Raw genomic sequence first — 252,578 nt, forward strand, 5'->3', positions numbered from 1 at the left:
ATCACAGTTTAAAAGTATCACCGACAGAAGTTTGCGGTAGTTCCACGCTCTATTTCACGCGAGAAAACTCGTCGACGATTTTTCACGAAAATGAAATGTCATACGAAATGAGCGCGCGGTACATCCGCAACTTGCTTTTGATAAAGGATGAGCACTATTATACTAATGGTGGTGCAGTCACATTCTATGCGATTCCGTATCAACTGTAAATATTTGTCTTGACTTTTCTCTTGCGTGCTTTCGTATTTCTTTCTAGCAGCGACATCGAGGTTTAGGGTCCATTTATTTTCGATTTACGCTCTCGAAACTCGCGAAGGTTGGCATTTTCCCTTACGAGTGTCAGGTAAATTTGATCAATGAACCAGTTCCACTTTTAATATACCAGATATTTTATTTAATTTAACGTGTCTGTATGCGTATATCGAATAGAGATTGAATACAATTATTATTTATTTATTCATTTACCCGACTCAACTGAACTAGCTTGCTGTGACGCGATTTTTATTATTGAAAAATTTCAAATTTCTATTTCTTTTATTTATTAAAAATATACGGAGGAATCTGTTTTACGTATAATCGAAAATCAACAACGCTCAGAGCAGTTTCACGAAATTGGAGCGAGATAAGAGTCACATGGATAGATGTTGAAGCGTTTTACTGTTCTGTCAGTCAGCAATCTGATTATTAATGATAATGATTAATAGAAATAGACCAATGATCAACGTGAGTTGAAACGCTGTCATCAAAATATATTCCGTTGATGGAATTGTAAAATCAAATCTTGAGATATATCTAAATCTAATTTTACTGATGATGTAAATCTAATTGATGTGAAAGAGTATAATAATTACAATATAATACAAATTGGAACTAGCACTGTTTTATGTAATTTAGGTATCAACGGATATTTGAGAATCATTAAAATGATTGAGTACATCTTAATATTTGCTAAAAATTGTCGTTAATCGAGAAACTAAAGTTTGATAGCAGTACAAATTTTATATTTAATTGGAAAAAAGTTTCTCCATCTAAATTTTCGTAATAAAGGAATATGATTTTTGTCAGAGTTTATTTAACATTAATATAACGTTGAAATGAATTCTGCTGGTCTCTTTTCAATGACGTTTATCCCTTCAGAATAATCTTCCTTTCTTTACAATACTGTATTTATTTAAAGCGTGGAATGTACAGATATCGAAAAATTATATTGACTATTGAAACCAAATATTTAAAAATCGCGTACATATAGAGTCGTTCAGGAAAATATTCATTTGTAGGAACTTTTTGCACATATATTAAATGTTTTGGAATTTCATTAGTATTATTCATTAACGTAGGCTCAATTCTGAAAAAAATCTGAAAATACATATTTGTATAGAAAATATAAGATACATCATCATATCATTATTCCTCAATACCAATGCTTCATGCTTCAGATGGCTACACATACTGCACAAATATGTTTAATGAGTTTTGAAATTTCAATTAATGAAATTTCAAGATATTTTGTGTAACGCCTAATATGTACATACATATATTCGTAAAAGTTCTGACAAATTTAAATAAATTTAAGATTTCGCGAGCCACCTTAATAGTATCTATTGAAACATAATGTCCACAATTAATCCCACATTAAATAACAGAGTTGACGCAGATTCTATGAAAATATAAATTGAAACAAAATCCCGCGTAAATTCCACGAATACAAGATTAACGCTGCTCCAATACAAAAACGTGTGCAAAACAACACAGCCAGCTGTCGATATCCGCGCAACGAGGCATCATGGTCTCGTTCTCTACGATAATATAAATTACAACAAAAATAATTCCAAGAATTCCATTGTACAAGATTAGCGCTGTTCCAACACAAAAAACGTGAGCAACGCAAAACAGCCGGCTGCTGATGTCTGCGCAACGAGGCCTCGTTTCCTACGAACTCGCTGACAAAAAGTCTCGCCTGGTCGCTTATGAAAACAAGCAAAGCAGGCAGTGAGAATTCACGTTTCGGCCAGTCCGATGCTTAGGGTGGTTGCGTCGCGTCCGCGTCGTAATCTTGCGTGCTCGTCCGTCGTAATAGCAGTATCCCGTCAGCCGAGGCACGAGTGAAACCAGGCAGCAGCGTATTTCCCGCTGGAAGATCGAAATTAGCCGCGTTCTTGACGGTTTCCTTTTCCGCCGGCTGTGCAGCAGCACGTTGCTCGCATGTTGAACCCGGCGCGGCGTGTGCGCGCGTGTGAAACGTACCGCGAAAGTCGGATCGGTTGGAAAACCGGCGGCGGCGTAAGGGTGAGATAGAGAGAGATAGAGAGAGAGAGAGATTCAGAGACAGAGAGATAGAAAGGGAAAGAAATAACCGCGGAGGTGCGGGCGATGCTTTAGTCGGTACGGGTCGGGACTAAGAAAAGTCGAAAATCTTAATTCGGGGGCGGTGCCGCCCCCGCGATACGATGGGCGGCGACTCCTAAGCGGCGATTGGCTTGCCTCGCCAAAGGGTGAGAGATCTCCTACGGGGGTGGAGGAGATATGCGCCGCGACGCCAGGACGTCGGCGTGTGCACGTCTGGTCTGAACCGCGGCTGTCCCCTCTGTGCCCGAGGACGCCAGTCGACGCCGGGCGTCCCGTGCGTGCAGTCGTGGGAACTATCGTCGTCGTTCGACGATCGCGCGAACGTGCTTTCCAATCGTTCTTCGCACCCCTTTGGTTGATCGAGGATCGTCCTCCGTCGATCGACCGTGGTCGCGTTCGTCCCAACGTCCGTCTTTGTAAACGTAATTCCTTCGTCTCGTAAAGCAGTCTCGGTTCCCACTGTAAAGGTGAAGAGGGGTGGGTTCGATCGAAGGGACGTTCGATCGATAGCGCGCTCACGAGTCGCGATCTTTCTCGCCGCCGCGTGAACAGTGACTGATGTTAGGATGCGCTGCAGAGACGTGATCTTTTACAAAATCTTGACTTAAGCGGTGCCGTCGAGCGAAAGTGTGGTGTGGAACGTCGTGAACGATCGGCCACTGATCCGTTTCGATGGAAGGTCGTCCGGATGGGCCATCTGGAGAACGTTTCCGGCGGATGCTGATCTCACCGGTTCTCACCGACAAATCACTTTCAGATCGGAGCGGGCGTGCGTGCGCGGACGAACGCCGGTGTGGACCATTTCGCGAGTGGCAGGACGACCTTGAAAGTTCGTACGAACTGTCGGAGGAGGCGAGGGACTCTGTTGGTGTGCCTGTTCGTTGCGGATGCGGATCGTACGCGGATCGTGCTTGTGTCAACGGGTTCGCCAAGTTGCAGCGGAAAGTATTGGTGCTTGTTAGAGGTAGCAAGGAAACCGTTTCCAACGTCGTGCCCAGGATGGCCGCAATCTTCGTCGTCGTGTGCCTCCTGCTGCTGGACACTCGGCCAACGTTTGCTGCCAACAATGGTGAGTGAATTTCCTGCGTCGTTCTTCTCTCTTCCTTTTTCTTTCCAAACTTGACTGGCTCGAAATGTCTTTGGACGATTTAAAATATTGGCTCGTGTTCAATCTTCTTAGACAAGTGATCCATTGAAATTATCGTAACTTGTCTTTTCAAACGTGCTGTGTGTTATACAACTTTCTATTATACAGCGGCTGTGAAAGTATTTGCACATCTCCATTTTCCAATAAAACTATGTTTTATTAGGTTCTAAACTTTGTTCTGTATCAGTATAGTAACAAACTTTATGAAAGTACAATTGAACGATACGATAGCAATTAAGCAGTATATAAAAGCAGTATATAATACAAACGATGTGCAAACTCTTCTTACGCACGTCCACGTTATAATTCGCGTGTCCACTATTCGCCTCAACTAGCGGCTCAAATTTCCAAAAGCGCGATAAACAGCATTAGTCAAACTCTCTCTCTCTCGAAATCAATTTTCCGGCGCGGTGCTATTGAATTCCATTGACAACGTTCTCAAATGAGCGAACAGTGTCGCACCTTTGTTTCAAGATCGCAATGCAATCGCTTTCATACGCCTCGGACTATGTTGTATTATTGTTTATTTCAACTATAGGCGACGTGGCAGCCACGACGCTGGCTGGGTCATCACTGCAGACCGCTGCTCTCCGATTCGAGTTTACCTATATCGTAAACTTCATCACGATCGATGTAGATATAATAAATACAAACAGCCCGCCGTACGTTCCATCTCTTCGACCCTATTCGCCGCGCGATCCATCTATTTGAACGCGCACGTTCGATCAACGCGTAATCTCGGATTTCATTTTGACTACGTTAAATCAGGAAGCCGACAGCGGCGTAAAGTGTTGCCGGAAATTATAGCGGGTCGTAATAGAACGCGTCAGTGGGCGTGGGCGTTTCATCGGTGGGAAATAAATATCTCGCGATATCGCGGCCGGATCGATGACGATAAAAACAAAGTAGCTCCCGTCTCCGTTAATCAACTCTTTCTTTTTTGTTTTCTCCTCCCTTCCACTTTCCCGCGAAAATCGAACTGGAATTCCCATCCAAAAATTTCCAATGATGGCAAAATTTCCATCGATGGATATTAGTTAAATTGTGATTTTCGAGTGAAACGTGTACGAGCGGCGAAACAACACCGACGCTTTTCAAAAGCGTTTGTTTCGGAATAATTCCTTTGAAATCGTAAAATCGAGTGAAAGATTTGTCGAATTACGAGTATCGCGATATAACAGATCTATCTTTGTTGATTTGCGGATTTTTGTATCGTTTGGCGTATGAAAAAGCATTTCAGGTCAGTCAAGTTATTATATAATTATACAATTATAGTGTGTTAAATTATTATAATGTATTATATGTTGCACAGAATCACAAGTTTCAGTTTAATTGGTGAACGTTAACTTATTAACGATCGACGTTGCAGTATGTCATTTGAAATTCTTTTTGAAAATCGACCTATACCATCTATATTTTAATTCTATACTTTAATATCGGAGCCACGAGAAGAAATTTCAAGAATCCACTTGCTTGATTCTTGATGGATTAAACGATTGAATTTTCATTTTGTTCCTTCGTATTATAGAAAATGAAAAACGCGAAGACTCTATTTTTCCCTCTCGTATCTGAAAGCGAATAATTTTTAAGATTAATTTCGCCTGTTATGAACTTAACAGTTCATTAATAATTCAATCGTTTTGCTCTTTCGCATAAAGACGGGAGACACGTTGTAAATAACCGAACACACGTTGTAAATAATAAAACAGCTATTGGAAAAGCGGCTCAGAGAAATCACTATTAAAAATCGTTTACACCGAATTTTTACGAGAAACACACTCACACGCACAAAAAAAAAAAAAATAAAAAAAAAAAAAAAAAAAAAAAAAAAAAAAAAAAAAATAAAAAAAAAAAAAAATAAAAGAAAAAAGAGAAAGAAAACTACAATCAGAGAATCTTTCTGCCTGTTAGGATCCATCCACGCGAGAATAAACTCATCGAGTGAATTCACACGCGACTGCCGTGTAAATCATTCATTCGAAGTTTTACGTACCTGCATCACGTATGATTTTCAGCGGTCGGAGGCTCATGACGAATGACGCTATAAAAGTACACAGTCACGTATTAACGGTGGCTGTTCTTCGCGCGACCGAATACCGCCGCTCGTAAATATGCAATCAAACGTTGAGCGCCGGAGAACGGAGCAGAAGAGAGAGAGAGAGAGAGAAAACGCACCGAGTTAAGCTTGAATATTTGAACGGACCTTAATGACACGTGCAGCGCGTGCCGTGTGCTCTCGTAGAAATAATTCAGACGCGCGAGCGTGTAAGCTAGATTTATGCGTCGCTTTCGTTCGAGCTGCTGCTTTCAAATCTCCCGTTTCTCACGAAATTTTTCTCGAAACTGCCCTCGGGAGGGTATCAAAGCGAAAAGAAATCCTCTCGCCGCCGAATCGTTTGGCCAGTCGCCTAAACACTCAAAGAGTATTACCCCTCCGGTGGTAATTCAATTCTGGCCATTTTCGCGCGTTAAATTCATCCCGCGAACGGCGAAACAATCTCTGGCCGAGAGTCCTTTGTCCGCGGGACGTGTCGAGCAGAGTTCCTTTGTACTCTACGTTGCGCAGATAGTTCTGCAAGCAGCGATGGTCATGGTCTTCCAGTCGGCGCGTTGCGGCGCCCTGTCGCAAAAAGCTCGTTTCGGTTCTAATACCGAGGCCGGTGAAATTACACTTCAATGGCGAAATTGCGGCCGGGAATGAGCTACTAGATCACCGCGCCTTCCTATGCATAATTCATAAGCGAGGCGTCACGGCGAAACCGCCGGTGATAAATATTTTTTGAAGGCGGAACGTGACGTAAAAGTGCATGCAAATGAATTGGCCCTAATGTAGCCGTGGCGCTATACTCGCACGCTGTTCGAGGCACTTTTCTTTCGCGTCACCCCCACTCGCCAGTTTCGGTCCTCAGCTGGTCGACTTTCGTCGGTGTCTCGCGCGTTTAACTTTCGGCAATTAACATTTTTCGCGGTCACGGGGACGCGAACCACGCGCCGCGCTCGATAATAAATTCCGTGGTAATATAGTGCGGTCGTCAGTGACACGGTGGCTCTCGTCGTTCGAACCCACCTTCTGTTTGTCTCCCTTGCCGTCTTTTCCTTCTGTTTCCCCTCCCCACTGCGCCGTTTCACTTTTCGTCGTCTCGTTTGTTTTCCCGTTTGTTTTCTCCCGCCCGCTTTGCTCCCCGATTTCGCTTTCTCACTCCGGCATTTCCGTATTCGCGGCACGATGATTTACCGACCGCCGCGGCTAAGAGAAAACCGGCGTGGTAATTCTCGCGTTTGCCCGTTCTCCACGCGTTATTCATACGTTGTCGAGTAATTCGCGATATGTTTCGTTTTCGCGACTATTTTATTACCCGGCGCTGTTGCTGCCGCACCGAGCCGAGTTTCGTCCCGGAGATTAACGGCAGTTAACCGAAACCGCGGTGCTTCTCCTTCTGCGTTTCACTAGCTTTTCTTGAATTTCCTTGATTCGAATCTTACGTTTCGCGCCACCACTGGCGAAACTGGTTTTCGATCGTGAGTATGAAAAAACATCTAAAATTCACTGAAACGTGTTCGTGTTCGTGACTCGAATTGAAATTGCTGATTTTATTTTATACGCACCAAGCAAACACAATAGTATTTTATTAACTGAAATGAATTCAACAAGCGTCGTATCATAGTTGGCTTAACAAATCACTTTGTTAATTTTCTTAAATACAGCTAATTAAGATCAATGCTGTTTCTTTATCAACAGACTAAAATATCCATAACTAAAACTGAATTTCTTTCAATGAAAATGAAATTTTAATCATTCTTTCTCCAACATTGAAATTTAAATTTCTTGACGAAGCTCTGTCCCTTTTTTTCACGCGTTTATTCTTTTGAGATGGCCGGAATTTTCGAAAAAAATCGAAAATGTATGCCTCGATAATAGCTCGTTACTTCATTTTTATCCATGAATATATCAAATATATCAAAGCTACATCCCCCGGACATCGTGGTTATTCGATGGCCGGTGAATCCAAGAGACTTTAGCGAAATAATGCGCATATATCGAACAACGTTTCGTACCGTCGACGTTTTCTGAATGCAATCGTTTTTACGACCGTTTCACTGGCCATATTGCCGGTTTTTCGAAGTCGAAAGCACGGAAGCGCCATTATCATGCACTCGCTGACCGCCGATCGAACGCGTATTTTATGCGGTGATTATTCAATTCCCATGCTCTCTCTCGTACTCGCTACTACCTACGGAGCACTTTGAATCGCTTGAATCAAATTAGAAATCGTGGTTTTGAACGTGTACTGAAATGAACGTGGCACGTGTGTTAATAAATCTTTTACTACGATATTCAGTACGTATCCTTTAGTTTAGGAAATCCTCGAAATCTTATATAAAATATTTAATATTTGAAACAAATATATCACATAATAGTGTATATTTAGTGTATATTTATATATAATACCTACATGCATACGATATTCGAATCTTTTAAAGCTCCTGAAGATTTTGAACATCTTGATAGATAATGAATATTCAATATTTTACAATCATTTTTAATGCTTCACCTCAAATGCAATATCGTTAACGTAACACATCGAAGCAAATCTTAAAAGATATACCTACGTCAATATATGTCAGTTACTTTCAGAATTCAAGACTAACCAACACCTTCAAGAATTTTAAATTATATTTAAACTATCAAATTATATTTGAAGTGATTCGACTTTCCACAGTATTGAAGAACTTCGTACTAACCGAATGAAACTCGAATGTCGATCACTATTCAACGAGAGCACGAAAGAACGGATAGTTCCTAGAACGGACAATACAGAAATGCTCTCATTGTTTTACTACCAGATCTCGCGACGAACGACAAGTGAAACGGTTTTCGGGATCGATTCGGCCGCTTTGTTCCCAGCACGTTTAAGTCGGCAAATTTCTCGGTCTATATTTCTCTACCCACCTGCGGTATTATCTAATTTCGATGAATTATTAAAGGAGTTTGATAACAAACGTCTCGCTTGGCGAGTCGGGCCGCGAGCATACATCTCTACCTCGGAATCTATTCTCAAGTTTGCTTATCTCTCGCATTCCCTCCGCTTTCCGTCCTTTATCCCTTGCTCCTCCTTTTCCTCCTCCTCCTCCTCTTTCTCCTCCTCTTCTTCTTCACCCCTTACACGTTCGTTGTATTATTCGTTACTGCCTCGGTATCTCGGTCCGTGTGCCGTTCCTTTCTCTATTTTCCACCGTATAACGGTTTCTTCGAGCAGCTATCGTTCCAAACCCTCGAACGGCCCTCTCTCTATGAAATTATCTGGTCGCCTAAGGGCTACCATCTGCTTCGCTAGGGGAGCACACCCCTAATTAGGCACAGCGACAGTTGTAAGCGCGCTAAATCTAATATCTAACGTGTGGCTCGTTCGGAGCCTGCGCTCTACGTGGCAAAAATACCAACGATTTCCATACGCGTTTCGGACACTTGTTCGTCTTTTACGAAAGCATCCGTGGGTTTCTCGCTTAATTCGAGGATAATCGCGGACCTCCCCTCCCGCCATGGAAAAATATTTCGACGCTACGTCCGTTTTATGGGGAATAGGAGGAGTCGCATTTAGGGGCTAGAAACGTTTAGGGGCGAAGGTTTGTTCGATGATTTCGACTGCGGGCTTTTTATGAAGATTCGTATTTGTGAAAGTAAAAAGTTATATACTTTTTTGTACCGTATGCTCGTGCAATTTTGCACTTAAAAATTTCTTATAAATTTGCAAGAATCTGCAACACACTCTACTTTAGTATACCAACGATTATATGATATAAAACAAATATAAAAAAAGTGTATAAATAGTACGATATAGAGAACAACATTTATCAATAAATAATATCAAACCAACAATACAATATCAATCGTGAATTTTTAATTACATTTACACAGTCAGTTTTTCAGTTACCGCAACTATCTACTTGCGTGTGTTGTTTAAAATATTCTTGCTATGTATGTAATACTCTCCTTATTTTCACCTGTATCCAGTTTATTTTGATAATTGTATTTGTGGCGATAGAAACGCCAACACGCGAATGATTATCTATTAAAGCGTTAACCTAATTTCCTTCCTACGTAACAAAACGATCGCGAAGACACGCGAGAAACGTAACGATCGTGTGTGATTTCTCTCGCGTTTGGCCTTCGGTGGAAGAAAATTGTTAAAAATTCAGAGACGCGGGCCAACGCCCGCGGATTATCGTACTTTTCTCTTTTCGCGCACGTACGCGTTCCTGAATATTCATCTGCTCTCATCCGATTATCGTGAAATATCTCCGTTTCTACTCCGCTCCTGCCTCATGTTAGAAGATAAACGGCCGAACAAAAGAGGATGGAAAATTCATGGCTGAATAACTCTGATGCTCTTTTTCCGTTTGTGCTAATTGCCGCGAGAATAATGGAGACCAAGCTGACCAAGAAGTGTGTCCGGTCGATCGTCACGTGGATATTTTTTTCTCCGTTGTTAAATAAGCGCGTTCGGTGATCGAACAAAAGCCACGTGGGTCTTTCGGAGCCTTTCTTAGGTTTAGGTTAGGTTTAAGTTAGGTTACACCTTAAAAGTTGCTGTCGACGCCACTTTTTCCAGTCATCAAATTTTATTTTTTGAAATTATGACTATGAAAAGTAATTCCAAGGATTCGTTTTTATCGAATATCTTTTGTTACTGAAGTTTCCATCACGTTTACTGCGATACTTTAACTAACTATTAACGAACTATTGCTTGTTTCTTAGCGAGCTGAAGTTGAATATTTTTCTTACAAGGTGAGCTCGTGGACACAACCGCAACATTTGGGAAACGCGTACTTGCGAAAGTCTGGAACGTCATCAATCATTCGTATGGGGATTTTCTAGATTAACAAAAATGTATCGTCTGAATATTCATTATATCTTTGTTATAAATATCTTTGCCCGCGACGCAGACGCGGCAATTGAAAATGGCGCGAGAAGGAAGATCGGGGGGGAAATCGTTCCGTCCGGCGAGAAATCCCCGACACGCGCGTCGAGACGCTGTCGTTTATAGGAAATCCCACTTTAAAAGGTTGGAATCTACTTGCGAGGTACTCGATCCCATCTCTATTTGCAGACGGTCGGGCGTACGTACGCGAGGGAGGGGTTGTTCCGGTGGCGGGCAGCCCTCCGGGGATTCTCGCTTCATGCATTTTATATTTCGTCGGACTTTGATTCCTAGACGGACCACGTGGCCCACGGGAGTAATCCTTAATCTTTGATCGGAAATTATCTTTGATCATGGCTCAGTCATCGGATCGTTCTTTTCTCCTGTTCTTCTTATTCCGCGTCTCTCCCGGCCTCCCCTGAGTCTCGAACGAGGCCGTGTATTCCACGGAACGGTTCGTTCGTGGGAAAACGTGAGGGAATGGGCGGAGAGTCGGGGACACGTGGCAGACAATAGAGGGAAGAAGGAAGCCTCCGGGCTGGTGGAACCTCTTAATCTCGTATCTTATAAAGTCCCGAAGTGGATACGCGCGGACTTCGTAATGTAGACAATTTTCGAAGGAACGGGGAAACGATACTTTGCTGGAGCGAGGCGTGTGTCGTTTCCGGGCCGGGATTTACCCGGAGTTTATATCGCGTTGCGCCGCGTGCAACCCCCGTTAGGATACGTGATGGACCCTGATACGTTGCGGCTGTCCGCTGATAGAAACCCCGCACCGATATTGCTACCTTTATTGCTCACTTAGTGACTTAGCTCGGCGACTCGTTTATCATCGTTGTGTTTGTTTCGTCGTTGCTTCCTTATGGCAACTTTTTTCTTTTTTTTTTGGTAAATTGGAAGAATCTTTTAGCGATTTCGAAAAATTAGGCGATTTTGAAAAAGTATTGGATGACAGCAGATGTCGCGTTATAAAAGAAAAGGAACTTATTTTAATACATTTGTTAATTTCAACAAATATATTTCTATCATTAACGTCTTCAATATTGGCATCAATTCGTAAAACAGTTTCCATGCGTTTCTTCGGTAACGTCGATTAAATAGACTCTGGATCGGGAAAATTTTCATATTCTCCAGTAGTCGCACCGTCGTAAGTCGGCGTTTACGAGTTGCACGCTCAGAAGTCGGCGACACTTGAGCCGCGAGTAAACGCGTCGATCGAGCACACAGCTAAAAATCACGGGGGAACGAATCGAGCGACAATGTTTGTAAATCGCGAGAGGCGCGCAGATATTCCAAGACCTGTTCCGTCTTCAACCGGCGAAATGATTTTCCATTACCGTTCGACGGGAGTTGGAACTCGACGAAGGCAACCCCGTATCTGTTTCCGATTCGAGTTTCCCCCGATTCCGTAGCCGTAAACATCAGAGCCGTGGATCTCGCTGTGGAAACACGACCACCTCTCCGCATAACCGTTCTTTCGTGCGAGCGTTCGTTGAATCGGGTTCAAAATAATGGCATGCTCGAAATAACACCGTTTTCGCCTCTATCACCCAACTCGTATACCGCTTCTTCTCTATCTCTCTCTCTCTCTCTCTTTCTTTGGATCCTGGATACGTTGTATGCAGTGGCTGTCGTCGACCAGTCTCGATGTCTTTAATCTGTTTGCGAAAAACTTGCGTCCGTGGCGTGACAAAGCTACACGATCGAGGAAAAAAGAGATGAACGAATAAGGGTAGATGAACACAGGAGAGAAGGGTAGAGAAGGAAGCAGCGTGTGCCTCTGTGTGTGTATGTGTGTACATCTTTCAAGGAGAAATCCTCACGCGGACGATCTCAACTCGGCTTACCAAGTTGGCGAAATACTCGGAGGCTTTCTCATCCTCTCGTTTTCCTCTTCCCCTTTCGCTTACTTTCGTCCGCAGTCTTCCACCTTTGCGCCTCTGTTGACCACCGCCAGCTTCTCCCTCCGTTTTATCCGTTTTCCTTCTTATCGTTTTTGTCTTTCCTCTTCCATCGTGTTTCCCTTTTTTTTTTCCTCCGCCTTTCTTTTTCTCCCCCTTGTGTCGTTGCATCGCCCGCCACACCCCGATCCCGTATTTCTACGTGTGGCTAGAGAGCTTCCAGTCTTTCTCCCCCTTCGGAGTTACCCCAGCTCGGCCACCACCGACTCTTTGAAGTTCCTCTACTCTCCGGTCGCTTTACTCTCCGCGTTCCTCTTTGTTTTCCTCGCGGAGGTTTTTCGGTCTCGGCCTCGACTCGTTTTCTTTGTTTCGCTTTGGCGTTACGCGGTGCCGTTTGACTTGGAACTAACCGTGTGTATTCGCGAAGAGGGGTCGATTCGATGGGATTTCGCCTTCGCCTTTGCGGATAACTTCGAATTATTCGATCAGCTTTTGTCACGGCGGACGGATAAGAACGACTGTTTATTCGGAACGTTTCGTACCGAAAGTTGATCCGAGGTAATTTCAAAATCTTCTAGCGAATATTCGTCGGATACAGGGGTGGGACAAAATAATGGAAAGAATTTTTTTGCATTTGGAACGCCCGACCAAATCGCTCCACGCTTCTCTTACATATCTTTCGAGAATGGTTCGAACCATTGAACTAATTTTGTTGCATATTAATCTCTTACTCTTGATTCCTCGCATTCAATTTAATTTACTGATCTTTCAGTTGTACAGAGTTAAATTAAATTCTTTAAATTGTTATAGTCATACCGATTTAACGATACCGCTTGAGCGTTAAATAAAATGAAAATAATATAATATATACAAGAATACAGGTACAATATTTTTCAAAAATTAGATATTTCGTTCCAAACGTAACGCCTGGTTTCACGTAACGTCAAACACGTATTAATAAGAAATTTTCTTAATGTACCATTATTTTATTGAATCTCTGGTTATATCGCGATTTCACAGCGATCCGTGAAATAATATTCTCTTTCCGAAATTTATCCTTCTGTTCGAAACGAATTTATCTGCGATAACGTATTATTATTCGTCATCAAAGTAAAATCTGGACGATAACGGTCGGCAAGTAATTAAACGCAGCCATCGTGGTCCAATAACGGGCCCGGAAGATTGTATCGCGAAATTGCGACGACGTAAAACACCACGACAGATAGCATTACAGTTTCTTCGTTCACAAAGTACATCCAATTTAAAATAAATTTCCGGAAACCTCCGATGAGGTCTGTTTCGTCCGATTTAACAAAACTGCTGAATATTTTCACTGTGGTAATCACCCGTAAAATTATAATTCTTTCAATCTCTGTGTCCAACTTACTCGCTTCTTTGCTTCCATTTTTATTTTCTTACTTGTTTCTTCCGCCGTATCGTTCTATATTCGTTCTCCCGCCTCTTTGATCTATTTCAAAGTGTTAAAAACAAGTGTTCGACGCTTTCGCATGCATCGCGGTCGGTTCTGATCCAGTTTATTTCTTCGTAGTAAAAACTATCTGAATTAAAATTAAATATTAATTAAAAATATTAATTAATTAAAATTAATTAAGAAATTATTATAGAAATACGTTCGACATTCGTATAAATTTTATTTTCTACACTTATCTAACTAATTATGTGTTCAATATATAATTAGAAAACTAAGAGCTTGTTTATGATAATTATTAATTGGTAGATTTTCAGTTGGAATAAATTGACCGCGATTAATAATTTTTTCTCTTACGAGCGAAAAAATTATATTTTGCAAATAATCCGGGAAACCAAGGCTTCATTTAGAACTCAAACGAATTCTTATTTTTCCATATATGTACTTCAAACAAATGTAATTATACCTGAAAAGTTCCAAGGTGTTTGTTCGAAAATTTTTCACCAGGATGTAATTATATAATGCAATTCCACAAAATTTCAAGAAATTTTACTATTTATAACGTAATGACATAATTCTACAAAAGTTTCATAATTCTGTTTTACAGAATGTTTCATAAATATTGCATCAGTCAAGTATTTTTATATTTAACGTTATAATAAATTACCTCGGTTCTTGATGAATTCCGACTTATACCTTCTTTAAAAAAAAAAAAAATCTCCGTTTATGATCCCTCTCTTGGTAAGACAATGTCTGGCTCCGTTAGTCCGTGACAAGACGAGTCGAGTCGACTCGAATTGAGTAAGAGGTCTACGGAGACTTTTCGAATCCGGTCTTCGGGAAGTGCAGCAATTTATTGGCTCTGCGAAAGGAGGCAAGTGTTCTCCGCTCGTCGTTTACGCTCCTCGAAGAGTTAGGTACGTTCGAACGAGGGAGAAAACTCGTGTTCTCGAATATTATTTGCAGATTCACCCGGTGCTGGACGAATGTTCGCAGTTGTACAGCCCCTTTGAATCGTAACCGCGTATTTAATGTCGTTACATTGAAATTTCATGAACTCTCTTTGAGAGGGTTTTGATTACATGGCTCTGAGTACAGGCCGATCAATTAAAATATGTAGATGCCGCGCAAACACGAACCGCTAGCCCATCGAGTTCGTTTTATGAATCGATCAGTTCCGAGGGCGTCGCCAGAAAGCGTAAACAGCTTTATTTATCTTTTGTTCGAAATTTTGTTACTTAACGACAAATTTTTGATCCTCCGAGGATCAAATTCGGAGCTGATAGTGATCTGATTTATAGCTGTCTTTCATTCTAGATAAAAATGTAGCGTGCAAATAGCAAACGATAGTCTGAAACATCTTAAACAAGGCATTCATTGTCAAATGAAGAGATAAAAATATACGAAAATGATCCAATGATTATCAGCAATGTATGCATTAATTAATTAATTTTCTTTCTTCGATCAATTTTCACTTACGAAAAGCTGGTATCACTGCCGGTATCCTAGAGGCGGGCGGGGATGAAGGATTAAATTACGAGGGATCATGGCGAAACAAAAAGTAACGGTGGCGGTAACGACGGGGCGAGGTAAAGTATAACGGTTGACAAACATTAGGACGGCGAAATGAAATTTATCGCGATAAAGGGCACACGGTTAAAGCAATTACAAGGACGGGGGCGTGACGTTTATAATTCGCGTCTGGAAAGCCGCTCGCAAGAAAACCATTGATGCCGCTGGATTTATTAATTACACGCCATCTCCAGTCTTTCCCTTTTGTCGCTGGTCCTGTCGTCGTCCTCTTCCTCCACCACCTCCTTCTCCTCCTCTTCGCTCTTCGTCTTCGTCTTCGTCTTCTCGTTGTTGTTTCTCCGTCGCGCGGCGCCGAGCCACGACACAATCCAACGTTTCTGCCAATCTGTGAAAGCCAAAGTAGTACGGATCGCGAGATATTATATCCGGTCCGAGGATATAATTCTTATTACGTCGTTAACAGTCGACGACGACGGGGTTTTCGGAGGAAGGAAGTGGAAAACTAGCGGCGTTGATGATGGAAAACAGAAGGAGAAAGACCGTGGTACGAGGATGCTTTCCTTTGAGGGTTGCCGCCTCGGTGCAATGGATGGGTTTCCGAGAGGGGAGAAAAAAGTATATTAATTGGCGTTGCTTTGTGGTGTTATTAAATTCTTATGGAAATACAAGAGTTTACGGTGCGACGAGGTGGGACGATAATCTTCGCTATCGCGTCACAAAATGTAAATAATTCCGAGTTGTAACTTAATTCGTACGTTTATCATTTTTTTTCTTTTTTAATAACCCCGTTTTACAATCAACAATTTGTTTCAGTGAACATTTGGTTAATTTTTTTAGCATTTTCTTCTTTGATTAGCACGTAGATACTTTCCCATTGGAACGTATCTGATTTGGGTATTTTGTTAGTCTTGAGTCTCGTACGTTTATCATAGAACACTTTTGAGCACAGTTGAAAATGTTCGAACGATTGTGGAAACTTTTTGTCAATAAATTATAATGCGTATAAATTGTAATTTAATTAACATTGTAACAAGGCTCGAATATCGCGACTATAATCGCGTATTGACAATAAATCTGAATTTGAAAATAAATAACATATTTATAGATAAGATAGATTATAGACAAAATGTTTATTGCAAACATGTATTTAGTAAATGTATTGACATAATCATCTTAAATATGTAAATATGGACATTGGACTGTTTAAATACTTTTATGATGTCTTCGAAGTGTCGTGTAATTTCAAATTCGGCCAATATATAACTGCGCGACAGTCGCGTCTCATCGCAATGTTAATTGAACGTTGAACTGTTTTCGTACAACACGCACGATATATTGACAAGAAAATCCTGCGAGCAGAGACCGGTAATAGATCGAACGAACGAACGGGAAAAAAAAAAACGCAGGGAAGAGGTTGGAATTAAGGACGAGTTACACGAAGCAGCCGCGGAATACCGTGGAGACGGGTACAAGCCTTAAAGGTACATGGCTGCAATCAGATATTCAAATCGTGTTTACTAAATCAGACCTCTCGTCGAGTCTCTTCCACCCTGCACATTTTTCTTTTTTCGTCCTCCTTTAAGCCCATCCTTTTTCTTTCACTCTTCTCGCCTTATCTCTTCGTTTCTGTTCGCTCGGTTTCTCCTTCTCTCTTTCTCTTTCTCTCTCTCTCTCGTCGACTCTCCTCCTTTTTTCTTTCCCTGCTGCCGTCGAGTTAACCGATAAGTTTGCCTCTGTCTGTCCGTTCGATGCTGCTGCTCGCTGCCGAGTTAACAATTCGGTTAGAAAGTTAGAGATCGTTGCTACCATCTCGCTCGTTTTTACGAGGCGCGCGATCTTTCCGACGACGGACAGGTCGATGGTCTTCTGCTCGTGAGTGCTTGCCCCCTCGTTACGAGCCGGTATTCGGTCGTCGGACTTCGTGCCACGGGTGAAAATCAGTAAATTCGACGGGGCTTTCGGGCCTTGCCTTCGAGCAAGACTCGAAGAGAACGAGCTACGTGTTGAACTTTGGCCATGGGTGGACAATGAAGGCCAGGATTTGAGAATTATTTGAATAAAATATTGAACGCGTAATAAATAAATCTTACATCCTCCATCTCGATTTTATATTTTCAGGTGAAGTTTCAGGAAATTGTATTCTGATAAATTATTATTAACGTGTTGTCGTAGATGTATAAAACGATATTAGAGTGTATTCCATAGTTTATGAAATAAGACAGAGAAAGATAAGTTTTTTGTATTGTTCAACGTGAAGTATTTTTAAAACAATTTATAATAAGAGGAGTCTCTCACCCCAATTGAGAAAATTAAACACTTTGCTCTAAATGAAGCACAGTCGAATTTCCATCGATAAGACGGATAGGACTATAAAATTTCGGTGTCGAGGTTCATTATCGTTTCATGACATAATTCTTCCAACGCTCGGGAAAAGAAATTAATTCCTACGGAGGTTTAATCACTTCAGTCGTTACTTTTTCAATTTGCGAGCGATGAGAACTTTCTTTCCTTTTACGAGTCGCGTATCGTGATCCGTAACTTCGTTCTAGCATTTCGAGAGTTTAATTTGTACATTGTTATTTATTAATTAAAAAATAAATAAATAAAAATTGCTTCTTTCGTTATTATTCCATATAACAGAAAATAAAAATATTAGTCAAGCAACAACAATTAAATACAATGTTATGTTTGAGCCTTTCAGAAGTCAATTTCATTTTTATGAATTTTTTAATTTCATTGCCCAGGCATATAATTATCGTTCAACTTCTTAAAAAAGGTGTACGTCAGTCTCACGTCAGTTTAATAGCAAAAGGAAGATTATACAAGTAATCGTAAGTTTCAACGTGAACTTTGAAGAATCACATCAACTTTTTATATCTTTTCTTTTATAGAGTTGACCAGTATGGCTTCTAAACAGCTCACTCAGAAAACAAACTTCTACTGTAGTGTTCTATATAATTTATATTCTTTTATTTATAACTGTGAAACAAGAACACAAAATATGAAACTACGCTAGACGTTCGATTGTAGTATCTATGCACGACGGAGTACATGTAACGCGATTTATTCTCCTTCGAAATTAGGTCATTCTTTCATTTCGAAATAAGCGTCGTCGAATGATATTTTCCTCGCCTGTGGGATTAAATAATCCAAGGATATCATTCACACGTGTTGCCACGCATTTGCCGGTACTAACGAAAATTATCTTTTGATTAATCTTTCGCCAGACGAGAGACAGGGCGTATAGATATTCGCGTCACGAATCTAGATATATAGAATTGGAAGGGATCCGTGTCCCTCCGCATTGAAATCGTTACCCTTGACGTACGAAACTACCCCTCGAATGGTAACGCGTTTATCTTACCCTTCGTCTCTCTTTTATGAGAAAAAAAGAACTTTCCTTAACGACGATCGTTTAGAAATCTGTCGCGTGTCGTTAAACCCGAGTGAAACTGTCTTTTGTAAATCTGACGTGCAGTTATTTTTCCATTTTTATACACATATACTATTACAATACTATTCGCGTGATAAATTTTAAAAACGTGGAACGTATAATTATTTGTACGACTTACAGATTTAATGGTCAAAGAGTTAATATCATTATTTCTCTGTTTACTACGCTTTTATGATCTTCTTTTATGCGGTACTGTAATCTCTTTCGTATTAGCAACGAATTCGAACGTTAATCCATATTAATCAGGAAAGCAGTATTTCATAATTTAACGGCACGCGTAAAATTCCTCGTTTTATCTCGCGAAATCAAACAAAGTTATTGTATAAGTTTGTATGAAATAATTACGCAAATTGAATTTTACCTGCGCTGGCTGTAATTTGAATAATTACGCGGATCCGTCTTAATGAACTCGGCAAACGTTAAAATTATTTGCAAAATCATTTTGGTTCCGTTCTAGAATAGCCACAATGCGAGAGATGATATATTATACATTTCCATTCAAAGAATAGGATAAATACCATATTTGTTTCGAAACTGGTGAAATTAAATAATATTGTACACATCAAAGGATCCGTAGAGCGTTGATATTTCAATAATATATTAACATTGAAGATTAAAATTATTACAAATTCCCAATATTTTTGTTGATGATAGATAATTTTTGAAATAACTTTTACCATTTGCAGTCAACATCGAGTATTAAAGATAAAAATTATCCTAAGATTTTGAGTGTACACCAATGGACGATGAGCATATTCCAAGTAAACCAATTAACAATCGTCTCTCAAATCATTTTGTCATTCGCCACATTTGAAAATTCCTTTAAAAAGACTCCGCAATAATGAAACAAGAGAAAATAGGTATACACCTTTCTCCTCCAGATTAGAATCTCTAAGTATCAACAGTATAAACGTATAAATGCAAAGGTACTCGGTTTACCGGCACCTGATCTCTCCAAGTTCGACACTTTACATGAATCCCACCCTTCCATCGGCTCGTCGTGTCGTGTTCTCCTCTTTTTCCCCTCTTTCTTTCGCATCTCCCCGAGGAGCCGGGCTAACTTATAAATATGATAATACGCAAGGAGACCAAGCAGCAGTCACGAAATAACCCCTTTTCGAGTTCGGTTCTACCCCCAACCATCTCCTCCTTCGCGGCAGGATCCACCCTTATCGAACGTCAGGCATTACCCGTGGCACAGCGTCGCTTCCCTTGCCGCTTTACGATATTGGAAATCCGAAAATGCGAATTAAAGTCCGTGCGCTTCTTTCCTCTCTCTGGGTTCCCTTGGTTCGCGTCCTCCAACCACTCTACTTCTGTTCGCTTGCAAAGGAGGGGGGAGTATGTACCGATGCAGCAACCCGTTCGTACTCGCCGTGCACACAGATGGAAGAAATGCGTGTAAATTGCCGGAGGCTGAAAGCCACGTGAAACGGCGACTTCTCGCTTGTTCGCAAATCGAATTGAACCTCGGTCACGCGGTAATCGAAAATTCGGCAGTTTTCTGCCCCCTCTGCTATTCGAGCGATGATTCCCGCCATTGCTTTTTAACCTCTTGCGCTGGAATGACGAACCACGCACGTCGAGAATTTCTTTCCCCCAAAATTGCAGTATTTTCTCAGTTTTGAGTTTTTATTGAAGCATAACCTAGACAAAACAATAATAATAAATTTATTACTTCTCAATAATTTCTATCCAGTGATATCATACGGATAGAAATACGAGTTGAAAGAGAAGGCAACGAATTGTTGTATACGGTTTGGTCACTCGTTATGGTCCGCAATCAGTTGCCAGCGCAACGTGGTTAAAGCGATCGTTTCGAGCGCAGCGCCGAAAGTTTCTCTGAAGTTCGAGTTTAATAACTGATGCTGTTTCTCTCGTCGAATCGGTTAATGACGAATATCATAGTCATTATCGGTTAGCTAAATGGATGTAACAGCGAAGAAAAAGTTTATTATAAATCATGGACATTCAACACGCAGTGGATGTTAAAATTTGGAAATTCACCTCCATGAGTTTATTAAATTTACACAGTACGTTATTTGTATATCCTATCTTTCTGTTTATTCTTATCTCCGTCGTTTGATATATTTCATCGTGCCTTTAAATACTACGCTCGTACAAATTCTTTTTAATGATAAAATAGAAAATTGCACAAACATCCGCGGTCTAGTAATTACCCTTAGTGCAAGCGGAAACGAACTTTTTTTTTTTCTCGGTTTAATCGTAGAGTTTCAATAATTCATCACGTGCAAGACGCGCAGCTGCCTTTCGTAGTATTATCGAGGGCGACGCATATTTGTGCAGTGTCGTATTAAAAGTATACTTTTGAGCGTGTAATTAATGAGAACAAAGGCCCTGCTAATTAGCCTGAGAGCATATTAAACTCGAGTGAAGGCGTAACAGGTAACTCGAATTATTGTCGTCCGCGTAACAGTCCGCGCGGCTAAGAATCTCTGTTAATTACACCACATACGATAAGCCATTCCACGATACAGCATTTCAAATTACATACATGTACATTCAGATACGATATTTCACTTCTTTTTTCAACGAATTCATAAGCCATTCATTCCCTTTGCTATTGTTCGCGTATGAAATTAATATATGTAAATCTCAGAACGAAGAAAATTTAATTAACCGAGTGCAAGTATTCAAACAGTAGGTACGTTTCATTCTTACACATAAGCGTAATTATTCGAGAATATTAGATTTAACGTGTAGACGCCTGTCCGCTGTGTACACTCGTAGAAATTTACGGATATCTACGTTGTAGAAAATCCCTTAGCTAAATTTTGAACTCTATTTTCTTAACTTCTGTATCTGCTACGAAGTAAGCAGATATACCTTTCCTTCATCCCCCCTGGGATTCGTTTCCTAACTAAATCAATTGAAGTTTTCCTTTTAACGTTCCCGAATGCGAAGAAAAAAATTTCTTTTAATACTGATCAGCCCTGCACAGCGTCCAATAGTAATTGAAACAAAAGTGTCTCAAATTTTATTTATTTCATCTTGTTGAATTTCAATAATCGAATCCTAATTTTTAACAAGATTTGTTGAAATCAAGGATTTATAAAACTGATCAACTATTGAACCTTACTTTCTTTTTATCGTTAAGGCTTATTCGTACCAGCGTGTAAATTTGTGTTGTATTAACATTGATACAATTAATATTATGGTAAAAAAATTTTGCGTATCAATTTTATTTCATATTAATTTTATTTTCTCTCTGATAGAGATTAGTTAGGTTATCAAAAATGGAATCAAGTTTAATGTAAAGTCTAAATTTTTATCACTCTCAATGTCGAATGATAATTCTTATTGTTAGTTTCCCATTCTAAAATCGCGATTGCATAATATTTCGTTGTACCAAGCTGAACATTAAGAACGAACGAAATAAAATGTGCTTTTACGAGACAACGAGTAGCAGGAGAAGCACACGATCGATTCGATCATGCTTCCTCGAGACTCTGTGGCGGAATATAGCCGAAATGTGGATGGAGAGCAACCACGAACAAGGGTTTCCCTGACCGAAGCTAATCCTCTGTAGGTAAGCCAAATGTAGTCGGAAACAAGCCACGGACTTTGCATCATCGTTCTGTGTCCTAGTTCTAGCCAGGATATGCTGATCCTGTCTACGCCGCGTGTTGTTACGGTTCATTGGTTATGAATAACGGAAGACGTTTTCGAAGAAAAAAAAGCGATTTGATGTTACTGTCTAATTTCGTCGAGCCGATCTGTTTCATTAGCAAAATTCCGTAGAGTCCCAAGCTGACTAAAAAGGTTAACTGACTCGCGGTTGTTAACCTTTTCTATTTTTGATTAATCGTCTAGACTTTTGCACCGGTTTATTATTCAACTTAAGAAAAATTGATCAATCGTTACTTGCAATTGCAGCTGTTGATGAATAGATTGTTACACATTTCTGGGAAATTTTTACAGAACTCTATCTGTTATTATAATTTCTATAATATAATATAATATATATAATATTTAGTGTATAAAACAATTTTTTATCAAGGTCTTTTTACATGAATTTGTGTGAAAACATTTTAGTAAACCAACAATGAAGCGTTTAAAAATCAGATACTGTTTCAAACGTCCTGCTTGTGTTAGTAAATTTTTACTCGAAGCATTTTACTTCTTTTAATATCGAACATAACAAAGAACGTGCATAAAGTAGAGCTGCCTGTTTCTTCTTCTACTGCAAACCATTTGTTAATACAATTGTCCTAAAAAACATTTCACTGTATGACATATTTCTCGCCAAAATATCGACGAAGCCAAATTCCTAGCAACGAAACGTAGCGAAGTAACGAGAGGCAAAGTTACCATCGAAGTTTCCAGTCGAAAGGCGAAATATCGATCTCGATTGGAACAATTAAGCAAATTGTTTGACCAGTTTGATCGACGTTCGTTTCTTCGAACTAAGTTGTCGTTGAGTATGGTAACAGAGGAGGAGTTAGGTCGTGGTACAGAGATCTCGAGCGTGTTCCTAAGTATACACAGAGGGTTGTGGCGATCCTTTGAATGTGCCATCGACACGGTAAATACAAACAGCGGCGGGGCCCATTAGAATAATTATCCATGCTTGTCCACGTTGCCGGACGGCGACGACTTCTAATTAATCCGAGTACTTCACTATGGAAATTAATTCAACAGTATATCGGCTTGCTTTCTACGTGGCACCTTTATAAGCTGTAGGCCCTGAACCGGATGCAACTGGCTCTTCGTATGAAATATTTATCGTGCATCTGTGTGTTGCATTCGTGGAACGTTCGTTTAATGCAATTACACCGGTATCGACGCTTAAACGCCAAGTCAAATTTTTCGAAAACGTAATTTTTTCGTCATATTTCACGAATTTTCATAGAATCTTTGATCCTTTAACGGTGGAATTTTGTTTTGAAAGCTAGTATCTGTATACGTGATTAAAATCAGAGTATAATCAGAGCATATGTAGGAACTGTCTGATTTGAATTGAATTATTAGAAAAGGATAAATGCATTGGCATCTCTCCTTTTCTTTTGATATATTTAATATATTTAAATATGAAAGTGATGTATCAATACCAGTAAAACCTATTGTAATATTATTTAATTCGATTCAAGTATATTAAATTTGGTATCGACATTATGTAAATGTAGAATCAACTAAAGAAACACTTCAATGAAAGATAAAAGTGCGTGCAAATACATTTTAATAACCAGCTTCTAATGAGGTGGCTGTCTTCATTTGTGTATCTCACTATTAAAACGACAATCCAAAATACCAGAACATGCAATTTTCTATAATTTAAAAAAAGAGCACATAAATAAAGATAATCGCTGTGAAACATTGTGATTAATGCGATTACTCTGTATTCGTCAGAGGGAGCATCCCCAGGTCATTTTTCACCTCGGAGTTCGAACATATTTAACACCGTTAAAATCAATGGGAACGAATTATTCAGAAAATCATTCGTTAATATTGCATCTAGAACAGGCGATGTACGTTCGAACGTGATCGTGTAACCAAGCGCACGGTCATAGATCGTTCGTCAACGTGGACGAACGTAATCCTTCCTTTACCGTTCATTTCAATTTCATTAGCCGGTCTATATGAAGTCATGCACTCGTAGTTGTAATATTCTCCTCGCGGCTGAAACAGCCACGATCCCCCACTCTATTTATTCACCCGCGTAATTCACAACCGGAAGGTGGCCACCGACCGGAAACGCATACACGGATGTGGCCATTGTTATTCGGCCTGGCGTCAGGACGCCTCGTACCACTGGCCTGTAACAGCCACCAATCACACCTTTACACGCGCTCTCGTGCGTTCTGTTTATTTTTAGAGATTCGTACGAAATATCGATTAGCTCTGGCCGTTAACGATCATTTTCACCTTGGAGTGAAAAATCCCAGTGTACGAGTTTACGGTTGAAAATCTAGCGAGCAGGTTCAAATCGAGCTAGGTGACCTTCAAATCAAGTCGATCCTTCGAATACGATACTGTACCTCTCGTGCGATTAATTTTTAATTTTTTGCTCAATTGCTGTCGTAACAGGGAATTGGAATTGGAAGATGTTGAATCATTTTGTTCCAATGATATATTACTAGTATCGAGTGTGTAAAAATACACGAAATATCCAAAGTCGAGTATTCACTGTAGAGATCGATAGGTGAAATAAACTTTCGTTTCAGTTTCATTTACAATGTATGAGAATCTGTAATCCTGCAATAAGTATCCGAAACACACTTTGGATTTCACAATTTCGTTCTCAGAGTCCTTTAATCGCAGAATTTTTTTGAAACAAGTGATATATTTCGGATTTCCAAGCTTCGAGACTTTCTATACCAGGAAACATTATTTCAACGCAATACATTCGAAGCATCGATACTCGACCGCGAGAAGCGAGTTTTCAGACCATTGTGCGACTGTACGTGGCATTGTCGTCCGATCCATCGATGTTGGTCGCGATTTTTGCCGTTGTTGCGACATCCAATTAGGACAGAACCTTACCTCGGCAGCTCGTTTCGTTTGCTCGTTCGCTCGGGATTCGCCTTGGTTAAAGGAGGTGCCAGAAATGTTTCGTACAATTAGAATTACTCGCGCTTAATGGCAAGGAAATAATGAATCTTATAATATACACGGATGTTTCGGCTAACTTTCCTCGCCGAAATTACGAACGGGAACCTGGCTGGATCATTCTTTACGAGCTTAAACCAGAACTCGCAATTTAAACGTACAATAGAACAATATCGCCGGCCCTTTATTCGGTTAGCTTCATAACAGCTCCCCCGTTCATCTAAAAGGTCCGGAAACGTCCGTGATATAAGTCACGATGATTCGTTAAGATTAAGCGCTTAATACAATTACGCGGAGAGAACTGGCGTGATCAACGCCTTTTCGTGGAATTGCCTTTGCTTTCTATTTCATTTCTTCGATTAACTGCGTTGGTTTGTTTGTAATAACGTCCTTTTGGAAATTATTACACGGTTTCAACGTGATCGAATTAAACGTTAGAATTGCTGAAATAATTGGAGCGATCGGAATGAACAGCTTGTGATTTTTCGTTAGAAATTTCGTGGCTATGTATTTTTAGAGGCGAGTGAATTTTCTGCAATATGTGTATTTTAATCAAAGATTTAAAATTAATTTAATTTAATTTACGAGTCAACTTTAGTCAGAGAAATCACAAATGCAAGAAGCAGGGAAAGGTTTATGATGGTGGACAAACTCCACTTACCTATATATTTTATGAAACATCATTTGCATATCTCTGAAAACATACCGTTGTAAATTATGAATCCAACTACTTACTACTTTTTTGAAATTAAATTTCTCGATTAAAAAATTTTCAATAATACGAACCTGGACAATTGATCGAATATAGTAGACATGACACATCGCGAAGATTAAATATTATGATGTAATATACTTCGATCTCTTATAACTCCTGAGGTAGTACATGTGTTAATTGAATAAAACTGGATGATTAAAGTAATTTGCTTAACGAGAAAAAGAACATTCGCCTGTCTTGAAGATTCTCGTTCTTGCAATTTCATTAAATCGACAGTCAGTTTCTCTTAAACAATTACGTTCAGCTACAATTTTCTACAGTATCCTATACGAATTCAAAATATAAAAAACTGAAGGTGACAAATATTAATCTTTCAATCAAATTGCACGAGTTGTTTGAATATTTATGGAACACAGTACTGTGTGTAGAAATTTTTCGCAAAATCGGTCATTCGCGAAACACGGAAACCACTGGCAGAAAATCGAGGAGGTTATTTCGACTTTGTACGCAGGATTTTTCGTGGATAATGAAGAAGAGAGAAAGGCAAACAGGCGAAAAAAAAAATCGGGTTGAACAACGTCAAATATTCAAAAGAACCTCGGGAATCATTTTACGCGTAACGAGTGGCTTTTTACCAACGTTTTATTCTCGTAACTTAAATGAAAATGTTTGAATAGCGTGATTCGACTGAAAATAAACCGTCATGTTGAAAAGCATCGCGAAACGGAGTGTCGAATTGGATAATGTATAATTATGCCCCGTGCATGATCATCCCTCATGAATATTCCTGCGTGCACGCTTACCCCATTATTAGCCGGAGGTTCTGGCCGAAAGGTACCGGAAATTTCGCCGTGGATTAAATGAAAATTAAAGTCAAGGTGCCTCAACTGCGTATTCGAGTCGAAATGTCGAGGAGCGAGAAAAAGGAAAAGAAGGAAGAACGTTGATGGCGGTTCGAACGATAAAAGCTTTCGAAAGAGCATATTTCCATGAGATATCTGGCACGAAATTCCGCAAAAATTTCACTTTCCGCAATTAAATTTGATTTGACCGTGGGAATATTACCAACAGATTCAAATTAAGATTGGGAAGAATATATCTGTTTATTTGTTTAATAATTTTTAGGCATTAGCTCATTAGGTGTAGAATAAAAAGAATAAAAAGAGTGTGTATAATAGAATAATAATTAGATACCTAATCATAGAATGTTATTTTATCTATTAAATATTGTAAGGAGGATATTACAACTTCACATACATTTATACATATTTATGTGAACCTCTGTTTTTCGAACATCTTGTGTGTGATATCCGGACGTTATATTATTAGAACAGAACGTTTTCTACAAACTAGAATATCATCTGTTATTAAGAGATGTTATTCTATTCTAGCGATACAATCTCTGAATATTAAGTTATTTAAAAAATTGAGGTCCCACTGTACCCGTAGTCCGCGTCGAAATTTTTTCGCGAATACGTAGAAATCCGCAATCTGATAACAACCGAGTGTTTCTGCTTACTGATGCAGAGAAGCGGAGAAGAAGTCAACTCCGTCAGGAACCACTACTGCAATCTCATCGTAATCTTTTTATCTCTCGCAGCGGAAATTTCGGCGTTTCGTTGTATTTTTTTTTATTGACCATTTTCGTCCAGCTGGTAAATAAAAACTTAAAAATAAAAACGAAAGAATATTGCATAATTCAGGGAGGAAGTATCGTTAATCATAGACGAACGCATTCCTTCAACATAACGAAAAAGAAGTGAAGGAAATCCAATTTCATTAGTTACAATTGTCATTCCTAAACAAACCGCGGACGAAATATTCCATCGGCGGCGAGTTAATGAAACCGAATCGGACGAGGGTAGGAAAGCCGAAAATTCCGGTGTGTTCCTGACGAATTTCGAGCCGGGCCGGCTCCGAATCCCAAGGGCGAAAGGTTAATTATCGGCGAGAGGGTAGCGAAACGGGGAATGGAAAACGCGACATGAATATCGAAGCGTCTGTCTACGATTCGCGGACCTTGCCAGCTTGATTTTGTCGAACATCGGTGTTTACTCCAGTTTGTTCAAACAATGACCGTGTCTTTCTTTGCAGCTTCTCTCTCTCCCTCTCTCTCTCTCTCTCTCTCTCTCTCTCTCTCTTTCGCCTCTGTTTCGATTAGAGCGAAGATGCTCGATTTGAGGCTCAAATCTACTTGTGACGTACCTATTCTACTAATATTCAAGTCTGCTTACAATTCCAAGTAATATCTGAAACATGAAAAATAGGGTTTTACATTCGTTTTATTATGAAAATTGTCAGTATCTTATTATGTCAAATATTTACGCTATCTTATTTTAGATAATATAGTAATAAATTGTATTTGATAGTTTAATAGATTATTCGTAGACCTAGTCGTTCACGAAAGATGAACATATTCTCGTTACTCTTCATCTTCATTTCCATAGATACTTACGAAAAATTCGAAACTTTAGATTCTTTAGTATTCTTTGAGGTAGCATTTGAAATAGTTATAAAGACCAAAGACTCGAACCAACTTGCGAGATACTCGATCCTCGGTCTCGAAGTTACCACGTCCGGTCAACTGTACATACGTGTGTCTGGCGGTGAGACAGCAGTGATAAAAGAGGGAACGTGTGGCGAAGCGAAAGCAGAAAAGAAGAAGACGAAAGAGGGTGAAAGAGAGCGAGGGCAGGGTGGCGGCGTGTTGAGCGAGGCACAACAAATATAACGGGTGGCCGAGCAGCTGGTGAGAGTCGCCTGGTGATTCCGCAGGATTTTGTAATTGAAACGCTTTTCGAGGTGGAGCGTCGAGCAAGGAACACGACGGATAAACGCCACTTCTCTCCTTCTCCGATGGTGGCTCCCTTCATTTCGCGACGCGGCTAGCTGCAGAGAGAAAGAGGAAGAGAGAGAGAGAGAGAGAGAGAAAGAGGCAACTTAACGGAATGTCCAACGCTATTTTGGTCCCGTTTCTCCGTTCCCCTCCATTCTTCGCCATTACGTTTTCGCTATACGTGCCTTCTGTTCGTTTCTCTCGAATTTTCCAACCCTTGTTCGTTTTCTTTTTGCTTCGCTCGCCCCTTTCTCCTTGTCTTTCTTCCTTTTTTACGTCGTTCTTCGCCCTCGATGCCAGCCTCGGCCGCCGTCTGCTCGCTCGTTTTCTTCCGTTCGCACGAGAAGCTCCTGCTCCTCGCGATCGCAAACGAACCTTTTTCCTCGAAATGAAAAACCATCTTCCCGTGGTTAACGTTCGATTCCCGGGACTGGCTAATGACGATGGCGTTAGCTCTGCTCTCACTTTGGAATTTATATGCAAATGAGGCCTTTGTCTGTTTTTTTCGACTGTCGATGCTTGTTCAAACGGCTACTACCGGGGACCGGCGAGTTGTTTTCCTTCAATTCCGTTTCGACCGAGTTCGTTTCACTTTGACTTAATTATGCTACTGGCTGTCTCTCCGTCTTCGTTGTAATAAATAGTTCGAGCTATTTTTCTTTGGATTCGCGTAAAAGTAATAGATTGCGGATTTTTATCTACTCGTAGGGAATTCTTCCAAAGCGCAAAATTGCATAGTGAATTCTATAAAATTCCTATTTTGTTTGAATTTATTGTCAAAAATACGACTTGGCATGAAAATTTACAATTTAGCAGTTTTCACTCTGTTTATATTTTACATTCAAGCTCTGTTGTTTGATCGTTGCTAATAAATAAATTACGTTTATAAAATAAATTATAAAACGTTGAAACAGACCCACGATTATATGTTTCCTTTTCTTATACACGACGATTGTAATTACAATTAACTATCATTATCGTAAAATTGTTATTGACATCCGCCAGGCAACGGATTAATTAAGGGCCGAAGAAGAATTTCCATCAGCTAGAAGGTAATTAGTTGAAAACGTCAATGATCATTATCGTTAACAAGTGTTAATAAGCGTCGCATAATTTTTCTAACGCGCTTAATCCTATTTCTCAGCGTTGAGAGCTTTCGCGTGTACAGTTTCATCTTCTTTACTTAATACAGAAAAGGGAAACGCGGAGGATATTCGCCACGAGTACTCGAGCTAGAGTACTCGGTACGTACATCTCCGAGAGTGAGAAAATACGCTGCCGATAGTTTCACTGTCAAAAATTCACTTCGGGCACCGATCGTATTTTCCCCGGTGCATTCCGGCCGATGTACACCTCGTAAAATCGTATTGCATTTCATTTGTCGTACTTTATCGGAGCGAATATCCTCGGCGTCGGAGTTGCCGACAACTCGATATTGTTCGTCGCATATTTTTAGAGCGTGCACAGCTGTGCTCGGATCTCCTCTGACATCTCCGCTCTTTCGATCCCCCCCCTGTCGTTGGAATCCTCTCCTTCCTTTGTTTCTCTTGGTGACGGTGACAAACCCTTGGTCGCACGGCAAGGAAACCCGTACATGGAACAAAGACCGACAATTCCTTGGCACGAAGTCACGACTTGACGCTAATGAACATGCCTCCAGCCGATTTTAGATGCTGGTCACTAACAAGCGCAAAGCAAAAAGAAGGGAAACAGAGGCGCATACCTACGGTGGGACCGTGGTGTCTGTATTTTCGTCTGGAACAGAAGTTCAACCATCGTCTCGAAACACGCGCGTTCTTGAATTTCGCGCGAGAGATTGTTTCGAGAACGGTTCGTTGACGCTGGTAGTAGTATTTCGCAGCGATATTTCTTTTTCATTTGTAAACTATTGCGTCGAGGTTTAGCTAAACAACGTGATTTTTTTATTTCGTTTGACCGCCGTCTAGTGGCATTTTTGTTAGTTTTTGTTTCACAGAATAAATGTGAATAAATGTTACTTGAAATTTTTGACATCCTTCCTTTGAGGAAACGATACGAACCGATTTGTCACTCCATACGTCATTATTTTTACATTGTAAAACACTTTGGGATGTTATTCATATCCCAATGCTGCAATCTCTGAATAAGTAGAATGACTTTTGCGGCTGCAATCCAAAAACGTCTCAGTCAGTGACGTGTAGACATCGGGTTATCAGCCTCGTTTCAATTTTAGCAAGAGATTGTCTCTTAAACAACTGGAATCTAGTTCACTGGAGTAGGTTCATTTAAATAACCCTCGAACGATGAATAAAAACTTACGATTAGGTGATTTTCGACGTTTTTCAGAAAACGAAAGGTTAGATCGACCTTTCGCTGATAAAAGGCCGAGCGATTACAAAGAAAGTTTAACCGTCCACCTAAAATAACCCTGGATATTTACGGTTCGTTCTAGAAGATGCATGGCGATGCCGCACTAGGGACGTGCGGTCAGAAATAGGGACGGAATCAAATCCAATATATACTTGCTTGTGAATTCGAGTCAAGTTCGATGCCCAAGTTTTGTTTCATGAGTTTCGAATATTACTCAAAACATATTTCAGTCGGTATTCACTCTTACATTATATTCTTTCTATACAAGTCAAGTTCAATATATATATATTTCATCGCAGTTCAATGTACGTACAACTTTCGCAAGTAGCATCCAAATTCTGGAAATCGAAATTCTACGAATGTAACATAGAGAGAAGCAGGAATATGCTTTCATTCAAGTACTCTTTACGATCTCTATCCACCAATATTCGAGTCTACTTGGTGGTGTTACTTTCATTCCCGGAAGCACTCGCGAAACGTTCGAAACTGTCTGGTTTAAGTTCAACTATGTTTGGAATCGCCGGTTGAAATACTTATAAAAGCGTTTGGAACCAAGTTGCGCGAAAGTTGGAACGTGCTTGCGAGGCGCTCGATGCCATCTCTGTGTCAGAAATAACGTAATCTGCCGGCAGGACGGCGGAGAGACAGTCTCTCTTGGAAGTGCAGTTACCACGTCACAGCGGACGCGTTGCCCGGATCCGCGAACGATTCGCGGAACAACGCGATTGCCACACCCTCTGCCGATGCGTAAACACGCAGAAACGTCTGCTTAAGCGGCCTGGCACGCTGTCGCCAGTCGCAATGAACTCTCCATAATTAAACACGGTCACGGTAAATTAAAACAATAAATACCGAGGTGGGCGCGCAACGAAAAAAAGAAAAAAAACAAAAAGGGGGAAGAGAGGGCGAATTTGTCCGACGAATTTTCACCGCGCTGCGTGCATGCATTCGCAACGCGTACGTGCGCGTTTGTGTGTGTGTGTGTGTGTGTGTGTACGTATGCACGTCGCGCGCCGAACTGGTGCCCGCCCCCGCGGCATAATGCACGATCCTCGTTTTTCCCTTCTGCGCGATTTCTCGGTCCGTAAATCACTCCATCGGCGAACGAATGGCGGCCGATATTTTACGATCAATTCGCCGACGCGCGCCGATTAATTGCGAATTATGTCGCGCCTCGCGATCCATCGGTCTTTCCGCGCCTGATGAAAGATGACGATCGATGCGTAATTTACTGCAATTAATCTGCGCCGCGGTGAAACTCTGCAACGTGCAAGATCCTCCTTCCCGAATAATCGATGTCTTTACAAGTAACAAAACGCGAGTGTATATTTTTCGTTTTGCTCGTGTTATATTTCCTCTATAGCGATGCAACGATTTGTGGATATTGAAAATGAGAAATAGTTGCCAGGAGGATATCTGGCGATTCTTTAATTTCTTTTGTTTCAAACAAAGAACTAGAAAACATTGAATAATTTTCAATCAGAATATCGTAAATTTTGGATACAAACGTAAACGAGGATAATAAAACTTTAGATATCGTTAGTAATTTCTTTTGCTTTGTAAGACGTTCAGTTCTTTCTCGACGGATTTTGTATTTTCTTTCTTCTTTAATCTTTCATTTATACCAATGCGATTTGATTTTCAAGCGTAGATTGGCGACTTTGAAGAAAATTGATAAATAAACAGTAGAATCAGTGGAAAGTTTTACTCTAGTAATTCAATACTTCCGTGCCTTGGTGTCTATTGTTAGCATCGTGTATTTTTATCACTCCGGTATACGGTTTGATTCGATTGATCTCTTAAGTCAGAAGTTCCTTCAGACGGATAGTATTTTTGGAATTTACTCTATTCAACTGACGCGAATTTGAAGCTCGTAGCGCTTACGCTCGCGAACATTCAATTCTAGCTTTGTTGAAAATCATTTCGTCAATTGAATATTAATTTTGAAAAGTAGCTTTTTTTTCTTTTTTTAGTCTTTACTTGTGTTTCTTAAATTCTAAAACCGTCCAGAATTTCTTTTGCAAAAGCGACAAACCTTTCTCTCTCGGTTGTTTCAAAGAAATTCGCACACGAGTTTCAACCTGCGTGAAAAATTCAATCCCGTCCGATTCGTTTCGCCAAAAAGACGATCGGATCGACCGATAAAAATAAATTTTTTAAATAACTCGCCGCTCGTGGCGGTACCTGCTCGCAGACAAAGCTCTCGCTTCCAGAGACAATACTCAATTCGCCGTGACGAATACTGGCCGCATAGTTTCCAGGACAATGTCTACGTCGCGCGAATGTCAACGTCGATTTAATCGCGATTGTTCGTGAATATTTTATTATTCGGGCGCGTAGTGGGTCTGGTACCGCATTGATATGTTTCTACAATGTTTGTTTTGGTGTAAATGCACATCGAAGACATTGGTATGAAAACTAATCAATACTTCGTTGATTCTCTTTCTGCGGAAATGTTGAAGAAAACGTCAAACGAAAAAAGAACATTTATTAATATTAATATTATAAACCCAATATTACGTTTAGTTTTATTTTGATAAATATTTTGATATATGTTCGATGTCAAGTTTAGTTTCATTCGAGTCAGGGAAATTCCATCAGTACGTTGTTAAATTTTAACTAAGTAGAAATTGGAAATAAAAAGATTCGAATAAAACATTTTCCTCAATACTCTTTTTTCTGAATAGAATCAAAGGACCATCAATGTTGCAAATGCAAATATATTTGCTCCGAGATAGAAACAAACGAAAATCTGTGCAAGTACCGCTCAGTTAGATCCACGATTTTACGATCAAATCTTCTCGTCAGCGACATAAATTTTAAAACAGTAGCCATCAACTAGATATTAATACTTTCGTACACGTATCGAACATCTATTTGTATTTTCAACTATCGATATTTTCCTGTATATCTCACGAAATATTGATACTCGATATTTGTCAGTAGATTGCGGATTATCTAGACATTTGGAGAAAAAACAAAAGAAAGAACGTACATGCAAAATACTCAAGATTTAATGTTTTGCACTGCAACGTTTACCACATAAAATAATTATCCACCGAAGATTTCCAGTTTTTTTACTATCTCGAAAATATTTTAGTAGCCAACTTATTAACATCAAACCAGCATGAATATTTTCACAGCGTCAGACAGGTACCGATGCCATTGCGCTCCTGGCAATATTTGATACAGTATCGTAGTTCACAGACGGATATCGATAGTATTGATTATGTATGGATCTGATCACTATGCGTATCTACGTTTCATCGTGTTCTCGAGAACATTAGTCGGCCTTTGTCTCGGCGGTGCGCCGTTGTAACCGGAAAATCGGACGTCGGACGCCGATAGCGCGGCGTGTTGCGCTTTTCATTCGATTATCGATTCGCATTCTTGAATTGTCCGGCCACGAAGTGTTCGTCGTTTTGTTCGAGCGCGGATAATGCGACACCGGGGGCATTCGGATTCCGCGCGGATCGTTCCGAGCTTTCGAGCCTCCCTTCCCCTCACCTCTGTGTGTGTGTGTGTGTGTGTGTGTGTATGTGTGTGTGTGTGTATCTGGCATCTCGCTTCTATTTCATCGCGACACGAGGCCGCGTAGACCGAAACGCGTTCCGCTTTCACCGAAAATTTTCCGGGATAATGCAACGTCGTTTACAGGGCTTGATACAGGCGTTCATGCCGCGTTTGTTACAATCTGGCGGACATTCGATGCTGGTTTATCGCGTTGCTCGCGGATAGCGCGTCGACAAATAATGTAAGTTCCTGCGTCATGGTGGCCAGGTTATGAGGTTGATTTGTGGCCAGTTGGAATTGTAGCCGGGCAATTAAATTATCGGGGCGATTGAAAACACGCGGACACGCGTAAGTTTAATTGATCGTGGCACGCGTTCTCAAGACGAATCGAATATCCGTTGCTGTGTAAGAATCGGTAGCTTTTGCTAGACGTTTCTTTCTTCTTTTCTGGCGATAGTCGTCTATTTTGAGAGACACAGTACACTTCGATACTCTTCGAAAGTACCTTTATCCGTCGATCTTGGTATAGAATCGACACAGTGGCGAACAATTAGTACAAAGAAATAGTTAAATTTGCATTATTTATATTACATTATAATATTCTACCATTATATTATATAATATTACACTATTATTAATTTTAGAACATTTTTTTTAATTATTTTGTTGATATCATTTGTATACATATCTTATTGATCTTAATATTCATATATTTTTATCTACTTTTTGTTAGTGCGAGAAATATTATATTAATAAACTATGTTATTTATTCATCATAAAGATATTGAAAATAATACAATTTGCAGACTATAGTAAAAAAGGGAGTAGTTAAATTTGCATATTGCTTTGTCAACAATTGCGCGTAATCTACTTTCAGGATATAGATGTTCAACTTTACATCGTGATCTTACAAGAAATACGCGTCGAATTGAGACAAGGGACGGATGATAGTTAAGATCTGGAGTTTTGTAGCAATCAATCTTTAACCATTATTGCGGTATGCTTTGAATTTCCATCTCGCCGAAAGATTAATGAATCCGGTAATTGAACTGCGGCAAGAAGAAGACAGTTTCATTTTTTACACAGTTTTTATCATATAGGAATTAATCGCAAGCACGATAGTTTTGCAATATATATCGTCATAAATTTACTACGCTCAATTTTAATTGCCCTTTTTGCTCATGCTTGAAATCAATTTTAAGAGATGTCCAAAGAGCCAAATCTGTTTGTGAAATTAACTTTTCAACAATTCTCCAGAGACCGAAGCATAATGTTAAATCTGCATACCATGTTGCAATTACTGCATTTTACCTTTATGACACATTGTACGGATAATACGTCGTAAAATTTTAATTCGCAGTAATTAACAAAGTAACAACGTTACAGAGGATTAGCTTTCTAACCTTTGATTCATTTCGCAGTATGCGTAAAGGCAATGCTACGAAAAAAAAAAAAAGGCTGCCTCTTTAACGCAAATATAGCTCGAAGCGCGAAATTAAAGTAATTGGACGGATATACATTCGTATAAAGGTTTCCCCTGCCTTTTTCGGTTCGGCAAACGAATCGTCAATTGGAAAATAAATCAATTATTCCTCGATTAACCGGCGCAGAATATTTTCTGCCATTAACACACTGCACCTACGCCCGCGAACACAGGGTGCCATCGTTGTCCGATAGTAAGAGAATTTAGTTATAAATTGCCGGCCACGGCTGTTTCCGATTAAATCTGAATCGTCCTCGATCTCGCAGCGATTCGAAATTGAAAATTACGCCCGGGTCATCGCCAGTCATGGCGTTTTTTCGGCCGTCGCCGCGCGCCCGTGCCGTGCCGATTCGAATCGGCACAGACAGCGCAAACATTAATTTTCGCTGGCTGGACGTGCGGCTCACAGAGGAGGGGGGGGGGGGGGGGGGGTGGGGAAAGAGTGTAGAAGCAAAAGTATTCGCTGCAAACGCGAAACGGTCTTCCGTTCGTTGGACATTTGTGTGCACCGTTGACCATTGAAATAGAAAAAAAGGAAGAAAAAAAAAATAAAAAATTTACCAGCAACGATTCCCCGTGCAATTACATTCGCGTGGCCGCAAGTTTCTTCCGTTCTTTGTAGACAAACAACATTATTCACCGTACGACGTTGCTCGCTTCTTTTTTTTTTTTTTTTTTGGAGAGAGAACGCCGCGAGCTTCAAATTATTCAGGGATTCGATTATCGCGATTTGTTACGGCCGTTTGTGTATCTACTCGGGGAATTTTAGCGTGCAGGAACGATGTAAAGTAACGATGCATATAATAGTTGATCTTCTTGCACTTTGGCTAATTTTGTTACACGATCTATTCAAGCGCAACACCAAGGTATTTTTCTGGTGGATATTAAATCTTTGGCGAATATTAAAAAATATTTTATCGTATCGTGTAAGAATGTATAGGATAAAGAGTTACAAAGAGAAGCGAAGGAAATTACTGTGTCGAGTTAAATGCAAACGATAGAGCGAGACAACAAATATCCGAATCGTATCTCCGTCAAAAAATAAATAAGTGAAAATGTCATCACTCCAGATATTTCAACTACGAATAAAATATAACTAACAAATCGGTTGTAACAAAATCATCCACACATCCGTAGCGTTCATATACGCTCGGAAATCTCGCCGAAAGTGAGTCGAAGCGTGGGGACAGGAGTGAGAAGGAAAAATTACTCTCATCCGCTCGACTAAATTGAACGACCGCGCTACCCGAGATTACATTTTCTCTTATCGTCCGCGTGCACGATCGTCGAAGAATCGCGGGCGAATCTCCACGGATAATTTTCCCAGGTAGCTCTCGTCGCGTCAATAATCATCGGGATGGTATCAAAGAATGGCGGTTAACTATTGGTCGCAGCGGTCGTCCCACAGTATAATTGTCCCGATAACGCGGCGATAGGCCCGTCGTGTACGATGCGATCCTCTCGGGAAGATAGGGATCGCGACACGCTTGTATTCTGCGGGGCGTCGCGTATCGCAGATCGTGAAGCACACCGTTGCGTGCAACGTTGTCCACGATGTTCTCCAAACAACGCGCGATTAACATTCTCCGACATCGGTTCGCCCAGATGCCCTCTGGCCACTGGCTGGTCCTCCGCCACCTCTATCGGTCGCCATCCTTTAAAATACGGCACTGCTGGGCGCACCGACAGAGAGACGGCAGAGTAGCCTCACTCCGGCCGTGTTCTCTATTAACTTCTCGCATTGGCCGATCGGATCGATAACGGCGTACCGATGCACTGGCCGTTATCTTCTCGCTAGGCTGCATTAATGCACCTCCAGTTATTGGACAAAATGGTTCCGGGCCGGGTCTGCGAAACGTTACTCGAGCCCCGCAGCTTGATACGTGCCTCGGTGATCTGTGACGCATTCCACTCACCCGGGATTGCTCTCTCGCCGCTTCGGCTTAATAGGATGTGACAGAACTGGGCAGAGATGGCGGAGAACGCCTGCCTTTCCATCTATCTACGTGACGGCTCGATCGAGAGGTGTTTCGAATGACGAAATTCGCGCCAAATGTTGTTTTAGGACAGGAAGAGGAGGAAAACTCGCGAGCACGTTCTGGAAGGGGAGACAGAAGTGATTTACCTTGCAGTTAATGAGGAAAAGTACACTTATGTGTTATTTGTATTTCATACTTAGTCTGATGTTTCGTTCGATCTGAATAATTAAAAGGAATCACAAAACGAATCTCTGTTTGACTGTTGTTAGTATAGTCAATTTTATATTCAGAAATCTTTAATATCTTTTTCCTTCTTGTTCTTACGTTTTGTACATTCTTTGATACTTTTGTACTAAGTTTAAATTGTATCGTAATTCAAAATATCACATTAACCGCGACGATGGAGCAAGCTCTTGTCCGTGAAATTTCTCTCTCATTGCTATCCGTTTAACGTTTGAAGAGAACGTTCATTGTTAACATGAAATAACTTGACATCTTCCTTTTTCAACAAACATGCTTTCCTTTTACCGTATGCTCTTTACAAAGTGATTTACTCTTTGAAGCTTAAACTAAAGTTGCGCGAAAAATCCAGCAATTCTTTCGTTTCATGAAACCAATGCGAACACAGACTCGCATGAAGCTTACAAGCTCTTTCGTTCAACTATGGACATCCATTGAATCGACTTAATTATCAAGTATCGTCAAATCACAAATTCGTATCACGCAAAACATTTTGTACTTTATAGTTCCCTAAATTAAAACTTTCATTCGTCCCCAATGGTCGACGATAGTAGTTGGATTGGATCAAATCCACAACATTATTGTTCAATATCGCGAGACGATAAATAACGAAATCTTTTGGTTCTGCTCGTTTTAATCGCGCGAGTGCGTGCCCATACGAACCCACCTCCAATTGGTACGAGAAAAGTGCGTAAGCAAGAGAAGTAGAAGTCACGTGGGGCGTGACGTTCACCTGGAAAATGAATTCCGGATACATCATCAACGATATAGAGTGACGGTGGTTATTAAGTGTAGCCCCGTTAATGGGAACTCGGTTCAGTGTTTGCCTCTCTTTTCCTCGGATTTCTCGGCTCGGCTATCTGTTTATCCATCTGTATCATGCGTGGCCGCGCAATTGTGCACGCTTGCAGCGGCACTCTCGCGTCGACACGTTCTCCTCCTCTTGGCTCTCGCATAAACTGGTCGCGCAATTACGAAATGTATCGTTTTCAACGGGTCACAATGGGACGCGAGAGGGCGTGAGCGAAGAGGAAGCAGCCGGCAAACCGAGAATACCCGGTTCGTACCCGTGAGTATATGTACATGCTTGCACGCGCGTGTTCCACCCTCACGGTACGACCTCGAACGCATCCGGCGCATCCACCGGATTCATTACGCACGCGTGACACACCGAACGTCGCTGCACCGTCTGTGCGTGCGTGAATGCTTGTGTGTATGTGTGTGTGTGTATATATGTGTGACACGCGTGCACGCTGCGTGCACCCAACGTCGCCACCACGTGTCTCTTCGTCCCTTATTCGTCCTCGTTAGGGATGGGATCAAGCTCAATGTACAGGGTGTCTATAAAGTCTCTATACAATTTCAAAGATTTATTGCAATGGCAAATGAAAAGACAGATAAGTGAAAATTATGACAAAATGAGACGTATATATTTAAGTTCTTTCTGCCTCGTTCAATACATCTCTATATGGGCACGAAGCACATCGATAGAGGTGTATTGAATGAGGCAAAGAAAGAACTTAAATATATACGTCTCATTTTGTAATAATTTCCACTTATCTGTCTTTTCATTTGCCGTTGTAATAAATTTTTGAAATTGTAAAGAGAGTTTATGGAGAGTTTATCCTGTATACTTGCGAAATTTCCGAAAAAAAAAAAAAAAATACTCGTAAATGACGCCTCAATGTCTGTAAGATTCGATACTTGGAAGCCAATATTCTACATTTAGTTATTAGAGATTTAGAAGGTGTTGCATAAATACATCAAAAATTCTACGTTCGAAAATGAGTGCATTCTTAATTTGTTAGCTTGTCAATCGATACAAAGTCTTTAGACTTTTTGGTAATTTTAGCAAGCGCTCGAAGAATTAAAATGTTTCGATCCATAAAATTCTCTATCCATCGGCATTGTTTTCTATATTCAGAAAGTGTTCGCGAAACGTCTGAAGCCTCGTATGCCGCTCAAACTCGAGTACACTTAGAAGTATTTACAAAGGATTAAAGGTTCGAATCGAGTACCTCTGTCTATGACGTACTCGATCCCATCTCTAATCCTCGCTCTCGTGTTCTAACCTTGTATGTATCGCTGTTCGAACAGCCCGTACGTATGTATGTACACGAGACCCGCACGTGCCGACCCGTGTACACCACCTGATTGCCATTTCCGAGAAGCTTCGTTAATATTTAGGCTAACCGCGCTACCGAAAAGCTGCGGTTGACTCCACCCAGCTCGCTACCCCTGGGTATCGTCGTCGTTTTCTTTATCCACCACCTGATACGTTGCATACCGAATGAGATAACGTTAGTCGGGCGAGGGGGAGGGGGGGGGGAGGGAAAGGTTGGCCAATATGTGAACCCGTTGGCACTGGCACGGATTGCGGAAAATGGTAAAGTAGGGAAAGGAGTGCAGATGGTGATGCGGGATGCCAAGATCGTGTAATGAAAGTATGCTCAGATACTTTCTTCTTTTTCTTCGTTCATTTAGACAGCGTCGTATTAGGCAATGAATTTCACGCAATCGCGGTGCAATCGTTTTCGCGGGTGAAAAACGGAAGTAAAAAGAAAGAATGGAAGGGAAAGAATTAAATTTGAAAATTTAACGAGTACACGTGCTAGAGCAATTGTTAGTCCTTAAATATCGTAGGTCGTTGATCAATTATCGGCACATGCATAAATGTATAGGAAGTTGCGATGAAATAGAATAGATTAGATCGTAGTCCATTTTGTAGGATAAATCGACGCAGCTGCGTAAGATCAATTTTAAGTGTGATTTCGTTGTTTTGAAAATAGGAATGTTGCGTAAAAAATGAATGATTGTACGTGAAATAAAAATTCTAGGGCATTTAATTTTAATTTGTATTTTACATTTTCTATAACAAAAGAGATTAATATTAAAATAAAAATTAAATTAAGTAGAACTGGGCAATCGTAAATAGAACTGAGCAATTTAATTTAAAATTAAATTGAAATTAGTCTGAATGAAAAAGCTGAGTAATTTAAGTTGAGCAAAAGAGCTGAATAATGATATTTTTGTGAATTCCGTAATGACCAAATGACACCAATTTTAAGCAATTTTAGCGGTTTGTTTAGCGATTTTGGTCCGGTTTTTAATTTTGTCGGAGTCGAATAATAGCGGCTATTGTTACAGTCGTTGAATGAAAAATCGTATTACAGACAGGAACCCGGCGTGACAAATATCTGATACCCGATATATTGTCACGTAACTGTGGCAGTTTGATGGATTTTTCGCACTCGCTTTTATTCGAAGCTTACATGAGTTTTTAAGAACTTAAACAAAAGAGAATTAAAATAACTTTTCCAATCTCCAACCAGACGATCAAACCTTATTTTTTTTGTGGCCTTTTATTCTGAGTTGTCAAATTATTTTCCGCAGGAATGGCAGAAGATAACTTGAAAAACAATCGAGATAGAATCGCGAAAATTTCGGGGTAATGAATTATTTATTTACAATTATTTGAGGATTTCTATAGATTTTTATATTTTCACAAATATAACTAAATAATAATTGAAGAAAGTATCTGTATTAAAATTCTTTTTAGCTATCTATTATATATATATCTTAATGTACAGGCTGTGGATTTTTATGCAAATTCATATTTTTGAAAACCTTAAAGTAAAATAAATAAAATTTTGGTAGACTATTGTCCCACGTACGAAATAAATGTTACAGAAAACACTGAACTCTATAATTTTACTTGCAATCTTGTAGTTAAACATTTCTCATGACGTATGAAAATCCGCGGTGAGTTACTAAATTAGTAAAGTTATTAATGTTATAATTCCTCGCACGATTTCCTTACCTGCAGACCGGCGATTTATCGAGTCGTCCGTCAAAAACCTGACCCCGGGACCCGACTAACGCCAGTTTTTTCCCCCATCTTACGAGGATATCGGCAAACGACGATAAACGGGGTGTCGATAAAGTGTTCACGACGATAAAACGATGAATTTTCAATGGACGTCGGCGCAGATAGCGGGGCCGACGAAAATGTACGACGGACGGTCTCCTTACGATCGTTCTTACGTACGTAGCTCTTTACACAGGATAGTGAAGCATCTTGGAAAGCGGTCACGTACGGTCAAGAATGATCCCGCTGTCTAACCCCACTCAACGTCGACGATTTATTCGCGACATCATAAACTAACGCGTCACACGTTATGGCGCTTGTGATTAACGAATTCTGCGTCGTCCTCCCGTTCTCTGTCGTTCAAGGAACCGGACGTTTGGCGACTTTATCTCCTTCAACGCGAGTGTATTATTTTTATCATGCACGTAGTATCACACGAAAATATCCAAACACCTATTACGAAAGAACTTTTATATTAACGAAATGTTAGGATTTCTTGAATCTTTGAATATCTGTTGAATATTCAGAAAATCGTGTAGCATCTTTTTAAGAGGAAATCATAATCTTCGAGATTCTTATAGATTTAGTCACAAGAAAAAAATTTTTTCAATGTTTGAATTTTACGATTTTTTTTTAGTTTGAGAAGAAGCACATTATTTCATTCACTATTTCATTGCTATATAATAATATCTTAAAAAAAAGAAAAAAAATAAAGAATTTAACACAGTCAAAGTATAAAGTGACTTCATATTTTAAAATTATCTCAAGCAGATTTTGTTTCACGTAGTTATAAATATCGACATGATTTTTATTTAGTGACCAAACATTTTTGCGGACTAGTTACGTGTTTTTTTTAAGTAAAAATAAGACTAAAATGTCATCTAATAAAAAGTTTATAACGTTTTATAATATGAGGCGGTAAATTTCTCAAATTTCTCCACACGTAGTTTCGATTTAATCGAATTCATCTCATGTTGATATTTCTGCGTTGTAAACCGTGTTTTACTATTTAGTTGTTATTTATTATTTGAACGCGAATTTTTTTTCGGGGGTGGTTTATAAATGCAGCACGAGGATAAGATGAGGATAAATGCGTGATACACTTTAGCGAGGGGTAATCCCTCGTGAAAAAATGATTTGTGATGTTTTTCTGAATCGTGTTTCGCGCAAATGGTATTTTTATTAAACGAACGTGCCGGCCGACGTTATTTGCAATTTTTATTCCTCTGGATACAAAGCCAGAAGCGAATAAAATTTATCGCGCGGTACCTTTGATTTACACTTTTACGATTCTTTTTACTCTTCTCATAAAATTTTTTAGCCTCGCAGAAACGGACAGTCCCGTTTCTTCTATCATTTGTCTACGTGAGCGTTGCAGTTTATTTATTAAAAAAGTGCTGAAGCGTTATAGTTACGTTGTTCGGATATCGCTTCGATGAGACGCGAACAGCTGGAATTAATCAGAGAGACATGCGTCGAGTAAATTCGGCTTGTATTATCGTTCTATCGACGTTTATCTCTCATTAACCGAGATCATAGAGTTAACGGTCGTGTTATTAATCGCTCTGGCCATTATTTATGCATCACGCATCAAAGCATTTAATCTGTGTCATATCTACAGTTAATATCTGCGCGTTGACGAACGGAATATGCGATTTGCGCGAACGTGATATTATACGATAATTAGAAAAAGGGCTTTTGCCTCGGCGAAATATTAACGAAATATTAACGTATATATTTTATTCGATTTTACTGTTGACCTCTTGAGCGGTTAGTCAATTAGATTTTTATGTCAATTTTTGTGCAAATTTTGAGAATTTAATGATTAAACTAGTAGTATATTATTAATGTTACGAGAACCTAAAGTGCATAATTCTACTAAATTCATAAAAATCTGCTTTCTAATCGTAATTAAACTGCAGATTTTTATGGGAAATTTGAAAATGAGAAAATGATTACAGTACATCAAATTTATAAAACTGTGTAAAACATACAAGATTTAAGAGTATTTATTATAGTAGTTAATAGATAAAACAGGTTCGTATTAAAAATGTTCCATAAAAATGTAAAAATATATAATTGTTATTACAGTCAATTTACAACAATGTCGTTCGATGAATTATAACGCTTAAATTATTTTTATACTTATGTATACTAATATTCATGTTTCTTTCTTTGCAGGTGAGATATTTACGCAGTTGCATTTCTGTTTGTCAACCTTCCTGCTATTAATCACGTAAGTGACGCTATTTTGCCATTTCATTTGCCATTTCATTTGCCATTTCATTTTTTGTTTCGCGAAATTGTAGCTTATTCTTTTGAAACAGATTGAAACACAAAGGTTCTTTTATATTAATATAAAAGCATTGCGCTTTACTCGCACAATTATATTAATGAAATGCACTTTCTACTTGATACAGTAGTATATAACTTTTATTACTTTAACAGAAATTCATTTCTCACTGTTGTTATTTTAATTAATTATATTGAAATATTATACCTTTGTGTTCTTACTATGATTATATATAACGCAAGGACATGTGTAATATTTATTCGATATACATATAATAGATTTTTTTAGCAATTCATCACGTTTTTAAACTTTTGTTCATTTATTTAAAGGTAGAAAATTTTATGTCTATTTACTTATAAAAATTTATTTATTTATTTATTAATTTATAAAAGTTTCTTTTTTCCACTACAGGATTTATTTTCATTTATTTTTAACGTCAGAATTATTATATTAAAAGTTACAATAATTTCAGAATTTTAAATTTCGTTCAATATTATTTTTAATCACTGTTAGGAAGAATATGAAATTAAATAACAAAAATTCTAACTATTAATTACTATTTACTACGATATTAATTGAGGGTTAATAGACAATAATCCTTGTCAGAGAGAATATAAAATTCAAAATAAAATTAAACACACTTTAAATCTTTGCAATATTTAAATGCAATATCCGTGGTATTATTTGAGAATTAAATATTCAGCAATTTTAGAAATCTATGGTGAATTACAATAGTCATTTGTAATTCAACGATACCATTCGAGGTTTAATACGGCAACATTGTTCTTAGTTCAAAGGAAAAAGGTGCAAAAATGGTTTCAGCTCGAAGATGATAAATGACCGATTATTGTCTCGAAAGTTTAAATTAATACGATCGGTGATCAGAAACTTGAGAGAAAAAGAAAGAAACAACGTTTGAATTACAGTCACGGCAAACAGGGTGCTAGAACATAATGATTATGATCGATTACACTTGTGGGAAGCGCGTGTTATCGAGCTTTGTATTGGGATTAGAGGGGCAAGTTGGTTCATCAATGTGAAACGTTGCTGATATCACTAAAAAAATACCACTCGAAACCAATAAATAATTTTAATTCCACCAACGATCCGCAATGATCATAAATCTTGTTTGTGCGTAAATCGCGTAATTACATATCTTAAATACCTTGACTCATTCTCGTCACAATTTTAAATTCTCTATCCGAGTCAAATTTTCCCGAAAGGTAAAATCACACACGAGAAACCATCCATGCGTGAGTTCGTCTGTCCGGAGCCATTCGTGAATTCTCAGTCATCGCGTCTCTCTCCCCCTCTTCATAAATCTTAATGAATCAACAGACATTGTAATCCCTATCGCGCGTATCGAAACACATCCAACTACTTCACCCCCCGGGGGAGAAGAGCAGAAGGAAGCTTCTATCGACTTCGTAACGGATGGAGGGTGTGTTCAGCAGATTTCGGATGCCGCGTTAACTCAGCGGCTGCAATTTCTCGAAAAGAAGCAGTCAGCAGCGGGGAGAGGCGAGACCGTGAATGGGAAGACCGTGCCGCACGGTCATTACATGGACAATACCGCATTAATGGTTTAAATCGAATTTAACAGCCTACGAGGCCTCTCTGTAACCCCAGTGTCTTTCTCTCTTCGTCTCTCCCTTCGTCGCTGACTTCCCTTCGCCTCTCCCCTCGGCCTACGGCTCTCACGAGGGCTCGTCCTCCCTCGTACGGTCCATCGTACGATACGATTCTCCTAGCCACTCCTTACACCGACGCCAGGACCAACACATTGACTGCGATACTGCGGAGAATTTGATTGCTTTACGGGTTAGCCGTGATTAGGTAATCTGCCTGTCTCATCCAACCTAGCGTCGCCCCCTCTAAGGGGTGTATCGTGGTATTGGCCGCGGATTTAGCCAAACGACCCGGCCGGATTTGCTGCTGATTGTTGCTGGTCCCTATGCAAGCAGCCATTATGATCCGCGAAATATGACCGATAAGGGCCAACGATTTCGACCGGCAGTCCGCTTCAGAAATGTCCACGTATCAGCACCGGCTGATGATTTATCAGAGTGGTATTTATTCGTGAACAGACAAGGGGAGATTTGTTTTTCCAAATCCCATTTGGGTTTCGCGAGTGAGATTTTTTAGGCAACGTTTCGTTGGTTGAGATGAATAGATAGAGTGGTGTTAAATCTGAGGTTTCTAGAGTCGAAAAGACGTGGATTCGTTAAAAATTGTATTTTTCTTTTTTTTTGTTCGAATATACGTTTGCACAGTGCAACAAATTTCTTAAATGTATATAAAAATTAGTAGCTCTTTTGTTCAAAAATACAAATTTCTTCAAACATAGTGAATTACCTATTTCTTTTAGTGAAAGAAACTATTCAAGAAAGCCAAGTACAGTTTGGTAGGAGGAAAGTGATAAAAATTTAGTTTCAAACGATAATCAACCGAAAAAGGATCGTGTTAAGAAATAAAGGAATCATCGTATTTCGAAATCATCGTTTTTATATTGAACGGTTGAGGCTAGAAGAATCAAGAAACGATTTCTTAAAATTATTAAATAATTTCAGAGAAAAACTGGGATATTTCCATATATATTACCGACATTTTTTGTTCCGTCAATGAGAAATATTATTACGCGAAATCACAAAAAGCAGGACGGTGAATGTAAGGTTTCGGTATAAATTAACCCGTATCGCTAGCCGATAAATTGAACGCGTAATATGCAACGTTGTTAGCATATCCGCGTTTTGATTCGATCCGAATGAACGATCCAATAACTCTGTCATTTTAAACTAAAAATTTCTCTGTGCATACGATTTCTGCCATTTCGGACTCTTCTATTTTTATTTATTTCCTTCTATATTTATTATACTTATTACCTAGGTGTTACTCCTTTTTATAAATCTTATATTTTGTTCCTCCATTTTCAATTATTTGTTTTTTGTATTTCGATTTTGTTCACGATCGGTCAAGTAATTTCGGGACGAACGTTGAGATCGAGAGAATCGTTGAGATTACGTACATCGTCGTACGTCTTGATCTGTACGCAGGGGCAAGGAACGACACGCCCTCATCTCGCTTATAAATCATTTTATCTTCGTAACGCAACCCCTATGAAGAAAAATGCGCCGCGTGGCAGAATACAAAGCCCATCAGTTTTTCATTTAACCGCGCTGTCTTTTGTCACGAATTTTATGGCTCCTCGTGTAATTGTTAGATACCGTGGAAAGGCGGCTCGGGTATTTCGTAGTAACGTTAACAAAACGAAAATTGGCCGGCGAAAGATACGAAGAAATCGCACATGAGTATTTTATCAATTTTTTTTTTTTTCAATAATGTTTTACATCTTACTTGAAACGAATCACGTTGAAAGTGGTCAAGTTTGATGACAGAGAAAATTTCGATTACACACAAAAAATATATAATTCTTTACTTCATAAAGAGAAAAGATTTCTTTACCGTGTGTACCAGAGAAAGGATATTCCTTAACGTAACAGCACGAGCGTTTCTTAATGAATCGAAAGGATCGCGAGCCGTGGTATGCGAAACGCGGTATTTTCCGCGAGATAGCCGAGTTAAAATCCGATGGAAATGTCGGTCGTGCCAAAATGCGCGCGGCGTAGGTAAAATTCTTAGGTTCGCAGCGCATTATCGAAGTTGCGAGGATTGGTGAAATGCCCGGTTGGCGAATTACGGGGCCAGGCGCGTAGCTATTGCCCCGTTCCATCGACGATCCGTATATGCTGCGCTTCCTGCAATGTGTTTCTAGTTTAATGTACCGCATCGCGGTAGTCCGAACATTTGAAAAATGCATACTCTCGCGCAACCGATCGATCGTTGCCCCGTTCCTCTTCCCCCCCCCCCCCCCGCGTCGTCGGCTTTCGTATCGACTTTTAAATTTCATCGATTCCACATTCGCGTATGATAATGCCGATTCCGTGTGTACGGGGGGCAAACTTTCCCGCTGGCTTCGACCTCAACTCGGTGGATCGTTCGTGTTAAACGCGTGATTTATGGGTGATGGGGATGTTCTGGCTGGCGAAAGAAAGTATCGCGGGGAATAAATAAATTGCGCGAATAATGCGAGCCGACGACACGTTTTACATTTACAATGCCGGCCAAGAGTTTTGGTATAGTTTCGTACCTTTGTATTTGTACCTCATGCTTGGTATTGTATGTTCCTTACTGTATATGGTGTCAGTGTCCCGGGTTTTTTTCCCTCCCAAATTGCGAAAGCTTATTCTAGCGGCCAAAAGAAGAAGAAAAATGTTACGTGAAGTTTGCGAAATAAGGCTTTATTAAGGAGATATAATCAAAATTAGGTACTTAGAGTATACGTACTCATACACAAAACCTGTACGTGATCGATGATACATATGTTCCTCTCAATTTATAAAAATCGTACTCGGTTTATTACTCATTCGCGATTCATCATATCGCATCCATTGATTATTGCCCGCGTAGTAATGAATGAAATACCCCGGTCCAACCTCACCGCAAAACTATAATTTAGCAACTATCGTTAATCAAATCCGATGCGCTCTGTACGCGACCGCAACATTAAACGTTCGCTCCGGACCATTATTTCCACCACCCTATCCTTGACTCGTATTCAAAGAAACCCAATCTCGATAGCACAGCGATCCTCGACCGCTTATTCAAACCGCTTCATCAGTTTGTTGTCAAACAAGAAATTAATCCATATGCGCGCTCGTCCTCGAGATGCCGCGAGATTTGAATCAAACAAGCAATATCTTTTCTTTTTGTCGGCCGACGCCATGAATCCGCGACGCACACCCTCATAAATATCAACAGTGTCTCGCATTCACGATCGATTGATTGGGGGTAGAGCATGTGTGTAAGTTGTTGGTCGATGAACAACGCGCAAAATCGAAAGTGACGGGTTTCACGTCAGGATTTGAATAATATGTTATTTCATTTAGAATTTGGGATAAAACCACGCGTCAGTTTATTGAGCGAACATGAAAATGATTTTCCTCTAGCTTGTTTCATGTTTGGCTGAATTTTTATTCAAATAAATTCTTATTGTCGGTTCCAGATTCAAATTATTTGTTACACGAAACTCGATTTTCGATGTCCCATGTATACACATTTCGTGACATCATTTTTCTTTCTTCAATATTCGGTATTCGTCGTCGTGGTTGATTAAATTTTTTTAATTGCGCTGTTGAAGATTCTCTGTTGCACAAATTTCCAATTTTGAAATATATATATATATATTTAAAAGTCAAGATCCGGGATTCGCTCGCTACACGCGTATTTACGTGCACGTGAAATGGGCGACTCTGTTTCGTAGACAGGTAGCAGCGGACCTAGTCGCGTAACAGGGTAAATTCTCGTGTGTACGCGTGCAAGCGGGAGAATCGGTCGAGCGTATTGGTAGGGAATATGTGCATGCACCGGGAATATCATATACCGGAACCTCGATATTACCCCCCCGACCAGGAGACCGCAATGCATACTGAGTAGCCTTTCCCCTTTTCTCTATTACACGGTCACCTAACTTATATATATATATATATATATATATATATATATACACATATGTATATACATATAGCGTACCAGATTCGCGAGTAATAACGAATCTATCACTGGCTCTGTCGTAAACGAACCGGGCCCGTTGTCGCGAGTTCGATGCCTGGTGACACGAGAAGGGATGAGGAATCGAGAGCTGGCTTCGATTTTGCGGCCGCTGCTGGTGATGCTCGTCTCACGCCTGCTACTACACTTTGAATGTTAATATCGAGAGAGATTTCGCGATGTGTGTGTGTATGTACGTGTATGTATGTATGTGTGTGTCGTTGCGCCACGCATTCCGTGCTGCTACGTGATTGCATCGGCAACAGATGCTCGAACGTCTCTGCAGCGTTCTCTTCCTCTTCTTTTGGTAATCTTCGGACCGGTGGTACTGGTTTCGTAATAGAAGGAGATTCAATCAGCGCAGCGGCGAAATTTGAGGTTTTCATTTGAGAATTTCCCGTGAATTTAGCAGGAGGTGATCTGGCAACGTTTGCCAAGGAATACGCTGCTTGCTTGCTTTTCAAGCGAGCTTCACGCCCGAGTTTAGGATAAATTGTATAATCAATTCTCGTGTTGGAGAAATCGCGAGATCTTTCAATTTTCATGACAAGTTAATCAATTGTGTTTTTGTCTACATCGATGAAATAAATCTTCAATCCCTCCATATTATTGCAGTATTTTTTCTAGCATTCTTGACATTTTTAAATCGTTTCTCAACCTCCTTTTCAATACGTGCCAATTAATATGTACGTATAATCGAAAAATTCAATTATTCACTTCTTTCGTCCCAGTTTAGACACTATTGTCGTTTTATTTAGAGAAACAGATATATATATATATATATATATATATATACATTCGATACTTACACAAATAACGGTTGAATTACTTGAAGAAAATTTCCATCGTTTAGAGACTGCAAAAGACACGACGAACTTTCGTTTTACAGCCGCGTTGTTTAATTTCTCCGCGGCCACGAGGCGTGCAATTCGCGGCAAAGAAAACCGTCTGTCTATTTCATCGAAACGGCAGAGGGACGGGCGAACACCTGTTGAACGTCTGTTTACTCTGTAAAAAGGTATAATCTTTGTCCTGAATTGCAGATGCGTCGTTTATCGTTTTGTTTCGTCGCCACGATACGGGGAATTCGATAGTTCAACGCGCTTTTGTCTAACGTTTGTCGAGAAAGTTCGCGCGAGCGGATCGTTTTCAGAACGGTTTCGCGTAGGGTAACGAGATAATACGGAACGAACCACCGCGGATGTACCATTGTTACGCAACTTCCAGCGAATTCAAATTGAAAGTTGCCCGACTTCTTTTATTTCCTTTTTCTCTTTCTCTTTTTTTTCTCTCTCTCCCCCTTCAATCGCAGTCGGTTGCAAGTTGCAGCGCGAATTCCCATATTCTTTCTTCCTCTTTTTTTTTTTTTTTTTTTTTTTACGCCAGGACTTTGTTAACGTTGTTTGAATTTCGAACGAGTTTTGACGCCGTCCTGCATTAACGACGAACGTGAAAAATAATAGGTCACGGGAACGGAATTTTAAATTTCATCTTGCGTAATCTGCTTTGACGATTTCTGCGAGATATGAATGGATAATGAGCTTTCTTTTCTCGCGCGTTGAATGGGCGCATCCGTTTCATTGAATATTCTAAATGTACGATGATTTTATGGAATATAAGATATTTCAAAATATAAAATAACACAGTGATTTTACAGAATGTAAACGCAAAGTTGAAAAATCTTTCGTTTTAAGATATTAGAACGAAGTCATATAAATTTACTTTGATGAAATAAAAATTCAATAGAGTAGAAAATTTCTACTGAATAGGAATTCAATCGGACGAATAGAATTGTCAATAGAATGTTTCAATTTATTTAATTCTAACGAAGATACGAGACAATAAGGAATCTATTGTTTTTTTCTTTTATCACATGTTAATTAATTATAAAGGTTAATAGCGTATTAGTGAATAATAGCTAATTAGTATATAAATGTTTGTGCAAATATTTTTTGTTGCCTTTAGAAAAATTCATCCCAACTCCGAAACTTTATCAATTAACAATTTGAACGAGGATTCCTCGCTCGCTATTTTTAAATAAGAAATAGAATTCAGTTTTTAGTTGTTGTCAAACGCCACAAAATTTTATTTTTTAGTCGCGATCTATTCGTTAAAGTCGCGAAACTCGTTTATAGTTGAAAACTTCTGCACAGCTTAGAAACTTCCGTTTCAAAGTCGAGCAACTTTCTAAATCAATTTTCTTGTTGTTAAAAAGCAACGGCTATATCGCTAACGACGTACGAAAGACATCGATTGTCGACACAGCTTGCCACGGCGTTTACTTATGAACGAAACTTTCTAATTCATTGTTAAAAAGTGCAGCTGCGGTCGTCTCGGGGGAAATTACAGAGAACACTGGGGAATATGTTGCGTTGCGGTGGCAAACGTCCCACGAAACATAAACTCCATGCATCTTCGAGTGGCACATCGATAGAGAATACTAATGATCTCATGAGTCTCGTGCGCTGCTTTCGGATAAACTCAAACGCACAGACCCGTTCAAAAACTCTTCGAGCAAGCAGCGATATTTGTTCCACAATTGAGGAAATTAATCGATACTTTGTACGCGTCTAAGAACCCGTAAAGTTTATCGTGCAAATGGAAATTGAGATACTTTAACGGAAGTGTGCGTGTAAGGAATCACTTGATCTTCTCGATTTCACAAATACGAAGCAAGACTGAATAGTCGCGTTCGACCGAAATAATTTTTCTCTTTGCTCCTACTTCGCGGATCTTTAACATGATTCTGATTCTGAGTCAGAAATATTAATTACGATTCTGTGTAGAAGAAACGCAGGTTTAGGTTTCATTGCGAACATTTAAAAATGCATAAAAACTCACAGTCTGCACTCCTTTATCTCAGTTATTAACATCGTATATATATTTCGATTTCTTCAAATTTCGTACAATCGTGGAACACGAGTAAAGAAGCAGCGACGAATCTTCAGAATTTACTTTCACAACGCTCAAACGTTGAAAATTGAAATTTAGTGACGTCGAGCGAGAAGAATCGCGAATGCTGCGATTAACGTTGAAACCTCGATGAGTTTCTAACGAAATGAATGGACAAAGGTGCGACCATTGCAGTTGATAATTAAAAGCATAAACCTGTTGGATTCCGCATCATTGCGAAATCGCAACAACAAAAGCCACTTGTCCTGTATCGGGTTCGACTCTGTTTTACGAACGCGCAACTGAGTACGGACGAGCAACAACAATCGCGAATTATTCGCGCGGATCGATGTCGACGTGGACGAAGTGTCAACGTGCAAAGTAATATGTATTTTTCATTCGCTCGTAAATCTCGGCGCTTGAATATCAAACGCGGAACGTACGGGTATGCATATATCGCGAGGATTGCAAAGTGTAAGCGAATATAAGGGAATGCTAACAACATTTGCATTTTATGAGACTTCCAACGTGCTCGTCGAATATCACCGGGGGTGTATCACTGGCTCTCTTCTCAATGGCTCGTTAAAACAGTATACTCAAATCAGGTCTACCAGGTTTCAATTGTTAAATTATGATTATCATCGAACGGTCTATCGATTGCCGCCAGCGAATATACGTATATGTTAGCGGATGGACTCGTGTCTTTTTAAAATTTTTTTCTTAGATTTTCTCGCGTGTTTCTGTATTTATATTTCTATGCACGTGATTTTTCGATCGTTTGATAGTCGACGATAAATGTTGGATTCATTTGGACTTACGAGAAAAAGTTGCCATTCACACGTGTTTTTAAAAATAAACTTTTCGGTCGTTAATACTAAGACGAATTGAAATCATTATGGAATCTTTGGAATTTGTTTTCACCGAGTTTTACAAAATTCTATTAAAAAATGTTTGAAGTTAGCTATTTATTACTAGCTATTAATTGCGGTTTTTTAATTTATAAATATGTATGGAAATGCACATAATATAAAAAAATATATGAAACCTCCAGATTGAAATTATTTTCTATCAGGATTTTTTGTTTATATTCTCAGAAACACGAATTTACATAAAATCTGTTTATCAATTTTGTCGTACTTGTTGTATTCGCTTGAGAGTGAAAGATACAAGAACGAAGATATTTGGAAAGCGAGTATTAGTATTTTGCTTGATGTTAAATGAGATTTGTTCACCGACGAAATTAGGTCGTTAAATTATATCGGTTGGTTATGCGGTGCCAGCTATACAGTAACTTTGCACAAAGTGTTTGGTAGATAAAGTGTTAAGTACCGTGTAAAGACTTAATAACTTATACGCTGAACTTGGGGGGCGAAAGCGTCGAGAGTTAATGGAGCGGCAGTTATAGAAGTCTAAAATTTAAGTAGGTACAATAATTTACGGCGCACACACCGCAAGCGCTCTCTTACGTTCGAATCGTTTTGAAACCAGTAAACAAAGCTTTAAATAAGCTTCCTGAGCACTTTGAAAATTGGCTTGTAAGATACGAGTTTATAAGAAGAAGAGGAAGAAGAAAAAAAAAAAAGAAACGAAAGAAGTGTACTTTGATTTTAATTTCACTCACGTAATTTCAAATTTTACTCTTCACGAAATATTTTGAAAAATATAGACAGAGTATGAACGACACAGTAAAATAACGTTTCCCTGATCTTTATATAACGACAATGGAGTCATTTGAATAGTTGTACAATTAAAAAATAAATGTCAGTCAGTAAATATATAATAATAATAATAATAATAATAAAATTGTAAATAATTATTTTTCCTTTAATGATTAGAATAATCTATCATAATATTATAATAATTATCAAGAACAATTTATTTACTAGAGTAATCTAACATGTTAAAATACCGAGTTTAAAAGATCCAATCTAACTTCTCGATAATTCAACTAATTTCTCGATGATACTGAATAAAATAAAAATCCGACAAGTAATAAAATTCGCTTGCTAATTTGTGGCAACATCACAGTTCGAGGACCCTTGAAATGTGATTTAATCTCGCTGCGATAAAGAAATAATCTTCAAACTAATCTGTCAAAGGAAAATCTAGCTCGCCCGTCTGCGAAACGAAAGCCTAATGATCTCAGTATAATGTAGGCAAAAGCCGCAACAAAGACGTGTCTTCGTTAAGTGGTAACTGACCGGTCGTGGTCAGCCGCGTGGCTGAGTAGCTTTCTCTGCCGGCTCACCGCGAAGACCATAAACTCCAATGTTTCGTTCGGACTGATAAGGTTCGCCGCGAACGGGCGAATATTAATTTTTAATTCGTAGGGAACTCGCTAGAACGATCGCCAGATATCAAAGCTAGTCACGAGTAACTAGGATTCACCTTTAATTAGTGTACAAACGAATCGATAACGCATGGCGATCGTTGACACGGAATGGTTAGCCACGGTGTTGCGGTGAATGTATAATTAGCGTCGAGTGAACTATCGGGGTCGCTTTGATCTCTGGAACGTAATGTGTCTTTTCCCTTTTTTTCTTTTCTTTTGTTTCACCAGCTGACCTTTGACACAGCAAAATCGCGGCGTATCACAGGAAAATGCAGGAAACTTGCTCACGAGAGAGAGTATTTTCAGTGATAATGATATACTGTTATTAGAGTGAACAGTTCGTTTTAATTAGTATATAATATAAAATTTGAAGAATATCGTATTTATTGTAATATTTTAACAGCGGAAACGAATTCTTGCTTAGGCTCCAGTTTTTAAACTCTGTCCGTGAAAATATAAAATTGTAATCTTTAATTGAAAAATTGAATTCCGTGGATCGGGATTTTATCTTTTATTAATAATTTTCGGCACCAATAAAGTCATGGCAGTAACGATGATAATCGATTATCATACACTATGTTTTCGCTTCAATGGCGACGGAGTAACATCATTTTATCATCCACGAAACAACACTCGTGCCAGTGACTTTTACAATAACTTTATACGGTTTAAGGAACCGATTATCAAGACGATAAACGAATTCACGATCGATCGTCAGGTGGAATCAGGTCAACGACCGTAATAAAACGTTACTTGTAGAGAAGCCAGTTTCACGCACGTATGTCGTGAAGAAGAGGTAAGCGGCAGAGAATAGACGGGAGAAAAAGTGGCAGGGAATTTACGTCAATTTGCAAAAAACTGTCGCTGCGAGAAAGCTGTGTAGCATTAGCCGACGATTCTCCCGGGGATCCTGTTTCTTGGCTTTAGAAATTTGTCGTTTTCCTTTTGCTTCGCGTTCGCACGAAAGAGGGATTTAATGCGCCAATTCACCTCGTTCTTTCCTTTTTTAAGCGTCTGTAGCAATTACGATCATTTCCTCCGTAGCAACTCGATAATTATCAGATAATTGACACAGGTTATCAGACCAAATTTAGGATTATGTGTTTGTTTATTATTATTATTATTATTATTATTATTATTATTATTTATTATTAGGTTTCATGTGTGTTCGTTTATTATTATTATTATTTATCATTAGATTTTAACTTTTTCAAATAAATTTATTTATCTATGCTAGCTTCGTGGTACCGACGTCTTTTCATAAGTGATTACGTTTGATACATTCTAACGAGAATTCGTGGAAGCACGAAACGTTCGTACGATATTCAAATAATTGGGTACAGAGTCTGTGGCTATTAAATTAGGACCACTCTGAGTTTTCAACGTTTTACGTGTTTCTAGTAAAATTGTAAATTTTGAACGAAATTTAATTACAAGTTTTATTAACTGTTATGTGCTAATATACGTATCAATAATTTACTTAAGCTATTCATCGTTACTGACAACAAGTATTTAGCGATTGGGAGAGAACGTTCGATTTGGGTTTTTATCAGATTACTCATCTTATGTTGCAAAAAGAAAAATCCCAACGTAGAAACAGACGAGATAAGGCACGTATACAGAATAATGAAAGACTGTAATGAAATCAGGCGTATCACGATTTCCCTAGAAATTGACGTCGAAAATTGAGAGTGGTTCTAACTCTATGGCAAGGGGCTGTATTTATGCCAGCATGACTGACAATCTGAGTCGTCGGAGAAAATGTACAACGCCAGCACAGCTGGCATACCAGCTTGTTGTAACGAATGCAGCATGCCAGCGGATCTGGCATTTCGGTTGCAAAGGGTTAAGGATACAGTTTGTGTGTAACAGCGTATATATTGTATAAATGTTCAGCGAGACGTCCATCGAACTTCGTTCACGTGCTTACCAACTGTGTAGAACGTACAAAAGTGCATGAAAACACGTCGCATGTAATAATATAAAAAGAAAAAAAGAGAAGAAAGGAAGGAGAAAAGAACGAAAAAGGAAGGGAGAACGACGAGGTAATTCATCAAACGAATTTTAATTATCCCTTTGAATCCTTATTACGGCACATCGTTAAAGCAAATAATTACGCGAAGAACAAAAGAAAATGGTAACGTTTCTATGAAAAATTATGCTTCATCATGTCATCCTGTTCTAATTACGCATTGCACGTCAAAAGAGGAGTGATGTAATAATCTTTTTATTGCAGTAACTTTGCAACGTTTGACAGAGACATAACGAAAAAGGTGATACGACAGGTTATGCTCATCGTGTGAAAAGTGTAATAAGTTGTCCATTAAATTTTACTATGTAATTATGTTAAATAAAATCCAAGATATTTTCAATGTGTCCTTGGAATCAAATCACAAATCACAAGTTAGTAACATTCATCACGTAGTAACATCAAATCACAGAGCTCACGAGAGTACTCGAACACTTACTCGATAAATTAAATTATACGTGTTACATAAAACATTTTGAAATTGACATGATAATGAGAATGTTAAGAATTACAGAATAAAGTATACTCCAACCAAGTATTTACTCTTATGTATAAGATTATTGGAAACCAAAGCAGTTTGAGATCTTAAATTATTGAACTTTGGAACTTTGAATTTGATTTTGAACTTTATTACAATGAAGAGTAAATATAAAACGACACACTAAAATAAAGAATTATCCCTCAATTTTGCTTTGTACTTCGCATCTGAAAAATTCTAAAATTTTTAACAGATAATCGTCTAAGTAATTTTCACGAAGTTCGCGAAATATTAAATGTCTTGCAATTTTTCTGTACACATTTAGATTTGTTTTCGATCACGTATAATACGTTCGCGAGAAGTTCCTGCAACGTGATTAACTGTACGCTTTATTCAAAGGATACATTCAATCGAGCAACGTAAGAAGGAGCAAGCTCTAGCTCATAATTAATGACGAGGATTTCGTTAGATGAATGGAATCTTAAAGTCGCGATTTTCACGTTGCTTTGGCAATTGCTTAATTAAACAAAAGTCCGGCGAAAGTTGGAAGAGGTCTCGGAGCGGAAGATCCTATGAATAAATAAGCCCCGGCTCGATTCGCGGCAGCCAAGTACGATACGAAAGAAAAAACATGACTCTTTAGTATTAAGTTAGTTAGCCAGCTCTCTCGCCCGTTTCTTTCGCTCATTTGCTTTTTTCTTTCCCTCCTCCCTTTTTTTTCTTTCTCTCTTTCCTCAACTTTTACCTGCCCACACACGCGAGAACGTAATACACCATCCGCGGAATCATGTTATCGTTACAAGATAATTTACGCGAACAGCGTGTTCCGGTTTGAAAATGCCGCGTGTCGAAAAAGTGTGGACACACTTTCTTCTTTCGAAATGTTTTTACATAAGAAATGTACTAACGTACCGAGTATGTATCTCACGAGTTACATTTAGTGTCTTTTAACATGTTACGTATTCATTCAGAAACCACTTTTCCTGGTTGAAAAAGGCATACTTGTGATTTAATTGCAAAGAAACTACCTTGTTTCATTTATTACATACAAAATTTGATATTTTGTTCGTAATTGATTCAACGTAGATTTCACAGAGATTCTTCGTAACATCCAGAGAAATAGTTTCTTAATTCAATTATTTTTCGTTTCTCAGATTTAATTTTTCAATTTCACAAATATTCATGGTTCATGGTGACAATGTGACGATGTGGAAAATTACTTGAACGCATTGTAAAGTAGCTACTCTTTCGTTTGTGAAATGATATATACTCAATTCTACTGCACTTTACAACGAATTACAATTTCTCACTTTTTCAAACCATCCAATTTCATCCTCAATCAAAGATTCTCAGATCTTCTGGTACTGAGTCTTTTTCGTACAAATATTTTTCCATCGAAGCAAAAACTATGAATTTTACTCTCATTGGAATAGTACAATTTCCAATAAGAATATTATTATTATTCCGACAGAAAGAAAGCGTGTCAATACTGTTTTGATCCATTATAGGTGCACAGGTGGAAAAGTTCGACGCTTAATTGCACGCATCGAGTGAAATGACAGGATGTTCGTTGGTTCGTTTGGTGGGTGAGAATGGGACGTCGTTGATTGCCATCAGTTGCGAGAATCGACAGCGATAGAACCACGTGGTTGCCGATTAGCAGCGAATAGAAAGTTCGTTTCCAACGACTGTGAAAAGGGAATAATTGGTTTATCGATTAATTTAATTCGGCGATAGCAAATTAATTATCATCCAGCGGATGTTCTAGTCGCTTCGATTCTAAATTTGATTCGTCAGTTTCCTATTTGTCCGATCGTTTCATAAATAACGATGCTCGAAACTTGAAGAGTGAGTTTAACAGACTCGAGACTGTTCTTCAATAGTTAATGATATTTCTTCACGAGAGAATTTATAGCAATTGGACTCCTGCGATTTTTGTGGCAAACAAAAATATTCGTGCCGTGAAGGAATGATAAATGAATGAAATATCAAACAGAAATGAATACGTCAAAAGGCTAAAATTTTATGTTCAATGATTTGTTAATTAACTTCGATTTAGAATTCAAGAAGCTTCAGAGCACAGAGCTGTTAGAACTTTCATTTCTAAAAGTGGAAAATTAATCAATTTCTTTAAAATAATTTGTGAATATAGAGCTAAATTTCAAAGCACTTTTTCAAATTTTTCAAATAAGAAAATCACGCGAATATTCTGATATAAAGATCAGTGCCACAACAATGAAATATCTTACTTTTGTTATGAATCTCCATCTGTTCTAGAACCAAAATTAATGAGTGGTATTGATACCACATTTTGTGTGCCCCAATTTGATAAAAAATTTTATTCGACAGACGAATACCATTACTGAAGATGTAACAGTTGCAGGATATTTATTATAAAAATATACGACATAACAACGCGACAAGTGTTAAATCGAATTATCGCTTATTAATCCAACAAGGCTGTTTAAATACTTCTTTGATCCCCCGTTCAGAATGACATTTTTCAATTACATGCCAAGAACGGAGCAACGATCGTTCTCAGGTCGACGGCGTTAGACATCGCGCCACCGGTCTCCGATGTATTAAAACCACCGCCGTCACTTTTCCCTTTAATCTCCGGGTAATTAGAAAATCACATTAACCGCCGACCGGTGGCGATCAATTTTCAGCGGGGAAAATGGGAAAGCGAACTAGCGTTCAAAAAAGAATCGGGGGGAAAAACCGGGGCGGAAAACGGGTGAAACGCGACAGCGGGGGCAGGGGGGGGGGGGATCGTCCGGATGGCAGGAAGGTACACAGAGCACCGAAGGAGGATCGCCAAGGGGTTCGGGCGGGTTGTTGGTGCGCGCCGTTTTTCATTTCGTCCATTGTCGAGGTACACAATTCAGGAGCCTATTATGGCTGTTATTCTTTCGCTGGCCGACAGCTTCGCCCGCGGTGTATACGCGCCGCACGACAGACAGTCGCCGGTGACGTTCGTGCACCGATACGTTATTGCGTTCCGTTGCGGTGCAACAAGCAGCGCAATATACTGCTTGACAGCGTGTTCCTCTGCCGGATCGCCGAGCGCTGCGCGTCCCGCGCGCCTGTTTATTTACTGCGCTCGCCGAACGATCGACGAACGAGCCTCTCTTTCTCTCTCACCCTTCATGCTTTCATCCTTTCTCCAATTCCATCTCCACGAGGACAATCACGATCGCGGCGATAACGCGGCGGCAGCGTTAGCGCAATCGCTCCGGACACGAGCCGCGTAACTCCGATTCGGCCCTTTTGTGGCCACTCGTAAATCATTCCCACGAGCGGGATCGTTTCGGCCAGCGGCCCTCCCCCCCTCCCCCCCTCCCTCCCCCTTTCATTGGCCAGCCGATTTTTGAGAATGATTTGTCGCCAAAGAAATATCCTCTCGCTCTGCAGTCCATCGTTTCGTTCGCAAGCTGCGCGTTTTACGGGCCAATTCGGACTCTGGCTCGGTCCCTCTGTAATCGTTGTTTCGATTGGAATAACAACGATGTGCAAGCTCTTTGCCGGGGCGTGGTATTCGTTTCCGAAATTTTGCGCAGAGTATTACTCGCGTTTCATTAAGATTTGTTTCTTTTTCTTGTTTTCTGTTTTTTTTTTTTTTTTTTTTTTTTTTTTTTTTTTTTGATCCATCGACTTTAGCGAATCTTTTACTTAAATTATTAGTCTTTTCTATTTTCGTATATATTGAGATACAACGAAACAAAATTATCGCATCAACGAAGCTAGGAATTCTCAGAAAGACTTAGTCTTTTAAATTAATTTGAAATGTCGTTAGGTAATACACTTCGAATATTAACCTCTTGCCACGCACGTCGAGAATTTTTTGTTCCAAAATTCTGTAATATTTCCTCAGTTTTAAGTATATTTAAGTAAAACAAAATTTAGGCAAAACAAAATAATAAATTTATTACTTCTCAATAATTTCTACCCGGTGAGATATCATACCGACTAGTTCGCAAAAGAAAGCGACGAATTATTGAATACGGTTTGGTCACTCGTTATGGTCCGCAATCAGTTGCCAGCGCAACGTGGTTAAGATTCATCCCTTTAACGTCTCATCTTTTCGTAAAATTCCTGACAAAATCACAAACACGTACAAACACCGCCAGCTATCTCCCACGAGGAGCCCTTAGAAGACGGTACGCTTGTAATTCGCGCCACGCTAACTGCAGCTACGAAAAGTGCTCGGGCGCGTCTCTTGCTAATTGTCGCACGAGAACAAACCGGTAAGCAGCGAACGCCTTTAGAAAAGCGTCGTACAAAAGCGATTACTAGCAACAGTGTCGTCCCGATAATTGGTCCGAGGAGGGGTGTAGGGGGGTAAGAATCGATGTCACCGGCGTGGACAATCGTCACGGAACAGGCTTTTAACGTGGCGAACGATCGTCATTGTTGTCGTTCGCCCGTGTTTCACCCGACGTTGGCTTCTGCGCGTCGACAATTCTATGGAGTGTCGTTGCTTTCTCCTCTCTCTCTCTCTCTCTCTCTCTCTCTCTCATCCACGCACACCCTTCCTTCCGACACACAGACGCTCGTTTCAAGTTTACCCCCTCGTCGTACCGTACTGTACCGTACCGTACCGTGGCTTTCTCGTTTCAACGCGGTCTATGGTTCTACGGGGGTGGCATCGGCCACAACGAGCCCGTTGTATCGGCGTATAAGCGTCGTACACGGCCACGATGTGGTATGGGGCGAGATTTACGAGCTATGCGGGGTCCGACGTGCGCACACGGACGCGGAGTAGCCTGGCTCTGGTACCGCGACCAAGCGTCGAGTCCGCGTCGTTGTGCTTTTTCTATAGTTCGGTGATTAAACAGTTTAATATCACAAATACCGGGCTGGACAATACGTTGGTCTCGACAGGTTAGCGTGGGTGTGCCGCGTTCGCGACCACCTACCACGACACCCTTTGTTCCTGGACAACACCCGTTGCGCCTGGTCCATCACCTCTCCACCCTCTCTCTCTCTCTCTCTCTCTTTCTCTCTCTTTCTCTCCCTCCCTCCTCGCATCGCACCAGGATTTTCGAGACTCGAATATTTCGTTTTACTCCTGATCTCTCTTTCTACCGGTCTATACGCTTTCCTTTCTTTCTTTTTTCTTCTCTTCGTGCTTAGAAAGACATGGTATTCAATTGTACCGGGGCAGAATCCTTTTTTTGGATGGTCGCTGTATCGCGATGCGGTGGTGGGTGGTTTTCGGGAGGCGGCGCGGATGAAAAATGAGATACGAGGAAGTTTGAAGGGAGAATTTATAATGCGACCGGACAGAGGTTTCCGGATGGGGTAAAGGGTAATAATGGCGGCTGTTAGAGGTGTTGTGGTAGGTTGTTCGCGGTGAAACGTAATTTTATATCGGGTCGCGACGGATCGGCCGTACGTAGGTGGATTTTAACGCGCTAACAGCGGTGGATGAGCTTTTTTTAATACACCAGACAATAAACTACAGTCGGTCATGAAATGAAAAATTGTCCATGTCCGTTTTCACTTACTGGTGCAAAAGAATTATGCAACAGTCTATTTTATAGCTCGAAGACTTTGACAAACTCTTTCCCAAAGATGTTGCAGTGGATAGGAAAGTAAGGATACTTTTGTTTTCGATAGTTCAAAGGTCTCTAAAATTACTGAAAAATCTTTTTCGTGGTATGGTTCGCCATGATCGCGAAGTCTTTTCTTTGTAATAACTTCTTGCTGTACAATTTTATTAAATTTTGAATATTGGAATTTAAGCTTAAGGAATTCTAACACCTCGTTTTCTAAACGTAATGTTTGAAGCTCAAAATAAAATTATAAATAAAATTTATAAGTAGTAGTTGTAAAGTCATCAAGATCTATGATGGATTCATTCGTGAAAAAGTGATTTTAGAGAACTACTCGAAATTATTTCTTTTAATTAATTTATTCATTAACTCGTTATTGGACGTAAGATCTAAATCATTTTGCGAGGTAAATTAAAAGCTTCCGCTGCATCTGATGAGTTTCCACGATTCACAGTGTAACTTATTGACGCAATCGGTAAATGAAAAATGAATGCAGATGATGATTTTCCGAAATGAGAGAAATTTTCTGCTTGGTCAGCTCGACCCTCGGTCAAAGAAATATTTGACGCTAGATTATAGATCATCGCGGAAGAATTTGAAACATAAATTTCGTGACAGGGAACGTTTGCTCCAATAAATAAAAGTTACTTCGTGGTTTGGCTCATCCTCGATATTTTTATTCGATAACGGACGATATTTCAAACGAGAAAAAAAAAAGTTCATCCGGCCGTTGTTTTATGTATTCCATCGGAGATAAGAGGAATTATTTTTGCGGAAAGATCATTGTTGTTTCGAAACCGTTTCCCGATCGGTTTAATATCGAGCATGAGTTTTATTTTACGCCATGGATAGACGGGGGAACGAAACTGGGCTTGTACGGGCTTCTTAGGAGGAAAATGGAGTCGTAAAACTCTCGTCACCGTAAAAGAAAAAGAAGAAAAAAAAAGAAAGGACAACTCAAATCACTGAATGCAGAAATCAAGCATAGGAATCTCTTGTTTTGCCTGGAAATAAGAAGGAGCAGCGGCGCGTGCAAAGTTACGCCGGGACGAGTTTCTTAAACTTTATCTCTCTTTCGTCGTAACCTTGGCGAAACAAAAAAGTTTCACCCCTTCGTATATTTATGCCGTAAACATGATGAAACTGTCTTTTGTCGTTTCGGTGTATTTTATTTTCACCCGTGACATCGTGTATTTCTTTATTCCTCGTCCTGGAAATGGAACGTCACGAATGTAATCCCGTTAAAATTGAAAATTACAATTTCATATACGTTTTCGTATTTTATAGTCAGCGCGAAGTCTGCGCACGTTTGTTAAATATTAACAAAAGAGAACAACGATTTTAAATATTTTATAGGTACAGATATTTTAAATATAGGTTCTGGAAAAATTATACACTCTTTTATTTTACTGGAGAACATAGATACATTGATGTTAAATATAACAACTGGTCGGGATAACTGTATTATTTTCATTATAATCAGAATAAGTTTTACTTGCCGCATTGTCTTCTCGTAATATTTGACAAATAAAATAATTTTCTACTCAACCTCGATTTTCTAAATTATTTTCAAAAGAATTCATTATTATTTTATTTTTGTAAAATATACTCTGTATATAATTACACAGGATAGCTTCCGTATAATTTCGAGAACTTGTAGAAGAACGCAGGTAGCAAACCCTAAAAAAGGCAATAAGAATTTAAAGAGGAGAACAGAAAATTCGCGGAGAATTGGTGGAAAGGAAAGTGAGGGAAGGAGATGGTGACCATCTCCAATCAGCCGATACTGTGGTCGAATCGATTTTCGTAATGAATTGTGGCTTGGTAACTCCTACTACCAAACCAATATTGCTTCTTCAGGGTTACAAGTTCTTTCCGTCCTTCGAGTTGACCTAAAACACGATCGCTCCTAGTTTTCGATTAAAGCTCCCAATACTCTGGCCACAGTGGTTCCTGTTTCCGAAAGAATACTTGTTGTGTTTGAAACCTTGTAACATCTTCGTTCGTGATTAAAACATTATATATATATACACACACACACATTGTTTTCAAATTACAGATTATTTTTACATATTAATCGATTGATTATCTTGTTATTATTGACGCTAGAACTACCGACGATTAAACTAGAAAATTTTAGCGTCAAAGAGATTTCAATCAGCAACAAATTTCTTTTTTATTTAAAAAAACGAAATTACAAATTTTAGCCACTCTGATAATAGTTTTAACGTTAATAAATTACAATATAAATACGCAAAATTTATACGTTTCGTCCATTTGGGACGAAATGTCCAATTTTTGTAAAATATGTTATTACAGTACGCTAAAAGCACGTTTCTCATTTTGCCGTGTTATTTATGTTGTTTGAAATTCTTCGTCAATAATGTCTTATTTTTGAACATTTTAAAACTACCATCGGTTAACATTCAGTGTATTAGCAAATGTACAAAGTGGAAAAAATGTGGTTACGGTGTTACATATATATGAGCAAGCCAGTTGAACAAATGCAGTATCCTACGGGACGGCATTCCTGAAATATGCGAAATATTCGTGGAACGGCACGTTTATAATGTGTTCCTTCAAGCACGATGAAATGTAGTTCCTCCTCCTGATTTAAGTGCGCTGTCGTCGGAGTGAATTTCGCTGATGAAGTTCGACGAACGATTCACGAACTATTTAATATCGTTTCGTTTGATTTCTTTTGCATTTTTCTAAATATTACGATTACATGCCCGATGCTTTATTTATTAAAATTATTGAAAAGATAAATTTTCATGCTTCCTTTGACTTTAATACATTCACGAGTGATTGACCTTCTAATCAGGGTCATTTCTTGGTTAAAATTGCCTACAATTATAGAATTGAAAGTAACAAACGCAATTTAGTTTTAACTACTATGAGGCATCGTATAATTGATTTCTATTAAAGAAGTTAAGAGATTAGACATTCAATAAAACAGAGATTCGTACAGTCGGCGAATTTTCTGATGTCCTGATGAAAAACCCTACTTTTTGAGGCAAGTTTTTTGTCAATATAAATATTCACTGAACTCGTTGAGGTAGCGATACATCTTTCCTTTCGATTCTGTTCGATTAGTCCTCAATACTTTTACAGAAAGGGATCATTTTCACTCTCGCGTTTACTTTTAAACTTCCAATATCCCAATTTTAATCCCTTCCTTGCCCCCCGACCTGTCGTTTCAAAAAGCATCGATTTCTTTTGTACCTGAATCTCACTGTAATTCGATTCAGCAGGATAACTTGGATTAATTAAGGGGTCCATGACGCGAACTGCATTCTCCGAATTGCATCGGTGAAAAATGACACGTGAAAGTTACATTGGCACACGGAAAGGGTTAAAGAAGAAGAAACGAACTGACGGCGCAGCGAGTGGAGCGAGGCGATCGGTCCATCGGTTCATCCGACGCAAAGACGTCGCCGTCGCCGTCGCCTCGTCGATATAAGCGCGAGCATGGAAAACGAGGCTGGGCAGAGGGTGAGCACGTAGCAGCGGGCGCCCGCTTGGTGATCGGCCGCGGCAATTTGCGACAACTAATCTAAATTCAAATTGCTTCGAACAAAACTAATCTAGTGGTCACACAGAACCGCCCCCCCTTTTCCTCTGTGTTCCGGTGGCGCGCGCGACACCAATCCTCCTCGACCGGTCCGCTTCTTCCACCCTCTTTCTCTCTCTCTCTCTCTCTCTCTCTCTCTCTGTGTGTGTAGCTGGCTGCTTTTCACCGATGTCTCGTTGCATCGGTCGCACTCGCAGCTCGCCGTTCCTGTCACGCCCATACGTTGATTGAGCCTCACTAACAATCTGCGTCCGCAACCTTCGGCTCCCGTTTATACGCGTATTTCGCGAGCCAGCGTTTTTCCACCGAGAGAACAACCGCGTGTCGCGCACCGTTTCTCTCCTCGCCGCCCTCTACCCGACTCGCCCGGCGATGAAATTGCAGCCAGCGGCGACGGTCCGTGCATCGCGCCGTCCGGCTTGATGGACGAATTGCAAGGTTTTTGAAACCGAATTCCGCGGCGCTGTCCGATTCAAAGGGATTTGCGTGAACGGAATAAGCCGCGTATAGGATTTCACGCTGAAATATTGAAACGCCTGATGCGCTATTCATATTCTCCATTTTTCCCCTCTCCATCCTCCCTGCCATTTTTTTTTTTTTTTTTTTTTTTTTTTTGCAAATTCTTCGCTGTAGGCTAGAGTTCGACCGAGAACCCGAGATGGCATCGGGTTCTACATACTTGCGAACCCGAGTCAAGTCCGACGTCTATCGAATTTCGTTTAAGGATAGTACTTGGAGTAGTCTTAGTGAAAATGTATCAACGAGCGATGAGAAGTAGTCTAGAGTTTTAAACGGAAAGATTCGAGAACAATTTCAGCATTGTAATTGGTACGTGAACAAATAAATATTAATAAAAGACGTCGTCGTAAATTAATAAATATTAATTTCATAATCTGGATCGTTAGACATCCTGAATTTTGTCTCTTGTTTGTTATATTTTATTATATTTATTTTATTTTATATTTTATTTTGTATTATTACATTTTATTATATTTGTTATATTTATAACGAGTTTGGTCACTCGTTATGGTCCGCGAACCAGTTGCCAGCGCAAAGGGTTAAGATCCATCCACGCTTCGATATTTTCGTTCTGCTAAACTCGATCACCTACGCGGCTGCTAACAGATATAAAAACGAAACTGGCGAACGCAACGTTTGAATATCACGTGTGGAAGAAACGGGAGCCTGCTTCGTCCAGTGAAATATCTCTGACGTGCACGCGAAGACGTTGACGTTTCCGCCGTGTCTTGAAAGGTTCGAATTTATTTGCAAGAGACTCGATATTGGTTCCAGAAGAGCACCGTCCACGACACGATCGAACATCGTCTGCAATTTCTGCGGTAAACATCGATTATTTACCGCGCGGTGCTGCCGGTTTCTAGTTGCCAGCTATTTAGACCGGACGAACGTGTTACGTCGTTCCTCGTATCTGGGCTGCGGTTTGTTGAAATTATGAGTCGATTGACCGACGAGCAAACAGAAGCTTTACGCGATGGGGATGGGAGTGGAAATTGCGGTACAAGTCCCGAGTGTTTGATGACATGTTATCGAGATCGATATTAATTTTGGAACGCGTGCACGCGGCTACGGATAAAAGTCTTCTCGTGTACGCACGCACGATCACGGTTGAATAATGACCGTTTCCGAAATCCAATCCTCTGGAATCGTGGAATCGTGTGTTGTAAGAATTTTTGTTTTACTTACGATTACTAATGATCGATCGTAGCTGTTCCCTCCGAGTGAAGATTGACGTACTTGGTGCACCTCCATGACTTTGATATTTTTGTAGTAGCGTAATTAAGAAAATATAAAGAGTAAAAAGGTTCAAATGGGGATACAATCGTTCGTATTTTATACCGAACTAATTCATTTTATTTATTTTTCATTGTAATATATTTTTAATTATCATTCTTGAAAGTAAGAACGTACAAACGTACGTACTACAAATTTAATTCATTACGTTCATATTTGATTGCACGCACGCGTAAATTTACAAGAAGAGGGAACAGCCCAGAAATGAGGCCGATTCTATTTCTCCAAGTTCGTTGTATTCTGATGCGATTCTGATGCGATATCTCTCTGAATACGGATACTCTGCAGGCTCCTTTTTTTTTTTGTCACAATCGTGATCAATCATCACAACACGTTTCCCACGTCAAAGAACGCAGCGAGTCGTTCAACTCGCAAAAGCGTCGGCGATTAAACCGATAAAGGCGATGCAAAAACGTGTCTGTTCCGACGATAAAAACTCGATATTACTTTCAGTAGACGATCGATGAAATCGCCGTTCCAAATTAGAAGAAACAGCAGCGTATGTAAATGGCCGGAGCATCGGGGCGCGAGACGAATCGTAATTAACGCGCGGCGTATCTCACTGGACGAAATAATTACGCGTATCAGTATCAAGTGCCGAATCGGTCCTCGAATTTTCACAATTGGACCGTGGCGTCAACACGTTCGTATCAGCGACGTCGCGTGCGGTTAGCCGCGCTTGACATTTTCCGCAATTGCATGATATTGGATGGATGGGCGGACATATTGCTGAGGTTGCAGGAAAATGAATTAAAAAAAAAAAAAAAAAAAGAAAAAAGACGAGGGAAGACAGAAAGAGAGAGAGAGAGGGACAGGAACGAAAAACGCAGTTGAAAAATCGCGCGACGCGTGTACTTTAACGAACACAGGCTCGTTGGCAATAATTCCGCGAGAACATTCGATCGTCGCTGGACAACGATCGAGCATTATTTTGATCGTTTCGTGTCCCACTCTCCTCTTCGTAATTGCTTTCCGTGATTATTGTTCCAATTGTACGGAATCGATTATTTCGTTACATTGGCATCGACGTTTGCAGTGGATACACGTGTGATTCGAGTCGCTGAGTCGATGGATCAGCCACTTAAGAAACGTGTACGTTTGTATTGTGTTTTTCTTGCCGGTTGAAGATACAGCTGCGCAAGAAATATTCTTTAAAAGTGACGCAACAAGTGTGTATGGATACAGAGTCCGAACTTACGTAGATCTTAATTTTGAAAAACGTCAAATTTCACTGTGGATTTTTATGCGTCTCTGGAAAATTGAACTCGAGCAACAGTCAAAATAGTCGAACCACTTGAGCTAGTTGTAATTTTTAATTCCCTTGCGAAATGTCTATGCGTCAATATTAATTATCATCTTGTAGATTTAAAAAATGCATAATTTATACATTTCTAGCGTTATTTACGTTTACAAATCGACCAAAAAAGAAAAAAAGAAAATACTATCAACCAGTGTATCTCGATCTGCGCATCCAAACAACTGCACGGCTGACAGTGGCACCAGCAGAGACACTGAACTCGCAAAGGAAGCGCGTTGGTTCGTGCCTCGCCTCCGGTGTCTGTCTCCTCTCCATTACTTTTCCAGTCAGCGTCGAACGTTAAAGTAGTTTTCCGTGAAAGTGTCACCGGTAGGAACGAGGTGGAACGATCGCGCGCGCGCGCGCACACCAAAAGTCCGGAGGTGGCCGGCTGGATTCGGTCCGGTGACGAGCCTTCAAAGCGTCACGATGTCCGCGGAAATTAAATTTCTACGGTCAAAGTAATTCCTCACACGTATCCGCACTCTCTGGATAACTGTTGTCCTGCCGGAGGATGAGAAACGCCGGCCGCAGCATTCGTGAAAGGACTGTCCGTTCCTGTTTCCTCGACGTTGAAGGCGGCTGGTGAAGGTGGTCGAGGGTGTCGAGAGAGAGAGAGAGAGAGAGAGAGAGAGAGACGCCTGGAAAATCTTTCCTCCCTCGACCGAGTGCCTTTTGAGGTTTCTCGATTCGCCTCTCCTCTCGTTTCTCGTCACCGTTCGATGTCACGTGCGGCTCTTACCTCCTTCATACGACGGTCATTTCGCAAATATGTAAGATCCCGGACACTTTTCTCGCGGACTTTTTGACGCCCGATCTTGGCATCCTTCTTACGAAATTTGTACTACCTGGGTCTTGAATTTCTCAACTGCGGATGGTCACTCTCAAGAAGATTGTTTTACGACAGTTTTACGCGATTTTGCGGTTTATACGGTTTGTCATGTTTATAAGGTTTCTCTTTCTGAACACTGAACTTTTAATTTGTGGACAGTGACTCCCAAAAATGATTGCAAAGTGTTTCCTGACGATTATCGCTTGCAGGCATTTCCATATAGATCATTTGTTTGAAGTTTTCTAACTTCAGACTAATCAAGCACTCTCTTCCTTGCTTCTTTCTTTCGAAGAACAGTGTTCGACCCGTTCGAGAATTGAAACCTCGAGTTCAATGAGATACAATTTCTTGCCACAACTGAGTGTAAGATGCAAAAATTTGAGGATTACGAGGGAACCGTCCATTCATTCGAGGTTAATTAAACAAAACTTGGAAACCTGCCTTTCGGCGGAATCGTCGCGTTTCAACTCGAAATGAGTCGAAAGAATCTCACGCAGGAATTCCATAAATACATGGCGACATCGGTATCGTATTTAAGCGAGAACATTCTTTTCAGCCGGTGAAAAGGAGCGCTCGAGGCTAACAGTCGAGGAGAGGAGAAGCTTCCACTCCCCCGAGAGTATCTCTTAAGACCGATTCACTTCACTCACCGTCCAAGTCGTTTCCCTTTCTTCCCTTTCCCTTCTTTCTTTCTCTCTTTCTTTTTTTCCTTCCTTCCTTCCTTCCTTCCTCCCTCCCCCTCCTTTTTTTTTCAAACGTTCTCTTCTTCGCTCGACAGCGCGTAGAATCCTGCTGGTCGCGCGTGCTAAATTTTTTTTTCATATGCTGCGTGGCCAGAATTTATGCGACCGAGATCCCAGGGCAATAGGGGAGCGTCCGCCTGGCGGACAGAAATGAATAGAGCGGCTGACTCCCGGGTACTTTACAAATATGTGACCAGAAAACACACCGAGAACGTGTGCCCCTTTTCCCTTTCTCTCTTTCTCTCTCTCTTTCTTTCTTTCTTTCTTTCTTCTCTGCTTTCTTGCATTCTCTTTTTCCGGTTAGATTCGATATCATCCCACTTTCAAGCTACTCGTTGCCCTGTACACATATGGTTGCGCGAATTTTTCCACCCCATCTCCTGCCTTTCTCTCTCTCTCTCTCTCTCCTTCTATCTTTGTTTCTGTATATTCGACGATTTTTCTGCTTACTTTTTAAGTACTCTTCTTCTCTTGTTCGACAACCTCTGCGTTTGTTTCGAAAGAAGTACCTCTGGTGCAGCGTTTGACTGAACTTTTGCACTTACTTTTTCGCCCAGGGTGTCTCTGTATATTTCGGACCTTTTTTGCCAGGTTTTTTCAGTGTCGTCCTTCTTTCGTTTGAATATTTCTAGATAGCTTCGCGACAATTTAATTATTCCCATGCTTTTTGCAGCTTGAAATTCCGAAGACATGTGCAAATACCGTTCTATTAATTATTTGAAAGTATTAATAATAGTATTCAGTGATGTCGATAGTAATATTTATTATTAAACGGGCAAGCTTAGTAAGATGTAATAGTAAGTTAAATTTCGCAAACTTCAATGTTCCTTATACAGTTTTATCATTTTGTTTGAAAAAAAAATCATTTCAGACCCTCTTTTCTTGTATTATATTAATTCATTTTCATTTTTAATCCACGAAACTATCTTTCACAACCCTTTAAATTATATCGCGTGTCATTTCTACATCAGTAAAAGTTCTTGCGAATTTCAAACTTCACTTTTTATTCTTATTGCGTAGGGTTACGCAATTTCATGCAATCCACAGTACCAGCTTTCTCCTCCTTCCATTTTCTCATTTCGCCAACATCCTCCTCCTCTTCCCCCTTATTATTACTTTAGGCACCCGTAAACTAATACCAGTGTTTCCGTACGACGGCTACCAAAAATCGTCTTATTCCCCCAGCCCATTCTCCATAGATCTCTTCAGCCTAGCTTCAGGCTCGGCCGGCTCCTTTCGCAATATCGCGTTTGCGTTTATAAACTTTCCGGTCCCCGGATCCACATAAATCACGGTGGTTCGTCGTGCGCGTTTCGCGATGCTTCTCACGCTTGTATTCATCCCTCTTCATTTCTCTTCATTCGACCTTCCCGCTTCTGCGCCACGGTGTTCGCCAATTTCATGTTTCTTCCTCTCCCACGCAACTTGCACGCTTTCTCCCTCGTCTTCTTTCTTCTCCTCTCCGCGTCGTCCGTGTCCGGGATCCGAAAGGGAAAGAGAAAGTCTCGAGCCAGAGGCCGCTGTCCCGTCACGAATTCCTTTGGAATCAAATATCTGGCTGTTGTTCCGCGACCGAATTCACGTAGTCTTCCTCGACTACTCTTGCTACGGCCCGATGAGTTATGATCTTCGCGAACCAGTTATTTCTGTGCCCCTTCTCTCGCCTCCCTACCCTTTTACTCGCTCCGCACTTTCACGTTCACGTTCAGCCGGTGGAATTGAAACGGCGCGGCGGATGGACACGCGGCAAATAAATTGTATTATCCTAGCTGGCTCTGCGATTGCAACCTCTGGCCATTTGCATGGTGGAGAACGAAATGCTAGAAGCGGATTAAAAAGGAGGAAATGTTTTTCGTTTTCGAGTTTGGAACAGTCTTTGTGTATTTGAGTTCACTCTTCACTTTAATTTTTTCGTTGGTTCATCATCATTTGAATTCTACGGAGAAAAATTGATCCCCTCTCGTTTCAACTTTTGTCATTTAATTAAGCGTAAACTCCATTTGTTAAAAACCATTTAATTACAATTAATATCAGACTGAGTAGGAGTGAATAATCGTTAGAGAGAGGGTTGTTCAACCTGGCACGAGTATACTTATTAAATATTGTAATTTAATTTTCTCGGAAACAGAGCGTTTTATGAAGAAGTTTTGTTCTACATTTTCCACTTACTTTCGTCTGTAGGATAATCTTCAGTCCTGAATTGGTCCAACAAAGTTAAGTATACAGTCTCCATATTGAATTCGGGCCACTACAAATTTTCAACGTCTTGCAAGATTTTAATAAAACGAAAAAGCCTGAACGCAAAATTTTAATGAAAGAGTGCGGTAACTATTAAACTGTACTATAACTAATTTTTATTAGTACATTAACTGATACCATTAGTGAGGTACTCTGCTATCTTTACCTATTTCGTATACGCTGTTTTAATTTTCCTTTTTTACCAAATCAATAACTAAGAAAGATTTAAACAAAAAATTCTATCGCTAACTAACAAATTATTAGTACATATGTACGTAACACTGTCACAATTAATAATTTGTACCTGTAAATTGTAATTAAATCACTAAAGACGTACAAAAAAAATTAGGAACCTTGTGTGGTCGGAGGATGTACTTGAGAAATATTCAAAAAATGAAACAACTTTTATTTTATATATTTTCAGTCCATCTTCGTACACGAAATTTGCAAACTCCTTTGTTGTATGATGAAAATTGAGACGCGCTGTATGGGAGTTTCGGCGATGGAATATCGGAGCATCGGGAGATGAAATAAACAGATGGATTTCTTGTTTACCGAAAATATGCTGATCTAAGAGCAACGAGATCGAGAACAACGCCGCGCATGAGTCGATAAATTATATATCCTGTGGAACGATGCTCCAGCGAGGTTCAACAAAGCTTGCTTTTGCAGCTGTTCCATATTGATGAGAACATTGTTGGAACAAGCAAATTATATAGCTATTTTTCTCGTTTCGTTTCCAACTGTCACGAAAATTGAAATATCGTTTGTTCATTAAAAAGAAATTTTAATGGAAATTCCACATTTAATGGAAAAGTTAGTCTAATGAAATTTGGAAGACTAGTTGCCATACTGTTGGTACATATCGAGGAAGTTCGTACGTCGGAATGGTAAATTTTGTTTCGTTTGATTTCCGCGTCGATCAATTGGCAGTGTATAAAAATATCTAGAGTGCTCGTAAATGTAGAATACTCGTCAAAACGTGTAAAAAACAGAAAAGGAAAAACTCTTAATAAATTACCATTAATTTACGAGACATTTTTATCCATTCGATGATTTCAAGATTTGAAAAACGAACTAAAGAATTAACTGCGTGTAATAAAATACTAACGTGACGCAGTAATTACAGTCTTCTCGTTAGGATTACTGAACGACGTTAATAAATATATTAATACAATTAAATTTACATTCCTTCTTGGATCGGTTTCATTTCAGACGAAATATAGGATTAAAATAAAAATAAATAATGAGTTCTTAGACTCGTTATTATTTTTAAAACAAATAATAGTAATATATATTTAATAATAAATTTTAAACAAACAATATTGAATTTTGATCTTCTCGTTATTATCTTCAACACTGTTTTGCTTGTTTTGACAAGCGCTATACTTCCTGAAATTTTGCACCAATTTTTATACCTAAGTACAAATATCAGTTGATTTTTCCACCAACAGCGAAAAAAAATCGTTCGAATAATCCGCGTGTTCGAGGTTAAATTCGATTGCGTGTATCAAGTGTCTCGCGGTATGTCTTCGAGGCGAATTGATAACTGGCCGGCCCCTCTCGTTATTTATCGATTCAATATTTGAGTTTAGCCTGGGTTTAACGAAACAAAACGGAAGAGACATGGAGGAAGGGGGCGGGCGATCTGCTCTCTTGTTTTAATACCGGCCGAAACGGAAAGCACTTCGCGGCTCGAATGATCCGAAACTTATTGAAACGCTGATTGAAATTACTGGTTCGGGCACTGGTAATTAAAGCAAAGCTTATTCGATATCCTATAAATCGGAATTTACTTTTAAACGTGCTCCGGCTGTTATTTCCCAATTAAAAGTGTGATTGCATTAGGTTTCAAAATTTTCGCGCCGATCCGCCGCGTTGATTACATAATGGAAACAAAAGCGCGATGTCCGAGACGATTATCGTTTCGTCGGTGACACTCGGGGAATCGAAAATCGCTGGAATTTCCTTTCCCAGAGTATCGATAATTGAATTATTACCCATTTTTGTAATATCGCTGCTTTTACTGTTTCGCATCGTAACACAGAGATATTTTAATTATTGACACAATTGTGCTTTAGATAAAATGTAATGAGAATAAAATTATACGTTATAAGATATTTTTATATTTGAAACAAGAAAATGTTCCCTATACGTTGCATAGTATTTTTAGTATTTTATCAATTCCTCTGAAAATGAATGTGTATCGGAGAAAATTATAAATCGTGCAATTTCTGACAAATTATTATAAAATTTATTTTACTTTCCCTTACGTTTGCAATATACCACAAAAAATCACAGACAATTTAACCTCAGACATAAACAATTAAAATTGAACCCAGAAATTTAGCATTGATTTTCGAAATTCAAGGGAAATTCAATAGTACTAAACACTAACAGATATTTAACGGCGTGAAAGTTTAAGTAAGAAGATAACTCGATTCCACAAGCGAAGAGTCAAATTCACGGTTAATCTTAAAAAACCATAAAACCCATGCACGCGCGTATACATATGTTGAAATTGTTGACAGTCGTTCGAAAACATTCTAAACGAACGCGGTTCCGACTCGTCGAAACGATTGTCGAGATTAATCGAAAGCGAAATATTTTCTATACACCATGCCGGTGTATAACTGTAACGGTCGAGCGGATTTCGTTGGAGACTTCATTTTCAGAAAATTTGTCGCGCTCGCGAAGAAGTGTCGCGTTGACGTGCATTCGCAAGGAATAGCAACCGTTTTCGACCATAAAGGCGGACAGGAAATTAAAATCGATTAACTGCCATGCACGCGCGTGCGTGCGTGCGTGCGTGCGTGTGTGTGTGTGTTCGTTTCTCTCGCTCCGTCTCTCGAGATCGAACTGCGTTTTGCTGGAAAACTGACGGCGCCGTGTAACTCGTGGGTGGGCACGAACACAGCTTCACTGTCGTCGAGGAGTCCAATAAACTACTTACGTGCCATCAGACGAGTATAAATCCAAATTGTCCGTGTTTTCTCTGTTCCTCGATGAGTTGATGAGATAATCGGCGAGAATCGTGATTGACGGAATTGATTTCTCTTTGTGGCTAATAGGATCGGATTCTTTGAAGCAAACGGGATGAAGTGACTTTGATCGCTGATGGGATTCGACGGCTTGATTTTTAGGATGATCCCGTCCGAGAAAGAGGAACTGATTGCTATTTGTTTCAAAAGCTAGGGCGAAATGATTAGAATATCCAGGTAAAATTGTCAAAAGTGGAAATTATTTAATTGGTGATCAAATACTTTGCAGCCTCGTCAAACCTTGGAGTTTGATTTTTAACAGGAGAAAGAATTGTTTCGAATGTCAAAGTAAAATTATTAAAATTACTAGAGATAAAATTATTGATCGAATGCCAAAGAAAATTTATTATTTCACCTTATGGAATATTCGAATCTTTCTTCCACAGTATTCATAATGTCGCGAAGTAAATGAGAAGATTTGCTAACTCGTAGCTTAAAATGCATTTATTATAATTATTAAAAAAAAAAAAAAGAAAAACTGAATTAAAGCGATACTTAAAATTTAATTCTTTCCCTCGAGATGGTCTCGCGTTAGGTCATGAAAGAGGGTGAAAACGTGATAACAGAAACGTGGATTTTTTGGTTGGTCTCTTGAATTTTGCATAAGCTCTGCGTAAAACTGCGAGACATAGTGGTGTGTAACGCGAGAACGCTGCCCATAATCTTGACTAGAAAAACCCAGTTACAATTCTCGTAGTCCTCCCTTGGAAATCCATGTTATCGCACAGTTTTATAAACGCGTTCGTTCTTGAATACCGTGCAGTTAATCACAGAAACATTCGCACGATCCACGTTATTTTGCAAATTCTTTTCAACGACGATGTACCGATTAATCTGGCAACTATCGGTCATAAATGAAAAAAAGTACTTACTATACTTTCTATATAAATACTGTATGAATCTACATAAAATCTCGATGTATCTTTGATACCAAATGATGTTCATTGAGTGAAACATTAACCACAAGAACGTGTACAAAAAGGATCTAGTTCTCGATCAGTTCGATATGAAACAACTGTCTCACGTTCGTAGTGCAATTACGAATATTAAAACAATTAATACGAATTTTGAAACTTTTGTTACAAAAGGATATAAATTCGAAATACTTTCGTGACTCGCTGCACGTAAAACTGAATCAGGAGCGGAATTAGAATTCGTAATTTCTATCTGAGTTGAGTGTCAATCGTTTTTTCTTTTTTTTCAACAGATCTTCTTCTTCTTCTTCTTCTTCTATTTTTCTTTAATGTCGCATCGACAGCGAGGTCATTAGATATGTGTGTGGTAGTTTATGTTTTTGAGATATTTTAATACTCTTAGTATGTCATTTTGAGAGGTTTGTGTTTGCGTTGATTCCGTATTTCTGTTTTCGGGTTTCTGTGGTGTGGCATTCGTGCAGTATGTGGGTTACTGTTAATGGATGGTTATTGCAATGAGTGCAGGTGGGTGGTGTAGTTTTTTTGACTTTGTGTTCATGTGTCAGCTTGGTATGACCGGTTCTTAGACTTGTGATAATTATTCCTTCTTTCCTGTTGTTAAAGTTTGGTATTTGCTGGTGAAAGTCTTGGATACTTTTGTGTAGTTGGGTGCTTTTAGTTGTTTTCCATGTATTGTTCCATTCATTTTTTGCTACTTTTTTGCAATTGGATTATTTGATCGTCGCAGGGGATTGGAAGATGGTTGCGATTGTTAGTAATTGAAGGAACTGTGGCTTCTTTTGCTGCTGATTTTCAACAGATAGAATATTGTAAATCGGCAAATTAGTCGCCAGTTACACGTCCGATAAATAAAACGTTGTTGCCTCTCACTCTCTCTCTCTCTCTTTCTCTCTCTCTCTCTCTTTCTCTCTCTCTCTCTCTCTCTCTCTCTCTCTCTGTATTTTTCAGCGTTCATGTTTCGCGTCGGACTCTTTTATCTTGACTGGTGCTATGAAAGAACGAATTACAGCAAATTGTTCGACCGTGAGCAACGACTGTCTTGTTTTCTGTCACGCTAAACGCATTAGCGGGCTGCTCATTGTGCGACATGGGAACGCTCGAGTGCTTCTTTAAACGAAGCACGCGCTTGATTAAAAAATCGTACGCCCGGACGTCTGTCGAGATATCCAATAAACGACAAACGACTCGATGAATGTGAATCTGTGAGTATCGGCGTTTTCTTGTTGCCCCGGCTGTCCGAGCCGACCTTATTTCCACCTCAATGGGAGAAATCGATGTCAGTTAGCTTCTCCTTCGTCTCTGTTCGTTCTTCTCTATCCCTGTTTCTTCACGTCTGATGCACGATGGTGCACCCATTACCTCCTCCCCCTCCTCATCCACCCACCCCCTCTCTTTTTATTTATACAGGAAGATTCGCTGAAAAATGCCTCCAACGTGCTGCCTTTCGGCCTCACCTCTTGTTTAATAAAGAATGCCTGTTAACGAACTTTCATTCCTTTTCTCACTCGCTTCTTTCTCGATTGTGCTCGCCAATTAAACAACAGAGTGTATCCACGGCGAGACAATATATTCCGTCGTCTTCTTGCTTTTTCATTTTGTTTTTTTCTTTTTTCAACTTTAACGTCGATATGGTTTTTTATTTGAAGTGACGTTGAAGATCGACAAAGGGGTTGAACGAAGAGTAAATATATCAGAGTAAGCATATTTAATTGATTTATTCATTTTCAGCACTCTCTGCTTACGTATTAATTCACGTGGAACATATTTGTATAAACAAGGTTTCTCCAACAAAATTTGTTTCCTCCACGATAATGCTTACGCATTTTACGCGCGTTTTTATTGAAAAAATTCTTTCAAACCATGTCTGAGAAACGAGTTCCTATTAACAGCAGACATCCTGTTATGATATAACATTAGAATAGATAATTATTACTAGATAATTAGATAATTATTTCTTTCAACGTTTCAGATGGAAATCATCTAACGATGCAAAAATTTATTAAAAGTGCCACTTAGGTAACTTAAAGCGTACGATAAAATAAACAAAAGTTGAAATAAGTTTAAAAAAAAGTTAAAAAATAAAGTTTGGTGAGAAAAGAGACCAAAGAAAAGTTACGAATGTTAATTACACGTTACGAAGGAAAACCAACACCTCGAAGGAATGATTTTTCAATCGAGGTATCCCGTTTTCGCCCGTCGTTGGCTTTTTCTCTTCTTTTTTTTTTTTTTTTTTTCAAACCAGACTGGTACGAGCGAATTATAACACGCGCGACAGCGTTCCAATTTCGTCGATTGAAATTAATACGATATTTCTTTAATTTCAATTTAATAAACGAGCATGTAGTCCAGTTTCAAACGATCTAACGGGACAACAGGGGCTCAATACCTGTTTCAATGTTAATTTTAATATTAATATAGCGGCGAAATTCGATGATCGTCGCGGAGCCACTTCGAAATTTGTAACTTTGTGCTTTCAATTCCGTTTTCATCGTCCGGCTCTGTAATCGTCCTGTGCACACGCATTTTTCGAAGTGGGAACAAGTTTACCACGATGATGATGAACGAGACCGATCGGATAATTGAAAATGATCGCGTGTATTATCCAGGTTTTGGCTGTCGACGATTTGCATTTCAATTTTCTACGATCGTGTTATTCGTTTACACGCGTACGCGTGTTCGTGCATCCGTGTGTGTCCCCTGTCTGTGTGAACTTATCGAGGAAGGCGTAAATTCAAACATGGCGATTTAAAGCGTACAGGAAATCGAATTCAGCGGGGTATTAAACTGCACAAACGCTCGACATACTGCGCACCGTGATATGCATACTTGTGAATCACGGCACTGCTTAATTCAGAGATTTCGATTCTGTTTAGATTCCTGTTCTGCTCGATTATGAAATATACGGGTAAACTTCGCGCCTGTTATGCGAAACGTAATGAGGAAATTTATGCTGCACCTCGAATCCAAGGCATTGAATTGAATTTTCAAATACGGTAGTGCTTCGAACTAAGTAGATACAGCAGAATCTCTATCTTATTTTTTTCGAGTATTTTAATATTTAAACATTATACGAGTATAGGTTTGAAATATTAAGATATTCCGAAAACAGTCGACAAGATTTATCGTACTCTTAGCTTATGGTCATGTGTACATTTTCGTTCATAACGCCTCTCAGAAGCGAGTTTATCCTTAGGAACAATTAAAAAAAGAATTTAAGGATTATTATCTAATTGGAAGCTTATATGAAAAAAGATAGACAGAGATTGTTGAATCCTGAGATAAACGAAGAATTCGTACGTTCCATATAGTGATAAAAATTTCATCTTTACGTGTGGCAACGGTAACTAATTCTAGCACGTTGAGTGCAATGGTGGTCTTCTTGGAACGACCAAAATGGAATAAATTTGTTTCTGGCTATAAAAGGAAATGTATCATTCATACACAATTTTATGAAATTTCAAGAGGCTGAAGTAACATTGCGCGATCCTTGACAAGTTAATCGCGTTCCTCCTATAGTTTAAAACAACTGTCACGTCTCATACGAAACCGGCAAGTGCCTTGATACTCAAAAACAGGAGTGCAAGCATCAAGCCAGCCGCGTAACCAGAGAACAAGTTTAAGAAGCTGTCCGACTCCGCGAGGACGTAGCGAAATTGCCAGAAAGAAATAAGAAATCATTGCTTGCTTAATTTCAACATCCCATCTCTGCTCGGAGTTCAAAAACACCCCTCCCCTCCTCCTCGGAAAAAAAAGCGAGGAGAGAAACTTCGGCAAACATTTTGCGAAGCCTTAATTCAAGTTGAAATATTAAAAAGTACTCGACCGCGCGAAGCCACGAGGAAAGAAAAAAGAAAAGAAAAATAGAAGAAGAAGAAGAAGAGGAAGAAGAAGAAGAAGAAGAAGAAGAGGAAAAGAAACTGAAGGAGTAAAAATTAAAAATCGGCAAGCTCTCGAGGGCTCGCCGAGACGAGAATAAGGGAATAATGCCTGCCGCAAGTCAGCCGCGGGAGAGCCGAGGCAGCTTGCGGAAATCGCATTTTAAAGCGACGACGAAAAGAAACACCGTCTGCAGCGTAAACAGGGCAGATGGAGGGAGGGAGGGAGGGAGGGGAAACACGGGAGTGGAACAAGAACGGGGCAAAAGGCAAGCAGAGGAGTACGTAAATCCGATATACTCACTCGCCGTCTCATAGCCGCTCCTCTTTCTTTCTCCTCCTCTCCGCCACTGTTCTCCGCAGGAGAATAAATCTGTCTTATGATACGTGATTCTCGGCAGGATTTACTTTACGACGGATTGATAGACGACGAAGTATCATCTTAGTATACCGTGGAAATGTGGCGAGCAAAACTGGTGCCGCGGGCTGTGTTTGTCACGAGGAGAGGAGGAGTTGCATCCGATAGAGATGGTGGGACGATCGTGATTGACAAGGGACGTTTAGCAACTGGAAAATTCAAGGAAACTTGCAAGGTCTCGCACGCAAGTAGCAGTGACAATTTGCATCTCTGTGTTTCGTCGGAAATGTCGAAGAACTCTTCGACTTTTCGTATAATCGTGAGTATCGTGCAGCTTACGAAACTGCTATATAATTTGTGACGTGTATAATTACTGAAATAAGTTTCACACTGCGCGAGAGAAAGACTATGCTCCATTCACCGTTTTGGCAGAGTGAACGGAACGTTCTGATAACTCAGAATGTTATGACAAAAAACGTGCTGAACAGCATTTTGCATCTGGATGCATTTAGTTGATCGTGTATATGTAATGAAATTCCATTATTAATTATAAATAAAAGAAAAAATATTTTTAATAAAGAAATTTTATAATTATAATTATTTCATTAACATTATATTTTATTTTATATACAATATTAAATGAATTTTTAAATTTATCTTTATTAAAAAATCATACAATTGAACATCTGAACTTTAATGCCAACATTTATTTTATTAATAATTTGTTATCCATCACTAGAAATTTTATATTTTATTGATGAAATATTTAATCATGGTTTGTTAGAATAGTACAACTGTACAACGTTTCAACGATCAACGCTTGTCTAACAAGAAAATGAAAAGAAAATTGTAAAGCAAAGGAATGAAGAAAGAGAATGAAGAAATCGGCACGTACACAACGTAACAGAGGGATAATTAATTGCAGAAAACGATGTACGATAATTCACGCGAAATATAGGCATATCAGCAATGCGACAGAGGCAAGAATTGCTCAGGGAATTACTTGGAAACTTTTTCGAGGGTAGTATTTCAAACGGTTTCCCTCTTGGGGCAATCCGGTGAAACAGGGAACCTTTATGGAATCGTTTAAAGCTGTTGTGAAATCGGTATTTCGTGCTTGTGTTCCACTCTTTGGTAAACACCGAGGACACAATGCAGCTCGTGCGACACGCACGAGCCGCATGTAGGACAATAGCGTGTGCTCGGTCGGTGAACAAAAGATGACGGTGGCTCTCGAAGTATAAGAGATATTTTGTCGAGGGAATTTACGAGGGGAGAACCGAAGAGGAAAATTGGATAAAAGTCGTCTCCCATGAAAATTCGCTTGTCATAAAATGTTATTCGATTAGGAGGACACGGGACGAAAAATTAGAGTCAACTTTTACAACGACTGTTCTGCCGACGAGATTTCGACGATGATCTGGAATTTTTTATTCCAGTACTCAACTCTGTATCATGTGCGTACGATCAGGAGTATGCTTAATAAATTTTTAAGCTTCGATCGAACAAAATATGTTTAAAACGTTGTATATTAATTTCACACACAATGTACACACGTTTACAATCTTACATTTTTAGATTGATTTCAAATTTTAGCCACATAATCATCACGGTATTAATTAAATTTCAAAATATTTCATACAACGCACATAATACACTGTTCGAATACTTTCGTTATTTGATTTTGTTATCAGTTATACAGCATTCTTCTTTCTACAAAATTTAGCAAGTTCAATTAAAAAAAAAAAGACCATTTTTCTACCATACTTCTTTTTTTCCCGTTACATTTATAAATTTAGGTAGAAACTCACAATCTACTAATCGCTACTCAATCAATTTTGATTCGAAAAATCGACGAGAGAGATCGTATCACGAACCAACCGACGTATCAGATACTTATTAACTCGGTAACGATCTCGTTCAAACAATATAGTAACCAACATGGACATCTGCCAAGATCTTGAGGATTCCGGGCGAAAAGCAGTTCGGTGCAACCGGAATCTTCGAGTCTCAGCTTCTTGCCCAGTTATACTTCCCTCTCCTTCCCTTCAGGAAGAAACGTTTGCTAGGTAGTTCGATCGTTTACCAAAAAATACGCATGAAGTCAGGGACACGGAGGTTCATTTAGATAAGATTGCTGAACTGCGCCCCGTTCGAATACGAAGTCTCCCCGTGGGGTGGTGGTAGTTTCAGATTTTATCACGGCCAAAACAAAGAACCGTATTTCTTCGCGAGCAGGGTGGTTTTAAGTGCCTTTCACGACCACCGTGAAACGAAAAAAAAAAAAAAGAAAAAAAAAGCACAATCCGCGTATACGAAGGATTCGTTTTCTGCCACGATTTACCGCAACGTCAGATTATTCGTTGACTCGAACTACTGAGATCCGCGAGTTAATAAGGAAACGAAGTTACTGCCGCGCGATGGAATTTGACTTCGATGTTAAACGTGATTTATTGCAACGTTAGAAATGTAACGTGAAACTGTTGTTAGCATAAAGCTGAGCAACATTATTATTGTTTAGTGTAACGACAGCGTAGCCGTTGGTCTGCACGAAATTTATTGCCACGATGTGAAACTGTTGTGCGCGAAGTGTTGTTTGTTAATATTGTTTAATAATGTAGAGGAATGATTAGATTGGAAAGAAATACGAAGCAAACGTTCAGGAAGCAAATTGAATTTCAATTTTTTCGTTACGTTTATACGGGAACGGCGTTTCGCTGGAGAAATATTTTAGTAACTTTTTTAATTATTTGCAAAGTTTCTAATTGCAAAGTCAACTGATAGAGATAATTAAAGTTACTAAAATATTTAAATGTTTTTCAAATGTTTCAAATATTTACATTATATTGGAATGTTTTTAAACGACGTTACGTTGGAACGAATTTGTGACGAATAAATTATAACATGTTAATTGGGAATTATCACTTCAACATTTAAAATGATGATTTCTATGTGTACACAATTTAATTTCGATTTTTTTGAAAAGAGTATTTTCTTCACTAAAAGATCGTAAAAGCAATATTGATTTTCGGTCTGGACAGAGTTGCAAATGTTAAGAATTTTAGATCAGTACAATGTACGATCTCGACTATAACTTCTTTTCTTTTTTAATAAGTTAAATTAAATTAATTTCGCTCTCCAACTTGATCATTCTTAATAAAACTCGTCGCCGACGTTATAATTCTGTCAGACAAACATTTCCTCAACTCTATTGAAAAGTCATAGAAATAACCTCGATGGATGAATTTTAATTTTTCAGATTAAACAGTGCGTTGAAAAATCGATGAAGGATAACAAAAATTAAATGTTAATGAGACGCACGTTCTCGTTATATATTTTATAAATTCATGTTAATCTCATCCCGGTTCTTAACAAAACTCGCCGGCCAATATTATAATTCTATCCGGCGAAAGTTAAATCCGGTGTTTTATTAAGCTGAATTAATCTTTCAATTTGCCTTGGTTTCCGCCGTTTCTTTGTTGCCATAATGTACCCCAATTTGCTCGTATCGTATCGAGGTTCCTTCTCATTATTTCTGTTGTATCTTTAAACACACCGGTTCTCATTAGAGAATGATATCGCGTTTTCACGCGCGAAATCCGAGGAAGCTAACTTTTCCCACGTAATGCCTGCATTAACGTTCGCGATTCCCTTCACCGTTTCAATTACATTACATCGCGGACATATTAATTACGAGCTATTTCGATGGTTTCCAGGCGATTGTAAAGATATCACCGCGAAATGGGAATCGTTTCGTATCTCTCCAATATCCTCGCTTTAATATCCAGTTTCGTTTCTCCCTCGATACGTAGACGTGATTTTTTTCCACCGCAACTTCCCTGTCTTTCATGCAAACGCGAAAGCGCAATTTATTCGACAGAACATAGAAAAACAATATAGTCAGTTTGGAATAATAAACTGTTTTTTCATGATTCTTATTTTAAAACTTATTATTCAAAGGAAACAACGAATAATCCGACAATACAAATTGAAAACTATTTGAGAAATTATTCGAACGATGTGTATCCCACCTTCTTCAGAACAGAGAAGATGAGCTCATCATCAAAGCATCACAGCTAAAATAAAATTGAAATCGATGTGTGTTATTCTTTATTAAATAATTAGGCAAAGGACTAATTAACAATATCGAATATATTTACAAAAGCACGTCTGATTACACCTGTGTTCTCTCAACTTCTAACTTATGTGTCTGTATCGAGCGGTTGGCTCCTTAAAAGGAATACTCTGGAGAAATACACAGTAAAAGTAATTGTACAGAGATGTGTAACGTAGTTCGTTCAGCTATTGTTTCCTACCATACCGATACACTTTTACAGTTACTATCTATTCTAACAATGAAAACTAATCAAAAGTGTTAGAATACAACGACTCGACTATCGTATACAGTGTAAGCCCATTGAAAATGGCTTTATGAGGGACAAAGGTTGACATCTGTTTTCTATCTTCTTCCCACTATTTTCTTCGGTTACGGACAGACCGTTCAGAAAGTTTAGTTCTTTGCCAGTCCTTGCCGCGTGACTACCTCATTTGTATCGCACACACTATTCAATTACTAACTATTTCATTAAATAAACACGTTCGTTTCTTTTCCACACAGAAGTTTGTTCTATATATTTTCACTACATTTCCTACAAAAAGACCCAAAATCAATATCACGCACACTCGTAGAACTTTGTCAGTGTTAATTCGTTATTTCCCAATTCGTTGGCCTTTCACACACTCGTGACTCACACCTGACGATGTACACCTGTCTCGACCGATTTCCTTACTATTCGCAGCTTTCCACCTTCACGTGGTATCGCGGCAGTTTCCCACGAGAGGGGGATGGATGGACGAAGGGTGGTTGTAACGAGAAGGGGAAGACGATTGTAAAAAGCTGTACGACGCGGAATGAGTGGCGGTGAGAGGGGGGAGACGAGGGCTCTCTCATTTGAATACTTAGATTGGAAGGGTCGCCCGAGAGGGTTGGCGGTTCGCTGGAAAAAAAACGGGGGAGGTGGGGTTGACGGAGGTAGGCGAAGCACCGGGCGCAACCTGGGGCCGCTTAATCGCGTTTCCCGTGAAATTTATGAGATCCGAACCGATAAGGTGGGAAATAAGAGTCGGGCAGAAGCCGGAGAAAGGAGAGAAAAGATCGTAGGTAGGAGGAGGAAGAAAGCGAGGAAGGAAAACGAAGGAGAAAGAGAGAAGGGATGGTGGATCGCGGCAAGAGCGTAACGTCCCGCTTTAATACGTGATTTTTTGAAGTAGATAAGCCCGGCGCAAGCACGACGCCGATGCTCTCCGCTGTTTTTCGCAGATACGTACCGCGGATACGAGATCTCGCAGATGGGTTATTGATGTAAGTGTTATTGGGCACGAAGTTACACGGCGGGGGGAGGCGGGTAGGGGCTTTCGGCAGCTCCCACTCGCGCGGAATGAAGCCAGGAATTGCAGTATCCCGCCGCTTTTAGTTTCTCGTTTTGTCCGCGGATCCGCGAGGTCTGATTGGATACCGCCAGCGCTTGGATTGGATATCGCCCGGTTGGTAACGAAGCGCCGTATTCAAGATGGGCGCCGATTCACTTGCCCGGATATAGCTTCTTTATCTTTTCGCGGTTACTATCGGACGGCTGTTTCGAGGAAAATGCGATTCCCGCGATCGTACACAGGTTGAATTCTTCCAGGCATCTTCCTTCCTGTGTCCCCGGCTAGAGATTTTCGTTGCCATGGAATTTAGAGATTCGCCTCCCTTGCTTTTCTTCACTTTTCTTGCCAATTTCGTCTTATGTATAATACCTCGTTTGACGTGCAATACTGCGTGCAATGTTCGCGGAATGTCTCGATACTTCGTACAGAAAGATTTTTAGTTTAATGAAAAACAATTGCGAGGAACGTTGCCAGCATTTTAAAATTAATATCTTAGAATTTAGAATTAATTAATATACGTGAAATATCTGAAACCCCTTCTTCTGCTGTCAATATTTGAAGTTTCAGAGATGCATGTAGACTTTTTTGTTTTCTGTATTGAGCTTCAGCGAAATTCTTCGTTCAGAATTGCGATTTTATTGGCGGCGTCGCCTTCTTGAAGATTCTTTTAAACAAGCGTCAGAAGCACTGTCGATATTTTAGAAACTTTCGGGACAAAAGTGACAGCCGAGCAGAAGATCCGTAAGAAATTACGACCAATTAAGCAAGGGACTTACCAGCCAAATAATCACCGAGGCCGTTTCTCACGTGAGGCTAATGCGATTGTCGTTAATCGTCATTCAACACCGGTCCCATTTTATTCCCTTATTACGGCCGCTTAATCTTCACGGACAATGATACCACACGGCAAAAAGGAAAAGGTTTATCTACCCTCGTTGTTTTTCCATCATCAGTCTACCACCATGGCAGAGAAGTGATATCGATAGATAGACTCGGCCAGTTTTTTCGCCGTTTCCCGGCAGAAAAATCGAGAGGCTGCGCGCGGAGAAGCGCGGCCTGATAAGGACGACTCATTGGTCTCGTGGATAGACAGACCGCTGTCATTTGTCAGACCATCTTTCTCTGAAAGCACGAACGCGGTTAGACATCGCATCCTCTAAGCTTCTGATTCGATTCGAGCCGGGCCAACGTATCAGCATTTCTACGATTTATTTTAGTCCCCCTTTCCTCGGCTAGCAGTCTAATCCGCGATCGAGAACAGGCTTCTTTCGATCGTCGAGTGGCGAACGACATTCGATCGATTCTGAATCAGGAGATGCTTCAACGCGTCTTGACCAATTTGAAAAATAAAATCCAAGTGAAGATTGAACTTTTGTCAAATTTCGTGATGTTATAAATACTTGAAACTTGGGTAAATTTATAAACTCCACGGGAGATTTACATTTCTCGACTCTACAGAAGTATTTAATTTTTATGCTACAATGCTGGAAAAAATTTCCAACTATTCGTATCGACTATTCGTATTTATCTTATTTCAATCTTTTTGAAATATTTAATAAAATATTACAGCGGCAATGAAATTATATATTATAATAATACGGCAATAAAATACGGGAAACTTGTAATTTGTATGAATCTCGAATCAATACAAGAACGATGGTCCATGGTGTCTGGTAGTTGGGACGTAGTTCTGTGAAAAAAGGAAACATTTACCCGAGGTCGAAGCGACGAGAGAAACCGTTCGCGTGTTCGTCATACCAGCCAGCTGAGCTGTTGTTGGCATTGAAAAATTCAGCTCTCGAAAATCTTTCCTGTGCACGTGCACATTCGCACGCTTCGCGTCGAATTCCCTAGAACGTAGTTTTCCGGTGGATCGAGAGGGGGAGGGCAGGATGAAAAAGCCGTCGAGAGGAACGCATCGCCGGAAAATACACAGTCGAATCAAGATAAAGTGGATGTGAAGGTGGCCAGACGGCGGCGTTTGAATAAAAACGATATCTGTGTTCGTGCGAATTGTAATCCTCGTGCGAGGATCACACGAGCTCTTGCCTGTCCCTGCGTGCGAAGCTTACGATTACAAAGAAAAAAAAAAAAAAAAAAAAGAAGAAAGAAACGAGCGGGTACGATGTAAACGTTGCAACGATGGATTTGTTGGAATGGAATCAAGGTTCAATAATGGAATACGTTTTTTTTCTTTTTCGGATAAATTCTTCATACCGCTACACGGTTTTACTTCTTGAAGAAAATTCTGCAGTTTTGGCCAATCAAGGAGCTTTTGTAGTTCCTTTTACGATGATACAGTACCAATGATGAATTATTGAAACTATGAAATGATGCGTGGAAATATATGAAAGAATTCAGTCACTGACGCAATTGTTTGGAAATAAATAGTTAAAATTGTTAAATAATATACAAAAATATCATAGAAATTCATTGTTTTGTAGTTGGAATAATTCATTTAAAACAATTAAATTATTTTGCTTCTATAACATTTTCTAAACGTTATTCAATAATTTTAACAACGTTTCTATTACGATTAAACAGTTAAATTAATTATTTCATTCAATAATTCACTTGTCAATTTTTCTTAAATACATGACTTTGCTCGAGTCAAAAATTTTAAATAACACGTAGAAAACATTGCAAAAGAGAATTTGCAATTTAAAGTTTCATTATTTACCAAATTTCAGATATTAAAGATAAAAACGCGTTCTAAGGATAATGTAAATCAAATGTAAATGACGTTCCTGGTTTGTTTTCATTTTCATACAAATTTCGCGATACAGCGATCATTTCCCACGTTCAAGAATGGATATATCCCTCTTAAGCAGTAAAATATCGCATGCTCGTTTGTTTACGTTCCGGCCGTTACGGTGCATCAGGATTTTCCTATAAATACGCCACCGTGAATATCCTATATACCGTAGCATGCATAAATAACATGTTTTCATTGATGTTTACTACGTGATGTTTACTACAAACAGTATTAAAAATTCGACCAACTGTGCTTATCGCTTTTTAAAATTCTCACGTCTCAACGATGAAACGTTCCGATCCTCGCGTGTTACTTCCGGTAACACGCGGGCAGAAAAAAAGCGGGATACGCTCGCTCGAATCAACTGTATCGCGGCTTAAGGCGATAAAATAAGAAAACAAGAGAATGAGCAGCGGGTAGGGCGAAGAAGAGAATAAACTGACACTGGTGTAACAATGCGATTTCCACTCGGCGGTTTGAAAATCTGAGAGCTCGGCGAGTAAAGAAAAAGGGAAGGAAAAGGAAAGAAAAGAAGAGGGGAAAAAAAAGAGAAAAGAAGGAAAGAAATAAAAGGAAGGGGGAAAAGAGGGAGGGGGAGGGGGAGGGGGGAAGTTGGCGGAAGAAAAAGAATTCTTATTCGCAGCCTCAGCTCTACGCTCTCGCGCCGTCGAATCCGCGTGTTAAAGCCTCGCAAGTTGCCGCGCGCAAGATGTTTCTCCGTGGAAATCACACTTCGCGGGAGAAAGGCGAAAAAGGAAGCCACAGGCTCCTTGGCCAGGACACCGTATATATGCAAATGCGGAACACGCGCGCGTTTCCACGGCAAACTTTCGTATCTCGGCGAGAGTGTGCGTGCGCGCCTTATCTCGGATTTCGTTCGGACTTTCCGCCCGCGACGTCGCGTCGACGAAAACGCGAACACCGGGGAAACGATCGGCCCCTCTCCTTCTTTTCGGCGTCGTAGGGATAAAATCAGCCGAGGGAAAAGTTATGGATTACCTTTAATTCCCTTCGTCGTTGGATTTATCACAGCTGTCATTAGATTCGTTATTAATTAAATAATTGTCGTATTTTGTGGAAATGTAAATTTATCGTATCTTGCAAAAATGTAAATTTATATATTAAATAATTATGTTTTGTAGAAATTTATCGTATTTTGTAGAATATATAATAAATAAATAATTAATAAATAAAGTTTAGAATATATAATAAATTAATAGATCGTATTTTGTAGAAGTAGATCGTGATTACTGTAACAGCAACAATCCACTTCGACAGATGTTGCGTGTCAAACTCAATAAAGATCGTCGTTTCGAATTAAAATACACGTACTAGAATATTGAAGAATTATGGATTCACGGTGTATGAAGAATTAAAAATTTGTATTCATGAACCTACGATCTTATATGTGCAATATTTCCTGGTTTATATCATATTGTATCATAACGCTCTGAGAGTGACGTGTTGAAAATTTTTCAACTAGATGAAGAATATTCCCTTTTTTCTTCTTTCCAAATTGTCAGCTTCTCTCTGGATATATATTTTTTAACTTCACTTCAATCAAATTTAACATTGACATTCATTTACGGAAACTTAAAAAATATAACTAATCTAACTAACTACTTGTAGATTTCTTTGTTTGATGTAACAACACTTTTTCATTTTCACCAGAAGTACTAAAAGTTTAAAATTCTTGCAACAAGAATAACTGGATTGCAACGAGTTGAAGTGAAGAGTCTTTGCTCGTAATCTAATCGTTTGAAGCGTCCTTTTTAGTAAAAGGATCGCCGACCTCTGAATTGTTCTCCATAGAGAATCAAAAAGGACACGATCTTCCCTTCTCGTTGTTGTTCGTTAGAGAATGAAGATTCAATCGGATATGGGGAAACCCTGTATGATAATCACTATAACTGGTAATAATGCCGAGACTTCGTAGAAGAAGGAATATTTCAGACGAGCTAATGGGAATATTGGTGTTCGTTGAAAGTTGAAGTGGGTCAAAGTTTTACAATCTATAGCTGATGAGGAAAGTTGGAAATTAGTCAGGTTGTTTGCACGAATAATCTCATGTTAAGCGTTAATTGAACTCTTTCCGGGAGAACGGTTTAGCTGCACTCATGATATTAGACGTCGAATAGTATTAGTCATGAAAGTGACTACTCGATATTTCGAGTATCGACGAATCATTAGTTAATCATAAGATTCATTTAGTTTTGATAAGTAATCCAGATCGATTTACACTTGAAGTTCGGATTATTTTTATTAATTTCTGTATACAAGTATACTTTTTTAATTTCGACTGCGCGTTTATTAATTGATTTCAATTGTTTTAATTCAATTTATTGAGATATATGGAATAGATATTTCTTTCAGGTGTTATAAATAACGCGATTTTGTTTCAGCATTAAATTGAAAAGCAATTGAGAATCGTCACTGTCGAAATTTTGAAGAATTGGAATAGAGAACTTAATAGACCAAGTGTGAAAATTCATCATTGTCAAGTTTGAAGTAAAACTTTCATAAGTTAAGAGTAGAGTGATGATACCGTGTATTTTTCGGCATTTCAGAAATGCAAAAAATTGCACAGTATGCACAAAATATCCAAGTTATAGCATTCGGTACCTTTTTCTCTTTTTTCTGATCCTCAAACACGTGGATTTACATAAAAATCCGGCATCTCTGCACGAACAATTTAATATTTCAAAATCAAATTCAAATCTCCAATGCTGCGGAGTCACTTTATACAACTGAACCATTTTTCGACCACAAATTCAATCAACGAATATATATATATTGTATTCCGTAGTAGTTCAAATTTAGCGAAGACGTCGCTCGTGGCGAAATCGAAATCCAATTAGTAACACGTAGAAAGAGAAAGAGAGGCAAGAGAGAGAGAGAGAGAGAAAGAGAGAGAGAGAGAGAATTTGCTGCAGAGGAAGTCGAGTAACTGAAGTAACAAAGTTTCCCCGTCACAACACAGTGACACGTTCACACGCGGAAAATATTTCACACGCTCGATTGCCTATTGCTTCCGTAACAGCGATATTTTCACGAGGATACATGCGCGTAGCTAGCCGACTCGCTCGCCTCGTCGCGAGACTCGCTCTCCCTCGAGCGGAAAATTGACATAAACTGTTGCTTCTGCTACTCCTTCACGCTCCTCTCTGTTCAAAGCGCCGCGCCGTTGCGGTTGCAGACTCTTCGTTGCAGCGCCGGAGACAGACAGATCGTCGTCGTGGCGCTCTCTCGACGTGAAAGTAGCTTTTCAGATTTACCGCCTTCTGACGAACGCGCCGGCTGCCAAAACGCGAGAAAGCCGCGTGCAGTACCGCGATAATGGCTCGTCGAATGATTTACTCGACGCCGTAGAAGCTGTTCGATAATTGCGTTACTCGGAGACAGTCACGATCTTCGTGAATCACCCAAGATTTCACGTTTGATCTCGACAAACATAAGTATGCAATTTTGTGTCTTTAAGAAAGGAACTAATAAAGAGGAACATAATTGAAAAAATAACGATGAGAAGTTGTCGATATTTTAATTTGTGACAACTTTGGAAGAAAGAAATCATGCAGTAGTCTATTTGGTTTCATTTTAAGATGTTTGAAAGCCCCTACGTTGATTGTCTTTTAGCGTTCTGTTTTTTTTTTTCTCCAATGAATGTTTTTACGTTGGGAGAGAAGTAAACTTCTGTTCTCGAATATTGTAAAAATTCAAACATCTTCAGAGATACTGAACACAATTTTCTTTATAATTAAATCCACCATAGTTTTGAAGATTGAAATTTTCTCTTTACAACGACCTCTTGATCCATTAAAAATCCATTAAAAATATTGTAGATATTTCGGGTTCTTAAAATTCCATAATTCTAGAATCTAGGTGAAAATCATATTAGAATTAAATCCGTAGAATCCTTTTTTAGTTTCCTTTTATTAATATAAATTGATGGAAAGCAATTGCAAATGAAATGAGTTAAAACATGCTGCGTTACGATATCTTTTTCTTAACTTTGAACATTATAGTTAGAAGACAAAATGTTAGGATTTCTCGGATTTTTATATGTCGCATATAAAGGCTGAAAGATTGTAGATATGAAGATCGAGTGAATTTACGAATAAATTACGAATAAACGCGTGTAACTTATTCACGAAATAACACATTTTTTACAGGATTGTACATTTCGAAACAGCAAGATTTTCATAGATATGAAGATCGTGTGACTTTATCGCGTATAATTTATTAAAGGAATACGTGATCCATAAAGATCATAGGATATTTTGAAACATTGTAATTCTCATTACACTCTCAGATAAAGTAAATTTATCGCAGGAAATTATTATGTGATGAATGAAGTAGACTTGAATTTTTGCCCCGTTCTATTGTTAACTGCGAGAGATATCATTTTTAAGAGAGACATTATTCCTCCTTGCAAGCGATAAATCCCAGCTGAGTAGAAGCAGACGTAGCAAGTCAGCGATTTCTTGCAGCAATGTCAAAGCAAAAACTCCATCCCCGTTCTTCTACCTCTTCCTGAATAAACCTCCAAATTTAGTGAAAACTGATAAATTCAGATTACGAGTACTCTGCTACATGTTGTAGAACACTCGGGATATTAAAACGAGGAATTAGGAATTGACCGAGAGAACGTGATCACGTGGAAATTTACTTTCCATCGATCATATTTCCTTTTCAAACTATATTTTCTTGATACAATCAGAATCCTTAAGAGATGTTTGAAATTGTAATGGAAATTAAAAAAAATTACAAAAAATTGTCAAAAATGAAACGGTAATACTTTTTCATTTAAAATTCCATTTTCGAGAGAATCGAATTTCGAAATATGTAAAACACATAGTATTCGGATGTCACAAAACTTTCATTTTGCTGCATTGTAATTTAGACAATCATACATATAATATTAAAACGCTGAATCTAATTAGCGATGAAATGAATAATTTATAATGTTTATAGTTTACATTGTATATTTATTATAGTATATTTGTACAACGTTTATTATAAATAAAATAATGTCCGGTCTTAACGTTATTTCAATATTCACAGACATGAGGGACGAGCAAATAAATAATAAGAAAACAGAATCTGAATTAACAATTAGCTCAGCAATACATGTGAACTTCAGTTTCTCTGAAACGAGATGTGTTAGGAAAAAAATTTCATTCTACTTTTTTCTTTCTACTTATTCCAGCAAACACGAGTGTACTTGATAAATTTTCAAAATCGATTCTCTCGAAAGTCTCAAACGATGAATACGTTATCCTTTCGTTTCGATTTATTTTCGCACCACAAATGTAAATGTCGATTTATGTAAATATTGATCATCGAATTAACTGCAATAAATAACAGAACGTTCACCACGTCGAAGCGTGCAAGAATTATTAGAATCCTGCATGCGTTTGAATGAGCATGAGGACGAGTTTGTTTCATAGATTCTCATTCTTTCTCTCGTCAGGCCGGGTACGCAAAAATTGTTTTACGCGGCAGGCCGCGGCGCTATTGGTTTCACAGCACTCTGGTATATATGCAAGAATATACGCTGTTTGTTACAACGTGCAATATTTGCGCAATTCTTTCTGTCAACAGATCCCGTTTGGAAAAAGTTCTCGAACGCGGCCGCCGCGAGGAAATAAAAATCTTTTCTTTCTGCTATTTACAACACGCGGCGCATTGTACTGTTTTGCGCGTCGTTGAAAGTGTTTTATAAATTGAATAAACAGCCCGCATGCAGGAAATTTCACCCGGGATATATATTGCATTTAGGCAAAAATGAAACTCGTGCCAAATATGAAAGTAAATTATTTCCAACGACGATTTCTATTCTTGTTTCCTTTTTTAGAACATTGTACATGTTTTAACAATTTTCAGTACGTATCCCTTGCTGTTCAAGAATATGTTAACGTCCACTAAGTATTTAGAAAAATACATTATACGTTACACGATATTTTTCTAGTCTAATCTTATCAGAGATTTGAATAATTAATATTAATTTTTGGCATACATTGTACAATAAATTTTACTAAAGATTCTTACTGAAAGATGTCGCGTAGGTTAACAAAGTTCGTGTGCAAATAAACACTACTCGTCAGTTCAAAAACTCGTTAATAGGTTAACTTTCTCCTATATTATACCTACACGTTCTGCGAATTTTTTCATTCTTCAATTTCCCGGGGAAAATGTATAAACATTCGCGGTGTAGTTGCAACTGTATTAAAATTCAACAGATCGTCGATGTGGAAGTTTCAAAATTTGGCAAACGATACGCAACCTCTGCTATTCGTCTCTCATCCAGAAACGCGGCAGCTAAATTATGCCATCACTCTTCAGCAGTAACAACTCTCGTCTCAGAATATAACGTCTAAACAAGAGAAACACAGGTTGGAAACGTTCTCCAATTTTACGCCGCTCTCGAGGAACATTCTCTAATCACTGGTTCCGTTCATGATCGACGCGAAGAAGTGGTTTTCCCCCCTTGCGTTACGTGATTAATAACCCACTGGAGTTTGTTGGATGGATGGCTGAAGAACGAATCTTTCCTCTCGCGACACGTGGCAATTGCCTCGCGTACGTAATAATTATAATTCACAAAATCACTCCAAGCTGCGTAACGAAGGAATCTCTCAAACTTTAATCAGCTAAGAAAGTCGGCATGCTTGAAATATCACAGACGAAGGAGTGTACTGATGGCGAGTGTCGTGTAATTGGTGGTACAATTGAAAATGAAAATAACCCTGCGTGAAAAATTAAGTCGGGAACGGGGGAAAGAAATTTTGTCATTTAAGTCTTCGAGATTAAAAATTCGTCAAATTGATGCTACTATTTGAAAAGAAAAATTTATCAATTCGTTACATAATATAATATAATTATATTAAATTTTAATTAAAATTAAAAGTTTATAGAAGATCTTATAGAAGATCGATTGTATGCGCGAAAATAAATGAAAAATGATTAAAGTTTCTTCATTTGATGCTCCGTTAAAAAAAAAAAAAAAAAATGAACTTCAATATTTTTAGTTGAGAATCAGTCTGGTAAATTATCTAGGAAACTTTCGATTTAGAATTTCTGTTGATTATTTGCTCTTGTCCTCTCTAAAATTCATGACAATTTTTTAAATTACGATTTTCGCGATAATGAGGTTTTAAACGAAAATTTTTAAATTGCATCCCTTCTCTTCGATCTATTTTTTTTTTTTTTATCCAGAATTATCTCCATTTTCAGCGCGAATCATACGATATTCTGTACGTCTACGAAGGTTTGTACATTTTCGTCTGCAACGTTCCGAATTTTCCAAAGCCCTTTGCGATCTCGAAGGAACCACCCCTTTCGCCGAGCACCCTTCTTTCGACCGCTTTGGCCGTTCCCCTGGTGCTCGTTAATTCGAATGACAGTCGATACTCGGGCATCGTATTAATTATCCCGTGATAGAGCCCGCGACTCGAGTCGGTCTACTTTCCTCCGTAATTAATACTTCACAATCGTTAATACTCCCTTAAGGCATCTCCGATAAGTACGAGATTCTTGCTTGAATCACATTTTTCTTCTTTCTCTTCTTTTTCCTTTTTTCAAACTGCAGCGATCGAGCACCTAATCTTCCATTTGATCTTGACATTTTCGTTTCATTTCCACTCCTTATTCGTTTCTTTTCTTTCTTTCTTTTTTTTTTTTTTTGGTTCTTTAAAAATTCTTTAATTGTCGTTTAATTGGTAGGTCAATTGGTTGTTAATTGACTTGAGATTAGAAAGTAAATTTGTAATCGATTCGAAGATTCTTTTTCCCCTAATTCTTTCATGTGCTTAACACGCACCGGTTTAATTATGAAAATTCAATCAGTGCCACGAGGTTTAAACCGTGAATCGACGTGCGAGACGATCGTCCATGAAATGACATAGAAAAGTCGTTTGTCAAATTGTTACATCAATACATAGAAGGGATGTATGTGAAAGTTCGATTATTCTTTAGATGAATAGTCAATCAATTTGATAAAAAGATACAACAGTGACTGACGTCTAGAGATTGTCGCCGAGAATGTGCCAAGAATAGAACTTTCCTTGAGCTTGTCATTTCTAAAAGCTGCCTTGCAACACACAAGTTAATGGTACGAAAATTCGTAGTTGTCCTACCTAAAATGTCCAAACCTCTTTCGGCCAAAGAAAATAACAACTCGATCCCCATTCGTTGAAAGATTAACGAAGCCTACTTCGTCGGTGACGTTGACCTCTTCTCGAGTGCGAGTCCTTCTCGCAGCGAAAATCAGGATGAGCTTGAGGGGCACAGGCTGGCGTGGAAGATACAGGGAAGTCGAAAATACAGTTCGAGACGGGAAGGTGCACGCGTGCAGAGATGCACGAACCGGGCGGTTCCTTTGGCCCGGTGGATAGCGAAGTCGATGGCAGTGTCCCAAAGAGAATTTCCTAGTAGCACTAGCGGTCCCGGTGTTGGCAAGCTGGCAGTCGCTCGGAGTTACCCGTTGGAAGTCACCTTTTCCTGCCCTACCGTGTTTCTCCATTTTCTTTCCGTTCCATTTATTTGCTCGCCTGTATACGCGCATGTAAATCTAGGCTACGCGGAGAACCCGGAGAACGTGGGCGACCGCGCTGTCCTGCATTTATTTTTATGGTTGCCGTTGTAAACAAGCACCGTGCGACACTTTGCGCACCTGGATTCTTACGACACTCTCGTAGCGATAGTCCCGCGAGTTCTCGTTCATACGATGCGTGATTCGATCGTGATTTGTTCGTTGAAGTGGTTTGTCGTCAAGTTGTACACGATTAGGATGAACTTACGAGTAGATGTGTATATTTCTGCGTTACTGATAAAAAAATAAATATATATATATATATTTACACGGAAATATCATATATTGCGTATTAAAAATACGTATAATTGTACAGCTCGCTTTGAGCAGTTCATCTTCTTTTTCCAACTTCTATTTGAAAAGGAATGTGTTTTGTTATACATTTGAATGAATCCATGTTTTATATTTTTACCATTATTTAATTTTTCTAATGAAATGTATCATGGATGTAAAATTGATGCGTTGCTGCAATACTGATCTACTGTTCTAAAGAATTAATAAAGGATGATACAAAGACTAGAAACGCAGAATATCAATATTTGCTTGACTTTAAAAATTAGCGATTACAAGAAGGTAAATTTTGTTGTTAGATCTATTAATTAATCATGAAAGTTTAAGAGGATTATTACTTGAAATTTAAATACATACTTTGAAATAAAGAAACTGGATATACAAAATGTTTTATATTTTTACCATTATTTAATTTTTCTAATGAAATGTATCATGGATGTAAAATTGATGCNCGATTACAAGAAGGTAAATTTTGTTGTTAGATCTATTAATTAATCATGAAAGTTTAAGAGGATTATTACTTGAAATTTAAATATATACTTTGAAATAAAGAAACTGGATATACAAAATGTTTTATATTTTTACCATTATTTAATTTTTAAATAATGAAATGTATCATGGATGTAAAATTGATGCGTTGCTGCAATACTGATCTACTGTTCTAAAGAATTAATAAAGGATGATTAACAAAGACTAGAAACGCAGAATGTCAATATTTGCTTGACTTTAAAAATTACCGATTACAAGAAGGTAAATCTTGTTGTTAGATCCATTAGTTAATCATGAAAGTTTAAGAGGATTATTACTTGAAATTTAAATACATACTTTGAAATAAAGAAACTGGATATATAAAAGGCTCTTTCTTCATAATAAACGATGGCTCAATGAAACGGACAGTCTCGCCTGATACGTCGCTGCACAGCATACACGTACAACGTAGTACGTACAGCATAGTCGAAAATTGCGAACTTTACGTAGTTATAGAAGTTGCAGCTATCTCATCGCTAGCCTAGTCAAACCCAACTTCGAGAGTCGGTTTCGCTAACTCTGTACGGGCATCAATGTTTGATATATCAGAAAAAGGAAAGGCTACGAAGTTAGAGAAACGAGTCGTAAACAGGTCGCGTAGCTCAGAAGCGTGGGTCTTCGTTCTCGGAAGAGCAAGAGGGTTTTCTTGCGAAGGTTTGGATCGGAGTTTCAGGTGAACGTGGAAGAGGGATGGAGGAGGTGGGAGACGCCGGTGCACGGATACAGGTGCAACTGTACGGATCGTTAGCAGAATCGCATTCGAACTCTCGAAGGTAGTACTCTCCCTCTGTAGGAAATTCTTTGGAGTGGCGAGTCTCTTCAGAGGTAACGATCTTTCTCTTTTTTTCCTTGGCTCCGTCGTTCGTAGCCCCGCGTCTCCGCTATCCCTATCGTACACCGGTATATATATCTCGTATATCGCCGCGTGTAATCCGTAATAACGTTTGAACGGCCCGCTTTGAGAAGTATTAGACGATATAGGATCGGTATCTCACAAATCGGCCTCGCTGGTCTGTCGAGTATTTCCTGCAGGAATTTACAAGCGACTCGAAAGGAATCTTGGGAATTTTTCTTCTTTTTGGTCAATTTTGTGGCGCCATTAAATATTTTTAGAAATGTCACGTGTTTCTTGTATGTATAGGGATATCGTTCAAGGTTTGACGAATCATTACATTACATTTGTTTTATCACAAATTAAAATTAAATGGTACTTATATTATCCGAATATTCTAACATTCAAACTATCGCTTTACTATCCGAACATTTTATTATAAAAGAAAAATAGATGTCTCTTTACTATACTAACTATTTTAAATACATTTGACTGCTAAATTATTTTAACTATATTCTTATACTTATTTTTATCATTGTAGCGTAGAAGTGTAATATAAATAATGTTTATTTAATGAAAGTAATGATAATAGAACAAGAAATAATTAAACAAGACAAATTACTTTAAAACAACTCAAATAAATTCTTTTAACAACACAATTGACACTTTTTAACAGTTCTTTTTCAACGCTCTCTCGCGACGCTCACGATTCTCGTTTAAAAAAAAAAAAGCGCTCCATGCTTCCGTTGGATTTCTCGCATCACATTCATATTTTATCATATTTCTAAGATCGTCCATCTGTTATATTTAAACGTAACTAAAATTATAACTACAGATTAATTATAATAATCGATACTACATTAGTATGTTCAATTCCGTTTTATTCACAAGTGACAAAGTGCTAGAAATAGCGAGGATGACAAAGACAACTGTTCGCCAATGGGGACACGGGAACATTTTCACATTATTAAACACGAAATGGTATAACCATTTATACATTTCGCTCCTCCACGCAACAGGTCATTAAAGTTCACCTATCCTAATTCCCTCCTCCAGAAGCATTGACCCTTCACTCACTCAGCCAAAAGCGAAAAGGAGACGAAAAGGAACGGATCCAATCTTTTCTCGTCTCCATTTCAAACGCGAAGCCGTTCCATGCCCCGAGTAACGCCATTATCTCTCAACACGTTATCGAAACACGTTTCGACCTCGGGTAGGGTATACCGGTATTCTCGGCTCGTTCTTCTTTCCATAGCACTCCATGAAATAATGCTATTCAGGGTAGAAGACGCGATCGCGAGAATTTCAGGATGGATGGCTGGTCCCGGTTGGACGGGACGGGTGTATCTCGAAATCCTTGGCGAGGATTCGATCAGCTCCTCGCGGGAGGAACGGTCTGTTACTTTTCAGGACTGGCTGCGAGCAGATGTACGCCGCGCGGCAGACTTGAAAAATTGCATTTTGTATTCAATAACTAGGCTGTCAGTCCGAGCGGCGGTCTCCTATAACTCAAAGCGCATCCACGCATCCACGTAGACGCTGTTGCCTCTATCTCGCCTCCGATCGATCGATCTCTCCCGTTTCTTTGCGACCCGACCTTCGCGCGAGGAAATACTAGTCACACGCAGCGTTTTCGATGTCCTGCGACGTCGTCGGAAAGAAAGGAGCATCTCGTTTCGCCATCGTCTTTTTCCCTGCCCTTCCCCGTCCCTTTGGGAATTGATAATGTCCCACGGGGAACATCGATCGCCGCGTTTCCGTGCGCGCGACTCTTTGATGTTCCATCGTTCCGATCGATGGCGAATCGATTGATTCCCGACTGGCAATCTTACGGAGAGAACACACGAAGCGGAAATTCCTTTTTAATCGAGCGTCGCTTATCAATTCCAAGCTACGATTTCCTCTCGCCTCTTTGCTTGTTTCGCTGTTTCCAGTTCAAGTATTCGTACAGCGACGTGCAAAAGTTTCGAATCGTTACAGGTCCTTCCAAGTTTGCTCCTGAATGAGAACAGCTGTTACTTTTGAGAATAACTGTTAATTTTGCCAGACGAAAGTATCTTCTGTTAACGATTTACGTCGTTGAGAATGGCTAACTATCTTTCTGACCATTGGATTTTATTCATTTTTTACTTATGTTGCGATTTGCTCTCTGAAAGTAAATGGTTTTTATAATAGTGTACTATTTCTTTTACACATCTGAATGCAAATTTCCTTTTCATTGAATATTACTGAAGATAGAATCGACTTTATTGAGTATTATTTAGAGAAGGTAACTCTCTAACGGATTTCCTTCTCGTTGAATATTTCAAATCTTTTTTCAGTTCCTTCAGTCAAGAACCGAATGGGAGGATATATTTGCAGAAAGTCGAACATTTAAATTTAGATATTAAACAAAAGTAACCCCCAATCATTGCTGTCAGACGATTAAATGTTCAGTGGTATGTTAACCTCGTTTTATTTTATTTCAGTTACAGTCGTTTCCGTTACCAGCGTCCCGGATCCCGAGTTCGTCGATGAAATAGGAAATATCACAGTGCCAGCGGGACGTAACGTGAAATTAGCCTGCAGCGTCAAGGATTTAGGGCCATACAAGGTAAACGATTTCATTCTTTTAACCCTCGCGTAGCCGACACCGGGAACATGAACGAAGCGGTAATAAATAAATATGACAATAAATATGGTACCAAATGTTGCAATAACACACAATAACGTTGTATGTACGCAACGCACATAAATAAAAAATATGTTTAGAGAACTTTACATTTTTTAAACAAACTCCTCTCCTACCCATATTATAAACATTATTAGATAACATCCTGTACCAAAAAAGTTAGGTGTAGTAAAAATTCAGCTATGGGGTCAAATGTGACTCGGTGTCGGCTCGCCGCGTTTATCACGGCGTGAAATACTTTCTTTTATTATAATTGACGCAAGAATTTTAACTTTGACGCGCATGCTATCATATTTCGTAGATACAGTTTCCCGAAAATGAAATTTTCGTTCTCTCGCTCGAAGCAGATTTTCTCGCGTCTAATAAAATCGGGGAGAGAAGTTCCTTGAAAACGCGTTCACAATTGTAAGTGTTTCGAGGCGGGAAACGCGTTATAGAGACACGACGGACGGACGCTAAAGTAGATGTATGCCAAAGTAAGTGGCAGCAGCCGACTCGGAAATTCACCGGCGTGCTGATTACGCGGCGTCGTTAGATCACGAGATCGGGCTGAAATCGTGCGGCGCTTTGATGAACGCGATTCATCAATGAAGGAGCTCGTTAAATTCGAAACGGCGCGCCGCGCCGCGTGAAACGCCGGCAAGCCTCCGGAACGAAGCGTGGATATATATTGCGCGCGTATCCTACCCGTCTTCTTGAATAATTTTCTCACTCGGTGCGTTCGTACCCTGTGCGCAAATAAATTAATTGCTCTCGCATCCGCAGCGGGAGATCTCTCCGACACTGGGCGTTCTCTGCAAATTTTTGCCCAGTTGAAGAAACGAGTATTTGGACAACGATGCGATTCTCTTCGCCACTGACGTTGGTGATCGGATTTTGGTATTCTGGGGAAAATATTCCTTTCTATGAATTTTTAGGAACACCTGTCGCGTAAATTTCTTTCTGACGGTATTCGTCGAGAATTCTTTTGCCCCAAAATTGTAATATCTTCACAGTTTTAAGTATATTTAAGTAAAACAAAATAGGCAAAACAAATAATAAATTTATTGCTCCTCAATAATTTCTATCCAGTGACACCGACGAGTTTCGAGAAGAAAGCGACGAATTATTGTACACGGTTCTGGTCGCTCGTTATGGTCCGCAATCAGTTGCCAGCGCAACGTGGTTGATGCGACTTTTGATGTGCAGATCATTGATCTGTGAAAATTACGACGTGTCGAAGGGTATATTATAAAAATCTGCGTTCTAATTACGAGTCGTAGCGATCAAACTATAATGATTCAAGTGTTAGTGAAACGATCGAAATTAAAGAGGAAAAAAATGGCACCCTGCCATTTATTCTTGCATTCTCACAGCACGTTGAAAATTCCTGTGACCATAATATAAATATATATTAATGTATAATAATAATATATTAAATATATATAATATAATATAAACAATGTGATCATAATATCAGGTTACGTCGGTAACGATGCCGAGGTGGACGGCACAGCAATTACTTCCCTTTCGGTATTCGTGTGATCCCGGATGTGGTGAGTGGCGAACCGGATGATCGTAGGGTAATAACGTCGATCTTCGAGAGTGCTAGTTGACTGGTTTAACAGTGTCGATCATCTCCCTGTGGTCTTCCGTGGTACACAGAGAACTAATCGAGGTAGACTGCTAGGGCCCTTTGTGTTTTTCGATTCAAAAATCTTAGAGCTACAATAGAATTCCGTTCACGTGAACTTCATTTATTTGAACCAAATTTTGGTCAATCTCTTCCAATTACATGAACGAAAAATCATTAGTAGAACAGAGAATTCTTTCAGTGTTTGTCCCCTGACAAGTTCATATAAGCGGAATTATACTATAGTATTACGTGTGAAACTTTTAAATGTGTTATATTTTAAAACAGAACGATAAAAGTACGATATTTGTTTCGAAAACCAAATAATATTTCATTTTCAAAAGAATATCGATATATGAACAATATAAATTCTAAAATAGTATAGTATAATAGTTTTTATTATGTATTTTATAGTGAAAAAATAAATACGTAGAACCTAGCCTAAAATTTTTGAGCGAGAATGCGTAAAATCGTAGATTAAATTATTTTATTCATAGGAATAAGGAAACTATTTTGAATAAGAAAAAAACTCGGTGTAATTACATTATTCCACTCGATGTGTGGTAAACCGAACGAACATAGTAGCAGGAAGGTTGAAGGAAACGATTTGGTCGGTTTAAGCGGGTGTTTAGCGGTGTCGATCCCTAAGCGACCTTTCCATGGGACACTAAGGGCTGCTACAGGGGTGCTATACGACTCGTAAGAAGGGTTGCGAGCTAAAGGCAACTTGTGTAACGTAGTATAGAATCACTTCACGCCCTCTGATCGTTGACAAACCGTCGTTGTCTTTATGGTGCTATTACGTGTCCTCGGAGTGTTGAAAGGATTAAGTGTAATCACCCTCAAAGGAGGGAATGAACTCTATTGTAGGTAGTAGCTTTCTCTTTTAATTATTTCCACCAGTTTAACGAATTTATGTGAACATTTCTTATATTTTGGGGAAGATCGAGACAAAGTGATTAAAGTAGAAGAAGGAAAAGAATGATCTCGTACAGGAAAGTCTCGAGACAGTTTTCAACATTCGGTATTGTAGATGATGAAAATTACATCTGTTAAAGTTTAATGTGTATTTTATAATATAATGTAATTATTAATGTATTGACGTAGATTCTTTGTTGTATAAAATATTATTTTATCAGATACTGTTAATCAAATATTACTTTATTATATTATTATTTTATCATAAAATATTATTTTATTATTATTTTATCGATCCAGTTTTGAAGCAAATATAGATAGTACTTGTCTCAAGACTTTCGGGCAAAAGTGTAAGCACAGCTCGGTACCTTAATTCGATATCTTCGAGCAGTTTGTATTTTTTTCTATTTACGAGGATCACTGGACAAGAGAAAATTCATTATTTTTAATAACATTATGTTTCGCGTACTTGACAAGAGCTGTTGGCTTACGAACTCGGAACTTTAATTAAGATGCACAAGGTTTGACTTCTCTTGCTCATTAGTGATTGAAGTATCATCGTAACTGCATCTTCGAAACCAACAAACACACGAGCGCGGGGAATCGTAACGACTTCTCGAATTAACAAACTAATTTCAATTAATTAACATCTCGAGGTTCCAGATCGCGTAATGAAGCGTTCCGCATGAATCCAACCTTTTGTTTTATAGTTTCTAAAAATCCTAAATATTGGCAAAATGTTCCTGTCCTATGTTCAAATTTGTCTTTTTTCTATTTTCGGGGAATGTCGAATTTTCGAAATTGTCATTCCACGAGTCATGAAGATAAGTACGAAATTGTCAAACATGAGATATCTCATCTCGACTCTGTTGTAGTACTTTCAAAAGTTGCAGCAATGATATTTGGTAAAAAAGAAAACGTCGTATAAATATTTTAATTATATATACGTGTTTCCAAGCGAGTACAAACAATTGTCAATATTTTAGAAATAGAAAATCCATAAAATATTCAAGAAGCTGTTGATTGTAACTTTCTTTGAATTTTAGTAAAAGCGTTCTTACAATGATAGAGGATTACAATTTCTTTTTAAAATAGGCCTCGTATCTATTGACATTTCTTCTCGTTTAATTTAAATGTTAGAGACATCGTCAATATTTTACAAACGGTCTAATTTTAACCAACAAGGTAACAATTAAGATCCACAAAAAAAAAATCCATCTTTGTGTCGAATAAACAGATGTACTTCAGGCTTCAGTGATCGACTGTCCCTCACTTTTAAAATTAATGATTCCTTCGCGCAATGGGCTGTTTCAATCCATCCGTAAACTTCGTCTCGTTTCGATAATCGACGTATCGTGAAATTAATGTTTCGAAAATTTTCGTGCGGTGAAAAGAAAAGTCATCGCGTGGCAAACGCGTCGAAGGATCCCGCCGAGCGGATTCCGAATTTAAGATTCGAGAAGCGGCAGGAAGACGACGACACGACGACCTCCCGCGCGACGTACGAGTTGGCGATAGTCCAGAAGATGGCAATTCAATCTTCCTTTCCCTGTGCTGCGGATGGAAATTTTTCAGGTGGCCGACGAACTTTCCTCTTCTGTGCCTTTCTCCGGCCACTGCAGTCCTTCGAGTAGCTCTACGTTTCCTTTCTCCTTCTCGCTAGCTCTCTTCCAACTCCTGAGGATCTGTCTTGCCTTTTTCAACCGCTGTCCACTTGAATAACATTGGTTTCGAGTGCAGCTACATGTACACGCTGGTTCCTCTCGTGTATACTACTCTTTGATGCCTAATTATATCCTTCGAACTGTATGAAAGGTTGCAAAGCAGATTGCACTCCAGGAGGGTGATATCTGACAAAAAATCGCTTCGATTCGTATCTCTTGATTTTCAAATTGAACTTGTGAAATTTTACGAACGCAATTCAAATAAAGTATTATACATATTGCGTTCGTAAAATTTCACAAGTTCAATTTGAAAATCAAGAGATACGAATCGAAGCGATTTTTTTTTCAGAGATCACCCTCCTGGAGTGCAATCTGCTTTGCAACCTTTCATACGGTTCGAAAGATATAATTAGGTATCAAAGAGTAGTATACACAAGAAGAACCAGCGTGTACATGTAGCTGCACTCGAAACCAATGTTATTCAAGTGGACGGCTTTATATTTTGTTCTAAAGTATAAAATTTTGAAGGAAATATATCCACTTTGAATATATACACTGTAGAAACTGTAGTACGCGTGAAATAGTTTAATTCGGGAAGAGAAATTTATCAGCAACAACAAATAAGCCCGATAAATGCAAAGGAAAAAGAAGAGAAATCATTGCGCGACACGATGTTGAAAGAAACGTTTGCGAAGAAATTAAAAACGATCTAGAAATGGAACGTGGAGCGTCGACGCGATCGAGGACACCTCGAGGCGCGTAAATCGAACACAAAAATAATTCAATTTCTTTCGCCGATCTAGCTCGGCGTATAACAAACGGCGCCAATAACGCCTTAAGCGTCGGCGATAGAAATTCGCGACGCTTCACAGACGCGATCGATAACATTTGCCATCAGGTATTTTGCGAATCAGCGCCGGTTTTATTCGTTTCCACGGGGAGGTTTGCGGCGGTGATGGTCGCCGGGACGGCGTCTCCGAGTCGAGGATACATCGTGCTAGAAAAATACCATTAAACACGAGATATTAAAATTCCTGGATCGTTGTTCCGCCGTCCGAGTCAATACGAGAGAGGCAGGCGAGAAGAGTCGGTCGTCGAGGAATTTCCTCTTAGCTTTATCGGCTTCCGCCGCGCCGTGTGAAACCTTCAGGTGAACGTAATTTGAAAATTCTTTGCCTTTCGCCCTTCACCCCCTCCTCTCCCACCTCTCGCCCTCCATCTTGTCTCTCTCTCTCTCTCTCTCTCTTTTTTTTTATCGATAATCCATAGCTAATTATATTAATTAGCTTGTTCAACGTTGGAAACGAAATCGTCGCGTATCTTGATCCTATCGGAAGTTGGAACATCGACGACAATGAACGTTGCACCGTGAAATATTAAAAATGGTAAAAAGTATTGAAATGTTGAAAATTGTAAAAATACTGAAGTGTCATTGTTAATAATATTTTAATACTTTAGTTTTGTTTCTCTCATGCTATTACATTATTACGTTGTAGTATAACATTATTACGTTGATGTGTACAAAATGTTGTCTCTTTGAAGTTTGACTTTGATGTACCAATGCTGTCGAGAAAATTCAGAATAAAAATATGAAGCTTCGTTATCGTGACGTTGCATGCACTCAATTAGAATATTCGTGTGAATCTCTTATGCGAACTTCGATTTGGAAGAAGTACATAAATTCGAGACATAACACAAATTTAACATTTAAGAAAGGTTGTAGTTATGAAATTACGACAGTTTGGTTCCAAGATATCCTTGATTTCTGAAATTAACAATTTGTACAATCGTTGATATATTAATTACTTTATGATTAAGTTCATGATATTCTAAAGGAGCTTGGATTAAAATTTGATCGCGTAAGACATTCGATACGCATCAATTTAATAGCATTGTACTGATGTTACAACACTATTTGTTATAGTAAACTTACGTACCACGCGTAATTCTTTTTATCGAACGTAATGCATGTTATACGACGAGAGACGTCTACGTCTGTAGCGCTTGTCACGGACAATTTCCTACCATAATCGTAAAACGAAGGAACAGACGGAAAAATCATCCTGAGTCAGGATCGAAAAATACATTTTCTTATCAGGCATCTCTTCCTCGTCCTATTTCCGTAGGAAAGGTCGATCGTTCCGACCAATCTACCCCTCCCGTGTTACGAGGTCCGGCGTAGCATATAGGCCGTAACTAGTATCGCGGAATAATATCATTAAATCGTGAGATCCCCCCATTAGACGAGAGGCTCGATACATATCGCGGACTGATTCCGACAACGATCCTGTACAAACAGCCTGACTTTTTCCTCTTTTCCTTGTAACGTCATTCATCGATTTCTCCTCGAGGAGATAAATATTTAAAGAGTTCCAGTTTGCCTGACTTGCAGCTGATATATGATTCTCCCGGTCCCATAAATCTTCCTACGCACGCATAACGTCCGAATGAAATTCATATTGTCCTCCGACAGCTTGTTTTTTGGTATTTGTTAAGCGAGAATTTTCAACGTTCGGGTGACGTTTTTGGGTAAAGAATATTTTCGTACTTCTTCTGCTACTGTAAGTAATGTGCAATATTCTGCACAGTGTTAATATAATAATAACAGTAATATTACGCAGAAATTAATTCGATGCCTCGTCAGCTGAACTAGCCATTTATCGGGAATCATTCCAACAGGGAATTGTTTTTTTTGGATCATTTTGTTATTGTGAAACAGTTTAATTCTCAAAATGTTATTTTGTCCCCGTAAATGTAAATTTTTGCAATTTTCCCCGCCCCCTGAAAAAAAGAAAAATACTTTCTACTGTAACGCGAGTGTTACCACAAAACCATGCCGCTACTTTGTTATTTATTTCATTGAATGACGAAACGAGCGATCCCACGGAATTCTTCTTCGTCGCGAGACGATTCTCTATCCGGCTCTGTATTGAGTTCCATTCAGATTATTCCCCAATTAATTAGCCCGAACGATTTTTCAATTGATCCTTGGCGGACAGGTCGGCAGCGTCGACGTCGCCGTCAACTTCTCCAAGAGGTTCGTTATCCATGATTTCCTTCTGCCCTTCTACAGGAATGGGTAATGAACCGGAGGGCTGGCAGTCGGTTGTATTATTAAGATGTTACCCCTGCGTGAAAGTCGAGCAGACTGTCACAGTCAGCGATGGGAACGAACGTTCCTCGAACAGTGCTAGTAGGAAATAGGTGCTCCTCTGTTTGATACGTGATTTGTTAGATCCTTTGGTCATCGAATCAGGATTGCGTTTAATTTTCGAACATCCTACGTGTCTTTGGTAAAATTGAAGATTCTGAATTTAATAACGCAATTTAATAACGAATTTCACGAACTATTAAAGTATAAATGTCAAGTGACATTGTGTAAATGTTAAGAACTTGGTATTAGCACAATTGATAGTTCGTGTTTCTTTCTTTTGCTTTTGTTACAGCATATATTGTTCATTTTCAATATTTTCTTTCACGATGCAAGGTTAATAATAATAATATAATCAGAATACTAAAAATAATATAATATAATAGAAACACGTTCAAGAGCCATAATTTTATCACTCGTGGAATAATTTTTTGCAGTAGAATGTGGTGTATAGTTACATATAAATTATTAATATGTACAGGTGTAATACATATTTGTTAACTACAAGCTTTGTTAACTTATAATTGTTAATTATCGTTTAACTGCAGATTTTATTAATTAATGAATTTCATTCAAAATGAAATCAAATTTCACTCTTCAATCTTGTTAATCATATTGAAAATTCGTAAGTGGCCTTAATTCAACTTGTTATTATAAATAAAAAAGCTTTTGAACGGGAATAATATTTTTGAGTAGCTCAGAAAGCATTCCTTTTTATAGTCGTTGAACAATCGTCGGATTCCATTTCTACGAAAGGATCTTCTTCGTGTAATAATTTCAAGATACCTTAAAAATCGTTCTATTATTGCTCTGAAAATTTCTCTTTCAATTATCATCTCGACAAACAGCCAAAGGAGACCTCTCCAATCTATCATTCTTACCTGAACAATAGAATTCAAACAAATCTGCCAAATCTTATTAAATTAATTCCCTTGTTGGTTGCCTCCATTATTCATGGAGGCATCAAATGTCAGTTTATTGCAATCAAACTTTAATTGCACATTAAAACATCATACATTTGATCGAAGTAAATAGTTTGCAGTATCTTATTTTAGGATTTCAAATTTTGTGAGAATTGTTAATTTTAAAATTCCTTGAAAATAATTCGTAACCGAAAAAATTTCTGATAATACTGATAATAAGTCAGCGTCGTGATAGTGAATTTCCAAATTCTCTTTAACGATTTAACAATTTACGATTTACAGTGAATTTCTTCTTCTTCAACATAGTTATAATCTATTATAATTATGCATCTATGCTATAGCATCAATGCTATTGGTATGCTAAAGTCAAACTTGAACCTGCATGGTTGTTACTCGTGTCACCTTCAAATCGCGAGATTTATACGATAATCGTTAAAATAAAACTATTCTACTTTATCACGTTTTATCGACGAAAAAAGTTTCCCAACAGTGCACGGTATTCTTTGTTTCGAAATCTCTACGATATTTTAGGTGCGCGCCAACCTAATAGGATCTCGTTAGAATACAAAAATTCGTCCGACCGGCGCGTTTTTCTTCGGTGAATCGGCGTCGGGACATCTATCTGTCGTTCTATCGATCGTTCCGTGTGCACCGTTCGAACCTGTCGCCAGAACACAGAGAACGGTCCGTGGGTGTACACACGTATACAGCGGAGGACTACTCCGGAGCACCGACAGCAAAACCACAAACACGCGGCTTGGCGCGACCAAACCCCAAACCAAAGCCAACACTATGGCTGCGAGGGTAAGTAGAGCTTATGTAGTTCGAATCGTGGGATTCTGAGGGCAAGGGGGAGGAGCAGGATAGGACAACGAAGGAAACGTGGCGGCGCGTTGCAATCGTGGGAGCGGACACTTTCTAGTTGGATGCACGTAATCATTCGAGAAAGAACGTTCCTCCACGTGTCCTCGTTAGCGAGTTTGATGAATGCAGTTTAATCGAGCGGTTAGAACGCGCTGTCCTTCGATCGGGGGATCCTCTGGTCGGAAAAGTTATCCGGTAAATTTTCGAAATTCGGATGATTTTTGGAAATCAGCTGGGCGCGTATAAAATGAAATTTGAAATTTATATTTCAAGTGTATCTAAGTATTGTCCGAAATATCACGTGTTTAATTCTTTTCTTTTTTTCTTTGCGATGTTAAATTAAAAAAAAAAAATTTCGAAGATACGAGAGATGTCGATTTGAAAATGGTACTGTGTTTCTCATTCGCAGGTTCTTTTTAATTATTTTATGTGTTCAGGAATTATTTCCGTGAGATGTCTTTGATATCCCATAAGTATTAAAAGTCCTCAACAGTTTTCAGGGCAACTGAAATATTTTTCAATATAAATCTTATATAAATTTATATAAGAAAATCGTAGGAATATCGTGATAATTCGCCGATATTTTTATCATAAATCTTAACGATGAATATAATGGCTTTCCCAAATGTAACATAGTCTTATAATTTCAATGAATCCATGATTTGGAAATTTGCTGTTATTATGTACTTGTAGAAAGTGCACTATAGGAAATCCAAGGTACAACACTTCCTTAAATATCTGATAATAATCAAGTATAACACTTTCTCTATTCCATTTAAAAACATAAATCTGCGCAGTCTATTTACATTATTTCATGAAAGAACATTTACGAACGTGTTCTCGTTAGGTCAATTTTTGAAGAAGTCGTAATTAGAAGCTCATCGATTCTCAATTTTTTAAATATCGTGCTACTTCACGTAAGAAAGATTACGTGTTCCGGTTGTAGGGTAGTCGATCGATTGGAATTTACATTTAATTTGCATTCGCATTGATCGTGTGTCGGGGGGAAGGAAGGAACACGAATCGATCTCGTGCAAGAAATTGGCCGATTAAGAAGATTTCGAACGAATTCTGGAAGATTCTTCAGACGGGGAGATTTATAAGCTTCGGATTCGTTAAATTTACTCCGGCTGGTTAGTTTATTCCGAGCGGTTTTAACATAAATTTCAACGTCAACGACATTTGGAATTATTTGATCGTAGCATGAAATTATAACGTGATACGACTGTGACTTATTAAATGTTCCCTTCGTTGAGACAGTTAAACTTGCGATTGGTTAATTACAACTTTCATAATCGAAATTTATCTAGTTTTGTTAGAGGTAGGGATAAAATTTTCACAACCTTTTCTCGGATTTTTCGGATGATATATGCTCGTTCCCGGGCTTATTCGGAAGTATCTGAAAACGAACATGATGGCGTCGAGTAATTTAATGATTTGGATCTTTCAGTTGAATAAAACATATTTACGCATCGTTGCATTTATATGTTAATTAATTAGACTCAAGTATTCGTATCATTTAATTTAATTTAATTGGCTACTGCGAGAACGAAATGTAGAACTAAATAAAATAAAAAGAGTCGCTTCATCGGAATATAAAGGTACGCGCTTTTAGCCACTGTACATATTAAATATTATACAAATATTAAACGAACATACGTGTTAAAATTTTTCCTGCGTCATAACTTATTTTACTCGATATTTTGAACAATTATTATTAATATTCATAATTAAGAATATTACATAATGTATTCAATATATAGTATACATTATAAAATAATACAATAATATCGTCATTATACTAACATAACAATAATAAAAATAATACAATAATATAACAATAAATAAAATAATACAATAATATCGTCATTATATTAATATAGCAATAATAATAAATTAATTGATAATATAAATGATGATATTTACTATTAATAAATAAATGACAATAAAAATTCTTTTCATTCGCCAATCGAGCGAAAGGGAAACGATCGCTCGCAACTCGAAGCATTACGATCTTACCTCTTAGAATAAAAATGTATAATTTCATCGGTATCAAAATCAGAAGGGAAAGGAATGTTGATGGTTGTGGTAAAAAAAAAAAAAAAGAAAAACGAAAAAAAAGGATGGCAAAGTATTTGCATCCGTTAGAGACGATCTTCGCTCCGCGTGGCTTTGCCCCGTGGATTTTCCCCAACATTTTCGCTTTAAACTCGTAAATTGCCAGAGTCAGAGTTCGTACACTCTTTCTTCGGTACACTGTTATTCTCTGTGTGCTCCTTCTTCTACCTCCTCCCTTCCCCTGCCCGTCTCTTTTATCCGTTGGCTGGCGTAATCATTTTAAAAGCGTCGTAAGCCGCAATATTTTCTTTCGTGTATCGCTGAACGTAAATGCCTCTCGTAGAAAAGTTCCCAATTTGTGCGATCAATTTAATTCCCGTGATCCTTGGGATACGCCGCGAAAGGAAACGGTTGCAAGCAAGCGAATGGAAACGCAACGATCCATCGCGGCATCGTAGTTATCAACGACATAAACACGCAACAACAACGCGTTTTAACAGTGTATTGATTTCACTTTGAATTTCGTGACCATGCATCTCGCGAAACTTTGGGATAAACCTATCCTCTCTTGTCGATGTTTCGCCCTTACCGATTAATTACGACTCGACGACTCTTCGACGTAAAATAAAATTAACAAATGCATGACAATTGGTAAATGCTACGCGAGGAATAACGTTGAGGTCGAGCAATTGATTTCATATTTAAATGAGAGGGAAGTTATCAAATTTCTCTCGAGTCTAGGAGATTAAAAAAGTCTTTGAATAAAGGGATTCCTTGAGAGCAAGTTGCTTTATTCTGTAAAAGAATTTTTTCATTGCGTAATTCTTGGCGAAGCGATTACTACGAACAATGTTTACAAAAATAACTTTCGAGATAGGAATGCTCTTAATTCTAGAAGAAAAAAAACCATTTTACGTCGGCTTATTAATACGCTGCGGTATTTTTAATTCTTCATCGAGCAAAAACCGACAGTAGTATCTCGCGAAATTATTCGGACACTCTATATAGATAGAAGATTCTTTCTATACGTGTAGGTATTTAACATGTTAGATAAAACATTTTGATATTATATAACACTATATAACACTATAGTTGTTAATAAGACTATTGTGATTATATTGATTGATAATAGATTGATACTATTATTATAAAATTTGAGATCAATTTGAAAATGCATATAGAAATATTGTATTAGAAAAATATGTTCTAATTCTTAAAACAATTCTTATAATTTCTACATGTAGTTTTAGGTTTTTAGAGGTCTATTACGACAGGTTTATTAATTAATGGAGTATCAAATAGAAATTTGAATACTTCTTAATATGAGAAACTCTATTATTTATAATGACACTTATTTCTAGAATCAAGAATTTAAATGTTAATAAGCTCGTGTCACACGAGCGAAAGAATTGTGAATTGATACTGTTATTTAATTTATACTGTTATTTAAAATTCACTTATATAATAATAATAATAATAGTAATCCAATATTCTGAAAAATTATCTAAATAATTTAAATTTCGAATTATCCGCTCTCTTTGAATGATTCAAAGAAGATAAAATTGAAATGCGAGAATAAAAATTAAAGTAGGAAGAGTATGCGCATGTAACGATTGCAGAAACTTTCGAAATCATTTAGAGGCAAGGAATGAAATAAAAATTGCAACACGAACGAAACGGTGACCGATTATATCGGAACGAGTTGGGAAAGGCTATTCCTGAACGATTGGTCAGCAGCGGATAAATCGAAACGTTTCGAGGCACGAATTCGTTAATGCGTTTCTTTGCGCTCGAATACACTTTGAATTATTATTTCGCGATTTCCACTGGCATATATTAAATTGCGCTCCGACGGAACGGATTGTATCGGCGGTATACAACGGCTCGTAAAAGTACTCGTACACTTCGCGCAGAAAGTTTTTATATGTGTCCCATGGAAACATTTTGACATTTCGTTAATATAATAATGGGCAAAAAATGTTTATTGTAAATATATTTAATAAAAGATTGATACACAACATGACAAGTATTGAAAATTGGAACATTTAAATATCTTTGACATCTATATTTTTAAAACCAATCTTTGAGATAAAACTATAGTTTAGTACGTATTTCATTGCGTCAAACGTATTTTATCTGAATATGTTATTCCATTTGAAGTAGAATTGATCTAAAGATCTTAGAAGAAGAATAATTTTGAGAAAACAATTTATCCCACTGTAACATGTGCTTCATGAAATAATAACTTTGTTCTGAGAATTTCCACTTGCAAGACTATAAATAATAAAGATATTTAAATGGCGCGCCCTATATATGATACTTCTAATATTTTACAACCTCTATATATGTTTCCAGTTCATCATTCAAAAATTTTACTAATGTAATACACGTAATAGGAATTGTACAATATACCAATACTATTATTTCTAATATAATACAAGTTTCATATTTTATAAACAAGTAACACGCATGTTCACAAAAGGTGTCGGCAAGTGTGCGAATATTTCGGCGAGTAGGAGGAAACATTGATCCCAAATTCACCCTCGAACCACCCTCCTTCCTCAGGCGAAAACGGTCGATCAGCCAGGCGATTAAATAAAAATAAATTTTCGATTTTGTGTACACCGATGGAAAATGGCTGGTCGAATAGATCGTAGTGAACGAAATGAAAGGGCGCGAAAGGAACGCGCGCGGTTTTTTCCCTCCCTCCCCGTTTCGAAGCGGACGCTCGACGGTAATGGAATTCGTTGTCCGACAAAACGCCCCGTCGACGCCGCGCGTGTCGGGATCCTTTCATCGTCGGTGCAGACCGCTGCGACGAGAATATGGACGGTTGATCGATAGTCGCCGATTTTTTATTGGGGTTACACCGGGGTATTTTCGCTGCGAAAATAACACTGGATGACTGTGTTTCGCGAAGAAATATCGAAATTTCTATCTGTTACGCACGTTGCCGGGATATTGAAAATACATCGGAATGCGTTGGCGGAATCGATTTCTCAGATTGCGATGAATCGATTGATCGATCGGAGGACGGGTACATGCGTCACATTTGCAATTTCCTTCGCGTTCGATTCGCGTTTCAGAGTTCAATTTTCTTTTTTTTTTTCTTTATCGTCGTGGATTCGTTTGGATTCTATAATTTTGTGAAATTTGAAGAGATCAAAGTACAGACGTGGGCAATGATAAAATGATTTTAAAATCGAAATCACGTGCGGCGTACAAAGCGAAAATTCTATTTCTATTTCGAACTCGTGTATGGCAACGTTAGACGTCGCAGTATACTGTTATTTATAGGCTTATCGTATATTTGATAGCTTCCCTTGAATTAAGCTTATACGCAACAATGCAATATGCAATACTTTATTACAACACACGTGCAACGATCGAACGATATAAATTCCCGAAAGCACTTCCGCTCCTCGAAACGCTATTCCACCTAGCGAAATCTAAACGCGCATTATTTGCCAGAGTGTCCGCGTCTCGCGTGATGAGTTTCATCGATTAATAATAAATTATTGAAAACGCGAAATTTTTCGCTCCACGCCAAATTAAAATTACCATCTCAGTACACGGTATTTGAGGCTTTAATTAATTTAACGTTGCGAATGTTTGCCAAATACGAACAGAATACTTGAGCGTCCATTCGATTAAACGGTTAATAATAAATTTTGTCTAACATTTATAATGGAAAAATGTTTACTATTAATCCAGTTTTTCTTCAATTCTCCTGTTAAAAAAATAACAATGAATTATTATCCATTTGAAAAAAGATAATTACATTTAAAAAGCTTGAAACGCGTTCTTTGGTGCGAATACAGGGTGCGATGTTTAAGTATTATCATCTTATTCGTAATTTTACAAAAGAAGAATATTCTTGTGCTCTACTACGATGTAACGGCAGGACAAACTTTTTCACTCTCTCTCTCTCTCTCTCTCTCTCTCTACAAAATTTCAAAGGCATCAGCTCTTTGCTAAATATTTAACGAATATTAACGAAGTAATAGCACAGTTCTCTCCTGTAAAAATAAAACTGATATCAGTCGACATCAGAGGACATTAAAAAATAATTCTTCTACTGTTCTTAAACTTTCGAAAACCTCTAGGCTACTCGATACAATCTTTATCCCATATTATACCGTATATTTTCAACAAAATTCCCAGCGAATTGCAAATGCCGATGTCCTGTAATTGCGCGTATACGCGCGTTTATCCCGTGCAACGCGATAATCTCATTTCCATTCGGCAACAGCAACCCCTTTCGCCGGCGACGAAAGAAATCGGCGCCGTTCATCCGTCCGGAATCGGAGAGATCGATCGGGGCCGGGGTAAGAGGTTTAAAATAGCCGGGATTTTCGCGTGGGCGGGCGCGTTCTCCAACGCCGGCAACTTGCCGGTGCTGCGAAATGGCACGTAGGAAAAATTCGGCCTAAGCGCGGAACCCGAACCCGAAGTCTGCCTGCTGACTCTCTATCCCATCGGTTTAGCTGGATGAAAGGCTCGACGCGGAGAAGCTTTTCGAATAATAAAAAGAACGTGTGCGGGGTGCACACGCGGCGCCAAAGTGCCGAAGAGTGTTCCACCGTGTTCGAACTAATCGATGCGTTAATCTCCTGGCCTTTTATCCCTCCTTTCCCTGTCCCTCGCGTCCCCGTTTCATCCCCCCTCGACGCGGTGCCACGCGGCGACAGGGTTGCCGCCCTTTTTCCATCCGGGGCCAGAACGCGCGGGCCGATGGAATATTTCGTCGCCACCGCCTCTCTTGGAAGTCGAAGAACGACGTTGATATATATATATATATATATATATATTCTTCGAATTCTTCGTCGATACATTCTCCTTTCACCCCTCGTTCCCGTCAGCGTTACGTCAGCCGATAATCGCTGCGAGTAGAAAAACTATTCGGTTTCGGATTTTCCTACCATGTCCGAACGTTCCAGTTTTCAACGAAGATCGTTTTCTCGTCGAAATTTCTCGGTGTATCGTGCCTGGAGAATTTATTTTGAACTTGGGGATGGAACTTTGTCGTTGGTGGAGAAATATAACAGCTTGTCGTGATATTACGAACGCTTTAATTTCTGGGACAATTATTTTGTAATAATATATTAAATATAATTTTAATATATTAAAATAATATATATATATATATATTACAAATATATTAAAATTCTTCGAAAATTAAGGAATGTCTATCCTCCGGTCATTGAATCAGGACCATTTTTAACCTTTTGCGCTAGAATAATTTGCCACTCATGTCGAGAATTTTTTTTTTTTTTTTTTGTCCTCAAAATTGCAATATTTTCTCAGTTTTTAAATATATTTAAGTATAACCTAGGCAAACAAATAATAAATTTATTACTAATTAATAATTTTTATCCAGTGATATACCGACGAGTTCGAAAAGAAAGCGACGAATTATTGTATACGATTTGGTCACTCGTTATGGTTCGCAATCAGTTGGCAGCGCAAGTGGTTAATGAAACTGAAGGGTTCAAAGGCTTGCAATTGAATTGCAAGTTTTATCAATCACTAAACATATATACTAATAATTTATTTATTATTGTACATGACGTATTATTATTTATAATTACTGACAACGAATAGAGATATTAAAGGACAAAACGATAAAACGTTTGTAGAAATCTTCAAAATATTTTTTCTCATTTCAATTTGAATTAAAGAGAATCACATGAATATTTTGACTGTAGGTTAATGCCGCAATAAAATGGTGTTTCATATTTCTCAATGTTACATAATTCATTTATTTATTTTTTCTCTTTGACATAGTTATAATTAATGATTGATGGGTGATATTGATGTGCCAAAATCAAACTTCATATAACAGATATAATAGTTGTAGCAACAAAAGTAAGGAAGAATCTTTCACGATTCTCTATGGTATCCATCTTAATATTATTCCGAGCGTTTTCTTCCTGATGAAGATGTAACAAGTAGGTCAGACAGCTGGTTGCTGGTATGATTAGAATAATTGGTAAACTTTATCGCACTTTGGCGAGAAAGTAGAGTGTAATATCTCGTAAAACGTACTTTTATGATTAAAAACGAAAATTGAAGTTGTTTTTAGGGATAAAGATGCATGACGTTGTTTAAACAAGCGATAGAAATTTATTGGCTCATGCAAAAAATTTCACGTGGCTGTTGTACGCCAAGTTTGTAGAGATCTCGTTATTACGAAGGGCAGATGTTCCGAAAGTATGGATTAATTAACGGAAGTTAATCGATTGTATTCTTATTTTTATTCTTTGTGTCACCAGGCAAATAATTCAATTTCTATTGAAAAAAAAAATTCAGATGAAACGTTGGAATGGATTTACGCGAATTTTGCAGGTATTGGTTCGGTTATGCGTTTCACTGAGATGTAAAAATGAATTCGTCCGAGAGAAAGAGGATCCATTATTAATTAAATTACTACATCGGACAAATATCAATACGAACGATCAATACTAACATTAAATTTACATTTAATTATGAATATGTAATCGTCGTGGCCAAGAGTTGTTTTCGGTACGACATCGAACTGTGTCAAAGTAGAATAAGCATACTCGTGGCACACAGCTAACGAAATTACCTAAAACATCGGTTACGTGATCTCCCACACAAAATTTACCTTTCGGGCGAAAAGACGAATACGTTTGTATTCTTCGCTAGTATCTATATCATACTTATAGTAGGTTTAGCTTATTTTGCTTTTTTCTGGTCTAGAATTTTCTTTAATGTAATACGCAACGGTTCAAGAAAATACCTTGTAAATTACTATTTTCGTGTTCACATAAATATTTTAATAGTTTTTATTCAAGCGTTCAGTATCAATATATAATTATACGACATCGTATACGGACGATATCAATATATAATTATACGACATCGTATACAGTCCATATCAATATATAATTATACGACGTCATCTATATCAAGTTTCAAAAAGATCAAAGTAAAATTCGTAACAAACCATCAATTGTTACATTGCACAGTTTTACTGTACAATTCTTTCATACAGATAAATTTGAAATATTTTAAAAGAGAGTTAAATAATTCACGATTATTATTATTATTATTATTATTATTATTATTATTATTATTATTATTACCAGATAATTTTATTAGCTTTATCATAGTCGCTAGATCTTGCTGAGATCTTCTTGTGAAATGTCCAAGGCACTTGTCCCGCTTGAATTATTTGAATCTTGGTGGATATACATACACGCAAGATTTTGCGACTGACTGTATGTCGTTTCCAACACTGTACAAGTAACGGTAATTGAGAAGAGATGAGAATTAAATAAATGATTATATAAACAGAACACTGGTTGCGATTGCGTAAAATGAAACCAGTGGCATCGGAAGCAAATGAAACATTTACGTCGCAAATTAGCGGGATATTTCCCTCGCAACAATAACTGAAAGAACTGCCGCGTAATGGTTGGCAAACAAAAGGAACTCGGCTATTTTTCCCGTACAGACAATAATCCCAGTCGTCCATTACGCTTTTACGGCGTTTCATTTCGCGCTGAGAGAGAAGTGCAGCTCCCCCGTCAGTGGTGCACACGACTGACCATAAAAACGTCGATGTTACACGGTTGCAGCGGTCGCGACAACCGAACGCCTCTCTGTCGGCGATATAAGGTCGACCGTGTAAAATTTACACTGTCAAAATGATTGAAATGTCCGGTCTAGTCCGAGGAACAAACGTGAATTCGAAATGCATGCAGAACGCTTTAAATGACGATACACAGAGGTGAGGTGCGCGTGCTCGCGGAAGTATTCGAGTACAGACAGGAATTTCTTTTTTTTTTTTGTTTTTTGCATTATATGAAACAACATCGACACTTGACATTTTGCTAATTTGCAACGAGATACGCCCGTGACAATCGAGATTGAAAACGAATCGAGAAGTGTAATACATTCAGCAAAAGAGAAGCAAAAGTGTGTGTTATTTCGTAATTTCGATCGACGAGACGAATTTTCTTCTGCGTATTTTTCTTCGAGAAACAAGGGTAATAAATACACTTTTAAAGATAATTTAAAATTATTATTGATACATTTCATATTTAAATGTACTAATTAAAATTTTCAGTAGTACGAATGAAACGAATTCGTTTCCTTAAAAGAAATCGTCGTTTCTTCTAAAATTTCAACGCGTTCCAAATTTTCGAGCAGAAGCTGGTAATGGTGCTCGAATATTCTACACTTGTATTTTATAATTCTTACCAATTATCCACTGGAAACTCTCGATATATCTTTTCGCACTGGTCTCATCGTAATTGATAGAAAATAGACACGTAAACGTATGTACAAGTAAACATCATGAATGAACACGAAGCGTGGATTTCTCGTAGTTACGAAACTCTAATCGCCGTTCGAAACGGATTCTGTTAATTAAACGAGCATTCTCGGAATCAGCTTTAGCAAATTAAGCGTGCCGCCGGTGAAGCGAGTTGTCGCCGGTGTTCGTCAAACGTGCAAGTTACTTTCAATTAATGGTTTAATCACATTTGCCCGTGCCCGTACGCGTGCATTACACCTGTAGACACACGTGGACTCGATGAATTTCTTTTTCGTCTCGCCCGCAGAAAACACGCGAGCCTTCCTAATTAACGAACAATCCCGTTACGTGATCTCGCGGGGAAACGCGTTGCTGTTTCAATTGGTTCTAATTCGTCGGAATGTCTTTTCCTCGAACTCGATCACGTTACTTTCGATATAGTATTCTAAATTTGGTTTCTACAGTCTTTGGTTGATGCTGTACGACAGACACGCGAGAATATTCTTTTATTATATTTTTATGTTTTGTATTTTATATTTTATATTTTATAGACTGGAGATGTATCGTTTCTTAACAAATTCTAATAATTTCTAATTCATAAAAATATCAACGTATTTGTTTAATATTGTTCGATGCTCGTAACGTTGAAAGCGGTAGAGTTAATAATAATAAAGTGTTACAGAGAGTAGTGATATTTATTTGCTCATTAATTAACCATGTGAAATAACGCTGATACTTTTTAGTCGTTTAAAGTAAAAAACGTTTGTTAAAAAAATATCCAACGTGGAAGAAATTGCTTGGCTTTTAGCGAAATCTAGCAACTACGTTGTTACGATCTCATAATTTATACGAAAGATCATCAAATGTTGCGCTATTCCTCGGAGAGAGTGTGTTGAGCGGACACTCAAGATGTTACAGTTCCCAATGAGACCGCTGAATGTACACCTGGGTACAAGACAGCTGTGAGTGATATAAGCACGTAATAACGAGGTTTCATCATCGAAATCAGTCTCTACGAGGCCGTCGTTATTTATCCGAAGCACAACATAACTTCAAAGTTTGAATTTAGACTCGTACACAGAGATTCAACTGCAACCTGTGCGTCTATTGCAGATTTAAATTCCCCGCGCGAACGCGTAGAAACTCACCATTTATTTATTACGAATCCTTCGTCAACCATCGCTATTCGATTTCTATCGAATTAAAAGAAGAGGAAAAAAAGAGAAAGAAAGATGAAAAGACGAAAGAAGTTCATAAAACGAAAAGTCGCGAACTTCTCCGTGTGAAACAGTAGAACGTTGTTTTCCCTTTAAGAAACTCGTGGAATGCAAATTCGCTCGGATGATACTAGCAATAAATGCCTCGTCTTCGACAGCAATTACAAGGTTCAACGAGGCAAGCCGAGCGTTCGCCGAAAAGAAGGTGCCTCGCCGCAATCTCGCTCTCGAGCCGCGAGCACCTAAGTCACGGAATTTTCGTCACTCGAGGAAGTCTTGGCCCCGCCGTGAGAATTCCTCGTTCCGCGCTGGGATCTGTTCCGGGGTGCGTGTTCCGGAAGAGATGGTACTCATTTTCCCGACCGTTGGTTCTCGATGGCCTCACGAAAACCTCTCGCCCCCGCCAGACAAAGACGAGCCACCGCCAACCCTCTCGATCAGCTGAAATTGCCTCCACGCGGCGTAGTCGTGAAATTTTAGTGTCGCGAATCTCCGAATCCTTTCCCCGGCCCTCGTCACCTCGACTTTCTTCTTGTACTCTTCGCTGTTTGTCCTCTCCGCCTTCTCCACGTTTCTCTCGCTCTTTGAGAGTGAGCGTAATTCCAAGAGGAGAGCGAACGTGAAATTTTAGATCCGAGCGCGCAAGCGGTCGAGAGAGACGGAATTACGCGGCGGAGTTGCCTTCGTTGGGGATTGCTAGGCAGTTTTACGCGTTTGTAAATTTCTAGATTCGTCGGCTAGTGAATATATTCTGTACATGTAGACGTATTTTATATCCGTCGATTCATTTAATGACGCAGCGAAACTCCGTTTATAGGAACACTGGGACAAATAGTCCGTATAATTGGAGATCGTATATTACTAACGATTTTTCATGTATTAGGAATTTGATCGAAAAAGAGTAACATATGAAAATGAATATGCTTTAACCTCTAATATAATGTTAATATTGTATATTATATAATATATGATATAATATAATTTGGATATATATTTCTTAAATTATTATAATTTATATAAATTTTCTAATTTCGGTAAGTGTTGTTATCTAAAAATTAATTGAATGACAATATCTTCACTTGATTGTAAATAATATTCACAAGTAAATAAATCATCTGTTTAAACCGCGAGAGTCAGAATTTTCACATTTTCATCATTTAAATTCCTACGAACATAGTATATATTACAATAATATGACATATAATATATTACAATAAATATTCTACACATTGTCGTATGTGCATCAAGTGCTTTCTTGGTCTTCAAAGTTTCGCGATCTACAGTTAAAAATCATCTACGATTCGATACCACCATCGCGTTCCGCGTTCAGTGTTTATTCAAACGTTTTCGGCGAAAGTACAAACAAAGGCAGGGAAGATCTGTTATTCGCGGCAAAGCAAACGTATCGGGCAATTTTTCAGTTTCGTTCGCATTTTGCTTGACAAGAGGCGGGGTGTAACTCGTTCCCTGTATGGCCCCGCGGCTCGTTTGCACCGGTCCGTGTTCCATCGATCGCCGACCGCGAGGACTCACGATAATTGAATTGTGAATCCAATCAAGCGGAATGGCCTGTCGAGATTACGAAAGAGATCGCTGATCCAAGCACGCGGCATCGCGGCCTCTGTCGAAGAACATTATGATGCTCAACGTAACAACGTCGTCTAATTGCCAGCCAAATAAAAAATGCAGCTAAACCGCTTAACTCTGCGGAACGATCGATTCATCCTGCCGGGGCATCCGACCGTGGATCGTCGGATAATGTTAAATCGAAAAGAAATTTCGGGATTTCGCGCGGAGAGACGGCTATCGACGAAACGAGCTGGAATTATTAATAATTTTATTTCCGTCGTGCTCGCTGGTGCCTGCGTGATTTCGCGTTGAAAAATTGACCGGCCTCTAACTTTCACGTGGCAGTGTGCGAATTGTATAATTGATATAACGTATACGATGTTACCGTCATGGGAGAATATGCGAGAGTCGTTCCACTTGTTTTTTCTTCTTCTTCTTTTTTTTTTTTTTAATACTGAAATGAATCCCTCCGTTGCAGATTGCGCGTATTTTTACTGAAATAATTGGTGAGGGTTTGAAAAGATGTTCTTTTGTAGTTATTTGTCTGTTTCTTAATATATATATTTCTTGCGTGATTAATTTTCAGTCTTCAATACAAAGTCTGAACTATAAATGATTTTTCTACTGACAATGATGACCAAATGTTTATTTACTACTTTATATTTGGTACACGTTGTTTTAATATTTATCTACTTATCTAATATATCTAATACATTGCCTATTATATAATATATATCTAATATTTATCTAATATAGAATGTATCTATTTTATCTACTAATCACTGATGATGAGTCAGACATTATTTAACACGTACATGTTTGTTTTCCATTTAATTAATTAACGTCCGTGAAAAGTTTTGCTTCAGACGATAGCAGTATCGTTCACGCAATACTTCGTTCGTTAAAATTGCGATCCAGCTAAAAGATTGGTAAGCAACTTTTCCAAAAGGATGTTGGTTAGTAATTCACATAGTTAGTTATGCTCGCGGCGGATTCAGTGTTCTTTGATATACGTTCTTGTTTATTCCGTCTGGCGTGTTCACGTCCATCCATGGAAGTAATAATACAGCAGAAATAGACAGATATTACACGGCCGTTTTGATTCTTTGAAAAACGGCGATAGATTCGAAAAAATGTACAACAATGCGTGGCAAAGAGATCCCATTTTTCTAACAAAAGAGTCGATTTCGTTCAGACACCTGTCGCCACATTTACCTTTAACAGTATTTTACAACCTGCCTACAACACTGATAACACGCTACGCGAACACGGCAGTCGTTGTAACAGAATTCAATCTACGTTTCGCCGGTTTCATGTCTCACTGTAGCTTATAAAAAAACGAGAGAGAAAGAGAGAGATAGAGGGAGATACGCATCTCAAATTGTACAACAACGTGGAGTGCAATTCCCTGTAACGGATTGGCAAACAGAATTTCACCTACGTCTTTTGCATTTTCAATAATTTGTGCTGGCTATCTCGAAATTTCGAAATTATTTTATTGTTACATACATGTAACTATACGATAGACATATAACTATACATAGAATCATATAATGGTTGATGCATTAGTATTCTTTAGATTGTGCACTTTTGCACAGACGTTTGGAGAACTTTACCTTCTGAATAAGACAAACCTCTATCATTTTTTTTCGAGAAATAAAATTATTAGAATTATAATTTTGATTTTTAATATTTTAAATATAATTAGTTAAAGTTGTTCACTGCTACGATATAAAATAAGTATCAAATATGTATAACGTGCAATGTAATAATATAAAATAATGCTTCGTAAAAATTATTAATTAAAATTAACAGTTTTTACGAACTTTGAATTAAAATATATTGATTTTTCGTGATAAATATTTTACTATTTTTTTTTTTTTTTAAAGGAACGTTGAAACAAATTGATCAAAGCATTCAAAAATATATGGTTCTATTTGACACTAATCAAGTTAATTTTTTCAATCAAGTTTAAAATTACTCAAAAGAATAAAATGAAGTTTCATATATTCTCTACTCGACGCATTCGCTTATGAAAAAAATTAATTAAATCAAACCATCTCGGCTTCGAAATTCTTCTGAACAAATCTTTCGGGAATATTTTTCAGTTATTCAATCACGTTGCAGTCTCTTAATTAATTGGCAGAAAATAATTTCATTTCCAGTCTTAGATACGTCGCACGATCTATACGCCATATTTCATTTTATTTGAAACGGAATCGAATCGATCATTTAATCCATCATTATTATTTGGCCGATCGCCGATGCCCGTTATTATTTTCATCGAAGGTTTCCGAGCATTATCGATATTAATTTTAAGAAGAAAGACGGGACGCGTAGTGTAAATCCGTATCTCTATTGCAGCGCCGGATTAAATCAATCATAGCTCTCGAACGGGACACGATGCAATCATTTTGGATCGCGACACCTCAACATGATGTGTGTACAGCGTTTATACAGTGGCCGCGCATTGTTCGCGCGCGGCTGTTCACCGCGACGATATATCATTTCTATCGATATTATTCGAAACCGCTCGAAAATTCGTGGAAAAATCACTACGAAATGCACTAAGCTAGTTGAAGAGTGGTGAAATTCTTTTTTTTTTTTTCGTGAAAAATGATCGTTATAAAAGCGACAGAGTATTCCGATGATATCGTTGCGTCAAAATCAAAATGAAATTTTATCACTGAAATCATCCTGCGACTGGAAATTTGGAAAGTCAAGGTGAAGTGATTTCAATGATTTTCAAATGTAGAAAACTGTAGAAATTAACATTCTGATTATGAACACTCTTTTAATTTTTTTCTTTTTCCTATACTTCTACAGAGTACTTTGATTATGATGTGTCATTCGTGTGATCATTTCTTGAAAGATATCGTATCATGGGTTGTTATAAAATGCAAATGTGCACAAAATAAAAGGTTCCAATTCTGAATTTGATCTAATAAATTGTGTCTGTAATTGAAGAGTCTTTCTAGAAAACACTGTACGTGTCAATTTTTTTTTTTAAATCGAGAAACATTCTGCCAAGGAAAATTCTACTGTAGCACAGAATTTAAGTAAAATTTCTAATCTCTTCAATACTGAAAGCTGACATTGTTGGACATTATTTCCTACAACCGTGCTAATATGCAAAATTTAATGCAACATGATAGATCGCTAGGCTATCGTGTAAACAAAAAAAATTGTAAAAAAAAAAATTACGTCGAGCCACATGTAACATTAATTTCCATCGTCATATTTAAAAATCGTTGGAGCTTTCTAAACGATCACTGGTCGGCGTCCAAAAATCACAGGTGAAATCAGCCGCAGAGCCAACAGCGGATGAGGGAAACTTTCGTTCGTTGTCCGGTCACAGCGGCGATCGATCGGTTCGCACGAATTGCCAGGTAACATATTCCCTTGTTAGGCACAAAGTCAAATCGTTCTCAGACGTCCATTGTTACGTCCAGCCCCCGATTGCGACGCTATAACATCGTGTATACCCGACGTGTGTACATTCCTGCCGATGTATTGTCCGGGGTCGAGTGTCGGCCACAATGGATCCCGGTTGCGGAATCGATCGATCCTGTACACGAGAGTGGAAAGAGAAGCAGGAGTGCCGCTGCGTAGGGGGAGGATAGTGGTGGATGTAGAATAGTAATAGCAGGAGCAAGATAGAATACGAGAGTTGGATAGACACAGTGCGCAGGAGAACGAGAGAGAGAGAGAGAGAGAGAGAGAGAGAGAGAGAGAGAGAGAGAGAGAGAGAGAGAGAGAGAGCAGAGACTGAGAAGAGCGAGTGTTGGGAGGCAAATCAGCGGCTCCCGTAGATGATCACTATAGATGGGATGAGAGCATATTAAGGAAGGAGAAGCGGCAGCCAGCTGTTGGAAGTTTTATTAAAAATCTGGCCTGCGGAGGATGATGGATATTTCTAGACAGCAGTCGACCTGGACGTTAAGATAGTCGTGGGGGGGAAGGGCGAGAAAAGAATCGCGCGTAAGACGCGGATGAAGGCTGAAAATCGAAAACGAGGTGGAGCCGAGATGAAAGAGCGTCTCCATCCGCGGGTCAAAGATATCGATGAATGGCGGAGAATGGTTTTTAAAGGTGGTCGGACTAACGGTGTAACGCGAAGGGGACACAATCATGATATTAAAATGTATGGGAACCGAGGTAGAAGTTGGAAAAAAAGAAGAAGGTAAGGAAGGCTTTCGAGACGGGAAGGATCCGGACGGCTCAAAATCGTACGAACGGCTGGAAAATTAAAGGGAACGACTGAAAGAAGACGAGGTACAAAGAGCACGGTGTTCGAAATAGAGGAATGGAGCCTCGACTGTGTCGGTTCATCTATCCAAGAACAAAGACCATGCCTTTCCATCGACGGGCAGAAGACAGAGACGCTGAAAGAGGAGTCGAAGAAGGCGATAGAAAACCGTGGGACAAGTTAACGTTCAGTTCGAAAGAGGGAAGGAGGATCTCCATACTCGTATCGTCTCCTCGATCTCTCCTCGTCGCTGTCGCATAAGTTTCATAACACTCGACGATTTCGATATCACTTTACCAATTGCTCGATTTACCCTTTGCGATGATTTACCTGTCCGTTAGTTTAAAAATGAAAGTTCTTTATTGGGAATGTCCCAAGATGAATGAGAAAGGGAATAACGAAATCTTTTGTGAGAGAAAACTCGAGAGAGAGAGAGAGAGACATGGTCGGATGTCTTGGAAGGATGTCTCAGGTTTGGAGTGCAAATGGTGCAAGAAGAGACAGAGAAAGAGAGAGAGAGAGAGAGGGGGGGTAGTGAATTAAAGCGGCTCGTCCTTCCTAACGAAGTCAACACGCCGAGCGGGTGAGGCTGCCTTGTCGAGCGGAGACTGTCGTAACAAGCGTAATCTCATAGAAGGCGGCGAACTCCTCCGAGGGGGTGGCGAGTGGGGGCGGGGGGGAGTGAGGGTCAATTGTAGGCAGCAGGATAGGGAAGGTGGTAGGGACCTTAAGGGGGAGCAAGGTTAGGAAGAAACCTCAGACCATCGCGCCAATTCAAATTATGCCTGGTTCCCTTCTTCGGCGAGAACGCGAGACTCTCGCCTTCGTACGTCTCTTGCGATTTGACTCTTTCCACCGCCGACTTTGGCTTTTTTGCATTTCCTATCCCGTTTGCAGCTCCCTTCTCCTCCGATGTTTTTCCACTTTCCGATTTTCCACGGCCACGTTCATTGGGTAATTTTTCGAATATTGATTCACTTGTCGACCAGCGTTGGATTTTCATTGCGGCCGGTAGCTTGCATGGGCACGTTTGCCCGTTTTGCTTTCTGTTTGCTTTTGATAGGGGGTTTTTAGCTGATTTAGTTGGCCCGCTCGTGTCGGAGATAGGATTTAACCGCGGTTTGCCGTTCCCCTATGTTCTCTTCGGCAATTCTGCATATTGATTTGTCCATCATCGATGTTGAACTTGTTCGTTGGTTACCTTCGACATGTTTTTACGACATTTACGACAAGCACCCTTTTGCAATTTATTATTATCATTTTCTGTGCATTAACGGAAAATCCCTTTTCTTTCACTCCTCTATGGATATTGAGAGTGTCTCCCATGTCGCAATTAATACAGTAAGAAGATAAAAATAACATTGCAACATATCCTTTTTAAATATTCTCAAACAATTGTCTTCGTTTCCTTCTCTGTTCGTCTTCAGAATTTTGCAATCATTTAAAGAAACCGAATCGAAATAAAAAAATATTGTTCATACCTTTGGCATTAAAGTCAATTAAAGTCATGCACGTTCTACCAACATAAAAATAAAATACAAATAAAATCTCGTAGCAAGCGTGTCTTACATTTTCATAATTCCAACATGTAACGACACGTAATAAATACAAAATAAATTGACGAGTTCAATCAATCGAACAATAATGAATGAGGATTCAAATGCGGCAGACCCTGCTGTACCCGTATCTACGAACATCATCGATTCATTCAGTTTCTCTTTGTATCAAACGATTCTACTTATTCTTCTTCATCAAAGAACGAATTTCACTTCCTACCAACGTCCTCTCGTCCATCCGAGTATCTAATTTGCCTATCGTTGTATCCGTCGTGTTTCCGTATCCCCTCGTCTTTCATTCGTTCTTCTTACCGTGGTCTTGCAACCCCTATTTCTTCTCTCTCTCTCTCTCTCTCTCTCTCTCTCTCTCTCTCTCGTTACCTTAACAGGGTCCATCTCAACAGCTCGGGTCTCGCTCGGGTCGCGTTCGGCCCACCCACTTCGGTTGCCATTAAAATGATAAAATAATGTTTGCGATGGTAAGTGGCACTAAAGCCTGCCGCTTAACCACACCCGTTGGCTCGCCCCTCGTAAAGAAGCCGACCCTCGACTTTGTACCATCTTGTCGAACCACTTCTCGCTCACGCTCGTTCGCCCCGCCGCTTTGCTAATTTACGAACGCCAGTACTCGAGCCGGCGACGAGTAATCGATTTAAGGCTGAACGAAAGAAACGAAAAGCGCCGGGATGGATCCGCTGGTTGGAGAATGAAGAGGCATTTTCCGATCGAGAAAATTCGATCGTGCTGATGACACGCACGCAAATGACGGTGTTGTGATTGTTAGCCCTCTCGTTTGTGGTTTGGAACAGAGGTGAAAGGATGGCCGTCCATGTGGACACTTAGGTTTCACAAAACTTGCGTCACTTTTGTGTCGATTCTTTTAATTAGTTTAATCTCTTAATGTCAACGTTACAAATTCCATCTTCCGTATCGTTATTGCTATTAATAGCAGTAGTGTTTGTTACTTGTAAAGAAATTAAACACTCGAGAAAGTCTTGAGAGTCAGTTGACGTGAGTTGAGAATTTGTTAACGAGCTAATATGAAATTATATAAAACAATATATTATTGTATATTATATATTATTAAAATATTATATTTAAATAATACAATATTTAATATATAATTATTAATAATTATTATATATTGTGTTATATATACTTGGGTTGAGGACTCGAAGTTTAAAATTCTCGAGAATCTTGATCGTCTTGGATACTTCGATGGGATTTCCATTAATATAATTTTAATATATAACATATTATTTAATATATTTTATTGTATTGTTTAAATATAATATTTTAATAATATACAATATATAATAATTATTAATGATTATATGTTAAATATTGTATTATTTAAATATTGTTAAATATATGTTAAATATTGTATTATTTAAATATTGTTAAATATACGTTAAATATTGTATTATTTAAATACAGTAATTATTAATAATTATTATATATTGTATATTATTAAAATATTATATTTAAACAATACAATAAAATATATTAAATAATATGTTATATATTAAAATTATATTAAAGGAAATCCAATCGAAGTATCCAAGACGATCAAGATTCTCGAGAATTTTAAACTTCGAGGCCTCAACCCAAGTATCGGCGCGTACAACATGTTTTATGAGACACAGGGATCTTTACGGGGATGTGGTTTTGTTTCTCACGCGCGCTGTTAATGTTAACGGCAAAATGAGGAATGATTTACACGAAATCTATAGCCATTGGGGCTCGGTCATACTCTCCGTGGTACAAAGAAGTTCTTTTTGCGACACGGACGAGATAAAACGATCGAGGAGGCAGAAAGTTTCGACCGAGCGTCTCGCTCGAAGTTTCCGCAGGCGCTTGCCTGTAACACGGATAAGATTGAATTTGGAAGAAATCGTGGATGGGAGTTTTGATAGTTGTTGGCTGGCTGCGAAATAGTTACCGCCTTTGGGGACACGTAATTGCTTTAGAAGGGAGAACGATGGTTTTTTGAGTGTAACGTATTGCAACGATCGAGGAGGCTAGCCAAGGGTAGAATCGTGGAATCGCGATTTTATCAAAAGAGTCCGCGCGGCGTTCCGTTTTATGAATATTGCCGTCGCTTTTCGTCGGCGCGTGTGTATCGCGTGAAGTTTTGATTAGAACGTTCAGTTTTCGAAAGTGCCGCGAGACAACTTGCACGAAAGTACGATCAGTGTCAGATTAGCTTAATTAGAATTTTGTTTGCTTGCTTATGGCGAGCTGTAAGTTGCAATTTATTGGAGTTTCTCACTTTGCCGCTGGTACTTGGTTGTACGACGGCGTAATAATAAAATACGACACTGTGAACTGCAAATGGAATGATACTTAAAAGTGTAGACACGTTGGTTGATGTGTTAACGACGAGCTGCAGCATCGAAATGAACCGTAAAATCATTCTGAACTTGTAAGCGACACTTGAAGAAAATGATCTACATTTGTGAGAAACGTAGATCGAAAATATTTGACGATAAAATGACGCGTTTGTAATAAATGATATTTCATATTGAAAAATTAGTATTTCTATTTTGTATTTTTACTACATTGTGAAATCGGTTTTTTAATTGAACCGGCTTTCAAAAGACTTTAAATTAAAAATTAATAAAAATTTGCTTTGCAGAAATTTATAAAATCTAGCGCGGGACGATAAAGATTGTTGCTTGGGTTTCAAAGCTCGCGATTAGTGGTCCAGTTATGCACGATCCTTTGATGACGCGTTTACTGCGAGCGTCAATCGATCGTTCAATCATCCTGAGTCAGGCCGCTAACGCGACAACGTTAAACGATTAAGCTCAGTTCCTATAAACGGCGAATCCTGTTTCTTCGCTCTCCCTCTTTCCCAAGCCGGAAGATGGCTAGTGAGACAGGAAACGAGGAGAGATTTAACGGAACGATTAGCCCCGGCACATAAAAATATTTGTCAGCACTTTAACCACAAAGCGTTTCCTATATTTTCTTTCTTTGTCTTTATCATGCAAAGGGTGTTGCTAATCTAGATCTAGAATAGGTCTTCTTTTCCAAAAAATTTACGTATACACAGTGATTCAAAAAATTGATCAAGACAATTTAATTTTCATTAAACAAAGCAAATAAAGAATTCTTGCAGTAGTTATTTGTATAAACTAATTAATATCATTATGTATCATATACTATTTATATAAATTATGATTCATTTTTCTCATTTATAACTTTGTTTAAAATCTCAGTACATGCGATCGATTTTTTGATATGAAAACTTTTAATGTTTTCGAACAATTTAAATTTCTAGAGGAAAATTTACAAAAACTCTTGGGAAGGAAATTATTGTCACCTAATTCATTCCAGTTAGTTAGTCTATAATGAGAGCACGTTATGATGTGACATTTTATTTCATTGTGAGTGTTTTAGATTCATGAATTGCACGTTAGTTAATGACAAGATTGTGGTTGGCTGGTAAACGTTGAATTATGCAAGAGTTCAAGTGTACCTGTATTTATTGGACTATGTGGTATAATTTGATAGAGTGTCATTCAATATATTATACTATAGAAGAATATTATATCTGTTGTTATTACGAGCGCATTGTCCAACGAAATAACCTGGGGGATAATGATTTTTGAAATTGCTAGGGGAAAGTACTTGTGGGGATTTTCAATTTGAAATAATTTTACTATCCACCGCACGACAAGATTCGAAGAAAAACAAAATTTCAATGGAGCCAGTTAATCAACCTCCACCGAGTTAAAGTTTATTCAACTTCTCGAAGCAGAAGTTAGTTCGATCAACCTCCTTCCAATTGAAACTTCTTATTTAATTTTGCCATGCTGTCTTTTATTACAATGAATTTCGTTCGAGTTAGTCGATCGTTTGATGATTTAAACATGCGTTGGTTGACTGTAACATTTTTGGTAACTTTTTGTCATTAAGCGACTTTTGATATATTCTAAACATAGAAAAGAGAAATCTTAATGCTCCTTTGTAACTTATGCTCTTATATGAATTGGCAGGAATTCCAAGGCATTTTTGTAATACCTTTGGTGAACATTGAAAAATGTTACTATATTAAATAAAAAATCTACAAATGGTTACATGCTTATCTTAAATTCTTTCGGAAGGAATGAATTTTGAATTTCATTTTCAATAACCCGGTTTTCTCTTAGCTTCTCTTAACCCACTTCTTCCACTATTGTCACTATTACTTTCAGTATTATTAATCATTATAATCAGTTGCTGTGTCCATTAAATTGTACAGTAAAATTTCACTCTCAAAAAGTTCAAAATCTTCGGAATATTTTCCTCCTTCCAGTTTTTCACGATAGAAAATTATTTTAAGTCGCAAAATCCTTCTGTCTTTGACTTGTGGTGCAAAATATAAATATTCATACGTTATATCGTCAGGAAAAAATTTCTTCTGGCTAGACTCTGCTAGATCTTCTAGGAAAGACTCTCTGTTCTGATAATACGTACAACATTTGAATAAGATATTCGAAAAATAGAATAGCCAGCTAGGAATAACTTTGAAATGGTTAGACAAAACGTTTGTACAAAGTGTTTAACCACAGTGAGATAATTCGAACGATTTTTTTACTCAGAATCAGAGAGTATTTTCGTCGGATAGAGGCGGTGGAAAAACATTTTGACAGGAGGTGAAGGACGAAAGGAAATGAACAAAGGGACGAAGAGAAAAGTAGTCTTCTTTGCGTGATTCGGTGGGTCTCGAGAGTGAGAAGGGGATGGAGATGGTGAATACGGGGCTCATTAAACCGGGAATGCTGATTGCGTTAGCCCTCGGCAAGTCATTCCACCATCCCTGCTTGCTAAATGACCGTGCATTTCGGTTGGTTTCGCACACATCGACCCGCTGGATATACGCACGTAAACACGCACGCACAGAGGCACGTGCGCGGTTACGTGCGGATCGTCCTTTCGCGATCGAAAAGCCTGACAATGTATAACGCGCGTTTATTACGGGCATTAATGAATGGCGGACGTTTCAATCAGGATTCATCGGCGACCGTGGAATTTTAATTCCGTCGTTTCGAGCGTTAAAACAACGGGACGACGATGATTGAATTTTTGGCAAGTGATCGACGAATTTCTTCCCACTCTTTTGGGATGAAACGTCGAAGTCTTTGTTTCGTTAGGCGTGCGAATTAATTCGTGGCACTTTTTCATCATAAATCTCCCGTTTTATTGGCGACGAATGGTATACTTCAGTTTGGGAAATAATTTTTATCATTTTGATACACGTTTGTATCAAGTGTTGGTGAATACTTGAAATTTTTCTACAAAAAAGGATGTTGGTTTTGAGCGAACGACTTCAATAGTGGTTCTTTTAAAATCATCGGCATTTGTTGCGGTTACATTAGTGTTCCGACATCTAATAAAGTCTTTAATATATAGTTTCTGTACTTCATATTGTCGTAAGTTATTTGTCAAATATACCATGATACGTATAAAGTCATTTATTCATTACTATTAAATATCAGAATGTTCAGATAATGAAAATTCAGTCATGGAATACTCCACTATACTACTCAAATATAATAGATCCCATGAACTTTATATTCTCCAAATAATTAGGACAACCGTCTGTCCGAACCTATTTGTGTTATAGACGCAAAAGGGAGAAAATTATTTTTCTAAACAAAGTCAAATTAAACCTACTCGTGCGCTCTAACATTAAAAATTTAACCTTGTTGAAAGAACATTTCGTTTTTTACAAGTTTCTTCGTGCCAATCATTTATTTTAATATTACAGACAATATTAACAATCACCGCAGATAGTGGCGTTCCTCATTTACCTACGCTCTCTCCAACATGGCCATCGTGTGCCATTTCAAGCACACGAAACCCACCCCTTTTTTCCCCCGTGCGATCGCGAAACACATTCGCCAAGCGACCCTCGTTCAACCCTCGGCTGTACACGCCACTCTCTATGACATACATAACATTTTTACGAGTCCAATTGAACGGCTCGATGCCATTGAAAAAAAAAAAAAAAAAAAGAAAAGAAAGGAAAAAAAAAAAAATGTTGGGGTTGAGATTAGCCAGCAGGTCAGAAATGTTCGTGTGAAAAGTCGGGGGTTGTTCCGTCCCTCTTCCATCGAGTTCGAACCTGTCGTTTTGCTCGGTCATTAAAAAGCTTTCAACCGACGAACCGCGCCTCATTCCACGCGTCGGCGCGCATCCATGTCCGTGGAAAAAAATGTTTCGCCGACCGCGGTAGCTTCCGGTGGTGGTGGCCAGTGGTTGAAAAAAAAAAAGAGGGAAGAAGGAGGAAGAAAGAAAAAAAATGACGTCAATCGGGATGAGAAGGAGAAAGAATCAAAGAGAGACTCTCTGTGGCGCTGTGTGCTTTTTTACCGCCAATCGACCGTCGCACCGGTCATTGTCACTCGCTCGATTTTCAAAGATTTCCTTTTTTTTTTTTTTTTCGCGGCTTGATACGCCATTGGGTACGTATTGATCGTTACATGCGCGAAATTCTGGTGATCATTCTCCACCCTTTCATTCTTTCTTTCTTTTTTCATTGGAATCTGTATGGATTATGGTACGATGCTTTGTCTTTATTGAAAGAAATTTGCCAGGTTTTGATTTCTCAAGTGGAAAAAATGTGCGTTCGTAGGGGATTTCTTTGAACAAAAAGTATTCAACATTTTACAAGTCTCGCACGATTTGTAGTCTCAGATAGTAGACATCCTATAAATATCAATTTGCAATTTTAATTTGTTCCTTTGTAGTTCAACAATTGTCTCTAGCTTGTCTTGTAAGTTTCATGTAAAATTAGCCTTGGGAAGTACCGTTGAAAAATCAAAGAGTCGAAATTTTAATAACAATGTACCATTATTAAATTACTAATGTTATTATGCGCGCCGTTTTTATCGATTTCATTAAACGAGTGAATAAGCAAATAAAACCGAAACCAGTCGTCAATTTTAACTCGAAACGATCGATCAATCGTGCGTCCAATTCACCGTGTCAAATCTACTTTATGAAAAAGTACATGACGTGTTCCAAACGACGCGCCATGTCGTTTCTTCCGTTCATTATCGCGCCGACGATGCGCAAAAAGAAAACAGAGAGAAAAGAAAAAAAATGCGACTGGCCCAAAGACCGATATCGTTTCCCAGTTTTCCATCCGGTCTCGAAAAGTCCAAATAAAAAGCTGCTCGTCCACCTGGATTTCGTCATCGGCCCTTCATGAATATGCATGGCGTAACAAGTCGTAAGAAAATAATGATATTCAAAAGCGCGAGAGCGCAACACGCGTGGAAACCAGCTCGTCTGCTCAATTGCGTACGCAAAAACGTGGACGATGTTTTCGAAAAAGCGGCGATTTGTTTGCTTGCTCCGGTTAACCGATCTTTCTTTCTCTTTACCTTTTCATTCCGACATTTCACTTCTCACATTTTCTTTCCATTCGGCGTAAGTTTCACGTAATCCGAGCAACTTAAATTGTTTCCATTCTTGCGCGTTTTCGATCCATTTCACGCGGAAGAAATTTGCGGATATTGTTTTCATCGGCGGCCGAGAAAAACGTCGCAAAGACGGCTCTACGTTTTTCGCGAACTTTATTCCCGCCTGAGAGTTTAACAACCGATCGATGAAATTTGTTTCGCTGGGATTTTACAAATTTGATTCAATTTTCAATCGGGGATTTTACGTATCTCGTGAAGTGTATCTCGTACGAAGATCTTTGTTAAAAAAAAGATCGTGTTTTTTGTTTGAAGATCTTTCATTTCTCTTGCGACAGAAAATGACGAAGAGGGAGCGGAGAACGTAATGGTTTTGTTAATATTGTAAACCTAAACCACTGTAATTTTCAATTCTCTTCTAATAAAAGGTTAAATTCGTAAAATTACGAAGAGAGAGAAAGAGTAATACCTGTTAAAACAATTTTACGTGAAAAATAACATTTTAGATACTTACTATACGAGCCCTCATTTGCTTTTTATTGTAAATGTTTAAAGAACGCGAGATTTTTCGCCGTATGAAAACCCAACAGCACCCAATGGAATTTATTTTCGTTGAAAATTTCACGTGGTGAATATTTTAAAGGAAAAATTACTCTAATTCGAGTTTAAAATTAATAATCAGCCCGTATGAAAAATGCCTTGATGCGAAGATCTTTATTTATTAATAAATCTCAGTTGGAGAATTTTCATTTTCTCTAGATAGAAGGTGAAAAATTTGCAAAATTTGCGAGGAGTTTAACATCCGCTATCGGGCATCGAAAAGAGATTAACGATGTGCTTTCAGTTAGCAACAATGCAAATTAGCATGATGTACTCGGAAACAGACAGGTGTGCTTAACGCGCTCCATCACGATATTTCTACATGAAAGTATGCTCTTGACGTAATTCGTCTGAAAAATATGCAAATAGGTTTTCTTGTCTGTCTTTTCTTCCATTTTCGTAATAAATATCGCGTCAAGCGAAAGAAATGCATGGAATTAAATTCATCGAGTGAAATATTATTGCTTTCCATTCGCCTTGGAACACTGTCAAAGCGCGGGGAAACGAAATATCATTTTTTTTTTTTTTTCACAGTTTCACAAATACACGGAAAGAAACTGATTTGATTTAATAATTAATTGTTTGAATGTCACTCATATACTCGAGATTCAGCTTGAACAATGCACGAGCGCAATGTTTAAAAAATAATTATTTAAATAACGTATAATTCTATTTGACTGGATGTTTGTATAACAAGCGGATTATTCTCGAAATTATTTCATTAGTTGGATATCAAATTGAACAAATAAGAGAAATAAATGAATGAACGAAGGAATGAATAAATGAAATATATAAATAAGCAGACAAACAAAATATTAAATAAACCTCAGCTTGTACCAGCACTGTTTGTTATTTCATTTCAGTGAATTAACTGAAATAAAGGATCCCTGGCAAATGATCAATTTCGTTTGGAACTAGGATAAAGTCCTGTTTTAAAATTTTAAAAAAGATTTGAACTTTTCGTATGTTAATTTACCAAGAAAAGCGTAAATAAATTGGCGGAAATGATTCATTATTTTAAATTGTTCTCCCTTACCTTTATTTGGAATTTGTCCAACTATGCTCGAGATTAACTCTTTGGGGCATGGTGGATTAAAACGTGTCTCGCTTTTTTCAATACCGTGATACACATTCACCTGGTAGAATGTTTCTCAACTCGCCTTGAAAAATTAAAATAATTGAAAATACAGAGATTACGCCGCACGCAACTGATTTAGTTATAACAGACGTTATTAATTCTTCATCGCGTAGTTTGAATGTTATACATATCCATGAACTCACATTTGCTCACAGCGTTTCATTCTGCTCTACACCGTTGAATTCCATCGATACGCTATTGCAAACTTCTGACAACTGCTAGTTAGACTTTTCTGTCATTCTCTCCTCCAGATTTTCACTTTACACGGTTTTTGCAACAATCGAAATCATTTCCGAAGCATTTTACAACGAAAATAAAATTTCTCCGAAACTTGGTCCCTTCGTCAAGTAAATTCTCCTCCGAAGAAGAACGAACAGAGGCGCGCGACAAATCGAAGCTTCCAGAGGCAAGAATCCAACGAGGCGTCTTCGCAATTCAAATTTCAAATCCCTTCGCGATCGAACCTGTCCTCTGAAAACTCGAACCGCGTTCGGCCGTGTTCGTTAGTTTCGGCCGTGAAATCCCCGCTCGAACGCAGAGGGATCAGGTATCGAATCGCGGTCTGATCATCCGGCTTGCACGCCGATTCGCCGATACTCACCTGCGCGGCTGCGTACCCGCGTTCTTTTATTTTCGCTGCTGGCATTACGGTCGTCGATATCGCGCGTCCCCGTTTCCCGATGTCCATAAATATCGCTTTCCCCGGCGGCGCTGTACAATTTTAAAATTTCGTACGTCACGCTAAACGCTGCCGTTCAAATAATCGCGCGCAAGCACACGCCGGTCGAACGGCGCGGATTACGAATTCGACTGCGGTAAATGGGCGTGCTAACGATTCGCTTAAACGTTCGAGCGTTGAAAGGAAGCTGTTGCTGCGTTGCTGGTTTATTTCTCCTCCGGTCGTCTCAGTTCTCCGCGGTATTTTTGTGGCGATGCGCGTGGAAATTCGCAGATATCTGTGAAAAACTCAGTTGCGGAGCAATTCATTTTCCCTCTGCAAAATAAATGTTGATGTAAGCTTGAGAAACATTGACGTGTTTCTCGACTGAAGCTTAACATTTCATTTCGTGTCCACGAAATTTGGAGAATGTGATGATTACTCGTATCTTTCCTTTGTAATTCATCCTCATTTTCTATTTTCCTATCTTTATTGTAACTTGTTTCGTTTACGAAATGAAACGGCCAAAATTGTTATCTATATTTTTATTTTGTCAGAAATATCATGTACGAGAAGAAAGGTAGATAATATTATGTGTAAAGGGAATGTACATATATTTATACTGTGAAGAAAAGAAATGAGAAATTTAAAATTTTTAAATCAAGAATTTAAAATGGTAATATCTCGAAAATAAAGGTGTTTGACACAGTCACAAATATAGATAAGCCAATTATTCTAAGGATAACATTAAATACTTGTTCCTGTGATCGTGATACAATCAGAGCATGATCTTGTATCTGGAAATAAGTCGAAAATAAAAAATAATACAAACCTTCAGATCTCTGCAGTTTTGTCTAATTTCAGATCTCTGCAGTTTTGTCAAAATTTATGTAATATTTTATTATCTCATTATATTTCTAATGCAAAGGATTAACATCTGTTCAACAATTTCGTTTGTATTTTAAATTAAATACAAACTCTAACTATTTAAATAGGACTCCTTTTTGTCAATTATCCTCTCTTGCGCAATCCGCAATTGGCCAAATTTAACCTTTAAATGCAGTAATTTATTAAAATTTAGGATATTTATTCGCGTGATGAAATTAAATTAAACAATTCTAAAATTAAGAAATTTAATCGAAAATTGTCCAGCAGTTCAAGTTAAGTTAGTCAGAAATCAAATTCAATTTTCATATTCGATTCTCTTGGAAACCATGTCTTGAATGAGAAAATGTTACCCTTTCTTTTCGACTTATTCCCGTATGTAGAATCATCCTCTGGTCAATTATTATGCCACGATTAAAGGGACACCCTGTATTTCTCTGCTATCTCTACCTATTCCTGTCGCTTCTCATTTTCTCCTCTCTTTTTTCGTCGTTGTTTCCTCTTTGTTTTCTCCTTTTTAATACGGGAAAAAGTACCAGTAATACGGTGGTCACGTATTTATCCGTAAAAATTAGCGAACCTGGTACGACGAAACGCGTTCCCTATCTCGCGTTTCGCATGATTTCTTCCCGTTCGCTCCGACACGTGTTATTGGGATTGTCAGTGTATCGCTGGGGATTTTTTCCCTCCGGAACGTAATATTACTGTGACTTTAACGCGAGATACAGTGCGTGTATCGATTTTTCAAACCTTCAGGCTGTCCATTCATATGCCGTAACTTGCCTGATAGACTGGTAATGAATGTTCCGATTCTTTTTCCCTTTTCTTTCTCTTTCTTCCGATTTTTTCTTTTCTTTTTTTTTTTCTTTGGGACTCTCGTGTAAAAGATAGTTTAGAAAATTACATGTGCAATTTTGCAGAAAATTAGGTAGTTCTGCAGCTCAAAAGATGTAATACTCTTAGCTCTTTAGTGTTCAATCCGTACTAGATATCTTGCGAATAATTTGAAACGTTTCAAATAATTTGAGCGAGAGGATAATATATTACATGCCACAGTATATTGAATAAATATATCAGAACTATCATAAATATTTAAAGATAAATGTATTCTTGATTACATTAGAAAGATATTAATACGACGTATAGCAGATCTTCAGAGTGATTTAAGAGATTTTTTCGTCATTTCAAATATTGCACATTAAAATCCAAATATCGGCCGTCACTCACTGCCCAAGAATCGAGAATTCCAACAATGTGATTATATAATAAATGAACTCTGCAATGTCAAGTACAGAATCCATCTCATTTAAATCGCATACTTAAATCCGCAAGTATAGCATAAAACATCCTACTAACAAATACACTTGAAACAAATAGCATCAAATGCGTTTTAAGCTCGCAACTGCCCCTCCAATCAAATTAAAATGAATTGCCCTCTCTCGCGAGCTAATCACGCACTGATGCCCTTTTCAGTGGCAAGGCTGCCTCCGAACCTCTGAACAAGGATTTCAATCACATTACTTCCACAATGCTCTTAATTTCTAACAGTATAATTTAAGTTTTTCTTGCCGTGATTAATTACCGCCTTGTTAACGAATGCAATTCTGGTGGACTTTCTTTTTGCGGTCGTCGGCGTAAAAAAGGGGGTGGGGAGAATTAAAAAAAAAAAAAAAAAAATCGTAGATTTGACAAAGAAGCTTTGACATTAATTCGCAGTAGACTGGCTGCTGGTCTGTTGCCTCGTGTCGAAGTTTTATTTCACCTTCGGGTGAAAAGCTCGGAGAATTTAAAGGAATTTGCGGGGAAAGTTTGTTGGAAAACGTTGCAGAGACTGTGTAAAACGTTATGGTGGGGAAGGGGCGGAGAGGTGGGCAACGGAGAAAGCTTTATAGTTACATTCCTTCGGCACTTCGTTCGGGAACTTAAAATTTTATAATACCCGACTGTTTGCGGTATATTTAATAGAAAACTTTGCCGCTGCCGCGCGGAGATTCAATTAAATTTTCCAATGTGACGGCCGAGCATTTTTTGCCTTCTTTTTTTTTTTTTTTTCAATGCGCGATATTTTTCAAAGTGCGCGGAAACACGTCAAATGAATTGAGAGTTTCGAATTACGAAGCGCCCCGGCCCGGGGTGAAAATTTCGGTTGCATTCGATACCCGTGTTTCATTGTGAATAAAAATCGACGAGCTGAAAACGGGAATTATATTTCAATAGTTCCATTGGAAAACTCGGGATGCCGGTATAATTTTCCCGGGAACGTATTGATTACGGAATCACGGATATAAAAATCACTTTGAAAAGTGGTAAAATCGCTTAGCCTTCCAAACATTACACTTCCAATACTAATCCTGTCGGAAAAGAAAGAGAGAGAAAGAAGGGATTTTTATATTGATACCTCAATCAATTTCAAAAGCACCGCCAATAAAACGAAACTGTCTTTTTCCACCATTTTTTTTCTCTTCCCTTTTCGAAATCTATCCCCAATAAATATTGTTCGTAAAAGCGTTTCGTAGATAAAATACCAACTACTCAACGACCGAAGAATGAATTTGTCACGTTATGAAATATAAATATAAATGTAAAATATGAACAGACTGTAAATGATCTGTGGATGTTTATGCGATTTTATATTTTCGGAAGGTAATTAAAACAACAATGAAACAATGGGTAGAGAATTATTTTATCCATTGAATATTATATTTGGAATATTTTATATTGTTGTACGTATAATTGCATATATTTTATATATTTTGTGTATGATGTTGTAAGGATTAATGTGTTATATTATGTGCACTGTGTATGTGTGTGTGTATGTATTCTAAAATTATCTTACTTCTTTTCTCGGGCATTTCGTTTCATTTCGAATTTCATTTCCAATTTCCCTTTATTGTCCATTTAATTATAATACGTTTTCATATGAAAATACACTGCACTACTTGCAATTGTGTTTGTTCAAATTTATTTAAAATTAACGTCATTACTTTAACAAACCATAAAGGGTCAATGTGTCAGTTAGATTGTACATTTTTACGTGTTTATAAGAAATTAAGAAAGAATACACAAAATATCCAAAATACAATATTTATTTTCTGCCAAGGTTCTATCTTTCTAATTGCATTCCGTCTCTCTAAAATGTGAATTGTGCATAAAAATCCGCGGTCTAACGATAATTTAACCAAAAAAAAAAAAAAAAAAAAGAAAACTCGGAATACATTTACCGATTTGTTAAACAAATCGAAACTGGTTGGATAACCAGTGCCAGAAAGTCGGCAAGATAAAATTTCACGTGCGAGGGAGCACAAGAAACGGGTCCAGCCAACAAAAAACGAGGAGCAGGGAAGGGGTAGAATCTGAATCGAGTGCACGAGTCGCGGAGTGCAGAAAACAACAACGTGATAAGCGAGAAGCTGGAAGGAGATCGACCGACGAACGGAGAAAGAAGCAAGATGTAAAGATGCTTTGGTGCAGAAGAGAAATACAATCGAAATCCGCGCAGGAAAAAGGATAATCGACGAGGGAAAGCGTGGAGCACAGAGTGGATGGAGAGAAGTCGTCGTAAATTACCGCGATCGAATTGCCCATCGATCCTAAACACGTGAGCTTTTAGCTTTCACTTTGTTCGGATCCCGACGTGCTCTATCTATCGCGGCCAGATCCTCACTCTCTCGTGTGCGTCTCTCTCTCTCTCTCTCTCTCTTCTCTCGACGTCCTCCCATCTCCTATGGTCAATCCGCTTCTCTCTTTCCATCTCACGCTGTTCCACGGGATGCTTATGGCCCCATCCCTGTCCGAATCACCAGCCGTTCACCCGGAATCACAAGGTTCGACGTTTGCGTTCGTGATTCCTCGTATCAGGTGTTACTTCGCGCGGTGATTCCTGACGTCCCTGACGTCTCCGGGTGATGATTTCACTTCGGGGCCGTGTATTTGCATTTGATGGAAATTGTCTAATGCATATTTTTCCCCTTGGAAGAGGGTTCGCTTTAATCCCCGAGTCGAATTAAATTGAAAGTTTTCGAATCGAGCAATTTGATCCTCGATCGTAGTTCGACCAATTAAATCGAAAATTCCAACGTAAGAGACACATCTAGCTTGAACGTACTCTAAATTTCGCATTCAGTTAAACAATATCCAGTCGAATTAAGAAATTAGAATTTCAGTTAAGAAGAATTGGATCTGGAAGCAATAATTTGCATTAAAAGATGAAGTTCGAATCGAATTAGAAATTCCCAAAGTAGTAGTTGCCGAAATTAAATGAAAAAAAAAAAAACGTGTTGTATTCCGCTCAAGTGTTAATTCGACAGTAATTGTTTTTTCGAAATTTCTCGCTGTGAATTTTTAACATATTTTCCCTTCAGAAGTTTGTGTTTTCGTAACAATAAAAAAAAATCGCAAGTCTGCGATAGTATTTTCAAAAGAAAGGAAAAAAGAAACGGGAAGATCGATGTGATTTTCGCGAACGCGTTATTCGTTCCTCGCGTCGTGTCGACGCTATAGATCACAGGGTCTTAACAAGCACGATCTTCCGGCGTTGTCGAACGGCCGAGAAAGATTTACACGAGCTCCTTCACACGGAGGGTGCGTGGTTGAAATGAAATCGGCCATTTCTGCAACGACCGGCGCTGCTAATTTTTCCAATACCAAGGACGCCGGGAGTAAATTACGTTTTGGCACGGTCCGCGCCGTTAAAATGTGAAACAGTCGGTCGATGCTTCGCGCCGAACCGCGAGAAACACGTACAGGGTGTCATATAACTGCTGTCGTCACAATAATACTTGATCTGTTTGAACTGTTCACAGGTCGAAGTGGTTAACACCATTTTATTCAAGTGGTTCACTTCAATTTCGACGCTTAATTTTTAAAATATTTAAAGTAGTAATTAGGAGTAATAAATAAGCCGATGTGATTGTTTCAATTCTATTTTACAGATTTTGCGTCTAATAGTATATTCTACGGTATTTATTTGAGCCCAAATTTGAAAAAGGATACGAAAGAAGAGTTGTCACTGTTTTATACCAATTTTTTTGCTACTTTTCTGTTTCGTGGAAGTTAAACGAAATGGATGGCTCGCGTGAAACTTCGTGAGAAAGTCGAGCTTGAAAATTTGTCAAGTACATTTGAACTCGATTACTTTCGCAAGAGACTGATCGACCACTGAGAACAGAATATATCTCTGCTCATTCTTTATCTCTGACGTTGCTGAAGAATTATTTTCTATAATTTTTATTCGAAAGCCATCTGTCCAATTTCCTGAAATTTATTTGCACAGTGAACGTTGAATTCAACTAAATTGTTCTCCCTTCAAATTAGTTCACTGACGTCCCAAGCAAGCATTTCGCAGTTGAGAAAAGATCACGTTATCAGCCTTTCCTCGGCAATCATCGATTTTACCACCAGTTACGTGACACCCTGTATATTCGGGGTTGTCGAGGAACACCAGGATGTATGACGACGGGATAAAGCACAGTATTCCGAGGCGCCTAGCCAGTTCTCGGTTCCTCCGGCTCGATAACGCTTTCGTTTTCCATTCGTTTCTTCCCTTTTCTTTCTTTCTTTTCCCTCTTTCTCTCTCTCTCTCTCTCTTTCTCCATCCAGTCAGTTACCATTCCTCGCTCGTTCTCCCAATGCTGGGAATCGCGCGGAGAGAATTTATCGAATCCCCGTTCGTTTATAGAGGACCGAGAACTTAAAGTCGCGGGACTATTCGTTTCCTTTGGAAGACTTAAGGCGACTCGTACTTGCTGTGAATCTCGTGGTCGAGGAGGATTTAACGGACTTTGCACCGGGATAACCGGAGGTGTTCGATTCGATCCTTCCGTTCTTTTTTTCTTTTTTTTCTCTTTTAAAACTGTTTCTTCTATTTTTTAATTCCCGCGATCTCGAAGGACCTTCGAAATGTGTTTTAGATTGTTTAACGAGTGGTTTTAATTATCGTCGAGAGATCGAAACGGGCGTAGATTATTCGTGTAGGAGATTACGTAAATTAAGGAATCAGACGTGAAAATATTTGAATTCATAGGCGTTTATTAGCATATCTCGTGTTACAAACGCCAATGAGGCGTGATACGTGAACTAATTTGATTTATTGATGTCGAGACGGGAGTGTTTAATCTTCGTATAATGATATGAATTATTCTATACAGGTACAAATTTCTTGGAAATGTGTAAAAATTTGCAATCTATCGGATAATGATTACGATGTTTAAAACAATCATTCAGTGTGAAATATTGTGGATATGATAAATAATTATTGTTTACATGAGAACAATTCAAGCTTTTACAGACACTGTTATCAAAATTTCTGTTTAGACAGAGACATTGCATAGATACATTCATTTTAATTTTTGTCAAATTATAGTAACTTATGTGTAGAATATTTACTTTACTTTTACTAGAGACTGGCAGTTTTAGTGTTAAAATTATGATATTATGATATTAAAATTATGATATTATGATATTTCATCGATATTGTGACTTTGAAACGAAATTATCGTTTTTTAAAATGCACAGAAGACGCGTTTAAAACGTTTGAAATTGTAAAACAATATTCTGTCAAAGCTACGTTCTTAAAAATATAGGTTCACACAAACATTCGCAGTCTAACAACAAAAATAAGCATTTTTTAGGTCCGTCATCGATTTATTCCTCTCGTTCGTTTCCAATTTCTTTCGTTCGCTGAATTCCTTTGAATTATCCGCGCAGTGTAACGAAGTATGAACGTGGTTGTGAAGGTAAATTGCCTTTCAATTGGACTTCAATCTTACGCGCTTGGTGGAGAATGCGCTTCCAATATTCAAATGCACGCACCGAGGGTGAAACGCGACAGTTTTTTCCACCGTAACACGTTCTCAACGCGTTGCCGATCGGATTTTTCGTCGTTGCGAAAGATACTCTTTTTCCAAAATCAGCGATTTCTCAAACTATCATCTTTCATCTGATACACTGGTGTCGCGACAAAACACAAATAGTTAAGTCTCTCGTGAATATTTTATCGATATTCTCTGTACACTACTCTTGCTCGAAAGTTTTAGGATATATCGAATCACAGATCGAGTCATCTAACTATTTATCTACCACTAAATATATAATAATAGTTTGACGAACGTTAAAATTCCGTAATTGAAAATTACTTTTAATTTACGCGGATGGTTGTTCGCGCATACGAAACAAGCATCGTTCCCTGCAGACGAGTTAGGCGCGTGACGTAAATCCGTGTTGCAACGGCGCTAAGTGCAAGACCGGTTGTTTCGTTTCCTCGGAACAACGTTCGAAGTTTCGACACTGCGGAAAAGTAAACGCGTGACGTGTGTCGCGAATGCTTTGCAACCGGTAGAATGCGCCGCGAGAGTGGAATTAATTGCTTTAGATTGAACTAGTTGTTCCCCTTTCAGATGAAATTCCGTGGATTTGACGCGAGGTTCGATACAATTAGTAATTAGGCAGCCGCGGTTCGTCGCAGAGCGGTGAACGAGGAGCATAATCAAAGAGTTCGAGCTGATAACAAAAAAACAAATCTTTTTTCACGAATTTTTTTCACGGCCAATTGTTACGACACAGATTTTTACACAGACTTATGGAAATTTGAAGAAGCAGTAAAATGCACGTGACATCCAAAGTATAGTATTTATTATAACAGCTAGCAGATAGAGTCAATTTTCATTTAACTCGCTTAACTTTCTTTAGTTACGTTCATAAAAATGTAAAGGTCTGTAATCTACTGATTACTGAATGAAAATTTCGAATTTTTTAAAAAATTCTGTAAAGTAGATACACTGTAATCTACTGATTACTGAATGAAAATTTCGAATTTTTTAAACAATTCTGTAAAGTAGATACACTGTTGTTCGGGAGAGTTAGAATGTATTTACGATCAATTTTGGAGATCATATCATTTTCAAGCGATTTTCAAAATACGTAAAGTTTTGTTTTATTAATCTTTTGCCATATTATGTCATTGCACTGAATTAAAAATGTCGTTCCTTTTTAAAATATAATTATATTTTAAAATATTTTAAAATATTCTCTGTATTGTACAGATGGTAGAATTAAGTATTAACTTTTCACTTGTTGCAAAGTAAATAAGTATCATATTAATGGTCAAACCATACCATTTAACTTTTGCCATATTATGTCATTGCACTGAATTAAAAATATCGTTCCATAAAATATATTTATATTTTAAAATATTCTCTGTATTGTACAGATGGTAGAATTAAGTATTAACTTTTCACTTGTTGCAAAGTAAATAAGTATCATATTAATGGTCAAACCATACCATTTAACTTTTGCCATATTATGTCATTGCACTGAATTAAAAATATCGTTCCATAAAATATATTTATATTTTAAAATATTCTCTGTATTGCACAGATGGTAGAATTAAGTATTAACTTTCAAAATTTGTTGCAAAATAAATAAGTATCATATTAATGATCAAACCATACCATTTAACAATTTTAAAACGTGGAACGTAGAGATGCGATCATTATAAACAATCTGTTCAACGCCAATTGATTTTAATTTCTCCTCTTTTTTTAATCACCAATTGTTTATACAGACGCACGCCACCATCACGAAAAAAGAACAACAAACAACGAATTCGGAAAATTATTTCGCCATTTAAAAGTTAACACATCGGAATCGCTCCCTCGAGTTTCGATTTTATTCCAGATAAATTGAACGATCCACACTGACTCGCGTACCTCTTCAATTAAAATTATTTATTTCCAAGGGTCAATGATCAGGCATCGGTACACTCATGAATTCGTTATCGCGTTATGAATAATTTTATCAGCTGCTTTGAAATGCAGTCTGTGTCTGTTAATACACAATGGACCTTGAAGCTTCATTGCTAACTACAGTGACTGTTAAAAATAGAAACAAAGAAAGAAAAAAAACGTTTAAAAAATTGAAACAGAGAGAGGAAGTTTTATTGTAATTGACAGGAACAATAAAATGTAATTATATATGTTTAAAGAACAGATGATTTAATGCAGAAAAAATATTTAAAATATTCAATCAAAAAACCAGATCAACTGTAATATTTTAAGAATTTGTTATTTTTGTGGTTGTCTGATGTCTGATTATAATACATAATATATAATATATTATATAATATATAATATACGTCAAAATTTAATCAACTCCTATTATTACTATCGTGACAATGAAGCGTTACTCAAAATTATTACTAATTTCATTCTTTTCTGCTCGTATAACAATCTCACTCTCTGAATTTCTCACTCTCAATCATCATTACGTGAAATCATTATGAACATCGTTCGAAAAGTTCTCAACCTTGTGATATTTGAAAATCACAGTCACTCTCGTTTTGATAATTAATCAGTAATTGTCCTGAAAAATTTCATCGACCTAAGTTCGTGAAGATAAATAAAGGATTTCTTAATTTCAAGTTCATTTTTTTGCCCGATTTCTATTAATAGGATGACCATCTTCTGCTGTTTAAACGATCCGAAGCCAATGTTGAAATTGGTATACATATAGATCGTGTAGTTAACGTCAATTATAATAGCCCTTGCAATGTGAAACGATCGGGAAAATTTCGTCTCCTCTCTCCCAGTGTCTTACGTTGTTCGTTTTCGTCCTGTGAAAAATGAGTCGATCAAGTGGATCGGAACACACTGGTTCTCTAGAGAGATGAGAATTACGGCTATTCTATGGGACGTCGGACTATCTTTTTCCACGGCTTCTTGCTTAGTCTTTTTACACTCCTCGAACACTCTTCGACGGGAACCCGGGCATCAGGCCGGGGAAGAATCTTTCCCGTGAAAGTGTAAACCGTGGATTGAAGTTAGGCAGCTGCAAAAAGGAAGGAAACGAGCGTCGGCGAACGAAAATGGAAAAAGCTCGTGAAATTCCCCGCTCCGGCAGAGAAATTAGTTCGCAATTATTAATTAGCGTTCGAGGCGGAAAGTTGAATTAAATGTAGCAGTTGTTGGCGAAGAATGTCAATTTCACTAATCTCTTGCTCAATCAATGTTATTATTAAATGAAATTTTACAAACAGTTTGCAAGTTCACCAGAGATTTCCGCCGACGCGATGATAAAACCGAGTTCTACGATCGTTGTCATTAACATTAGCGGCGTCGTGAATTTCTAATTGAAAAATTAAAATCGTGTTACAGATGACCGTAGCAATTTATTTTTTTTATTTTCAATTAATTTATTTTATTTTACTAATATTTAATATTTAATATTCTTTTATTAATATTTAGGGTACGGTGAAAGATTTAATCTTGTCTCGTATTTTATAAAATTATCTCCGCCGTGATAAAGATTCGATTTAAAATTAAACTGAAATTTAAGCAACTGAATTTTAAATCGCGATTGCCAACAGCGATACGACGATATCATTTAATTACGATTTTAAAAGGAAAAGAAGGAACAATTGACACGCTGTTAATATTTGTTCGAAATCTAAATTTTGCGTCCAATAGTAACAGTTTATTTTATCATCCGGAAAAATGTTTCGCGCAATAACTGTGGGATTCCGTGTGTTTACTTAATTGGTGGTAACGCGAACAAACGATCGACAGGTTATTAAACGATAGGAACAAAACATCAGATTTTCCAATTTTCACGCGGCGTTAATCTTTTGTGTAACATTTATTTGGACTGTCATCGTATTTAAATCGCGCTTGTATTCTTTTTTTTTTTTTTTTTTTGCCCTTTTTAACAAAGGTACGAATAACACATCATCGCGCGGTGTAAAAATATTTCATAAAGCATAAAGGACAGACTTCACTCTACGAGGGACAAAGCTCTGTTATTATTAAGTGATCCCGGCGATTTCGTTTATTGAAAATAACGATGAATAAAAGTGGCCAGGACGTACGAATTTCGCAAATACGGGGATCGCGTGTGCGCGCGTCGTATAATCGCGGGTGTAGCCACTCTAAATATTCATATCGCGTATACCGGGCGAGTAGTATACGCCATTCCCGGCACATGGATCGCCGAACGAATATGACTGTAAGGCATAAAAACCATTAAATGCAGGACGAGCGCTATTTATTCGCCGTTTAATCGTTCTTCCGCCAACGTGCTGCCAGTCCTCGAAGCCTATGAATACAGCACCGATGGCTAAGACGATCATTCCCTGAACAACCCGCGACTCTTTCGTACAATTTCACGATAATGTGTCGCCTGATTTGCTCGTGTCGCATCCTTTCCTAATTACGTCTCTGGAATTTCGAATCTTCTGCCCTTCTGCGTTCCTGAATTGAATATCTTGATGCTTTGATTGGTACCGTTCGACACTGAGAGTTGTAGTAGACAGTTTAGTGTGATAGTTTAGGGTCACATTGCTTGATTTTGGAATTTTGAATTTCATTGAAGTTTACAATTAATCTTTACAAACGTTGACGATTTCAATTTCTCGATTTAGATATGAATCTCGATAGAATCTCTAGATTGCCGATATCTTAAATCGCTGTAGAACGATGAACAATTCAACTGGGTTTATTTCAAAGAATTTCTGACGATACTCCCTTCTTTCGCTTTTCCACGTCATTTTAAAATAGTACCAAAGATATTCTTTCTCTCGAAAATTTTCCAAATTTAAACATTCTCACGAACACTGGAAACATTTTTTCCCATCGTGGTTTTGGAGATGGAAGCTTTCTCTTGAAATTTAGGACGCCTTAAAATTTAATATTATGGTCTTCTCCGCGAAATTACAGGAATTTAAAGTATCGATGATATGTTTTTCGTCGAATATACGGATTTCAACGTTTGCAACTTTCTTGAAAATATTTATCAAAATTTAATATTACATTTATTCATTTATTTATTTCTATTTCTATTTATATCATATTATGTTAGATTTGTATTACCTTTTCTATTCTTAAGAAATTGCAAGATGAAACAGCGTTTGAGTGATGCACGTTCGCGCGACCATGCATAAATATGAGTTGTTTGAGTTAGTTTCGAATCGTTGCTCAATATTATTATTGGACCGCGGATGTTTATGCATGGATCAGAAGCTAAACACGCAAAAGTGTACATAACGTGTTACGATATACAAAATACCCAATGTATAATACTTACAATATTTGAAGGTGTTCATCCGTTTCAATCTAAATTTGCATAATTTTCGATGTAGCGGGCATGTAACTTTTTTCTCTTTTTACTAGACATAGTCCCAAGTAAAAAGTGTAAAAGTTTGAAACAATGTCTCTCTTAGGTCTGGGCATATTTATATTTATATTTGTATACACCTCGCGTACATTTTATACCATTCAACTTTTCTCTTTTGTAGCCTTTTTCTATTTCTTAGCAAATTTGAAGTATATAATCTCTTTCAACTGCAAAGTAAACACCAATTTTACATTGATTAATCCAACATTCAAGATCGCATCAACGTTTATAATTCTTTTCAATTGATTTATAACATCAAATACTCGTATATTTTTAATATGAAAGATAAATTCGTTTGGTATTTCTACATCATCTGTGTCTTCTATCTACACTCTATAATCTCGCAATTAATATTACAATTATAATTATAGTAATCTTATAATTATAATAATATTCGTGGTTCGAGACTGAGCAATGAGAATAACACAACTATATTTAAATAATATTTAACAGATCCTCCATCCTGAGTCTTGCATCTTTTCCTCGTGTCCTCGCAAAATTATGCAATTTCACAAAATAAAATTTCCGCAGCCTAATTATGACAAATTGATTGGCCGATACAAACTCTACGGCGCAACAGTACTACCGCTCGGACGCTTTAGTAAAATTAACGAGCCGGCCCCCTTTCATCCCTTTCGCAAATCGTTTTCGGCGAATTGCGAATTGCGCGCTACACCCGCGTTCGATAATTAACGCGGATCGTCCGAATTGTATCTATATAATTAATTGTAAAGCACTGTTCTACGGGAACGGGTTGCCCTACGTAGGTTATATATTTCTTTCGGCGTTATCCGCGTGGAGGGGGGGGGGATGGGGGAGGGGGATAAATCGCCCCGATTCACGAGCGGGCGAAACTTCGAAACTCGGGGAACGGCCGTTGTCGAATCGGAAGCAATATGTTAGCGTTAATGAAGCATCCCGCAGACGTTTCATGCTTGTCTCGTCGCGAGCCACGCCGCAAATGTACACGCGTCGTATTTCCGCTGATGGATATTGGAAAAGTTGCGCGGCGACACACCAGCCAAAGGGATCACTTTTGTTCTGTCGACTTCGCTCGTGCCCCGTGCTCGTATCTCGCGAAACCCCATAACTTTTCCTTCTTCTCGTGACTGTTCCCTCTCTCTCTCTCTCTCTCTTTCTCTCTCTCCTCCTGATTGTGGAACGTCCCGACGAATTTCTGACGTTTTAGCCACGCGGAGACTTGCACATGACTGCTACGGACTTTTACCATTTTCTCCACTCGTTCAGACACTCGTCGGAGGTATTTCCAAATTGTGCTGTTACGTTACATTTCGTCGGCACGAAGCTGTTAATCTTCAACGCACTGGTTTGAGATTCCTTGTTTTTTTATGCTATGTTTTTATCGATTCGTTCACTTGGCACGAAAAGTCAAATGGCGGTTGATGTCTGGTGCAGTTTTCGTGCTTCGTTCTTTAATTCCAAGGATACCTTATCGCTCAAAAGTATGCAGACACTTGACATTTTTATAAAATCTGCGACAAAATTATTAAAATTATAAAATAATTGAAAGTATCATTACGTGTGTATATATATATATATGTAATTTAGTGGTGTTAAAATTGGAAAAATCTGACGTGTCCAATACTTACTAAACACTGTGTCGTGTACACTATTAAATATGGAGAATTTATTTTTGTTGGCATTGTTGAGGTGCTTAGCTTTCTTACAGTTCGTGCTACCACTGCGTTGAATATAGTACTCTAAACATTTTCAGTTTCAACGATTGTATGCATCCTCACGCTAAAGCCACGAGATAAGTACATGTATTGTTTATTTCAGAATTTGAGAAATTAAATAATATCTCGTACTGTAAAAATTTGTCAAGCGTATAAAATGTCTACGCAATTGAAAAAATATCATTACCTGCAACAATAACTGATAAATATCAAGAACGAAAAAGTGTAAAAGATCTTCTATATTGAAAAATTACCATTATTGTTAGAGTATCAAATCAAACAGGAAAAATGAATTGGATTGAAAAGCAGTATTTTAATTCCGGCTTTTTTCTAATTTCGTGTTCCAACAGAATTTTTACATTTCGTCACGGTTCACGGACATTTCCGCGAGATAAGAAATTTTTCTTCGGCAGGAGAGAACAGCGGACGACGAGCTATCGATATCGTCCGCGACAACGCACACTTTTTCATTTTATTGAATTTCCCCATGCGCAAATTCGTATCTATCTTACACGACAAATATTCGATTCTACGAAAACGTATTTCCACCGATCGCTATCACGGCATGAAAACCACACACCGTTACCCGGCGCACCCGAGATATCTCGTCTGGGTTGTGTAAATTTATCGACCACTTGGACAAGAGGCTAGGTACTCGATACAGGGGACCGTGGACGTATGTATGTCACCACGTGCAACTTATCTCGAAAATCGTAGCGCCGGATTTCTAATCAGGAACGCGATTTCATCGCATCCTTACCTTGCGTATTGATCGACCACTGTTCTATTCCTTGTCACTGACAAACAAATCTTACGAGCTCCAATATTCACATTGCACTCCCCTTTGTGAATTTCCAGGACCCTTTACTTCTTGGACCAAATAAACTCGCCAAGGAACGTAGAAACTTCAAATAATTAAGATCAATTCAGATTAATTAAGATTTTAGTGGTGTGAGAAAATATTTATTTGCTGGATGACGTCGTTATTTCATTTTTTTGATAATAGGTACGAGATATTTTATGAATACATTACGAAGTCTGATTATTACAGTCGAATTTGAAATGAATCGAAAAATATATGTAGAAATTACAAGATGTTGGATAAAGGCGTATATTTCTCAGAGATCGCAAAAGTACTTAAATAATTATATAATCCATTGTATTTATTAATATTTATTTAGTGAGATTGTATTTATTATGTGTCACTCATGCCGTGCACTAATTTTTTATTAAATATATATTTGCGTTAAATATCTTATAATTCTCATATATATTTCCAAATTTGTTTTAAATTTTGGCCAATATAAACAGTCGCCTTTCATACTTTCTATACATGTTATAGTAAAGCATTTCGAAATTTCATTAATACTGGCAAATGTTCGAATATTTTCTCTATAACTTAATATTTTACGCGTAAAATCGTCCAAATCTATAAAAATTCGTCGTTATAAATCTAGAAAATTTGCGTGAAAAGTTAGAAATTTTTCATTTTGATCACTCTGCTGATATGTTATATTTTCGCCATTTTTCTCTTTTTTAATTAATCAATTAATTGAATTTCCGGACGGGATTTCGTGCAAATTGAAATTTATTTTTAAGACATGATGATGAATTTTTTTTTTTTTGCAAAATCTTATTAACACGTCCGCAATTAACTGCGGTATGTACATACGTGCACGTATACACGCGCGGCGTGCGGTTTTCGCTGTATAAACCGTTGTCACGTGTTTGCGATGGATTAAATGGCAATATTTTTTAGCATGATACCGGGATCCCGTCAGGTATTAAAATATATGATTTCGTTTCTACATTATTGTACATTTAAATTTACTGTCGCGCACGGCCAAAAATCGGGACGAAAATTGTAATTTAAATGAATTCCGTCGCGTATTAAATTGTAATTCAAATGAATCCTGTCGCGTATTTTATCAAATTATCCATTCCCATTGTAAACACGCTGTTATGTTTTTCCAAAAACTACGTCGAGGGAGGGAAGTGTATACCGCAGTCTTTCGATACGATTAATTTCTTCTCGTGCCTCCGATTTACTCGACCCATTAAAGGTTCCCTTTGATCTTTCAGTAGTTTCTCCGAGCTATTGACAGGCTTGTTTGACACAACTTTCATCCGCCTATTAACTTACCACACTTTCTGAAGTTTCTCAGATCCTCCGTGTTTCGCCAATTTGCAAAATCCCACGCAGTTCGTTCGTCTTCCTCTCATTCGTAATTTCACTTTAATCCCTTAAATCAAGTTAACCAAGTAATTATATCGCGCGACATCTAATATTTCTCTTTTCCACTTTTTCCCTCCGACCTCTCTAATTTGAAAAAAAAAAAAAAAAAGAAGAAAAGAAACACGCCGGCATGATTCAACTTTCGTTTCACGTCGCGTCCCTCCTCTTCTCGCCAAATCATCGAGTAGTTTTATCAATTACTTCCCCCATTAACCCTTAAAACGCTTCTAAATATTTTCACACGCCTAAGTATCTTACATCCCTTCCCTCCTTTCGGGTTCCTCTCGTTCGTCGACTTACGTCGTCGTTCGAGAAAACGACGCCGCCCGCCCGTCACGCCGCGTTTAATTCACTAAAGATCCAATTTCCGTTTTCCGTCACTGTCGAAGGCACACGCGTTCGCCGGCCTCTCGTCATGTAAATTCATTGACCACTCCGACCGATCTGGAAACACGCCACGCTCCACGTGTGCACACCGGCACACGCCACACGCGCACTGTCATCCGGCACACATTTGCCATCGTGCGGCAACGTGTTGGATATTGGTAAAGTTGCACGCGACATCCTGCTACTACGAACAACCCTCCTCCATCGGTTCCGACCCATCTCACCCAGAATTCTCCCCCCCCCCCCCAAGTTGCCTGCTGTTGCCTTTTCGCTCCCTGTTCCTACATCCACCGAGCTGTTCTCTCCCCACCTCCCGCAGCCCCTCGGTAACCACGATGCGGCCTCTCGAGTTTCCTCAAGAAGCTCGGCCGAGTCGAAATAAAAAGGCCGAACGAGGGTAACTGCCAAAAGGGTTGAGGTCGAAAGGGTGCGACATGGTTCGATACATCGCGATGCAAAGCGATACGATCGGCTGTTCGAGGGTGGATGGGGTGATTCTCGTGGATCGGCATTCAGCGATGAGACGCTCCTCACCGCGATCGTATTTGCGACTGTTGACTTAACCGAGGCGCATCATGCCGTGAATTGTTACGCAACACGCGACAACTTCGTTTTACTCGACGAAGGCGGAAAAGAATCTTAGGCGTGAATTGGCGAAGTGCGTGTAGGCTTGTAGATTTTGCGTTGTTACTATCGTCATTGTTCTGTTTGCGCTTGTTGTCTGGTTTGGGTTGCAGTTTCCTGGGCTTTACACGGTATTTAAGTAGAGTTGGGATCAAGAAAGAATGTCTCACGGTGTCGCGCGTTTTTATTATTACTTTTGGATGTTGGGTTTATGACTCGAATCAAAGCTGGGTGTAATATGATTAATAAATGAAATTTACGGTCAACGTTAAGCTGTCATTGATTATTAAGTGCAGTATTAACTATAAGAAAGAAAGAAAGAAAAAATATCGTAAGAGAAAATTCTTTCAACCGTCTCTTAAAAAAAAAAACTCTTATTAATCCTCAAAGAGTGTTGTTGAATATAGATGACCTAGTGATTTATGAAAATTAAGGGTACTTGATTTTCAATATTTTCTTCTTTTCCACAAAATCGAGTTCCAAAATTTGTTAGCTTGCTAATTCCGTTGGTTAGGAGATTCGAAAATATGTGAAGAATATAGCGTAAAAATATGTAATTGCTTATAACATGTACGTACATTTATATATTAATGTAATAATAATTATTATTGTGTAGAAATATTATAAACTACCTACATTTTTCATACGTAGAACTCCTGTCTATTTCGAAATTTTCAACCACGATTTTCTCGAAAACGGAAACTCGAATAGAAAGAATTATTATTCTCCCTCTATCAGACATATATAATATTACCATCATGTTCCACGCATATATATCGATATATTCCATATTGGTATCGATATTACAACATTACAACATCGTGATTATCGGGCATTAAAAATAAGATAAAATCGGCGAACTCACCATGGAAACATCCCCATCAATATAATGTAGAACGATGTAGCTACCTAAACAACATGTTTCGACATCGTATACTGAGTTATCTGTGTCGTAACTATCTCCAGTAATATACGAGTACAGTTTGAAACAATGGTGAAACACCACGTGACCAGATAACGATTAATTAATTCACCCCTCTCTGCTCCAAAGTCGATCGATCTATTCTACGCGTCGATGACTCGTTCGTTAATTTCAATTTCCGACTTATTTTCATCCGTTCTCCTGCTTCTCATCGGTTCTTTGTACAAAACGTTGACGTGTAAAAATTTTCGATCTAAATCCTTTTAACTGTCGACTGTATCATGGATGATCGCAATAACATCGCTTGATTTTAGAACATTTAATTAATTCGTTATTTTATTACATCTTGTATTTATTGTAATTAAGTTCTCTCGGAGAAGTCAGCAGATTGTTTTATACTAATACGCACGATGATAGCCGATTCAAATTTTTTTGGATTTTCACTTTCACTGAATATTTCAGTTTTTTAAATCATTGCAGCAGCATACAAATGTTGTTTTTATTAGATTTTTCACTTGTTGTTCAATTTATCTTTTACAGTATTCTAATATATGATAATTGAAGGGAAAACGTATCGAGAAGTATTATAATATACTTGTAAATTTTCCTGTGTATTTGTGAATGACTATATGCTAGAGTAACTTCAAATATTGAAACATTCGACGAAAGAAGAAATCCAAATCCAATGAAAACTTTCTAGTACCTTCACCATAGTACAATTATCTGTACTTGAAAATAACTAACTTTCGCTCGCACACCAGAAAAGATAGGAAATTACCCGCAAGTTCTTAAAAAATAATTAATCAAATATAAAATTAAATGCTCCACTATCGTGTTCACCATGTTTCTCGATCATTTGCTTGAACTAATTTGACGCAACACTCCGTGACGATGCTTTCTTCGTTGATCACACGAGCTTTGTAAGCTCGAATCACGGAACAACCCCTTGTTTTTTTCTCGCTTGTTTTCCCCTTTTGTTTCTCTCTCTCTCTCTCTCTCTCTCTCTCGTTTTCTTTCGTTTTTTTCTCGACGTCATCTTTATTCAAGGAAATAACGAGCGTCGCGTTTCGTCGTCGAGAAGGCGAAATCGATCGGCTGGGCTAAGTGGACCGAATGAAGACTAATGGGTATGAAAAATGAGAAACGAGAGAGCAGGGGCAGGGAGGGGGAGGTGGGCGGGAGCAGGTAGGGATGACGGGTAACCGGAGTCCTGTTAGTATTCATGGAATTCCATGCATTCGGATTATTATTGATTCGACGCGACGCGTCGAAGAAATTGGCCGTGGTGGATTGCGGTTTCCGCGACGAGCTTTTGCGCTTTTGAACGTACCAGCGTTTTTTCTTTTTTTTCTTTTTTTTTTTTTTTTTTGAGTTTGCTAGGATCTGATTTGATTACGCTGTTCCACGGAAATGGTCACAGGAATAACCAGCCTGTAAGAGTAAACAGTAATATATTCCTTTTCTTTCTTTCCTTTATTTTCTAGGAAAATAATTTGTTCGATCGGAAAACCTTTATTTCCTTCTTTTCTTTCTTTTTCGTCCGTTGAAAGCAAATTTCACAGAGACTTCAGGAATTTTATTCAACTCGTAAGAGGTAAAGTGGAATATCGTGCAGCACCGACCTAAGTCTGTAAACTCTTTTTCGTTATATCTTGGACTAGAGAGTCGCAACTTTGAAAATGTGTTTGCAGTGTGAGCGGAATTTAACGAATTATTTTTGCGAGAGTTAATTACAAACTGACTTTCGAGTATTATAGCGAAGTTCAGAATTGCAAGAACGTTTAACGAACAAATTACATCATTGATCCGACATATATAAAGTTATACGACGCGTAACCTGATATGCTATTCGAAAAATTAAGTAGATAGAACGAATGAGATCTATGTTTCTAGCAACCACAGCTACAACAAATTCTTTTAAGAAACCGCCAATTCAGACGGAACTCTTAACTTCTTGCACTGGAATGACGTGGCACGCACGTCGAGAACTTTTTGTCCCAAAATTGCAATATTTTCTCAGTTTTTAAGTACATTTAATTACGTACATTTATAATTAATCAAGTACATTTATAACCCAGGCAAAGCAAATAATAAATATGTTACTTCCCAATAATTTATATCCAGTGATATCATACGAGTTTTCGAAAAGAAAGCGACGAATTACTGTATACGATTCGGTCACTCGTTATGGTCCGCAATCAGTTGCCAGCGCGAGTGGTTGAAAATAAATGTATAAAGTAAAGTAAAGTGACGATTCAGAAACTGATCAACCGAAATATCGGTTGCGACTAATTGCAAGATTAAAAAAAAAAAAAAAAGAAAAAGACGAGAGAGAAAGTCCGAGTGTTAAAAAAGAGTCACCATGCGTGGACTGGCTGTATGTTCGATCGTAGCAACGAGAGTTCAAGCAAAGCGGGAGTTGCAAACTGATCGCAAATTATCAGTAGCGACGAAAATTAAAAAGAAGTAAAAAAAAAGAGAGAGAGAGTGGGAGAAAGAGAGGGCGAGGGAAAGGAGGAAGAGATAAACAAACCCAGACAAAATTGCTCGATGACGTGGGCGGATAAACGAGAGACAAGGCTCGCTAATACCGGCGATCCGTGGTGGCCGAAAAAAACAAGCGTCGCACGCCGCGCCGCCGGATATATACGCGCGCCAGTAATTTTTTAATTGCGTTTCCATCGGACATTTTTATGGTCGACTATTCCTCGCGCCGCTATGGTCGCCGCGCATCCGCTCGCAGCCAACAGCAGCCCTCTCGTCGCGAAACCGTTTCACGCGGCCACCGGTGCCCATATACCTGCGTACGTACACGCGCCCCGTTTTAAGCGGAACGCTCTGAAATTAAATGAATCTGGGTTGCTTCCCGAGAACGAACGAAATCACGCGGTACGTGCAATTGTTGCGTGGATATCCGCGCGTGTCTCGCTTCCAGTCCGGGTGGACGATGTTTCGAGAGTGAAACGACGATCGATGTAGTTGTCACTACAGAGCGGAGTCGCGACTGGAGCTTCGCGCGTTTTTAGAAGCGGAGAGAATTAGTATATTTGGACTGGTAGACAGAAATCTGATTTTGGCGATATTTTGGTTCGATTGTGGTGGAATCTTGTGTTTGGTTTTGTCCGCGTATCGTCAAATAGTTTGATGGTGGTCGCAGATAATTATCGATATAATGCTTTTTGAACGGTACGTTTGAATAGGTCTCACGATTTTATGATTTTCTAATTTTAGTCGAAAGAGTTTCGTTGCAGTATGAAGATTCTACCTGAAGGATTATTTTGAGAGTTATTTAAGACCTATTATTAATTCTTAATTAGTTAATAACCTAGTTATTAATTCTTAATTAGTGTTATTGGATTATTGATAACTGTAATAGCTTGGATTACATGCAAGTAGATTTTATGATGTAATAGAAAACTTTTCGATGTAATTTTAATTACAATAGAAAAACTTTCGATGCATAATTCTACTTGAATGATTGTCAAAGTTTTTAAATTGATCCTGGATTGTTGATTATTAACTGAGATTATTGGGTCACAGACAACTACGATCATTTGCATTATATTTGAATGAGAGAATTCTTAATTCCAAAGTTTTCTAATTTTAACTAGACTTCTAACATACTTGTGTAATTGTTGAAAGTTTTTAAGCTCTTCTATTTCCCCCCCGACATTACAATCCAAGCTGTTGACGTTCTTAACTGACGTTATTAGGTTGCAGATCACTGTAATAATTCGATAGTTTATTCGATTTTCAAGATAACGACGAACGAAAGTTGAATAATTCTGGTATCCGTTTCTATCTTTACATTAGAAACGATCGACAAAGTTGACACGATCGTAGTAAGTAACTTTCAGAGATCTTGTGGAAAGTTGAGCGAGGTAAGAAACGAAATGGAAGCTTGGATATCAAGTATTGAAAAATAGGAATAACGGATTCGAAACTTTTTCAAGTTTCTTAATTAAATAGATGGAAGTTTTGTTACGGGGGAGAGTAGCAGAAATCCGTGGAAATTATATTGTTTCGTTGAACTTTGCTTTTTTAAGCAAATTCTTGTTTTAATTATTCTACACCGGATATAACGTTGTTTAATTTATTTTCGCTTTTCCTGGGCTCGCGAGCTCGCCAATTGGAAGGGCTTGCTTTCGCAAAAGGAGGACGTACAATGTAAATCTCAATTTGTCTACGATGTCATCGATCACAATTAGTCGAGATTTCCTAGCGATCTTCATTAATCACGGACCTACGCATTGAAAGTATCGACGTTACTTCGATAGAGGAGAGACTAAGATTATTCGTGAATTCGTGAACTCGGTGTGAAATTCACCTTTTAGTGTTTGATGACATTTAAAGAATAATTATTATTAATATTAGAATATTATTATTAATGTCTGCGCGAATGTCTGTGAAAATTGATATTTTCACGAACGTAATCCACTTGAGCGGGGAATTGTTTCGTTCACCAAATACCTTCCGTACTTTGGATATTTTACTGTATATAATTCTTTATATTGCGCTCTTGTATTTTTAAATTCCTCTAAAATGCATAGAAATCCACTGTCTAACTAGCTATTGAATCTAAATCATTATCGAGCTCCATGAACAATTCTACAATTCTGTCTCGTATAATCTGTTATTTTATAATTAATTTAAAATTTGAACTAGAACAGGAAAGATTCTATAATACCATTAAACTAATTAAATTAATAAAAATACTAATTAGTAACAATTAATACCAATTAAAATAAAAATACTGTTAAATAACATTTCAGTTAAATATATCTCTTTGTACGAATGTAATTTTGCAGTGCAAAATTATTACACAATTTTGTAGTCAAAAATACTCCGTACGTAGGGGGAGAAACATGTCGTTGGAAATTCACTTTGCGTTAAATCTGTATCTTTATTAGTTTCTGAGATATACAAGATCTGGAAGTAATATATTTACAACGCGCTGCATGAATGAATTTAAATGGCTGCTGCTACGACGTGACCCACTTGTTTCTCCTAGAAATGCGTAGTATAATAATAGTAAAAAGACGCTGACTCGGCGTCTCGTGCTGACCACACCACGTGTTTGAGGTAGGTCAACGGGGACACGCGATGGAATATTCAAAATCATGCTACCGAACGACGATGAAAGCGGAAATGGATCGTCCTATCGATATAAAATGAAAAATATCCTACTTGATATTTACACTGAAAGTAGATTTTTATATTTATTTGTTGCACTGATATTTTTATGAGTAATTTTCATGAATGTTAAAATGATAAGTACTGAATAAAAGTTGAATATTGATATAATGAAAATTTGCACTAACCTTTTAACGTGTTGTATTTCTATAGTTGCTTATTGTAAGATTACTTACAGTAATTGCGATCTGATGGGCAAAATTGAAGAAATAAAATTTAAGCAAACTTATATTTCTATGTGTGGAATTAAAGAAATAGAACCTGGGGCAAAAATTTGTTGCACAGAATCAACGTGTGTCTTAAATATGTCACACGATAAGTACGATAAGAAGCTCGTTTAAGAAATGAAACCTACGTGGAACATTGTTTTACCAACTAAATATTATAAAGCTTTGGATATTTTACATATTTTCGTGTATATGACTGGGCATTTTTATAAATATATTTTTATAAATATATTTATAAAATTTTTCATTATATTATAAATATATTTATAAATATAATTACCGTGCCAAATCAATCGCCTTTGTTAAGGATTTTAATGGACCAAAAATGTTTAGCCTATTGAAGTGTGACTGAATAATCGACAATGGCTCATAAACGAGAGATATAGAACAAAATCATTCCACAAGACGATCTTTGTACCCAAGAAAATTAGATTTTGAAACGTCAAGCATGCATACGTGCAACTTCTGAATGAAACACGTTCAAAGCCAATATGTATCACGTAACACATGATTCGCAAAGGTGCCTGCGTATTTACTAAATCCTCAACTTGCCAAGGTAATCTCCGAGGCTTCTCGATACATTAAATTTCACAGCGAAGAAAAATAACCGTCCAACACACTCGAACGAGCAAAGACGCTCGAAGGAATCCAATTTAAACCGAGGGAACGAAGGAATTGTATCGCGCGCAACTACCACCGCGCCGCGCGATTCTACAAATGCAGAGGAGAAAGAGAGAGAGAGAGAGAGAGATTACAATCAACTCTCTCTCCGTAGCCCAAAGCGCGCGCTCTTTTTCGATCAATTTACATGCCCTTCCGGTATCGCTTAATAGCCTGTCTTCACTTCCGTCTCGCTCGACTCATCACCCTCTCTCGCTATCCCTCGTTTGTTTTCGTCTCTTTGGACGTTAGCCCGGGTCCGAGTTCGGCCTGCCCGTTTCCGGCTATCCCGCCCGGCTAGGATCAACGAAGCTTTTATTAGTTCGATGCTGGCGTGTGCAACGTTCACCCGTGGAACGGGGAAGGCGTCGATGCACACTGGAAAAGCCGCGGAGACAAAAGGACAGAGTAGGACAGAGGATAGAATTCCCAGTAGATCACTGTCAGGCCTCGAGAAGCCAATATAAATACCTCAACGCCTCGCCAGCTTTGCTTCTCACCGTTGTTCGTACGGCTGGCCGTTGTAACCTGTCTGTTCCCCGTTTGTTTTACTCCTCGCTCCTGGAAAAAGGACTGGAGAAAAAAAGAGAAATGAAAAGAAGAAGAAGAAGAAGGAAGAGGAGAACGACGGGGGAGAAACGACCACCGAAAACGTTGCGCTTCTCGTTCTCCCCGTGGAATATATTACACGTACGTGTTTCGTGTGTTGGAAGTTTCGTTGTTGTAAGGAAAAGCGCAAGTTACACGCTTTCATTTTCGAGACATTATCGTTCTTAACACCGGTTTGTTCTTATTAAGTTGTGTCTCTCCGTGTCATTTTTACGGTATGAATATATCTCACTTTGGATAATACTATGTCTCCTTTATTTTGTGTGTTAAATACACGTGTGCCAGTTAGTTGTATGTAACAATGTGCTACTTCTGGCAAAATGGAATATAAATTTGGTCATCTTAGATAATGCAAGTAGATTGACAAATATAGAAAGATACGAATAAAATAAATTTTATAGACTCTACTTTTTTTAAACTCTTAAGATTTCTTCATGTGATGAATATACAACTCAATAAAAACATACGTTCAAATTTAAAACGCGCCAGTTTTTCTTTACAGTTACCAGCATGTGAGAAATTGATAGTTTTCTTTCTATTACGGGTTGTTGATGAAGTTGATTGTCGATTAAATGACTTCTCTCGATGGAAAGATAATAATTATAGGACAGTTACGAAGAACGTAAAATACGAAACAAAGTTAAACATCTTGAATTTCTGCAATGCAACATAAATGTCACTTATGTCAATTATCATCGTCACCTATGAAGAATATAATTACTTGGGATGAAAAGTAAAACAGTTTGAAGAATGAATCGAAAAGTTACCAACGATCGACTGAAGATTTCGATTATAGCAATTATCAAAATCGAATATTTTCCAGTGATATCTCCACGTTTTTCGATTGAGAATTTCGCCACCTCATCCCGCAAGAGCAACTCAACAATTGAGAACAATAGTCAGTCAAAGAATAATCCATTGTACCGAAATGTTATTATTACATCTCGGATATCTTCCCCCGTAAGAAGAACGAACAATGCGAGGAGATGATTTCACATAGCGATGTATTCCGTCCAACTCGATTTCTCTTGCCGCCTCGCTGAAAATTCGAATGCAAGACGTTGAAATCGAATCAGGCCGAAAGAACAGCGACGCCAGCAGACAAGCACGAGAGGAACCTCCCCCCCCCCCCCAAGTCTTTCTAACGAGCAAAGAAACTTCTGCGCGCGCTAAATAGACGATTCCCTTGGAGCAACGATACTCCTCGTCTCGTCTTGGAAAAGGGGAGCGAACAATCGCGATTAAGTTTCCCAAGGATAAACCGCAGGTTGGCGAGTTTTCTTGCGTCTCGGGGAGTGTCGTTGCGCGCCGCGTTGCGGCTAAACTAACTCGGAGCGATGTTCCAAGAACCGGCCCCCGAGTCCCCGTCAAATTTGAATTCACGTACCGCCCGGAAGGAAACTAGTACACCCGGGCGGGGTAGCAAGACGGAAGCCAGGCCCGGAGAATAAGAGGCAACAAAATGAAGTCGTATGCACGTGGAATAATCCGTTTCTCGGGTGATACTTCTTGCATCCTTGGGGGATGTGTCTTTCAGTCATCTGCCCCCGCTTTTTACGTAGCGGTCGGTGCTAAATTATTCGCATGACGTACCAATCATTTGGAAGAACTTGGATCTCTAAAATTTCAATTAGCTTGTGTACTTATATATCATGTCATGTCGAAACCATGAAATTTTATTATAATTGAACATTATATTGTGTTATAATTGAATATTATAATTCTCAAAAACCAATTATATTATAATTGTTGCAATATTCCATTCTATTCTATTCTATTCTATTATATTACACTATATTATATTATATTATATTATGTTACACTATATTATATTATATTATAATTAAATATTATAATTAAATTATATATAATGTTATAATTAAACCATGTAAAAATATTATAATTATCGAAATCAAGTAATTATATTATAATTGTTGCAATATTCTATTCTATTCTATTCTATTCTATTCTATTCTATTCTATTCTATTCTATTCTATTCTATTCTATTCTATTCTATTCTATTCTATTCTATTCTATTCTATTTTATTCTATTCTATTCTATTCTATTACACTATATTATATTATATTATAATTGAATATTATAATTAAACCATGTAAATATATTATAATTAACGAAACCAAGTAGTTATATTATAATTTTTTGCAATATTCTCATTATATTATACTATATTATATTATATTATGTTATATTATACTATATTATACCATATTATATTGTATTGTATTACATTGTATTATATAATACTATATTATATTATATTATATTATACTATATTATACTATATCTCATTATACTATATTATATTATCATACTCATTATACTGTATTATATTATATTATATTATAGTATATTATATTATATTATATTATACTATATTATATTATATTATATTATATTATATTATATTATATTATACTATACTATACTATACTATACTATACTATACTATACTATACTATACTATACTATATTATACTGTATTATACTATACTATTCTATATTATATTATATTATATTATATTATATTATCTTATAGTTGTTGCAATATTCTCAGGGACACAAGAAGCTCGAAGATTCGTTTTAATCGCGTCGATAACAGCTTACGAAAATTTCAAGAACGTGATACGATCACGTATTGCAGCGGGCTCCTCCGTGTGCACCAACTCTCGAGGATCTTCGTATACGTGCGACGCCCTCGAGACGCGTACGTATTATATACGTAGTTTCGGGATGTCTGAATGCAAAGAGCAACGGACACGCGGCAAGTTACTCGACTATTTCATTCGGCATTCGAGGCGGTTACTCGTTCGGATGGGTCGAACGCGCGGCAGCCTCTCGCAGACGCTCGTTTTTCATCTGTCCCCGGAAGGACAGAGGGTTGACGGCGCGGGGAATTGGCGTCCCTTCCACGAACACGTACTACTTCCAAGAAGAACACGCCGGAATATCTCGTCACGTAGGTTCGGCTGACTCGGGGCCAGAATTAAGGGAAACTCGCGCTCGAAAGTTCCCTCCTTTCTTTCGGCCACGGCTGACCAAAGTTGGAGACCGATTCCCGATTTTACGGTTTTTGCCGCGCGACGCTCGAACAACCATCGAGACTGCGATCTTCTTCAATATCCGCCAAGTTTCCTCTTGTTTCTTGCCCTTCGTCCGGTCACGACTCGTTTATTTTACTTTGTCCCTGCCCCGCTCTCTCTTCTGTTCGTTCTGCCCTCTCCTGTGCTTTCTTTTTTCCCTCTCACGAAGTTCGGAGAAAGTCTATGGATTTATTTTTAGATTTTCGCAAGGGATCTGTGGGCGTTTGATTATTTTAAATGTAATTTTTCAATTTATTCCTGGGTAGACAGAGAGAGAGAGAGAGAGAGAGAGAGAGAGAGAGAGAGAAAGAGCTTGGAAAAATCATAAAGAATTCCCGTGCTATATTATCCAAATTAAAATATCAGTGAGTAAAATATAAAAATATGCAGCTTCTGTATACATTATCAGATTGGTTTTAAACTTTACCGATATAATGGTAATAGTCGTTTCTCATGGTAACTTTAACGAAATTTGAAAATATTTTGTATGACGTGCCTAGCATTTTTACTGTAGTAGATGTTAGATATTTTCATGAATCACTCGAAGAAAAAGAATTAATATTTTCCCTTTTTTTATAAAATTGAGTTTGAACATAATCAATCAAGAATTTTCTCAGTACACGTGCACTTTGATAAACTTTAAACCATCGTTACTCAGTTTTCGAGCATTCAATTTAGTTCAATTTTGTTACTAATTTCAGTCATAAAAGAAAATTAAATATCTTAAATTTATATAATATAGTGTAAATTGATATAGTCGTCTGTAAGCTAACGATTCTGTTAAGAAAATAATTCTAAAAAGTTAGAATTTTCTTTTCTCGATGACAGTTGATGATATCGATCTTCATCGATGAATAGAATATGATCATCGAGGAAAATTAAAAATTTTTTTTAATTAAAAATAATTGCGAATCTAGCAAAAATGGCGAAATACGCTGAGCTTGTTGACCAATTTCGATACGAGCAATTTTTTAATAAAAAGCCGAGCTCTTTGTTAAATCATTCATTTTTTAACTTCTGTGAAAAGGCTGTCCATTTCTTCTTTTTTTTTTTTTAATTCAAAGAGGTGCTCAAATTATTTTAATAGTGAAACACGCGAAATGATTTTAAATTAAACATTTTCACTGTGAAAATCGTGCACCGCCTCGATATCCGTACAATGAATTGATATTCTAATTTAGATTATTTTTTAATCGGGATGCAAAAACCCCATACGAAAAGAATCTCTCTTAAATCGACACGACGAATTTGCAATTGTATTTTCAGTCGGTTGCTCATTTCCGTGCGCGGCCGTGTAATCATATTAAATTGTCGTCGTTTTAATAAAACGTATAGTCGCTTGTTAAAATATTTGCAGTTCCGAACGAGTTTATTATCAGCTACAACTACAAATACAACTAAATATAATTTCAAATATATATCGGAGGGGAGGGGGAGGGGGAGAAATTCTTTGTGCAAATACCGTTTTACGTTAATCCAACGAATAGAGGGAATCCGATGGAAGTATTTACAATTGGCGAGGCGCGCTGGTGTGTCTTCACTCGTTCACCTCTTTAAACAATAATTCCGCAATTTTAATTTCAAACCTTTACGGGCTCAAACTCGTTGGCGGATGAAATACCATTCTCGCGCAAATATTGTTTCATCGCAACGCGTACACACTGCGAAAAGGAGCACAGTCGTTCAATCGAACCGACAAAAACGAACGTCACATCGCTGCGGTGATTACTCGCTTCAACTAAATTCTCGATACGCACTTTTTCTCGTCCTCTCCGCCCCTTTCTTGCGTGGAAATGTTCGCTCGATCTCCTCGATTCGACAGTTTACACACTCGTGTGTATCACATTTTGAAAATTTGATTTCGTATAGAGAGGAGAGGTGGGTTGATACAGTGAAATTGTCTGGGCATTGTGTACTTGCATGTAATTCAATCAGGTGTGAAATGAGTTTAATTATTTATTAGAACGGAGTGCACCTCTCTCTATACACCCGTTATTCATTTCCAATTTTATAGAGAAAAATTGAACGTTCGTATCGACTTTTCGAATATCAATATATTGAATTAGTTCTGCTCAGAGATGGACGAAAATTAGTTGCACACTCGATGAAGAATTGTCTACATTTCAAACTGTTATAATTTTTTGAAAAAAGATCGAAGAACGTTTCAAAATACGAAGCCTCCCATTGGCAGTCCTATGTTAATTTTTTTTCTAAAAAATTATCAAAGTTCGAATAGCTACTGAAGACAGTAAAAAATTTCCTCTTCGTGAGTAAATCTATCATGATTTTGAAGACTGAAATCTCCTCTTTACAATGATCTCTTAAACCTTGCTTATTACGATTATTTTTCGCTATTTTGTTGAATTCCGAACGTTACAGCCAAGGAATAAATTTCTTGAATTTTCGTCGTGTAACTCTGGCGTTCAAGATTCAATAAAACGGTCGAAAGAAGGTCGTACGGCAAGTTTCAAGGGGTCAATCTAAAAGGAAAACTTCGATCTTCGAGATAATGGTAGACACAGTCACGAAAAAGAAACCTTTCAGCGAGTTCAAATTGTTAGTTTTCGACAACAGAAGTGCATTTTTACCTGCTGCATGATGTGAAAACATCTTCGATGTTGAGATCTCTCTCTCTCTCTAAAGCAGAGGTTTTACTCTTTAAAACGAGAGATCCAATCAGATTGTACGATTTTGTTTCTACGAACGTCAATGCTATCAGTTCACTCGTAAATGGGGAAAGGTGTCAATGGGATTCGAAAATCCGTCGAATTTCGACAATCGAGCACGAAGAAGCTCGTTTAATTTCCTGTCGTGTTTTATCTCTTGCACCGGCGGCGCTTTTATCACCTTGATGATCGGGCCATGATTTTATTGTCAATCCCGTATGCCATGTGAGTACCAGAGCGGTGTAATGAGTCTTCCCTCCCCGTTGGTGCAGTCTCGTCTCCAGGCCAGTTTCTCTCGTCCTCCGCTCGAACGACCTCGCGTTTCCTCCGGCTCTCCTTCCTCCACCTTTGAAAACCTTCACCCCTCTCCGCTCTCGCCCTTCCTGTCCCTCTTCTCTCTTTCGCCGTTTCACAGCACCTGTGCTACCAGCCCTCGGTCCTGCACACCCTTCACCACCCTCACAATTACGTCGCGCGTGCTCTGACTAGAGAAACATACACCACAACTAGCATCCCCCTTCAACCGCCCTAGACACGGACGAAAGATGGCTCTCCTTCTCTCTCTGTCTCTCTCTCTTTCTCTCTCACTCTTCTTTCTTTGCTTGGAAAACACCGTCTCTTGCATTTATAGACGATTCCTCTCGTCTCGTTCCTTGTTTTCCCTCTTTGTATCTGGCTTTTTCCTCTTCTATTTCTTTTCTTTCTTTTCGATTTCTTCTTTTCACTCTGTGTCGTTCCGCCTGGCTCTATGTTTTCCTCGTTTCTCGAATCTCTCTCCTTTTTCCACCGCGGTGCTTGACCTTTACTCGTCGTCTTTCCTTTTCGCCTTTCCTCCCCTTCTACCCCTCTTTCTGCCTTTCTACGAGTGACACAGTACTCCTTCCGGAATTCCGACCTCTTTCGCGGACACTTTTGTGTTCCGCCAGTTTATTCCGGCTATTAATTCGAAAAAACTCTTTCTCTACACTTAATACCGTCTCGTCTCTCTCTCTCTCTCTCTCTCTCTCTATCTTTCTGTCTTCGTGATATTGTGTTAACAATTAGACTGAAGAACTTTTTTTTTCCACGGATATGATTCTTCGGGGTTATTTCAATCGAAAATGAGACGGTCAATTTTTCACGCCAATGAGCGATAATTGACCAATATGGGTATTTCTAATATTTTTCTAATATTTCTGTGTGTGTACTTCGACTACTATTGAAACGACTAGTCTCTCGGTTACAATTCGGACGTACTGATCGTGCCATTGAAAAAGAAAAAAAATATATATATAAAAATTACTGTAAAAATTCCACCGCCATACAGAATATCATCCTCTTCATACGAAGGCAATTGCATAGTTACCCATATTTTTGCTTTTTTTTTTTTTAATCTCTAAACATTTTTTACACGTATGTATATTGTAAATTTATTCTTGGTCCACGTGATGATTTATTACAAAGACTCGTGTCTTCCAAACTCCAAAAAACGATCCTTATTTGCGTTAACAACGTTAACAACTTTAGAAACTCTTAAAAAAAAATCTCACTCTGGTCGAATGTTTCGCAGTTACTGAACACTATATTACTGTACTATTTCATTTCTGGCATTCGACGTGTAGAAGCCGGTTTCACTGTTTTCATGACCGAGTTCTTTCGTAATTTCGTTTCTTCTTTTACAGATATCTTGCTCGTGTAATCTTTTTTCGCTTCGATATTTCATCCTGCAGCTTCACCCTTTTTTCTTCTTTTAATTCCTTTCACCTTTCTCCTCGTCTTCTTCTGCTCTGATTCCACTCGTTCAACGAAATTGTTCTATTTACTGTCGTTATCTTTTTCCTTGCTGAAACTTCTTGCGCTGTTATTAAACTGCATATTTCTGCCGTGTTTCTTTCATTTTTAGTTTCTCCTCGAGTCCCTCGACGCCATTGCCGCTTACGATTTCATTACATTGGACATTGCATCGAACATCTTTATCGGTCCTGTGTTTTCTACTGAGAAATAGATTAGCAACTTCTTTCACATTTGTCTTTTTCTACTTACGAACGATCTCAGGGTTTTTTCTTTTTTTGAAAAACGGAAAACATAAAACGAAAGTATGAGATAACTAGCAGAAATGAATGAAAATTAGACTCAAGGAAGAAATATCAAAGTTTTTAACATCAGAGACAATTGTGCGTCGCGGAGGTGTCAGAAAGATAATTGAAATATGAAATTTCTAGTTACAATTGTGATTACATTTGTCAGAAGTCGTTCGTGCAACGTAAAAGAAGATAATAAAAATAATCGCAGTAATGCAATCACAAAAAAATGGTAAATATATTTGCCAGCAATTTACAAAGGGTTGATTGAGCTTTTGTTTCACGAAACTGACTTCTCAAAGCTGCTCGCATTTCGCCAATGGATTAAATCGTTCCAGTTGCCACTGTCCTCAGATTGGATTACACTTTGGATTTTCATTTGACAAGATTCGTTTGAGATCGGCGATCCTCGAAAGGTACCTATGTAATCGTTAGAAACGAACTCGATAAGAGGGTTAGGGAGCGATCTGCGCGGGGATTCGTGGAATTTTGACGCAGAGCGAATGAAAACTTGGCATTTGACTTGCGACCGACGAAACCGAGGTAAGCGAAACTTGGCTTGCACGCTTGAAGCTCGAAACTTTGCCTTTGAGGGAAGCATGAATCGGTATTAACTCGAGTGTACCGCGATGTTTACCAAATATAAACTGACCAACATTATCGCGTACATGATAACGTTGCCACTGCATTAACGATGTTTGCGAATGGCTGTCAGTTCCGCGCGTTATTAACAAATGGAAATTTTATTTCAGTCGTGAAACGTTCGTCCGTTTCTGCGGATAATGAATATGGAAACGTGAAATATACCGATATAGCACACTCACCAACAGCCACAGAAGAGAAATTGTACTTTAGAAAGTGGATTTTTAACAATCCATGGAATACAGAATTGATCTTTTAAAGAATATTACAAATTGATTTTTAGAAAATTGTAGAAGTTTTTCATTCATTTTTGTTCATTTCTTTTTATATCGTCTTTCTCGTATTTTTGATATGCCAGCAAAAAGACAGAGTCGATAAAAAGTATAGACTTTCGTTCAAAAATTTAAAACGTCAAAGTTTTACAAAATTAACGTTGCAAGGGAATAATGATATCATTCTTTTTTTTACAGTATTTTTATAATATTTATATCTCTTAATCTTCTTAACAGAAGAAGTTTGTTTCGTATATAACTCTAAACTTTTGCACGTGAGTGTAAATAATTTCGAGAAAGACTATATACAAAAAAAGAGGATGTATATTATATTACATTATACTTTATTATACGTGCGTTACACATCACTTTTAATACTAATAAAGTAACAAAGTGAAAGACAACGTTGCAAGATTTTTCACTTACGACCGGTGTAGTATGCTGATCGCGTGTTTAAGCCTATCATAATTAATTCATTTGTACGCTTCTCGCTTAATAATTAGCACCGCTTGAACTTCTATCCGTAAATGCTGAGTGGGGAACACAGTGTTCCAGGCTTCGTGGAACTTTTGTAATCACTTTAAGTGCAGTCGCGTACGACTTGATGAGAATTCGAGCGAATGAAACGAGCACGAAAATCCGTGGCAGTTAGAATGCTGATGTTTCCGCTCGAAAATCGTGCCGTTTAGGAAATTGATACCGTGCCGTTTCCTCGATTCGATGAAAATTGGTATAAGATTCGCGGTCGTTGCGAGTAATTGGATAAGCCAGCCCTTCGAATTTAATTCTTAGATCATTTCATGCCATTTCATTCTATAATTCTCAATTAATAAGATTTTCATTTCTTAAACGGTTAGTGAAAGGCAATTATCGAATAATATTGACTTGAACATCTACAGTTGCTGGCCATTGAATCAGGATTTTCAGAATTTTCAACATTTCACATTACACGTTTAAAAAAACATTATTATTATTATGTATTCTCAATCGAGGACTTGAAATTTAATTGCATTATTAACCCATTATGTTATATATAAATATTAACTCATCATCTGTCAAAGATTAAGCAATATTATAAATGCTCCAATTTTTCATAAAATTGGCAAATTTAAATGGAAGGTGTAACGAATGACATGTGCAAGCAAATCCTTTTCCTTTCATAGTTTCAAAATGGAATTTGGTAAAATTAATTGACAGCTAAACTATTAAAATACTATATACGTACATACATACTGTGTATGGTATTTTAGTATTTATTACAACTGATTATAAATATTTGTCATGTACCTACTTTACACTTGACGTATTTATTTTGATTATATATTTATTTTCATAATTAACAAAATTTCTTCTCAAATTTCGTTGAGATCATTTGAATGTCATTGAGATAATGATTTTAATCCAAAATGGCCGGAAGTTGTATTTTTACTGTCTAGATCTACGAAATGGAATTTATTTTGTAATTACTTTGGCAACGACGACTCCGATATAATGGAAAAACTAGCAACCGTGCAATTACAAGAAGTTTTATCGAGTCGTTAAATATTCAATGCACGCGCTTTGACGAGACTTTCGGTGAAATAAAACTTTCATCCACGCGTTTATCTCGGAGCCATTTTCTAGTGTCTACGAACGAATTTCTGAACAATTCGGAATGCACTTTTCGTTTCGCTCGGATGTCATATCTACCGTGTGGCTACGTCAATTAACAATTTTAATTGCAATTTCAAATGAATTGTTTGCACTTCTGGATGATTTTTTGGATTCATAACGATGTACTTTTAGAGACTTGAATGACTTTTTTCATACCACATAATAAAAATATAAATTTTGATACTTAATTACTAGGTATTGAGGCTTCGATATATATTATAGTTAATCATAGTCTACTGTAGAGTCTGAATAATAAAATAATAATTCGAAACTGTAGATTACAAAAATCAATATTTTTTAAATATATCTGATTTGAACTAATGAACAATCAATAGCAAGTTATTCCACGTTCGAAAATAAATGAACAGTGTAAAATAAAATGTTTTCAGAAAATGCTTCGTCGAATTCAAAAATTTTTTTGAAAACTATACAATACACAATAATATATACACACACTCTCATCCAAAAGTCTTAGAACACCTTTTATTTTCAACATTCAGTGTTTACTGTAGACAATAGAACTTTTTAATGCATCATTCTATCATACAATTGTTAATAATGCTTTACGAATTTCTCGTTGCATAAATCATATCATTTGATGTTGTATTTTATTAACTTTTATGCAACGTTATCTAATGCTGTGTAAATATATATTGAATTCTCCCAGTTTCGAAAAGTTTTGAACGAGATACATATGCCCCGGGGCAAGAAGATAGTACACCCTATATTTACCCTCTTATATTGTGTGTCGTAAAGTAGAGAGAATGCGCAATAGATTATTACATCAGTGTGTTGTTGGAATATTCATGTTGACTGTCGTTTCGGAGAAACAAATTCCCAAAGAAACACAAACACGATAAATGTAAATATTCGGCTTAGCCTCGAGGCAGTCAGATTTAAACCAGTTCGCATATTTACGCTCCTCAGTCGTACGGGAGCTATCGAAAGTGTCACATTCGTGTGAAATACGGTCAGTTAATTCAGTAAAAATGAGTCGCGAAAAAAATCTAAAATACACGCTTGATATTGAAATTGAACGAACGTTATTCCGTGATAGGAATAGCCAGAACAGAAGTCGTAAAGTGTCATATTTGAAAAGAGCTTCAATTAGACGAACTTGATGGTATCTACTACTGTTATCGTGACGAAAAGGAGCAGCAACTTCGGAGTTGTTGATCCATGGGAAACGGCGGTATAATGAGGAGGTATTGGTTACCAAGGTAAGATGAAAATAAAATAGTTTATTAAATTAGTAAAATATTAGTAAAATATTGAGATGATTGACGAACGAATTAACACGTACACGACACGAATAGGTACATTTTTCGACGATTCGTGTTTTACAATGGCCAACCAAGTCTCTAAGTTATACTTAGTATAATATAATAGTAATAAAGTTCTCTAATATTACAAGAAATTGGGGAAATTTCGCGAGCACCAGATTGAAAGAGAATTAAATGAATTTTAATGAATTTAAAAATATATTTCGGGAAGAAGTCGGTCTCAAAGAATCAATAAAAAACCTATACAAATAGCCTAAAAGAACGGCTGCGGTTATTAAATGCAAAATATAGATCTATGCTAAGTATCAAGCAATTGTCAAACACGTCTCTTTTGTTTCTGTCCATTGTTTCTCACGAAATGTCACCTTTCGATTCGTTAAACATTTCTATTTCCTTTTTAATAACGCAAAATGTATGACAGAATTGCAATTTACATTATTTATACGTGTCGATGAAAGCACTGCGGAGGAACGCGTACAAGAAATCATACTGTGCCGTTTGTTCAATAGAAAGGAATTTAATAATTTTTAGAGTGTGCCCTTATGTGTATTAATCGGACGAATACGTTATAGATATAATAGAAATTCCGTAGGAAATGCGCAATTAGAGCTCGCTAGGGATATCGACAGCCGCGTGGAAGGAAATGCCAATCTAATGAATCGAACTCTGGAACAATGTTGTCTTATCACCCGGCGTTGCCGGCATATTTAGGAGCCGGAATTCGATCGAGAATTCGCGCAAAATCTATAACGCAATCTATTTCCATTTGTACACTCGATTGGAATACCTAGGTGGAGATTGTGACGAGAGATCGAGAGAAAGAGAGTTTGTTTTGCACTCGGACATCAAGCCAATCCCGTATCAGCGCCAGGATCGTTCGTTTGAACACGTTTGTGGAACATAAGCTATGTAAAGCACACTGTTTAATATTAACGCTGGTTACGCGTTGCATTATGTCGCGGATATTTACGCCGCATCATGCGCGCACACTACGCTTTCAGCACGAGGGGGTGGAAGGGGGGAGGGGGGGGGGTTAATATTTATAACACACCGGGGCTCGCCCCGACAAGAAGTGTAAATATTTTGTCAGTGGTTTCTGGAACTAATTTTAAGCGCGATTTATGAGACGAGCGGAAACGAGCTGGGTATTTTACATCAATAATTAATGAACAGATGGGACGCGATGTGGGTATTTATTGGGCTTATTAGGCGAAGCCTAATTGTAAGTGGTAAAGGGCTAAATGTTCGGTTAATATGATTGAAGGTATGAATGAAAGTGAAAGCCAATTTTAGTCCCGAGCACGTGTTTTAATTGCATATCGTTACTTTATTAGACAGTGATAATACAGGAAATTGGTGCAGTTCTCGTTTATTTGAAGAATTATTTATGTATCTATTCGTCAATATTTGTGTTCAAAGTAACTTCTGTTAATTCGATCTTTTTGATACGGTTTTTATCTAATTTAGCGATATATTTTTTGTTTCTTATGTGCGTGTGATCGTTTCAAATTATCCTTCATCACTATGGATATGAATTTTATGAAAAATTGAAAATTGCAGAAATGCATATAGTACGCAAAAACACTCATATATTCTAACATAACACTCATATATTCACAGACACTATAAACACTCATATATTCTACAGAGGTTAAAACACAGTTCTACTATTTTTAAACAAATATAAACACTCATATATTCTACAGAGGTTAAAACAAAGTTCTACTATTTTTAATAAAAAAATTTCATTAATGCGTGAAATTCACATCCTACTTATTAACGAAGTTACACTCGCCTTTGTGGCGAGTTAGCCACGTAGCCGCCCCTCGAATTAACCGCGAAAGAAAAGAAAACGTTACCGCGTTCGTTCGTATCCACGAATTCGCTGTTACATCATCGAGAAACGATCCTCGCTCGGTTCCCCTTTTACCAAGAGAATTTACGGGCGAGCTGTATAAAGTTAGCGAAGCCGATTTGCCGTCGGTCAACGAGCAGCAAACAGCGAGAAAAGTGCGATCTTTCAGCGGACAAATGGCGGCCGCCTATTCTCCTCTGCAGTTTCGCCTCTCGCCGCTTGCCACTTATTTGATTTCACTACCAAATGCGGGGAAATATACGTTCGCCGCGATGGTCGTCGGGCACATATCATCCCTCCCTCGCCCCACTCAGTCTTCTGATCCACTCTTCGTCTTTCCCCGGTGGCTGTTTTCCCAGAACCACGAAGAAGGATAGAGACAGGAAAGAAAGACTCGAGGAAGACAGAGAAAAAAGGGAGAGAATGGAAGAGGAAGAAGCGTGGAGAAGGCCACGGGCTTTTGAGCCTCGATGGCGCACCATAATGTATCATTCCGATGATCCGATCGCTGAGTTACGGAGTTTCGAAGTACAAGAGTGGATTTACGGTATGTGCGTGGAAGTTAGCCGCTGATCCGGCTCCAAAGTAGCGAAATTCACTCTTGCACTTTCGAACACCATAATTCACGAACCGGCGGGATATTCGGGATTTCACCGAGCGTTATGGAATAATCTCGTTCCGATTCCCGTTCTCTGTTTCCTTTCTTTCTTTCTTTCTTTCTTTTTTTCCTTTTCTTTTTTGTTTGTTTCTTCCTTTCTCCTTCTCGTTCTCTCTCCGCCATTGGCCCGTTCTCGTCGCGTCCGAACGACAGGACGACGTTTTAAAAGCGCGATATTTCCCCCGTTGTCTCTTTTGCCCCGGAACTCTGTTTCGATTCGAACGCTCGCAAGCGAGATGATTCGATCAGATCGTTCCGGGAGGCCCTGGCCAAGTGACGGGAAGATTGTCATGCGGTAATTTGTGAAACGTGGGTAATAAACGATTGCTCCGGCAGAGAAGTGGAGAGTATCGATTGAGCGCGAGCCGAGAAAGAGCGGGCAAATATTTTCGGGCTGAAACTCAGGGATGTTTTGCGATTGTCAGGTTAGTCGAAACTATACATACATGTGTGATGGATCGAAGAATGTATCGACACCTGCTTTCTCCTCTCCTCGGACATTTTTAAAAAAAATATATACCGCGTCGGTGCCATCACGTTAGTTAGTTAACTGAGTGATTTTCAATTTGATTATATTAAATTAATTCTACGTGTCATTTAACTTGTACTTTCACGTAATTGCAAAGTCGCGCGTTACGAAAATAAAACTTAACAAAGAAATACTGGAAAGTAATGTGTTCAGATACATTTTGCAAGTACTGTACGTCTTTTCATTTATTTTTCAATGCACAGATGTTTTAGGATACTCAACAATGTAGCATAAAGAAATTACAAAAGATAAATGGAAATGTAATGATACGCTCATCACTTAATTAGAAAATTATTATTAATTAATATTATTATTATTATATATTATAAATTATTTTATTTATTACATTCAAATAACAAAGTTATTTTATTTATTACATCCAAAAAGAAGTGCTTAGTATTTTATGTTCTGGCATTAATCTTTCGCTTGCTACTCAAGTAAAAGGAATTATGCAAAATGGGAAAATTAATAGTTGACTTGGGCCACCGTTCTTTTATTTTTCGAGCCGACTTTAAGAACCTGCAGACGTACAATGTACGTATGTACATACGTACCAATCTGCATAAATGAACACTCATGTAACAATATGTATTCCTCGACTTAATTAAAGACATAACAATTTCTTAAATATTGATCAGATACGAACGAGAATATAATAAAAGAACTCGTGGGATTTTGAAACAGAGTCAAAAGAACAACATAGTTTTCATTAAAAATATATATATATTTTTTTTTTATTTCAATAAAAATATATATATTTATCTAATTTGTTTGTTGGAAACTATTTATGTTATGATGTAACATAAGCAACATATTTTAAACAAGCAACACTTTCCCAAAATACTCAGGAATTGAAACACTTCGAAACTCGAGCGCACATCTCGAAAATCGATCAGAATGAAGGAAACTCGTGCGAGAACGATCCGACACAATCGCAACTTATCGAGTTTTCCTTCTCGAAGAAAGGAGAAGAGAAAAAGAAAGAAACATACGTGACACACGTATCAGCCAGACCTATCGAGCAAACTTGATCCATGGATGTTCGCGAACTCGCCGTCTCGACGATCTTGATATCGGTCTCTCGGTAGCAGATTTAAATCAATCAATCAAGGGGGTTGCGACACTCGGACTCTCGGCGTTAAATTTCAGGCGCGCAAATGGTAAACATTCTCCGGAGCTGGCGGTGCCCGTAAAACCCGATCGACCTCGTTACAAATCATCCCTCTCCCCTCGTCGGGAGACGCGAGTCCCCGAGGATCGAGCGGATGTATAAACGCGCAAACACTCTCTCCTCGCCTCTGTTTCCCCCTCGCCTTTGCTTTCTCACCTTTTTTTTTTTTTTCTTTCACCTTNCACCTTTTTTTTTTTTTTTTTCTTTCACCTTCCTCCTGTCTCTCCCTTCCTCTTGTTGCGGCCGGTTTTTCTTTCTTTTTTTCTTTTTTTTTTTTTTTGCAGTTGAGGAGTTAAATCGCGCGACTATTAAAACCGCACCGTTTGCCAGTTCCAGGCGAACGGCCATAATTCGGCGTCGAAACGTCGAAAAGGGATTCATGGCCACCGCCGCGCCAGGACACTGTGAATTAAAGCGCGCCGCGCTGCGGCAAATGGACGAGTGGAAGAAGCGCGTTGTCGGTGGTGTTTTCTCGTTACTAACCGAACAGAAAAAAGAAGAAGAAAAAGTGAGGGAGAGAGAAAGAGAGGAAACGTCCGTTCCAACGGGCACTTAGCGAATGATTTTTAAATTGAATCATGCTTTTTCGCGCTCTGTCCACTCTGTCTCTGTCTGCTGTTCACGGTTACCTGACTCTCTTTTTTTTCCTGTTCGTTTCGTGAGAAAAAAGGGAAAAAAGAAAAAAAATCAGCGTGTGTAGAAGCGAACTGGAGGAAAGAGCGGTGCAACTCCTCCGGCGGTTTTCTTCGACGCGTATGGCAAGAAACAGCGACCGGTTTTTCGTCGCTCGGCAGGCAATTACTCTCGATTGTTTGGCCTGGCTGTCTTTGTTTCTCGGTGTAAATGCCGCGATGTCTGTACGCTCCGGCTTTTTCTCTCGTTCTTGGCTACTCGTGCTTCTTCATCGACGAACGTTGTCCAGGTTTTCATCGCTGTCGTTGTACAGTTTTTACGAAAGAGAAATCGTACTCTTTCGGGTATGTTAATACCCGATTCTTTTCCGCGTGTCGAGCGTTCGATGTAATTTCTCGGGCTTGTTGAATTGGAGTTCTTTCTTCCTTTTTAAGGAAAGTGCAAGCGACAGGAAAAAATTCGAGCCTCTAAAAATACACTGTTACAAAAATATGAAATCTCTATGGAGAATTATCAGTTTTGATCACTTTGGTGGTTCTAATATTAATAAAAATTAGACAAGGTTTATTTAACAATGGGAATACTGAGCGGTCCCGGTTGAGAGATTGAAAATTCACGATGATTTTTCTACATTTCAATTTGTACAAATTGACTTGTATTCTCTTACTATAAAAAATAAAGCATCACTGAGAGTAATAAGTAAGTATGTTGGATCCATTATAGATAATAAAACTCACGGATAATGAAACAGCGGAATTAAATTCGTATCATTTTCAAATAAGCTCGCTGCTCGTCTTATCAGCCCGGGGGAAACTCGATTTCTGACGCGCGAGATCCTCGAGAAATTTGACGCCGGTTTTACCCGCGCACTCGGTTTGTCAGACTGCAATTTAGATTAAAAGGAATAATTACAACGGCTATTTTGCACGAAACTTCACGTGCTCGTAAATCTGCCTGCTCACTTCTCAACCGCAAATTTTAGCGAGAATTTCCGCGCACCGATAACGAAAGCAAATTAAGACAGCTCGCTTACCATTATGCCGGCAAAAACGAAATAATAGGACGACGAGGGAGAGCAAGGTTTATTCATCGGGCAATATAAGATTCGTAAAATAAACGGGACATTATTGACAAATTTTCAACTGACAAATGGCGTGATTAATTCCAAATTAATTCACGATAATATATGATCGCGAAAAGAAATAACTGGGCTGCGTAGATGAAAAATTACCAAACCGAATTTGTAAAATAATCAGAATGTTATCGACAAATTACTGGCCATTTTTCGACGAATAAACGACGAAATTAATTTCGAATTAATTCGCGATAAGATTATTAAAATAATATTAGATATTAAAAAAAAAAAAAAAAGGAGAAAATAAACGAAATAATTGAACTGCGAGGATAAAAGACAGATTATTCGTTGAATTTGTAAAATAATTAAAATACTATCGGCGAATGACTCCTTTTCAACGAGTGGAGGGAAAAATTAATTCCAAAGTAATCCGCGATGATGTTATTAAGATAATATAAAATATGAAAAATATGAATAAATCGAAATGCGAGGGCGGAAAAGCAAGTTATCCATGGAATGACCTAAAATTCGTGAAATAACCAAAATAACATCAACGAACATTTCGTTTTCAATGAACGAAAAGCTAAATTGATTCCAAGTAATCCGCCATGATATTATATTAATGTTGTCTTAATTTCAATCAGCAATCGTTTAATTTCAAGTCGTATATAAACAATCGAAATAAATGCCCCGTAGCTTTATTATCTTTTCTTTTCAATTCTTTTCAAGTTGGTTGAAATAAGTCTTACGATCAAAAGAAAAAGGTCATTCGAATCACAAAAGCGTCCAGTCATCAACATCTTTGAACCAAGAAAAAAAGAAAAAAAAAAAAAAGAAAAAGAAAAAAATCAATGCACGTTAACAATTTGTCAGCTCGTTTAATTTAATTGACAATGCTGTGTTAGCGCAGCATGCAGCAAGGAGTTTTATAATTAAAAAAAAAAAAAAAAAAAGAAGACTTCGAGTAAAAATAAATCAATGCGTCAAGTAATGATGTATCAAGTCATTCGATAATTGTGTCAGCGTAACGTACGAGAAAGTACCACTCATTGGTAATCCTTTGCAACGTTCCGCAATTAAAACAAAAAAGTCATCATTACGCCCGCGCCAAGTATCGTATTCACCTTCGAACGTATCGTATGAAATCGATGGATTTTAATGAAGGCCGGGTAATCAAGGAGCATTGTGCATGGTTGAAGTTTGAGTGGGGCCATAAGCGGCGGCCGGGGTAAATCGGGGGCAATCTTATTTCCATCGTAGTCGAGAATAGTTCTGGTTGTACGTACGTCGATTTAGTGTCTTCGACGGGAAGTTCCCAGATGCTTTTAGTGGCCTTGGTTGGCGTGCATACTTCCGGCCTGCTGGCTTACGGGTCCCTTCCTATGCCAGTTAAGCGGATGTCTTGGAGGTTGGAGGACTCGACAGCTTGCGGGCTAAGTGGTTGTAATACCTTTAGCCAGAATATGCTCGAACTTCTGCGTGAACGTGAGATGAGAAATCTTGCATCGTCGTTGTTGCTCTACGTGAAGATTTTATTTCCGTTCCTTTTTACTGGCACATCGAGATGCACCGGATGCAACACAAACGAACGAACTGACAAAATTTTCGTTGCGATCACTGAATTACCGTTCACGTGAACTGGCATCGACGTTTAATTTAATCTGTACAACTGAAGATTACACATTCGTTCTTCCTGTCATTTATGATGTTTCGTTTGAACATGTAATAAAGGCTCGCGTTCAAACAAGAACGTGCAATGTTTTAAACAGACGTTTGTTTAGCATACTCGAGACCAGACGAATATCCGTTTCTTTCATCTTACGTAAATCTTCAACTCTGCGAGATATAAACATCTCTGTGAATTTTAAATGATTTCTTATTTCAAATGCTCGATCATCCATGACAGAAGTCTTGAATGTCTCTCTCCTTTTTACGATCTGCTGTCACGAAACGTGATTCAACGCAGTATCAACGTATCGTTCTGTTTCACCAATCGTATGCTTCTCGAGAACGCGAAATTCATTGATTTATTCGTTTTATTCCGACGCACGTGTGCTATTGTTACAGCGAACACGCGAGAACGATCGGGAACGAAACGTTAAGTTCGTTAAGCGGAAAGTTTCCACGGTGTGTTAAACGATTGTAACGAGCACTTGGACGCAAGTGTAATCCTACTTACGGGCCAGAAAACTCGCCTCGAGTTGCATAGCAGTTTACCACGGTACTTTGGAAATTTTCCCCGTCGGACCTGGCGCGCCGCGCCGAGTTTACGAAGCAAATTGAAACTAATTGCGCTTGTCAGCATTGACGTTTACTTTGACTACTCGGTATCTAATGAGACTCGCGGAATGTTGATCCTGTGCGTCGTGCCGGGAAGAAAGAGCGCGAGGCTTGCTTTGGCAGGAACTACGATACCATTTCTTCGCTTTCTTTGATTAATTTTATTATGAGAGAAAGGACCTGTTTACCCCGTTCGACTGAGACTAGAATTATATTCCCACTGGCTGATGGGGGCAAGAGAAACTTTTTCGCCGCCTGTACTTTCGTAATTGTATCGTTTGAATATTTCAAAGTAATTGGAAACGTTGTTTAATGGCTCGGATATACAAAATTAAAAGCGTATCAGTTAACCTCATATATTAATTACATCGGCATTGCATTCGAACCGAAATTTTTATAATAACGGACGTTTCATTATGCGTTACGCTCGCGCTTAAACGTTCCCGGCGTATTTCATTCGTTTATTCCGCGAGTTTATTTCATTTTGTGAAATGCTTCGTCCAGCCTGTCTCGTAACCTATAATTTTATAAACTGGAACGTGAAAATGCGTGGCGCAACGCCGCCAGGTGAGCAAATCTGAAAAATGAGTAAACCGGGGATTCCCCATCGAGTAAGCTCGAATGGCGGTTCTTGGAATTTTATGGCTTCGCTCTTTATTTAGCCGTTCGATCGAAGTTGATTTTACTGACACTTCTGGTTGATACTAGAACATAAACATTTTCCTCTGTACGCGCTTCAAAAGTCACGTTTTATTTTTAATATTCGTATTATATTTGTTTGCTCTTTTTTCAATTATATTTTTTTCGTACAACTGTCAGTGTATTGAAATCTTACAGAGCCATTGTTTTATAGATCATTGTTTAATATTATTGAACCTTGGAATTAGTATGGTATCATTTAACGCTTTTATTCGTAATCCATAAAAATTTTAATTCTATAAACAGTATAATACAGTAGTGTTAATTTTACAAATAATTTTAGAGATTTATTATGATATCATTTTCATTCGGGGTTTGAGTAAAAACTTGTGTTTATTATTGTTTTATAAACTACATGTCATTTAATGCTAGACATTCAACACTTCATTTTCCCATAGCAATTACAGAGATCAATTTTATAAGCACCATAATGTAATAATATTAATTTAAAAAGAATTTTCAGTAGAAATTTTAAAAATCTACAACTACATAATTTTTAAAGATTTAACAAAAGCAATTCAAATTCTACGACATAAATTTTATATTTTTATCATCAGTTCTAGTATTAATTATTACATTTTTGAAATAAATATAATACTGGCCTTGAGACTTTTTAGCAAGAATCGCCTGTATTTATCGAACGAAAATGCAGTGCAAACGAATAAAATAATGCAGTATTTTTTACTGTAACAAGAATTCACCGTTTCATTTAATTTTATAATGCGTAGTCGATTTAATATACTTACGAGGCTATATAGCTATTGTTGATAATGGTATTCGAGTGAATTATGCTCCTTCGCGGAGAAAAGGAATCGTTGCGTAAACAGCTGCTGGAAAACTAATCAGTCTAAGACAGCGACGTTTGCAGAAGAGATTTCTTCGGTGCATTAACTTCAATCCGAGATTTATTTTAAGCGTTCTCAGATGATCAAATACGCTTTGCGAAAGTTATATGTCCAAGCTTTGTGCGACCGTGTAGACAGATAGGGAAGAAGAAAGGGAAGAAATTGAAAGAGAGTGCAAAAAGTTTAAAAGTTCCAATCGGCAGTTCCATTTTGTATTTTAAATCGAATTTCTCTCGAATCTCTCACGCTATGCCCCCAGAATAATTTCTCGTCGCGTTCTCAAAATCTTTCTCTGCTGTATCCTCTTTCTCATTCCATTTCTTGAAAATTTCTTCAATCTTTTGCAGTTTGAGCATAATTTTTGTCACACTTTTGTTTTCTCTTTGTTCTTCTCGTAGTTTATTTTATCGAGTGTAACGCTGAAAATTTCCTTGCCAATTATCCTCGTTAATCTCTGGTCACCTGTACGAGAAAAAATAAGAAAATAAAAAAAAACTGTCCCTCCGAAATTTCAAATTCTGCTCCTCTTCTCTCTCTCTCTCGTACTTTATTCCACGTTTCAGTCGAACGTGGAACGCTTCCATAAGTTCGTGCAAAACTTCTTTCGGATCACGTTAATACGCAGCCGATTTCAATTTACGGGCTGTGATACCATCGGAAATATTTTTACGAATATCTTCGTAAATTGCCGGAGGAAGCGTACGGGAGAACGGTGAACGGTATCAGCGGGAACCAATGATCTAACTTAAGTATCTGTTAAATCGTAAGACCAAGCGGTCGTACCATATATTTCGACGGTGTGCTCGAATATCTTGCAAGTTCGCGCACAGACAAGAGGTGTACAGATGAAGTTGGCGGAAGTTAACCGGCCCTCTTCCTCGGCTTTTCCTCTCCCTCTCGTGTTTTACTACAACTGCGCAAGTCGCCGACGTGTTTACGCAAATGCGGTGAAGTGTTGCTTCCTCGAGAAACTCGATTTATTCGATGAGAGAATAAAGAAAACGGACACGGACGCCAACGCGAAGTGAGAAATGGAACGCCACATTTATCAATTAATTCTACTCCAAGAAACGTATGGAAGGAAGTTTAAAATTATTTATACATACTGTGTATGTGTACGAGTGAGTGTCTGTGCTCGAAAAGTATGTCGAACGATCATTTTTAATCAATTTTACGAAACCTACGGTATGTGTTCTTCTTATTGTTAAATGATGTCTATTGAAAATTCTTTTTTTCGAACACACGTACGTATGCAACGTATATTATTTAACATTAAATTTTGAAAACAAGATTATTAAATATTACTTTCAATTTAATATTGAATTTTGTAAATTTTTGAATTCTTGACTGCTAATAATTTTAATTTTGGTAGCGATAAGTAACAAATTATCTTACACTGACAGCAATTCGTTAATTAAAAACATATATATCTCTGTGTGCAATTCAATGTAGAGTTAATAAAATTATGTAAAATTGAATATCGCCAGAAATTTTGCTGAAAGCGTGTAAAACGTTTGAAAGTAACGTCGCAAACCTTTAAGAAATTACGTTTTGAAATTATTGGAGTGCGAACAACGAGGGATATCGTTCGAATGGATCGAGTAGGGCAATTCTTCGGACAATTTTCGGCTAGGGCGAGTTGTATGACAATTAAACGAGCCATGGTGCACGTCATGGCGGAAGGTTGTTTGGGAGGGTCAGGCAGCTTGCGGGTTAAGTGGTCGTATTACGTTGAGACCTGGAACACGGTGGAAGTTTCCACATATGGCGGCGAAGAGGGACGATTTAACCGTTTCTGAGAGGATGTTAGCACCGTGAGGCTATTCTAAAGTTTGTCGTCCAGCGCTGGTTATTGCGCGATTTAATGTCGCTTAATTTCTTTCCGGGAACCTCTATAAGACGAGATGGGAAGTTAATTTGATAGTACACGGTCGGTGTATATCGAACACATCTTTGACGAGATAATGTTTATAATATGGTTGCGCGTAATTACGACAAAAAGAAAAAAAAAGAAAGAAAATACTGAGCATTTAGATTCTCATATTTCGTTTCAGATTTGTTGATATAACTTTGGATTAGAGACTCGTACCGAAAAGCTTTCGTGTATTGATTTATTGATTCTGGGCGTTTAGATTTTCATCGTTTTAGATATCTGTATATATATTTTTTTTTATTGTAACTTGGACCAGTCTCGATAAAAATTACATTCGAAAGTGGATCTTAATGGAAGGTAAATTGTTTTTCGTATGGTTTTCCTATCGATAGAAACGGGAGATGGCTTTGGCCAATACTGTACATCGGTCGGTGTTACACGACTCTCTCTGATTGCTTTTTGCTCAATTAATTTCTTTGAAAAGCGTAAAAATAATTTTGTTGAATTTCCAGCGAACTTTCCTGCAACGTACACCGATGTTAAAAGAAACAGTAGAGGAGTTTCGAGATGTCCCGAAGGAAATTATGAAATTCTAACGAAGCGAAAGGAAAAAAAAAAGAATCGTTCGAAAAAAGAACGATTTATAAAATCAAAATTTAACTTCAGAACAAGAAACAACTAAATTGAATTAAATTTTCACAATGAAAACAATTTTTAAATTTGACAAGGAGTGTTTAGTTATCTTAATTCAGACAAAATTAAAGCACAATATATTGCGTTCAATAATAAATTCACTCGTCTTTTTCAATTTCACATAAATTACCTAGAAGAATATAAAAAGCACAAGTAAATTTGCTGACGAGATATTGTATACAATAGATATTACACGCGTGAACAGATTAACTGTTCAACTTAGCACTTCCACGAAGAACGTAGTTCGAGTCGTGGAAAAAAAGGAAGAAATCTCAATTCCCGTGTCTATTTTCCACGTATGTGCATACATTGACCGTGTCGTCGTGGCCGTGTATTTGCATAGTTCGCGAAGCTTCGCGCGGAAGAAATATGCACGAGAAGACGAAGGGGGTCGATCCTGACGCGGTCTATAGTTCTTCGGCTGGAGACAGCCGGTCAAAGAAGGGGTGGAAGAAAGGTCGCGGGGAAAAAGGAAGGCGAGAGGAGTGATGAAAGAGGAGGCTAGCCCAGTAGAAGAAGAGGAGATGGTGGCAATACAGGGAACCAGAGCCAGACTGGACGGCGCTGGTCTCGTCGCCCGTGTGGTAAACAAAGCTGTAACTCTCTCCTCGCGGAGAGGAATCAATGTCTGGTAGCTCTCTGAGGTACAAACTCGCGGAGGAAACGAGACCTCCTCCATCGAGACATCGATCTTAGTCTTGCCGTAACGTGCATGTTGATGCACCTTAAGGGAATGCTGTCGCAAAATAGTATCGATAGAGCTGTTTGGTAATTCCTGGCGAAAAAGTGTCAGTGTCTTTGATTCTTCTCATACTTTTAACTGTGGGGAACGATCTTGTTTACTCAAATAGGAACGATTCTCGTAAAGATAATGAATTTGAATAATGAAGCTTTAATTCTAGATAAATGAAATATATTTATAAATAACAAATCTTTGGCGCTCGAAGTGTTATCTCATTTTATATATATATATTTTTTTTTAAATCTAGAAATTATGTATCTACTTGTCCATAAATATATTCATAAAATCAGCTAGAAATTCTTCTTAATAATCGTTTTCCGTGGATGTCATCGAATTTCCCCAGAGAGTCAAGTAACCGAAACGAAAGCAATGACTCACAGCGGAGATTTTGCAATGTGAAATTAATGATTCATGTGGGAAGTCGGGCGAATGCTTGGCATTTCGTGGATCGTTTGCCGCGAATTCCTTCTCATCTATCTTGGTCGCCGCATAAGGCAACCGTTGACGCTTCTGATAGACGAAGAGAGAACAAAACGAACAACGAAGAATCTCTATCTCAAATTTAATGACCGAGAGTGAGAACAACAAATAAATAAATACCAATCGGGCAGTAAATTTAATCAAACAATTGATAAAAATTTATCTTTCGTAAATATCTAAGGCAGTCTACTATTTTTTACGAACGAATATTGATTACGTAGGTTGTAGGTTCGTGGAATAATAAAAAAAGAGAAAGAGAGAGAGAGAGAGAGAGAGAGAGAGAAAATACATCGATGCTACGATGAAAATCTAGAACGGTAAATACAATTCCGCTGTAGCTTTCAGCAACCGTTTCGCATTCCATTCAGAGAGATAGAAGAGCAACATTCGGTTTAACAAGTCGACCGAGGTCCCTTCGGCATTTTGTGGCCGTTTGAGCGATGACGACGAGGTGAAAACCACCGAGGGAGAACCTGTGGAACACTTGGCAGCGTACACTGAGGTCAATCGCTCGTGACGAAGGTTTTACAAGGGTGGGAAACGAGGGTCGGGGGCGAGACTATTCCAGCGACCATGGTTCAGCCTTCAAAGGTGGTTAAGTCGAGCCGAAGGTTGCATTTAGTGGCTCCTCTATGACACGTAGCCCGTTGTTCGATCTCGAACGGACGATTCCACTTCTTTTTCAAACAGGGTCGCGCCTGTAAGGAGGATTCGTTCTAGGTTTATTTCTGCAGGACGGATCTAATGAAATAACCAGGCCGGATTATAATTCTATTCTTATCGAAGATTGAACAAAATTCTACATTGTTTAAGAAGCTTCTTTTAATAGACGCTTGTATTTGTTTTTTCAAATTACTACGATTTCCTTTTCCATGAACTGATTCTTCGAGTTGCTCTGAGCAAGAAAGTTGGGGCATAACTACGAAAAACGTTGATCACTGATCTCATTATTACGATCCTTATTAAACGGATGTATGATCTTTTAAACAATCGGAAAACGAGCCTTCGAGTTTGTTGTAAAAATTACAGTTCAATCTGTGTCCGAAGGAAATTACACGAAATCGAACTGTTACTAAAAACTGATACTAAGCTGTTGTTTTTCCCGTATACTCGTCCTTTTATTCCTAATCGTGAACGTCAAGATCGTTTAAAGAGGAAACGCGCAAGGAGGTCGCGAAGTGACAACGTATCGGTCCATTTTCCGCTGTAAGAAGATGTCGACTGCATCGACCGAGGTCACCGGAAGTTAACAGCGTCGTGTACACGCGCGAAACGGGCCTTCTTATTTCTCCAGAGAAGGTTGTCAGACGGGGCGAAAGATTCTTCTTGTTGCTGCACGACGAGTTTCTTTCTCTCATCCGGATCGTTTTCTCTCGGTCTCGTCTCGTCTCGTTTCTTTTCTTCTTTCTGTATCGATCAGCCTCGCGAACCGACCCTCGTGATCGGAATTCAATCAGTTTCTTACGTCTGCCACCGCTGTCGACGACGAACGGATTGAATTTTTCAAATTTTAAAATTTCGCCGCTGAAAATTGGAACACTAATTGAGAATTGACCTCGCGTAAGCGAGCTTGGCAAATTTTCGCATTTAAATTTTACTTTTTCTTCTTTTCTTGGAAACGAAGCGTTATCTTGTAGAAGAATTTTATCCTATATTTTCCTCCTTGTTTTCTCTCTCTTCACTGATTGTCACTCTCCTGTCACTCTCCAATCTGGAATTAGCCAAAGCATACTTGGCGAATTTTCAAACTCTATTCTTTTCGGAAACAAAGTCTTACAAAAAATAATATTTTGAAATAATATTTTTTCCTCCTTTTTTCATTGGATACAAGAAGGAAATTCTTCCAAAGATATAATACGAATTAATATTTAATTTAATAATACAAATGGGCTTAATTCCTTTATAGAAATAGAAAATGTATACTGCATTTATTTATTTAATAAAATAGTACATTTATTTACATATACTAGAACATAGTGTTATAATAATATAGTATACTTTAAATAAGTAAAAAGTTTTATTATATTACTCAAAAGAAAATATACTAAATAATCGTACGAATAATAATGTTATTCAAAAGGAAATATACTCTATATAAAAGGAATTATGAGTCGATATAAAAAGGAAAACAATTCGATAAGGATTAGAGAGTCATTGCGTATAATAATTAATAAATTACAACCTCTGATAAAGTGCAATACCAACGTGTAACTCAAATTATGTGAAATTATTCAGAAGAAATATTAAATTTTCTGACGTTTCAAACAATTACAGCAATTTCACTACATGTACTGTTAAAACGTAGGTGACTTTTATCGCTTCGAGACTTCTCTTGTATCCAACAGTACAATTTTGTAAATGTAACGGTCGTTCTTCCTCTCTTCGTTCTTCTTTTTTGCGGATTAATTTGAGCAGGCAGTGTTCAACAAAGTTGAATTTACGATGTCTAATTGTAAGTAGTTTTCGGTCGAAAAAGCGATGGATTTTGAACTTGGAAGCATGATGCCTCTCTTCTGTGGAAAATTAACTTCGCAAGTTAATTTAACTTTTTAATTCGTAAGTGAACTTGACCGAGATGGCAAGTGAGGCGGTATAGATATTTTCGGATTGGATAATACGCGTAACTTCGAAACTAATTTCAATTGTTGAAATTTATTCAGGGAAGAATGATATATGTAGATAACGTGTCATTTGTCAATGTAGTATCTGCAGAATATAGACTCTTCAAGATTCAGAATTGTTCATAATTGTTGAAGACAGAGATTAACTAACAATAGCTGGGATCAATTGACTTAAATAGAGACCTAAAAATTCCTTATCGTCGATAAAATTTCAGTTTTACTTACAATTAGAGAAGTGTATCAAAGGTCCAAGAGAGGGATTAAGACAAATCCTGAATAGAATAGCACTCGTAATACTTTGCATAGACGTGAACGATAAATAGATTCTATCACTTTATCCTCCCTATCAATTACTAGCAAAATTTATCTTTATCGGAACACAGTAAGATCTGTAATGGCACCTATGTTTGCAGAGCATAGGACACGTTTGCCTGTTCGCCTACTACAACAGAAAACTTTGCTCGTAAAATAATGTCCGCGTATGTATATAGACATCGTCACGCCTCTGTTCTCTCGATTATGTCCGCAAAGAGGCATAGAAACCCCGGAGCGATTCGTTCTGCGGATGAGCATGTTTGCAGATCAGTTGGTCTACCGAAACTATCGTAGACCATCCGTCTGGTTTTGAAGTTCTCTATTTGGTTCTCGTTTTCGCCGATGTCTGTTTCAGGGCGATTAGATCTATTTAAGCACGTCCCGACGCCTCTGCTTTTCGCTTCCGTTTCGTATATACGTATCTTCGCTACTCCCCTTTCGCATCTGCAAAGAATTAATAAAAGGAATTAATGAAATAATGATAGTTTTGAGACAAATGAAAGATTGAAATCAATATTTTACGTTGGAATTTCGACAAAATTTTTAGTCTATTCTAGGATATATGATATTTGATTATTATAATTTTGATTATTCGTCTCTCTGTCAATTATAATTCACTTTCGTTGAATTTTTCAAACTTCTTTTCAGAATAGTAGTGCAGATAGTTGTTAGATTGCAGATCTTTGAGACTGTATTTACGAAAAATTTAAAGGTGTAACAATTACAGAGAATAGCAATTAGTGAAAAAAAAAAAAACAGTTTTCTACATAGTTTACTTCTTTTTTTTTTTTTTTACTTGTATTTGCACAAAAATCTCCAATTAGCATGTAAAGTAAATATACGTTCTAGCTCGAAAGTGTGAAATCTTTTTAAGAAGCAAGAATATTCTAATTACGACTCTGATTTTTTAAATACAATTAATCGATTTAGTTTCAGTATTACAAAAAAATAATATTACCAATAACATGTTTATTTAATAAAAGAAGCGGCTTCTTTTGAAACTTTCAATGCACTTTAAACTTTGTGAACGAAACGTACGTGTTCATTTAGTAAAAATATAATAACGATATTTTCTTCAATTATTGTATACTAGAACAGCTATATTGTACACTATTAAAATAAATTATAAGAAAAAAAAAATATATATATATATATATATATTTTATAATTTATAATTTAATACTAAAAATTATATTAAAATGCTGTCTGTTAATCTACGATTAAGAGGATGCGCAAACGACAACCTTGGTTATTCGCGGACTCCGATATCTCGATAAACGAGCCCCGTGACATTAGCGACGTCCCGATAGGAAACTGCAATTTTATGATAATCGACCAGAGGCCGTAAATCGTCGTGTTTGTAGCATTAACGGGGATTCTCTGTTTCGTTTCAGGTGGCCTGGATGCTTTTCGACAAGAGCGCTATCCTGACAGTACAAAGTCACGTTATTACCAGGAACCCGAGGATATCCGTGACGCACGATAAGCACAGGACCTGGTTCCTACATATCAAAGATGTGCGGGAGGACGACAAGGGAAAGTACATGTGCCAGATTAATACGGCGACCGCGAAAACACAGTATGGCTATTTGCACGTCGTAGGTGAGTCCCTGTAAAATATTGTTGTTCTACTAGGGAATTTAGAAGTGGAAAAGTCACGGTTAGGGATATTTTCGTCATTCTGTAAGCAGAATCGTGCTCTGTAATTACGATGATTATTTGGAATAGGACGCGCGACATTGATTACTCTAACCAGCAGAATCGTTCGTGAAGTGACATTTTTATAAATAAATTATTACGTAAGATTTATTGGTGATATTCGTTTTTATATGCGTTGCATTCAATTTTTAAATAACAATCGCCCTTTGAAATTACGATGATTATTTAGACAGGGTGTACGATATTGATCGTTCTACTAGCAGAATCTCTCGCTCATGGTAGAAAATTATCCTTTCATGAACAAAGTATTACATAGTCAAAATAATAGCGTTTGCGTACACATGATCATGATTTGAAATTACGAAAATAATTATTTACCGATTTATTCCAACATGGTCTCAAGTGCCAAGTATACTTCTGCGATATTTGCAAAAAGGATTCGATTGAACTTCAGTCCGAGGATGACGAAAAGTTTCAATAATACAAATAAGGAAAAAAAAAGTAGTAATGTCGAATCGACAAGATATCCGAAAATCATCGAACTGGATCGAAATTTTACCCCTATTCGAAATGATTATCAAAATTACTGTCACTTCCGTTTATCACATCGCGTATATTTGTTAAGTACATATTTTTATTGTCATTTACATTGTCATTGCTTCATTTTGAAAATAAATCGAGCACGCTTCGTTCGACTCGGGGTTTGTTCGATACAGTTACAAATTGGGACTCGTTCACCCGCGATCTGATTTTCGATCGTTTACACGGTATAATATTCACGCGAACCGTTATAATTATTCTGCCATTCTGTCCGCATTTCGCGGTTCAATTAACAATCACACTTTCACTACCTATGCTTTTTTATTTAAATGTTTTAATTACAATGTGCTATAACTTTTTAAATACACGTGCAATTTGTATGCGTGCATATGCTCTCGCGTAAAATTGAATTACACTTCGAATAAAATTCGAAATTCCGTCGCAAACGAAATGTTGCACAATGTTCAGCGAGACAATGAAAGGTTTAGTAAAATTTTCCAGATGTAGAGTGAAAAGAGTTTAAACGTTCGAGGAACTGCTAGAAACAGAGCTTTAACTATATGTTCGGTCGAGTTAGATAGTAGACGTCTGCGAGCTTGTTTGCGGTGAGCTGCTCTGACACATCGGATGCTTTTGGTAACCTAATTCCGCGAGTGATTAGCGGGTAAAAAAAAGCGGTTAATTTATAGTCGGCGTATGTTACGTATGTCACCTTCTTTACGAAGTTAAGATCCGGGTTTAGTTTAAAGCCAATTTAACTCTCCAGATTAAACGAACATTCATGCCCTTTATCAATTAATTGCCGAGGCAATAATAATATCAAGCAACTGTAATATCAAGCAAGGACAAAATTTATTCATTCAAGGCTTCGTTTTCGAAGAAAATCAAGTATGTAGGTTCGTCAACTAATACTTGAATTTAGCCGATTCTAGGATAATAACAGGATGGTTGTTCTATCTATGAAAATGAGTCAGAAGTGTGGAATACAATTTTCATTCTGTTGAGCAATTATAAATTACAAGACTGTACGATGAAGATACGAAATTCTAATAATACTTTTTTTTATGTTATGATGTAAAGATTGTGGTAATTTAATTAAATTATAGTTTGCTTTGGGACGTAGTTTTTAAAAAAATTTTTTTCCTTGTATTCTCTGTTAGATGAAGAGAGATTAAATAATTATACATACTTGAAATTACTTAACGTCTTTAGCGTGCTGTGTATGTAATTTACTCTAATATTATACTATTTTATCTATATTCGCTGTTTCCATTAAAAATTTTGAAAAGTGATATCCAAAACGAAGTTTCAACTTTGGAGTGTGTGGACTTTGTGACAACCAATTTTTAACTAGCTTTGTGAATATGTATCTAGCCATGTAGATAGTCACCAAGTAATATAGGTCAGCATGTAGTCAGACACCTGGTGATCAATGTGACGATATCGCTTGCTCAGTTACTTCGTTAACTTGCTATTTATCGATGAATAGAAATAACATTCGATTAATTAATAGATTTAAATATAATCTAAAAAAAGAAATATTAAATCTTTCCTTCCAATTTAATCTTCAACACAAGGGGGATACATGTGCTGTGAAATTCGGTAGAATAGTTATTTTATTAACAAATAAATATTAAAAGAATTATGTATATTTGAAATGCCACAAATATCATATACTATTGTAATACTGTTTCGATTTTAATAATACATTTCATAAATCAGAAAAAATAAAATATGAAGATGATTACATAGCCATCAAGTAGTATAGGTTAGTACATGATCAGACTGGTCTAGTAATCAGTGCGATAAAATTGCTCGTTCAATCACTTCATTAATTCGCTATTTATCAATAACAATAGCTGTTAACAATAGCTGGTAACAATAACTGTTATAAATAGCTAGAAAAACAGATTAAAGAATATATTTCTCTTCTGCGAAACGTAAGTGCAACGTCTAATTATCCTTTGATCGTTTTATCATTACACTGCGAGTACAGTTGTTCGCGAAGGTATTCGAAGATTTATAGAAACTTCGTCAATATGAATATATTACAGTAAAATCTCCTTTTTATTTGCAATTTTTAGTTTATAATTTTTTTAACTACTAGCAGACGATCTAATTTGAGCAACACCACAATTTTACGACAATTGAGATACAATAGCTCCCACGAAAGAGATTCTGCCGTACACGAAACACTTTAACACCGATCAGGCGATCGTGATTATGTCATGTGTCGAGTTCGAAGCAGTTCGAAAAAACGTTTGAAAGGGATCGTCTCGCGTTTCGACGATCGACGAAACCGTCGAGAGGGACAAGCGGCTGGACGTGATAGAATCCCAGGGATTGAAAGAGAGAAAGAGTATGTCCGGGCCTCGGCGAAGGGACAGAGGAACGATAATTTAATCAGCGGAGGAGAGGGTATCCGCGAGGCCGAAGGGTGAGCGTGTCGGGGGCGAGCCGGTCTCTTCGTTCTCTGCCATCCGGCAGAACATATTAATATCTCGAGTTTGACGTCTGAAGTCGTCGGGCGGAGCGGAAGCTCAGCCGTTCGCCAGGATGGGAAGGAAGAGGGGGACGGTGGATGTTTCAGTAGTCGGTGGAGTAATCAGAGGGCTAGATTAATTGTTTCCACGGGACTCTTGGCCCGGCGTAGCACAAATACACGGAAGACTTCGAAACGGTACTTCGTGATAATGCCGACGGAACAGACACAATGCAACCCCTGCCATAACTCAGCCTCTCCTCCCGCTATCCCTCTCTCTCTCTCTCTCTCTCTCTCTCTCTCTTTTGGATTTGGTTACGCAAGGAAATTTGGAAACGTATAACGTGTGTAAATATTCCATACGGACCGAGTCACTTAAAGTTACCACCTGAGGCGTTTACCTTGCTGCCTGAGCTAATAAACGGGTTTTCACGAGTTTGACGATTTCGACGGCTCCTCTCTTACTCTCTTTCTCTGTGTATGCGTGCGTGCGTGCGCGCGTGTGTGTGTGTGTGTGTGTCTCTCTTTCTCTTGCTCCGCGCCTGAATTCACGTGTAAATTATCCGGGAATCGTTGCCGCGCTGTTTACCCGACGCTGGAGCACGTTTCTCGCACGCCACCGCGTCGAACACTCCTCCGGAGGAGTGGCCCTGAAACATTCGATTCCGGCGGAATGGATTTCGACAGCCGAGCCACGCCGGCGAATAGCCCGGCTTGTTTGGCCGCCGGGTTTCGAGAGGAACGTTTCTTTGTGAATTTCGTTTTCGTTTGTTAAGAGCCGAGCGTGGTTCCGTTCGAGGGATCAAGGAGATTCGCGTCGATCAAATGAAAGATAGGAATTACATAGGGACGTTGAATTCTCTAATTGCGAGGAATGTCCGTGTTACGTGGAAGATCGTTAAAAAGGGGTTCGAGACGATGCTAAGTGTACATTTGGATAAATTTGTCTTTTCGATGGTCGCTTCTACTCGATGGTTAAGCGCGGATGTAAAAGTTTATTAGATTGATTTAGAAGTTTCCGTGTGATTTAAAAGATCATTTAGATCAAAGAAAAGGTTTAAAAGGTTATCGTAAATTCGATGGTTGGTTCCTTAACGTGGGGAAGATTTGTTGAATAAGTCATTCTAATGAAAAGTAGATTTCAAATCGAATATCAATATAAAAAGGGGAAATCCTACTTATAGAACTTCTTTCGTACCTGACAATTATTTCATTTCATTTCACTTCACTTCGTTTCGTCTCGTTTCATTTATTATTCACGAGTGATAAAAGCTTCGGATGCGCGGAATTAGACAGTTATTGGTCCGAGTTCGTTACCATAAATTTCCAGCGAACGAGCGCAGGGAAGAGAGTTACCAAAATTGTTACAAGACAGAAATAGCCCGAATTTATGGCAAAGGCAATTATCTAAGTAAAACGTGGTTCGTGCACGTAACACGTGCGCTTTGTACCATCCCAAAGAGAGAGAGAGAGAGAGAGAGAGAGAGAGAAAAGCTGAAACGATTCCACTCGGTATATACAAGTTTCATCGTGTTATCCTGCCGAACGATACACTGCGAACGTGTGTACTGGCCAATCAATTTTCCGTCGTAGCGACACCCCATGAAAGATTCCCCTTGGAACGTGGCACGCCTAACACGTCGTCGGCATCCAGCTCCCGCCATTGAATTCCGCGATGATCCATGAATCGAAGATAACGATAACTCGATGATCGCTCCGTTTTATCCGATATCGTATACACACCATCCTCTGCGTATGTACTTCTCTTCCGTATCTCTCGATCAGAGATCGTTCCTTCGTTTCGCTTCGAGCCGCTTGGTTCTTTTTCCTCTTCTCTCTCTCTCTCTCTCTCTCTCTTTCTCTCTATCTTTTTTCTTCCTTCGCTCTCTGTCCTCCCGTAAATAAGGCGGAAGCCGGAGACTATCTGACTTTTATTCGATTTGGAGGCGAGTCGGCGAGCTTAACCAGGAAAGAAGCTCGAGTGGAGCGTACGCTGCGGAACGTGACGCGCCGAGCTTTCCACGTTTTCTCGTGTATTTTTCGACGTTCCCAGTGTTCACTGTTTCCCTTGGCCCTGAAATCTAGAGAGAGAGAGAGAGAGAGAGAATGAAAGCAATAATTAATTTCTTTTGCAACCATTTCTTCTGCGAACATCAGACTGCAGATATTTCTGCAAATTCATATCTTGATTAAAAGTTCATCAATTAGCGGATCGCTGAATTTCAGGAAACTCACGTTACTTCACCATGTAAATATAAAAATTTATTTCTTCACACGTAACACATAAGAAATTGCATGTTTAAAATACAACTGAGTAATATATATTTGCACAATGCAACATTTATTTATTTACTGAATACAGCAAACACTGTAGTTTCCATTCCGTGGATTTGCGCAGTTTCAGATTTCCCAAAAGTTAGACGGTTAATTAGTGACGGCTGATTATTTGATACTTATTTCGTCACGACGGCAGTCTGATTTCACGTCAAACGTAATCTTCAACAGTCAAGAATGCGTTTCTGATTCGAGACGAGAACGTCGTCTTTAAACGTGGGCCAGAACGCGCTCGTCCTTTTCATTTTTACCGGTTACCGAGACCGAGGGACGATACGAAGGGTTGTTATACCGGTTCAATTGGCGTTCCTTCGTAACGCGTAATAGGGGCGTGTTGTGATACTCGCGAGCCTGTATGCAATTTCATATCCGCTCTCTTTTAACTCTTGGGCCGTTTTCTCCCTTTTATTAGAAACTCGATAGGAATCGGCTGGAGGGAAGGGCTGAGTTCTCCCGTCGGCCGAAGGAAGACGATGAAATTCAAGCGGCGGATCCTTTGAATCACGACGGCCAACATCACGGCGACGTCGAGGGCACAGTGTCGAGATATTTATCCAAAAGGAAAAGAAGAAGAAAGGCTAAAGGGAAACGTGAAAAGAGAGAACAAGGGAGGGTATAACCTTCGAGCAACTTCGAGCTTCGACGAAAGTAGTTTTTACGCTTTCGTCGATGAGAGGTCTGCTTTCCACCGTGAAACACAACCACTCCCTTCCTTTTTTCACAATTTTTGCCCCGCGTTTCTGTTTTTTCCTTCCCCTCCTTTTCCTTTCTTCTTTTTCCTCTCTTTTCGTTTTCGTTCAACACCGGTTACGGCGCTGGTCCGTGTCAAAAGACACGGCGCCATCGTTCGCGTTGCACGGCTTTTATCTGGCCATCGAGTTTCACGAGTCGAATTCAAGAATACTCAAAGGCCGGCCGTGTAGCGTGGCACAAAGGGAGAGTGTCTCACCCTCCGAGGGTGCCACATGCCCTCGTATACGTTACGCATTGTATCAGAGAGCGCGCGCGTGTCGTCTCGCGGCCGTACGTCACACACGTTGCGCGCCGCCTCGACACCGCATTCCCTAAGGGGGGACCCGGGTGTAATTAGTAATTTGTGGCTGCAACCAACGGTGATGGGAGAGGGGGATGGGGGGGGGTGGCTTCATTCAACACGGGCCGCATAACAGTCATTTCGACGCGAGCCTCTGACACGGCGCGCCTTTGTGTTTGCGGATCGCGCCCCGTTAAGTCGCAAAACGCGTTACCTCCGTTCCCGCGGCGGGTGTCACTTAATTTCCGAATGTCTGTCAGAGGTGTCTGTGCATCCCCCTTTTCTTTTTTTTTTTCTTCTCTCGTTCCATCCCTCGCTCGGTGTAACTTCGATTTCCTCCGAGGTGAGAGAGCGCGCGGAATTTCATTAGTATTTCAGCCGCACCGTTTTGGCCACGAAACACCCTTTGAAACACTCCAGGTAAAGTGCACATCCAGCTGCGTGAATATACCAGCGGTAGCTCGTGATACGTTTCTTTCGACGGAGGATTTTAGTTTGCGTTGTTATACTCGTACGACGTTATTTAATTGTCGGAGAGTTGCAAGCGATTCGAAAGTGGTATAGTTCTTCCTTCAAATACGGTGGAGTGGTAAATTGTAATATAAATGTAAATATACAGGAATATCTGTAAATGTTATAGTAAAGAAGAACGATATATTAACGAATGTTACAATTATCTTGTTATTAATGGGGTTAGGTTAGGTTTAATTGAATAGTATATTTCTCTTTCTCTATAGAAAGTATCTAGAGGCAAGTTTCTTTTGTTAACCTCTTTGCGGTGGAACGACGTGCCACGCACGTCGAGAATTTTTTGCTACATTTTCTCAGTTTCAAGTATATTTAAATGTTGAACCCAGGCTTCTTAATCATTTCTATCATATCCGGTGATATCATACCGACGAGTTCAAAAGGTAAAGGAAAGCGACGAATTATTGTATACGGGTTCACGGGTCACTCGTTATGGTCCGCGAACCAGTTGCCAGCGCAACGGGTTAAATCTTTCTTTCAATTCGACGTCATAAATCTGACATATAAAAATCCAAAGAAGAGTTTGACCAAGTCATCGACACCTGCGCGTGTGATTCAAATTGAATCAGCAAAGAAATTGCTCGATTGCTGTCGGGGGAAACAGAAAAACGTGCCTCGCAATCATGTTGCCAATCAGCTGTTGGTAGGAAATCGGTGATATCGTTTGTTCGTAAGTTCGTCATCGAATCGTTCTCGCCACTCATTCCATAGTATTGATATCCGTAAACAACGTACGTCCCGTGTCGCCAGTCGATCGTACTTCCGGTTCTGACGAGGACGCTGCCGCAGTCACGTTTGGTCGTTTTCTACTTGCGACCTTTCCACTCTTTGCCGAATAAATTCTCGTCTCCCTCTGCTTTCGAGTCCTGCGGAGCGTGCGGACATTTATTTTCCAAGCGCATTCTACGACGCGCCGATTTGTCCCGTTTCGTTCGTTGTTTTGACGACACTTTGCTTACGATCGATGTTTGCCTACCTAAAACTGTCGCGCGTCTCTACATATATGTATATATATTCTTCCGCAGATATTTCTCATAGCTCTGTAAGGTCGATTGGAATTAACCATTGCAAGGAAATTTCGTGTTTCGATATTTCGAATTTTATCGTCTTGATGCAGAAAATGCGGCAGCAACAGAAAGAAATTTACTGTCTAACTCCGTCTTTCTACCCCGTTGATTGACTTTCGAAATTAATTTCTGAAACTTCTCTGAGATTTCGCGATCTTTCCTCGCGCGGAGAATTTCTCTCATAAACCACCGAATGGAACCAATCAGTCGAGACTTTTAGTCAATAACTGTATTTCGGTATACTTTTCATTAAATAAAACATCCAAATAAAAATCGCCGAAATTAAAAACCGAGAAACGTCCTTCTCGATGTTCCCAATCTTCTCCATCTTTCATCATATGCTATTTCTTTTCAGTCTTGTCCTATCTCGATAAATCCCGAGTTTCTCAGCTTGCAACCCCTTAATAAACTCATGTATCGACTTTCTTTCTATTAGCTCCGCCGAAAAGAAAATTCCGCAACAAGCCAACTATATAAACGTCTCGCGGCGCAAGTTTCGATCCTTTCAGAGTTCATACTTCGCATTGAGCGTCTGGCCCGTTCGTTAGCGCGATTTTTTCCTTTGCTATTCGCCTGGAAATTCCCTAATTGGAGATTTTTTTCCTCGTCTGACCTCCCCGTCGTCCGCCAAGGAAAAGCGTCCGCGAACACAATAACTCTCGCGGGTCATTAAGCCCGGTGAAAAGCGTGTTCGAGAAGAAAAATTCTCGTCCTACCTAAAAACTCGTGTGTCTTCTCTTCTCGAGAATCGAAACAGACAAGCACAAATTTAACTTTTCACGTCCTTAAATACTTGTAACAATTGATCGTTTACTCGTTTGTTATTACTGTGTGCAGGGAACGAAAGATCAGTCATTTCAATCTATCGTCTATTATAATAAATTTTAGTAACTGGAAAAGGGAGGAAATAAAAGGCATCGAGTTTATTTACATTCCGAGACAACGCGATTTCAAATTGTACTTTTCCTATAGGTTCCAAATACACAGAGTACTTCTTTTCATTTATTGTCAATTTCTGACAGAATCTGGGTCCACTAAAAATGTAGAATTATACTACAGACACTGTTAACTTCGTTTCAATCAAAATGTAATATGGATCCTCATTCGAGATTCCATTTCGTAATATGTTGTAATAAATAGCTCAAATTCAATAGAAATAAGAAATCCAAAATATCCTTAATAGGAATAAATTGTTTTTTTTTTAAACATCGAAGTATTAAATTTCGATTATCAAACTACTGTCAGACAGCTGATTAAACGTAAAATCTCTATAGAGAAATCTATGTTCGCTGCTTGTTTTAAGTGTCTACGTACTTACTCGATTCGATGAAATCGGCAGTCAGTATCTAAAGGATCGGTTGATCCTTCTCGAACGTAGCCTATACCGGTTTTTTTCTCTGCTTCTGGAGTGGCCAATTACTGGCAACAGCGAGTTTTCACGGTCCACGACGGAGGGCAAACAAATAGGAAGGTCTACGAATCGATCGGGAACATCCGAGATTGAAATTCCATCCTCGGTTTGTTACAGTGATCATTTAATCTTTCAATGGAATAAATCGAAGTATCGATGCTCGAGGAGGACTAAGAATTTGTTAAAATGCATATCTACGATGAATATCTTTGTGACTTCTACTTACAAACTTTCAGACTGGTTTTCAAATTTTATTGAGAGAGTCACGACAGTCGTATCTTGTTAGATCAGTGTAAAAATTCGTAATAATTATTATCAATGATATAATTATTATCTCTGAGATATATTTGCAACAACGTTGAGAGCAAAACGATCCAATATTTATTACCGTATGAAATTTTAAAAGTTTCGATATTTAATATCCGAGTATTCTCGAGTGTTCGAACATTAAGGAGATCGGATAGTGTGAAATTTAAAAAAAATCGATTTTTTGTTTTGTTCTAAATAGTAGTTTGAAGTCTTGGAAATAAGGTACAAAAGGTCCTAGTCTTTAAAACGACTTATTTTGGGGTATAATAATAAATCCGCTGATACAGAATAATTGAATTTGTATCACTGTTTACAACTTTAAGCAGTATTATAAAGTGTAAGTCGTGTGATTCAAATATCACTTTTGGTGAATCGAATATTAGGGATTCAATTTAGTTGTGAATTGTAAGAACTGCAAGCCGCGATATATAAGTAAAAAAAGTAAGTAAAGGATACATATGAAAAATGACGTTCTGAAACTTTAAACGCGTTTTTCTCGAAACTAGGTTTTTAGAAACGGTGCGCAAAATATCTCGATATCTAACCAACCGATTACTGTGAAACTTGATATATATCTTTAGTGTAACATTTACTGGGGATTGACGATCGATTTTACATTTTCTAATTTTTAGCAATTTCAAAAAATATAAACAAAAAATGTAGAAATTTTTGGCATAAATTCGATACGTCAAAAACAAATAGCTGCTATTTTCATAATTTTCACAAAAATGAAAATGTTGGATCGTCAATCTCTAGAAAATATCGTTTACTTTTGAACTTTTTCTGCCTTTTTGTTGCAACTAATCCTGTTTGGCTGAAATCATGCACACCGATAGATAACGTAAAGAAGAGTTATACAAAAGGATGTCGTTAAAAAGCTAAATAAGAGTCCTCTTTTTTCTTTTTTAATGTTGCTTTTTACAGTTCATAATGTCCCGAAAAAGCTCATATCAATCAAATATGTAATTTCTTTTTTACTGGTCCTCCAAAGTATACGTAATTTTTAGACCCCACACTCGTCCACACTCGTCCACTTTCTTCTCAACGGAAATCACTGATACATACTACTAGATACTTCTACAGTAGTCGTTCGAGTATCTTTCCCGTCATACGTGGCGTATAGGGGACAAACACGGGGAGAATTCTCAAGTTACACGCAGACAAACACTTCCAAAGCAGCCACGGGGGAAAACGCTAATAATTCGAAGTGCGACGACGACGACGATGACGACGACGTTTCCGCGTCCGTGCGCGACGCAACGGCAGACCCTTTGGCGTTAGCATCCTCTCGTTGCTTGTTTCTCTTTCCCTCTCTCTCGTTGTCTGTTCTCACGCGCGTCTCCTCCGTACGAGCCGATGCTGGCCCGGAGTTTAGGGCAAGTTAACGCGCAACAACGCCGAGGCAGCAGCGTACACGTGGCGGCGTTTGCGCTTGAATAATGCATCAACAGTACGTACGCGGCTGCCGTATAACGGGCCGCGCTGTTCAATCTGCGCTTGTTGAACAATTCGGTAACACCCCGCATTAGCATTAATGCAGCAGATCGTCGGACACCTGCGGTAATTCATAGGATTGAGTAGGACCTGGCTGTTGCTTTCCGGGACGCGCAATTGACTCGCCCGCGAATCACTTCGCTGAAGTTCCCTCCACCGACCACCACCGACCCTTTTGCTGTCTGAATTTTCGTACGAAACGATTTTCGACCGTAGAGCGAGAGGAATTTCATCACGACGCGATATTTAACGATAGTTTTCGCGGTGATGACAAGCGAGCAAGCAAGATATTTCTCTCCGTTTCTCTCGCGAACCGGGAAAAATGATCTCTTTAAATCTCGTTAGTTGGCATGATTTACACTGTATGTTTGTCGCTGTACTACTTAGGGAGATCTATGGTATTTTCGCAGAAACTCAGGATAAAAGTAACTGATAAACAAGTTTCATTCTCCGAGAATTTATTGAACGGAAGTACCTTCTAAAATTCTGGTGATCAATTCACTTTGAACTGGGAAATATGTTTGAAAGGATCGCGATCGAAACGTTGAACAAGAAAGGCAGGGAATTGTACACAGATAAATATCACTAGATAAAATTTTTTCTTATTTTTCGAGGAAATCGACCACTGAGCGTCGCGCGTAGAATCGCAAAACTGTCCACCACTGCGCATTCGATAATAATCCCGACGCGTTGCCGAAATTAGGTGAATTTTTACGTGATTCAGAATGCACGGCAAACATTTGCTCGTCCACTAAATACACGTCATCGTCCATTTCGCGGGACTGTCACGGAGACAGGATTTCGTTGGAGAAGTGGAAGGGGAGGGTCACTCGAGGGTGAGTTTATATATGAATATGTAGGAACAACCCTCTTCACTCGGCGTTTCGGCCAGCAAACGAACCGTCCGCGATGGGGGTAGGAGGAGGGGGCGGGGGCGAGCTCCCGTTGCTATTTCAAGCGAAAGCTGTGCATCTTATCGGGATAACTCCTCGAATAAATTCCCGGCTGCTCGAATAATTGCCCTGCGGATCGCGCACGCTGATTATTTATGGCCGCGATTATTTCCCGCTAGCCGATAACGAGATACGATGATAAATTCGACAATTCCTTCGAGTTTTCTGTCGGGTAATTAGCTTGATAATTTCCATTATTCGCCGATGGGCGAGAAGCAGCGTCCAAACGACGTGTTTATTGCTACAGTTTAGGTGATTGCTTAGATTTCGTTCGAATTATGTATTGAACTGTAAAATATTTTTTAACTGGACTTGAAGCTACGAAGTATTCTCTGCGTCGGAAAGATAATTCCGCGAGAAAAGTGCTGGGACTGAGCAATATAGTTTGATTTGTTTCAACAGATAGATAATCCATTTACATTTTTCTGTTATTAACAACAGTCTGGATATTCAGATTATTTGTTTCAATTGCCTCGTACATAATATTATATAATATTCTGTATACTGTAACAATATATATATATATATATTACAATTCTACGTGTTGTAATAATATTCTTACTATAATTTTCTAATGAAAGACAAAAATTTAACAATTATGTATTGACATTGTATAATTGTACATTATACATTATAAATTCCCTTATATTGTTACATTACAAATTACGTTATGTATATATTTCTTTTTTCTGTTATCAACAACAGTCTAGATATTCAGATTATTTGTTTCAATTGCTTCGTACATAATATTATATAATATTCTGTATACAGTAACAATATATACATATATTACAATTCTACGTGTTGTAATAATATTCTTGCAATAATTTTCTAATAAAAGACAAATATTTAACAATTATGTATTGACACCGTATAATTATATATTATACAGTGTAAATATTATTGTATCACAAATTACTAAATATATAATTACCACGTACTAAATTAATTAAATATATATATATATAAAACGTAATTTGTGATACAATAATATAATGATTTGCACATTTAATATGATTTACACATTTATATATATATATATATATATATATATATATATATATATAATATATAATAATATTCTAATATTCTAACAATTATCCAAACATAAATTATCGCCCACAAGTCCAGTGAAAAGATCACAATTGGATAAAGAAATTTTCGGCATTATTCCCGCAACACGAGACAACGAAACCGGACAGACATCGTACACTGACCCAACATAATCAAACTACGAAACAGTTAAAGGACACGCGATTTGAAATTCTCCGCGACCATCGTATCCGGTCATCTTCTTATCGTTCTTGTTCTACTGTAATGTAATACTCGGGACGCTTACTCGTTCCAACGTCGTCCGTGCAAGGTACTGTAAAACTTTCAGAATTCCGGCTGCTGGTATCCGGCGTGGGACGATCGTCAGAGAACACATCGCGAGAGCGAACGCGTGTCTACTCGCGTTTCGTTTGAAAATGCATTAGTCGTGCCGATTGGAAAGTAGAGTCGAAGTGCCGCCTGGGAATCGCAATAACCGTCGGCGCGAAACGCCGGCAAATTATTCCTAACGGTGCTGGGGTACGAACACGTCCCCCGGCGGTGTCATATTGATCCGCGATTATCGGTGAAAAAAAGTATAAATCCGGCTAATAAGTCGAGCGATATTTTTTCATATTTTTTTTTGTTCTTCTTTCTTCTCTCCTCCGTCTTCTTTCTTTGAAATATATACAGGGAGCCCCTCAAATTGCGGACAATCGATTAAGGGATGATTTGTCCATGTAAAAGTGAATTGACAAACAGTCAAATTCTTCTTAAGCACGTGATTTATTTATTTAAATATTTAATAAATATTTTTGAAACTTCAAACCTTGCATCTATACTTCTGACTTTTCACAAGGAGAAACAATCTCCTCTTCGTCGTTCAGTGAATTCAGCAGAATTGAAGTATAATTGAATATTGGAATCGGGAGATTGTACGTACGTGACTCGCGGAACACTCTGTATTTGAATTTCTTTCGCTTTCCGTTTTCTACCGCAATTTGGCGAATTTCGTTCGAACATACACTTGCCTGGATACATTAACGAGAGCGCTTCTTTTGTTCGATTGTGAAACGCGATAATCAGATGCGAATTTTTGGACGAACGAGGATGGAAGAGTACATATTAAACCTGGCAGATTATAATCTCGTTTTTGCCCAGCTCGTGGGGCAAAAAACATGGAAATTATTTGATCAGTTGCGTTGCGCACGCTGGAGAGATTCGTTACTTGATGCATATCTCGTCTAATTAGTCCTTTTAATTAAATCGACGGGTGCCTTTTTTTCGGCGTGACGACACGGTGCTCCAACTTCTCTTACGCCTCGATAAATTTTTCTCACGTGCTTTGATCGATTACTTTTAACCGGTGCCATTTTCGGGGATCGAGAGCTTCTGATTTGATCGTTTATTTATATTTTTAATACGTTGTGCAATTTCCAAGTGGAATTTTTACGTAATTCTGCCGTTAATGAAATATAATGAAAATTCGAGCGCTACTAACTTATGATTAATGATACGTGCTCATTAAGGTTTGTTCTCCATTTCAAAATAATTCAAATATTTAAGTCTAATCGATTAATTATAAACAGCAATTATCAAAGTTAGAGAAGTTTCATTGAGTAACGAAACCTTACCCTAAGTGCAAGTTTGCGATCATCAACCTCTTATACAATTACCGTGAAACTTATTTGGAAATTTTGAGTAACGAAACCTTACCCTAAGTACAAGTTTGCAATTATCACCCACTATAGAATTACGTGAAACTTATTTAGAAATTATCTTTATTTCAAACTAACCATTGTTCATCCAGATATTATGCAGTAACACTGAGTAACGAAACCTTACCCTAAGTACAAGCTTGCAATTATCAACCACTATAGAATTACGTGAAACTTATTTAGAAATTATCTTTATTTCAAAATAACCATTGTTCATCCAGATATCATGCACAGATATTCACAAATACCCATCAATATAAATAATATATCATGTGGATTATACAAAAGATTGACGTTTCATGAACAGAAACAAATTTAAAAGTACATGTATAAAATTACCCAGTATTTAACATTTATTACATGCTGAAAATAGTTATTCGTGCGCTGTAAGGTAATTTTTTATTAAACAAATATTCGCAATAAATATAATAATATATGCGAATCGTCCCTCCTCGAAATTTTAAACTGTTTCATGTAACATGCACATTATACATGGATGTTCGAATACTTTCGTGAGCAAATATCTACAAATATAAATTGGAATTCGCATAATGTAACGTATCAAACCTAGTTTCTTCCGTTAATGCCGAGCCACCGTGAACTTCACCGTGTCGCGTCACTTTGAAATCCTTCAAAGACGTCCATTAATTCGCGTCCGAGCGTAACGAGATTAAAAGCACGCGCGCGCGTTAATTTCCGGCGTGGCATTAATCAATTTTCGCCGGGTTTTCGCCGGCGATTCAGCCAAGCGGTTTTCTTTCTCTCGGCTCACGGAATATATTTCCCGGCGTTGAAGGCTGTTATCGCGGTTACACGATCTAGGAGAGAAAGAGGGCAAGAGGTCGAACGACGAACGCGGACGATTCCTATCGACGTTTCGCAGAAACGACGCACGCACGATACTACCTACCGGGGGGGTTAACGATTATCGTATATTTTAGCTTCGTTCGCCGCGTTACCTCGTACATCCCCCGCGGGGACAATTTTTTCCCGCGACTCCCCGGCGGGAGAGGGAGAAGCTCGTAGCCATGCCCCTTTCTCTCGAAGAATCATTACGACTATCCGGTCAATAGAACATCGATTTACTGCATAGACGAGACGCTATGTACGGTCACGGTCGTTGGACGCGCATTTGGTACCGTCCATACGAAGTTAACGTTTGGAGGATGAAGAGGGACAAGCGATGATGATTTTACGTTCCCGTGAATGTTCCCAGTTTCACGTAAATCCGCCACGGGGTTTCAATTTATATTGAAAATATATTTTTCGACGTGCGTTGCTTAGAGCACGTCGGTGTAACCTCACCAGTGTGTCTAGTGAAGTTGGAGGCAAAAGGTTAAAGTTCGATTAATATTTCTTCGTTGTTGCGTCTTGTGTCTAGATTCTGTAATTTTGTGATATTCGAACTTTGTATGCTCGCGATTGCCATTTTGCCTGCATCTGTATATATACGAAGGATCTATATTGAAAATTTATCTTTCACAAAGTGTTTTAGTACACCATAAATGTAACTTCACTACTGTGTTCAGTTCACTAAAGTCAGAAGATAAATGAAACGAATTAACTGTGTTTAGTTAAAATCTCGTGTCTCATATTTTAGGGATTTTAATTTTAAAATTGTGAGAAACACGTCGAACAAAAGTACATTAATTATATGATAGTACATGGAAAACAATCTAGTAGAAGAAAAAGTATCTATTACTAATAATAGATTTCTATGGAATAATAATATTTGTCATATTTACATTTACATTATAATACAATATCTCTGTATCAATTCGCGTTAATATGTCAGGGTGTAAAAAAGTTTCGCGACACTCGTACATGGCAAGCGTCTGATGGCACATGGAACAATTGCAACGTGCTTGTAAATCATTCGATAATTAATGAACAACGTTGGAAAATTGTAATTACGGGTTTAATTCCCTTGAACGACGGGACAAGGAGTGAGTTAAGGCGTGTTTCGTTCAAAATATCTGATACACAAAGCAAGTAAAACTCCGTTGTAAGTTGCCGTTCGCTTTTACTCAGCGAAGTTCGTGGATTTTCAAAGTACCGGGGTACCTGCAAATTCAAAGAAGAGCGTAAGACTAAAGTAAGAGTGATGCATTATAAACAAAGTTTCGAGTGCAACTGCAATTTCCTAAATTATAAATAGACCGCCCGGATATAAATCTGCTTCGCTGCCTGCCAGTGAAAGTAGAAAATAAAGTTTCTCTTGTACAATGTATACGCAGCAAAGGGTCGTCTTTCAGGTTCACTGGAGAGTTTATCCGAATAATATTTGTAACAATCCATCTTTCGATCTTGTCACCACATCACGAGCTGTTTACTTTCTTGTATTGACCCTCAGACAGAAGTTTTATATTCGCGTGCACGGCGATGACCAGATCAGATTTGACCCAATGGTATATTTGTTCTTCTACGTATTCGGATTTCTCTTCTCTTTCATTGAATTTTTAACTCGTCGATTTTAGCCTATAGCAAAGCATATTGGTTGTTTTATAATTGCTTATAAAATAATATATAATATATATATATATTATATAATACTATATATTATAATATATATTAAAATACTATAATAATTATTGAAGGAGAAATATGTATTAATTAATTATTCTAATTGAAATTTAAGTTTAGTGGACAGGATTATTTTTTTTTTTTTTAACGAAAATTGAACAGTTCCTAACAAAATGAATAAAAGTTTAAAGAGTTTGAAGTCGTAGATGGAAAAATATAACAAGATAGTATATAGAAGTGAGAAACATAAAATTTTTCATGCCTGTAGTTATTTCATTAATTAACACGAAAAAAATCATTTCATATTTGACACAAAAATTCTTCAATGTTTCATTATTTAACGCAAAGATTCTTTAATGTTTCGCGTTGAAGAAAAGCAATAATAGAAAACTATCTATCGTCCATCTGTGTCATTATAGTTGAAAGAAACGATGATATCGCTGATGTAAATATTTCTCTCCGGGTTTTCTCGTCGAGACAGAGATCGTTACACACATTTTAACGCCGCAGTGCGGATATTCGTGATTAATTTCGCAATGAAATAATTCAATACTCTCGGTCTTGTCGCGTCTGTCGCGTGATCTTTCGCCTTCTTCAACTTTCCCTCCCCCTCCTCTCTTCCCATCGCATTCTCTTTGCGTTCTTTTATTTTCGTTTCTTCTCGAAAACGAGTGAAATTTCTCACGAGAGGGATCCGCTCGAACGCGCAGAATCGCTTGTTTAACCGTCCGATTTATAAATATAACGTTACATCGCGCGCGCGTGTTATTCGAGTGACACGATAAAATCACGCATTGTTAAGAAATAACAAGCCGAATGTAATATTCAGCGTTTGCGCGCTGAATGAGCCGGCTCGTAAATTGTAAACGTCCATTATGATGTTCTGTTTTGCGTGTTTGTTTAATTTGCTCGTCCGCGTTCTGTTTGAAACGAGCCATTGAAACACGAGATTCATTAAGTGCGTTGTCATATGTCCGATTTGGACTTGCTTTGCGCGCAAACATCCTTATAATGCACAGGCGATCGATTATATACGTGATGTAACGTGGTTAAAAAATTATTACATACTATTACAAGAGTTTTTCTACATTTATAAAATGATTTTTACAAATCTTTGAATATTTTCGCGAGACACTGCAAATATCCAGCTCAAATTTACTATTTAAATTTATCCCATTACTCATTCGTGAAATTTTGCAAAATCATGTAACGAAATAAGAGGAGAATACACGAAATATATATATATATATATATATATATATATATATATATGTTGTATCGGGAGTGAATAGTTTTGCAACAGAAAAGAAACAAAATCAGTCTGTACGAATATTTGAAATCGTGCCATGGATCAGAGCTGTCTCGCTTACAATCTTAAACTGCTTGAAAATAATAAATTAACCTAAAGAGTAAGATGATATTTCGCGATAGAATCGCGATCTAAAAGAGTCTAAAAATTGTAATAACAAGTTAGTGAACGCGACAAATGATGGGAACAACGAGAGCGAAACGTTGAAATATTACACTTATCGTTATTTACCATTGCTCTTCTCGCTGCTTCAGTTCTATTTACAAAACTGGGTTTATTAACCCTTCGTTCTCGTAGTTAATCGCAGCTTCAGCATAATAATTATGTATTCTTACACGAGGGTTAAAAGAGTTGCGAGAAGTGGCCTGTCATCCATCCATGAACGTTCATTTTCGATCAACGTTGCAAATAGCGACGCAGACGACTGATGTCAGTCTGTTCTTCTCGTTACAACGATACATATATCTATTCTTTTCTCACTCCTTCGGCAATATGACAGCGATATAATTCAATGGAATCGTCGTCTGTTATTTATTTCCGCGTTCGTCTGTGCGCCGGGGAATAAAAACGATCGGCTGAAATTTTCCGCACGAGCGGGATACGTTCGAGAGGATCGTCAAGGCTTTAGCCGGTTTGCCCCCGGGGAGGAGGAACGCTTAGACGCTCGAATCGCATTTAGACTTTCAAATTAAGCCGCTTTTTCCTGCCGTTCTGCAGCCTCGCGCTCCACGTATTAATGGAAGGACACTCATGAAGGGTATCCGATCGGAGAGGAGACTTTTTTTCTCCCGGCGATCGTAAAATGCACTCTGTCGAGGTCCCGGGCGAAATAACGTCGAAGGTCGGACAGAAGGGGTGTAAATTTCTGAGCTGCGCGGTCCCGGTTTCCCGAGCATTCTTCACGATTGAACATTGTTTCAGTGAAATGCTTGAAATAACGAAACGACGTTGTCTTGAAATGATCTTGCGATCAGTTCGTTCGAGTAATTCCTCAAACGAGTTTCATTTATTAACCGAGTTACTATTTCGTTGTTTTGACATTTGGAATTATTCTTCAAATGATTTCTATCGATAATTATGTTTCAATAATTGGTGATATTAAATTGGTTCTTAGAATTGGGCGTTATTTCAATAAAATATCTTATCCCATTCGGCTTGTTTCATTTATCTTGAGACAACTTTAGTTTATTTAGACGAGCAAGCGATTTTTCTTTTAAATCATTATTTCGTTATTTAGTTAGTCGATATTACTCCAGTATTATCTCCGAATTACTTCATTCCGTTTTGTACTTCGCACTTATTTCGACAAACAACTTTTTTAAGTTTGTTTCGCGTAAAATTGGATGAAGCGTTACTTCACGCCAGGATTATTTCTTGTATTATCTCATCGTATTAACACGAACGAAAGATTACTTGCAACTGATTTATTCGATTTGAACGCAAGATGAAGAGATAAAAGGATAACAGCTGCCTTCAATAATGACAATAATAACAATACGACGACAAGCATTTCATTAAATCGTAATCACTCCCGACTTTTCCTCTCTCTATTAATTTCTTAACTCTTTGATCTCATTTATGTGAACTCGACTCGATTATGTTCGTTGCAGAAGTATCTCGCGGTGGATTTATGCGTAGCGGTAGTCCAACTTGCAAGAAAAGAAATGGAATCAGGAAATGAAAAGGATCGTGAAACGCATTGTCCTCTTTCTTTCTTTTCTGTTACTGTCTGAGCGTAAAAGCGACTCGATCGTGTTCCTTCTACCGACGTCAACTTTATACTTTCTGCCGCCGGTTTGACGTTGCGCTAATTTTTAATGGCGTATCTCTCTCAAACGTGGCGCGCGCTTCTAACGAGCCACGAGCCTTCCGCGGAAAATGAATCCACGCTAATACGATTTTAATAACAGCGCAAGTGCTTCCTCTTATCCTCAATACGGCCTGCTTATACGTCTCCTGTAATATTGGTCTAGGAAAGAATAACACAGCGGTCGCCGCTTTCCCGTCTCTCGTTTCGAAAAATTAATTATTCAAAATTTCGCTGCGCGAGTGGGACTAAAGATCCAAGGGGAAAAAGCACGTGTTAATGATCGCTTCCATTAATAATTCATTCGGTCAAATGACAGGAAACTATTGCGAATCACCGATGCCTAACGCCACATTGAATACATCGAGTCATTAATCATACTAATTGTAAACTGATTGATAATCACGTCAAATAATATCATTAAGTGAAAAAAGAGAAAGGAATTGATTGCGTATAACAGAAACGCGTTAATTTGCGAAAAATGCGGATATGTAGTGAGAGCGAAAAGTGAGTTATACATTTTACAAAGATTAGGTGCCCATGATATTTATAATATAGCAGTTATACTATACTATAGTGTAATATTTATAATTTTTCATTTATAATTTATAATATTTATAATTTCTTCACGTATGTGAAGATGCATTACTTCATTTTTTACAATTTCGAAGGAAAGAAAAGTAACTGTTCTAAAACTCTGCAATTTACTGCAGGTATATCACTTTTGTTGGAATTTTGAAGGAATGTAGTATGTGTATTTTATAAAATGTTTATAGATTGTATTTAAATCTATCAAGTAATTATGTGTTGTTCCTATTTATTGATAAATAGCGAATTAATGAAGTGATTGAACGAGCAATTTTATCGTACTGATTACCTGACCAGTCTGATCATATACTAACCTATACTACTTGACAGCTATGTAATCATCTTCATATTTTATTTTTTCTGATTTATGGAATGTACTATTAAGATCGAAACAGTATTACAATATATGATATTTGTGGCATTTCAAATATACATAATTCTTTTAATATTTACTTGTCAATAAAATAACTATTCTACCGAATTTCACAGCACATGTATCCCTCTTGTGTTGAAGATTAAATTGGAAGTAAAAATCTAATGTTTCTTTTTCAGATTATATTTAAATCTATTAATTAATCGAATGTTATTTCTATTCATCGATAAATAGCAAGTTAACAAAGTAACTGAGCAAGCGATATCGTCACATTGATCTCCAGGTGTCTGACTACATGCTGACCTATATTACTTGGTGACTATCTACATGGCTAGATACATATTCACAAAGCTAGTTAAAAATTGGTTGTCACAAAGTCCACACACTTCAAAGTTGAAACTTCGTTTCGGATATCACTTTTTAAAATTTTTAATGGAAACAGCGAATATAGATAAAATAGTATAATATTAGAATAAATTACATACACAGCACGCTAAAAACGTTAAGTAATTTCAAGTATGTATAATTATTTAATTTCTCTTCATCTAACAGAGAATACAAGGAAAAAAATTTTTTTTTTTAAACTACGTCCCAAAGCAAACTATAATTTAATTAAATTACCACAATCTTTACATCATAATATAAAAAAAAAGTATTATTAGAATTTCGTATCTTCATCGTACAGTCTTGTAATTTACAATCGCTCAATAGAATGAAATTTGTATTCCACCCTTTTGACTCATTTTCATAGGTAGAACAACCACCTGTTATTATCCCAGAATCGGCTAAATTCAAGTATTAGTTGATGAACCTACATACTTGATTTTCTTCGAAAGCGAAGCCTCGAACGAACGAATTTTGTCCTTTCTTCCCGATTAATTTTTGCGCTTATCACAAAATCATCCTCCAGTGGATTGTTCGCGACTCGTGGGACATTCAGTATAACTTGATCGCCCGAATGAAATCACCTTTCTACCGGGTTATTTATTCATCACAGGTGGTTCGCTCCTGTCATTCGGACGACAATCGGCAGCAATTCACATGGAAATTGGATTTGCTTGAGGTTTCATTATGGTCGTTCGCCTTATCGTCGTTTGAATTATACGCGGCAATCTCGCGACCGCAATATCGATTCCCGCGTTATCGCGTTTACCCACGACAAACCGTTCGCATCTTTCCCAACCAATAACGCTCGCCAGAACGGAGATTTTTGATCGCTTACAACGTTAATGCACGGTTTTCCGTGTAATCCCGCCGATTCGTAGTAATTATCGAGGAACAGCCACTTGTTAGCCTCGCAGAATTATCTATATCTTGCAAAGTGATCTACAAAGTGTGAAAAATTGGAGTTTTAAGGTGTTGTACATGGAAAACTACGTTGGAAAGATATTAATAATATTTTTCAGCTTAAGGCTTCGTTTCTAATAAAATTCTGTTTTATTATTTATCTCGTTCGTTTGTTTATTTATAACTGTTATTGATTTGTCTAGCTGTAAATAAAACAATTTATCTTTCATATATCCTAAATAAAATGGTTAGTTTCCATACTCAACTTGTTATATTCGTATATATTATTTATTCCAGTTTGTATTCTATATTTTATATGATACTCTCACAATATTTAACAGATAAATTAATTTTCTATTCAAGCATCAATTTTTTTAAATTATTCTTATAAAAATGCGAGTCCAATTAATTGTCCAGTCTAGAATTGTCCAAGTTGCAAATTTTCAAATCCAGTTCTCTCGGCGAAAAAAAAAAAAATATTAGTCTTTTGGACTTATATTTAAACGTAGAATTACCAGTTACGATATCACGGACACTTTGTAATAATTTCACGTAAAAATTCCGCCTCCACCGTAACACGTTTTCACGAAAAGATGCGAGTCGAGAAATTATGTTCGTAAAAATGACAGAAAAGAAAGAAAGAAAAAAAAAAAAAAAAACGACAGGGGGAAAACAAGTTCTCGAAGGTAACAAAAGATAAAGTGTCAATGCGCGGAGCAAATTAAAACGCAGCCCGGGTACTCGGGTGTCTCTCTTCATATCGAATGAACGAATAAAAGAATTGAAAAACACACACACACACACACGCACACACACTTGAAAAACTGCGGGTAAACAATGGACAAAATTCGGGAAAAAGACGGGAAAAACAAGCTCTTTCGTTTCCCATAAAAACATTTCATCTAGAAACATTCGGCCGGAGGGGGGAAAAAAGCATCCGGGTTGAAACATGAACGAAATTCCGACAAAACTTTCCCCGTCTTGGATCGCGCGCGTTTTTCGAGCTGTGGTCGCGGCGATGCCCGAGGCGGCGAGCTTGTCCTTCAAGACATTCCTTCCACCGAGGAAAAGGCCTCTTATCGGTGATTACGACTTTTTAACGGGGATTTCCTCCTACTTTCTCTCTCTTCCTCTCTCGTCTTATCTGGCCGCACTTCTCGTTTCCTTTGCCCTTCTGGCTGCTCGTACCGGCTCTCCAACTCCGCCGCTTTCGAGCCGTTTCCGCGGTTGTAACTGGATTCCCCGGCACCATCGTCTTCAAACCCTTTTGGCCGACCTCGCCGAACCGAACTTCTTCCACCTCTTTCCCCCTCGCACTTCTTTCCTTTCTCCTCTCTTGCTTTTTTCCCTCCTCTCTCTCTCTCTCTCTCCTCTTTCTCTTTACTTTGAATTCGATTTGCATATGAAAGAATCTCATTCAGGAGTTCTTGCTCGCCCCTGTGGCCGGTCTTTGCGTTCTTTGAAGCGTTCTCGATCTGGGTCCACTCGAGGCCGAGCCTGTGTCATGCAAATTTTATTATTGTGACCGCTGTCGGATCTGACCAAACGCCTTCGTCTTTTCGACGTCGTCGCTCTTTCTTTCTTTTTTTTTTTTTTTCTCCTCTTTCTTCTTTTTTGCGCGGGCGATCGCGGCCGCGTTGATCGCGATTGACGGTTGCGCTCGATGTGGTTTTTCCTGGTCGACAAAAGGGGCAGGGCTCTGTCGGGTTGTTCGATCCGCGCGAGAGATTGCGAGAGGTTCTACAGAGCAGTCCCGACAGACTTTAGATTTTAGATATTCGCCGCGATAGGACGATGTCCGATTTTCTGTACCCGAGTTGGCAAAGTTCTGGAGATTTTTTAAAATAAGGTTAATGTACAGTAATGTAGGTAGAAGAAAGTTTATGAGGCGTGAGTATGGGGAATTTATGAAATGGGCTTGAGTTATACTATCCATCCATTGTAGAGAGTATAAAATACAAAATTAAATCAGATACTTTGAACATTAGCTAGTTAATAAATTACTACGTGCATTAAGCATCCTTCATTTCTCCAATTTAATTTGTCCCTTGATAGTAAAAAGGTGAATAATTAACAATAAATAAAGAGTGAATTTCTATTTATTTACGTGTAAGGTATATAGTTCGCATGTAGGTGTACAACTTTGTATCGTGAGTTTATATTCTCGTATTTTATATAACTTTGTTTTGGACTTTTATTTGTTACTATGTCTAATACTAGAACTACAATGTAAAAATTTGAGAAATTAAACCATAATCTTATAAATGGGAAATATAATATAGTTTAATAGAAAATAAAAATATAAATATTTCCTATTACAATTATTTGCTATGAAAAAGTAATCAATCCTCGAGTTCTGAAGAAAACGAACAGTCTGAGGTAAAAATAAAATGAAATAATTATTTCGGATAAAATGTTTCTAGTTACATACTGGATGAACGTATACAAGCTAAAATATTTAAAATACTAGGAATGTTGAATTTAAAATATTAGGAATGGGAAAATATTTATGAATACAATGAAGATCAGGCAATTTTCATTCAAATCTCCAAAATGCAATATTTCAAATCTATGAAACTACTCTGAAGTAATTATAAATTAGTCATTTGTTAGTCGTCAGTGTTAAAACTAATACGTATAACATATAATTGTGGTATAATAGTTACAACATGTTGTATGTAATTTTCGTCAAATATTCTAAAAACGAATGTTATTCGTATTTACTCTGGCCTGGCTTGTTATTAAAAGTGTTAAAAAAATAAACACGCACAACGTTTTATAAGAAAAGTCTCAAGCAGAAACGAATGATGTAGAGACGAGAACATAATGACATCTCATTGACATCTAGAAAAAGTCTGTCTCGTCGAATGTAATATTCACGAACGTCTGCAGAAAATTCCGCTTGAGGATTCAACCGATTTTGCGCGTTAGTTTATGGTACCGTGCTCCCTTCTCTGTTGATTCAGCGCAGCCTTGTTATTGTTGTTCGTGGCAAACATTGTACGTACATCTACAGACGCACGTGTTTTTGTTCGCAGTGCCTCCAAATATAGAGGACTACCAGTCCTCGTCAGACGTCATTGTGCGAGAAGGGGCGAACGTGAGTCTAACGTGCAAAGCGACTGGCAGCCCCAAACCAGCCATAAGTTGGAAGAGAGACGACGGCTCGAAGATCTCGATTAACAAAACGTTCTCTGGTAAATACGCATCATTATTACACTGTCGAACTAACATTACCACGATGTACCTCGGTCTCATTTTACACTTTGCTGTACATGTGTATTGCGTAAAAAGAATCGATATTTATTTAAACGCTGTTTATTCGCGTGTAGAAACGATACTGATAGATACATATTTTTGACTGTGCATTTTGGATCAAATTTTCAATCGTATCGTTTCTCCGTGTAAAAAGAGACTGAGAGTGTTTTAACAGAATATGGGAAAAATAGATATGATATTACCACGACAACCGAGTTTAGGGAAATGATGATATATTATTGCAACTGGGCATTGAAAGTTGATATTACTTTTCAATGATTATCTTTTTCACTGCTTTTCACGTGCTCTAGTTCTTTGCTCGTTACGTTTTCTCGGTATATATCAAGTACTATAGAATTTTTGTTGTTGCATATCTTTAAACTCGTTGAATATTCTTACAAGTTGAATTTACAAGTTCAATCTGACGTTGATAAAAGAAGTAAAAAGTCTAATATAAAAGTTATTAATTCTTACAGACCATGAAGAATTCAGAAACGTATAATTCACTTTTAATTAGAAATTACAAGAGAAGAGAGAATTATTTTCGAAATCTTCAGACGACGAAATAAATAAGTTTGATAATTATTATAACATCATATTATTTTCGCGATTAAATTATTTCGTTCGGTTCCTTTTTCATTGAAAACAAATTATTTTTAACGAAAAGTGACTTATACTGATTAATTTTCGATACCTTCATATACATATGTTCATGTGTGCTGATATAAAAATACCAAAATTAACCTCTTAAGAAGTCGCAGAATTTTAAGAAACTCTATCGAAAAGAAACATTTTATTTAATTATTTCACTTTCATATCATACTCTAACTTTTTTTATTTATTTATGAACGTTCTACTTTCGTATAAATATATTTTATTATTATTCGTATTATTATTAATATATATATTATTATATTATTATTATTCATATATTATTATATATTATATATATTATTATATTTCGTATATATAGTATAAAATTCTACCTTCATATATATAAGAAATGTAACGCGTATGAAAATTTACAAACGAACGAACGATTGGATCGTAAGGAATTTTCCTTTGGCACGCTTGAAAAACAAAAGTGAACAAAATTATTTATTCATTTTTCCAAAACGTCCGATCGACCAGGTACATCCGTACATTTCCCTCCCCCTTAATCCACGTTCTGCTCAGAGTACGACTGACATCGATCCGTGACCGTGTTTCGATAGTTTCGGCGAGCAGGAGAGCCGCGCGGCAATTAAAAATAATGACATTCGTCTGGCTTCTGTTCGAAGATCAAACACAGCTGCACCTTAGAAAACTGTGTTGCCGTCGGTCTTAGAGAAGATCCACGTTGCTCGCGGAGAGGAAAGTAAAGGAAAATTGAAAAAGAAGACAGGGGAGAAACGAAAACTTGTCGGACGACAGTGCATTTAATGGAAAAGAAGGAAGAACGAAGGCATTCCTCATTAACGCGTCACGCAATTTCGAGTATTACTCGTGTGACTCGTGAACTCGATGTCTCGTTAACGACCGGCGCGAAGAATATATCGCGTAATTACGTTGGCCACTGATTTCGACGAGGAACGACGCGGTTTGAATTTATTTTTACACGCGGGCGTTCTACGCGGGTCAGAGAGCATACCAATTTATCGAAATAAATACAAGATGATACCATGAGCAACGCGTCAACTCTGTTGAAGAACACGATCTTCGTGCTTTGCGAAAAAATTAAAAATTTTCGTTCCGGCCGTAGGAGGGTGGTGGGAATTATTTAAAACGCATCGGGGGTGGGGAAGCGTTACGCGGTTGCTCGACTCGAGAAAAAGGGAATATGTAATTAACGTGTTCGTCAGGTGATAAACTGATTCCGCGTTTGCGAGTTGGTAGTTAAATTATATTCTGAGGATGGCTGGTTAAGACTTTGATGAAACAGTTTTGCAGCGATGCAAGCGTAGGGATGTAAAATTTTTTCAATTTCATTTGAAATGTAAAATAACTTTTTTTTCCGAGTTGGTCTCGATTCTCTCTCGAATTTTATTCTGAAGTGAATTTTTATATTGAACTTAAATTGAAGAATTGAACAAAAATTTTATCTGAATCTACTTACTACTGTGTATAGTATTTTTATTAAAAGTAAGCCGAAGAAATTAAAATGGCGAAAATAATGAATTAAAATAGTGAATCTCTTTTATTATTTTCTTTCTATCTTCGTACTCGTGAAAATACAAATCTGCATGAAAATTCGCAATACAACAATTATGAAATTGTAACTTTCACTATTTCTTCCAAATATCACAAATAATAAATTTGCTTTTCCATGAATGAATTTTTAACGAAATAATAATGACCAAATGTTGGAAAATCAACACATTCAGGAATGTATTTTTGAAATCATCAACAAAGGATCGGCGATTTATTGAATTTTCGATATTAGAGTCCGTACGAAGATAAATTCATTTGGCATTTTCCCATCCCATCTTTCTCCATCTCTGCTCGTTCGTTTGTCAATTAAATAAAATTAGCTTTCGGACACGGTCGAGTGGTTATTTAGCAACGTCAAACGGAAGAGGACAAAAACGCATCGGACGTGTCACGCTAAAATGTCGGTTATTATTTTCAGTATTGGAGTGGAAAGGCGACACACTGGATATCACGCGTATCTCAAGACTGGACATGGGCGTTTATTTATGCATCGCGACGAATGGCGTCCCTCCGACAGTGAGCAAGCAGATCAAAGTCTCTGTCGACTGTAAGCGAATAACTTTCGTTTCAACCTATATTTTAATCAATCATTCGTTCAATCTTTTCTCCCTTTTTCTTTTTAAACAAATTAAGAATTCATTTGAAATGTTTGACGTAGTAAAATTAAGTTAGACAAATTTCTTGTTTCAGTTTATACAATAATCAGTTGGTTGTTAGATTTTCGTTCTGATTTTTTGAATCGAGAACTCATACAGAATTCTAGTGATATTCAGAATACTTTTGCACGTTAAATGCCAATTAGAACTCAAACGTTCTTAAGTATCGTTCGTCAAGTTAAATAACAATTTCTCGTACGTTTTCAAAGTTGAATCCACGAAATTCGAAACTTGCAACTAGAGAAAAATTATCCCATAATCACGGAATTATTGCGATCCTTGCGTTCGAGCAATAAAGTAGCTCGTAAAAATAAAACATCAAATGCCATTGTTGTTCGTTGATTTGTGCAACGTCATTTCCCCCGTTTTCAAAGCGAGATCTGTATCTAGAACTTATAAATAAAGGGAAGAGAAACGCGGGACGTCTGTCTGAAACGCGCGAACGTGAGACGCGAGGTGTAAAGCTTGGATAAGGGGTTGAAGAACATACAATTTAATAATAGAGAAAGGTGTCCGGCGACAAAGCAGCCTCTTTGCCGCTTTCTCATTCTCTCTCGTTCCTTCTATCGTCGCAAAAAGAGCAAAAAAGACGGGGCCGTGGGGGAAGGGGCGGCGGATAAGTGAGAGACAAGGGGTGAAAACGAGACGGAGGAACGATGCTTGACTCGCGCGAAAGTGTAAAAGCGAACGGCGCGGCGCGGTGAAGAGCAACGGTGGTGGGATATAAAAGTAAGCTCGGTTGGTTGAACCGCGACGTACTACTGCTCCGTTTCTATCACGTATACTTGCCTATTGTTGCCGTTACTGCTCCTCCTAAATACCGAGCGTGTGTGCCTTTTCAGCAGCTTCTCCCCGTTTCCACCCCTTCGCGAAGCTCGATTGTTGCCAATGAAAGATCGTATCGAACCGTTTATTGCGACGTCCCGGTTATCCTTAAGCTGCCGATAGAAAAATTCGATGACACGGAGGTTTGAAAGTTTTACACACTGTCGTGGATAGAAGGGGGATTAGAAAGAGGAGAGCGAGACGAGACGAATTTTAAAAGTTTAATTAACTTCAATGAAACAATTACGGTTGCATTGTAAATGCTTGAAATTTATACTTTGTGTATAAATGACTGGAATTCTTTTTTTTTTTTTTTTATGATCATCAGGAACCATCGTCGACGAGTAATTAAACAAATGTGATTTAAAATTTGAATTTAATTAAATTTCTGTCGTCGATAATGATCACTGGCAGCCGATATTTTGATCATTCGTAATGGTTATTCGTAATCGGAGAAATGAAAGATTAACACTGATGACGTCGATAGTGTAATATTAAAGTGTATTTTTCGCACTTGAATATCATTCGAAAACTTCCCTGAATTCATCCCTTTATTTAAAATTCGAATTTTCTTCCGCTGGAAAATCCTTTGCTAAAAAAAAAAAAAGAAAAAAAAAAGAAAAAACCAGCGTCGAAGATCGAACGCTCAGTTATTCAGCGTTAATTGCCGAGAGAAGAGAAAAATAGAAGGGGTTGAACTATCGTCTAATGTAACATCCCCTCTCGCGCGCGAAACGTAAGGAATTCACCTCATTCGAGGCAAAAAACGGTGTACAGCGTGGCAAATTGTCCGTGTCGTTCGAAGAGTACAAGCAAAAAAACGAAACGGTCGCCGTCTTCCTGTTATCAAAGGGATAACGCTGCCGACAAACGAACGTAAAAAAAAAGAAAAAAAAAAAAAAGCTGGCAGGGGTCCACGCAGAATGCCGGGTTTCGTTGTTGCACGGTCGCCCGTAAGAAAATCGAGCCACGTGCAGTGGCGCGCGCATGCACACACCTCTTCAAGAGACGAAAACCAAGGAGTTATCCCTTTAGTTAAAGCGAGACTAATTAATTTAGCGGCGCCGTAAAGAAGCGTCGAATTGCGATTCAGGGCCAGAGACCGGCGGAAGGGGTTGGATGGGGTTGATACGGGGTCTGCCGGGGTTGAAAAGAGGGGGAGATGTTTTTGCCGCTGGTCTCTCGGCGGATGCGCGCCGAGGATTATCCTTTTAGGCGTCCTTTAATTCCATTTGTAGCCGGTGCTCCCGGGCAAAGGCTTTTGTCAACGAGTATTACCCCGGGCCCTTTGAAGTCAAATTGCGATCGAGTAATGTAATAGTTCTGTCCGCGATATGCATTACCGGCTCGGAGCTGGAATTCAAGGAAGGAACTCGCCACTCGCGGGGGAAGAAAATAGAATTTTCTGCGTGAAACGTGTCGAAGAACGCAAGTTTATCGTAAGGATTCTCGTAAGAACGAGTTGCACGGAATCCATGTCACTTGGCTGTGTATCAAGCAAGGGGATTACGAGAGGAGTACGAATTCGATGCAAGGAGAAACTATGACGTAGTATTGTGAGGTATTAATTTTCTTTTTTCAATAAAATATTCTATGGAGTAGTCACTAATTATTGTCGCGTCTCAAATATTACTGACGTTCTTGAGGATGCAAAGGGTCTTTGTTAACGAAAGGTAGTCATTCAGTTAGGGGTGTAATGTGATTGTATGATTCTTTCTCTTTGTAGCTGGCAGGGTTTCGGAGATTTCAAGGTCTTCTCTCCATTGTTTCAAATGGGATCGTATGTCTTTTGATCCTTTAATCGATACTCTGTGCAAAAGAATAAATTGTATTTTAATTATAACTTTGTCAAATCTATCATATGTCGTATATTGAGGACGTAAAATGTCTCCGATATATAGTTAGTTAGAAGTCTGTCAAATTTTCAATATTTGACTGAAGTCTACCTGATATAATAACAATAATAATAATAAGAAGAAGAAGAAGAAGAAGAAGAAGAAAAAGAAGAGTTTCATAATGTGTAAAAATTTAATTTTTTTTAATGTGCACGGTAATCGTATAGTAAACTAAAGCCGATTTTTCGTTCCGATTTATTTATCTCTCCTAGTAAACGAATGCAACGATGCGTCCAGAGCAAGCGAACGAATGCTTCGACCAAATTCATGCTCATTTATTACACTAACACTGGTTGAATGGAATAAACGATACGATACAAATTCACGAATTTAATCGAATTGGGATGGCGAACGAGCATTCGTTTGTTCGATCGATTTTCAAATTCTTACATTTTCTAAAATACTTCGCGATTGACTGTGACTTTTTCTATCGTATTGCAACACTTCGTTTTATACAAATAATTGGATAATTTCGGATGACTGAAGGATCTTTTTTGCAAAAGATTCTTTTACTAGAAACTTTCTCTTTGACAGCGAAATACAGATAAAAATGCATTGGTAGAATTATTCTGAGTAAAATGAAAAAATTATAGTATTAAATGTTAATCCTCTTGCTCCCTGGTACCTTTGAAATTTTCTTGGTTCTCTAAATATTCCTTTTAATCATAAGGCTGCGAGTTTCTTTTTAATTCATTGAAGATTCGTTAAAAATTCTCTTGGCTTTGAAATACTGTATCAGAAATTCGACTCCGTCTAATCGTGAAATTGATTAATTACGTTTATTTGTAATAGATAATTATTATCTAAATTGTATTTCTCGAGGAAATGTGTAAATACGTGTATGTATTTTCTGCAAATCCATATCTCTGAAAATATAATTAAAAAAAAAAAAAAGAAAAATAGACTCTCGATAGAAAATTGTTTATCTCGTATCACGTGCAATTTCGCTTTTTTTTTTAAACAAATCTACAGTAAATCACTAAGAAAAAAAAAAAAAAGAAAATGGTCAGTAGTGTGCTATACTATTTCAAGTACAAATTAACCGAAGTCATGTTCAAGAGTTTCGTAAATTCTATCTCAAGCGTTACGCGTTCCAAGGCACCTCGGCGATAAAGGGTGAAGAGAAAGTCAAACAGATCGAACCTCGATTTTAAATCCTCTACTAACCGCGATTAAAACTTCATTTTAGAGTATAATGGCCAATTGAAGTGATCCGACTTCGCGTGTTTGATAAATCGCATCGAGGTGATTGCTCTCGGTTCCTAAAGTCTTGTGCAGACGCGATCGAGCCGTCTCAATTGTCAAAGGAACGTGTTGTTTAAGTTAAATGGAAGTGGGAATGGTTAATTCGCCGCAGAGTTTGCGCGTGTCGCGTGCCACCGGATCTACTTCCGTCGCTCTCGTATTCTGTCGCTGGTTCGAGATAGCTTTCGGAGAATTGACCGACTTAGAATTTCCGCGGTTAGTCAGATGTCAATTACGATGGCTCACTTTTACTCAATTGAAGCCCTCAAGAAATAGATATTATTTCTCGAGTTGATCTTCGAACTATTTCAGGAAGTGACAATTAAATTTCGTCTATACGTAACACCGCGCCAGATTTAATAATTTGGTAAATACTATTTTTGGGTCAAATTTGTTTTGACAGTAACATAATTACTTTCTAAAGCAAAGTTTTACACTTTCCTTCCCTATTGAATATTTTAACACTTTACGTTATTCTGGTACCAGAATAATTTAATTCGATATTTTTCAAGTGACTCAAGTATACTATTGTAACAATATACGAAGATAAAAATAAAGATATATTTCCAAGTATCTTACGATTGAAAACAGTAATGAATAGATTTGTCTATTAAATTTTCCTTTAATTTATATTTTAGCTTTTCGAGCTATTCCAAAATGTAGCACGCGTTTCACATTTATTCATATTATTCACATATAGATGTGTTTTTCATTTTTCAACAAGAATTTCTCGAAGCAAACTTTTACATCAGATTTCCCAGATTTCGAGGAATGTTCTCGTTTTTCGAAGTTATTCCGATATCACGCGATTATCCTCTTTCTCAGATTCGATTCAATAGGACATTTTCTTTCTTCTACGTGTTGCTTATTCCAACAGTTTTTCCTTTCCAACTTTCTCCACCATCCCAATTTGCAATCGAACCATGTCACCGTAGGTTCAAGCGCGACGCAGAATATGCAAAGACGCGTGAAAACAAGAAGACGAGAACTCGAACGGCGCCTCTCTAAATTGTTAATTCGTCCAGTGCCACGAAACAATCTCCGCTCTCGACGAGAGCTAACGAATCCCACTCGAATCCGCCCTTTTATCACCGTTTTCAGATTCACAGACGGAGACGCGGGTGATAACGAGATACACGCCGAAACAGTGTTGCATCTGACGCTTTGCCCTTCTTCTTCCATCTCTTTCTTTTTTCCTTTTTTTTTTTTTTTTTCTTCTCTCTTACGCCGCGAGGCTTCACTTTAATCAATCCTTTAGAAGCGTGCCGCGTAACGTGGCCCATTTATTCTTTTCGGAGAGTGTCCGTTCGTTTTTCAAAAAAAAAAAAGAAACAAAAAAAGAAGAAAAAAAAACACGCACACGTCCGGACCATCGTGTGCATAACGTATCAAAGCAGGGGCGGTAGCATTCTGCAAAGCACTCGTTATCGATCGCGTGTAATCTACGGAGTGCAGCGAGAGGAAGATAGAGCGATAGAGGGGAAAAAGTGAAGAGAGAGAGAGAGAGAGAGAGAGAGGGAGCACGAACGGAGGTCCAGTAAGTCGACGTTTTTTAATTTGGACACGGCCGCCGTACGGTTAATGGGCGTTGCGCTTGAATTCACGCTGGCGAGTCTGCGTTTTTTCGCGGGATCTCACAGGACTCGCAGAAAGCTCGCAGGACAAAACGGGACGAATCAGACAAAACGGGGAAATGAGCCGAAAATTGGGCTCTGCTTTTTCTCGTCGCCGTCTCCTTGGCCGAGGAGCACTTTGATTCGTTTCAAGCAAAATGATTATGATAACATTCTTTTATGCAACATGATTTTACTCGTTCAGTTTACAGTAAATATCTCGTCCCAATTGACGATTAGGTGAGAGTTGAGGTGTTTCAGTACAAGGCGAGGAGAAATGTATGTATCTGAAAGGTAAGAGTTTTGTTTAATGAAAATTGAAGTAATTAAAGATAGGACTTGAGCGTTCTATGCATTAGTAGGACGGAACTTTGAATTTATACACCGAAAATAGATAAAAATTACATAAAAAGGAAATAACATATTTTCATTTAAGTTTGAAAATCTGTCAGCTTACTCGACATCGTCATAATTTGAAGTATCAGATGTACTTGCATTTATTCACACTTTCAAATACTACATCAAAATTTTCGAGAGTTTAAGACCAACCACTCGAGATTTTCAGACAAGTGACCTCCACGTCATGTTTCAGAATATTCGAATATCCAATACAAACAGCGTTCAAACATTTCTACGGGAACCGCGAAACACGCTGGCTCGTCTCGTTGGTCGACGTTTTTAACCTTTCTCGATTCGATCTTTCTTTTTCCTCAACGAATCCATCGTTGCGGTTAATTGGCGTTGAATATGGATGCACGTAAGGTTTGGCTGGGCGAGATGCGCGATGCTGGCCCGCGGATGAATATGCGAACCGAGCTATCGGATCGTTTTGATCGTTGACAAACAAGATTTTATTTCGTTGCGAGATTTCGTTTCTCAGGTGTATTGTTTCGACATTGTTTACTGTTCGAATACCACCGTCGGCCGCAATTTTTATCAATATTTTTGCGACTAGTCGCGTACATTTCTCGACCATTTATTTTCTTCTTTTTTCCTTTTTTTGATTTTTTTCTTTTTTTTCTTTACAAGTTTCTGTCGCTCGCACAGAATTGGTGGAATAAACGCGTTATTGGTATCGTTGGTTGCATCGTGCGATTTGTTTAAATTCTAAACTCAAATTCCACGGCCTTTAGTTTGTCTGTCGTGCGCAAATTTGTGTCTAGAAATTAAAAATACGCACGCGTCGAGCTGAGAGCGTGGCCTGCACGTTACTGGAATCGTTGGTTGGTTTTTCACGTGTTTTTGGATTATGCACGTCCCGCAGTCAGAAATGAAAGAGACGCGCGTGCTCAACGGAGAACATTTCTTCATTTATTCAGAATCTCCGCAAACGAGTTAAGAAGATCTCTAATTTTAAGAACATCACGGTAGACCATATTATTCTTCATCGCTTTAAAGTTTTAGTTACACTTTCCCTTTGTAATCCTTTGATTTAGTATTTTTCTGCTTCCTTATTCTCTGTGACCAACGTCGAGAGACGACAAAATTACAAATATGCTTCTCCAGTTTCCCCGAAAGAGTTTCTCTTGGAAATGGGATGTGTATTAAATTAATAATTGGACGTACGACTGATCTGCATGAGAACGTACATAGGATGAAAAAGATATGTGATAAAAAATTGACGCCATCCTAATCGACACATTGATAAAAGATCATTTTAACCTTCACGAACAATCAAATCTATCTTCCTTTCAGTCTGGAAGATTAATACTTTACATTCTAACTTTGAACGCGAGAGGATCCAATCTTCGCGATTATCAAAATGTCTAATTTCGCAATTCCTCTTTCCTCCGGTCTCAGACACTCGAAGACATAATTTCCCTTAACGTGTCTCACCCTAATTTTCTACATCAGAGAATCCATTCTTCGCGGCCAAGAGAAGAAAAAGAAGAAAAAAAAAAAAAAAAAGAAAAAAGGAAGAAGAAGCATAAAAGAACGCATCCAATCGAGCTTAATCTGTTCGGAGGAACTCATCGACTTGCGAGTATCGAGGTCGAAGGTAACGAAACTGCAAGACACCACGGTGAATGCAGAGGGGTTAGGTTTGAACGAAGGGGGAGGCAGGCGGTTGTACCGTCGTAGTCACGTATAAGCAGTGACTCAGCTTCCACCCTGCCTCCCCAGATTCTCGCCACCTTTCGCGCTCGACCCTTTCCGCCGTTCTTCTTCCTTCCTCGTTCTCCTTGCCTCACTGGCAATCTGTTATTAAAATCAGCAACGAGAAAAATCCGTGCCGTATCTACGCGGGACGAGCCGCGTGCCGACAGACGTGTTGTGGCAAAAATTAAGCCACCCGCTAACGCGGAAACAAAATTACCGCTGGCTGCGTGGACGCGCCTCCCACGCTCGATTCTCGCCGACTTTTCCAGCGTTATCCTACTTAAATGTCGTCGCGTTCGGTTGCTCATTTTATCTCGATCGGCAGAGATACTTGTAGTATGTTTCGGTTTTGTTCCGTGTTGGATTTTTACACAGTCGAGACATCAAGTTCGTTTGGTGAGTTTAGCGGCTTTTCCCAAGTTCGGCTATTTCTTTAATAAGAAATCTCACGGAGAAAACAGAATAAACTGTATAATTCTCGTTACTTTGAAAGAAAGAAAGAAAAAAAAAATGTAGTGAAATAGCCGAAATTGAGAGGAACCATTAAACTAGAAATTTATCAAACGTTTCTATTTGTTTATCGAGATTTATGTGCAAGAAGGTGCAGAATGCAAAGATGTAAAAAATCCTCTCTGTTGTAAAAAGAAACTTTCGCGCAGATGTGCGACGTGAAATAAAAAAAAACGAAACTCACACGTGCGAGAAGAACGTCCCTAACCGATTCCTCAATTATTTCCACCGTTCTCGGACTGTTTTCGCGTAGATTTCCCATTTCGATCGATCTACGAGCTTCGAAAGTCCTCGAAATCGCATTTCATTTGTCCAGGTGAACGTCGATTGCGCATTTCCGAGCGCCCTTTGGCCCGTAGAACACGCGGCGCGTGTATTCGTGGTCGAACGTCACCGTCGTCGTGCGAGATCGACAACACAACCGGGTCGAGTCTTTTTTTCATTTCGTTTTTCCGTTTTTTCCCCAGCCTCTCTCTCTCTCTCTCTCTCTCTCTCTCTCTCTCACTCTCGGTTTACGCGGCAGCGCGGATTGACGTTTTGATTTAAACGACGCCTCCTTGAAATATTCATTTCGCTCCGGAGCACCGTGCTTATCATGTTTGCCGATTGTAATTTAATTGTCCGAGCAGCGAGGAAATTGGAAACCTGCTCGCAACCGGCGTATATTCGCGTGTTTCCTCGCCGATATTACAGATCGCCGTTTGAACCCATCGATTTCAGTTTATCCGGCTAAAGCCCCGAAATCATTTGCCCCTCGAACCAAACGAAAATGCGATTTCGTGGCGGCACGCTAATCTACCGATGCGAATTCGCGATCAATCGTCACATCCCCGGCGAAAGAGAGAGAGAGAGAAAGAGAGAAAGAGAGAGCAAAGAAATTCTCGCCGGCACGATTCTTTCCGCCGCGGCGAGAAGGAGGATTTTCGCCGGGCACTTCACGCTGAAATCGGTTTCAAACGCTTTGAATCGGCTGGGCTGGGGATTTTCGCGTCGAAGGCATTGCACGGTTAACTAGATCGCGAGTATAAGCAACCATATTTTCTCTGTCAATTTGACACGGTTTCCTTGCAAAATGTGTACACAGTATGTAAAATCGATATAAAATTGAACATATTTAAGAGTAGATTTAAGAGTAGATTATTACCAGTTGAACAGAAATTTAATTCGTTTGCTGTTCATGAAAGAATTTTTATTAATTATAAAAGAGTGCTTGGAATTATTCTAAAAAAGTTTCTTTTTTCGCAAAATGTGTACACAGTATGTAAAGTCGATATAAAATTGAACGCTTATATTTAAGAGTAGATTATTATCAGTTGAACAGAAATTTAATTCGTTTGCTGTTCATAAAAGAATTTTTATTAATTATTATAAAAGAGTGCTTGGAATTATTCTAAAAAAGTTTCTTTTTTCGCAAAATGTGTACACAGTATGTAAAACTGAACGCTTATATTTAAGAGTAGATTATTATCAGTTGAACAGAAATTTAATTCGTTTGCTGTTCATAAAAGAATTTTTATTAATTATTATGAAAGAGTGCTTGGAATTATTCTAAAAAAGTTTCTTTTCTTGCAAAATGTGTACACAGTATGTAAAATCGATATAAAATTGAACATTTACACTGAAGGGTAGATTATAATCAGTTGAATAGAAATTTAGTCTGTTCGCTATTAACAAAAGTATTTACAAATTGGATCATTTATTTCTCTTTCTTTTTCGTCGTGAATATGAAGTTTTTACCAAGAGACAAACTAAGTCGGGAAAATGAGATATACAGTGGTCTTCAAAAGGGATTTGCATCGAGTTGATCAGAAAGTCTCTTCATTGAGCTATGTGTTTCTATCTCTGTCGTAGAGAGAACTACGAATCATTAAACTCAATTCATTTGAATGAAACTTCGGAAGAAGCACCATTTAGATCGTACGACTCTGAATTATTGATACCTCTGTCATTTTCCAACAGCGACGATAATCAATTTTACGGAATGTACAACGATCGAGCCACATATTTGCAACTAATTGCACAATATAAATCGGCTGTGGCCGATTTCAAATTTCCACCGTCGAAAAATCACCGACCGATCATCAGCAAAATAAACCGGCAACATTACTCCCCGCTACTTAATTAAATCACCACTTATCTCTCCATCGAACGAAAAGAACGCACGCGAAATCCGCTTTGCACATGCAAATCATAATTCGCCGGCGAGGTTTCCTCCGTCGTTCAAAGGATTCCATTATTCGATCGAGCAACGTGGACGATGAATGCCAACAAGAAAATGGGGGGAAAGAGGGGGCGAAATGAAAAAAATTGATAAAAAAGAAGAAGAAAAAGTGAGAGAGAGAGAGAGAGAGAGAGAAAGAGAAGAAGAAGAAGAAGAAGAAGAGGAAGAAGAAGAATCTAGAACTGAGGCACAAGTGGGTGAGAAGAGGGATGGTTCTCTAAAAAATTTCAATCAGCTCCACCGCTGCTGCGAAAGGAGCCCCGGGAACTGCCGCGGAAACCTTTTAAGACCGTGAAAAGAAGCACAATAATGATCGGATTTTCCCTCGATATCGATCTCTCGCGGCCGTGTTTCCACGTCTGTCGCGGCACCTACCCCGTCTACCCAGCTACCTACGAGCCGGTAAGAAGAAAGATTGCCACCGAGGCTGCACGAGACCGGCAGCGAGAGGTGGAAAGGGGCACGAAGCACCGGAGGGGCCTTATCGGCTACGAGCTGGCGTTTATTTAAATTTAAAACTGCGAGAGATCGATCTCCACGGCCGCGGCCATGGCTTCTTCGTGTTCCTTCCTCCCTTCTTTTTCTCCTCTCACTCTCTCTCTCTCTCTCTCTCTCTCTTTCGCTTTTCTCTCTTACGAAGGCCAGACGCGCGCGCGACCCTTCTTCCTCGAGTCTCTCGCCTCTAATTCCCGGCTCTTGTCGATCGTCTCCGCGCCCGGCACGTCCCTCGAAAAACTCATTAACGTGTCTCGCTGATTCTCCCTCCCTTTCACCTTGCCTCCTGACTCGCAGTCAGCTTCTTGTACGACCTCGAGCGGCGAGAGTGAACGAGGAAAAGCGAAGGTTGGGGTCCAGGTTGTAGGAACGGATCTCACAGATTCTCTCTCCTCTCCTCTCGGCCGTTCGTGCCGTTGGCTGCTGTTTGCCACTCGAGGAGGACGCCGAGAGTCGCGAGCGTGCCTTCCTGTACGTTTTAAGAGGTGTTTGCGGCGGGGTAAGAGGCGGAAGAGGGCGAGATTATGTGCGAGCGAGTGCGGGAGAGGAAAGGAGCTCCAGGTACTGATGTGCAGCGAAGCTACCGAGGAATTTTCTTCCGGTAAGTTTGCACGGCGATGTTGGTGGGGGGATCGGGTTGTTTCGGATGAACGAAGGGTGTGAAGGGTACGAGTCTGTTAGTACATCGGGACACGATGTGTTTGCTCGAGAGGTGGCGCGGCATCGTCGAGTGTAACGAGGAGGGGAGTTCACTGTTCTCATATATCTGTCTTTCATCGAAAGTTTGCAGCGAAACATTGTGTAATAAGAAGACGATCAAACGTGCACGGAATGGAGAGACTATTTCTGATGAAACGGAGAAAAATGTTATATATCGAAGTAAATGCAGACGTAAGCATACGTAAGTCTGTCGAACTTTGATTTTGATTCGATTGATCGGGAAAGCAAGGAATTATTTAAATAAAGTATCATCAAATTGTTGTCATGTTACCGGAATAAATTTTATTGGCTTTGCGTGTTGTGCGTGTGACAATTTTCTTTAATTAATTGAAACAAGGTGTCCAGAATATTTATTTTCCTACTTTAAGCCCTGCCTTTATATAATTGCATATTAAATATTTTAAATTTGACAGATGTACGTAGACTTACGACTGATTATTTAAATACATTTTTTACTGAAGCTTGAAAGCTGTAAATACTCGAGTATGAAATACAAATTCTAACGTTGTCGGCCAAACAGGTTTCGTAAAGCTAGCATCCTTTTATCCCCATGAATATGCATGTTGTATGGTTTTGGTAAATCAACGTGTGCGGAGACGCGACCTAAAGACATGATATACAGACGTTGTACGTATTTTTCTTCGTTTAAATTGTATTAACTTTTTCTTTCTTCCTTTATACACGAGACGTGTTGCCTCCAATTAAACGAAAGATCCATCATCCGTTTTCCCCATCTTTCTTCCATTTTTCTTTTCGAGTTAGTTGTCCCCTTTCCTAGTCAACAGTAGAAATACTCTCTTTAAAGTCAGGTAATAGCTCTACCATCAAATTAATTGCCCACACTCTGTACATTTCTCTTATTATGTTTCGTGATGTACTTTTGTTTATATAGTAATTGATGCTTTCAGTTCTAAAAATTGGATTTTGTTCGGTGAAATATAAATGAATGAATGAATAGAGACGACGTAGTTTGCCGAAAATCAACCCTTCACTCGTCGTGTGTGAGAAGTGGAAGATCTCTAAAGTTTTATAACGAGTTAATCCGTTTTGCACGAGCATCGTAAAATTTTTTTCACGCAAATGAAATATTCAAAGTGAAAACGCGTTAATCTTCTTGTTGCTACGATATTAATTTATTCGCCAGGCAACCACGTTATGGTTGCAGATTTGTTCGATCACAAACGTTTATAAATTATACGGTGATAGAATAATTGATACGGTGATTCATACATATGGCTGTTCACAATGTCACGTTCAATTACTAATCGTGGGATTCGTTAATCAATTTACCAGTCGTAATTTATTTCGAAAAATCTGGAGTGGAGACGTGTAAATTTTTTCGTTATTCCCCATCGCTCGTCTCTATTAATTTAATGAGATCGTTACAGATAAATTAAAAGCGAAGCGATAAATTTCGCGAGCAAAATCGCATGAAATTCCGATATATATATATTTTTTTTTGTTTTCGAAAAAGATTCATTTTTTTATCGGCGCATTTGTTAAAGTAATTGGAATATTCATTAAAAATTGCGATATATTAATCAAATAAGAATTTTAATAATGACGCGGTGTGTCTTATGTTCATTTATTCTAATATAAAATTGATTCCAATTACGTCTTCCGTTCGTTTCTTCTCGAACAAGGGTTTATTTTTCCAATTTTCCCTGCTACTTGTTATTTTTCGACTAATTCGACTAACATGACCTCACGTTCAGAACAATGATTCAGGAGTTAATCAGTTAATTAATATCGTAATTTTTGCATGTTACTTGGAACCATTTCTATCGATGTATTTAAAAATAAGTGAAAACTTTCTAGTATAATAATAACACTTTATAATGAATGAAACAATATTTAATAGATGAAATGATCAAATTTTTAATATTCAGACTTTTCGTATTCAAAGCGTACAGCGACTCGTAGAAATATTCGTACTCTTCTAATTTGAACTCGAGATTGAGCAACTGATGCTGTTTCGCAGCATAAATTTCGAAATTCACTCCAATGACGATGTATATTGAAATAATAAATATCCAAGCTTAATTTTGAAACTTGTATTGCAAAAAACTTCAAGCGAACAATTTTGCAACCTATTGTACGTGAGATTGCAACGAATTGAAAGTTACAGTCATTAGGTACAGTCCAACTATAATATATTGTCACATACGCGCAAATGAATAGAAAATTCTGTTTTCCCCAAATACCCTTTTATTTTAACAGAGCTACCATCTTCGTAGAGCGAGTCTTCGATCCAACGACAAGCGACTCGGAATAATCGGCACGATACGCGATTGTTACTCGGAATTTTCCTAATTAATTCGCGTTGCTCGCGTGGATACGGGTCGGTCGTTAAGCTTAATCGTGAAAATTATTCTGCCTCCGAGACGGCGTTCATTCGCGATAAACGTAAGAGAGTAAAGTAAGACGTTCCGTTCTTAATCTACCGTATCCGCTGAAACAGGGATGTATCCTTGCCGGTGAAATTTAGTCGACGCGCGGAAATAGGGAGGGCAATTAAATAATAGAGCGGCCGTAAAAAAAAAGAAACGAGAAATAGAAAGAAAGAAAAAGAGAGGCAGAGAGAGATGAAGGAAAATGAGAAAAGAACTCTTACTCCTAGGCATCTGGTGAAATATTTTTTTAACAAGGCTGCAGTAGCTGCAGTACGTACAGCACGTTCGTTGTTATTTCTTGAACTATTGAAGATACGAAAGAATAATTCGTATGAAAGTTTCTTCACGGAGGGATTCGCAGTTCCTCGTCTAACGTAACTGATTGATGATTTTATTTTATTAGAGTTGTTGCATACGAAGTTTAGAATTATCTGAAGACTCATATCAAACAAGTAATATTTATTAGTCGTCAGTATATTATAAATAAATAAATATAAATGAATAAATATAAATAAATAAATAAATAGTTCTTTTTTAATAATTTTAATAAAAAGTTTAATAAAAAGTTAAATCTGCGATTGTAGAGAAAAACTCTGCTTTCACTTTTGAGATAAATTTCGTTTAATATTTTGTTTAATACTTCTCTGTCTTCTTTTCACTTTGCGCAATATTGTTCCTCTTTCTTTTTACGTATGTATCACTTACATACAACTGCGTGCTACTTCTGGTATAAAATAAAAACATAGAATATAATTTTGATCGTTCTATTTTGTACGAAATAAAGAAATAAAAAGCAAGCGGAATGAATCACAAATAACCATCGTATTCCAAAATAATTGACGTAGCAGTTTCGAACCAACAGGCTCCGGTCCTCGTGAATTCTTTTCCGACAGATACATAAATATATATTCTACGGTCCAATTAATGCATAAATTCAAATTGTTTTGATATCGTCGCACGCGGTGTTTTTCTTTACAGCTGCGGATACGTGTATCGAAACGAACTATAAATAAACATCGAAATTCGATAGATTTCATTTCTTTTTTTTTTTTTTTTTTAATAGAATTTGAAACTTCGATCTAACGAAGTGAAAATTTCTCGTGACACTGATATACAATAATTAATTGCAATTAGCGGAAAATTACAATTGGAAGAATGAAATCTAGGTTAGAAAGCAATAATGCGAAGTATCAGTAACACGATTGAAAGGAAGCTGCGCTCACGAAACACAACCAATCATTATATTGCTATTGGATATTTTAGGTTATTCGACTCGGGTGTTTGATTACTATTCGGCTATTAATTACTAGTTAATTACTATTCACCGAATCGGCCTCGGCGCCCTTTCAGCGAAAATCGAAATGAACTTTAGGGGGAGGGCGACGATTACGAGTGCCTCTTGCGCGTTTAAGAACGCTTCAATTTTCTAGAGGGGAACGTTTTCGTTTCGAGCGTTGTTTCGTGAAATAGGAAAGGGATTGAATTACACGAGTGTCCCGGCTATTTTCTCTCTCCTTTTTTTTTTTTTTTTTTTTATCGATTTTACGCGAAAAATGCTAAATCGCAGTTCCCCGCGAAGAGAATGAACTTTTTCTTTTTTCTCTTTTTCTTTTTTTTTTTTTTTCATCGAACGGTAGGTAGGAAATTCGTAATTGGCTGAAATTTCTCGTCGATGTTTCCCAGTGGAGGTGCGCCGTATCGGATCAGACTCGGAGAACCGAGACGCGTTCGTTACGGTTGCGATGTTGTCGAAGTTTCTTGGTACTTTGTTTCGTTTTATTAAATTCGTTACGGCTGCGTTATACCGTATACAACTATTTTCTACCGCGATTCAATTATTTTGCATAATATGAAATTAAAAATCGGACACTCGTCGACTATCTCTTCCACTCGGATTCGAAAGTTTTGTGAAATTTAAAGAAATTGAAGTATTCGTGACATTACGATTACACTGCTTGATCATCGACAGGTTAATATTATTAAATTTGATCGCATTTGGTCGATCCTTGATGTAAACAAAATACATTTAATTAATGTAGATTTCCACGAGCATTGAAGTGTTTCGGTCATTAATCCTCGAATGCCGTGTGGTTTTCACAACGTGCAGCGAATAATCGGATTCAAATGAAATCACAGCGAGGTGATTTTTAACGAATATGTAACATATATTGCAGTTAAAAATATATGTTTAAACGACGAAGGTTAATTCATTTCCTCTTTATTTTTTGACTGGCTTCTTTTTCAATTTCGTGATAATTTCGTGATAATTTCAAACCGTCGTTACCGTTGTTTTTTCCCTCAAATTTTGCCTGAATTTGACTCGGCAGTTTTCGCTCAGAGCCACAGTTTTTGTACAAAAGGGTTAAACAGGCACGGAAAAATTCGTCAGCGAACGGTGTTTACACGCCGAGTGAAAGAAGGAGAAGTTTCATAAGCGAATGTCGCGCGATACAATGAAATATTGGCGCTCTTCCGGCTCTTCTTCGCCGTGAAACGTGTTTACACGGTGTCTGCGCCAGCCGAGAATTATTTTTGCGCTGAAACACGGCTGCTACGAGGTTTCAACGCGGGCTGCAGGTCCTCTTTTTCTTTTATCTTCTTTTCTTCTTACTTTTTATTTCAGCGTTCTATTTCTCGCGGCTTTTAATGCGGATGAATCGCCTGTTTGTGACCTAGAGATTGCGTGTTTTTGGAATTTTGTAAAATTCGATGAAATCACTCTGGGGAATCTGAAATTTCGGGGATAATCATTTTGGCAATTAATTTGACGAAATTGCACGTAATACATGTAACAAAGCACAATGGAAAATACTTCATATCGCTTTGCGGTATATTTTCTAAATTGTATACCATAATTTATTTATTTAATTTTGGACGATTCGAAAGGACACGTTGCGCTGAAATTCCGGCGCTTAATTTTTTTCACTTTCGAGCAGCGCGTCGCGAACGATTTTCCTTTGATCTATACAGATTGCGTATTTTCATGCAAATCTGTGCTTTCTGTAACATAATGAGAAAAACAGGATCTCGATGGAAAATTGCTTTTCATACTACGTATTATAGAATACATGCTTGGGAATGTAATTCCTTCCATGCAAATTCCGCATATTTTAAAATCTCCCATAAATGAATAAAAACCCGTGCTTTCTATTATCGAGGCAACGAACCATTTCAACACAGTTAAATTTTCTATCGGCTACATTATCGGAGCGAGCGAGGAACGAAAATCGGTAACAGGCGCGAGAACAGCGAGCCATTAAATCGGCAACAGGCGACAATGAAAGACATTTAACCCTGAAAGCACGAACACCGACAGACGTGCCGTGATGTTTTCTGATCTCGGGGTCTGTTGTTCGCGAACGCGGCGCGATTCTGTGCTCTCCTCGTGGTTCGTTCTCGTTGTGCGAGTTGACAACGCTTGAAAAGGAGAGAAAGCGGCGGCGGGGAACGAAAACGAGAACGAGAACGAGAAAAAGACGAGGGGAAGTTTTTGTTTTCCCCTCCTTTTTTAAATACGGCCGGCGACGCGTGTGAGTTCCGAGAGGCGTTGAATTTTTACGGCTTTGCACGCCGCAAATTAGTTCGCGGCCGGTACGCGCGCTTCCTCTCATTGTTCCTTCGCTGTTGTCGTTGTTTCTTGGGGAGGCGTAACGCAATAACGATGCTTTGAACAGAGAAAAGTGGGAGTCGTTTCTTGTTGAACCTGGAGCAAAGGAAAGGAGAAGTGAAATGGGCAGCTATTAGGTCTTATTCAATTTCTTTTTTCTACTTTCGTTTGCCTCGAGCGACGAGATCTGCGACACCACAGAAAGCAACATTAAATCTGTATCGTACACTTCGCGTAAAAGTATGTTAATTTGAAAATGATTCACGGTCTATTCTACGATACTGATTCTATAAATATTAATACTACAAAGTTGATATTATAAATTGATTCTGTTATATCGTTCATAAATATTATTTTAATATTATTATCATTATTAATATTATTATTGTTATATATTTTATTTTTATCTTTTATTTATTAAAAATCAAGAAATAGTAAAAAAATTAAAAAATAAAATAAAATATAAAGCGTGAATAATTTTGTATGTTTGAAACTTCGAACTGTCAACGCTTTCAAGACAGTCGAGACCTTAAAGATTCAAGAATTTTTCAAGAAATTTCAAACTTCGAGTCGTAGTAGTTCAAAACGTGTCGAGTTTTTCGCTGTTTTTAAAACAATTTAAACTACTTTGCTCTTTCGTACTCTTACTTTCTCCGTTTCCTTTCGAGCGTTCGTATCGTTGCAGCGAGCGAGTGAAAGTACGCATCGAGATCGACGAACGACGCGAACACACAGAAACTTGAAAATTGGATCGTTTCGACCAATTACGGCGCGCGTAGCCAGGAAGTAAATCAGTTTCTCCCGACAGTAGCGAATTTCAGCTTTCACTGTAATAAAGATAAGGGTGACACCTGACAAAATTAGATTTACGCGGCCGAGCCACGAAGAAATATGCCCCTTCTTCGCGGGTTATCGTAACCTCTGAGGAAAGTGAGAGTTGGTCCGATATCCGGTTGGCGGTCGTGGGGCGCGCTCGGAATTTGAATATAAATCGAAAAACCCGATCGTGATCAATCTCTTTTTACGTTCCACGATTTTCGGCGAGATATCTGGCGTCGGCCATCAACTTTGACCTCCGTATTAATTAATCTCTGATGGCCCTGATGAAATAAATCTCCTGTTCAAAGAGATAATTTTCCACACGTGACAGCGTGCAGCGAAAGCTATTAGATTGTTACAGTGATTGTAACATGAAACATGACGACAAATTCCTATTAAAAATTTCGATGTTCGTGATTTTCTTGAAAATAGTATCGATCCACTTTCCGCAGTCGTGCCAATTGGCCATTTGTTCCATTTTCTTTGTAACGTGTTAATTTTAATATTAAAAACGAATACTGTATATGTAAAATGTAAAATTTTAAATAAACAACATGGTCTAATAACTGTAATAATACAATACAAAATGAATATATCGAAATATATTATTCAGCAACAATTTTACACTTATATACTTACGAATTTAACCATTTCATACGTAACTATTTAACAGAACGAACGAAAAAATTTTGTCAAGATGACGCTGTCCTTCTATTTCTTCTCTTTTGTCAGAAAGACTTTCGGTATCATTTTATCGAGAACATCCACCGAAAAATATAAAGTGTACTGTTACGTGACTAGCTTGGTACCCGTCTGATCGATAATTTCCACCTATCGTTTCCCCCTCCCCCTCCGCCTGACTATCGGAAACTTTTACATTCAGGAAAAATCCGGATCCTAATTAGAATCCAGAAGAGCCTGGAATTCCTCCTCTATCCTTAATAACGACCGCGGTATCACGTGAAGCCGAGATGAAACGAGATTCCGGCATACATTTGACGTAGAAGCTCGAAACTTATCTGAATTTTCGACACTATGACTTATTTCGACTGAAATAAGGAAATGTCGAGTCGTGTGCCTCTCGCGTATAAAGAATTTCACGCTTCCGAAAAAATTCGATCTCTTGGCCGGCGTGTGTGTCATCGTTGGCTTGTTAATCGCGCGAGAAAGATAACGTCCAATTTACTGCATGGCTGCTTCAACTGATTGAGTAGTTCGTACCTCCCTCACCCCCCTAGAAATTTCTTTTCCTCCCCAAAGGTATTCCAAATTATGGTTCGTAACAAGCTGGTCGTCGGGGGAAGATTTTAAATACTGTACATTCACATTTCAAATATTCGAGTGTACATATGTGTGTGTAAAGTTGAAAATGTCGCAGACAACATTCGGAGTAAAAACGACAGAAACAGGTTATTATCAATCTGTGATAGTGGTTACCATAGATCGTAATATATTGTGGAGTGAAAATACATAATGTTTGTAAGGAAGGATGAGCGTGGCGAGTATGCATGTAATTATAGCGCGGTATGATCTGAGTGTTTAGTATATTTCATGGTAGAAGAAAGGACGAATGAGAGAACAGTTGAGAGCGAGCATCGTGAAGAAAAACAATTGTGATCGGGAAGACGTAGGCAGAGAGAGTGAATTAATGAGAGATAGATACTTTTATATGTTTCGTAATTTATATATATATATATGAAACCCATTAATTATTAATGTAATTTTCATTCGATCCACTAACACAATCGTCTGTCAATTTTTACGAAATTGCCGCTATTTGACTATTTGCAATATATAAATATTACTCAACACATACACAACGCATACACAATATAACATACAATACGTATATTACTCTAAAATACATGATGTCAAATCAACACCATAAATCAAAATTTCACACTGAAAGCTCTCGTCAAGCGACGAGAACAATTAACGAGTGAACGCCATCGATCAGTCCAAGGAATCGTCCCGTTTCCAAAGAGCGGAACGAGCCAAGAAACAGAACGATCCGCCGTTTCAAAGCGGGCTCAACGTTGCGAGAAGTTACACGCGCGATATTTTCCGCGGTTGGCGGAGCACAACGGCTCCATAAAAGCGGCGGGATCCAGGCAGATCCTTCGCGGGCGGTGTCGCCGGCACTATCTCATCCTCGCAGTCGCTGCGAGGCTTTCCTCGCGGCGGTGTGTGGCCGACGATCCGCACGGAATAAATAAAGGAATAAATAAAAATGAGTAGACACGTGTCCCACAAATCACGCGGTGGCGCGCTGACGAGACCCACGGGACATCGGGCGTGGAGCGGCGCGCGCCAACCCGAGGATCGTCCCGAGGAACGATGGCTTCTCGGATTATATTCCACGTGTGCCCTCGTGGCTTTCCGCACGCTCGACACCGGAATATTCTCGACGCTCGGAATATTCTCGCGGTGTGACTTTCTGTGATTTTTTTTCTCTTTTTCTCCTTCTTCTTATTCTTATTCTTCTTCTTCTTCTTCTTCTTCTTCTGTGACCTGGCCAGAGTGGAGGTCGTTCGGGGGACGATGGGTCTATTCGAGGGTGTTCGATGATTGATACTTGGTTCCTGATGTGGGATCGTACGATAGTACGATAGCACGAGAGCGTGGGGTAGGGATTTCTTGATGGAAAAATATTGGACATTTTACGAGAAACGTCGCTCATGCGACGATTTTTAGACGACGTTGTTCTCTGGACGATAATCGATAGTGCGGATGTATTGAAGAAAGTGATGCTCAGACTCGGAAATATTGGGCTACGTAAGACATTTGTTAGTAGCCTGTTAGTGTTACGATGAAAGATTGTCGATGTACTGTTTTATACTGTTGTAACTTCGTCAGATGATCGTATAATAATTTTTTGAACAATTTCATTAGAAGATGATAGAATAATTGTAAAGTAGTTTAATTAAAAAATGTTTTTACATCATGCGATGAGTGACAAGGATACTCTCGATCTCGAAAATTATAAAGATTCGAACTCTTTAAAATATTATTAAAAAAAAACTGTAAAGTTATAAGAATTTGAATTCTTTAAAATATTTTTTTCCATGGTCTCCTAGCATTTTCCATTTGTAACGACTACTTAAAACTTGACGATCGACATCCTTTCATCATTTTATTAAACTTTGATTTGAATACGATAAAAAATTTACAAGAGATATTAAAATTAATATCAATAAGAGATAATAAAATTCGTAAGAGATGTTAGATGAATATACAAGCACACATTGCTGTTCGAAAATCTTAAAATACTTTCTACTGTTAATAAAATTTCGGTGTCTAATATGTACGTTTTACAAGATGTTTATAGATATTATATTTACGCTCATTAATTACTGGAATGTTACTCGTATTTATCGGTAAATTGCAAATTAACAGGTTGCTCAAATAAGCGATCTTATCGCTTCGATTACCAGGCGTCTGACAATATATCGACCTGCACTACTTGGCCCCGCATATTCGTTTATATCTTGCGTTTAATTCTTCTTCTGATTGCTAAAGACGCAGTGATGTGATAGCGAATAATACTTGCGACATATTAGTGTCTGCATAACGATCTTAATAAGTAATTGTTAACAAACTAATTCTTTTAAAGTTTTCAACTTTCATTAACCTTTAATCGAAATTTAACACGTGCATTTCATGAAAGCTCAACGGACTGCAACTCCATTAGCGAGTTGAATATTACTCCTGTTTATCAATAAATTGCAAATTAACACAATAATCAAATGAGCAATTTTATCGTCTTGGTTGCCAAATGGCTGATTCCATATACAAAATATCGATTCGTACTTTTATTTGGCAACATATTTATTTATATATACATATTTATTTATCCTGTATTATCATTGCTATTTCAAGCATTTATTACTAATTTTAAGCTTCGACATATGTTCAGAACGCAAGTAACGATCGGTAATTTTAAACGTAAAACACGTTTAGAATCTTTTATTACACTCGCGAATTTTTTTACACGTAGTTCCTTAATTAAAGAGCGTTGTTAACTTCTTCTGTGCATGGTCTGCACGCGTAAATTAATGCCACTGTTTATAATAATCACGCCTTGTGATTAATTACGCGCGAAGGTAGGCGGCCTACGTTGTTAGCGCGCGCGGAACATGAAATTTCTCGCGTCTCGTAACGTAAAAAATAGGAACGGTGACGCGAAGTAGATGGCCCAGGGACATACGTGAAAAGCTGGAACATGCGTGAAATAATTTCAAAAATCATACCTACTTGGCGAACGTGACGCGAAAGGCGGCGCCGCGCCGGACTGTCACGCGAAGGTGGAAAAGTTGTCAACCGGGTTCACAATTTTTCATTACTTCGTAAACCGTGTTCTTGCGGATTGCGCGAAGGACGCGGTGTACCGTAATATTACATGAATTCAATTTCCGTTTCGTTCGGATGCTGCGTGTATATGCATGTTATTTCCTCCATTTTCTCTCCTTTTTTTTTTCTTTCTTTCTTCTCTTCTCTAAGAATAATTTGAAAATCCGCGATAAGTGGATTGCGCTTTGCTCGAGCGAAGGCTAACGCTATCTGTATCTAAAGACAAGCAAACTAATTCGTAATAATTTCTTTAAAAAAAAGAAAAAAAGTCTATGTGAAAACGACCGAGATCGCTGTCAATTTCAAACTGATAACTCAACGTGTCTTTTTTTATTTTCACACGTGTTTGAAAGAAATAAAATAGAAGTGTAAATGGATTGTAAATAGGCGTCGAGTAGAACGGGTCGGTGTATGATCAGACACGTATAACCAATGCGATAAGACCACTTAATTTGCAGTTTACCGATAAATGGGGGATGATATCCAATTCCATTAATACAAACTCAAATATAATCTACAAACATCTCGCAAAATGCCAGATATGAAATTTCTTTATCTTTTCTAACTCTAATAGGATACACGTGCAGCGAGATTGAGAGGTCTTAGGGCAGTTATCTGACTCGTTTGAAAATTGAGAAAGATTAATTAAATGATTGAAATTGATCCTAATTCAGTGCACTGATATCATACAGTACCATGATCATATTAATATACTCCGCACTTTAGACTGTCGCTGTATCTCCGTATCTCCTCCGTATAATTCAATAAAATCTCCGCCGCTGAGCAAAGCGTATCCCAAGCCGTTCACAAGCGGCTGTCTCTCCAACAGCGTAAACAAACATCGAGATTCGTTCCGTTTCAGGGAATATTTACGCGCGCGCGCAGAAAAATATGCAAAGAATTCAGCTGAGTCAAAATGAGAATGAGGTTGAGACTCAAACGCCACTTCATGGCCCTTAGTGATCTATGAAGAGCAGCCAGCACAAAGGTTCAGGATTATACCGTGTGTGTACTCTCTGCCACTATGCTTCCCTTCATCCGCTATTTCCCTCGATCGTTCGCTTTCCGCGGCCCCCTTTCTTTCTCTTTCTTTCTGTCCTCTTTCTTTCTTTTTTTTTTTTTTTTATTTTTTCTTCTTTTCTCGTTGAACGCTCCGCCACATAGGGGCTCGATGTTTGTACGCGCGCGAGAGAGAGAGAGGGGAGGGGGAGGGAAGGAGGGAAGGTGCACATGCAACAGACGTATGCACGAGAGTTGATGTATAGCTCGTGCACGGCGTAGCGTGGAAGTATGTATCGTTACAACTGGGTCAGAAGCCGCCCCCGTAACAGTCGTAACGCAATCCGCTTGCGTACACTAGCGGCCGTTGCGAGCTCTCTCCTTCAACTCGTCCGTTTCTAATCCACCGATTTCACTTCTTTTTCCTTTTTCTTTTTTTTTTTTTTTTACAATTCCAGTGGATAATTAACGGTACAGGTACAGTCAGCCCGAAAAGTGTCGGCACTTTTATTGTAGTTTGTAATTTATTTAGTGCTGTGTAATATATATATATATATATAGTATAATTTTATGATATATATTTTATTTTACATTTATACGAGACGTTTATTTTGGAAGTGGTTCGGGTCCATTTATCTTTAAATCAACATATTTAACGGTTTGCATTTTGATAAATTTAAAAATATTGATAACCGATAACATGGTAGTATAATGTTTTTGTGTTTCTAAGGGTGTATAATTTACGAACCCAATTAGTACGATAAACCAATTTTTAAACAATTTACCTTTTCTCCATTAGTAATTTTTAATCTTCTAAATACCGAGTCCTCTAGGTTTAATTGAAACGAAATCCTCTATACTTAATGGAATCATTATTATTTAAAAAATAACTATTTGAGCTAATCAAACACTTTAATAATAAAAGACATAGCTTTTATCTCGTATAATTTTATTGCATAATATACGTCATATCAGTTTGAAACTTAAAATGGGACTTGAGCCACTTTTAAAATAAAAATCTTTGTCATTCTATTAACCAGCTAATCTTCTGTGTACAAAATCTTAGTGATTTTAAATATATTAGTTACAATTTTATAAATGAAAAGATAACGTAGAAACGTAAATATTAAAACAACCAACTTGTTTTCTTTGTTGGAAAATATGCTTAAGCCACTTTCAAAATAAATCATATATAATGTACAATAGTATAATTTTAATACATGTATACAATAGTGGAGGTAGTAAACTGGTAATAGAGTGTGGAAGTATAACAGTTTATATTTATTCGTTTGTTGACAGTTGTATCAAAGTAAAACAAAATGAAATAATAAGTAACAAAGTGAATTCATCGTTTCAAATTACTTATCGTTAGAAGCGAATCGATGGGATAGACACCGTAGAAAATATTTCCTTGAAAATGGGGAAACTTCACTGGCAGTTCGCGAAATTGAGAGAAGAAGCTCGCGTATTTTTCAAATTCTCGACCGGAATATGTCGACACCTAACGAAAGTTACGCTCGAATATTAGCCGGTTAACGTAATTATCGTCGCCTATCTTAATTTCTTTTAACTTAATTTCGTTGTAAATCACTAACAATTTCATTAAAAATCCGGACGTTCGTTGTATTTTAACGAACGAAATTTTAACGCGCGATTCCTGTATCCTAATTTCGTTTAACAAACGAGTGATTAATAATTCGAAAGAAAAAAAAACAGGAAAAAATTGATTACAACCAATTTTATTCAAAATGCCGACGATTCGTTGAACCTCCGTGCACGGGTACACGATTTGCAATCGCACAAGTGAAATTTCGATTTTCGCGTGCTCCGAAAGGCCGAACTATCTGCGCGAATGTTTATATCTCTGATACACTTTCAAAAATTCATTTCGAAATTACGAGTTGCACGATGTAATTGCATGCGTGTAATTACAATTCATTCATTCATACTTCAAGCTCGCGCCCGACTGGCAAGTAAAATACAATGAAAGTCGCGCCGAAAATAAATTGCTCCACGCCACGGTGGAAGCTACTATTAAATAATCGAGCGAACGTGATTCTTAATTAGAAGATTATTTGCAATCCGCTGCGATTAATAAATATACTCGTTTCTAACTTACATTCCTACTGAATTGCAAAAAGATAGCAAAGTGCAGCAGAGTTCGATTAATGGATCTTTCGAGTAAATGGAACAATCTTTTCGATGTTAAATTGCGTGTGTCGAAGTGAGGAAATTAAGGAAATTTATTTCGATATTTGATCCTTTTACTTTTAATGTTATAATTCTGTAATTTTGTAATTTAGAACGCGTAAGTGTTTTCTTTTTTCTTTTCTCACTGTTTTTACAATAAACTCATTTCTCTCAACTGTGGACTTACGATTGCTCGTCAATTCAGAGGCTGGTATGATAACGGACGAGTGTCCAGATATTAGGCTAATGTAATTTCTCAACTTCGACGCTCAAGATGTCGCATCGAATTCGAAATCCTCCGGACGCTGGCTCTCGTTTGTAAGCGAGTGAAAATGGAAAAGCGAACTGGTGGTCAAAGAAACGACCGTGAAATCCGAAGCGAGATGCAACGCCACGCTGGTGGCTCGGCAACCGCTTGAATTCAAGCGGACAAATCGCGCGACGGTGCTGAAAATAAAGCGGGAGCCGGACTCGCGGTCGGGCGTTATCGCGTCATTTGAAACTGTTCGGAGAGGAAATTTCGGCTTAACAGAATAAAAAGCAATCTGCGAGCAACGCCGTTTCCATTTGCGTAGTCGTTTTGTGCCCGGCTCGCGCGCTCCTCCTGCCGATGCAACCATGGCCAACCAAAAGTAATTGGCTGCCGCGTGCGAAGTGTTACACGACGCGTTGTTTCGAAAAAAGAAAAAGAGAAAGAAGAAAAAAAAAGAAGAGAAAATGAAAGAAGAAACTGCCGTCGCAACGATTTCTAGTTTCGAGGCTGCTTGTAATACTAATTGCAGGGCGCAGTCTATTCGCGCCTGTGACTGTTTAAAATGCAATTTCTGTCTGTTTCAACGCGTTCGTTTTCGAGATTTCGGAAAATCGGAATTTGCCACCGACGATCCGCATAAATGAAATACAATTGACACGCGGTATGTTATGTGACACGTGATTATTGCATATTTGCAAGGTTATTATTATGGTAATGATAGTAATGAATAAATTATGACACGCGATAAATGATAAAGTTCTAAAGTATATACGTAACTATTTATATTTTTATCATTATATTATTCTTTTTCAATAATAATAATAATAATAATAATAATAATAATAATAATAGGTAAGACATGATGTTGATTAAATCAAGATGTCAAAAAAAA

At 38.2% G+C, this 252,578-nt stretch overlaps 1 protein-coding gene across 2 annotated transcripts; it reads left to right on the top strand.

The window, feature by feature from the left end:
* Positions 1-2,587: 2,587 nt before the first annotated feature.
* LOC122539003 (neurotrimin-like) lies at positions 2,588-225,494 on the top strand. Of its 2 annotated transcripts, XM_043673562.1 has the most exons (5): positions 2,588-3,415; positions 103,072-103,196; positions 196,295-196,502; positions 222,386-222,544; positions 225,214-225,494. In XM_043673562.1, the coding sequence occupies exons 1-5, from the start codon at positions 3,019-3,021 to the stop codon at positions 225,465-225,467; spliced, it is 1,143 nt and encodes a 380-aa protein (XP_043529497.1). In that variant the 5' UTR covers positions 2,588-3,018; the 3' UTR covers positions 225,468-225,494. The 2 variants fall into 2 exon arrangements, with proteins under 2 accessions (XP_043529497.1, XP_043529498.1); XM_043673563.1 differs by lacking the exons at positions 222,386-222,544; positions 225,214-225,494 and adding an exon at positions 202,328-202,415.
* The last annotated feature ends 27,084 nt before the right edge of the window (positions 225,495-252,578 follow it).

This window comes from Frieseomelitta varia, unplaced genomic scaffold, assembly GCF_011392965.1.
Source record: "Frieseomelitta varia isolate USP_RPSP 00005682 unplaced genomic scaffold, Fvar_1.2 scaffold_185, whole genome shotgun sequence".
NCBI classification, from domain to species: domain Eukaryota; kingdom Metazoa; phylum Arthropoda; class Insecta; order Hymenoptera; family Apidae; genus Frieseomelitta; species Frieseomelitta varia.

Excerpts from the sequence above, each read along its gene's own strand:
- LOC122539003 (XM_043673562.1), top strand. The coding sequence starts at position 3,019 with ATGGAAGGTCGTCCGGATGGGCCATCTGGAGAACGTTTCCGGCGGATG. Across the intron at positions 3,416-103,071 it reads AACGTTTGCTGCCAACAATG|TTACAGTCGTTTCCGTTACC; the intron begins GTGAGTGAATTT and ends ATTTTATTTCAG. Across the intron at positions 222,545-225,213 it reads GATTAACAAAACGTTCTCTG|TATTGGAGTGGAAAGGCGAC; the intron begins GTAAATACGCAT and ends TATTATTTTCAG.